A 288,358-nucleotide genomic window follows, 5' to 3' on the forward strand; every position below is an offset into this window, starting at 1 on the left:
TACACATGAAGTTATACTAAATTTTGTCGTTTCTGAAAAATATCTATAACGGATAATTACTTTTTTAAACATTAAATTAAAAAGAAAAAGTTATATTTATCAAAATAAAACAACGATCATTGGCAATTCAACTGGCTTTCAACTTTTACTTAAACTTCTTTAGGACCTTTGGAATGAAGCTCTTGCGGACTTGAGCCGTCGCTTGGAGATGAATTTGACTTCTGAAAGTTCGAACAAAGCATAATCAAAGAGTGATAAATCCCCGCCGTGTAAAGGCTCTTTATTGGTCTTGTTGAGTAGGAACTAGGACCATTCAAGCTTTCATTTGCAATCAACATCTTTCATATCCTGTCAAGGAGCACTTTTATTTACATTAATTCTAGCATATTTGTTGATGAGAGGATTCAGAAGGATCCTGTTCTAATTGAAGAATGTTTTCGAGGAGAGCAACTTAGCTGCCATAACGTTCAATTAAATCAGATGCAAGCAGTTATGAGATGAATGAAGTGTTTATTCCCACTTCGTATCAAGCAAGGACATGAGCAGAAATAAGTAAGGATGTGATTTTTTTAATGAAAAAAAAGCTTATAAATAAGATAAGAAGCAACAAGTGATTGTTCTTCTTTTTTGTTCCTTATTTAATAAGGTTGTCTTGGTGTTAGCTTATCCATCTAAATCATGAATTCCCGTCTACTTTTGTTATAAATTTCATTTAAAAAAATACATACATACATTTAAATATTATTATTATATTTTCCCAGCACTAATGCTATTTTAAATGTAGAAAGTTCTCCTCTTTATAACACTAATAGATTTTTACCCCTAAAATCATATAACAGGTAGTTAACAGTAAAAAGGTCTTAATTCAATAATAATTAATACTCGTAGTCTCCCTTACCCCATCTACTCACACTCATCTTTTCTTTACAAAAAAGACATGCCTAGGAATTACCTCTTTTTCGATCAACAATTATACTTTGAGTCCAAAAACGACTTACCCTTATAACTTCACAACAGCTTCTTAAAGTTACTCTACAGTCTACATCATTTATGAGCACTGGTGTGAATACTTTATACTTCGATGTTTTCTCCTTTAGAATCAAATAATAATAATAGCAGCTTTAGAAAATAAAAAAAACATTCTTCATGTTGCCAGCAACAAAAAAACTAGCATGCTAAAAAAATGCTTAGTATTTACAACTCTTTCCATACATAGTTGTAGAACAAAAAAGAGGAACGTTATCTTTTATTTTATTAAAAAACAAAGTGATTACATATTTTTCATCTTTTTTCGATATATTTTCTTATTTTTATATAAAAAAATGATGTATTTTCCACTTTTAGAGAGAACATGTTTGAGTATGATCCTGATGAGGTATCATGTGAACTTCAAACCATTAATGCAATATATCTTCTTTAGGTTTCAAGCCAAAAATTGGAGAAAAAAGGTTTGTTATTAGAGCTATCAATGTAAATCAACAACAAACGGAGCGAGAATCTTGAAATAAATCCTGGAAAATATAATCAGCAACTGAAAAAAAAGTGGTTAGCTGTTTTGAAAAAAAACCGCTGATATTTTATTATTGAAGAAAGTGTCACTATACATACAAGACAATACTGTGGAAGTGAGCCTATTAATTCCAGTCTGGTTGCTATCAAGTTCTGCTCCATTGTAGACAACTATAGATGTGGAAAGATCGTTCTCTCAATACAAATTGTTTTTGAAAAAAATTGATGAGGTCACTGACAAAAGAAGACATTGGAAAAACCCTTTGTGGTCAAAGACTTTTAAATTGAAAATTTAGTATGTGAAATAAGGTATTCACATAAAAAACAAAACAAAAACAAATTTTGGCACTCTCTTTACATGTTTTGGAATTTTTCTTTACATATTTTTCCAACCCCTAATAATTATGAATCAGATCAGTAAGGCATTATTATTAGAAAAAATATTTGTTATCCCCTAACAATAAAAAATCATATAGTATAATATATCATAATTATAAATAATTACATAGATACTTATAAGGATTAAGCAAATCTAGATTATTATATTTAATTATGCTGGTTTACCATCAATTTCTTATTATTGGAATCCTTATTATTTATGTAAATAGTTCTTCAGAAATATAGGTACATAAATAGTTTTCTTTAACTACAGGGATAGGATAGATCCTTTTACTTTATCTTACTTCCATTCACAAAGGATTCATTCGTTCTAATATAAACTAAAGGACTCAAGGGAAAAAATGGACACTCAGTAGAATAAGACTGGGACATATAAAAAGGGGAACTTACGACTGATATTTGCTGCTTTCTGTTGTAGGTGGGAAAATATTTGTATTATTATCCTCTATCAGTAATAAATAAAAGTTATTACTAGAAAAGAAAGATTGCCTCTGAAAGGAATTTTGATTTTATATTGAATTGTTGTAAGATCGGAATTAAGTATAAGTATTAATAATTAATTAAAAATAATGCCTCCTACATGTTGTGCACCAAAGTGCAGATCAGGTTATACCGGCAATCCAAACGAGGAGAAATTTTTTTTAAATATGAAACTTTTCTTCGTAGTCGGGTCAGGTATAATTTAATTATACGATTTCTTAGGAATGATTCTTTACTTATTTATCTTTCAATGATATTTAAGGTAAGCAATGAACAAATGCATCAACACTAAAAGTTTGTTTATATACATAGGGGAACCGAATAAATATTTAAGATTGTGCAACAAACATTTTAGACAAGAAGACTATAAATCTGAACAAACGGGTTCAAACCCGCATAGAAAAATAGCAGCTATTCCTTCTCTCCGTATCTTAAAAAAAGATGTCATTCCAGCTTTATTTTAGGATGTTCAAGCATAATTACTTAAAACTAGTTCAGATCCGAGAACCACCGCTTCAAGTTCAACTACTACGTAAAGAAATAGTAATTTCTATCTAGACTAACGTTCATAACTCTTTTTTAGGTACTAATATTTTTTCTATAATCCTTGCAGATTTTGTAAATGAATTGAATCGTCAACTAAAAGCAGAAGTAATTTGTTTGAAAGAAATAAAATAACTTCCTTAGTAGATATAAATAACAAAATCAATTTTAGTTTTTTGTCGTCTGATAGTCATCGTATAACAAACGGAGATAATTTGGTTTTTTTTCTTTATTAATAGAACAGTTCTCCAGATTTATCAAGCCCTTCAAATGGATAATTTTAAATTTACATTATGTAATCATGGCACAACTATAACCGAAGAAAATTTAAACGCATATGCCAGTCTGAGAAAATTGAAACTCTTTATGAAATAGGAAGCTATCTTTTTTTAACCTTTTTCTTCTGACATTTTGTCAAAATCAAAGCTTGAAAAGTGTATAACAGTTCTAAATAACATTTAAAATGAAGAAGATAATTTCCAAACGAAAGTATATTCTATAGGTGAACAGTTTAACAATGTATCAAAACCAAAACAGAAGTGATAGTAAATACAGGAATAGGTATCCTCTTCTACAAGCAAATATCTGAAGTCAAGGTTAGATTATCTTCCTTCTGAACATCGAAAAGTAACAATAATTTTTCATGAAGTATATTCTTTTAGACACATTGTGGTTATTGGGTGAAAATTTTATGGATCAGAAGCTGATGGCACTCCTACAAGAACAACTTTATGCGTCATTATTAAAAATGTTGTCTATAATTACAGTGACGTCATTGAAATGGGCACTGGTGTTAATATCAATATAAAAAGTGGAGAATGGCAGTTATCCTAATGATAACGAATCTGGAGTTTGATATTGTTGCATTAGTGTGGGATGAGCATTCCTCAACCCGCAAATTTTACAATCAAAAGTTGTGCAATGGGACCTATGAGTCATCGATTTAAAATAATTTTTCTCCTGGAAATAGGATATATCTGCATTTTGATATAGTTCATCTTCTTAAAAATTTTACAACACTTTTATTAAAAAAATTATTTTCGTTTTTCTATCGCTAAGGGGAAAAAATGAAGACGAGGAAATATTTTTGGATCCTAATTTAAATAAATTGTAAATTTACAAAGGAGAACTCGGACTGGCTGTTCAACATGCCTACTAATTAAATAAGGGGGCATAGCTCCTAAATTATTAGAAAAAGTTAAAGTAAATTTTGAGTGCATGCTTTTTCAGTCTCTCCACAAATATTTGACTTTTAGAGTATAGTTCAGAAAATCCTGATTGATACCATACATCTTCATTTATTGTATTAATTGTTAAATTTTGTAGTGTAACTTTAGTTAGAAATCATACATCAGGATTTATAGAGCAAAGAGAAGAAAGCAAGCCTGTTTCCATGAATCAAGCTACAATTTGGAATTTTTTCACAACTTTTTTAAGTTGGATGCTCTCATGGAAAGCTTCTCCTTCATGTTCCAAAAGAGGATTTACCAATGAGACGTTTATGATTGTGATACATCAAGCATTATACACCTCTCTGAGTAATTCTTGGACGTTAAAGGACTAAAATATCTCTGTTTAGGCAATATATACTCAGGTCCATTGAAGTGACACTTCAGACAATAGAGACAGATTTCAGGGGCTGATTATTGTTTAAGCTGACAACATTTCTTCAGGCGGAAAAAATCAGTCTCAAAGAATAAGTAAATTCTTTCAAACTGAGCTTATCTTAAATTTTTTATATTAAGAAAAAAGAAAACGATTCTTTTGAGACGGAAATTGATTCAATTAAATTAATTCTAGATCTTTACCATTTATCTTCTTCTAATTTTAGGATTAATGAATCACAAGCCAATTTTCTATTCTTTGAGTCCGGATATATTGCTTAGTCAAACATAAAAAAATTCAAATTGAAAAAATAGACACAGTACATATTAGTTATTTAATTTTGAATGACCCAGGAACCAAGAATATAGATTTTCAGGAGAAAATTGTCATATTTTGGAAAAATTTCAAAAGTCAAATTGATAAAGGTCATAAAAAATCGTCAGATTTACTTTATTCAACTACATTGCATGCAAACCATCTTATATTTTCTTCACCTCAACCAAAAAATATTCTACTAACATGTCCAAAAATTAAAAAATGATTTGTATACAAGTTTATTGATTTATTAAGGAATGGGAAATGTTCCACTCATCTAAATTTAAAATTCAAAAGCATTCATAATTTTAAAGACTATACCACCCAAGTTGAATTAAAAAAATTTAATTTCAGTGAAAAAAAATTATTCAATGAAGCCAACAGCATCATAAATATAACAATCTTCACTGCATGGTCCAATTGCTAAAAAAATGGCTAAATTAAATTATTAATCTTAAATTTTTAGTAAGCTCTATTAAAATAAAGTATTAGTTTAATTAAATAATTACATAAAAATACATACTACGAAAGCTTTGAACTACATTTAATCCTAAAAGTTCTTTGCTTCAAGCAATCCTTGTAGAGTCGATATTTGAATTTCCTTATGTCTTCTTTACACTTAAAATGATTACTATATGTTAAGAGTGGATTGAAACTAATCACAATGTGTAATTATGTTCCACTTTATCACAATGACTTTTTCTTTAATGATGGGAGTGATAAGGTAAGATGATCTTTCATTAGATTCAATTCTGCACATTCGCCAATGACTCTATCTTCTATTTGATGAAGAAGACTTACGACAATAGAAAAACATCCTCAACAAATGGCAGTCCATACGAATTAGTAATTAAAATAAATATGGACTGAAGATGATCGGGCCTTGGATTAAATTGATGATGACAAGAATAAGTAGTCAACACAGAATAAGACTTCCATTTCGTTTCCCTAGTAGGTATGAATGAAATCAGACAGTCTTTTTGTTCCTCGCTACAGTCACTATGGGAGAGGGATCCTCTTGAGTATCTGAGACTTCGGTTCATTTGCTTCACTACGACTTGAATAATCCACAATTGGTTGGGATGTCTTTAACAAAATAAAGACCTTGACAAATCATAGATTATTGAGACACACCTGGAGGAGAGGGCCTCAGGACTCCAATTCTTTTAAATAAAGGAGCATTGATGGAGTTGTTAGATGAGAACCTGCTTCAGTGCGAATTGGATTCTGGCCAAAGGCTCAAAAGCTTCCTAAGAAATATAATAAACTAATTTACTATATGAGGGATGTAAAAATTAAAATAATGGTTTTTTTATCACTGATGTCAATGGGCTCTATATTATAATTATTCTCACTGAAATTATTCGCTTTAAGCTCACTTTGAAGAATCTATATTTTTGTGGAAGTCTCCAAAAGGACCGTGGCGTTTGGTATATAATGCAATTCTTACTTTATTTGAACATTCTAAGATAAAAAACAAACAAAAGCAGAGAAGCAGAAGAACTTCAAAGGAAGCAAAGAATTCTAATATTTGAACATTCGTATGCTAAAACTCATAGATAATGTATTGTCCCAACCACAAACTGATATTTTATATTATATTGCTGGCTAAATTTTAAACCAAATTAAGAAATATCTGTCTGTATGTTAAGACTATCTTGGTTGGTTTGTTTTGTTTTTTTTGGTTTTTTTGGACACTATTGATAGGCCCATATTTAAAAATCCTATATTTTAAAGATTATACCGTCCAATCTTTATGCCAATGTATCAAAGAGGTCTTCGAAAATATATTCAATATAGACAAAAAACGATTTTGCAACCTTATCAAAACTATAAAGTTTAATGAAAGACCGCTGTATCAGTCCTTAGGACCGTTGAATGTTAAAAACGATGGAACTGATATAAAAAAAGACTGAAGGGGGAGCGGAAGAAAGACTGATAAGGCAAATTAACAATTACAATAGAAAACATTGTTTATCATCAAAGTTCATGAAGTTTTGATGGAAATTTGTCGAGTAGGAACCCCCAAGTTGGGGTTCCCTTCAATTATAATACAATTTATGACAAGACCTACCTCATGGTATGAAAAATTCCGCGCTTCACACATAGATGGCTATTTTTCTTAGTTTATTTAATTTTCTACAAGTAACAACCTCCAAAAGACAGCTGTCAAAAATTCATGACAATCTGTTATTTAGTTTGTTAATTAAACGTTACTCTACTTTTGTCATTTCTAAAACAATAGATCAAAATAAATGTCGTGTTTTAATTTGAAACTGCTTCTTGATGAGAAAAAAATACAGTCCATGGTAAACAGTTGCATGAAAAGTCTTCTTTTTTTTATTAAGCTTGGAACTTTTTAGGCCAAGTGTCCTATTTTAAGTAGGGAGTACTAAAGAAAATTTATTAAGTTATTTAGCACTCCCTGGTATATGTTACAGTAAAACTGTATAACTAGACAATGCATGAAGTTCCTGAAAATTTTAGGAAGTTTGTAAAATGACGGGTTCACTTAGGAATTTCACAAAATCAATAACATTTTCAGGGATTTCATAAAATTACACGAATGTTCAATCAGGTTTTGAATATGATGGGGCCTATTTATGAAGTTAAGTCCACTTACTCAGGAATTATGTAGTAATGACAACAATTAAGAAAAAAAAAGTTCATTCTACTATTTGAATCTCATAAATGTTTGTATTTTTTTTTTCATAAGAAATATGATAAATGACCTTATGAACATACGTTATGGTATTGCAGTAATTTCTAGGTTCTACGTCTACAATTTGTAGCGGGCGACTTTGAGCCTTCACTCACAGGTTTCTAGTATATCATATATAATTGTGATGTATAAAATATAATTATTATTGAATACGCATTAATTGGATATGTAGTTAAGTGATACTTCTAAATACGTATTATATGCTATAAGAATTTGCCTGAAATTGGCAAGTATTTTTTTACGCCTGGACAATGGACTTCTATGAATTTTTTATTCGCACATCATGGGAATATTAAAGGAGATATTGGTTGATTGAAGAAAAGAGTAAGGTGGTGGAAGGGAAGGTGCGTTGCTTAGATTCTGCATTTTGGCTTGGTGAACTCAGTGACATCACAAATATACTAGCCCCTCAGAAATGAAAACAATAATATAACAACTTGAGTTGAGAATTTATCAAGGTGACTATATATAAAGTAAAGCTTTAAACCAAGTAGCGAAACGAGCACCCACGTGATCAATAGCTGAAAAATGTATCAGTACACAGAAACTTTTTTTTCTTCGCTAGAAATACTGTTAAGTTATTATTTGGAGATATAAGTAGGATTTATTATGTTATCTTAAATGTTTTACATTTTAGAAGATGCTCATTTGAAGTCCGGAAGACGGACTTAAGTTAAATAGAGAAGATTTTATAATATGGAGTTTTTTTCTTTGTTTACTCTAGTTCAACGATTATGATGTTTATTCTGCGTTATTTTTTCATATATAGAGGATACACGTTACAAAAAATCAAAAAATGATTAAATACAGGTGAGCGCGTCTAAAACTAAACACTCCTTTAAATTTTACGGCATGCACATATCCGTGATTTTATTGAGTTGAAACCGATTTATACTTCGAGACAAGAGTCTTGACTAGTTATAAACAAAACTCCAGCAAAATCTAAATAGCAACAGTGAAACAACAGCTACTGTTATGGAGAGACGTCGATGGAGAGACGTCGAGTCGCAAATACTTGGTTTAAAGCTTTAATATTAAGCTTGGCGTTAACTAACTCAGCTGACGTATTTACGTCGCTGTTGCGCAATGTTGTTTAAATAGCAGTTCTGATAATCTCATTGAAGTAAAGTACACTAATTAGGACCTGTTTAGTAGAAATAGTATCATCTCGAGGTTCAAAGCGTGTTTGTACCAATCCACGGAAAATCCAGTATTTTGCATTTCCTCCTAAAAATTGGATGCTCCCGCGTCTTTGGATCTCAGTTTGCATGAGAAAATACCCAAATAATATTAAGAATGCCAAGATTTGTGATAGCATTTTATATCCAATAATTTTGAGCGGAATCTTGAGGCTGAACTTATTGACATAAAGGCCAGTAAGAAATTAAAAAGTGATACAGTCCCCTCACTCTATATTCCCTTTGCTTCTCCTAGTTCAGATGGACCCAAATCCTCCAGTGATATTTGTAAGGAAACTTGCGAAAAAAAGAACTTGTGAAACAAATTATGGAAGCAAGTAAGGTCCAGGAAACCAGTATGGACTCGGAAACAGAGACTGATAATGAAGGGCTCATGTAAATTTGTAGAGATATCCCTGAATCCCAACAAGAGCCTTTGACCAAGAAGCAAAGTAATCAGATTCACGTATACAAATTTTAGAAGCGCAAAAAAATGCAAAAAGAACTTTATTTTTCCAAAAAGGAATTGCGCCGGTACAAAACCAAGTCCAAGTTACTAAACTCAAAGAAGTTTAATCAAACTTTAACAAGGACCACCTTAGAAAAGAGCTACCCCAAGTAAGAAGAATTATAGATCCCTTAAAGAATTTCAATCGAAGATACTCAAAAGAGGATGTAAAAACATTCCAAAACTTTTCATTGTAACCATGAAGACCCAATCGACGAAAACCCAAACGTCCTTGAAAGGCTGCATAATCATCAAATTGAATTATATCCTAATTGGCCAAAAGAAGTCATCATATCCTTTGTGAAAACAAGGACAAGAATTAAAGTAAATAACCTTAATAAAAAGCTGAAACTGAAGAACGCAACTGCTAATCTAAGAAAACTTAGACAGATTGGTCAATTTACAAATTAAAAAGGCCTGATTTGAAAAATCAATTCATGAAAAGACGGGATTCTGAAGTAATTTTAATTCTAATTTTTTTTTAAATGGTATATTGTTGCTCAAACAAAAGTAATTAGTAGATAAAGGATTTGTGGGCGATCGCTCAAAACATTGCTCACTTGACCTTCTAGGGAAAAACTGCTCAATTTACCCTTTTTTGTCAGAAAATTGCTCATTTTTCTAACCTAGTATGAAATAGATATAGAAAAATATTGGGTTTTAATTTGATTACACAATAACTTTTGATGATTCTTCTTCATGGAAAAATCCCGCTGCAAAAACCCACCTTAATTATTCTCTCTTTTTCTAGGTAAAAATATGTATATTATTACAGGATTGGATATGTGAGTAAGCCTGATTCCGACAACAGCTAGATGAAGGATAAATTGGCGCAAAATCCCCCTTGAATCCTGCAACGAAGGAGAAACACTTTAGCACCGAATTGCGAAATCCTGATCTCCCATTAGTAGTAGTGATGAGGCCTACTTCTAACAAGACTCCAGAGGATCTCGCCTTTTAGATTTGCTCCAACTACTAATATGGACGTTGAACTGTCTTTAAGTATGTTTAAATCTACAAATACTGATCGAAGGCAAAAATTAACGGTAGAAAACATTTATAAAATATTAATTTGTCGATATAATATAGCATAATTTATGATAAATATAAAACAACAGTAATTATTTTAAATTATCCTGATAAAACTATGTTTCTCTTTAAATACAAATTGCTCAATTTTTGGGTTCTCATTTTTCAAAATTTTAGCGCTTTTTTTGCTTGTTTTGAAAATATACTAAGAGATACTTGTCTGTAAGTATCTTGTTTTTGGCCCAAAAATTGCTCAAATATCTTAAATATAGTGATTAGGGAGATATGACTAGATATAAGCATCCTAAAACTGCTAGAATAATAGTTGTGATTGGTGTAAGTAGTGACAGCAGTATCTTTCAAAATTGTAAAATGTAATCATAAAATTAGCATTTGTAATGTTCCACGTTCGATTGACATTACAAGGAAGTTTGTTCCATTTTGACATTTGATTACAGACTTGTGAAAGCGATTCCTTTTTTTTCTTCTTTTTTTTTTTTGTGAAAATATTCAAATCGAAGAATGAATCAATTAGGCATAAAAGTAAGATAAAATATATTAAACGCAAGCATTTAAAATTGATTTTTTGTAAAAAATATATTATGCAGAATCAATACTGGTGAGAAAATTTGCGTATTACATAGATAAAAATAGTAAATAATTTTTAAATTGAAGCATTAAAGTTTTATAAAATCTAAATGACAAAAATAAGATGAATAAAAAACGACAATTTTGGAATGGACGGAAATATACTTTAAAAAAAAAAGAACCATGAGATAACAAAACATTCAAATAATTAATTATTTAATATAACAGGAATCAGATTCTGGAGGACAATCTGGATATTCTTTTAAATGGCGACTTCCTAGATCACCATTCTTAGTCTTTGCTAGGGGTTCATTAGAAGGAGGACCAAATGTCCGAACACATGCGCAGCGTTCTTGTCTAAAAACGTATTAGATAAAAATAATTAATTATCGATCAAATGCCAGAAAGTCTTACCGGCCAGGATAGTAGAGTTTTCTCGGAACTCCAACCCAGGGTCGATTTATTCCTCCGGACTTGTCTGTACACCATACACGATGTCTTTGCTTATTCCATTCTGAATTGCATGGAGGGAATGTTTTCTTTTCAGCACTTTTTTTCTCGGCCTCTTCTTGTGCTTCGAGAATTTTTTTATCCAACTCCCAAAAGGCCGGTGTCTCCTTCCCATTCTTATCAAAAAATCTACCAATCACCTTTCCAACAAAAGCGTAGTCTTTCTTATAAAAGTCCGACCATTCTGCTAATCCAAGATAATCATCCAAGGATAATCCTGAAACATCATCAACCAATCCACCATCATTGAATTCCCCGGTCACAAAGGCTCTTGAAGCATCTTTGCCAGAGAAAAATGAATATCCCCCATTAGGCCCATAGTATTCCCTTCCTCGAGTCACATCAAAGACCTGACCAAGGATAGCCAAATAAATACCTCGTTTTACAGAAGAACCATCATATAACTTGAGTTCATCTTTGGTGAATATCCTTTCTCCAGATGGAAGAGTATTAATGGGTAAATCTGGTTCATTCATGGCTGTTTCATCATTGAGAAACTCTTGAAATGGAGAATATTTTTCAACATAATGGAAAAAACTATCAAAGGCCTTTACAACCTTATAGCTTTTTCCGTATTCATGAAACCAATCAGGATTGTATAAGTATACTGAATAAATTAAGACTATGGCTGTTCCAATGATAAATACAAGATTATGAATGGGACATTCATCTTCCTTTTTTTTATCCTCTTTTTTGTCAGTAGGCTTTTTAGATGAATTATCTTGAGTCATCCCTAAAAAAATGAGTAGATACAAATTATAAGACTTGGTGGATTCATCAACTTAGCATTATTATTTGGACATATGTATTTATAGACTATAATGTACTTTTAAACAGATTTCAATTTTAAAATTGTTATTTATATTGGGGAGGAAGTTTAACCCTCATTTCTTGTCGAAAGTCTGTAATATCTTGGTCCCATCGTTTTTCGAAGTAAATGTTCATAAATAAACGAGCCTCCGAACCGGTTTTAGCGATCCAGGGTAGCAAACTTTCATATTGATCAGCTTGTTTTTTAGTAAATCTTAACGGACCTAAGAGGCTACCACTTATACACATAGGTAATCTTGTTTGTTGACCCTCGATCCATTTAACAGCTACTTCACCCACCATATTTGTTGGCATATTTAAGATTGTATGAATTAGATCATGGATATGTCTATAACGGAGAATAATGTAAGCGAGTTCTTCATCTTCGTCCACAAAGCGCACTGGGGCTCGAGAGTCTGGTGATATCTTCCATTTATCATTATATTTAGCATAGGCATAACCTAAGAGAAGAAAGAGGCTCATTCAACAACTTTGAAAACATGATTATGTTATATTAATTATTATCATGATTTAAGAAGATCTACCCTGGCAATATCTACTAATAGAAAAATTCCACCTAATCAATAATAATCTGATAATCAAAGTTGTTATGAGAAATGGAAATAATTTCCTAGTGTGTTAGGAGGAAGATCTATGAGGTTTTTAAAGTCCACAGTATTTGAATTAATGATGGGTCGCTCCTTCATGATTTGAGCTCCTTCAGGATCCGATTTAATCTTGTCTCTTAGTTTTTTACATGCTCTTTGTCCCCACACTTCAGATTGAACAGCTACACTATCTGCCCTCCAAGGGTCTACTAGTGCAGAAACTCCACTTCCAATGGCCAAAATACTCTTTTGGACCCAGTTTGTGGGGATATGGCCTTTGTATAGTATTGCACTCATGCCTCAGTCAGATCTAAATTAATTCTAAGCTGATGAAGTGTACGTTCACCATGTATGAGAAACGACTCGATGGAAGTAATGTCAGTAATGGAGGATCGGGATCGAAATTCTTCACGAATCCAGCTTTGAAGTTCAATTTTTTGAGAAGGATCACGAACACGTTGAATTAGACGGAAAAAGTCTCGATATTGTTGTACAATTCGTCCTCTAACTATAAAGTGTTTCAATGTCAGAGGATTTCCTGGCATGCCGACAAATCCAACTTATAAGAATGTTAAATAGGAATCTCAAGGGACATTCATTGATATTTTATTTGATTTTCTCTTTTTAGGTTTTAATGGTGGAAGTTGGGGATTTTCTTAGATTAGCTTTTTTTTTTTTTTGAATGATTGTGACGTCACAACAACAATCGACAATAACTACCTGGGGGCTGGGGGAAATGAAATTTTTGTGCTCCTCCCGCACTTAGTAGAGAGTGTTCACATGAATGAAATCCATCTAGCTAGGTATCAATAATTGAAATACAATAAATTAGATTAATAGACAGTTTTCATGCGCTAAATTAACAAAAGTGGAATAATGATCTTAGATCTAGGTACTTTTTGAACAGTTCTAAACGAAAACATTAAATAATATGTGTAATAGAAGGTATGTTACATATTTTGAGGTATTGCAACATCTGACAGCTCTCAACATTATATATTATGCTTAAAATATGACGACATAGTATTGAAAATAGATCATATTAATATCCATGATCATATGATAGTCATTTAAGGTATTGATTAAAAGTATTTTCACAGAAGCATCAATAGTTATGCCTATAATAAAAACTAAATAAAGTTAATTTAAGTTGTTTAAGCACTAGACTAGGAGGCAAGCAGTTGGACGCCCTTGTGATATTTGTGAACCTACAGTCTTGTAAGAGTCACTGCACAGCTGCCTCTGCTAGCTAGCTCCTGATCAAGATATCAAAACATCAAACAAACGCCCAACAAATGACGTCATAACCTTGGAATTTCAGTCTTCGAATGTCGGCGACGGGAGAAAAAAGGGGCCCAGCCCCGATAGTGACGGGTATTTCCCCGAAAGAGGCAACTGCTGGAACTAAAATAACAATTCGTGGGGAAAACCTTGGAGTGAATGACAGCGATATTTTGGGTGTTTTGATCTTAGGGGCAGATTGCTTCATGACTGTGGAATGGAAGTCTCAAACCAAGATAACAGCACTTTGCCCTGCTGAAGTGGAAGGGAAAGGAGAGATCATAATTGCTACTGTTTCAGGGGGCCTTGGAACCTGCACTGTAGGATTCCGTGCTTATCGTGAATCAGTGATGCCTCTTAAGGAAGTTGCCTTTTGGGTAGAAGAAAAAAGAACTTTTCGTCGAAGGAGGAGGCTCCAAGATACTTCTGATTTCCTTTGCACTGACGATGCCCTTGGACTCAGTGTGGAAGGCAACACTTTTCATAAATTTCCTGAAGAGACTCTTTTAGAACTATTCCCCGGCAGTACTCCTTCCGGAGATGTGGCTCAGGAAAACTTTCATCCGCTTTATTTTCTCCTTGAAACTCATCACAGCACTAATTTTGAGGATTTAAAGGCGGGTATGAGTTTTTTAAGACGAAAGGTAGAAGGAGAGAGCGAGTCTCAAGTAGCTTTTATTAAATCTAACATTACTTCCATTGTGGATCAGCTTGACACACTTGGGAGTATAAGAAGATGCTACATGCTGGATGCAAAAGAGGGAGAACCAACAAAAAGAGCTACAGAAGCCATCACTGCAGCTAAACAAGAGGCAGATAGGATGTTTTTTGATGTATTGGGCCGTAAAGATCGAGCTGATGCGACTCGTAATACTTTGAATGTTATGAATAGATTTAAATTTCTTTTTCTTCTGCCTGCAAACATTGAAGCAAACATTGCTAAAGGAGACTATGACAGAGTTATTGATGAATATGACCGTGCAATGAATTTATACGGAGATTCTGATATTGAGATATTTCGACGATACTTGGATGAAGTAGAAAGAGCTGTGGAAGAACTAAAGTTACACCTAAAGGATTGTTTAGAAAAAGATGCATCTCTTAGTATTGAAACCCAAAAGAAGTACATTGCAAATTTGGTTCAATTGAATTTTGAGGGTGATCCAGGATGGAATTTGCTTCAAATAAACTATTCTCGTCTATTGAAGACTTTAAATCAATGTAAAGAGGAACATTTAGAACATCATTCTGCCACACCAGCCAATCCGCATCCATTACTAACTCCAAATCTTGTATCTACTCATTCCTCGAATAAATATTCAAATTTACAATTTCTCACGGATGTGGATTCTGTTTCGCCCCCTAAAAATGTAATATTTGTTGAAGACATAGCTGAAAGACTCACGAATGAATTTCCTGATCTTTGGAAATTAGGTCAATCCTACTTCAAAGGAGACTTAGTTGTTTCTCCTGATGCCACAAAAAGTCCTGTTTTTAAGGAAATGATTCTTGGTTGTATACGTTACGTATCGAATCTTATAAGAGCAGCAGTTATACCTCAAACTTTGAACAAGAAAAAAACAACTGAGAATGGTGAAGAAGATGATGAATATGGAGAGTGGAATGGATTAGACTATGATAAATCCGCACAGTGGCTTCCCTTTTGTTTAAGATATGCTAGAAGCTGTTATGCTGTCTTTATAGAATTAGATCTTCCGAGCCAGGCATTGGATATACTTAAACGTTTGACGACAGATTTGAGAATTCAGTGTCTACAAACCGTTTTTCATACCGTCATTGTTCAAGTCCACCTCTTGCATGAAAAAGAAGATTGGAAGTTAGAAATGTCAGATCAACATGGTTGTATCACAGAGCTACCAGAAATGTTCGCTACTGTTGTAAATGACTCTGTTCAATTGATCAAGGAAGCTATCGTTATTGCCGACGAAAAAGAAGAAAATATTCTTAGTATTAAAAATGCTCAAGGTGATTTGGAGCACCTGATCCAAAACGTTCTTAGTTCCTTCGCTTTTACGCTCGAAAATACAGCAATCCAAGAATATAGGTCCGAATCGTCGTATGAAGTTCCGAAAGATTCAATGAGATTACTCTTATGTATTAATAATTGTCATTATACCCTAACTCAAGTCCTTCCGAAAATCCAAAAAGCATTCCAAGATGTGGGTAATCTGAGTTTAGAGACTCCTATTCATGAAGCAACAAAATGCTATACCATTCTCCATGGAAAATTATTTGAGGCTTATATGGAACTTAAGTGTGAACCTATTGTCTCAACAATTGAACCCACTATGTATGTTGGAAAATTCGATTGGGCAAGGTGTCCGAAGCCTACAGATGCACGTGATTACGTTAAAGAGATCATACATAACGTTATCTCAGTTCATAGTGAAGTCGAAAGAATTTCATGTAAGAATTCTCATGTAAAAGAAGTCATGTTAAGATTAGTTGAAGCAGTTACGGAAGAGGTCAATCGACTTTTCTGCTCTATTCACAGAATGAATTCTAACGGCTGCATTCAAGCTTGGGTAGACATTAATTGCTTGAGTTTTGCTTTAAAGCCATTCCTTAACAAAGATTCGGCCAAATACCTAGATGAAGCCTCAAAACCGCTTTTAGAACTTGAGAGGCCTGGGGACAGGCAGATCGTTAAGTCATGTCAAAATCAGTTTGAAAAGCGAATGAAGTTCCATTTATACGCATTTCAAATAAATGAAATACAATACTGAAGTTGTCATTTACAAGTTATTCTTATTTTTCAGAATAATTTATTTATTCCCACCACTATAAATATTATTAAACAATGAAATTAAAATAATATGTAATAATTATTAGTATAAAGCGTTGATTTTGTTTTTGTTACTTTTATGTTTAAAAAATTAGAATGATAATAACTAGAATATTGTATAAAAATAAACTTTTTTTATATTGAAATCCAAGTCTTAAATTCTCATAAGCCTATTATGAAATTTGCATACCATAACAGTCATTCTTCATATTCCTGTGCGGATATAATTTTCTTCAGAGCACTATTAGAGGTTTCATAAGTCAAAAATAAAGCTCCAGTTGAAGGAAAACTTCTAATTAGCGCGGCAGATACTCCTCTATAGATTGATCTTACTCCCTCAGTTTTTATAATGTTTATACCCACACGAAGAACAGAATTTGGATCCCCTCTGACCTGAATCCTCGATTTGATAACATCCATAGGGAAAACAAATAGCCAGTAAGTAAATCCCCCCAATCCACCGCAGAAGATAGTGGATAGAGATCCTAATGGAATATAAAATTACCTATTTTGAAAATGAAATAATTCCGGTCAAATTCAGAATGCAATATTTGCAAGTAACTAAAACATTGACATATTTTTATCCTGGCAAAACTGCCCCCATCCTTTTTTTTTTTTTTTTTTTTTTTTTTGCATATTATCGATATCAATAAATTTCTTATAAATAAATGTTTACCCAGTTCTTGATCATTTTGAGATTTCCTTGAGAGAAAAAAACTCTTGGCCCCCTCGTAGCCAAGAAACAAAGCAAAATAGCCAGGCAATTCTCGAGCCCATGTTGCAGTCAGACCTTTGTAAAATCCAGCAATTCCTTCATTTTTCCAAGTAGAACGTATAATTTCGTAAGCACTAATAGAATTTTTGGTATTGGCGTATAACTGTCTCTGAACTTGAAGACGACATTTTACCATTTCAGTGGGACAAAGAACCAATGATGAAAATGTGGATGCCATGGATCCAGCGATTGCATTCCAAATAGGACTAGCATTAGAAGAAACTCCAAAAAAATTAGGAAGAACACATTCACGACACCACCCATAAGCATAAAAAAGCACTGCATTTTCACCAACGTTGGCGGCTAGTGAAGGACCATAGCCTGAATAAAATCCCTTCAATATTCCCTCATTCTTAAATGTTTTAATGAACGCTGATGAAAAAGTGGGATATACTAAGGGATAGGTCTGCATTTTCACCTTTAGCGTATCGAAGGGAAGTCCAATTAGAACATTGCTGCATCCTGCTAGAGATCCTGACAACAGATCAATCAATGAATGAGTTAAGTATCTAGCCTCAATTACATCATTTTTCTCATGAGTGATATCCACCATATTGACACTTGTTCCTTGGTATGTGACAAAACAAGTTTACCTTGTCTTATTAGTTTGTTGTTACTTATTTTCTTCCTTTTTTTTACCTTAAATTATATTCCAAATTCCTACTATTGTTATGTACAGTTTGAAAACAATCCAAGGATATCTTTAAAACATGAAAAAAATAGATTTAATGTATTTTCTAAATACACTAAGAGATATTGTTTAGTATCGAGATAATCTTAGGAACAGTGCATGTTTGCACTCATTGGAGTTAGAAGGTAAATATTTATCGTAAAAATCAACCACATGCTCTTCTACTTTAAATCCGAACTTTTGATACAAAAGTATTGCAGGGTTATTTGCAGACACATGAAGAATTATGTCTTTACCCATACAAGTCTGAAAAACAATGACATTTTATCAGTCTAAATTTAGATAAACAAATTCGTATAATTTTTCATTAATACTTGTATTAAATGATATAGCATAAACTTGCCAATTCCAGCTCTACGCCACTCAGGATGAGTGAATATGAAAGAAATATAGGCTTCCGTAGGACTTACATCAGGCACTAAAAATGCAAATGCAATAACAATTCGTCTGTACAATACTACACAACTAAAATCTGGATATTGAAGACATTCTGATAAATCAATTCCTGGCCAAAAGAACTTTTCTACGAGACTATTGATGGCAGGAATGTGATGTGGTTGTACATAGCAGTAATCAATGGGATGTGAGTCGATGATTTTTTTCCCTCTACTTACAATTTCGTTCAAAAGTCTTAATTTTAAAGGACGAGACTCTAAGTCTCTACGTATATAAGGTTTTAGCATCCTAGTATAAATTAAATAAACAATCATTAATTTACAAATATTTACATGAACAAACCTTCCAGTAAATGGGCTCATAATAGTTTTCGAATATTCATCTCTTCCGACTAGTTTCATTTTAAAAGTAGAAGAATTATAATCGCTTTTACCAGAATTGATATTAGGATGTGCCAAATATCTGTCCAATATTCGAATCGACTCTGAGATCCCGATTTCTTCTTTTTTGATGAATTCATCCACAAGATTATTCTTTTTTGCAATACGAAGAATATTTTCGTCTAAATTAAAGAGAGGTAGTCCCCGCTCTCTTTGCAAACAACGAACTTTCAATTTAGTTCGAAGCTGACGTGCAAATAAAGTTTTAGAGAGCAAGTTTGGAGCATTTTCTAACTTTTTAAGAATTTTTTCTTCTTCATATTCACTTATTGGAACAATAGATGGATCCGAATCATGGTTCAAAATTTTTCTAGTTGTGTTAGTGGGCAATTTTTGAGATACTTGAGAACTCTGATCTGGAAAATCCTCGTCTAATGGTTCCTTCTTACTAGAAAAATACGATTCAATATTAAAGATTAGCTACATTATACATTTATAACAAGAAATGTTATTTATACATTTCTGTTTCTTCCTTAACGTAAGTCACGGAAGAAGCTTCCATCTCCATCATCATATTTTCCTCCTCTTCGACATCTTCATCCTCTTCTTCTTCTTCATCATTAAAGAGATCAAGAGGTAACTCTGCGGATGTTACATGTGGAGTCACTTTCTTAAACCAATCCTTGGTCTTCTTTTTTTTCTTCACTTTTTTAGATTCCAAATTGGATGAATTACCATTAAAATGGGCCGAGGGCTCATCCAAATCCTCAGGATTTCGAACTTCATTCTTGAATTGAACTTCCACATCGGATGATGTATCGTTTTGATCATAGTCAATTCGTATACGCTTAGTTAAACTCTGTCCAAAAGAGTCCTCCGTCATGTCGAATGATTTGAACTAGTAAGTAGCGAGTAGTAACTACTCACTACGTCGAGTTACAACAGTATTTTTATTTATTTATTAACTGTTTTGTTTACTTGACTATATTTACAATAATTAATAATATAAAGGGAATAACGACTTCTTTTTCATTCACAAAACCTTTGGACGCTTGTAGGTAGAAGGAGGGATCAGGGAGGAGTTTAAACTGCTCGAAAATAAATTTAATTAATCATCATTAGGATGGATATCATCTCCTTTAATGGAATAAATCCATGAGTATGAGTCCACTAATCTCAATCACATTTATAAGTTGCACTTCGGGATATACTTTCTATACGGATAATTATATAGCCTGGACACTTCAAGATCCGGCCTGACTTATTTATTACTACTGAGTCTCTTTGTCATTGAATAACAAGTCGAAGATGATTCTAGAGTCGTAAAAATAAAGTGTTTCTCCTTTCTCGATATTTTGGTATGAAAACCAGATTTATATTCTTTTATTACATATAAAATGTAATTTGGACGATTAATTGATTATATTATGTTAAAAAAAATACAAAAGACCTTCTAACTTCTGTAGACTTCTATTTAAGTATCTGAATTTCATTGCAATTCCCAAACTTATTGAACTCTTATAAATAGCTAAATGGCTTGTCACTATATTTGAATATTACTATCGCGAAGATCTAAGATTTTAATTTGTGTGGAGATCCTAAGTGTTTTAATAAAAATAATATTTAAAATGTAACAAAGTAATAATACGATTGTTTAAATAATTATTGAAAAAGTAATTATACATAGATGATATTGTTCAAAATTTAAATGAGTATGAGTACTCTTGTTATTTTTATTTTATTGATTCTTTCGGTTTAATTTTAGACATGCAAATCCTACTTCATTATTATGATTGTTGTCAAGCGAGTATAAATTTCAAAATCCTTCAAATTATTATTTTTTATAACTATTATTGTTCTGTATTGCAAACTTTTCAAACCAATATGAAAGTGAAGATGCTTTAGAAAATTTGACATCACAAGGGATCATCTTCGGTTCTATTAGAAAGATATTTACATTGAACTCTTATATTTATTATATTCAAGATCAATAAAGATCTTACTGTTATTGTTTTTCACACGAGCATTTCATAACTAGTAAATAAAATCCACTTACTGTTTATATTTTAATTTATCCTCTATAATAATGGTTCTTTTTATTATAAAAATATACCTTATAATAAGACGATGATGGTATGTACACCCTATCTGAAGGTATTTAGAAATTGCTAGACTACGTGGTTATAAATTACAAGTAGTAGTAGGAAGCTTTTCTTAGAATAATAGTAGTCTACAGTATTCATAATAGTAGATAGATGTGGTTTTTTTTTATTCCTACAAAGGTACAGTAAGAAAATATGATAAGAATTCTTCTACTCTTAAAATGAACCTAGGCGTACGAGATGAATATTCGAAAACCATTATGAGCCCATTTACTGGAAGGCTTGTCCATGTAGATATTTGTAAATTAATGATTGGTAATTTAATTTATAGTAGGATGTTAAAACCTTATATTAAGTCTCGTCCTTTAGAATTAAGACTTATGAACGAAATTGTAAGTAGAGGTGAAAAAATCATCGCATCACATACTAGGACTGGTCCAACACTAATATTTATATATTTGTCATACTCATATATATTTTTTAATTAATGTCAAAATATGTATTTTCTGATGGCACGCCTGAGGCAGTTATTTACCATACCACCTACTTCGCTGATCTATATAATGAGTTTCGAAGACATTCCTACTCAGCCGCGAGTCCTTCTCGATAAACGAATTTGTGATTAGCTATAACCCCTATACGTCAGCAGACTTCATTATTAAGATGTATCTCAATTAGAACTAAAATGAAAGAAAAAATTGATTCTACGAAAGAGGGACAGACACGCAGACGACAAGCAGTTCAATGTTTGCATGACACTTTTAAATCAAGGCGCCAATTTGTAAAAAATTATATTAGCTACTAGATATTACTATTAGCAATCCAGTTACTAAAAACCCAATGGAATATAAGAAATATTCATTTGGTGACACTAAACTTTCTAGCAACTTGACGATTAGAATATAGGTACAGATACTTGAACCAAAGAGTATAGACCAAAACTAACGCAAGCGATACAATGAATTATTATCTTTTCTTACGCTGAAAAAGATGAAATAAAAGAACAGTAGTAGGGTTTGATTTAAAGTATGTATTGGTGTCAAAGATTAAGTTAAGCAACAAATTCATAAGGAATGGGAGCCAAAAATTGAGGTTCGTTGTCCCTGGCTGAAACGAAGTGACCAGGAATGGGCTGCTTAGCCTGCAAAGAAAAGACAGCAATGCGATATTACAGAGGTGTACTAAGTGATTCAGACAACTTACCTCTCTCTTTGTATTAGGAACAGGCTTTCCTTCCTGCTTGGCAGCAGTTTTAAGGGCCTCGTTAGCCTTGACACGTCTTAAGAAATCGGCCCGGCACTTGGAGTGGTTAACGTGCTCAATACGAACGGAGATGCGTTTAGCAAGAATACGTCCCTTCACACGCTTGTTCACAACAACACCAACAGCGTGTTTGCTTACATTAAAAACACGTCCCGTCTTTCCATGATAGGATTTGTGGGGCATACCCTTCTGGAAGGCACCATTGCCCTTAATATCAACGATGTCCCCATTCTTGTAGCACCGGAGATAAGTAGAAAGATGTTCTACACCCTTCTTCTTATAGTCCCGGGCAAACATGTCCCGAGTACCGCGTCTGTAACCCTTGGGATTCGTCATTTTGAATCAGATATTACTCCTGTAATTAGCAACAAATCAGACAATAATTAGGAAAAAATAAAGTCAAAATATAAAACTAAGGACTTACCCACTCGGACTTAAATCGGAAAAGGAAGCAGATGTAGAAAGAGAAGAAATTTTATATCCATAAACTATACCTTAACTAACTTCAACTTTTTCAACTCTCCAAACCCTTCTTAACTCCTATTACGTTTAGAGCGTTTTCACAAGACGTCATCTCTCGGCCATCTTGGAGGCATAAGTAGAAATCGACAAGACGTAAAAAAAAAAAAAAGCTATAGGATTAGAAAAGGAAAAACAGTTAGCGCTATTGTGATCATAATGATTCTCATTTCTTATTGTCGTAGTAATAGGATTTCATTCCGTAAGAAGAATTCTTGCAGAATACTTATCACGGTTTTTGGGAACGAGGAAAAATCCGCGTTATATAGGGACGTTTTTAGTAATAAAACCCGTAAAATGGGATAAATTATTTTTCAAAGTCCACTGTTTACTATTTCACCTTTGTTTTTTTAGTATGGTTAGTACAATAAAAACATTTTATTCATAATTAATCACTTAAAATAATGTATGCCAGACAAAATATTGTAAAATAATTGTGAAAATTAATCTTAATCTTGTATTTACTTGATTTTTAATCCGTTCATTTCAATGCTGTAAAATTTGAACAATTGGAACTTGAACAATATTTATTTAACCTTTTTAATTGCAAGTTTGTATGTTAAATGTTAAGTAATAACCAAAAGTTTTAAGTCTATGCATAAAGTAAAATACTTACAGGACTCCCCCTATACAAAATTATACTCTTATAGTATGAATATATAGACTTATAGCCATAGTATCAACGAACTCTTCAACATCTACAAAAATTCTTGTTTTTGATAATTTATTATATAATAATAATATAAAAACCGCGATATGAGGGAAATATACCGCGCTATGCGAAGTCCTTGTTATTTGAAACCACTTTATGTGGGGACTTCCTGTATATTTAAATATAACTAAAATATTTTTCCTACAATATTGCTAATTTATACCATTATTTGTAGAAAGGCAATATAAAAAAAACCAGATTATCCTACTTTTCTTGCTCCTGTACAATCTGGAACAAAATGAATTTAAAAAAAAAATGCTTATGCCTATGGGAAATGAAAACAATGATAATAGTATTAAACTATTTTTAATTACAGTGGTCATAAAATATCCATAATACTCAGCAGACATAAATTAAACGATCGGTAATTGGTCATTGGTATCCTTGTAAAATAATACACTCATAATGATTTTTACTACTTTTTAGTTTGATTGTACTCCAATAACAACACTATTTTTCTTTGTCGTTAAGTTGAAATATTTTTTTAAAGCATTGACTATATCGACAATTATGCTTCCAAGATTTTGCTCATCCGATTTGTCAGTCACAGTTTGAAAATTATGTAGGTTTTTTTATCTGGAGAAGAGTATCATCAAATTAAAGATATGTAATTTTAATACAGTTAAAATAAAAACTAATCAATTTCTGAAGGCTTTAACTTAAAAAAAATAAGATGAAATGGTGTCTTAAAAGTCATTAATAAAATATATAACTTTAATAAGAAACATTTAGTTATTCACATATTATACTATTTTACATTGTATTGGAATTGCATTATCAAACACCTAAAAATAATTTCATTATTTATAACAGTTCAGATTATAGCCAATGACATCTTAATAAATATGTATCTGAAGTAAAATCTATTTATAACATGTATGATGGATTTTCTACATTTATTGTGTGTATTTAACCGTTCTTGAGCTATAAATAGTTGAAAAAGCTTAAAATGGTTCTAAATTAATATTTTACTACCTGTTCTTTCACATTTGATGTATTTTACCATCGAGTTTCCAACTATTATATTCCCCTTAATGATATTGCATTCATTTTTTTATTGATTAAATTTCTTATTCATTGTATTGATCTTATATATTTCATTAAAATTGATTAATTTAATCTCAAAAATGATTTCTAAAAAAATAATTATACTTGAACTTTTATTATAAAATTATTCATTGATTTTTTAATATCATTTTTTTTAAATAAAAGGAGTAATATCAATCACAAAAATACAGCATTTAGAGTCCTACCTACATATTGTATCCCTAATATCTACAATAACGGAAGTGAAATCATCCTCCTGGGATAAAGGACAACTCTAAACAGCAATATATATTATTCACAAAACAATCAGTTAAAGTAATCCATGACTAAACTCTACCAACAATAAATGTTCTCTCAAATTAATATTAATATCGAACGAAAAAGGTTGATGCACCCCTAACTGTCTCTTTGGACTAGAATATTCATCTTTATGAAATTTGGAGGATTTTTGTTCTAATCTGAATTCCTCCAAGTAGACTCAGGGACTAACAGGTTTACTCATTCTCTCCTCTTGAAGTATTCCTCTCTAAACGAAAATAATCATTCAGGGTTTTATTAGCATAGCTAACTTTTTATTGTAAATAAATATTATAATTTCGACAAGTAATGGGAATGCTATGAAGGAAGGCAATGTTTTATTAAGTATAAGGAAACTGGGTCGGATTTAAAATTATCCGTGGATTATATAAGGGAGACATTTTACTTTGAAATCTATGTTTAACTAATTCTAGCGCACTCTGAAAAACTGAAAATAGTTCAAAATTAAGCAAGACCACCATGAATCATGATAGAAAAGTTGATTAAACCCACAAATAATTATAACACAACCTATACTCCTTTGTCTTGATTTCATATTTAAGCATATTTTTTCTTTTTTTCACTAATAGGTACAATAATCCTAACATTGGTTGAAATTTTTATAGTGTAGTACATTGTAGAAACTGATTAACAATAATACAAAATCAATATGAGAAGCCAGTTGAATAAAAATAATATTCTAATTAATTCGGTAGACAATCTTGAGGTTTTATTCCTTTTTTTTTTTTTTTTTAAATACATATCGGAAACTATTTTTCAATATTTAAAATATAAAAAAACATAAACTACAAGGAATATAATTGCGATGGTTTTCTCAAAAAATTGCAATGAACAAATAAAAATGTATATTAAAAAACCAACAAATAAACATAATTATATATAAAAATATAGGTAAAAATTTGTAACGCCTTTCTTATACGAAGATTTCGGATATTGATAAAATAAATAAAATGCATTTAGAGTTCTAAAACTTCCCCTTATCTTATGCAATCTGAACTCTCGAAAGAAATGTCCTTTATGTTTGATGTCAAAATCTATGCCGTATGTATGAAGTTTCAAGTTTGAATTGATACAGTTCATTAGCTGGTCCATTTACTTTGTCGTGTTGGATACAGGAATTAGGAGAAGACACTTGGTTTAATTCTTTTGTTCATTTGTGCTCGAATGAAGATATATATAATTATAAATGGAGATAGTTTGTTCACTTTCTTTGTCTCAAGGTCTTGGACGCAGCTTGATCTACTTCTGGTAAATCATCGACATCATCTTGTACCTCTTCTTTCTTGGATATTTGCCTTTCTTTTCTCTTAGCTGCCTTTTCTTGTTGCATCTTTGATTTAGACTTTTTATCTGATGCGGATTGAGATCCGAGACCAGTTAGAGCTGCCTTTTCCCTTTTTAACTTCAATTGCAAAGTAATGAAGTTCCACATAAGCCAGGCTTGACGAAGACAGATGACAACGAGAGCACACAATCTAAGTAAAGGTGTGTTAAAGTTGCCCCTGGAGAAGTCAAGAACTTGATCATCGGAGAGAGCGAGTCCATACCAGAAAGTAAGTACAGCTACGGTGATACTTCCAAGACGAGCAAGAACAAAGCATAAGTCATGCACCTTAAAGAGTGGCTCAGACAAATTCATTTTTACTGAGTAATTAACGAGACGAGCAGCATGGAAAATGAATCTCACAGTGTATTGCAACAAAAGAAGTGCAAGAGCAACACGAGTGAAGGAAAAGACGTAAGCTGCGCCAATAAGAAGGATGTGGATGGTGGCTGTGCTCACTTTGCTTAAGATGTCCTCATTCTTGACCTTATGGAAGTAGAGATCAGGGAAGGTATGGAGCCAATAAGAGAGTTGTAATAGGAAGAAAAACTTGTAAGAGAAGCTCATGTTGGTATGTGGGTATCCTTCCCAAATGGAATGGATACTATTAGGGAACTCGCGGAATATCAAGTCCACGGCCCAAACAACGGAAACCAAATAGAATGCCACGAGTTGCCCGGATTCATTGAATTTGGCATGCTTACTCCTACTCAAATGAAGCTTCCTGTTCATTTTGTCAAGAACATACTCCTGGAGAATGGCGTGCATCACGATGCTGATCAGCAAGTAGAAAAATATTCCACAGGCATCCTTGAGCCCAGCAGTATACATTATCACTTCTCCAGAAGGGGAAGCGGGAAGGTGAGGAGCAGCATTCGAAGGAACCGTGACATTATGCTGAATGGCAATGAAAAGAGACGCCGCGGGACTCGACGTTTGGAACATCAGTCCCACTACGAAAATCATTGCAAAACAAGCAACAATATCCGCATGATTCTGGATCATGAATTCATGACTCAGGATTGGAGGATTCTTCGTGCTTCCTCGCTTCTTCACCACCATTGTCGATCGCACCTATCTGCACAACTTGAGTCTCTCAAATGTAATGAAAACGTCATTGAAACCAAGTTGAATTATAAAAAGAAGAAAAAAGGAAAAGTCTCCCTCTTTTTCCGTCTACGTGTCCGCCCCCACGACAGCCAATCTTAAATCTACTATCAGCTACTCAAACCAACTCCAAGGCAGCGACATCTAACTACATAACTTCATACTCCTTCATACAGACACTCAGCTTGCTCTTTCCTCATCCCATTTCTTCATGTTGGAACTTACAACTTATTTTCATCAATTTGCACTCTCTGACTACCTTCTTTCATCTCCCATTAACATTAAACAGGACATGGCCTTCATGTCCTCGTCTTACTATATTTACTTCTACATATTTTATACTTAACCTTTTTAAAAAGGAAAAACAACCTCACTGAGTAGGGATTTTTTTAAATGCACGAATTAGGATCCCTCTCTAATCAAACTTATAATTTTTCACGAATGGATTTGAAATCATAGCAAGTAAACCTTTTATAACTGTTTGAGCTCAATCATATAAAAAGAACGAAACAATAATAATTATTACAATGATTACAAGGAACAATGTTTGTTCATATTCATATGAATTGATACCCTTAAATATAGCTATTAGTTTCTTCATTATTCGGAATGATAAAAATTATAACTGATAAGGAAGAATTATTAATGTGATTATGAATTGTTGCTCAAACTAACTTTAAGGAAGAGTAGCTAGTTATTAGTTGTCTCCGTTCATATATTCAAAGTGTTGTTCATGATTAACATTTTATTTTCCCTTACAAAGTAAAATAATTGATTGTACATTTTCACTTTTGCATAATAGGTATATTATAGTGTGGAATAATTTAAAAAAATGAATATCATATGTATATTTGTTTCCTTAACCTATAATATTGTATCTCTAAAAGTATAACACTATGTAGTATGTGTACTCTTCCATAAGAGCAAGTAACCCAACCTCTTAGCTTCTCTGACTCAAAAAAAAAATTACCTCGGTGCTAACATAGAAATATACCATGAATTTTGCCGTCAGCCGTCAATGTTTCTGTTTTTTCCCTTATCAGTGTTCTTAACATTGATTGGTTAAATTATAATTAGCTATTATTTAGCTGGTCACAATTCCCAGCAATCATGGAATAATAGTTTCATAGTTGGGAAAGATTGGCTAACTACCAAGACTGATTTTGTGCGTTTTCTTATCGGAATAAAGGTTGCGTGAAACAATCGAGGGAACGACTTGAAAAAAAATCAGAAAGAAAAGAATAGAGTAAACAAAAATAGTAACTAAATACACAAATAAATAATAGTACTGAACAGAATAATTATCGAATACGATTAGGTTCAACAGTGGATTTTGGAGTTTTACGGCAAAAATACTAACATCAATTACTAGTCATTAACATTTTTCATTCTCTAGAGTTAGCAATGAACCTATCTTAGAGATTTTTCTGTTGGGTAAGGCTTCATCTTATGACTTGTATCGACTGATGGATTGTGAACTACTCGTTGCTAATGCTGTTTTTTAATTTTCTTATAATATAGATTCTGAAAAATTTCTGAGTTAGAGCTCATTTCGAATGTTGTCAATCCTTTTGGGCCTGGATGTCAGATTTAAAAAGGATATTGGGAGATCGGCTTATTCCTTGTGCAATGGTATGATATTTGTTTATGTCTATTTTTTAAAACCTCTTTTTAAGCATTGTTGTAACTTGTTAATTGATGGATGGATGGCTTAATCCAGAACCACTGATATGGGGCTTATTATAATTTATATCATTACCGTTTGTTCTGGATTTTTGTCCTAAAGCAATGGTTAAAAATACCATAATGGAAGCAAAACTCATAATATAAGTTGATTTTTGTTTGACTTATGATTTTTAAGTCCGATCCTTGTTCATTCATAATTACATAAATATTCATTTATTTCATTTAGTAGAACTTTTAAAGGCTTATATAAATTAAAATAATATATTTTAATACCCTGGTTACAAATGAAGAAAAAAATGATTGTATATACTATATAAAAAATTAAATCGACTAAATGCAACTTGCACTTGCAATTATGTTAACATTATTCTTCACGATCTTTGTTAATCAGTGTTGAAAATTTTTGATTCTCTGACTCTGGTACTAGTTCTTCTTTTACTTTAAAAATCATGGTTTTTCCGTCTTTATCCCCTAAAGCAGCAACTTTTCCATCCTTGGATATACACAGTTTTTTGTATTTCCCATCGTTTTCCTTTATAATGCAGCCCTTTTCTTCACTGAGAAGATTAAATGTTTGAACGTTGTACTCCGTGAGGTACGTAAATATAGACGGAGATCTTTTGGACCATAAAATATGTAATGCTATGTCTTCTATTGAAATTATTCGAATTGGAGATTGAGGATATATTACACTGTAGAGTCGAATTTCCTAATAAATAGTTGCCCTATTTAGTTATTGTAATTATATGTATGTATTTAATTAATTTACCATATCAGATCCTGAAGAGAGGAAAATTTGATTTTGGAAGGGAGAAAAATCTAATGCCATAACTTTGCCTTTATGTATGGGGGAGAATATTGTAGCAGTTATTTCGGATTTGATCATCCAATCATCTTCTGTTAGGTTGTTGAAGAGTCCGATAGAAGTAAAGATAATAACACCCGCCTCTGTCCCTATTACTAGCCCATCCTTATATTTTAAATCAATTGATATTGTTGTGATTCCAACTTCTGCAGTCATTCTTGACTTTAATTTCAAACTTCGAGGCAAATTGTCAGCATGAACTTTGAACTGCTTTTGAGCTTCTAATTTATTTTGAATTTCATTGATGAACCAAATTAGTATTTTACCATCTAAACCAGCGCTGACTATTAAATATTTTCCATCTATACCTAGTGTGGTCCATTCTAAGCAGGTTATTCTCTCTCTATGGCCATTTGATGTTGACACAATTGGAGTTGAGTAGTCATCTCTACTACTATAGTAAAATAATTCACCTGAGTACCCTCCTGCTGCAAATGCTTCCGAATCAGAAGGATGATGAGAAATGCATCCAATACATGTTGGACAGGATACTTTAAAATGGGGTTCCTTTGGATTGAAAGATCTTTTAGTAAGACTCCAAATATGTATACTAGAAGAGTGACCACACCAATCATTATGCTCTTCATTCACTGCATATCCTACGACAATTGTAGTGTTTGCTAAATTCCAAGATAGAGATGATACACTTATATCCTCTAAATCTTCACCTTCATCTGTCAGAGATATTCATATTGATGCAATCAAAAAGATAATTATATACATAAATGATCATTACCCTTTTTACTTCCGCTAAGCGTGTGTATATTTCTGTAATGTGCATTCTCTGATGAATCCTTTAATCCTTCATACCCCTCAAATGCGCGGCTCTCCCTTGAAGCTTTCAATTCCTTTTCCATAACTCCCCTAGCTTCGATCAAAAATTTATCTAATCTGTATTCATCAATAGTCTTTTCAATCTCTTTATGCGTTTGTACTGCTTTTTCCTGATATATCTTAACTTGTGATCCTACTTCTCGACGTCCCCATGACTCAGTTTGCATTCCCTTAGGTTCCTTCTTTTTTTCAACTCTCCACGTAGGTGGAAAGTCCCTTTCGAAATCGAATTCAATAGCATTTTTATCTTGGAATATCATTATTATGCTATCAAATTAGTTATTTGACTTTTGAAAGGTATGATCTCTTCCTGAACTTGCTTTCTTATGTATCTTCATGACTGAGCATTATAATTTATATATTATTTTCATATTTATTTGATAATGCACATATATTAATTATTCATATGCATTCTAGATATAATATATATTAATTAATTTTATTTTTCGGAAGTTGGTACGTTATAGGAAAATTAATTTATATGTTAGTATTATTATTATTATTTTGTTTAAGTCTATGCATGCATAGTGTTTATATTATGTTGTTAAGTATTTTATTGAATCACGGGCGTGCTTCATATAAACTTAAGTCACACTCACTCTACTACTACCACCAGCATCAGCACAGTTATAAGGCCCATCCTCTTTATATACTACTATTATATAGATTCTCTGTCAAAAATATATTACATACAATATTCTCTCTCTTCCTTACAAACCCTACCCTCTGCAGCTGTAGTAATTTTCATCATAATATAAAAGTTAGAAGAAGCTTTCCCTCTTTGATTCCTTTTTCCCCTTATTATTATTGTTATAGTCAGAGTCGTCTTCTTTTGGAATTATGCTCTAATATATCCAAGAGAAAATTTATTTTGTACATGTATATATACATATTATAAATATTATTATATGTTGTATATACCTCGATAAACTTTTTTAAACACTACTACTTAATCATCTATACCATTCCACAATCATCAATTTGTTATGTTTGATTTTGTTCTAAAGGGTGCCTCAGCTTCGCAATTGGAGAAGGACATTGGATCTGATCTCTTTCCTGCAAATGAACATTATTTTGGATTGGTCAATGTAAGTACATATAACTTTTTATTAAATATGTTGTAAGATTTCTCAGTGAACTATCACTAAATGTTTATAAGTTGCAAATTTTTTGATAAGTTATGACTAAATTTACTAAATTACGACTCCTTTTCACACAACTAGTTTGGTAATACTTGTTACTCTAATTCCGTACTTCAAGCCCTCTACTTTTGTAAGCCCTTCCGAGACAAGGTTCTGGAGTACAAGGCAAAGAACAAACGGAGTAAAGAAACTCTTTTAACATGTCTGGCGGATTTGTTTCATTCCATTGCTACGCAGAAGAAAAAAGTTGGGACGATTGCTCCAAAAAAGTTCATAGCTCGACTTCGGAAAGAAAAAGGTTTGTAATACAAGATTTAATGAAGCAAAAAATTTACCTCTAATCAAATAATGTCTTTATTTTTAGTCGAATTCGATAATTACATGCAGCACGACGCACACGAGTTCCTTAATTTCTTAATAAATCATATTAACGAAATTATACTTGGTAAAAACGTCTTAATCTTATATATACATATACTGACTTCATATGTCCGTTTTCAATTATTTTCTTAGCTGAAAGAAATCAAACCAATACCAAATCATCGAAACAGTCGGGTAATGGGACGAATGCTATGCCAAATAATTTAAACAATAATGGTTCAGATGCCAATCCTCCTACATGGATAAATGATATTTTTCAAGGAATCCTTACTAGTGAAACCCGTTGTTTGAATTGTGAAACGGTACTTTAAGTTCCAGAATTTTATATTCATATAAGTATATATGTAACCATAGATGATGATTGAACTGAACAATAATTTAATAGGTCACAAGCAAAGATGAAGACTTCTTTGATTTGAGTATTGATGTTGAACAAAATACTTCCATCACCAATTGTCTTCGAAATTTTAGTAACACAGAAACTCTCTGCAATGATAACAAATTTAAGTGTGATTCATGTTACTCATATCAAGAAGCGCATAAACGGCTAAGAGTCAAGAGACTACCAAATATCCTTGCTCTCCACCTAAAAAGATTCAAATATATGGAACAATATAATAGATTTATCAAAGTATCGCATCGAGTTGTTTTTCCTCTTGAGCTTCGAATCTTTAATACGGTAAGATGTAAACAAGGGACTGCTGGAGTTACTTAATAATAATATATTTCTCTTGTTTGTTTGTTTTTAGTCTGACGATGCAGTTAATCCAGATCGAATGTATGATTTAGTTGCCGTCGTCATTCATTGTGGATCAGGTCCTAACCGTGGTCATTATATCTCCATTGTGAAATCTTTTGGCTTTTGGCTAATTTTTGATGATGACATTGTTGATGTGAGTAATAAGGACTTAATAAAAGTAAAGAGACTCTAAGGTAGTCTTTTTAGATAAAAGTATTTTGAATTAACCATTATATTATGTGATTATTCAGAAAATTGATGCCTCTGCTATCGAAGACTTTTTCGGACTTACAGCAGATGTTCAAAAATCGTCAGAAACTGGATACATTCTGTTTTATCAGTCTAGGGACTCTATCACTTCTATGAACGCTCAATAACAATTATTGCATCCTAAAATTTATTTCCTCTGTGGTCAGTCAAATACAATAATTGAAGAAGAAGAAGGAATACTTACTTTATCGTTGAACTTAAAAGATAAGAAATGCTCAGTTTATATTTATACATGTATTAATTATTGAATCAATTTGTGAGATATTCTTATCCCCTCCCCCTAAAAATACTCATTCTACATATGATCCTTCAACTACCCTTTTTAAATAAAAGAAATTAGAATTGATGCCTTACATAAAAGATATGTTATATTTTATAGAAATTTTACTACTTAAAATCAAGGTGTTTTTTTTATATCATTACTATAGTTGAAGAACTAGGATGATGATCTTTTGCACATTTTTGTTCCTTCTCACATTTTTAGAAGTAATATGGATCATGGTTCATGTTAAATTTTTATTATTTCTTTTTTGATATTTTTTTTCTAGCAAAAAAAGTAAAAAAATGAGTAGACAGCCCATCGTCCATGATTTTTATCCAATATCATCAATTAGTTTAACTTCATCATTTTGGATTTAAAGAGTTAAACGATTCAATTATTAGTTGAAATTATTTTATTTGATTTTATTATGACGACATAAATTCACTCAGATCTATATTTATGAAAGAAAAAACCAATGAATAAATTGATTTATATTTATTATGGAATAAAATAAGTTTGCTTTATTTCTCTATGTTCTGTGTCATTCCTTATTTACCGTGGAGTAATTAATCCAACAAAATGTATACACATTATAAGAGACCAATCGAAGTGAAGGGACCCTTTGATATAGTATGCTGTATTATTATCCCAGCTGATAAAATTAAACAACCAAATTAATGTTGTTCAAGATGCCTTATTAACTACTTATTTCTCCAATAATGAATAACAAAGTTTGGAATCACTAATATCAGGAGTGTTAAATTCTTCTCTGGCACATATCTCAGACATGTTGCCATTTTCTGTTTATTAATTATACGTCCAGTTAAGAGAGGCACACAAGCTACTAAAATACAGAGCTATTTTTAAGATATAAAACACTGTGATATATAAAACTGGTAAAGTAAGCCTACTTGATACTATAATTAAAACAAATGACATCACCCCCAATCAATTGAGCTGGTGGCAAAGTTGGTTATTGTGTCTTGTCTTGACTTGGTCCTGGATTCTCACGGTCCAGATTGGTTCGCCAATCTTGCTCACTATGGTTCCCGGGACACATTTGTCCTCACGTTTATGGTAACTTTTACTCTAGACCTTCATTTCTTTGGTGTAGCCTTTATCATTTACAATAGGGAAGCTTGATGCAGTTTCAGCATAGGAGGTAATAAAACCATCTAGGCAGGTTCGTATTGGACGAGTTAACAGAAGTTTAGCCTGAGTTCCCCTACCATTGAGCGGTGTAGACCGATATGACAAAAGCAGTTCATCTGGGGAGATATTGAGGTTCTTTTTTACCGTGTCCTTCACAATTCTAACTGCTCTTTCTGCCTGACCATTCGATTCAGGGTGATATAAAGGTGAGAGTGTATGCTTTACTCCACATTCGTTCAACTTTGATTTGAACCATGAATCATTGTACTGAGGTCAATTATCTGAGTAGACAATTCGAGAAAATCCAAACCTTGTGAAACACGAAAATAATTGCTTGATTGTCGCTTCAGTGGAAGTACTTGACATAGTTGCAGCCTCAATCCATTTGGATCCCAAGTCCATCAGCACCAGAACATCTTTATCGTTTACTTTGGCATAATCGACATGAATACGCTCACAAGCCTAAGCAGGAGTAAAGGGAATGTATTGTGACGAAGGCGAGGATGCGTGTACCTGACAAGTTTCGCAGGCTGTGGCGTAGCCGCTGATGTCTTCATCGATACTGGGCCCCCACAATTTCTGCCGCGCTATGGCCTTCCTTTTCACAATGCCACGGTGCGTCAGGTGCAGTTCCTCCAAAAACTTATATCGCAGAGACTTGGGTACTACCAGCCAAATATCCCATCACAGCAGCTCATTCTTTATAGAGAAACAATTCTTCTTCCTGAGTTAGCCTCTAGACTCGACTTTGGACCAATCTCCAGACTTTGCAGCATTCGTGGCTTGACGCAGTTGATGGGCAGAGGCTCATCAAATGTCCCACGAGAGAATGCATCAGCATGAGAGAGCTCCGATCCTTTGACGTGTTTGATTTTGAAGTTGAACATAGATAAGTTAACAACAAAACGAGCTAGTCTTGCAGTGACAACTTGCGGGAGTTGCTTCTTCGGACTCAAGATGTACTCCAAGGGCTTGTGGTCAGTCTTGATGGTAAAAGGACGACCTAGTAGATATCTCTTGAGCTTTGTAAGGCCAAACATGATAGCTCGATCGATCTGAGAATAATTTTTCTCAGCCTGAGACAGCTTACGGGATGCAAATGCGACAGGAAGTTCTTTATCTTTGTCCCATTGGAACGGTACAGCACCAAGTCCAAGCGGCGATGCATCCATAGTTAAAGTTAGCTGACGAGAAGGGGCGTTATGCATAAGACAGGGGATTCTGATACAGATTTTCGATGGAAATAAAACTCAGCTCAACCAAGACGAACCTCAAAAATTCAACACTACTTTTGGGAGCTCATATAATGGAGTCGTATTCGAAGATAGGTCATTCAAGAAGTAGCTATAAAATTGAACTAGATCCAAGAATGATCTGACTTCTACAGCAGAGGTTGGGACAGGAAAATCAATAAATGGACGAATGACCTCAGGGTTCAGTGAGCGGCCTTGTTTCGAGACCTTGAATCCAAGGTAGGTTTATTCAGGCCTTGCAAAAACATATTTGCTCTGATTGAGCCGTGCACAAACAGCACAGATACGTTCATACACTTTACGTAGTGTCCATAAATGCACGGATTGGGTCTTTGAATAAACAAGAAGATCATCGATATAAACTTTCACATTAGTTATGTTATCAAATAGTTATTCTTGGACTGATTGTACTATAGCTGGAGGTGAAGGTAGACATTAAGTCAGTACATTGTACTTCAACAACCCAATAGGGGTATTAACTGTCAGGAGTTCTTTGGAGCCTTCATCAAACTTGTATTGTTCATAATAATGTCAAAAATCCAACTTAGAGATAAATTTTGAGTTTCAACCATTCCGGTAAATAGTTCTCCCGGATGAGGTAAAGGGTAGAGTTGCTTGTTAATAATTTGTGTGAGGGTATATGTGAAATTCGCACAGACACATACCTTTCCATTCTGTTCGAGCACGGTTACAATCGGAGATCCCCATTCTGATGTATCAACCCTTGTAAAAGTTCCGCGCTTATTCATTGCTTGCAACTCATCAATTACGTGACTGTGGAGAGCCAGGGGTACCACATGTGCTCCTATAAACCTTGCCGCCTTAGCATCATTTTCAACGTGAACCACAGCCCTTGAGTGCATAGCAATATGACCAGGGAAGTCTATAAAAATTTCTTCAAAATCGCGGTTATAGGATTCCATTTTCCATTACATTCCTTAGCAGCATCACACAGGAAACTAGGCGAGTGTAAGGAGACCAATTCAGGTCTAGGTAAGCTTGAGATCCCAAAATTGGCTGGTCCACATCTGTAGTAAGGAATTCCAATGGTCCTTGATAAGACCCATTCATCACAATCGGTAAGGCAACAGGGCCATAAGTTCTAATTTTATTCATTCCATTTGCCGTGATATTACCAGTGACTTCAGAGCTTAAGGACGTAGGGACTCTACTCTCCGGGAGAATGTTCACATTGTCACCCAAATCGATTAAAAAGGTAAGCAACTCTTCATTCACGATTAGGTTCACATAAGCTCTTTGAGAGGTTTCTGAACGGGAGACGTGGTATGTATGTACATCCCGTAACAGTGCTGCTCACCCCGGACTTACAGCAGTAACCAAAGTGATCAGTGCCATTGCACTTACGGCACTTCTTGCCAATTGACAACTTGCAAGGCGGGCACATGTGAATACCCACAAAAGTTATAGGGCTTCTTCAAAAGCTGTACATTACCCCGAGGCCGGTCTTGACGAGAATTAATACTTTCGGGACGACGTGTCCCCTTGAAGCCTTTATGCTCAGACATGAGAACGGCTCTATCTGAGTTAATCTGAGGGGAGTGGGTCTCTGCATTCTGTAAAGGTCGTACCAGCTGGATCACTTCCTATAGCTTGAAGATCTTTTTTTTTCAAATACCAGCTGACGCACTTTGGGAGCGGACGTATTCTTAACAATAGTTCCAACGAGGACATCATCTTCATAGGATTTATTACAGTTAGCACAGAGAAGCTTACTGAATCTGTCTTGGGAGCGAAGGCGGGAAACGTAGTCCTCAATCGGCTCTCCCACACTCTGCTTCAACTCCGTTAGGCAGAAGTGCTCAAAAAGTATCGATTGCACATAATTTTAAAATAGTTTATTTTTGATACTTGGAACTGTCGTCCTTTCGCTCTTGTTGCTGCTGTTATCACAATGGTGTCCCTAATTTATTTCCTCTTACACTTTTGCAGAATTATAATATTTATAACCATGAAAAAAAAAATCCTCTAGCACAAAAAAATTTAAAGTCATAATTTTGGAAAATTTCAATCAACTTCTCTTTTTCTAAAAAAATATTATTCTTTCAAATTTAGTCTCTTCCCATAAATAAATCTTAATCTGAAAACTTATTTAATTTTCGAACTTAAATTTAGGATTCAGAAGGAAACAAAATATTCTGTCAAAAAAAAAAAAGAAAAAAAAAAAATGATAACCCCTCCTCCCACCCCCTCCAGACACTCTTGTAAATACATTCCTGTGCGGTAGATAGTATACTGCGTCATTTGTTGTATCCATAACCTAGTCAACAGATTGATATGCTCTTAAGCACACACTAGACGTAGGCTGATATATCGAATCGAAAAACTGATATATAGGGCAATATATCTAGTATCTGCATTTTACCGGTATCAGAGAAAATGTGTGGAAATTTCGATATTTTATGTGATACAATTTAGAAAAAAAGAGTTAATAAAAAACTGTTGTTCAATTTTTATAGCAAGGGAATGTTTAATACAAGGAGTATTCGGAATTAAATGACTGAATGTATCTCATATATGTACTTCTTAAAAAGAGTTCGACACCAAGTTTGTTCAATACATTAAGTAAAAATCCAAAATGAGATTAATTTTTGTTAAATTTGTCTTCCTTAGAAATAGCTCTTTTTAAACAGTCCTTTTGATAATTGATGAATCTGCAATTAATAAATCAAATATTTTTTATTCAAATAAATTTGCCTCTGATGTGTCATCTATATTTTCCGTGATAAAGCTACTAATAAATATTACCCCATATACATGAGTTGTACGATGAAGAAGGAGAAGAGAAGTCCAACGAAGATAAATGGTTATCTCAAATGACTTCAGATGTTTTTAGATTACATTCCTTACAACATGAAGAGCCCTTTAGTGTAGCTTCATTGTCTTCCAGGCCGAATGAAGAGGATGTGGATAGTTTTGAATTTAATCATCATATAAATTCCTTACTCGATTTAATTAGTTCGTAATTGTCTTGCTTTAATATATTATATATTTATCCCCTAATAAATAAATACTTTTGATCCTCACCGATTGCCTGTGAGGTTCCCCAATTCTTCGAGTACTTAAAGGAACCTAGTATTTAATTTGTTTATAAAATTATTTTCTGTTTTAGAAAAATGTCATTAGAAGATTTTATAATTCAAAGTCGAGAAAGTTTATAAATAATTTTATACATATACCTATAAGATGGAATAATTCATCAAGTCAAGAAGAAACATTTGATAACTATTATTATCCCTCAGATCCAATAGAGCACTGTTGTAAGGCAATTTCCTCCATCTCCTAATTTTTTTCGCTGGATATATTTGCATCGGCCTAACAAAAATAGACAAATTTGTACAGTTATCTGAATTCCAGCACTGGACTCTTCTTCGCTTGCTCAACTGCTATAATGGGCATACCATCACAAACATTAATTGAACCTAGATCAAGCCTTCCGTTCCTGATCTCTCCATTTCTTGTTCGAATTTTTATTGTTTACCGGGCTTGATTGCATATTGTCCCGCCTTTTTTGATAGACAGGGCTCTTTTTCCCACTTCCACTCTGCAATCCATCTCCCACCGTCAAAACAAATAACATAATTTTCTTCTTGCGCCGATTCCATTCCTTTGTCCGCCTTGAGAATAACACATGCATTCCTTTACTATAGTCTATAATATGACAACTTTGCTAAACATATATACCTAATAAAACGTCGAATCCATCAACCAACTTCTCCCATGCTATACATATCACTGAATACAGCCTTCCGTCTATTTCGATTCTTATATTATGTTTCTCCGTAGATTCGATTAGGTACCTACGATTTTTATTATTTTCTTTTTCGATAGACAGCCGGGATTATGGTATGGGTCCATCTGGTAGCCATGTGGCTCCAAACTATCCTATCTTCAACTTTTCATTGTATTTTTGGGATTAAAGAGCCTTACGCAACATTTGCGACGTTGCTGGCGCTTAAGACATTCTAAATTCGTTTTACTCTGCTGCACTATTCCTACTTCCAGCAGTGCCACTTAGAAAACATCTTTTCCTTAAGTGACACTGTGCAGGCGTGTGCCACTACACTAGAAATATGCTAGGGTTTTTAGCCATTCCACTAGATCGATCTTTGTAGTTTGTTTCTCGTATCAAAGGCTTCTAATTTCCCTCATTTGCCCCTTTGCCATCTTCAAGATGGCAGTGTTGACTTGATCATCGTGCTTATGGCGGGAAACGTTCCAAAATGAAAGGCAATATTAAACGTGAAGATGTCCTAATATCTTACTCCCCTATCTAAATATTAAGTAGCTTCATACTCATTGTTGTTGTTTTTATTTTTCAAATAGGTACCCATTTATTCTACTAAAAATGAGATGGTAAAGATCTATATTAATAAAAGAAAGTTTTCCTGTCGTTTTTTCTGTTTATTTGTTAGTTGATGATTCATTTTAAACAACAAGCATGTGTACCTTTAGCATAGCATGTTATATTAAATAAGAAAAGAAAATATGAGTAGTACATACATTTAGCGTTATAAATACTATGCATTTTTTAGTGTGCAAGTTTTGTTGCTCTTGGTAATTTGAAGAATCTTTTTTAATTCCCAAGCTGTTATCAATATTTTTTCATTCTTGGGAAGATACAATTTAAGTATTGAGTAACTATGCGTGAGTGCGCTCATTAAAAACATAAAGTAATATACATGATTTGTTAAGGAGTGATCTTTTATACTAATTAAGAAAATTTATATGATTAAAAAAATGTTTTTATGTTCGTTGACGCCTAAAAACTCCAAGAAATGCCGAATACCTCTAGTTACAAATAAAAATATATATTATGAATAATTAATTACCCTTTCTTAAGCTTTCAAAGATCCGAATAAGTTTGGGTACCTCTGTTAGGCATAAATAAAAATTATATAGATTTTCCTTGAATAATATTCTAGAACAAAATAATTACATTGAACATATGTAGAAATCCTATCTTATGCCATTAAATGAAGATCATTTCGTATATTTTTGAATTAATTGAATATTATCTTTATTCTATATCACGAACTGTGAAAATACATAGATTATAAGATCAAGAGGACAGTGTTTGAAATTCATTTACAGGTTGGGATTCACAGGCAAAGAAAGAGGTGAGAAAATGAATTTTGAATAATTGGAAATACTAATACTCAATTCTTGTTTTTGCTGTATAAATTGAATAATACCTTGTACGTGAAAGGTCATGATGATATGTCTGTTACAATTGGTGCACGCGTGTTGGTGCTATACCCTGCTACACTTTGAAAATAATAATGATAATATATCAATAAAAAACTTACACATCAAAAATTTTCTCAAAAGTTATTTGTCAAATTTTGTCTGTTGTCACTTTTCTAAAATTTAATTTCACAAAATTTGGCGAATGCCAAAAAAAACATTATGCCAAGGATTTGTTAAAAAGCCGTCCGAATAAAAATTTCAGTCACAGCCCAAGGTTACTACTGTATTAAAGGAGGAATTGGTATATAAAAGGGTAGGGTAACCTTGGATATCTTCTTTTTAAATAATGTCTGGGCGTCCAGTCACATTTTATAAATTCAGGAAATGTCAGGTTTTCTGGTGGGGACAAAAAGTTGAACGTCGACTAAAAATACAAGTGTAATTTATTATATATTTACATAAGTCATTTTTTATTCTTTTAATTTGTTGATTTTCAAATATTAGAAACCCATCCCCCCTTCTTCCCCCTAAAATAGATTGAACGTGTTCTTTGAAAAAATATATCAAAATATAATACAGTACATATGTAGTGATGTAAATCGTCTGTACTTTTTAGCTGATTGGGTTTTTTTTTTGAATTGGTAATCAAAAGAACGAATTTTCTTTCCCTTGGCTCTTGGCATTATTATTTAACTCCTGAGTAGTGAACTTCCTTTCCTACTACAATCAATTATATTCAAAACCTGTTTGAAAATTCGTGTGTGCTCATAAACGAGGGAAGGTAGAGTAAACTTGAGGATTTGTTGCAGAGCTAAGTTTTGGTTGAGTAGATTCAGAGTAGAATTGAGGATCAACATCAGAGTAATTCTTGACTATGTCCTCGATTATTTCCTTCTCCCCCTCTTCCCTTGTCACAGCTGAATGTAGCATATCCAATGAAATGTCATAGCAGGTAAGCTGTGCTTCTTCAAAAAAAGATTCAAATTGTCAGGGTTACCATATTGATTTTGGTTTCTCTTTTTAACATCTGAAAACACACAGGATTTTCATCACTATATTAATGTGTCCAGTTCTATTCTAATTGACCTTAATGATTGGGATTTTTTTTTTGTAGTTTGTAATATAAAGAAGTTCATTTTTTATTTTTCAAAGCTATTATCATTATTATTTAATTCTTGAAGAAAATATATCCTAATCTAAAGTAATCACGGTGCGTGTGCTTATGAAAAATGGAGAATATCTCTCAGGATTAATTGGCAAGTTATAAGTATAGATCTTTGTTGGACTTAGAGTGGAGTGGAGGATTGACGTCGTGGGTATCTAGTAAATGAATGATAATTTTTATTTAATTTTATACTTCTACAATGGGGTTTTGTTATAATCTTAGATCAGCGGCTCTTAAACATTTTAATTCCATTACCATATATCAGAATCTTAAAAAAAGATTCCCTCCTTCCTTCCCTTTTCTTCCAGTTCTTTAGCTTCATAAAGGTAATAACCATAGATTAAAATATTATATCTGCCAGTATATATATATATATAAAGAAACCAAAAATTAACATGGTCACTCTGATAATTTGAACAATGTTTGGCAAAAGAACCTTGACCTTTCATTAAATTAGCTGAAGGGAATAAAGACAAATCCCACTCAGTATCTAGCAATTATATAGGCAGAAATGACTCCGAAGTCGATTCTCAATTTTGCTCTGGATACAACAAGGATCTACGCTTATAACTCCACAACAAATCCTCAGTCTTACTTTTCGTCTCTCACGTACTAATGATTACTTTACACTTGAACGTTGTTATGTGTTCTCCCTGCACTAATGTAAGAATGATGAGACTTAATAGGTCATAATAATAAAAATACACATTGAGGTAGCAACTAGCAGGCCTCGCCCTCTTGCATTATAATATTATTTTCATCTATGGAATGAAAAATTGCACTTTATCGCTTCCACTTATGTTGCAGATTACATCATAAACCGAAGTAGAAATGTAGAAATTATGATTTTATTAAATAAAATTGTCAAATTTCAAAAATATTCTTTATATGGCTTAAAAAAGGAGTAAAAAAAGGACATTTTTTCTCTATACTCTGACAGTTTATTTCTTTAAGTGCAATTACTAAACATTTTACATCCTGGAAATTGCTAGCTCTTTTTGGATTATTTTAGTATTGAAATAACGTTTGTGAAGGATATTTTTTGGAAAATACTTTGGAAGGCTGTCCAAGAGCATTACTTAAGGATTCTCTTTAGTCCTCTTCTATTTAATTTTTTTTCGCTGTACCTCGTTTTTTACAAAAGGTTTGTTGTTCTTTTAACCTTTTAATTTATCTCAAGTTTTAGAAGTTAATAATGAATGAAACTTCAAGAGGTTCTTACACTTAATTAAATTACCTTAATGTACATAAATACCTGAAAGAGTAAGATTAAAATAGATTTAAAGTCGACCAAAAGTTATCATTCATCTAAATGACCCGCTTTTATTTAATTAAAAATATCATCTTTAGAACAATAAAACTCAACTATTTCGTTCTTCAGGATATTCACGTTTGTCCGGGATCTAGAAGTATTACTGTTATTGTCATCAATAAGGATCTGGATATATTAGAGTTGTTTTCTCTCACGTAGATAAATAGTTCATAGTAGAAGGTGTTTTTCTCAAGGGAAGTTCTAAGGAATGGAAACTTTGTTATGAGTTTAATCCCAAAATGTGAACTACCAGATTTCTTCCCATAAAATATTTTCAGTCCAGAATCAGCTATATTGGTCATTAAGGTTGGGCCCGGCTCAGGTTTAGCGATTCTATCGGTTTCCATTCTTTAATTTCAACAGTTTTGGTCTCGGTTCTTTTCTATAAAGGCTCAGTTTGCTAACAAAAACTTAAAACAAGTTTACCATACTAGTATCAACTACTAATGCATTGTCATTATTTGATAATATAAGTGATATCAAAATGACATCTCCAGTCCTTTAGTTGGTAACATGTTTTTTGCAGCATTTTATAACTCCACACACTTGAAATTCTGTAAAATTAAGTAATCATTAAAAAAAAAAAGTAAAACAAGTACAGTTTAATTAGATGATTACTTGTTTAATAATGTAATATTAAACTAGCCAAAGATGTCATTTTGACATCTTCGGCCGTTTTAGTGTTAAATCATATTTAAATAAATATATAAAATTTGATTTCTTTAATTTTTTGTAAGTACTATTGGAGCAGAACTCTAAAATCTTATTTTTTAGGGTTTTTAGTGTGGATTTTTGAATTATTTTTCCAAAAAAATTATTTAATGATCAACAATAATGCCCCAATTAAATCAACAGCAATAATGTTATTCATTCATGCCGTATTAGACATTTGCTATAGTGTACGCAAAATTTAAATTTGTGGTATTTGACAACATTACTTTACTTTAGGACTCCATTGACTTTCTGATGGTGTTTTGAGAAAAAAAAAAGAATTATTATGATAACGTTGGTAAATAAAAACATAAATACTTAGGCAAGTATTTATTGATTCAGGTAACAACTGCAAAAAGATGGGCTCCTCTTTTATATTTGCATGTTTTCATCTCTGATTCTTGCCTATCTTTGGTGTAAATTATTTTAAAAATGCGTATTAAAATAAATATTTATGAATTTACAATATAATTACAATATTTTCCCTGCACTAATGCTAATAGAAGATTCTCCTCCTTTTAGCAGTAATTCCTTTTCTCCACCCAAAATCATAGAACAGAGAGCTTAATTTAACAAGGGTTCTAAGTCAATTATACTATTTGTTTCTCCTCGGGCCTTTTTTTTCATTACAATATACTCAACTCTTCATAACAAATGCCTTCATCATTCCTCTAAGACTAAGTGTGAATGTTTAGTACTAAGTTTCTTAGGATTATAATTATTTATCTAAAATTATTACAAAGAATTTTGGAACTCGTAATAATATTTCTTGGTAGTACTACAAGCTATGGAATAAAATCTATGTCAGCGATCCAATGCACCACGCTCGTTGGTTGTCTAAAATGTTTTATAGTTTAAAAAATTGGTTATTAAAGTAGTAATTTCAATTAACTTCTTAACATGTATAGCAGAATATTTGTATCTTTATAGTGCAAATATATTTGAAAACATGTTCCTACAGCCTCAAATGCTCAATTTAATTATTTGAATTTGATAGAATCCATGAATAATTTTTTTGCGAAATCAATAATCTAATTTCAAAAACTGCGTCTCAAATTTTTTTTAACGATTTGACTTCAATTGATAGATTTTTGCATCGAAAAAGAATATATTATTTTAAATGAAAAATAAGCGGAAAAAAAGACACTAATCAAATGATAAATTTATCCATAAAAAATTAGAAGACTTTGATACAAGCAATAACACTCGGATGCTGAATTTCTCAGAAGAGTTTTTAAAATTCGATCAAAAATTATGCCCAAGTAACTATGATTGTCAGAAATCCCTCAAAATAATTAATGCTTTTAAAGTTATCAATGAAGAAGAACAAAATTAAATAACACAGTGGATCTTGAACAACTGACGAATTGCAGCTTCAAGTCTTTCATATTCTTTCTTTCATACACTATTATTATTATGACCTTATGTTAAAAAAGTTATTAACTAATAAAATATATATTGCACAAAACAAAACAAAAAAATTATCGATGATGATTGAGTATATATATATTTTTTAAATTATCAATTTTTGAAGCCGTCGAGCTTCTTGTCAACAAAGCTCAATTTGACATGAAATTTACCGATGGAATTTTTTTTACCAAAAAAAACTAGTTGTCACTTTCAGACGCTAACAATTCAACAAAATGAAAATATTACATGAAAAATCTTCAAGAATTGTAGTGAAAAAAAAGGGAGAACATAAAAACAATGTATTATCTTAAACCATTTTGCATTTTTTTTAAATATATATTTCTTAGAGTAAATTAAGTCCTTTTATAAATATTATAAAACATTAAAAGCTCTATCGTGTAATGTTTTCACGAAAATCGAGAAAGAAGTCACTTTTTTTTAAAATATAGCCATTTTCAAAACTTTGATGCCATTGAGCAACCTCTAAATATGGTTCAATTTTGATCAAACGTTACCCATTGTATTTTTATCTAACAAAAAACGGATTTTGAACCGGCGACTTTGACATTTTAACAAAATAAGAAACATCCTTATATATATGGACTTCATAGAAGATTCCTAAGTCAGATGACGTAAATATAATACTTATACTTAATCAGTGCAACTTCGTCTGACCAATTGAATGAACAAAAAAAAAAAAAGACTATATAAGTGTGCCATGTTCATCTTTTGTCTCTCCTTATTGTTGAGAGTTGGATTTTTGTAGAGATACAATACAGTGTTATTATCATCGCGCTCTTCAAAAGTCCCATACCTTTTCATTATTTTTATCAATTTTTTCCTTAGGGTCTCTTAGGTTGAGGAAAAGGAAGAAAATAGGCAGGATCACTCAAGGAAGAAATCTACTTTATCCTAGCTGGTGAAGAATGTTGCTGTATTTAATGCAAATCTTATTCATCCTTATTAAAAAAGGGAAATTGAGCACATTCCGTGTGTTAAAATTAGTTCCCTTAGGCAATAAAGTTCCCTTAGTTCCCCGTGGAATAAATGCTTATCTAATATATAAATTTCAGGGGCCTGATTTTTTTATTTAGGTATATATATTATTTGACTTATTTTCATTTTAATATAACAAATGGCCTTTTGAACTTATGTTATGTCATTGTAGTAATTTCTCAGTTCTTATACCCCATTTTGAGCGAGCGCACTTGAGCTTTCGCTTACAGGTTTCTAGTATTATATGAATAAAACAATGAAGATATAGTTAATAGTATTTCTTGCTTTATGTGAAACGGAACACTGACCTTGTGTGGATACAGTTCATAAAAAACGTTTAAGTGTGAATAAGACCTTAGAGTTTTTTTTTGAGACACTCATGTATGCCTCAGTCATTACCTCAATTGTTTGTGTCTAAGATAATTAAAGTGGGGTTTCTGAGAACCCTGTATTAACTACATACATTTTGAAAACTGCATTATGGACATCACTTTTATTTGTAAGGTATATGTATAATAAATGTGTAATATTAGAATGTAAACCTTTTTTTTAATCAAGTGTACAAAATATATTCATTCATATGTTTGTTGGTTCTTAATATGTTAAACTCTGCATCTTCCCCAAAGGCTTATTTTTCATTCAATAAATCAATTATTTAACTCTTTTTCCTCGAGGCATAGTTATCAAACTTGAAAATGAATCCATTTTTTCAAAGAGAGAGATAAGGAAGGATATCCAACTGGTTATTTATTCATATTATTCAATATTAATATAATATTAGATGGTGATTGTCGATAGAGAACTGAATAAAATGCCTAAAATGACGTCACCTTCTGTCTGGATTTATGAAAATGTAGGGCCAGGAATTTGGAAAATACTTACCGGATGAGGAACAGATGGCTTGTCGGATTTGTCGATATAAATGTGCCTTTAGTCCCCTGTCTAGAATTACACGCCACTCATTATCCTCATATCAAGAGCATGGATATTCATCTAAAAAATCAAGTTAATGATGAATACATCAAGTCAGACTTTTACTCTGATCTCACAAAAAGGCTTATTACATGTAATATACACTTATCCATTACTAATCATCTACGTTCAAAAAATTGATGGAGAAATACACGGGTAAACCTATCCTTTCCCGAGGAACCATCATTAAATTAATGGAGGATGTTGGTACTGATGTCATTTATAGAAATACATATAAAAATGTTTTGAGTCATTCACACCAAATGAATATCAAGTTATCAATAAAAAGTATAAAATATTTACCAATTTCGAAATGGAACTCTGAAGTTTATACTATCTAACAGTCAGTATTCAATTTTTTTTAAATCTAACCCTAAAATATGATTCTATTTTAGCCAAAATTATCAAGAATTATCATACACAACTCATTCAATAGCAAAAAAAAGTGCTTAAATGGTTACAACAACGGGAATAGTAGCTTTGGATGGTTCGCAACTAGTTTGTCTGAGACTAGTTTCTTCACTTAAAGACTTGGGTATGATAATTAGGGTTTCCAATATTATATAGTCAATAAATATTACTTTTTTTTATCACTTAAGGCTTAGCTATGGTTGATAGGCTCCAAGAAATGGTTTTCAGAAAACTCATAAAAGGCAAAAACAACTGCTTAAATGGTCACAACGAAGGGGGTAGTTGTATTGGGTATAGCATTATAACGAGCAATTGTGTATATCCTTTATGATAATAATATGTTGTTATATAAGCATAAATAACAGGGAAATATCTTTTTTGATACTCTTAATAAGGAGTAATATCACTGGACATTACTACATAAATAGCTTTTGCTCTAAATCTTTAAGATGGATTTATTTCTAACATTTTTTTTATTAGTATATTTATTGCCTAATTTTATGATTTTGATATTTACTTTATTATTAATAATTAGTTAGATGCCATCGGTAGAGATATATCTATCCTTTTCACAATTGTATATAGCAACTTCCACATGAAGAAGAGGGGTGATTTTCTTTTTTGATTAAACTCCACGTCTCGCTAGTGTTTTGCGACCTGAAGTTATGACATCTTTAACTGGATTCCGGTGTTAGAACAAGAAAATATTATTTGGATCAATCTATTATTTCAATATTCTGTATATATAATTTATTGTTATTAGTTTTATGATTTCAATTGTTTAATTTTGTATATTTAACATAAATGTATGATGGTATATTTTTACTATGTAGATTATATTTAATTAAAGCCTTCTTTTTTAAACTTGGAACTTCAAATATATTTCGAAATACTCTACTTTGTCGTTTCATTAGCTATTATTCTGAGAATAAGGTTCATAATGAATTACAATTTCATGGAGTGTAAAATCTACTGTAACGGATAAAAACGTCTAAGTCGTATATCTTCAGTAAAAATTTTGCTAATAAATACTTTCGTTATACCCTCAAAAATCATAATAAAGCAGGCAGATGATAATCACATTAGTATTTTAAACAATGATACCATATATATTTACCTCCCCCCTTCTCCTTCCATGCGTTTTTCTCTACAATATTATCAACTTTAGCCATAAGGATTCTCCTCGCACGCTTTTCTATTCTTACCAAAATTATCACCCTTAGTTATAACTTATAAAACACGAATATTTTTATTCGTATTTTATTTTTGCAATACGAGTTTAATCCGTTCTACTGGCATCTCGTATCTCCAATCATGGAATTTTAGACACATGGAATAATTCCGCATGCAACTTAGCTTGTTTTTTCCCCTCTTAAAATGGATGCAGTAAAAAATGTGGTTGACTCCTGTGTTTCTTTTTTTCAGGCAATGCCTCCTTTTATTTGCCCCTGATGTGGTAATAAAGCTTCTGCGTGATTAATCTAGGTCTCTAGAATTCCATCATGATCCAATCAAGCAAATAATAAAACGCAACAACAAAAGAACATTGGGGATTAAGCATTCACGGCTCGTATCCAGCAATTAATTAAAAAAAAAAACTCGTAATTTAAGGCCGAAAAAGTACAACATAGGGTAAATACTCAATTAACGATACCTATGAAAAATTATCAAAAAGTACAGTCAACTAAAAAGAAACCCAAGCCATTGCTAAAGAATTGACCGTATTTCACTTCTATTTATTTTTTTAAGTCCATAAACGTAAAGTATAATATTTTATAGAATTCCGATAAGTAACAATAATTGAGTATCTACCCTAATTATGTTTAGTATTTCGAGTACACTGAAGCTAATGTGTTAAAAATGAAACTTTTTTATTTAATTATTACTACATGCTTTAAGATTACGTCCACGGAATAGCTACCTACCCCTAAATTAAATGCAGCAACCCGTCTAACATATACCTCTAAGGCCGGGATATATTTTCACCTATTAAAATCACATGTATTTATAAAACCTAAGCATAACCTAAAATAGTCTATTAAAATAATAGCACGGATTAAAAAAGCAAAAAAAACATAACTCTGCCCATAAATGAACTTGAGTTTCTGTTGTATCTCTACACAGTCTGCTTGATGCATTTCCCACTATTCCCATGTTCTTGGGATGCTCCCTTAAGGGATATGTCCCATAATGAAGCCACTATGGATAATGTTAAAGATGATCTTCTATTTTTAAAAAGTCTACATTCCAAAGTAGGCTCCTTCAAATAGTATCTTGGTTGTGTATATGTTGTGTTTTCTATTCATTCCTTTTTCCAAGTCTTGCTTATGTAGTTATCAATCTCAAATAATACTGCACTTGTGGGATCTTCAACTTCAGAGTCATTGAGGTTGGTTCCCCATTCTTACCAAGCACATCAGCACATTCAATTCCCGTGCAATTCCAATGTCGTTTTATCCAAGTTATTGTCACTTTACTTTTCAATCTCTTTATTTCTTCTATCAGCATGAATTTTGACAAAAAAAATAATTATATATCCATTGTTTATATCATATTGTCAAGAATAAGTAAAAGACAATCTACATAACAGGAACTCAAAAATAAATTAGGTATTGCCCACTAAATCAAACCTCCCTAAGGCTCTTAAGGCAGAAGCTATCATCAGCAAAATACAAGAAGTAATATATTCAAGCAGATAAAACAGGAACCCCATTCCGATAAATTAGGAATGTGTCCTCAGTTTTGACTCAGGAGTTCTCAGGTTTTGATTTGTTTTTTTGTAATTATCAAAAATGCTTAAACTTTACAACCCTATAACAAACAATGAATAATATTCTTGAAATATTTATTGATTTTTTTTTTTTTTTTTTTAATATATTGTAGGTATTATAAATATATAATTATATTACTACTGTAAATATAGCGATAATGAATGTCGAATTTTTTTATTTTTCAAAAATGACAATAATTAAAAATCATCAGCATAATATACATAGAAACAATAAAATATACAGACAATATGTATATGAATGACAAAAAATACATAGAATAAAGAGCTCAGATACAAATTGAACTAACAATAATAGTTATAAAATAATAATAATAATTAATAGAATTTGCTTGCATTGTTCATACTTTTTTTTTCTTTGCGTTTTTCTTTAATTTTTTACTTTAAAATGAAGTCGTAGATAAATGTTACACAACTAACGAATAGATATAAATTATAATAAGGAATAAAAGGAAGCAATAAATGAAAATAAATGAAGTTTGGAGGTAATTTTTATAATATTTGTAAATAGTTTTATTTATATGTATGTAACTGGAATTATTTTGCTTAGATTATGCGAGAAATACTCAACACATTAAAGTGCACTCTTTTTTGACCAACTAAGGTTTTTTTCTCCATTAGTAAAATAGTTATGAAATTAAAGGAGCGAATTTAATTAAAATAATTGTGTAATTAATATCTTAAGGAATAACTTTTTAATATATTATACTTATTCTGATAATATTAAATGAAAAGATATAACAAAAAAACAAAAAATCATTTCATTCTTTGAGAAATTACACGATTCTTAAAAAAATTAAATTATCTCTTTCTTTTCACAAGTACAATACTCCATATGATAGCCCCTAGGTCGCCAAAAACTCGGAAGGGAGAAAAATAGTGCATGTTTTATGTAAATAGTATTCGTGGGGATAAATAAATAAATGAAATAGATTCCTAATAATAATATTTGGGATAATTAGTAGACAGTTCAAGTTGCACTTTTTACGTCAAACCCATACAAACTGATATGATTCTCATTGTACAAAGTCTAAATTAAATAAATTTACGAGTGTTTTTGATCTTGGACTTTGAACCATGGATGCAACCAGACCCAAGGAGCTTTATTTTTGACGTTTTGCAAAAACGTTGCAGAATTTGGGATATGATGTCCTTGTTTTCATTGTAGCTTCCCAGAGGTGGATGCTATAGCATTGAAAGTGATACCAAATGAAAGCTAAGGACATTTTCTTTAAATGGGGTTGCAATACTTGTGAAAATTTTAACGTCAACCCTAAAGCTAGATGACTCTTGATACAGACATAGCCAGGATCAAAGCAACTGGTGTATGAAGTTACTTTTTGAGACCTTGGAAAAAGGGAATAATATGAGTTTAAATATCTTTGATGAAAAATGTTTATTTTGAAGGGATGGTCTAGTCTTGTGCATGAACTAAGTACTTATTTTAATGCTCATGAAACTAGCAAAACTTAAAGAGGACGAAATATGAATGAAAAAGAGAGAGAGAGAGAAGGGTCCTAGCTTTGCTTTGTTTGTACGGAAAAAGAGTTCACAACTTCTGGCAGTGAGGATTCACAGAAAATGAGATTCGAAAAATCTGCCTTACTACATGTTAGCTTTGTATGTATTTTTTTGATCAAAAAATAAATATAATATCATAAATTATTATATGTACTATTGTATGTAGGTTTGAAGAAAGAAAGAAAAAATAATATGTATGTATTAACGTTTGTAAATGCTATGTATGTACCTATCTATCTATTTATAAACGTTCTTTATTATTATACATCTGTATTTAGATATCCTTTTTCAGTTCTTATTGTATGGCTAGAAGAGTCCTTGGAAAGTAAGTGATCAGATTCAGTTGGAGTTGGAGATTCTGGATAATGCGGCTTCTTCTCTTTTTCAGCAGGATTCATTCCTCCTTCCACGAGGGCAGAGGTGGTAGTGTTGTTTGAAGAAGTGGATTTTTTGACTTCAGGAGATTCATAGTCAGGAAAAGGATTGCTTCTTAGGTAGGTAGAGCTTAAGTCTGTCAAACTACGCGAAGGAGTCCTAAGAAGCTTTCTTTTTTCAGCAAGTCGCTGATCGAGATCTTCGTCCTCTTCATCATCAGCTTCATGACTAGATTCAATCAACTTACCGTAGAGATTTGACTGAAGGTGTCCTCCACGGTACGGATTATGATGATGTAGAGGACATGATGATGATGATTTGGAGGATGGAGTATCGTTAATAAATGAAACGGATTTTCCACTTCCTGTGGAATTCTCATCTGCGAGAATAGCAGACTGTCGTATCAGTTTGGGTTTATTGGTATCTCCTGACGAAGTGGAGGAAAAGTGACGGTTGAGAAGTTGCGTACGTGCTAGTGCAGAAAACTTTCCTGTAGTGGATTGAACATTGAGATGAGGATTCTCTTTTTGCCCGGTTGAAGATCCAATAGATGAAGATTTTCCTGCGTCCGAGGAAACAGAGGATCGAGACATTCTCCATGTATTTGTCGAATTGGAAGAAGCAGAGTCAATCCGTGAATTATTTGAGTCCTGTGAAGGCTTTCGAGTAACAGTCCAGGAGTTTCTTCGACGATAGTTTGGGCGATGAGAATGATCAAGACGTATTCGCCCATGAATTTTCCATGAATCTGATCTAGATGAAGAGAAATTATCACTTGATACAGATGCATTTCGCCTGGCCGGTTGTTTCGAGGAATGGGGGCCGCCAGGTCCAGGTGGATATCTTAGTCTGTTAGTATGGTGATGGTGGTGGTGATGTCGTCCAGGATAATCATTTGAGCCTGAGTTCAAAGATTCTATTCCTGCTCCTCCAGATCCGGAGGATGTTTCTTTTCTATAGCCCAGGAAGAGCCGTTTTATTTTGGTAAATTGCATATTTATTTTTCTACTGCTAGATCCATGTCCACTTCCAACCTTTTTCCCTGCATTACAGCTACAAACTGTACCACGAGTATTATTGTACGATCCAACTGGGGCTCCACCACTGTTGAGGAGAGAATTGGTATTAGCTGGAGTTTGACGATTACTGAAATTAGAGCTGTGTCGACAACGACCAATCCCTCGTGTAACCCTTGATTCTTCAACAGCCTTACAAATCATGACACAATCCTTTTTGAACTGTTTCGTCAAAATCGCATATAAGAAAGGATTACAACATGAATTGAGTGGTAATACAAAAACAGTGAAGACCTTGGCTCCTTCAAGAGAGACAAGGCGAACTCCAAATGCAGCGGTGAGAGAAAAGAAAGCAATAGGTGCCCAGCAAATAAAATCTGTAAAAACTAATAAAGCCATTCGTTTGGCTATACGAGAGTCATTAGAGTTCCATGCTTGAGAACCGCGAATGGCACAATACATTTTGAGGTAGCAACCCATAAGTATACTAAAAGCAACGCCATTGATAACCATAAGAAAGACGACATAGCCAAGACTGAGGGGTGTTCCTGTTTCGAAAGGAAGACAAATTGCAAACTTCCTATAGTCAGAAATCCCGATAAAAGGAAGAGATGCTGTCAAGAGTCCAAATGTCCATCCACCAATCATGATATAAGCAGCATGTTTTAAACTTAATCTTTTATTGAGATGCATAGCATGAGTAATAGCATAGTTTCTCTCTAATGTAATGACAGCTAGAGTGAATACACTCAACTCTGAGGATAGAACTCCAAAGAATCCAGCAGCTTGACAACCAGCGCTAAATTGCCATGGTATTGCATATTTTCGAAATTCCCCGAGGGTTGAAGCATCCACAACAGCTAAGAAGCCCAGATATATCCCCATAAAAAAGTCAGCCATTGCCAAGTTACAGACCAAGAATCTAGGAACGTCCATTTTACCTCTCGAGGCAACGAGAACGATAACAACACAACCATTTCCAAGAAGAGCCAGTAAAAATACAATCCATACAGAGCACCGAAGTGCCCACCAATCAAACAAGTCGTTACAAGGCATGAAAGGTCCTAAAAAAGTGAGTAAATTTATATTTATTCTAAGGAATTATTAGAGACATGCAAACATAGAGCTTTCTATTAAGTTTAGTTTTGAGGGGAATATATGAACATAAATAATTTAGATTTAAAGAAAAACAAAAAAGGGTTGTGAAATCCATCTTTTTGATATTTGTATGTATTATTATTAACATCAAATGTTTCAAATATTGTTACTACAATGACCTATTTTTTGGGGTGAGGAAATAAAAAGAGCACTAAAGCCTCTCATATGTTATATTGATTGCTCTACTCTTATAAAAAGGGTTATAAACGGTAATATACTATTTACAATACTAGATATATATGTATATCCATTGTAGATACGTACCTGGAGATGGAGTGCATGTTATCCCTGGATTCAAAGCAAACTCACTCCTTGATTTGGATGATGTAAAAAAATCCTCCTCAATTACTCCATTTCCAAAATTTTGCCACAATTCTGGGGATATATTATTAAACCCTTCACTTTCAGGAGAGGACCACAAAAGAGAAGATTCATTGCTCCAAAGAGAGGCGTCAAAGTCTTCCCCAGGAAAAAATACTGTTTCCTGGAGATCCCCTAGTTCCCCTGTGAGAGGACTACGATGTTCTTCTCCTCCCTTACTTTGGTAAACTGAGGGAAGAAATTGGCAACAATGATATGCATAGGAAAGAACTAGGGATTGGATCAGCGGAAAACGTTCTGGGCCTGGAAAATCCCGCAGTGATGGATTATTGTGCACTTTTAAATGAGTTACTGATTCCATCCCTTTTGATGGGAGTTGCGAAAACTTATTCTCTCCAAGATTTCTATAAAATAAATATTTTAAAATAATAATGTTCGTAATGTGGCATAATTTTTCTATCAAACATTTTAAATGATATTTTTGATTGTTTTAAATTTGAAATAATGGATAACCTTTTTTAAACAAAATAAACTTCCTAGATGCCGTTTTTTTTTATAAAAAGCATCGTTGATGACTTTGCTTTATAAAATACATTTTTTGGAAGACTTTGTTAACAAAAGGCCCTGAATTTTTTCGTCTTGGATAGTAATGAAGTGAATATTACTTATAATATAGATCCGTTCCTGGGTCCCCTTTCTATAATATTTCAATATTAAATGAGTTTAATCCATATAAATGAGCAAGTATTTATTTATTACCGTTGTACATAGGTTTGTTATCGACCTTTCATTTGTGCTTCTCGGTAACTCAGCACGGAATTACCACACTCACCAAAAAATACCCTATATATTTCGTTGTCAACTCTCGATTCCTTCTTCTCCCTTGATACGTCATGGCTATTTAATAACTTATTCTTTTCGATAAATAAACAAAGAAGAAAGTTAATCTATACTTATGCTCCGTTTCCAAAAGAACAGGGATACAATTTCTTGTAAATCCCTTGTTGCTTATATAATATATATATTGGCCATTTTATTATCTATATAAGAAAAGTTTGGCTATCATATAGAAAAGCTAATATATAACTACGCTTTTAATAAAATAATATATCGAATAAGATACTATGTAGATTTTAATATTAAGAAACATACCGGGCCGTGCAGAATTATTTACCGATTTTTGTTCAGAACATATCGCGGACAATAATGACATTTGAATGACTCCAGAAACAATTTATTCATACATTTTTAGAATAATAAAATAGTTTGTGATCAATGTAGCCACCATTTGACTCAAGGACACTGGTCAGGCGACGTCTGAAGCTGCCACAGACTTGCTGGATATAATCGGCGTCCATGGAGGCCCAGGCCTTGCTGACAGCAGCCTTTAAGGCATTTATGTTCTTGTGTCGTTTTTTGCAGGCCTTGGTCTCCACGTGCGCCTAGATAGATAAGTCTAGTGGGGTCAGATCTGGGCTCTGAGGGGGCCAGTAGTCCTGGGCCAAAAGTTCATGCTGTCCTTGAGCCACTCCTGAGCTTTCTTGGAAGCGTGGGCGGGTGCACCATCTTGTTGAAAACCCAAGGAGAGTTGCCGACTATGGATTTGATCCACGGAATGACCTTGGACGCCAGAATCTTCACATAATCCTCCGCTGTTAATCTGAGCCAGTGGGGAACCATACCGGCTTCATGGCCTTCCCGTTGGATCTCCAAACATCTCCAAAGCTTACAACACGGTCATTTTGCCTGTTGAAAACAGGATCGACCGTAAAAGTTTTCTCATCTGAAAAAATGATGATGCGTCCAGATGAGCTCTTGATATCATTCAAGATTTTCTTGGCACGCTCAAGTCTGACTTCTCGCTGACATTCAGTACGCCTCAGGGACTTTCCTCCAGCCCTTTTTAATGCCCTTGAAACAGTTGATGTCGACGTTCCCATCTTTCTGGCCATGTCGGCAATGGACCTGTTTTGGAGTCCTCTTGAACACTGCCTTTACTTGCCTTGTTGAGACAGTGGGCTTCCTGCCAGCCCCAGGGGAATGCTTGAGATCACCCCCAGCCTCCAAGCGTTCGGACAAGTTGTAAATTGTCTTCAACTTGTTCCTTAATGTTGTTATGAGGCACTCCCGCTCGGAGGAGGGCTGCAATTTCGATCCTCTTTGTTTCCTGATTGGACATGGTCTCGCGTATGGAAGTTGTTACGCTCTCACAGGAAGGATTTTTGTTTATTTTAAGAGTAAAAATACGAAACAATCAGATTGGTTGCCACAAAACTTCTTAAAAAGTATATTTACATCATCGGTAAATAATTTTGCACGGCCCGGTACCTATATATATGTAATTCATTTCAAAAATGGTGAAAAATTAATATAACAGTGATAGTGTAGGAGTGTCTAAGAGATATTTAGCAGTTGGTGTGATTGACTTAGAAGAAACGACATGTCAGAAGTTAATTTTCTTCCTTTCTTTTGTGTTGATTATATGTATAAATATAAGACACAAGCAAGGGGAAGCACAAATGAGAAATGACAAACCTACGTTGCTACAAATCTATGTACAACGGTAAGAAATAAATACTTCCCCATTCCCATAGATTAAATACATCTAATGTTAAAATGTTCAACAAAAGCTTCATTTTATCGAGATTATGGAGCTAAATCTCTATTTTTTTATAACGACTGTTCATTTTCATTGATTAAATACATCTGATATTGAAATATTATAGAAAAGGGACCAAGAAATTGATCTACAGGTAAGTAGTATTTACTTTATCCTTATCCAATGCGAAAATATATAAGGCGAATCTTCCTGATACAATTTCTTATTTGACTTTAAAAATTAAATTTATGTCTTTTTATAGACAAATATTGATTGGTCTACTTAAAATGAGAGAACAATTGCCCCCTACCTATCATCACCTATGTCAATAGTTTTATTTAAGGGCATTGAACGTGCTCCATTTTTCTGGGGTGTTAATCTTAATTTTTTTTTTTGTTAAATATATCCTTCTTTAATTTTTTTTTTTAGAGGACTTATGAATTTGAAATTTAAGACTTACACATCCTTCAGATTGGTTAAGTTTGCAAAGGCATCATCGTGTATATCTTCAATGCCATTGTGAGAGAGATCCCTTTAAATATAAATTAATTTGTGAGTTACATTAGTATATAAATGATCTTCTTAATTTCTTACAATATTTGGAGGTTATCCAATCCAAGAAAAACAGATGAGGATATATTATTGATGTAGTTGTGATTCAATAAGAGATCATGAAGTTTTGACATACTGGAGAAGGGAGACTCTTCATTTGATTCAAAAGAGATCAAATGAGAAATTTTATTATGAGCCAGATCCCTATTGAATTGATTTAAATAATTTTTAAAGTGTATATATAGACTAAAGCTTTAAAATAAATTTGCAAGATAAAAACTGCGGGATTAATATTTATACAGAGTAGCAACACTATTTTTTGTTCACTAGGAGCGTCGAATATTACTCAATAACCAACTATAATGCCTTCACCCTTAAATTGAATTAACGAGGGAAATTATTCAAAGAGAGAAAAAAGTTGTATATGGCATAATAGAAAATAATAAAGTGGCGTCATCTCTGTGGTGTTATATTTTTTCTCGCCCAAGGTGTCACTTTCTATTATACCAGTCATGTATCTCCTCAAACTACGAGGTGCGTTTTGCTAATTTGTTTTAAAGCTTTAGTAGCAACATGACTTACAAAAGTCGTAGCTCTTTACATTTCCTTAAGTCTGGTAGACTTTCAAGAGCATTACTCTTCAATTCCAGCATTTTTAAATTAGGATTAAGAGAACAAAGGTTAGACGGGATTTCCTTAATTGCTCCTCTATCAAAACGAATTTGCTCCAAAGACGTAGTTCCAGTCAAATTAACAAAATGTGTGACAAACTTGGCTTCAGAAATTATGAGTTTCTTGAGGTTAGGTAAATTAGAGAAGGCATTCGTATCAATACTCTCAATGGGATTTCCTTTGAACTCTATTTGATTCAGAGCCGGGCATTGTTGAAAGACTCCATGGGGAATATATTTGATTCGGTTCTTTGCAACATTTCTATAAAAAATATTTATTTTTTATGTAATAAAAAAAATATGAATATATTCTTTGTTAGAAAGGATATGAATAATCAACTTACAGCTGTTGCAAATTTATGCAGCTTTTTACTGCCTCCGGAATTGTATTTAAATTGTTCTTATTAATATTTCTGAAAGATAAATTATGGTTATTAGTTAAACCTAGTGCTGAAAAGTTACAGAATATAAAGCAAGTTGGAAAAGTTTATCATATGGTAAAAAAATAAACTATGTAAAATTTCATCATGCTACGATGTCATCGGTAGGTCACACATCTCGATCAAAGTTTCAAAAAGGACAATGGTTATTTATTTAGCCAATAAGGATAAATTTAAAACGATATTCTTTACTTTGCATAAAATTATTTTGATAAAAATGTTTTTAACCCATAAAAAACATTAATAAAATTATTTTCTTAAACCATTTTATGAAGCAAAAAGAGAGAAAATTGTGAATCTTGCCTATATGAAAATGTAAGAATGCATGGTATACGCGTTAACTAAATTACCTTGTAATGGTCTATTTCCTCTTTTTACTCCAAAGGGTGAATTTAAAAAATATATATATTTCTAAATTGATTTTATAGGTTAAAAAAATGTTTATCAAAGTTATTTACAGAAAAATAAAGAATAATCATTTATTTTAATCTTTATTTATTCATTAGAGTACTTTGTTATTTTATTACAAACTTTGATTGAGATTTTTAAAATTAAAAATGAAATTTTGTACTAGTTATTTTCTTACTTCATAACAGCAACTTTTCCGTACTAGCCATAAAAAACTCACAAAAAACTGCCATAAGTGGTATTATTACAAGAAATAAGTAGTTTGAAACTAATTATGTGTTATAAAAAAATACTTACAATACTGATAATTGAGTAAGAGGTTGCAATAAGGAGCTCTCTAGAGAGTTGATGCGATTATCTTCAAGAATCCTATTAATAAACAATTGAAGGATCATTATTTATTAATCTATGTATTGTTAGTTTGACTTAGTTACATCAAGTTTGTTTTTAATTCCCAATATGTAGCTCTAGTGAGTCAACATAAAAACAATCTTGAGCAAAATCAAGAAAATCCTAATGTATTTATTTACTTAATACAGAAGTACATACAACTTAATAGTTCAAATAAATAAAAAGATATTTGAGTAGGTTATAGGCTCACTGGGATGATTTAAGAGACTTGTATTGCCTCGATATGGCCCTTTTCAAATAAAATATATATATATATATATTATTGTTTTATTGTAAACATCAATCTAGCCTAATTTAAGTACGATTTACAACACACTCAAAGGGTTAATAAGAACAATTTGTTCATAGAAATAGAGGATAATTCGGATAAGGATACAAATGTAATCCACACTCAATTTTGAGAAAAATCATTCTATCTTGCTTTTGTGTTGACGGGCCACATATGTCAGAGAAATATCATTATATTAATTCCTTTCATCACGTAAATATGAGTACATTGACTGTCTTCACTGAAATGATTACTACATATAATAGTAATGATAAATATTATGACGTTTACACATTGATGAAAGAAATAGTATTTCACACAAACATATTTTTATAATGCTAAACTATTAAAACTGAGATAGTTATGTACGTATACACCTATTTATAGTCCATTTCCTTATCCTGTAGATGTTTATATGTACATACATATGTTAATATAAATTTTAGAATATTTGGCTATGTACATATACGAGCATATATGGTCATTCCATGATAAATTTATACTAGGAAACGCATGTGACTAAAATTTGGCATTTGATTTTTTTTGACAGTAGACCAGAAATGAAATTTTGCATTTTTAACTTAATCAAACTCTGACTTTTGTGGTATTAAAGATGAAAAAATTAGCATTTTGATTAGGGATACTCTTGTAAACCAAAGCATCATTGAAAAACTATTAGTCCCATTTTTTTTTGGTAAAATTTGACTTTAAAACATTTAGAAACATTCAAGTAATGATTAGTCAAATTTTGAATATTATTCAATGAGGAAAATAAAGTATAAAAACACTTCTTTCTTATTAAAGGAAGAGTAATTGATGTATTGAAGGGAGAAACTAAATAGTAATATATATTATAAAAATTCTCAAAAACTCGAATTCGAACAAATTTCACTAAAATTCAACACTATAAATATATAGGTCATTCCACGACAAATGTGTATATGTTGATTTTTTATGAATTAATTTTTTCCTAACTTTCAATCAACTCATACTATAGACTTTTAGGTTTTTTTTTTACATTATATTATGATATAGTTGCCTGCATATAGTTCCCCCCCCCCAAAAAAAAAAAAAAACAAAAAAAAACACCACGAATAACAACAACAACTGACAGTTTCCTGCGGTTTGGATTTTCCCCTTAAGGATTTACAAATACGATATTCGATCTTATAATTTCATTGAAGTCTAGCATTTTACATATAATAGAATAATTTTGTAAGAGTTTCATCAGAGTTTGAGACCACAAATAGTATCTGTCAGCTTTCTTATTTGGGCTGGGTCATATTTTTGACATCCCATCCTACATCTTAAACACGCTTCCACATAAGACGTTCTATAGAAATGCTATCATCAATACCTTGGCTATCTTTGTGTTATTAACACCCAATTCTTATATGAGTTATAAATTGTTTAAGTAAGGCTCTAATAAGAATAATTGCATCAAAGATATTGGAGGACTCACTGAACGAATTCAATTCGTAAACTGACCTAGGTCATACTTTAATTTAATATTTGTGTTGATAACACCCTGTAAAGAGTATTTTAAAATATGGAGCCTGTTTCAATGCCTGATAAATGGGACGATACGTTTTTTAAGTCACATATTAAAGACTGATACAACCCTAAAACTGGGCACTGATACGAAAATTCTTTGGTATGTATAGTTTATATAAGTGGCAGTTCAACATAAAAGCAACTATAAGAATGATTTTCCCTAAAATCAAGTGTAGTTAACATTTGTATCCTTGTACAAATTTTCATGAATTTCTATCAATAAATTGTTTTAATTATCCCTTAGAAATTAACCAAAATTGATAAATTTTATTTGAAAGGGGCCAATATCAGTCTCTTAAATCAAATAAAAGTTATAAAATATAACTAAAATTCTTGGGTATCTATACTCTTTACAAAGCCTGTAATAATAGACTCAATATGAATATCAATGAACTATTGGACTGCAAGGATTGTACCTATACATGAAGTAAAAAAAGGAATTTGGATTTTGTCGTTTTCTTGATTTTTGTTAAGATTGTTTTAATGTTGACACACCACTTATATAAGAATTTTTTGTCGCACTCTGTTGAAGGAGTAAATTATTTATCCTGCCATTTGGAAGAACAATTCACCTCTTGAAAAATAATCAAAGGTCATAATACTCGTTCATAAGTATACGGATAGCTATTGTTATCTAAATGAATGTATTTTATTTACTCAAGAATATGATGCCAGCGAATACATCAATAAGACACATGGCTTATCGTCCTTATATATGCATTAACATCCAGCTTTATGACTTTATTCTAAAAAAACGACAATTGATAATACTTATGATTTATAAATAGTTATAGAGGGTCATTTGTCCATCCAAAATATATTTTTGATGAATACATATATTCAAATGAAACTCAGTCCCAGACCGAATTTTCCTCGAACTTGATTATAAATAATTTCATATAGAGCGATTTGTAGCAAACTCTCGGTTCGGACTGCATTGTCATACCGTAGACCAAAATTGGATGTTTTCATATTGTTTACCGATTTTTTGGGTATCAATATACATATGTACAGACCGATTTTTTCCCCTATCTGCCTGATGTATGATTTGTACAAATATGATTTATGCAACACTTCATTGTAGCCCTTATTCTAGGTCGATGTTCATCTTTTAGACACAGATATGACATCATCAACTATTCATCTACCAATAGTAGATCGATTTTCTCTTTGGTACCGGATTAGACTTCTTTGAAGGACCGTATTAGCTCGATCCACTAAAAATCATAATGGTCTTAGGCCGATTTAGGATTGTCAAATACAAACTCAATACTATTCAAAATGAGGATTCATAAATATTAATGAGGAGCCCCTTGTATGTATATTTCAAATTTCGTTAACGATATAAACGTACAAATGAGATATTTAATTGTCATTTACAATTAGGGAAGACCAGGAACGGGTTTTCCAGCATAAAAAAAGCTACAGACACAAAATTAAGACTACAATTGTGCAAGTAGTTATATTTCAAGTTATTATTGAAAAACCCATAACTTTGTGTCTTCTTTTCTCTGGGATATTAAATAAAAACTGAATTTCAGGGGAAATTGGATTAATTATCGGAGCAGCAATATTTTTGTTTGGATGAATTACTTTTGCTGTATCTTATATTGATTCTTTTGTTATCAGTTATACATATAGGTAATTTTAACTAAATTCAAAACTCTTGCATTATTGAGAAATTTGAGGCTGAGCACAAAGGGGTGAGTTGTAACAAGTGCTCCAATTTTCCCCTCATTGTTTATTCTTCTTTAATATTTTACATATTCACGCTTCACCGGAAGCATGTTTGTTAGCCAGAATAGAGCCTGAAGAGGGGCGTGAGCGTGAATTTCTCCCATTCATAATATGGATTAGTGATCTATAATATTATATTTTAACCTGTGATAATACATTGAAAGTTAACAATAGAGCAATAGCGATGTTTACTTATTTTGGGTTGTAAGCAAAGCGGCGGCATTGTTTACAAAATAATACAACTCCCGAAATGATAATATTAATTAATATAAAATATATCTATGTTAGAGACATAGAGGGCGCTGTGAATTTTTATTTAATTGAAAATCAAGAAAAGAACACCATATAAAATTTATTCGTGTACTGCACCAAAGCTTGCTAATGCCCTATTAATTGAACATCTTGAAATGTGTATTTGTTCTTAAAGAGATATTATTGTGTAAAAAACATCGGAGGGACTTCATTCTAGTGCAATTTGTGGGGAAAACTATTGAGTTATAATATACAATTTAAGCACTATTCAAATAATAGCAAAGTTATTGGTGTATATTTTTGGCGTGCCTGAGTCGAACCAGCTCTGGGGATTGAGCCAAAAACAAACAATGTTGCAATTGTACCCGGTCTTCCCTACGTTAGTAAGTTAATTGAATCACTTCATGTTTACATAGTATTCAAAGAGTTCATGACAACAGTAAATACAATTTCCTTTCCTCATGAGAAATGAATAATTAGAAAATCAATGACATACACACATATATCCGCACACTTTCATTGATGCAATGATTGTGCGAATTTAATAACATTTTCGTAACGTATTCGTATATGTACATTGAACAGTGCGTTCCTATAAATCCTGAACGAATTTTTTCAAGATCAACTTTAACATGATTCTCAAAAAGTACAAGTAGTAAGAGAATGAGACTTTATATATTCATTTATTCTACTTTATATCCCAGAGTGGTCAGCCCTGGTCCCACCATTGCCCCTATCCTAGACATAAAAGCCTTACAGGTTTCTTCACGCATTACTCCGACATGTCAACCTATTTCATCTCCATGGCTGCCTTTAGGACATAAAGTGGTTCACATGGGAGGTGATACATGGCTTAATTGCGCCCTAGACCCCATAGTCAAGGGGTTTTAGTATGGTAAGGATAGAGGCCACATTGACGAGGGTCAGAAATTTTCTAAGTTGTCTTCATACCACTATTGAGTTTTTTTTGGCTCCAACTTTCCTCTCAAGACTCTTTTTTGTTCTCTTTTCAGCTTTTTAATCGATAATGAGATCCTTGAAGCAGGAAACGATGCTGGAGATCTCGTCATAACTCATTCCCGCTTCAAGAATCTCTGACACACGACTGCTTTTGATGTGCATCCCAGTTGTCTTTGGTTTTATGAAGAAAGAGTTTCGCAAGATTTGTTTATCTTACAGGGAGCGGGGATCAAATTGTCGCAAAAATATTTTTCCACAAAAAACAACACAAAATATACATTTTTTAACTTTTTTATTGAAAATCAAAACTATGACGAGCATATAGGTATAGAGTAGCCATTCATTCGATATAATCACCGTTGGCATCAATAACGGCCGCAATACGGCCTCTGAGCTGGCCGCAGGCTCTTCTGACCATCTCATTGTCCATTGTCATTGCCGAATACCTCCTTGATGGAGTCCATCAGGCTAGCCTTGGTGCTATGGGGATGTCTCTTGGTATGTCTCTCAACATAACCCCAGACAAAATTGTCCAAAGGATTAAGGTTGGGAGAGTTAGGAGACCACAAATCCTTTGTTACGACGTCATAACAGTTCTCGGTTAACCACTGCATGGAGATTTTGGACACATGGCAGGGTGCTGAGTCCTGTTGCCACACCCAGATCCCTCGCCATTGCCTTCATGGACCTGGTAGGGTCATCCTCAACCATCTTCTTCACCTTGTCGCCAAAGTCGGTGTCCCTGACCTTCCTGTCGGCGCCCTCTTTATGATGGCATCAACATCCCAGGTGTCCTCTAGCTTCTTACGGATACTCTGAACAGTTCGTAAATTCACTCCTAAGGTTGAAACAATCGTTGAATTGGAGATTTCACCCCCATTATTAACCAATGCCATGACTACGGCGGACCTCGAAAGCTCCTCGTTTCACTTATAGCTCTTTATCTCCTCATATGATGACGGTATGATGCTAACTGAACTACGTATCGTCAGCTGACGAGAATAGCTTTCCTATTTGGTAACCGGTTTTTTATTTGATAATGTCGTCTTCAAGTTATCAAGGTTTAAAGTAGGCGACAATGTGATCCCCGCTCCCTGTAATTGCTCTATCAGTTTTGATATTACGGGGAAAATAGGCAAAATATTGCATAAGTACATGAAACCTTTCCATAGTTTCATTCAAGATTTGATGGAATGCATCACAGTACAGACTCATATACAAATGTGTTTACTAAGCCAATCTTTGCTAAATAATGTTAATGGATTAAAGAAAAAAAAATTCGCTAAATAATTAAATGAATTGCAATTTTAATAGGACAATAAGTAAAATAAGATATTTATCCTTTATGAGGTAAAATTCTAAATTAAATCACAGAAACAACTTACAATATCTGAAGCTGATGAAGATTTTTAAAAGCATCCTTGTGTAGAGTTTCTATTTTATTCCGACCCAAATTCCTAGAAAAAATAGATAAATACATTAATTAGTAAAAAAACACATTTCATTTCGGTTATGGAAAATATATTTTTTATGTGTGCTGTAATCAGAAAGTTGACATTGGTATTTTTCACATAGACTTAGCCCAGCAGATTAGAACTATGGTGCGATATAACTAAGAATGGGATTTTTGTAGATAAAAAAACGTTTATAGAATAAAAGTGGAAACAAAGTTGGTTCGTGTGCTCTTTATACATTTTTATTCATTCTCGAATAGACTGTAATGGTGTTGACATCTAATCATTTTAAGGGAGAATTCCCCCATCTTTCTTGTATTTAAAGATATTGTGTAATAAAATAATAAAATAATAATATACATTTCTTTAAATACATTACTTCCTTCTTACAAGGCATGGGAATGAGACTGTAGCAGTTGTAGCGGGGTGGGTCTGGGTTTTTTATTGTTTTTTTTTTTAGAATTAGTGGTTGGAGTAGTGAGGAACATGCACTTACCGTCAAAAATGGATTGACCAAGTCTCTTATATAAAATCAAACTAATTGCAATGTAGCTCCTTAGTTTTTATTTATTGGTCCAATTTATGGAAATCAGTTAAGTTTTTCAATTTCTTATCCATTCATTTTCATAATTTGGAATTTAAAAAGTTGTATGAATGCTAATAACTACTCGGATAATTTGCTAACATCAGGTATGGTGTCATGTAAGAATTCCAAACTGGTGTAGTTTGTTCAAGTAAGGTAATCGGAATCGGGAATTTTTTAACCTCTCCAGAATCGACAATTTTTCAACTAATTAACCACAATTATAAAATAAGACATGTTGCCACTCTTTATAAAAAAATATAAATATATATCCCTCTGAAATCTTTCAATAAAAAGTTATTGAAAGAGAAACAAAAGAGTAAAAAAATTTCAAGTTATTCAAATACTGTAGTTGGTATTAAAACTTTGTAAAACCAAACTTTAAATGTGAACTATCATTATGAAAGAAAAATAGAAAAAATTGATTGATAAAACTTGTTGTTTTTTTTGTGAAAAGAATGAATCATGATGTCGCAACCTGTATAATAATAACATTTCCCCTGCATTAAAGCTAATTTAAATGTACAACAATCTCTTTGGATGACCTTTTTTATATGAGTTTTTTTTGTAAAGGGGGGAGTTAGCTAATAAATTTTAAGATTAAGTCATCGTTGGGTCATTTTTTTTATGATTTAATGTGGGTATAAGCCCCGGCTCAATTATCTATTTAGTTTCGTACAGTTTAAAATACGTGAGCACGCCAAAATCATGCTGGACGGTACCTAGAACCCATATAAAACTACTCATAAGTATGTTAAATATACAAGTTCAAACTAAATAAAAAGGTATGGAATACCTATTTTGTTATTGATTTTCTTTTTTCTAATTTGAAGAAAGCTTTTTTATGTGGACTAATAATGTCATTTCTTTTCCCTAAAATATCCTTTGTGGTATAACTTTGTCCTGGACCATAATGTGTAGAATGTATAGATTCAAAAGCAACGTTATTAAATCTATGTAAAATGTCCAACTGAATAGGAAAATATATACATATGTAAGTTTAGATTGATTTGGAGTTATTTTATGCCCAGAGACAGTTTATAGATTGTAGTAATAAATAAAATGTTATGAGTACGGATTACAACTTAGTTATATTTTTCAGTCTAGTGCACGTAATTAAAGCCAAATCTCTTTTTTGTGGAATCCTACATTGCACAAACCTCTTTGACAATTAATTAATTATACTCTTAGGAACTTTTCCAAACTCTTCAATTGCAATGATTGTTAAACGATCACTGTCATACAAAATATTTATTAGATTGACCCATTTATCATGGATCTAATAAAATATGTATCATATTAGTGTATGATATTTCGTTTTTAATTCAAATTGAAATGGCAATCCACTTTATACTTGAAATAATTGTTTTTCTGTTGAAATATCAATTATAAATAAAAAAAATTGGTTTAATCGAATTATAAACATTGAATTGTTGATGACGTCATGTGTGCATAGCAATTGGCAAAATTCTGCCTTTATATTAAGACAAAATAATTGGTCCACGATTTGAAAACGATTGAATTTCGAACTACGGTCTGATAACACGTTTTGGATCAAAATTACCATCCACATTCGTCTACAAAAATCCCTTAAGACCTAATCGTAAAAAAAAATTTATGTCTTGGGCTGAATTTCAGTCATTGTACATAGGTTGCTTTTTTTGGATTCGATCAATATATCAGTGAGTCCTATAGATTGACAGATTTAAATTGTATATTAATTGCCAGATGTAGGCCATTAATATTTGATCTTGGCAATAAAAGAATGAGAAATGGATCAATTTTATTTAAAAGGGGACATATATGATCCAGTACAATTATACTTAATTAAATAAAAGTTGCAAAGTATAGCTAAAACTATTGGGTATCATACCTCATCCCACAAATTTGAATACAGTGCCTAAAAATGACTCAAATAGGTTTTTGAAATACGTACATGGGTGTAGATGAAGTAAACAAATAAATTGGGAATTACTGCTTTTCTCGCTTTTCTTCAAGATTATTTTATGTTGACGGGCATAGTATATTAATTTATAGCAATGTTAAGTGTGTACAATTACTTGTTATGCTTATATGAATGCATGAGCATGGTTTTGCCTCAAAGTAGAGAGTATAATACAAATTTCATTAATCCGAGAGAGAGATAATATTAGTAGTATGTAATTTCATTCTGATATTTGATCAAGTAATTGATGGGGAGACTGAGACATCTTTTATTAATAACTTGCATTCGTGTATGTACACATAGCATACATGAATGAATGCACTTCATTTTCACATAATGACAAAAGCATACGAAACATAATTGAGTGCCAACAAAGTCATATTTATCAACGATCATCTATACATATATGTATGAAAAAAAGTTCCTTCACAGATAATCATGATGGAATATGGCTTTTGTCAATCCAATACTCATTATTTCAGCGACACAGCTGGTAATGGTATACTATGTAGAAACATACGTAGGTAATCATACAACATTACATACATAGTATGCCTGGGAGCTCGAAAGAAATACTGAATGAAAGTGCTCATATAATAGAAATTTCAGTGAGCACTCTACATAACATAACACATTCACTCACAATGAACTAGCTGTGAGCTTTGGGCCTTCTATTTTTACATACGCATATAAGTACATCCATAGAATTCTAGATGCATGGAATCATAATATGGGTGCTAATATAGTTGAATATTTTTTTTAAAATTTTCCCATTGATATTTCATTTTTTGCGACTCGAAGATGTGGTAATTAAAAAAAGAAAAACTTACGACATGGACCTTTCCATTTTTCCCAAACATAATACAAAGATTTCTTCATAAATATTCTTGTTCATTTTTAATAGAATGATGTTTTTAATTACATTTTTTTAAAAGGTCAAGTCTTGAGTCTCATGGTAAAAAGAACAATGCAGTCTTTATTCTAGGTATTTTGAGTTCCATGGAACACCAAACAAAAAGGTTATTTCTTTAAAAAAAATCAACTCAATTTATTTTACTTGTGAGTAGAGTTGTAATTTATAACGATAGATTAAAAAAAAGCGGAAAACGTCCTAATTAATTAACTAAAAAATTTAAATTAATGACGTCATTTTGCTTTTTTAAAATATATTTTACACACCGGTAGAGCTATACACATACCAAAACACGAATTAAAGACCTTGTGATCAATCTTTGTTAAAATTAGTGGTCTATGTGAAACGTTTTTGTTTTGTTCGCTATTATTCTATAATGAACCATGCAACCTCCATGAATTCAGGGGGGAAATTGCTTGCATGATGAGGAAATATGATAAATAACGTCATCTGTGGTATCTTAAAAAGTAGATAAGAAAACAAGCCTATCCTTGTGCTTGCCATAGTGTATGAAGGGCTTGTCTAAAATCTTCAAAAGCATGGGATTTGAAAATATAGACTTTTTTGGTAACTAGACGTTTCCGTTTTTAAAGGTGTGTCCTCGGCTGTACGTACCCACAGATATTGAAACTAGTTACTTATTCTCTAAGTATCTTAATTCCGACGTGAACAAAGCGAGGGAGATAGTAGGTACCTTGGGGCTTAAAATAAGAGTTATGAGGAAGATTTAACATCGTTTGTAGCGCATCTAATCTTTGTTTTTAGTTATTCTTACTCACCATCATTATAAAATTGAATATGGGATTTCGGGAAGCATTCAGGTATTTGAACTTGTAGCCCTTTCCATTAATTTGGGGTAGTAACAATTTCTCCTTCTGCATTCAAATAATAGCGGTTATTAATTATTATTGGCTTGGACTTATGTTTTCCAAACTTGGGAGTGAATATTCCTACTAAACTGAAAACTTGGGTTTATTCGACTTAAAAATTATAGACTTGTGCTTGGTAAAACCCGTCCAGTTTATTTTTATTCATTTCTTTTGTGAGACCTTGCTTTGACTTATAAACTCTGGTACAAGAATGAATTAAACTCATAGGTCAAGGTACTACTGTTTGTGTATTGATATAAAGCTCTATTATAATTTTAACGTCAGCTACAGGAAATAAGTTGATGGGTAAACTTTTTATTACACCATGGGAGTCAATCAGAGTTGAAGTTCCTTTATGTAGTTGGAACAATCGAATATTGACGTAAGAAAAACAAACACATGTTACGTCATTTTATACACTTTATGTCAGATGATACCTTTTCTAATTCATTCGTGTATCTTGTTTCCTCTATGTATTTCTTTATCCATGACGCACACCTTTCCCCCCTATATTTTCACTGCTCTGTTTATAATAAAACACAAGATAATTGAAAAACAAAACTTACAAAGACTCCAACTGAGGTTGCTGTACAAAAAGTGAGTCTCCTATAACCTCTAGAGAATTAGAGGATATATCCAGGTACTTGAGACTTGTCAAACCCTTTAAAGCCTCCACTGGAAACATTGATAAACCATTTTGATTTAGTTTTCTGCAATGAGTTACATTTACATATTAGTATCCTTTTCCAATAAAAATATACATTTTTTTAGATACTTACAACTCGTGTATGAGCGTGGAGTTTTGAAATAGATTGGAGGGGAGATCCTTCAAATGATTATTACTTAGAGATCTAGAATAATAGATAAAAGTAAAAATATAATTATATCTATAAGCTGTATCAAAACGATAGTCCTTACAGTTTTCTTAGATTGAGATACTTGGAAAATGTGAGTTGAAGAGAGAAATTCCCGTTTCCGAGAACATTTCCATTCAGATTCCTTAAATGAAAGAAAATAATAATTATTTGACATGTCCTTTTATCCTCATTTTTTTAATTTTTTTAATTAGTAACATAGATAAACTAAGGTTGTTTTAGTCCATTAATTATTCATATAATATTATATTAATGTGGACATACACTATAACAGGCTACAAATGATTTTTAGAGAGTTCACTGAACTTTTTGTTTGCCATTTTCGACGCACATTACCAACAAAAGAAGAACATAAATATGTATATAGAGAGAAAAGAAGAGGAGAAGGTTCTAAAAAAAACATCCCATTTTCTTCTTATTTCAACAATGTTTATTTATATAAATATATAGCTTCTCTCAAAATAGACATGTTAAGTAAAACAAAATCTATTCAGAAATGGGACAAATTTGTTATTTTAAGTTTGTGGTTAAGATAAGTGGCCCGTCAACACAAAAGTAAACTAGAATTATTTTTGAAAAATGGATATTTGTATTTTTCGACGACTTATCCTCTATTTCTATCAAAAAATTATTCTTTTGAACCCTTTGGATGTGTAGAAAGTTGCACTCAAAGTAGACAAGATTAATGTTCACAATAAAAGAATAAGAAATTTATATAGTATTTAAAATACCATACTATCTGTACCAATATAAGTCCCTAACATCAAAGAAAGCTATAGCTAAAATTCTTGGGTATCTTGAATTGAATCACAAATTTGAATACATGGCTTATAATTGACTCAAATATGCCTATGAAATATTTGAATGCTTGTATACATATATGAGGTGAAATATTTAGGGATTTTCTCCTTTTCATTATTTTGGTTCAAGATTGTTTTTATGTTTGTACATTTCATATTTGATATACCAATATATATATATATATAGTACAAGAGAAACGCAATATTGAATGTTATGTTTTGAGTTTTAAGATGCTATTTCAAGAAGATTTTCCTTCTCTACATTTGGCAGAGACATATACCCGTTTATTTCAATAATGCAAAAAAATTTCACTTGATATCTACATAAAAGAGAAAGGGATGCTTCATCCCCAAGTTATGCACTTATTAAAAATGATACGTTCATCAAATGTAGAAGACAATATATATCTATGGGTTTAATTAAGATTTTGTTCGGTAATGTATGTATATTAAGTCATTGACAGACATGCCTATCTATATAAGTGTGGTTACAGGATGTTCATAGGTGCAATAAGAAAAAGAAGTACAAATGTAATTTCATAAATGGATAAATAATAACAACAGCATGTAATATAATTACTATAAAGCGTCTCTCTCGCTATTTTTTCTTCTTCTTGAGTATTTTTTTCTAGATGCTTTCTAATCTATGTCAAGGATACAAAAGTTCTTTACTCTTACATATATGTATGTATGTATATAAGAGCAGCAGACCCTCTTCTTTTTATTTTTGTTTTTCTCAGTAAAGCTATAATAATATATGTTGTAATAATAAGAACACAATTCCCCATTTTTATATTATATATGTAGTACATCAATATAAAAACAATCTAGAGCAATTAAAAGAAATGGAAAAAATCCCAATTTATTATTTTACTTCATATCCACATACATCCCAATATTTCATCAACATATCTGAGTCAAATTTGAGGGATGAGTGTAGATTCCCAAGAATTTAAGCTATGTTTTATAACCTTTATTTGATTGAAGAGACGTATATTGGCCCCGATATTAGCCTCTCAAATAACATTGATGAATTTATCATATTTTTATTGTGACGATTAATATTGGCTACTTAAAGTACTATTTGACAGAAGAGTAAAAAAAATGCTAGTGGAAATTGACAATAATGTAAATCTGGCTTAATTTAAAAAAAAATGATTCTAATTTCTTTGATAAAATATAAATATTATAGAGATGAATATTAATGAAGAAATGATTATCATACTAATATAATTAGTCCATGAAAATTAGATATATTTGTTCCTACTCGTATATTTTTTCTTTTGAAAAAATAACATAAAAACAGTGATAAATACATTAAGGATTGTAAATTATCGTAAAAGAAAGTTATAATAGTTTATAAGGAGTATAGGTTTCTATTCATAGTTTAAAGAAAGAATTACTTTTGAAGTATTCGTAACAAAAATATTAATATCTTTATCAGAATTTAGGAATCCTTTAATGTAGAATCTCTGTTTTGGGCCGTCTAAAAACCATTTCTGTCGTCTAAAACTATTTTTTTAGGGTTACAACTCGGTTGCAAATCTATATTTTATTCCGGTTTGTTTTTTAGTGATTTTTCAAGACCGATTTGGACAAATAATACGGTTGAGAACGTGACCTTAGACCACGCGCCGAAATTCAATCATCTTGAAATATATTTTTTTTTTGGTATTACTCTATGAACCAATTTTCTCTCTTACCCGGAGCTCCACGAGCTGTACACTTATGAAACACTTTAAATTTTATATGACATCATTCCATCGTATATATTGCAGAATAAATATTTGAGTTAGTAAATAAACATTTATTTGATAAATAAGATTTTTTTTAATGGTATTGTTTTCAATAGTAATTTAAAAACTAAGTGGTTCTTATATTTAAGTTTTTTTTAAGAGTTTCAAATCAATGTTCAAAATTTGGAAACACAACTCATAAATTCATCAATAATTCATTTATAAAATAAATTAATACCGAATTTAAAATGAGTATGGATTTCAATGAAAAAATTAAAAATGATTTTGGAAAATATTGGTGTCCAATTCAGAATTTAATTATTTTTCTTACAAAACTAAAAAAATTCAAAGATTTATCATTTTTTATAGAATAAGAAAAAAAAATACAATTTAAAAATATTCTTCTAATTCAATTTTTAGGGAAGCTTAGAAAAGACGGCAATATAAATTTTTTGTTTGAGTGTCCAGCTGGGGTGCCAGAACAAAAACTTGCCAACTTGCATGTTTAAATAATTAGGATACATTTTTATCTTGAAATATATAAACAAATGAAAAAAGTAGGTCATATGAACAAAGTTTCCAAGTACCAAAATTGTTTAAACAATTTTGATATCTTTTTTGAAATTGATATGATGATTTACTTACATATATGATGTAGTATGTTTTATATAAATAGTTCATTGAGAGATAGCAATATATGAAGTTTTGTGCAAAATATTTTTATTTTTTCTTGATTAATCATTATTTTGTATTTGAAAAAAGGAAATGAAATAATTTTGTTGAGGGAAACAGAAATGGCAGGCATTCTAGAGAGTATCAAAATTTGTATTATTATTATTTTTAATGTTCCTTTAATTGGTTAGATAGAGTTGAAGTTATGAAGTATAAGTAAACCTTATAGTATTATATTTATTCCAAAGGACCAAGGAATCTTATTTGAAGTCTTGATACATATATCTCATGAACAAAGATCAAGAAAATCAAAAATTACCAATATATTTTTTACATCATTAAACATACAGTATAATATTTCATAGACATATTTTGGTTAATTATAGGCTTTGTACTCAAAATTCTGTGATCAGTTGAGATATTCAATAATGTTAACTATATTTTTATTTATTGTGACGATGAATTTTCCCTTCTTGAAGTGTAATTTTTCGACCTTGAAATTAATCAGAATAATTTGTTGATAAAAATTGAGGATAATATCACGAGTTAGCCAAGTTTGACTATTCCAAAATTATTTTGTATTCCATATTCAATTTTAGTAGCACTTGAAGTGTTGCACGATGCACTTAACCTCGATTAATTTCTGATTCAAAAAAAAAAAAAAAAAAAAAAAATCGAAAGCAAAATTCTTTTGTTAATTATTCATGCCACAAAGGAATAATAAATTCCTTTGTTGTACAAACAACTCCTAAATTGAGGCCTTATTCCTTTTCAAACAAAATTTCTAAAATATGGTGGTTGTTTATCCTTTAAACATAAACACATATTTGAAATCAACATATATTTTCTTGCAAAAAAATATATTAATCTTTGCGTGTTATTGGTTCTTTTCTTACTCAAAAGTTGTCTCAAACCTATAAAAAGGGTAAAAGTAATCCTAAAATTCAATTTGGAAATTCTTAAAATCAGATTTGATGCAAAATAAACTTCTTTTGGATTCGTGATCAGCGTTTCAAGTACTACTGTAATTGAATATGGGATATATAATATAATTTTTTGGCTGGCATGTGTTATTTGACAAATAATATTATAAATGAATGGAATCCGAATTCAATTTTGAGAAACATATCTTGCATTTGTGTTAATATATAATATATTATTTCTTATTCTATAAATTTGAAAGGAAGGATTCCAATAGATAAAATATCACCAGTAATGTCTGTAAATTTGCATTCATTTAACGATAATAGAATAAATACATACATCGCAATGTACTAATGCATAATATAATATCAACGATACACATCAACATAAAATAAATATAAATATATACGCTATCAATATATCCACTAAAAGTTTATAGTAATATGGGTACATTGTAAATTTTTGAAAAGGAACCTAATGTTCAGAGTATAATTAATTTTTGTTCTTATCATCATTATAATGAAGATTGTAGATAAAAATAATAATAACAAAAAAAACACATTAAATCCTTTGATCAAAAGATATTAATAAATCATTATTCATGTGCCATAAATATGCAATATCCAGGTATTCATTCACATATTTTCAAAATATGGAAAAATAATAAATATAATAATATGTAGAGGGCGTCCATAAATCATTTTTGTTGGTTTTTTTTTTTGCTATTTGTATATTGAAAATATTAAATATTAAAAAAGAAATATGTTTGTTAGGGTGGCTCTTATTATGTACCAATGTATTTATTTTTATTCTCTCACCCACCCTATAAATCAGTTCTAAGTTTGAAAATATATTCTTGTGCAAATTGTTTTTTAACATTTGAGCAACATTCAGCTGTGCCCCAGGTTGGTGCTATTGGCTAAAATTTTAAATTTCTCAATTTAGAATGAATACAAATTTTACCACGTCCGAGAAGAGAATTGTGCAGCAAATAATGATTTGTTTTGAAGATAAAGTGCTTTGTGCTACAATAAACATTCAATAATCTAATTGATCAGTGTTAAAAGGGATTTCATTTTGAAATGTATTAATGCTTACGATCAAAGTTGGTACTGTATAAAACAAATGTTATTAGAAAAAAATTGGAGAAATAAAAAAATCGCCTAATTTGTCAATAGGGCAAAAGTTAAAAACTGAGAACATCATTTAATATGAATTAAAGTCAAAAATATTTTACACAGTAAAGTTTTATTGTGAAGGGAACAAAAAAGGGAGGGGGTGAGACAAGTATAAGTAGAACATTCATTTTTAAGGGCCACCCTAATGAATGTCTCAATAGTCTAAATATTCTTTTACTTAAAGAAGGCCTCCCAATAGGAATTTGTATATATACTGGGTATGGCGAAAAAATCTTTACACTTCGTTTTTCCTACATAAATCAAGATTTTTAAACAAAAACAACACAGAAGTGGTTGGAGGAAAACTTGCCTTTCTGCCAAGGAAAATGTGGCCCCCTACTTACCAGATCCTAACCTATTGAACTTCACTTTTTGGGTACATGTTGAGCCTGCACCATCCGTCAACAAACTTAGGGACACCGTCAAATATTCCATTTCTTGGGACTACATCTGCAATGGGATCAAGGTATTTCGTGGCCACCTGGAAGCCATCATTACTTCCATGGTGGACTACATCGATGATTAGGGTAGCCAAGATATCATATTATTTATTTTTATTTTATTGACATAGCCTATTACAACTGGTTGCTGAAATACATCTTGATAAAGTTCTAGATTGAAAGTGTAAAGATTTTTGACTGCACCCGGTACTAACCTTTTACTTATCCATTAACCTCTCTCTCTCTCTTTTTTTTTTTTGCCAACTATCAAGTTGGTAATTATCAAGTTAGTAACAGTAATGATAATGACTACATACAAAATATACATAAGGACTTCATCCATGAAATTAGGCTTGCAAATATATAGGCACAAAGGCACACACACAATTACAGCTCTAATGAGCAGAAATTGTGAATGAATTTATTTTGGCATAGTATATAATTAGCCTTATGAAAAAAATCATCAAAAGGCATAGTTTTATCATCAAAAAACACTTTTAAATTTATTATTGAATACGTAGTCACGTAGTTACTGTACCTCGCAACCTTCCCTTCTTAAGAGACATACAATTTGACCCAAAACGACCGTATAATTAAGCCATTCTTCCCAAATATAGAATAATTACATAATAGTTGTTATAAATTATTCTCCCCTTAATTACTAGAGCTCGAGCTAATTTGAATTCAAATACTCTATGTTCAGAACACGAATGAGAAGAAAATATCTAAATGATTGAACCTTGATAACAAAATGCAGTATATTTGTTAATAAATAAGTTTGACAAAAGGATGTTAGAATGATATTTTTCTCAACGTTCCGTCCGGAATTTACATTTGTATTCTTCGTTTAAATTTATCGTAAATTTATATAAAGAGATTATTCTGATTAATCCTTTGGAGGCGCTGCAAATACCACTTCATGTTTGATAAATTAATTCGTCACAATGAAATAAATATAAATTGATGGATTTTGTTTAAAAGAGTTTATAGCGTAACCAAGTTAAGTCTCATACATCAAGTTAACATTTTTAGATATCTTAAATCAAGACTCAAATTAACTTAAAAATGCCTATAAAATAATGGGCTGTATGTATAATGTATTTATGAAGTAAAAAAATAAGTTAGGATTTTATCCTTTTCTTGATTTTTGTTCAAGGTTGTTATTATGTTGACGCACCACACATGTTGTTTGATTTAATAATACCAACTCCATTCTCATGTCAAAAGCCCATTAAGAAGATAAAGGGTGTACAAACAAGTGAGGAGGTCACTTTAAATATATTTTTTGGTATTTGAGATGAAGTATTTGCATGAATTAGACCACCATTGCAAAATAGGAATATAAGAAGGGGAAAAAATCATGAACCAGGGAAAATAAACACTAGAACATAAACATGCAACATCACGTGATGATCCATTATAATTTAAAGCTTTCTACAGGACAATTTCACTATATTTTTTATAAGATATTGTTTCAGATTTCGATCCAATATTACCCAACAAATATTTTCGGACTCGCATTCCCGAAAGCTTGGTTTATTTTGCGGGTAAACATACAAACCGTAAGGATACATACAAAATCAAAACTAAATATTCCTATTTAACTTTTTAGTGACAATATACATATATCTTGCGGAGGAAATAAGCATATACATCTATTCGACCATAAGAATGTGTTGATTTACCTCTTTACATTTTCTCATTTGAGATGATAAATTACATAACATGATAAAAGGCACAATATTTAATTAATAGCCACGAAATCATTTGAATAAATAAATGTTATCTTAGATTTTTTACTGACTGCATCGTATAAAGTATCGTAGCAAATATGGAATTTTTTAACAATTGCCTCTAATAGCAACACGATGCAGATATTGGATATTTTGATCAATGTATCAGGCCACATCTAATATTGATATACTTACAGAGATGTGATTCCAGATGAAAGATCCTGTGGAATATCATCCAAATTCTTGTTGGAGCAGTCCACTCTACTCTCACGGCAGAGACAAGGAGAGGAACTATTTTTGCAAGGTTCATCTGTCGTTTCATTTAAATATCCAGATCCAAAAACATCTTTCCAAGAAGATCCTTCTTTAATCAATAGCGATAGACATAGAAGGTATCCAAGAAGAAATGTTCTTCCCATGCTCCTATTCTAGGTCGGTAGGATGTAGCAAGGAATGTTGTGGAATCTCTTACTTGATGATTCCTAAGTTTTTGGGAAGGAAGAACTTGAAGCTTCTTCAAGTCTTCAAGTCCCACATTTTGATGCTAGTCTAATGAGAGGAATGAGGAATACTGAATAGCTAAAGAAAGCTTCTTCTTTTTTATATTCTAAACGACATGAGGAAGAGGAGAGGAGTAAAAGCTTAGAGCTGGGATTTGACAACTTTTATTTCGAATTGCCTCAAAAAGGAATTTCAATTTTTTTTATTCTTTCATCAAATCATTCTCATCTCCTTTTTTTCAAATCTGAAAAAAAAAAAATATATATATATATATATATTATAAAACATGAATAAGAAAGAGAATATAAGAATTCAAAAGTGAATAGACAGACCCACGTCATCAATGAAGGGGTGTACTTATATTATACATACATACAACAAATAGTAAAGATAACAAACAAATCGTAATATTTTATTATATAATTATTAATAATTTTATACTACTTGGTTGTGCAGTGTACAATACCGGAAAATATAAATGTAATCATGTCCACATAAAAAATATTCATCCTACGCAAAAACAAAAAAACAAAACCCAAAAAAACTAGTTTGTAATACATGGTAATACAAATGTAAATACACTATTATTATACACCAATACATAGATATACACGTATAAATACAACACTACAATTTACATAACATTATATGTAAATATATTAATATTTAATAAAAAGATTGTTGATATGCCCACCCCTCATTCGTAGTTTTTATTATTGGTGGTGTTTCTGTTTATAATGACCTAGTTACATATATGTAGGTACATTAGATCGCTTTAAACTGGACTTTTAACGCCAAACTTATAAAATCTGATACTATTTCCATTGTCGAAAAAGTATGAATTAACTAACAAACATCCTTGTTAATTTAATATTGGATCTCAGCAACGTCTGACATTATCGAAATCCAAGCACAATAAGTTTACGAGTTATTTTGATCTTAGACTTTGCCTATTCCAACCTTGATTTGTTAAGAGATGCTTTCAAACATATCAGAATCCATTCTTTTTAGGTTTTGCATCAAGTTTAATACTTGTATTGTAACTATATTGATCTGAACAGACTGAAATATTATTTTTTGTTGGCCAGCATAGTTTTGAAACTTTAGTGAGATCATTTTGAATACCATCCATCTGCAAAGGGAGGCGTTACACAACTGTGGCTCTAGTATGCATTTACTACTAATTGTTAAAATGAAATTTAAAATGTTCATTTAACCTTTTTTTAAATTTGTTAAATGGCATTCACTGGTATTTTGGTATCACTTTTGATACCAGCCTTCTGTAAAGGGAGGTCCTATACCACCCTTGTTCCAGTGTTAAAAATAGTAGCAGAAGTATATGGAAAAAAGTTTTATTTATTCAATACTAAATTCAAAAGAATACGTGTTATATGTTTTAATTAATAAACCGATTTACATTTTATATTGGTTATATGTACACTAAACCGTCTTATTTTTAGCATTTTTCTCCTCCAGCAGAAAAACCTTTTTTGCAGGGGACAATAAAAAAAATTGACATTGGGAAATTTTTGAGGTCATACCAAAATATAACCTAAGTTTGATAGTTGTTGAAAAAAAGGAGAAATAATATCTTGTGTTATTTTTGATAAAACAGGGACACATCAAATAATTGAGCAAATCTCAGACCACTTAAGTTATGAAAAATAAGGTGCACAATATTTTTAACTGATAAACCGAATACTAAAAAAAAGTTCATTTTGTACTCATAGCATAATATTTGAGACGGTACAAGAGATTTTTAATTGTCCCCAGTAGAAAATGTTTTTTGTACAGAGGAGAAAAATATTAACACAAAAACGGGATAGTCTAATATACACACTTTTTACAAATAACCCAATTAAATATGTATGCTGATACAAACACAACACAGGTATCTTATGAATGTTTAACAATCCTTGATTAATAATTAATTATCATCGTTAATTAACAAAAGTGGATTGGAGAGCTCCCTTTAAACATAAAACTCTTTTGTGTCACGTATCGTACTCTTTGAATAAATTTCTTATAATTAGGGATGGACATTTTGGAAAGAGCAAGGAAAAGGAAGGAGCGAGACGCATATGGTACAAATAAATTATGATCTTTGTTAACATCAACTAATTTTAATTTGATTTTGGAGAGAGAAAATATTTTACTGCTATGGAGAGGAGAACCTTCAACATTTAAATGAACAAAAATGCAGGGGAAATATTGTATCAATTTCAATATGCATATTATTATTTTATTTTTCTAAATTACGTCAAAATTAGGTGGGAATTCATCACTTAGAGAGAGAGAGGTGTTCACGTCACTACAATATTTTTAAAATAATGAATAAAAAGAAAAAAAACAACGATAACACCCACGTTTACCCCCCCCCCTTATTTTCTCTAAATTTTGGTCATCCATACTTATAAAATCACATAATTGCCACTTAAAATCGCCCAAGAAAGGATTTCACCTCAATAACTAATAATTTAATTAAGTATGTATTAAAACTAAGTTTTACTTGCAAACTCCAAATCCTTTTTTTCAGATTATTGTTTTCCAAGGAAATAAAGTCTTTTAATTTTATAAATTTAGCAAAAACTGCTGTTCACATCCTATTTCAAATAGTAATATCTTCTGTACCTTTGGTTCAACTTCAATAGATAAAGAAATATCAAAAAAGTAAAAATATGTAAAAAAAAAAAGTTTTATTTATAACTTTTCTTTATATAAGCTAGATTTTGGTCTATTGACATTGGGTTATAAACTTTACAAAGTATCTCTAAAAAGTCAAAATTTGTAACAATAAAAGTTTTATTCCATACCTATTTTTATATTAGCTAGTTTAAAGTCCATGTTGATTACATTATGATCTTTGACCTTTGAATATTATCATATTCTTAATTAAAAAGTCAATATTTTTATTTTCTCATCCTCTAGGTTAGTTCTAATCGTGAAAATATATTCCTGTGTCAAAAATTGGTAAATTTGATTGACATTCAATGATGGCTTTTGAAATTTTGACTAAAATTTTAAACTTCTCAACCATTGCGAACGTTTATATTTTTAAACACAAATGAAACATAGAATAAATTAAAATTTTACCTCTACGAAGAGTGCACTAAATAATGTTTCTTTTTGTAAATTAAACTAAGACATTGATTTTTAGGGCCACCCTATTGACTACATATTATGACATTTAATTTTGAATTTGTTCTCTTGGAGACATCTTTATCTCTGTTAAATTGGATTCATTTATTTAACCCTGAATGTTATCTACAATAAAGGAAAATATAGATAGGACAAAAAATTGTATTTTTTAGATTTTGTGATTTGAATTACAAATGAAATACAGTCTATTGTACAATTATGTTAATTAGAATTAGTTTATCATTTTATATAAAAAAAGAAGATTAATTTATATATATATATTTTTTTAAATGTGGCGTTGGTCGGATGGAATTGGAGAATAATGTAGTATTCATAATTTCATTATTTCTTCAAATCCAAATTTCATTTATAAAAATGTTTCCATTTTTACATATACTGTAGATAACATTCAGAGCTAAAAAATGAATCCAATTTAACAAACAAGAAGATAAAATTTGACCCACATGGTTAAATTGAAGGTCAAAGGTCATAATGTAATACCATGTACTAAATTCTAGCGAATATTAAAATAAGTAGTATATAAAAAGTTTTTTTACACATTTTTATTTTTCAGATATATTTGTTTGTTGAAATTGAAATTTTGAATGACTTTTTTGGGTTCAGAAATTAAAAAAATATGAGCATTTGAAATTTAATGTATGTTTTTGCTAAAATTGCAAGAATATAGGACTCTAATATCTCGGAAAAAAGCTAAATTTTGAGTTGTCAGGTAAAAATCTACATGTGATCTAAATCTCATCAAATTTTTGAAGTATGTAGTTGAGTGTAAAATTGTCCTTATTTTTAGAGATATGATATGAAATGATTCGTTAAATAAAGGTAAGCGTAAAAATCACGCCTGAGAAAAAGTCATAAAAAATATACTAAATTTGTTCATAGAGATTACTATAAACTATATAGTACTCCTTGCTTGCTGATATTATAATTTTAAAAATAGAAAGGAATAATGAAAAAGATCATTCATATTCTTACCTACCTACACTACTTTTTTTTTAATTAACGCTCAACTCAAATTAGCTAGTATTCACATCCTTGGGAATGATCTTATAGCTAATTACACAAGAAAAACATTCTAAAAGATAATATGTGGTCCGTCAACACTAAAGTAAGCTAGATTTAATTTTACCCAAATTGAGTTTGGATTCCACTTGTATTCTTCAATAGAAAAATTGAATCATAATTAAATGAAATGGGCATTTGTGAAGTAAAAAAGATCTCTTTTTATTGATATTTATTACGGATTGCTTTTTGTTTTTTGTCGTGTGTGTTTTTAATTAAAATATTTGAGTAGTATGCAATTTGCCTCTAAGAGTATTACCTACATATATTCCATAGGTATGTATAAAAATAATTAAATACATAGTAGGACGTACATCCGATACAAAGCGCTGCTGTTCGTACCGAACACACGGTTCCTGGTATAATACATATTCATAATTGATTGCTTAAAAAAATATATATAAATATTTATGTAGTGTTCAATCTAATTGTAATCAAATTTCTGAGATAAGGTGAGATACATAAGAGTATGAGTCTTCATTTGATTCATGATATTTAATTTGTTGGGCTTTCAAATAAAATCCCTCAATTTTTAGTTATGTCATTGTGACGATGATTTTATGCTACTTTGAGTGATATTTGGAGTACCTCGAAAGGATTAATTAGAATATTTTTATCGATATTTCATCAAAGAATACAAATGTTTGTTTTTGTAGAAAAAGCTTGCTTTTGTGTTGACAGGCCTATGTGTTTCTTTAAAAAATGATATCTATTAAAAAATTACTCAAAGCTATTTTGAAAATATAACTAACTTAACCTGAAGTATCAAAATATATAATTTCTATAAATACCTACTTTTTATAATGAATACCAATAAATCGTGTGGTACTTAATTCTAACCGAACTGACAAACAAATTTCATTTCATGAATCTAATTTACATATCTGGCCCTCAACACAAAAGTAAACAAGAAAGATTTCTCTCAAAATTAAGTGTGGATTACATTTGTAGTCTCCGTCGAATTATCGTCAATTTCTACAACGAATTATTCTCATAAATTATTTGGGTGTGCCAAAAATTGCAGTTAGCGCAGTCAATATTGGTTGTCACCATAAAAGAATGAGAAATTGATATATTTTATTTGAAAGGGCGCATATCGGAGACAAATTAAGTATCTTAAATCAAATAAAGGCTCTTAATTATAAGTAAAATTCTTGGGGGTCTTAACTCATCCCACAAATTTAAATAAAAAGAAGCTTTTGTATAAGATTGACTCAAATATGTCTATGAAATATAAGGTACACATATGTATATTGGAAGTAAAAATTAATTGGGGATTTTTTTCATTCTTTATTTTTGTTCAAGATTACTTTAGTGTTGACGCACCACATATATAAGTATTCATTAATGTATTTGAAATTACGGATCTTTCTTTTAGAAGTATGCCATATCTTTTGCAAACACAAATATTCACAAAAAGGAGTAGCCAGGTATAATATTTTAATTATCTTTATGCTCGAGTGCTCTTCTCATCATCAGGAGTAGCATATGGAAAGTTTGTAACAAATATTCGTAACATTTTTTAAGTACCATAAATATGCATGTAATTAAATATTATTATTTTTTCCTAGCATATGCAACATCAATTTGTCATGTGAGATGTACTTATAAATAAGTTTTTTTTGTGTACACTCTAGGAATTAAAAGGTTAAAATAACATTCCTAGAAGCTAAAGCAATAACCTATATAGAAAACATTTTATAGGTTATAGGTAGACTTAAATTAATTAATGACAATCCTCTATATTTACATAAATACTAGTGTTGAGATTTGGTCTGAGATCGAATTTTTCTACGTTTCAGTCCAATTTTCAGATCGAAATCCAACACAATAAATATATATGTGGAGTACAGGTAAGTTTAAGAAACAGTTTATGTTATTTAAGAGTAGTAATTTGAAGCAGTAATGTCTGGCAAAGCTCCACAAAAAAAAAGTTCATTTTTAAAAAGCGCTATAAAAAATAAATATTTGTACTTCATAATTTGCTAAAAGAATTTTATTAAAGAGTGTTTTCGAACAACTTGAAATGCATATTAAGTTATTGCTAATATCAATTTTATATCTATAAATGTTTATACCTCCTTTTAGGTACTATTAATGTTCGTAGGCACATAATATTTCAACCCTTTTCAAAAACATAATTACCTGAAAATATTTTTTTGCTCTATTAAGTTCTATTAACAAATCGAAACTTCTAAACTGTGTATTCACGTTAATTCAAAAATAAAAAAAAGTACATAGTGTGCACCAGGGATTTTTAAGGTCCCTGAGAGCGAGCCTCATCCATCTTACAATCTTAGGTAATAAATGACATGCCTCACCTCTCAATATAGACCCCGAAACAGGGGATTATAGCTAGAGTTAAATAAAATATGACATGCCGGTATTTAATATAAAAAAACTGAAATTGACAAGGGTTAATCTGACAATTTATCGAAGGGCAGCTGAGCTGTTAAGTCTACTGCAAGCAGTTGTTGGAAGAAGGAAATAAACAGAAATACCAGTCTGTATTTCTTAAGAATATTGATAGGAAATATCCGACAAGAACTCTCGCCTATAACTTGCCTATCAACTTGCCTTTGTATCACCCTCTGCCTTTAAAGAGAACACGCAGGAGTGATTACTTTATATTTGGATATTCTCTCCTAAAGAATGATGATAACTGCTTTAGAAAATGAAAAAACAAAAACACTCTTCAAAATTACCGAATAGAAAAAAATCTCGCACGTGTCATACTTTTCACAACTTTGACTATGGGCAGAAATGCTTACTCCTTCTAACAATTTATTCATTTTTTACACCAGGGGTTTTCAAAGTGTGGGCAATCTAGCCCCTCCCCCACCCCCCATATATCAGATCATAAATTACTAGCTGTTTTATCGCTGACTTCTCCATATAGGAGCTAAATAAGGAACTGTTTGAATGATAATTTGCTTGAGATGATGATGTATTACGTCATTATTAAAAAAATGTCTCTGCTTTTGAATTAGCTCCCACACCCCTGAACCCCCTTTCAACATGTCCCATCACAGTATAAAAATTTTCTTTTTCTTTTGTTGGGGTTTTTACATTTACATTCATTTTTCCCTGTTTTGACGCCCCCTCCCCCACGGGCCTACATCCCAGTTTGAAAACCACTTATGTATGTACCATCAAAACATTTTTTTAAATAACGACAAGTATATTTAGAGTTAATATGATATCCTTTATAGCAGTATAAAATATAAATTATTTCGTCAAATCACATCGTGCATTAATAAAAATAATGAAATCTTTCTTGCTCTTTTTTTTCTTCTAGTATGTATTATCAATAACAAAAAGGAGAGGGGACTTACTCTTGACTCCCCAGGCATTTTGTACTTCCATAACTATAATTTCTCAGTAAAAAAAATACATGTTGGAATTGACACTACTATAGAGAACAGATGATGATGTACTAATTATATGTTCATTCTACAAGTATGTATGTACTTTGCAATGAAAGAATAATATATTGTATGTAAGTAACTACTGTGACAAGAGTGGCCCGAACACTGAATGATTTTGAGTCATTCTCCCCCCCTTCCCCCTCCCACTTTCAAGACATAAAAAACATACTTAATTGCACGCTTCCCCCAACGATCTCCCTTTCTCTTCATATTTCTTTTTCTTTTTTTTAAAAAAATCGCGCTCTCTTAATTTTTGTACTCTCTTTTTTTTTCAATTTCTCCTTCGAAAGGGCGCTTTTTCTTATTCCCGCTTTCCCTTTGTCTTATATTTAAATCTTTATTTTGTAAAATATATCTACTCTACTTTTGATTTTTAATTTTCTTTCACCCCCCTCCCTTTTATGACATTTCCATAAACAAAAGCATATTATAAATAGATTGAAATATAATTGACTTATAGAAATAACATTAACATACTAATTATCTATATATCCCTCGCTTTTACTTACATAGATTGAAAAAAAGACAAAGATCTGATGATAAATATTAATTTTTAATTTTTATACTCATATTAAAACTCTTTAAAGCATTTGTTCTTGTTTTAATTAAGCAAATAATATGTTGAACGAAATTTTTTGAAACATTTCTCTTATGTGTATATAAATTTAATACTTTCATTTGCTGCCAGAAAGACTGAATAAATAACAGTATATTTCTATATCTGTTTTATTCCATCCCATATTTACATATAATTATGTAGATGGTGATGTCTGTTTTGTCTTTTGCATACCTCTTTTTCCCTTCTCCACTTTATTGATTATATATATAAGGATTTAGACTAGATTTGTAAATACTTTATTAAGGGATGATTGACTGACTGTTTATTTAATACTATTGTACATTTTACTGAATTATATATGCGTCTGTTTATAAGACGGATAAATAAATCATCATTTGCAATAATCTATTAAACTATATTAGCACAGTTTTCTTTATAACGACAGGGTGTAAATCTAGTTATGGTACACTTGAGAAGCTATGTATTATTAGACATTTGAAGTTTTGACATATCGTACTAAGAATATGAAACCCATATTTTATTGAATATGAAGCCCTTCAGGCTCATTATTGACGATTTAAATCACATCCAATCAAAAATAAAATACATAAATTCAATTTGAGAGTAACTTCAAAAGAAAAGTTTTAAAATACTACGGTTATATTAAGAATCAATATAAGACATAACCACGTTTTTTCCTTGTTATTGGTCCTTAAAATCGGCCAAATTGTTCGATGGAACGAATTTTGTGTCTGATTTGGACGTGTTCTTAAGATTTTAAACAGGACGTCAAAAATTTGGGACTTTTATATCACTAGAAATAACCCTTAATTGATCAGTTCATCAAAAGTGCCGATGATTCTAAAAAAAAAATCTGCACTTCATTGGGATTACTTCTCAAAAATAAAAATCTTAAGACATACATATATGTTTTTCAATGGAACGCAAATCAATCTTATTGCGTCATATTTGATTTGGAATAATTAATTTGAGCCATTTGACAACTTTTCAGCTCCAAAACTTCATGGATGCAATTGAAAATATATAATCAATGAATCTTTACATATAAACATCCAAATATCCTACTTATGAACATCTTGCGTCATTGATATGTGCTAAAACCATGTGTTTTAAAAAAAATTACAAATCTAATGCTAGAGGTGTAATATGAGGAGAAAATCATTTTACATACGTGTGTGTGGTGATAACATAAACAGGAGCTAGGATACTTTTTTAAATAATGCAACAGTTTGATAAACACGATCAAATTGACTGAACTTGTACATAATATATTCATGTAACAACTGAAACAAATATCTATAATATTAATAACTTGTTGGACAGCTTTTCAGTGGCTTCATATTGTATTTGACTCATTAAAAAAATCTCTTTGGTTTTTCATTGAACTAAAAAACTTATAATGCGCTTTCTCTGTTTCATCAAAAAAAAATCCCACCTTGCTTTTATGTTATCGCCACACATATGTATACTTCAGCATAAACATTCAGTTCTTTGAATTAAAAAAATCTTAATGTCTTACCCTACGTCTCTTGTTGTCAGCTGTCAATTCCCTCGTCTCACTTGATACATCGTGGATAATTCATAATTAATTATTTTTGATAATAAACGAATTAGTTGGTTTTACCATACTTATGCTCCGTTTCCAAAAGAACAGGAATACAATTTCTTGCACTGACCCCTCTTATTCTTGGTATATTTATATATACAGGGCTCGAAGATAAAATGTGCCCTCTCCCGTACTTACAAAAAAAACCCAACTAAAAACACATAAATCCGTAATTTTTAATATTTTTATTTAAAATAAAAAACAAAGTCGTTGTAGGTCATGTGTCTTAAGGTTTACTTCCCTCAGCCTCAATACGGCCTCTAAAGCGGGAGCAGGCCTTGATGACGAGATCTCGGAAGTGTTCCTTGATTGCAGCCACCAGACTGGTATTAGTTGTGTGGGGAGGTCTATTAGTATGTACCTCAAAGAAGCCTTAGGCAAAATAACCCATCGGGTTAATATCAGAGCTGCTGAATGGCCACTCTGGCTAGTTTGCATCTTGTAAGACTGACATTTGAGATCCTCTCATCACTGACTTCAAGCTTCTTACCAGTTCATACGTCAGAGAACGATCAATGATGGTGTGCAAAACCTCAATAAACTCCGTATCCCCGACCTTTCGGGAGTCCTCATGTGACCTCCACGACCTTGAAATAGTCTTCCAAAAGTTAATCAAACCCTCGAGTTTCCTTCTGGTTTCAAAGTTGCTGATTTGTCCTTGACTATTAATTAGCCACATAATTACGGCGCATCTACGTTCCTCCTCAGTGAACTGAATCTCTGGCAGCTCCGGGTATAGTTCTTACATTGGGACGAAGTTAGACTGAATGAATGGGCTTTCTCTGTAAAAGGTAGTTCTATTACATGTTCTCAATTTTATCTACCTTATCTCCCAGCCCCTACACGCCGGTTTTAATACAAGCACTAATGGAGAGTAAGTCCGCTAAGAATGTTTTACTACGTATGCAGTTGCCATGTTCAACCACAATATACCCAGTCTTCAGGAACAAAAACTAGAAGACAATGGGACGTATCAGGGGACGTTGTGAATGTGTGGTCCGAGCTAATGATTGAATTTATGCTATAATATTGATTCTTGTGAAAATTTTAATAAAATCAGTTAAGAAATAAAGTCACAGCAACGTTTTTTTTTCTTGGATGGGGATCATTTAAATGAACCACCATTTATATTACGCAGGAGTTAAAAAAAATGATATGGCTACGACATTTGGTTCCAAGGAGACCCAAAGGTGGTGCAAATTACATACTTGTGCCCTTTGATTTAATTGGCCATTTTATTACTATCATATGCAAATAAAAATATATAGCTATGCTTTTATTTAAATATTACGAAGCAATATTATACTGAAGTATCGAATAAAATACTATTTTGGATTTTAATATTAAGAAATACCAATATATATATACATAATTCATTTTAAAAATTGAAGAGAAATAATATGACGATTATGGCTTGGGAGTATTGAAGAGATAAATAGCAGTTTCTTGCAATAGATTATTCGGATAATTACCGGATGATTTCATTCGGCCTTTTTTCTGTTCCTTTTTAGAGGAAAGGTTATGCAATACAATAGAGCTAATTACATATTATTAAAGAATGAAAAAAACCAAAAAGAGGACCCGCAGAAACCGTGTTTCTATTCTAATCTTAAACTGGGGGTTTCTTTACAAAAATACTATCCTTAATTTACTTCAAGAACTCATTGAATCCTTTCATAATATGATATGAAAGAAGGGATGAAGCATTTTTGTTGTTTATATTATTTAATTGGGATAAAAATAAAAAAGTATAGTGTACTGCATTAAATCATTACTTCGAAATTACATTACAAATAGTGCAACAAAGAACAAATAAAAATTCCATTTAATTGTCCTCTATTAAAATATATGTAAGTATGTCGGTACATTCCTGTGGTCTACATACTTTTCAATGCACTATTCATACTTTTAGACAAACAAATGTGTTCAAAGGCCAACCGACAAAAAATGGAACAAGCTAAAAATGAGTTGACAAATTTTTCAAACAACTTTTCTTTCATAAAAGTCTTATATACATTTGCATATCCATCAAGGAAAAAATACAAGTATACATAAAAACAAATAATCAAGAAAAGGAAAAAAATCAAATTGATTTTTTTTACTTTATAAATACATACAGTTTAATATTCCAAAGAGATATTTGTAAAGATTTATAGTCAAACTTGTGGGATGAGTTTAGACACCCAATAATTTTAGGTATACCTTTAAATCTTATATTGGCATCGATACAGCCTTTTTACAATAAAATATATCCATTTACTTTTCTTTTACTGTAAAAATTAATTTTGGGTACTTTAGGTTCAATTTACGGCACCTTCAAAGGATAATTTGTTGATAGAAATTGACTATAGTTCTTCAAAAAAGAAAAAGAAAACTGTAATCCACTCTCCATTTTAAGAAAATTAATCTACATTTTTTATGTGTTAAAATACGACATGTATGCATATATCGACGGTCTTAAAAAAAACAAAAACAGGAAAATAGTGTTTGATATGAAAGAAAACTATCTAACAAGTTCAACTTTGTCTTTTGTAAAAAACGTCATAAAGACATAATGTGGTAATTGTAAGACAGACGAAGAGAGGACAAAATGTGACAAAACGATACCAATTGAAAAATTGCTGGGAAAGTTAACACTAACTTAGACTCATTTTTCAAAATATTGATATAAAAATCACCAATTTATGTTATAAGTAACAGTTGTTTCCCCTTAAAAATCTTTTCATCATTTGTGTATCCTGTTCTGAGCTTGAGAAAATCGCTTACAAGAAAGTAAAAAAAATAAAAAAGTATGATCCTTCTCTTTTCAGCTTATAAATTTCAAATTTTGAGCGATACAAATTCAATTTTGCTTGAAATAAATAAAAATGTCTGGAATGAAAAAAAAAAAAATTGCCTTTAAAATACACCTTACATGTAAAATTATTCAAGCTTTAGTTCTAAGCTAAAAACCTTCATACAACGCCAGAAAGTACCAATCAAGCTATCTAATAAATAGATTTATATCCATAATTTTCAATCTGAATCTAAGGTTTAAAAATTATAGAATATCTTTAAAAAATAAACATTGGCCAGAGTGATTATTGACCATGGTTGAGATATAGTGGGAAATATTTGGATAGAGTTTTCAAGGTTTGATTTGGAGAAAATCGATAATCATTCCTCCCCCCTACCCCCCTCCAAGTCGTCAATATCGACCCGCAAAAATCAATATCAATTGAACTATAGTTCTAATATGAAAGTCTGACTACATTAGGGGATATTTTGACAAATTAAACTTATGAATAGGATTATCAGGAGGATCCTGATGATCAAAGTGAAAAGTAGAAATAGTTCATAGATTAATCAATTATATCTTTCTGCTTTCATTGAAAGCAAGTGTATTTGATTGGAAATGCTTTCTATTCCCCTACACATTAGATGTTTCCTCATAAGATGAAGGGAAAAAAATTATAACTTATACCAATAGACATATTTAAGTACTTGTATCAATATAATGAGCCCTCCAATACGCTCTTCCCTAAAAAAATCATTTTAATAGCTTTATAAAGTTATAAGAAAATTGAGAAACTGTTTGTATTAGAAATGAAGGAAACACAAAATAAGTTTCGGTACATAACTTACAGGCAAAATAAATTTGACAGAGTAAGTATCCCTTGTATCCCTGGCGACTACCTTTTTGAAATAAACACGGATCAATGTATTTGCCTTTGGCTATTTCCATGATTTGACTCATACATGATTTAAAGCAGCTGAATCTACGTATTATCAACACAAAAAGGGTATTTTTTATGCTTTTGATTTTTTCATTAATCAAGAATCAACGTTTACAATTCGTGTAATTTTATAGCTACTCAGTCAATAAAATAAATTATTTGTTCAATGTATATAATAATAACTTATAATAATTAAATATCGTCAACAAGAAAAAGGTTGTAGAAGGCTATGTACCAAATGTTTTTTTTTTAAATTTTTCCTTTTCTTTTTGACGGTATCAGTTGCAAGGCGAACAAAAGACTCGACAGCACACAGTTGGTGAGTTTGGATTTGATCACTCAAACATAAAAAACTTAGAACCTGGACAAAGGAAAAACATATGTATAAGTTTGTATATTCGGGTGATTAAATCCAAAGTTAAAAAAGTATAGCTATCGATCTTGTTTTGAACTTTTTTCAGAGTATGAGACATTCTTTCAATATATCCCATACCATCGAGCCTAGGAGACTGAAATTTTGCATGTGTGCCTATTTCGAAACTGGTCAGGCTAAAACGGGAATGCTGATTTTAGTAGGGTGGTCATATAAGGGGGGCTTATGCTATACCCAAAACACAAAAATCGTTTGTTGTAGCTCATGGAGACTAGATAAGGGTTGAGTTATAGATCAAAAGAGTTACTGGCGTCTAAAAAAAACCTACACGACTATCTACGTTTTCTAAATTTATTCAAATCAAAAAAGTTTTGGCAAAAAAAAAAAAGAAATTTGTTAAAATTACATTTCGTTTTTTTTTCAGGTTCAAAAAAAGGACTTTCCAATGGAGTTTTGGATTCTTAAACTATATAAAGTTTCTAGTAATTTGTGTGAATATTCGTTTGCATATAAATTTGACAAATTAAAAATTGATGTAAAAACTAAAATATCTGCTCTTTTCTGAATAATTTTTAATTTTTTTTCTCTATTTTTCTCATTTTTTGCCTCTTTTTTTCATCCAACGTCAAATTAAATTTTCAAGAAGATATGCCGCAAAACTTTTGATTATAACTGCAAAATTGAGTACTTTCAATTTTTGGAACATTTTGTTGCAATATTTAGAAAAATGAACCAGTTATTGCGGGTTATTTTATTCAGAATATTATTCTCCATAACCTTTTTTTTTTTTTTGCAAGAAACGGAAAAATATTGGTATCTCTTGGTTTCTCTTTACAATGCCAATATTAACAAATTTTTTTTCAAAAATAATGGAAAACAGATTTTTTGAATTTGATTTGGGAATTTTTTGACAGAAATAAAATATAAACTTCTCATCTGGATAATTTTTTTATGGATACATGTTGGTGTGCTATGTGAAGTTTATTATAATATATCATTTTTTTTTTAAAATACATAATAATAAGACTAAGTTTACAAGAGCCGATAGTAAAAGTACTTGGGGGAGGGGTGCTACGATGAGACTTTGTGGATCACCTCACTTAACTGGATTGATATGGGGTGATTAACATATGTAGTATAAAATATATTCGATTTTCCGTTCCATCGTTATTATCATAGCAAGAGAAATAGAATAATCAGGATCTTTCTCGACAATAACGAAACTTTCATTTTATAATTATTAGTACAATAGAATAATTTCATATATATAATTATTAGTACAATAGAATAATTTCATATATATAATTATTTTGACCATTCTATTTCCTGCTCCCTCCTTGGCCCAGGCAATGCAAGGTAACCCTTTGTTAGTATAATATAATTTAGTCAATAACTTTGTCACTACTGTGACAATATATAGTTCAAATCTTAGAGACAAAAGAAGACACTTTTTAAATTGAATTGATATGTGATTTTTTGATTCCCCTTTATTATATATAAATTGTCTAAGTTGTTAAATTATTCAAATTTATTTATAAATATGTAACGAGTCAATATAAATCAGGTTGGAACAGTTTTTTCTTAAAAATCGATCAGAAAGCTAAAATAATCGATTAAGTACTGTTCTTTAAATTATAAACATATATTTTTTTATTTGTTGTGTGAACCCGTGGTTTTTAAATTATTTATTAATTTTGACCAAAATTCAATTTAAAATGTTAAACATAGAAATAGATTGGAATACACCGCGACTTCCTACCTATTTTTATATTGTCACGCCCCTAAAATTATATGAATATAAACCATTTATATTACTTCTAAGTTAATCTATACAATATATCTCCCAAATATTGGCTCATAAAACTCACTTACAAAAATCAAACACTTAGGGGGCCCCCTAAAAACAAAGATGGGAATCAGTTCGTATGTATGCCTATATCTAAAAGAAGAGTAGTCATAGGGAGAGGGGCCATGGCTAAGGTTTCCCTTTGTGGGCTAATAACATTTATTTATTTATTATTATTATAAAACCCCAAAATTATTTTCAGAAAAGACAGTTTATTTAACAGGTATAATTATGATTACCCCAGTCCAAATCTTGGAGGCACATAAACGAATGTTAAGCACTAAAATTTAGAATGTTATCACAATCCTGCATTTTTAGTTAAATAAATTTTAACTAAATTTAAATTTCAGTTCGTTGGATAAGTATCTTCCAGGAGAGAAAGGGACCCCCCGCCAACTCTCTGGTCGTAATTACAGCACTGAAAGGATGGGATCTTTTTCTCCTTTTACTGTTTTTGTTCTGTGGGATTTGGTCTGAAGGAGTGTTGTCCATAGAGAATAAATAGAGTATGGTAGTTTTACTAAAGGGTGCTGTTATAGGGGGGGAGGGGGACATGACATGAAATCATACAAAAACAGTACATTCAATAAATCATTTCATTATATATGAATTGGCTTAGTAAAAAATAAATAACCATTGATTAATGATGAAATCTTTACATGAAATGATGGAGCAGGAAGCTAAGTTAGAATAGATGTGATGGAATGAAGAGTAAAAAAAGTAGGTATCCCTATCCATATACATACATGTTATGTAGTATAAAATTGAATAGTTACATATAGCTATTGTACATAGCATACATATATTCAAGCACGATTAATCTAGGAACAGTGTAGGTAAATTAATAATACCCATGATATGTAGAACTTATTTGTGTAGAGACTCGGTCAAAGACCAAAAAAAAAATTCAGTTCGGTCTTAAGTAGGTTGGATTTTAATTATTTCAAATAGTGAATCAATTTTTTGGGTTCTCATCTATGAACCAATATTATCCCTTATTCTGATGAATGAGTTGTTCAAATATGATTTATGCAACACATTTAACTTCCTATGATTTTGTTAGGCTAACGTTCAAAATTTTGAAATGCAAATGACGTCATCAACAATTCATCTATAGAATTGGTGAGGCTGTATTAGTTTGGTCCATTAAAAATCATAACAGCCCCAGACCACGGTGTTGCTTTACTTACATAACTTTTTTGTTGTTGTCAGGGTTCCATGTTTCTGCTTCTTTTCGCCTAATCAGTGTTCTAGACGTTGATTGGTTGAATTTGAATTACGCAAGGAACAATTCCTTCAATTATTGAATAAAACTTCAATAATTGGGAATAATTGGCTAACTACTACCAATTGATTTTGGGCCTTTTTTATGTTACCTTTATTGGAAAAGGTTGAATGATACAATAAAGAAGGAAACCAGGGGAGACCGGTATATAATTTTGAGACCAAAATCCATCACTACTACAATTGTATGAGCATTGAACATTTTCTATTTTATCCGTCTATGTACACAATATGTAAATTGAAATGACAAAAATGGAAGAAGTAGTATGTACAATGTATGTACTACTTCTTGCATAGTTACATAGTACATATATGCATGCATAGTTAATGAGTCAGGAATTCTTCCATTTTCCTGAAGCATTTTAACGATTTTACCACAAATACGTTCAACATACATATATTTAGAAGTTTTTAAATATGTTTTCCATTAATAAATATGTATGTAGTCTAAGATGTGTCATGAGGGTTAGATTAATCCAATGGATGGGTTCTTGTTTTCTCCCTGCATTCTATATTGATAATTAGCATCAACTATTTAGATCGTTAACTGAGATAGTACGTGTCAACATAGAAGCAGACTGTGATAAAAAATTCTAGCTTTTTCTTTTCATCAGATAGGATCATATACTTTTTTCGAAACCATTTTACCCCCTTATATCAACGAAATGCTGTAGGCATTTAAAAACTGCGGCTTCCACCAAATTAATTTAAAAAATTGTTAATATATGTATTTTAAAGAACCGATTATTTTAGCTTCCTGATCTATTTTCACTGCTTTTATGTTGACACCTCACAGATGAGAGAATATGCGAATTCTTAATTATGTGAGAATACAATTGTACAATTTCCATATACAAGTAATTAGATCCCAATTTTAACTTGTACAATAACATGGGGTATATTATACAATTTTATCCCTGCACGCTTAAAAATTTGCACATATTCACATCTGTAGTCATTATATGTACTATAATCCAGTGGTTCTATACCTTTTGACCTTTATTACCCAATTTCATAATCTCCATAAAGCCATTCCCTCCAACTTTTTTTTGCATAATTAATTTACTTAGTTTTTTATAAAATTATATTTTGTATTTAATTGACAGTTTTTTAGACTATAAATGATATTGTTTTTTTAATCAAATATATGGTGTTTTAGACATGATCTTAATTTTCCTCCCCCGATTAAGATCCACTGCTTCATCTAATAATTTTGTAAATTGAGTTGGAGTCCACAAACTCTTTGATTTAGTTATCATCAACAAAATACATTACATATGAAGTTTCTTAAAGGGATCCCTGTACGCACAGATAAGTTGGACTCTAATGATAGATATTGCTCTTCTGAGTGTTGATATATACATAAGTAGTAATGAAAGATAAGCTATTGCTTAGGAAATCTGGCCTTCTTAAATTTAATTTTAATACTTTGTGACGTCATATTTTTTTAAAACAAGTTTCTTTTGTTGACGATCACAGAGAGAAAAAAATATTTAAATCCGACAAGGGTTGTGCAAGACTCATTCACAGACTTTATTCTGCCAAAGAGATATCCTCCAGAGATAATTGATTTTGAATAATATTAAGTTATTTCCATTTGAATACAGCAAATAGTCTGGGCAATTAATTCTGGAAATATATCCGACTATTTGAGACTGACAGTGCTAAAAACTAACATGTACAATACGTAAATGTTTGTTTTTATCAAATGGTTATTTTAATGAACCCGGGTATTTCGATTTTATCTATTCCCCCTATATCCAGCTGAATTTTAGATGCAGATATTATATTTTACACAGACCTATATAGTTTTGCACAGTAGGGTGGAGAGGCACGACTTTAACAGAGGAGGTCATTTGTAAATTTTATTACTTCCAAGCTACGGTGCACAGAATGCATCTTTTTGGTTAGGGGGAAACTTTGGATCTTGTATTTTTATACAAATAACTAAGAAATTTTATAATTTCTTTCGATTAGACCCCTCTTCAGTATATATTTTACTAAGTACATCTATTAAGGCAATTGATTAAATGATAAATATTAAATTTTCCTATGGAGAAATATCTTATTTTTTTTGTTAGGAACCTTGTGTTTCTAACTTTTTTAATTTAATTGTTGAGGAGACAAAAATTAAGTATAAATTTTAATCACGGGTATGTATGAATGTTTGGCTTAGAGTAGAATTGAAGATCAAAAACGAATTAATTCTTGCCTATATTATTACCTTGCTATAGTTGTGTTATTTCCTTCATCTCACAGCTAATTTAATGAAACTCCATGACAGCTAAGCTGCTCTCCTCTCAAACATATATTTAACTACTTTTAGCCTTTCTCTCTTCCCACCCCTTTCATTCTTCTTTGATAATAATACATCTTACTTATTTACAAACTTAAAAAAAAAAATACTCAATTGAGTAGTATTTATTCTCTTTAAAAAGGCAGCTGAGTCAAAAACTGTTTTATTTTTTTACAGTTCTTGCAATTTATGATGTTACAATTTGATGATTTTTTTTTTCTTAGTTACATTGGGGGAAACTTTATTTTTCTGTAACGTATGGAGCCTTTTACAATGTACATGCCATAAAATATTTATTCATATACTTTTCTATATATAGTGCCTCTCAAGTCAACCCTTCATCAATATTGAGTACGAATTTAATTTGTATTCTTCGAGAAATAATCGTCAATTTCTATTAACAAATTATTTTTATTAAACCTTTGGGTGCTTTGCAAATTGCATATTAAGTAGCCAAAATTGATCGTTACACAATAAATGAAATATGAAATTGATAAATTTTATTTGAAAAGCCATATCAGAGCCAATTAAAGTATCTTAAATCAATGAAAGATTTTAAACTATAGTTAAAATTCTTGTGTGTATTAAATCATCCCACAAAGTTGAATATAAAGCCTATTATTGACCCAAATATCTTTATTATGAAATGTTGTGCTGTATGTATATATTAAGAGAAAAAAAATAGACTTGTACTTTTCTTGATTTTTGTACAAGATTGTTATTATGTTAACAACCAACATATATAGATAATGGAGACCCTCACATAATACGGTTTAAAATACTGAGGGCTTAGATTAAATCGAATAATTAAATAATTATTTTAACCCTTCATATCGCGTTTTTTTTTTTTAATATTTAGATAAGATATTATAAAAAACTATATATCTAGGTAAACAAGATTTTTTATAGTTGTTGATGAGCTTGTTCATATTATGTCTATATATACGAGACTAATAAAAATGTATATTTTTTCATAGAGTTTCCTGTAAGTATTTGATTTGATTCCTAGCTAGACTTAAAACATGTAATTAACTTACTATACAAACCTTCACTTAAAAAAGTTGATGAATAAATATTGGTTTAGCTTCGATTATTTAAGTTTTACAGTATTGAAATCACGGGGTTAAAAATCGAGTAAATACTCTATTAAGATTAAGTTTTATAATTACTTTACAATTATTTTTTATGGCATACCGGATGGTCCATTGAAATCTAAAAGCTTACTAATTCAATAATTAATGAAGGTTGAGTGATTAAAATTAATTCATATTTCGAAATATTAAAGCATAAATAATAAGTTACAAAGAAAAAAAACCTGAGCTCTCTACCTTACGTACAAGTAGAGAAAATTAAACTTGAACGGTATCGACGAATTTCCATTCACGCACTCGAAGCAGTTGGGCGTCTCTAGGGCGACCGTCTACACCATCAGTAAGTCTGAAATATTGTAGAGAAAGAAGGGTTCTGTTAAAAAGGCCAAACTGGAACTGGAAGAGTTAAAGGAAATAGCTCAGGGCAATCCCTTCAGGTCCATGAGGGTCCATCAAGATATCTTGATAACAAACTTCAAAAGATTAAATAATTTCCATGCTTGACAATGACATTTCCCTAAAGGTATCTAATGTTATTGTTATTCTATGTATACCCTCCCCCACATATGAACCTTATTTGTAGATAAGTAATAACGTTAAATATTTTGACAATTTTCTGTGCATATATGTAAGTGTGCATGATGTATGTATGTTACCTACCTATCAATCCAAGTTCCTTATGACTACAACAAATAATTGAAGCCATCAGTCTTCGCCTCCTACACCAACCAAATAAGTAGTTATTTGGCTGTGAGGGGTAGAAGGCTCATTGTATAATGTTACAGGACTTTGTAAAAAAAATAACAAAAACATTAAACAGTCCTTTATTTGCAATACAATCAAGTGGAGGCAATGCCAAGCCAAACAAAGAAAGAAAAGTTGAAGGACTTACAGGTTTCTCCCATACATATAATAAATTACGGTGTATTTAACTAGCGATTTATCTATTATTCATGCCAATATTTATTTTCTGAATGATGATTGGTCGAAATCTATATAGTTGTGAACATTTACCCTTCTTTAGTTTTGTTAAATAATGGTATAGCGATACCACATATAGTGGTAACGACGAACGGGAGCATTTAAAATGGTATTATACTAACATGCTATAGGTACCGGCACTGCCACCCTCATTACGTTATTTGAAATAACCATTAAATAAATAAAAAAATATATATATATAGTATCTTAACATAAAAACATTCTTGAACAATACAATAATTCGTCAAAGAATACTAAGGTAAACACACTCAATTTTGAGAAAAATAATTCTTATTTGCTTTTGTGTTGATGGGCCACATATACCACCCTTATAAGCCCTTGTTGAGATTTTGTTTAATATTTTAGCTGAAAAAGTATCAAAATACTGATATCAACTAGTCATTTTTATCAACTAATATTGTTTTTAGTTCAAAATACTCCTAGGAACTAGAACCTATGTTTGAAGTAAGAAATGTATATAATCTTTTGTAATCGTTATTTTCTATGAATATTTTCAGAGGATAAAATTTAGGACAGACAACAGCAGCACCTTCCAGTTCAGTCTCTATCCAGTACATTACAGTCCTGCATATCAGTCCTAAGAACTTACATAGTTCGGACCTTGATGACTTCGCTCAACTTTATTTCATCTTTGTTTATTCAGTTCTAGTAATGACAGTCTTAAGGACCGATTCTAAAGAACAATAAGACCACTCCTAAGACTAGACTGAACTGGACAGAATAAATAAGGACAGACACAACAACATGGAATACCCCAATTTTGGATAAATTTGTGAATTGTAGGTTTGGTATAATTTATGTAGCCTTTGAGTCTGTGAATGATGAACTCTATCACAAATGATATCGATGTCTCATTAAAACTTTATCAATATTTGAAAAATAATTTAAAACATGAATGCAAACTATGTACATATGTATTAATCATATCAATGAACGATGCACCAATTAATATGTAATAAAGTATTGCATTGTCTACGTATTCAAAATTGCTTACAAATTTACAGCAAATACCTTCTTCTCATTTATCATTTGCCATATCTAATACACAACCAACATTCAATGCACGAAAAAAAATGACTGATAAGTTAATGGCTTTGCTTACAAAAAGAATAAAAATAGAACGGAATATTAATCTTAATCTTCTTCAATTTGAATGCGTTAATGCATAGATATTTACATATATACAGAGGGTAAGTAAGAACTTATTAAAAATCCACATGTATCAAAGTAAATAAGTATTCGTATTTTTCTTAATAAATATACTTTAAGGCAAAGTAATTTAAATTTTAAAAGTTTTTTTGCTTCATATGTTCTTTCCAGGCAGCGATAACTGTCTCAATACGAGGGAGGAAGCTCCTACAAACATTCTTGATACTTTCTTCAGGAACCTTGTTCCATGTACCAATAATGGTTTCTTTAAGACAGTTCAAGTTTGGGTGAGGAGTAGAATTGTAATTTTTCCCGACGGCGTTCTACAAGAAATGGTCAAACACGATGTAATCAGGAGATGTGGAAGGCCACAATATTGGAATTACAAGATTTCCCGGCAACTTATACAATTTATAAAAAAAAAAAAATTAAAAAATTGGATTTTTGTTATTTAATTTTTAATTAAATTTTCTATTTCAGATATTCCATTTGTCCTTCATAAAACTGGACATTTCATAAGTTTATAAAAAGTCCCGTTCCGTATAGTGAGTAAAAAAAGACATGTCCAGCAAGAAGAGGGCGGTTGATTACCACAAAATAAATCAAATGCTTAGAGACTGAAAATCCCTATGAAATTGTTATATTTTTACAAATAATTGCATAATATATTTTTAATAAATATTATGTAAATACTGGTATATGTATAATAAAGTTCGACTTTAGAGATTAATATTTTTGATAGACAGTACTTCTTTTTTTTGACAATCCCATTTTACAAAAGTTTAATATTTTCCTTCTTTTTAATAATTAATTATATTATTATGGAATTGGTCTGGTTAGGCTCCCAATATGGGCGACATTAACATTGCTGACATCACGTGAAAAGTCCTATACTAATATAAAATGAATTATAGGTTTATTGAATAATTTATTATTTTACTTCGTGTATTCAGAGAGTACAATAATTCAAAGACACATTTGAGCCAACCATAGGTATTATATTCAAATTTGTGGCATGAATTAATATATCCAAGAATTTTAACTATAGTTTAAAACTTTTATCTAATTTACGTGGCTTTTATTGGCCCGGATATGACAAATAAATCTGTCAATTACTCATTATTTTATTGTGACACTCAATATTTACTAATTTAAGTGCAATTTCTGGCAAACCCAAAGTGTTTATAAGAATGCTTTAATAATATAAATTGACCCTAATTTGTCGAAGAATACAAATGTAATCTCCACTCAATTTTGTGAAAATTAATTTTAGCTTGCTTTTGTGTTGACAGGTCACATATGTATGTGCATTGTACATATCTTTCCTGAATATTTCTTAAATACTTAATGAACTGATGGAAAGCCCTTCATTAATCTTCCTAATTTGGAAATGTTAATGTATGAATGTATTGTGCATAGAGATATTCACTTTTTTTAAAGTAAAGGTTTTGCAGAAACTTGTCAAAATAAAACAAAATTAATGATGGACTACAGGGATATTCATTCCTTTATTTGGTCATTTACGCATACATCTTGAACACAATTTAATTACGGGACAACTCACAAATAAAATATCATAATTATTGCATTGCCTAACTACCAATCTATATTTTAGAGATTAATCATTTGGAAACTAATTTGATACCTTATTAAGTGAAGAGATAAGTACTTCAATTAATTGATATTCAAGTACTTAACTACAGGTAGGTACATTGTTATGAAATAATTCGAGTCCATCCTTAACTTTTGTATATTTTAATTCATATTTTCCCTTTTCAAGCTATTTTAGATACATTTTCGATGACTTTGATCAAGGAGGTCAGTTCCTTAACCCGTTCAAACCCATAAGATTTTTGTAAATATTTTTTGTCGAATGTTGATTTTTTTAACTCAAACTCCTTAAAAAAGTTCTAGTTCATCCCATTTGGCGAGAAAATTATGGGACACTGGTGTCCCTCTTTGTGTGAAAGGAGTTTTGTATACCTTTTATATCTAAGTTTAGTTATTCATTTTTTCATATTTATTATATATGTTTGAGTACTTTTATATCATATTCTATTTGACAAAATAATTATAGATGATACTATTTGATACAATTTGTAGTAATTTGGCATAAACAAACAAATACTTTTACTATTTTTTCTAATAATATTTTTGATAAATATTACAAGTGATATATTTGGAAGCTCCATGTCAATTCATCAGACGTATGTAACCATATTTCACATATTTGGTTCATTTTTACAATATTTTGAATTTTTTTAAATAACTTGAATGTTACCTCCGGGGCTCTAAGCGAATTTCCAAATTTCAGTACCAGATATGTACCCTTCTTGATGGAGTGGGCAAAATAAAGATATTGATAATTTACAAAATGATTCCGTACATTTTCTGATAGCTTGAATTATATTATTTAGAAATACGTATAATATGTGTAATTAAATATGAAAAGGGAGACATTGCCAAATTTTGCATGACGTAACCCATTTTTTTAAACACGCGTAGGCTGAGAATAAGGATCAAAATTGCAAATGATATTCAATATATGATATTATATATACCTATATATCTCAACCTGTAAAGGCTGATTTTAAACCAAAAAGCAGGTGAACCCTAATCACTTGAAAAGTTGAGATAGTTTCCTCTTTAGTGATTAAAATTCTTGGAGTTTATAGAAATCCTCTTTTATAAGGGGGATTAATATGATTTCATCAAAAATATCTTATAAATTAAAAATCTGTAGTCTTACTCGTTATAACCTGGAGAGACCCTTAAAGGTAAATTTAGTGAAATTGACAAACCAGAGAACACTGAAATTAATATAAGACGCATTCTTATTTGTGCTTGACGAGAGTGAAAAATAACGTTACTATATTAATAAAGTAAAGGTAGTCAATTGAAGCTTAAAATCTCAGATCTTAACCATTTCAAAAATGATTCATTTTTTTTAATAGAAAGTTTAGAATTAAACAATTTTCATATGTATGGCATAGAATATTTCTGTTTTATTGGATTATATAATGGAACACATATACTCTGTATAGCATACACTATTACACAGTATGGATCCAAGACAATCCGTAAATGAGTGAAAGCAAATACATTTCCAATCTAAATAACCTGGTTTCAAAAATCATAATGTAGTAATAACTAACTATTCAGCACTTTTTTGAATCAAATTGTAGCAAAAGTATTCAACATCTAAGCTAAAAATTGTGTTTCTCTAGGCAACAGCCAATTTCATACAAATAAAAAATGAAAAACATTTAAAAAAAAATTCAAATGCTATTTTTTCTACCAAAAGTTTGATTGCATATTGAATTAGCTTAATTTTTCTTCCATGCTAAAGTGTATATTGTACATCCTAATATATGTGTTTCATTATAAATTTTGATTAAATTAAAAATACTTATAATGTACTTTATGTCGTTGAAATGATAATCGCTTTAAGGTTAAACTTCAATAATATATAATTTTTTTGTTTTTGTAATGTGTAATATATGAGTTGTTTTCTTTTACTGAAACAATGACTTTATTCAAATGAAAGAATTATTTATCTCAACATTCAAAATAAGCAAACGGCTCAGTATTTAATTCAGTGTTTGCTAGAAAAGCTCCAAATTTACTGAATTTGTTGCTATGTAGTTGTTTCATCAAAATTTTCTTCTTACATGTTTTTTTTTTTCACATTCCAAAAATGAATGTAAAATAGTTAACAAATAAACGGCGAAGGGAAACTTTTCGGAAAATCAAGGAACGAACGAACAAAGGGGGAACGGGTTCAAGCCTGTACGTGGTTTGTGAATTTCCCCTAGGAAAAAAAGTGCAATCCAAAATATATTGTTCTCCACAATTTCACAAACATTAGGTTATTTATATCCTTAATAAAATCATCTTAGAAGTTGGTAGACTATTTTTTTTTTAAATTTAATTTTGAACTTATACAATCAAAACCTACTAGAGGGATAGACTGGGGACAAGTACAGTGCTACTACAGTGCAGCAGCTTTATTGGTTATTATTATTTGTGACGTTATAAAAGTGAAAAATTAACAAATAAATTAATGAAGAAAAATATCACACTAATTTAATTTGATGACTTCAGCTCTCTAAATCATGAATCCAGTCCTTCTCTCTTGTAGTCTTTGATAATAAAAATTATTTTTAGACTTATGTCTGTCATCTACGTATATTGTATATACCCCAAAAATACTAAATGGATGAAGTTGAGTTTAAGTAAGTGATGATTCCCTTCGGAAACGCCATTGAATAATGATATTTTTTTTCTGTCGCACGTTAATTTCTTAAATAGAGCATGAACAGACTAAACAAATAAATATTTTTAATTAATTAATTATTTTAAGTTCCAAAGTGTGAGACAATTTAGTTTTAACTTCAGTTAATGCAATACTCTTGACATTATTGTAAAAACTTATTTGATAAAAATCTAGGCCTTATTGCATTACTCTTTCCTGAACTTTGAGGTAAGATATTTTTATGCAACTTTTTTGGACAGGAATTGATAGTAAAACAGTGAAAAATTGAGGAATCAAGTCCATTAGGGTCCATGCAAGAGATCTCGGGGTTTCACACCAGACTGTACGGAGAACTATAATAAAAGTGGGTGGAAAGAGTGTTGTGAGGTTAGATAGGCCACTTTTGACGATAACAATAAAATAAACCCATCCCTTCCGTTGCAAGACTATATTAAATGAGTCTTTTCAGTTGTTTTGATTTTTTTTTTTCCACTTTTGTTCTCTCCACATCCTTAATGCCAACCCCTTCGAATAAACCTTTTAGGTGCATGTCAAGGGAAATACCTGCAGCCAAAACACCGTGGCCCTCAAAGCTACCGTCACACAGCACTGGATACCATCTGCAATGGGTGCCGGGCCTTCTGCCGACGCCTGGAACCCATCATTATCACTAAGGGCGGGTTCATTAATGATTAAGAGAGCTCAGACACACATCTACTTATAGTATTAGTTTTGTCAAAATTCTATTGTTAATTAATAAATTATATCTTGTTAAAGTTTAAAATTCAAAGTGTTCAGATTTTAATGTAACACTTGGTAGAAGTACAATGTACATGTTCCTAAATATATATAAAGTCAAATTATATTAAATTTATTGTTTGATGTATTTATTTTTCCGTTTGGTTAGTCACAAAATAAATATGTATATTCTTACCAACACGCATTTAAGTAGTAATTGATTGATTTTTACATACGTATGTATATTTTACTACTCCTATGTACGTACAATGGCGCCTCTTGGGTGGAATTGTGGAACTGCAGCACCCCGAAGTATTGTAATTGGAAAGTTAGAGATTAATCATATTGTACTTTCCGGACTAAAAGTTGCATTAAATAAGGAATATCCATTACAAAGGATCCACCAAACATATATTCATAATTCATAGAAATAAATAATATTAAACTAATTAAATTATTCAAAATCATTTGAAATCTTTAGAACCAAAAAAGAATAACTCTACAATTTCATACAAACTAATGACTTATTTCGAATTGTATTCCAACTGGTGAATAGCCATTTTCTAAGGCATACTTTATCACTTTGAATTTAAATGTAATATTTGAAGGTATGGTGTAATGATTATAATAATTACTTATTCTTAAATAAGGGACACAACAATATGTCTTGAATCTAGAGTTGACAAGTACATATTATGTTTTATAAACTTTGTTAAACGGTTACCATAAAGAATTAAACAGATATAAAATATTTATAGAATAATGTACACTATAATTAAACATAAAAATTTTAAAAGGGGAGACTTATACTCCAGAAATACGACACAAATCAGCTACATTAATTAATGGAATAATTCAGTAGTTATTATGTATGTACATATTAATGTTATCATGATATCAATATTTTTTAACTGTTCCAGTCCCAAAATTAATATTGATTTTAAATACTTCTTGAGTAAATAATAAAACAAAATTAATGTAAAGGGAAATTCACATGCACTTGCAAGAGGTGCATGAAGCATTTTCATAGGGATTATTCTTGCGGTAAGGGAGGGAAAGGAGATAATGGATATTATAATCGCTACGTTTTTAGCATAGGAAAGGGCACCACTCACTTAATGGGGGTGTCCACATTATTTTTGTAATGCATATTTTTTTTTTTTTTTTTTTTCTGTTTTTTGCCATTTTGTCATTTTTAAGAACTGATGGTGCTGAAAGTACATGTATCAATACTGCACCTTATATATTATATCAGTAGCAAACAACACTAATACGTACATTATAGGATATCGTCCAAAACAAAAATTGAAATAGGAAAGGTTTAACAACTGCGAAAGTTGCGTCTTGGTAATAGAAATGAGCGTATAGAAACCACTCCCCATTTTGCGATCAAAGGTTTCCGTATGAAGTAAGACTTTTTTATGTTATACATCATATACAAAAATATATATATTTTTTCAAATATGTACCGGGCCGTGCAAAATTATTTACCGATGATGTAAATATACTTTTTAAGAGGTTTTGTGGCAACCAATCTGATTGTTTCGTATTTTTACTCTTAAAATAAACAAAAATCCTTCCTGTGAGAGCGTAACAACTTCCACACGCGAGACCATGTCCAATCAGGAAACAAAGAGGATCGAAATTGCAGCCCTCCTCCGAGCGGGAGTGCCTCATAGCAACATTAAGGAACAGGTTGAGGCCTTGTTGAAGACAATTTACAACTTTTCCAAGCGCTTGGAGGCTTGGGGTGATCTCAAGCATTCCCCTAGGGCTGACAGAAAGCCCACTTTCTGAACAAGGCAAGTAAAAACAGTGTTCAAGAGGACTCCGAACAGGTCCATTGGCCAGAAAGATGGGAACGTCGATATCAACTGTTTCAAGGGCATTGAAAAGGGCTGGAGGAAAATCCCTAAGGCGTACTGAACGCCCTCTGCTAACTGAACGCATCATCATTTTTTCAGATGAAAAAAGTTTTACGGTCGATCCTGTTTTCAACAGGCAAAATGACCGTGTTGTGAGCTTTGGAGATCCAACGGGAAGGCCATGAAGCTGGTATGGTTCCCCACTGGCTCAGATTAACAGCGGAGGATTATGTGAAGATTCTGGCCTCCAAGGTCCTTCCGTGGATCAAGTCCATAGTCGACAACTCTCCTTGGGGGTTTCAACAAGATGGAGCACCCGCCCACGCTTCCAAGAAAGCTCAGGAGTGGTTCAAGGACAACACGAACTTTTGGCCAAGGACTAATGGCCCCCTCAGAGCCCAGATCTGAACCCACTAGACTTATCTATCTAGGCGCACGTGGAGACAAGAACATAAATGCCTTAAAGGCTGCTGTCAACAAGGCCTGGGCTTCCATGGATGCTGATTACATCCAACAAGTCTGTGGCAGCTTCAAACGTCGCCTGACCAGTGTCATTGAGTCAAATGGTGGCTACATTGATTAAATTTGATCACAAACTATTTTATTATTCTAAAAATATATGAATAAATTGTTTCGAAATGTCATTATTGTCCGCAATATGTTCTGAACAAAAATCGGTAAATAATTCTGCACGGCCTGTATATTATCAGATAATGAATATCTCATTCATTCAAAAAATTATCAAGCAATTTTCCAAGGGTGCAAAGAGAAATAAATGCTTGCGTGTGTACCATTTTGATAAAGAAAGTAAGACTTTTATTACTTGATAGTAAAAAGGAAGAAGAAAAAAAATGCTTTTTTTGCAAGGAAAATACTATTTAACACCCCAAACTTTGTAAAATTTGTTTTGTTTTTTTCAATGTTCTGTTATATCTTCTGGTATATCTAGTGAGTACTCTTTGTTTGACGTATATAAAATCGACAAAACCTTAATGTTTCATATTTAAATAAAAAATGAATGGGTGATCTCTTGGTTTATTAGTTAAAATTATTTACTATTGAAGTACTTTTCATTATGGTGGAATTATGCATAGTTCTACTTTGCCCATTGCTCCACCAAAAATAGACTAATAGTCTGTAAAAAAAAATACAAAAACTCAATGAAGGTAGAAGTAAATCATCAAAAAGAGTGAGGATATATTTGACATTTTTTCATCCTAATATTTTAACAAAGGAATGTCCAGGGATATGAGTCGTTGCTCGAAAAAGATCCGCGTCAAAGAGTGGTAAGAATATATTGAGCAGATAAATACGACTAAAATACTTGGGCCCATTGACAAAATTGCAAGCAAAAGTATCATGGAGTAAAATATAAAGGAAAATCAAAGCCTTCTGAAGAAAATGTTTAGCGACAGCGATATTCCACATCCATGTTTTCAAGATTTATCAACACAAGGGAATGATGAGCAAGAAGAAGAAGAAGCCATTACGATTTTCAACAATTTAGAAATAACTAAACTCAACTACCCAAATCTTGCAATCTTGTCAGACAGATTTAGACTGTCTGATACGGCAGTAGCAGAATTTGCAATTCTCTATTGGAAGACATGAAATTGCTCATTCCTTCAAATACACTCGATTGCCAAAAAGTTAGAAGACAAAGGGAGAAAATAAGGAAACTTAATGATGAACCCGCAAAAAGAAAATCACGTAAATTAGGTTGTATTGGTTCAGATTCAATTATTGACAAAACATAAGTGGTTAAATCTCTTGATGAAAAAAAAAAAATAAAAAATGTCAACCATCACCTTATCTGTTCCTCTCATATTACAATTCTGGCCCCATAAAGATCTTATGAAAACAGAAGAAAGGTTTTTGCAAAATGTCAACTTTTTTTTGTCATTCTCAGTCAAGAGAAAGAGCTGTTGAACTTATTTTAGAGGTTTCTGAAAAAGTTTATGACCACAATAAGAGTGGGCTATATTTTATTCACACTGAAATCGAGGAAACGACTTAAACTTAGAAATAAGAAACAATATAATTAATTTTTTATAACGATTGAATCAATAAAAACATTATTTTGTAATTATGCACTAATATTTTAGACTAAGGATGTTTATATGTAGATGTCTATTAGAAAAATTATTTTTATGTACTTTAAGATGATGAGAAATATATATTTTCTTTACAAAAAGGACGTAAGGTTTTTGGTTTTTCTTCTTCCTTTTTAATATCAAATGATAAAAGTTCTTCTTTATATGACGGTTAAAAAGTCCCTTGAATTTTATTTTCTTAAAATAAGATATTCATTACATAATAATTCAAACATTTAAAAAAATGTATTTTTTTTATAAGACGTATAACAAGAAAGTCTTACTTATACGGGGTCAGGGGGAGGGTAACCCCAAAATTTATTTATTTATGTTCCTTTCTATTGTCAAGGCGCAACTTTTGCAAGGGTTAAATCTTTGTAATCTCAAAGAAAACTTCTTGAACATTAAACAAATTGTTAGATTTAATAGGCCTTTCCTTTTTGGTAACTTTATCGAATCATAACGTGGCCAAGTTATGGCAGAGAATCCACTTAAAAGCACTGACCTTTTCATATATTTTGTGCACTGTTTACTACTTTGATGTAAAAGAATTCCAAATTTTTGAGATTTGAAAGCTGTAGTTAACTTTTTTTAATATATATTTTTCAAATCATTTCAGTTATGTCAATATTTTCAATTTTTATTCGACAGCAACTGAGTTATTTTAATCTTTTTGTCAAGGCGGAAATTCCGACTTTTCTATTAGTTTATAAAATGTAATACCCTGTGAGTTTTGGCAAATGAATTAGATAGTGGACACCCTACTGACCATCCCTACTGTACATCAAGCAGTGCCTATAGTTATAGTTCTAGAACTTATCGTCACTTCCCGCCACAGGCTATGTATGTATTTTGCGTTTAATATGTATGTACATATCACTAGGACAGTGTATTTTTTTACATGAATAAGATTACGTAAATACATATTCGAAACTTTTTTATTTTTTGCGACCCGAGTGGAAATCAATGTTCTTTATGCACATTTACATATAATATGTAGGCCCAACAAATCATTATTAGTAAATGACTGTTTCCTAGAAATGCAATTGATGAATTATAATTACTCTTGGAGTTCAAGCAAGTAGGACATAACACTATCCAGCCTGTTCGAGTATAGAGCATGGCATGTTGCATGAATTAAATTATAAAAGAGAAATAGAGGGCAGGAGTTGTCAAATCAATCATTTAGATAAATATTAGACTTGAGGTTCGGTCTGAAAATCTGAGAACCGCTCTGCGAACATTATGATTTCTAGTAAACAAAACTAATTCGGCCCTTGAAAGAAGTTCCGTCTGGACCGCTATCATAGAACAATTCGGCCAGATTGTTTCAAAAGAAAAATTCAATCTAGATCGGATCTCATTTAAAATTTTGTCTAGAATTTAAATGAGTTGTATAAGTCATATTTGTTCAACTCACAAATCAAGATAGGGGAGAAAATCGGTCCATAGATTAAGACCAAATGAATAGATCTATATATTGAGACCGAAATATCGGTCCAAATTGTTTAAAATAAGTCTCTTAAGACTTAACTAGAAACAAAATCGGTTTTGGACCCAGTCTCTACACATCCTTACATAATCAATCACAGAGACACCCCATTTTTTCCGACTCTGATACTCCATGGGGAGTAGAGAGGGGCATCACACCGGCCGTTAATTTTAGCATATTGGCATATAGAATATATGTATATATAAATAATGTGGTACTCTATGGTTGTATACTTGATGATGGAATATGGAAATCTATGGTCCTTAACTCACTCCTTGGAATAACAATGACTCTTCGTAATTTATGAAAGAGGTGGAATAATATTTGTTTACATGAATTTAAAAGAATATTGAAGGACGCGGAAGGACTTTGTATGTCTGTTTATACCCATGTACATTGTTAATATATCTATATACTTATATATATGGGGCCCATGTCTAGAAATCAATAAATAAAATACAACTACTCATATAGCCCCATTTAGGATAATTTTAACCTTTTTTGTACTTATATGTACATAAATGGTACATTCTATTATATTAAATTACAGATAATTCATGCTTCAAAATAGAAACCAAAAAGAAATCACAATAAGTGTTTAGTCGACACAAGAATAATAGATTGTTCAAGGCTTCTATAAAAAATATAAAATCTCAACATTATTACAAAGGACAGTATCCAAGGTCCTTAAACTTTAATTTAGAAATATCTCACAATTAGTCATGTCTTTAAAGCTCAAAAACATAATCATTATTGTGGGTTGAAATTTGAAATTCTAATTTTATACAGAAGGCATTTTATCCTTGTGGTTTTATCAATGGATATATGTATTTATAATCCTTTGTATTTGCATGGTAAGTTACAACAAAATGAAGTAACATTGTGGAGTGAATGAGTCATGGATAGAGAAAAAATTATCATTATCTTCAATGATTATTTTAAGGATCTAAGGAATAGAGCTATCAAAGTAATTGGAAATCGATCTTTGGAAGATCTAAATGTTTTATGAGATTTTTTTTCCAAACTAATATTTCATGTCAAATATTATCATATCCAGGCGACTAATGAATCAAATTGTTAAATGATTCTTTCTTTTTTAATGCATAACAATATACACTAATTACAGAAGTGGAGTCCACCTAATCAAAGCTTTCATTTATGTGTTAGAACATAGATATCATATAGAATGTAAATCACCTTTGAAAGTTATTGATATACCAAATGTTCTAAACATATTACTGAGTCACCGAATAACAACACTTTGTGTATAAAGTATGATGGGGAATCAAAGATCATTAAGAGGGTTTCAGCATGAATGGGCAATTATTCAAAAACCTCATAAATCATGAAAAATTGACAGGCTCCCTCCAACCCCCCTCTTATCTACATATTATGTAGGTATCTACAGATATTGCCATATCATCATTTATATATGATCCCCTCTTGCCCTACCCAGAAATCCTTAATATATAAGCTTCACTTGTTCAAATGTACATAATATGCTCTTATTTTTTATAAGAGATTGTTGTTAAGAATCCTTTATTTTTAGAAGGACAGGCATTGATTTTTTATATGTTAAATCAGAGTCAGAAGGCGGTTTCAAGTACATACATACATACAAATAATAATATGTATACGCTTATAAAATTATACATACAATTATAGTGTATATAGTCACACACTTGAAATGGCTTTGGAAAAAGATGGATTCGATTTTTAAATTGCATTTTTTACTCGTTCTTATTTGGTTCTACTAATATATATTTTAAAGTCTGACAGCGTAAAAAAATATGTTATATGAATAAGAGACAAGTTATCTAGATATGAACTGAATAATTAACCCGTGAACAGTAATAATATGTGGTGTGTCAACACAAAGACAATATTGAAAAAAAATAAAATGTACACTTTAATTTTTTTTTCTTGATATATAGGTACATACAGGAGATTCCCTTAATTTTAGATTTATTTTAGAATATATTTTTTTAAAACTTATATTGGCACACAATTAAATAAAATGCATCAATTTTTCATCCTTTTTTTTAACCATCAAGTTTGGCTACATTTAAGTACAATTTGTAACACACTCAAAGTATTAATAAGAATAATTTTGTGATAGAAATTAAGGATAATTAGTCGAGAAATACAAATTTAATCTACAGTCCATTTTGAGAAAAATCATTGTTGCTTGATTTTATGCTGACGGACCACATATGTACTTTAAATCCTAAGCCATCAAAATACCGTCGGTATAACCTATTCTGTACGTATCAATTTATGCAATATAAAAATTATACATTAACATAGGCATGAATTAAAAGAATTGAGTGAAAGTGAAGAGTAAACAACAGGAACTATTTTGTATTTCAAGTTTATTCAATTAAACGTAAAATAGGTTAAATAAAAAGGCACCTTGTAAATTAATAATTATCAATCCGGCTTAAGTATTCTTAAGCAATATATTTTTCAACAAAAATGTATTAAACTTATTAAGGAGTATATAAGTATTTCCCTACCTTGTTTAAAGAACTATCGAAGCAAGAATTTTTTTTTCTTTTTTGGTCGTTATAGGTCACAGAGCACTTTTAAGAGATAAAATAGCGTAACATAAATAAATGAATCACAATTTTGTAAAACTAGTTGTTCCATGGATTAATACAAATTTATTTTTACTGATAACACACTTTACTTGGAGATGTGAAGTATTAAATGTACATACAAATATAAATATATCTCTTCCATTAAAAGCCGACCAAGGCCCCCAAAAACCCTCATTCTGCCCGTTTTTTCTTCTCCTTCTTTCATAGTCAGTCAGAGATAGAAGGAACATTTCTTCTTCCTGCTACGTGAAAATGTTCTTTACAAGCCTGCAAAGAACGCTGGAGCAGGTACACTTTGCTTTTGAAGTTTTGTGTAGTAGTACATACTACGTAGTATCAAGTATGGATGTCATATAATAAAAGTAAGTAAGTACCTACATACTGATACATTGTTAAAAATGAAAGTTAAAAAGAAGAAAAAAAACTTGAATGAACCAACCAACAACTTATTATTTATAAATAAATTAATAAAAAGGGAAAATACGGGCCATAATATAGACACTAGTGTTGAGACTCGGTCCAAGATCGATTTTTTTCTTTTTTGGTTCAGTCTTAAGGGGTTTTTCTAAACCGATTTGAACCGATATTTAGGCACTAAGGCGAAATTTAATCGTTGTCAAATCGTGGACAGATTTTTCCCTCCCAATATAACCCATTTTTTCGGTCTCCGAATAGGGGAGAAAATCGGTCCATGGACCGATTTTCTCCCCTATTCTGATTTATGAAACACATCCAACTTCATATGACGTCATTGTTCCGATATTCTCAATTTTGAAACACACATCATGTCATGAACAGTTCTTTATAGAATCGATCAAGACCGAATTTTAAATGAGACAGATCCAGACCAATGTTTTCTTAGGGATCGACCTAGAACAAATTTTTCTTTGAAACTGATCCAGGGCGAACTTCTTTAAAGGACAGAATGAGTTCGGTTCAATTTAAATCATAACAGTTTAAGACTGAAGGGGTTTTAGACTGAAACTCTACACTAATATTAGACTAACATTAAACAGATGTGCAGAGTTCGAAAATAAACTCTTTGAAATAATGGAAATAATATCGAAGTCGTCTGTAGAAAAAAGGAATCATTTTGTAATGAATTTTATGGGTTAAGAAATTACTTGCAGACTTGACTCAAGGAAACAACTTCTCTTCTCTTATTTAAAAAAAAGAAGAAGACAATAATATAAGAGATGCGTTAGAGCAGTTGTTCTCAAACTGTGGTACGTGAAGGCTTTAGTGGGTGGTGGTGGTGGGGGGGGAAAGTTTGTATTAGTGATGGGTCGATTCCAAAAAAAAACCTATGATACCGATTCCGATGCAATTCTCGTAAAAATTCCCAATGTCGATTCTTTAATATTTTAATACCCTTTTATTATTAGAAGCGTCTACAGGATTTTATATATATATATTTTTTTTTGCGTGGGGCTGTGTTTTTGGATTTTTTTTGGAAAAACAAAAAATCCTATTTTTACAAAAATATCATTAAACATTATAGTTTAAAATTTCTTCACCAGATTAAGCCCTACAAACATAAAATATTCATATATTTAAACTAAAAACATTATCATCTAAAATTAAAAACATAAAATATTTATAGCAAATTTGCTTTTAAACCAACAACCAGCTCGTCTTTTTTTTTTTTTTTTTACTCTTCCTAAAAGTTTGAGTATCTTCTGCAATGTCCTAAAATGTCTTGATGCGTTTGATGAATGATATCGGAGGCCCAGTCCCAAGTATCCTCGATTCCCCTAGGTATCTTCAACTCGAACGCTCCATATCTTGCCAACGCCGAAATTAAAATAGAACGAATATCCTCGGCAACCATGGGTTCTCCTACAGTTATACTCTTAGCTAGGTAACTCTTTACATTTGATAAAGCATTCCCTATCGACTTAGCTCTAGGAGTACTTTCTTTCTTTTTTGATGACATGCCGAATAGAATTATCGCCGTTATTATATTAACATTATTGTCCTCCAGACCCTTCAGATTTAAACTAATAAATGATCTCAAAATATCTCATTGTGGACATTCCAAAAAACGTATCTAATAGTATTTAATAATTTACTACAATCTTTAAATGGAGTGTTGAAAAACAAAATTCCATTGGCTATCTGAAATTGTGCTGAGAATTTTCTTCCATCAGCAATTCGGGAAGCATAAGACATAATCTTATGCATCCAATTACGAGATAGATTTAGTTCCTAATCCATCCATCACACCTTGACGACACAGAGACCTCTTCTGAATTAAAAAACCATTTTCAAATGCCAAGGGACGGGCACATTGTGTAGCTTGGCATGTCTAATGAGAGGAAATTTAAACTTCCCGATAAAAAAAACCAGATTGAACACCAATATCATGTATTGATAGCTGATTTTTTGGCAGTGCCTCCTATTCCAAAGATACAGGGTCACGTAAATTCTTAAAAAAAGGTTTCTTTTCAAGATTCTTATGAATTGTATCCACAGTCGTTCCACAATCGTAAGTGGGAGTAGCTTTCCAAAGAACCCTTTGTGTTGCAGTAAGCATAGGGGAAAAGTCGTCGATATATCCATATATAAGATCAGTTCCAAGTATAACATATATTCATAGTATGGACTTGATGTTATTACATTTCTCCACTCCATGTTGGGATTCTTCGTTATATCAACAAAAAATTTCGAATAAATTTTTGTGATTATGTCCACAAAAGATTTGAGCCTCCACACCATCGATTTCTTGGTCTCTTTAAAGCAGAAATATAATTCCCATGATAAAGATTCTCTAACCAAAAAATTTCCTCCGATATGGCATTATCCGCCAATATTGGTTAAGAGAAAACATTTCGAATAACAAACGTGTTATAAAGGTCAATTCTTTTTTTAAGGTTAAAATTGTGCCAGCTTTGATACAATTATTGGCTTTTGTTTTTAGTTCCAGCCAATTTAATTCAGAGGGGCCAGAGCCCACCCATTTAATCCCTAAAACAGTTATAATTTCTTTGATAGAATGCCATAAGCCAATTGGGGGAAATTGCAGTCATTGATTTATTGATTTCCACTCCCGGCTTTTTTTCGAACATTGTAAAATAAGATAAGATAATTTCTATTCTTCTTTGCGATTGAGCTTCCGAGTTTGCTTCTATTATCACGGTCACATCATCGTCATAAAGATCTATAATATGTTTAATATTTCCAAAACTGACACCGAATCCTAGATATTTTTTTGTCAGGGTGGTTCTTAGCTCTTCTATTGCAGCTACAAAGGGCAGGGGCCCGAAGGACGACCCTGACGACAACTTTTGCTCAAGTAAATCGGTCTGCTCTTTTTACTTCCAACATTACCTGTCTATGATCCCGTAGCTAGCAATGCCCTTACAGGGTTAAAAAACTGGCTTGTTAGTAGTTTTTTCACCGATCTCAAAATGTGAGAATGAGAAAGGGAATCGAATGTTTTTGAAAAACTTATAGCAATAATAGCTCCAAAACGCTTGTTTCTATTCACTGCTTCAATTCCTGTCTGAATATTCCAGGAAATGTCAGATATTTTTCTTCCTTTTAAAAATCCTTTTTGCTCTGGGCCTATCTTTTTATTTAAAATAGGTTCAATCTGACTTGCTATCACTCCTGAAAGTATTCTGTATGTTTCGTTTAGTACAGTGATTGGCCTCAAATTGTCAAGGTTAAAGCCATCTCCCTTTTTGGGGATTAGAACAATTCGTCCTTTAGTTAAAAGTTCTGGAATATAAAAGTTTCCCATTTTATATAAATACGGGACGAACTCTTCTCTGCATGCCATAAATATTTTTTTACCCCCATAATCTATTCTCTTTGTTACTGAGGCTGAGTAATTATTTTTGTTGGTAAGGTTTTTAATCCTTTAAAGAGGATTATTTTTATTTTCTATTTTAGCCTTCGCTTCTAACACGGCGATTTCCGCAATCCTTTTTTTAATTTTTTTAAAGCATAAGTTATTCTCAAACCATTAATTTTTTTGAAAAAAAGATCCAAATTCTAAGGCTCTTAACAATAAATTAACAAAATCCACAGCTTTTTATAAAACATAAATAATTAGTAAAAAAATTCAAAAATACATAGTTATTGACAGTTATATTTTTTGAAAAAAACTCATATATTAGCTTTTCTAGTATGAAGAAAAATTACTTAATTTGGGATGGGGGGGGGGGAAGCTTTTTTTTCATAACATAGAAAAGTAATAAATAAGAAACGGAATCGCAAATCAAATATTATTTTCCCGATCCCAATTCCAGAAAAAAAAACCAGATTCCGACTAATCACTAGTTTTTTCATAAATAAAAAAAAAAATTAACAAAAACGTATCGTAGTTATAAAAGAAAATTTTAAAAATTTGCTATGTATCGACACGAAAGCAATTTCAATTAAAATAAAAGATAAAATTCCAATGTTTTTTGTTTGTTTTTTTACTTTTATGTATATATACAAACCTTATTATTTAATAGAATTATTTGAGTCAATAGATTTGTGAGATAAGTTAGGAGATCCAAAAATTTAGATATTAATTATACCTATTTTTTTTTTTTGAGACTTATATTACCCCGATATAGCCTTTACTTTATTGGGATGATCAATTTGTGGTATCTCCAAAGGGTTAATAAAGATAGTTTGTAGATAGAAATTAACATTAATCTGACAAAAAAAATATAATCCAAAAACAATTTTGAGAAAAATCATTTTATCGGCCTTTACAATGACAGACCACGTATGTATTTATCAAATTTAAATAATGTACTTGGAGATCTTAATATTTTCTCAGAGTTTATAGATTGTAAAAAGTTTGAAAATCACTGTTTTAAGGGGGGAAAAGAACGAAATAGTACATAAATATTTAACAAACTTAGTCATTTAGGATTGAAAGGGGACCATACGGTAATCAAATGTAATTAAAATTCTTTAACCTATTAAAGACATTATACATTTAATTTGTATTGGTTGAAAGTAATTTTTAGGATCCGGTTTGCTATTTTTTCAAGGGACCAAAATAATCTTATTTTCTCTTTCCTTGTCAAGGGATTCAAAGTTGGATAGAGACTGTATCAGAGTTCACATTGATTATGGTACATTTTGTACATAAAGTGTGTACAATTAGAATGAAGTTATTTTTAATAAGTTGTTGATCCATTAAAGCGGAAAATTGTATTTATAATGAACTCATTCAAAAAGTATAAAACTAAAAGATATCAACACAAAATATATCACTAAGAGTTTTAAAATACATATTTATATAAATATTAGTGTTGAGAGTATGTCCTAGACTAAACCTTTTTTCTTTTGATTGGGTCGTAAGTGATTTTTTCTAGACCAATTTGAACAAATATTTCCATTTAGAACGCAATCTCAAATCATAGACAGAAATTTAATCGTTTTCAAACAATGAGACTATTTTTTCAGCCTCAATATATGGGCAGAGATTATCTCTCTTATACTTACTTATGAGCTGTACAATTTAAAAAAGTTTTGTTTTTAAAGAATATTCCCCTAATTATGTTTTTACTTTGCATTTTTTCAGTAGTAGAAGATTGCAGAGCACACCAAAAGACATTTAAACTTTTTAACTGTCAAGACATAAGCTGTGTGCATGTGTACTAACATAATCAAAAATAGTAAATTTGAGAATGGAATGAAAACTGAATTCAGGATTAGAAAATAGCGGTTTCTTTTTTATCCAAGTAGTACATACATACATACATTTATGGAAAAGGTGGCTGCCTCTTTGCTCTATGTAAGAACGATGCCTAGATGAGATAAACGGTTACTTACTTAGTCATTCTGACAACTCGTCCTTCCTTTGTATAATGTATGTATTGTGTGCTTATGTATGTAGACTGTAGGTACAAACTAAGTACTTATATATAAAATGAATTATTCCTTCAAGGGCATTACCCCAAGGTTTTTAATTATGTAATACTAGGACGTACCCGTATATTTTATTTCGAACTATTTATTAATTGAATGGTTGAAATAACTCCATTATTTAGTCTACCTTGTCGATAGACAACATTATCATTAAAAATATGTGCCTTCTTCAACCATCATGAAGATACATACTAAGACTAACTCGCTAATCATCTTTTTGCCCATACCTTTAAAAAAAAATTTGAGACACGGGAAATAGATTTTGTTTTATGAAAAAAAATCAACTTATTAGCGAGCAAACATACTTGCCGTCCAGAGCCAAGGAATCTGGTCTGATTAGAATAAAACCATGCCTTAGATATGTAACTCAGAATTCTGAACAACTTTTATTTTGTAACTAAATTATTTATCTATCTCTCCTTTTGAAATAAATACTCTTTGCGTTTTATCAGCGGACAAACAACTATAATATTATATTATAGTAGTTGTGAGGAGGTACAATGTACATAGATATGTACGGCGAAGAAATTAGTATTTCATATCTTATAGATTTGGTAAGACCCATTCACGAACCATTTTCAGTACCTCACCCTTAGGCTAGGAAGTTGTCACCCAATATTCTGAGTACACGGTCATCCCCCTTCGATGCCGGGAAGTCGTCACTTTCTCCCACGAGAGAAACATAATATTTCCACCCCATCATTGACGAGGGGAAGGGTCTTCTTGGGGTTCTGCAAAGCATTTTTCTCCCTCTAAACTCTTTTTTTTTTTTTTGTTAATATCTCACTTTGAAAATAAACCTACCATTAAAATAATAAAAAGTTCTCGTCCATTGTCAGTGGGCAAATGTTCAAAATCGACAAAAGAAACAAATACATAATTTCCTGCACTGTATGTATATTGAACATAGGTATAGTTAATGATGAAAATCCAGTGATGAAGGGTCATGTTAAAAAAAACCCAAAAATCAACATGGTAATCCTAACAATGTGAAGAATGTTTTGGAGGAGAAAAAGAATAATGCTCATAACATTCCATTAGATTAGCTACAATCAGCTGTGAGAATGGAGGAGGAAGAGAAGGAAATGAACAAGGACATTGGCAAGAATGACTAAGATGTCGATCCCCCATTCTACTCTGAGTCCAACAAGGACTTATAACTTTAACACCGCAACAATTCCTCAGAGTTACGCTCCATCTTTTATGGGCACACACGAATGTTATATTCAGGTTTTGAATATAATTGAATCTATTTAGAAAAAGATGTTCACCACTCTGGAATTAAATAATGACAACTGCCAAGAAAAAAAATATTCCTTCTTTATACTACTAATTACAAATTAACGGGCCAGCTAAAACATCATTGGGTATGGTGATGCACTGTCCTCTTTTCTTCGGACATGTGTCAATACAAAAACAAGATATAATCCTTTTCTCAAAATCGAGTCTAATTGCATTTGTATTCCTCAACAAATTATTATTTTCAACTTCTATTAACATATTAATCTTACTTACACTCTTGGTACGTCACAAATCGTACTTAAGGTTGCCCAAAATTGATCGTCACAATAAAAGACAAAAATTGTTTTGTGAGCACTTTGCCTGTACACCCTGAGGGCCAGGGTGTGTTTTGGATATTAGAAGGGTTCTTTGATGCTGAGGAAAGTGGCAGTATATGAATTTAACAAACCTCAGGAACAAGCAGCCCACAAACCCCCAGAATATATTCATGTATATAAAAAGGGTTTCTTGTTGCTTAGAAATGCGGCAGCGCAGTAGTTTAAACTACCTTGAGGCCCAGTACTTTACCTGTACAACATGAGAGCCAGGCTGTATTTTGGGATATTATGAGGGTTTCTTGATGCTTACGGAAGTGGCGGTGGAGAAATTTAACTTGAACCGGTCCCAGTAGTTCACTTGCACAACCCATAGAAAGGGTTCCTTGGTGCCTCAAAACACGGCGGCAGTAGAGTTTAAACTGTATTTTGGCTGTACAGCCTGAGAACCGGTGTGTATTTTGGGATATTAGGAGGCTTCCTTGCCACTCAGGGAAGCGGCTGCGAGACTGCGAGTTGGGCGTCTGACCTCGAATAAAGTAACTACTTCCACATCGCTTGAAAGAAGGGAGTCGATATAAAGACTATATATTAACAAACTCATACTCATAAAACCAACATGGGAATCATTCTTAAAATTTTATGGTATTTTTTTATTGTTATTAAACAGAAGACTTCTTCATAAATTTTAATTTCTTAAAGGCCGGGTAAACCTACTCTGGTACATTATTATAATAAAAATGACACAAAATATTATTTCCAAAAGCAAAAGAAGAATCAAAATTTGTTTATATTTTATTCTTGAATATTATTAATTTCAAAATAATATTATATAATATAATATAAAAAAACAACAACCTAAAACCGACAAAGCCACTTGTCCTCTTTTTTGAAATTAAAATTTGATTACTCTAGAAGAGTGATTATCAAACTGTTTACATTGCGGATCACCTGAAAATTTAATGTTTAGGTCACCAAATTCGACCTTTATTTAACATTTTTAGAAATTTACAATTTTTGCATGAATATTATGCAAAAAAAGCTGATTTTTTTTTCCTTTTTTTTGATAAAAGTCATATTTCCTCAATGTACGTCGAAATGGAGTAGGTGTATCACATTTTGAGAACCACTAAACATTTTTTTATAACTTAACATAAAAAAAATGAAGAATTTGGAGGACGACAAAAACTAATACAAAATAACATTTTCTTTTCGACAAATTGAACAACAAGTTCTTACCTCCCCTCCTGTAGTCGTGGGTCTATTCCCATGTACGGTTTTACAATTAGAATCTACTGTAGTCAAATGGTCATTGGAAAAATTTGCTATTAACAGCTTTGACAATGACGAATTTTTAAAATAATATTTAAACATTTTGATAACATCGGTCGATAAATAGTTTAATCATGAAGGAAATTATAACTGCGGCTATCGCCTAGAATATGGCTACTCAATTGTAGGCTTGAGGTCATTCCCAGACCTTTGAGTATTATTATTAGACTGCAGGCTCTTGTAGGGGAAGAAATTCATCAAATTTTCTGATTCGGCCTGAGAGAAGAAATTATCTTTTATTTTCAAATTTATGATCCAACCAAAAAATGAAAATTATATTTTATTTTTAAAAAACGTTAAAAGTTCAACAACCTATTTATACATTGGAACTTGTCTGGCTCTATCTATGTTCTTAGTAGTTGAGCGATAAATTTTTTGATTAATTGGATGAAGTTTGGCTAGATATAGCCGGAAATAGATCAATCTGGCAATACTACATAGATAAATATGTACATGTACGTGCGTGTGTTTATCCCAATAAAACAAGTTGATTAAGACTACTGTGACGTGGATTTCATGTGCTCTTGTTATATCAGATATCTTCTTACAAAAACTCTTGTTTTGATCAGTAAATTGGGAAAACTTCATTTGATAAAACTTATCTCTTGTCTATGAATATTTTTTGTATTCTTTTTTTTTTGAAGAAATGAGGTTGACCGTATTTTTTATTCTTTTATTTTTTTTAATAGTGTTTTTAGCTCAAGTGCTCAAATATAATTCCTATATTGCATCAGTGGTAGAGTTTGAGTCTGCAGAAGTTAGATGGCAGGATCTGAAAAATGATCCAATGTCATATATATCTCAAAATATGGAACAATTGAGGAGTTATGTTTTGGAGTCAAAGAATCAAGTAAGTAGTGAATCTATTAGTGTAGTGTTGGGTTTTGGGAGGCAAATTTTAGATGGATCTGAGATAATTGAGTTTTATTAGACCGAACTTATTTGTTCCAGTTTAAGAAGTTCATTCTACACTGATCTGAACGAAAAATTCGGTTGGATCGTTCTCATTTAAAATTAAGTCTAAGCCGATTCAATAGGTGAACTATTGATGAAGTCATTTGTGTTTTACATACATAGCTACAATGATGTCATTTGAAGTTAAATTTGTTGCATAAATCATATTTGTACATCTCATTAAAAAAAAACTATAGTACTCCTTGCTCGCTAATAAGTTTACATTTTCAAAATAGTGGTAAATAATTGATATGAACACTAATATCTTACAAGTTATCGACATATACACCAATGTTAAATTATATTTGTATATAAATACAATTTTCCTTTTAAATGGTTCCTCTGCTGACAGAGATCCGTATAAACTATAGACTGATATTTGTTAGCAAAGAAATATGTCGTGTTGTCAAAGTTACCATATTTTTTATGACAATCTCTCAAAAGGGGTTCTACGCTAGCCTAAATTTAGCCAATAATCATATCTCTAGAATGTTACACTGTATCTTTATTTTTTTTTTAAATGGACACGTCGGTCTAATCACTGACAGTTTTAGAGATTTAAGGAGGGAGAGAGTGTAAATATTTTCAAATAATCAATTTAAGAGTGGAATATAAACCTACCTTATATTTTAATCTTTCGTTATTTTTATTTGTCTTTTATATTAAATCGAATGAAAATCTACGTTTCTCACAAAAATCGGACATAGCATGAATTTATAAACAAGAGAGAGAACGAGGTGGTTGGTCCCCTTGGTTATAAATAAAAAGACAACGTCATTTTAAAGGGGAGTCATCCAAAAAAAAAAGGATGTTTCATGAGAAATACAAATGTAATTCAAACTCAATTTTGGGAACATCATTTTAGCTTGCTTTTGTAATTTCATCTTCCCGGGAGACCTGTTTGTATTATTTAAATGCTATTTACTTTTTGATATATTAGGGCCTTCTTCTTTTAGAATCATGCAGAGATGAAAATATGAGTGTCCATCATTCTTTGTAATGTGATGTATCAAAATAAACGCATAACAAAAGATCGGTCCTACATAAAATGTTAGGATATGGGAGCGGGGAATTATCAATTCATAATTATACAATGTAATTTGATATTGTAAACGACTCTTAAGATTAAGAATTTACAAGGAAAAAAGGGTTTGTGCATTAGTGTTGAGATTCGGTCAAAGACAAAGATTTTGTAAAGTTAAGTCTTTGGTAATTTTTTCTAACCCAATCTAGATCAAAATTTACATAGACGGAAATGCAAACTGATACTTGGATCAGACCCTAGATCAAACTTGAATTGTTCATAACTGTTTTTTTGAACAGATTTTCTCTCCATTCCTGATTTATGCAACACATATAACTTCATATGACATTATTGTACGTCGATTTGAAACACACATGACGTCATCAATAATTCATCTACAGATTCGATCTAGATGAAATTTATTTCCTTGAGACCGGTCCAGATAGAACTTCTTAAAAGGATCATTTCTTTTTTCTAAAAAAATGACATTTTTAGATTTTACAAGGAGACCGGTCCAGACTGAAGTTTTACTAAATTGGTTAAAATTATAAAGATCTCAAATTCGGGTCTAGACAGAAACCCAACACTAGTTTGTATGAATGTATAGTCACATGACTAAGTTGAAATTAATCACAAGTTAATCCTTCATGTTATTCATAGTTCTATTTAATCATATCCCACTTCCAGGTTAGCAGAATGTGCAGATTCTATACAAACTTCTATACAAACTATGGTTTTGAAAAAAAATAATAATAATGCCTATAAAAATATTTATTGTGAGAGGATTAAACTATCACAACTCCTTTGAATGTTAATTATAAGAAGATTATGCCGATTCCATTAGAATTCAAGCTTTTAATGACTCATTGAAGCATTGATATGAGGGGGGCGTGACTACTTGGGGATGCTACACACCCCTGATAAATTTTTTTGTCAAATTTTCTCTTTTGTTCCTTTTCTAACATTTTATATTTTAAATTTGGCATTTATAGATCAAATAAAACATTCTGTCAAATTTTTTTTTTTTAAAGCTGGGCCCCTCTTCCTTAAAGAAAAATCCTAGTCATGCCCATGTAAATGTGGTTCATCAATACTAAAATAAGATGAATTACATTTTTATTCTTCAAATAAATAACTTCAATTTGTATCAATAAACTAATCTGACTAATCCTGTAGAGACACCGTAAATTACACTTACAACTCCCTTGATAAATTCCCTATAGTAGTTTAAAAAAAATAATATTTACAACATATTTGATTTGAAAAGCCATGTGAGGACCAAATAACGTTTAATAAATCAAATGAATATCTTAAACATACTCTACATTCTTGAGTATTTAAACTTATCTCAGGAATTTGAATATAGGGCCTATAATTGACTGAAATATTTATGAATTAAGAAATTGAGAATATCTCCTTTTCTTTATATTTATTTAATATTCTTTTTGTGTTGACGTACATTATATGTAAGTTGTGTATGTATAGTTGTAGTAAAAATATCCATTATTTTTCATGTAGATGGCTTTAGTAATGTGTAACTTGCGTTTTATAAGTGTGATCGGTTTACGCTAGATGTTGTTAGATAGATAAGATTTCGCACTAAATAACACATAAGAGATTTTAATAATTGTTCCACTCAATATTTTTGAGGACGCGTCAAAGGAATTACAGTTATTATTCGATTAAGCCGAAAGCGTAAGTCAAGCGGCTGAATATGTAAATAGTGCTTATGGTCCAGATACTTTAACAGCAAATAACGCGCAATTTTTTGTTTCATCGATTAAGTTACAATAATTTTTTTGTCAAGATGCCCCACACCATAAAAAGGTCAATTTTTGAAAATTGACATATATAAATGGAAATTGCCGAATCCGACCGTCATGTAAGCAATTGTTTGATTGCATAGGAGATAGTCATTAATGGTGAAAAAGAGTTAAAAAATAAATCCATTAAAGATTATGGATTTCTTTTTATTAAATTTCAAAAATCCATAGTCATTTTCAAAAAGTAAATTTTTTGGATAAAAAAAAACATAAATCCATTTCTATTCTCAAAAATTAAGTTTTTCTGAAAAAAAATCAAAATCTACAGCTGTTACCAAAATATGAGATTTTTTTTGGAAAATTTTTTTTTAGAAAATAAATTTCAAATACTAAATTTTTTTATTGTTTTTTTTAGAAGGGAAGAAAAAAATACAATAATGGTCAATTCTTTGGATAATATTTTTAATTAGACAAGCATGATAGTTGTATAAATATTATTCATATCAATGATATTGTAGGTTTACCTAAAAACATACAGTCTTTATCTTGAAAAGTAACATTTTGAAATTTAATTCCCTTATGATTTCTATTTGTTATTCATACACATAGCTAAATTTATTAACATATGTAAATACAAAAATAAGCTAAAATGATTTTTTTTAAATCGAGCCCGGATTATATTTGTATTCTTCCACAAATTATTGTCAATCTCTATCAAAAAATTATTTTTATTCAATTAAAATGTATTACATTATAAAATAACTTCGTTATTTTATATAACCAAGCATATGATGCACGAACTCTCATTGGATTAGAGTTTCTAAAGTTTTAATTTTGGTTTTTTTTCATCCTTCTAACATTGGATGACAACCTCTCGAATCAAGTCCTTTGATACGAATCATAGTCGTTTATCGATATAAATCAAGTAAAATCTCAAGCTATAAATTCACGTCAAATCTATTGTGTATGAGTTTTTAATTGTCTATCAAAATCACTTCAAATTATGTTCCCAGAAATATAAAATAATTGAATCTCATTATTTAGTTCTGCAAATAACATCCAATATCTGATTTATAAGTTTCCTATTAAACGTAAAAATACTTAACATAGGTACGTCATTTATAAAGTTTTAAAAAAAACTAGGGAAGCACGCCTGTTAGCTTCAGAAGATCCATTCCCGATGCAAGATTTTGCTTTTTACGGTATCTCAGATGACATTGCGATATCCTTTTTGTCATTTCCTCTTATGCCGTAGGCAATTTTAAAATCCCTTTTCAGAATTTATCTTGTTAATTCAGTTAAAAGGGGTAATTCATGGAGGAGGCTGCGTAGTTAGTTATGGAATAATATTCAGCGTTCCTAGAAAAGAAAAATATCACCACAACCATTGCCTTGTATGAACATTAATCACGTATGCTTCTTTCCGCTATTTTGTTTTAAAGCTTTAATCATATATGTATGTTATAACTGTTTTAGAGTATGCCCCTATAGGACGACGAAAGTCAAGAAAACTTAAGTTTGTGATTAATGTCATCAACTTATCACTATTCTACTTGCATGCACAATGTATATCCACCAACAATAACTCAGATACGCACAAAAAAGAAATCCTCTTAATAATATATAGCTCATTCCACGATTTATTTTCAAGAGAAAATAAGATTCTATGCTGCATACCCTTGTATACTCGTACATAGTAAAATAGAGTAAATATTGAGAAAAAAAGTATATAAATAAAGTTAAGATTTTTATAAATCACACCATTACTCCTATTTTTATGACTTTAGCACTAAATGTACACTTTTTAATGATTTATAATCCTTAAATGGTTAAAAATTTTAGAAAGTCAAAAAGTGGGAATCATGGAAGGGTCAAAAAGTAGATCATACTTAATTTTTTTTATAACATAAGTTTTTTTTAACTAACTGATAGGTTTTCAACTTGCCTAACATTACTTCAGTCTACAATTTATCAATAATCAAAATGCTAATTTAAGACCTCAGAACTCAAAGTTGGATTGAGTTACGGATCCAATATTTTCTTTTTGAGTAGGACTAAATACTATAAGTAATAAACTTACTAAACTAGAGTGAAATCCGATTCTTAGTGGAATTATCCATAAATAATAGATAACTTTGTAAATAGGAATGTTAAGTCTATGGATCAATTTTCTACCTTATCCTGCTTTATGAGTTGTAAAAATATGTCAAATCCAACACCAAACTTCATATAGCGTCATTGTAGGTCGCTGCTCATATTTAAAAACACACATCAACAATTCATCTATAGAATTGGTGTAGACCTAATTTTAAATGAAAACGATCCAGACTGAATTTTTTTATTGGGCCAATTTAGATCAATTTTTTTTTTTAGACGGGTTCAGGCTAAACTTTTTTAAGTACCAAAATATTGCAGTCTTCTCCAAATAGGCATGGTCTCAGACCGATCTAGAATTTTCAGACCAAAGCGTAAAAATAGTTAATATACCAGATTTAACGAATGTAATCCTGAAAGACGGACATAATACTAATGGTTCGAGGTTTGGGGCGTAAATGTTTATCCAAGGTTTGGTTATATATATATATTTATATTTATTTTGAATTTATCTTAGAATTCTTATTATATGAAAAGTTGCTAAAATGAGAGGACACACTGTTTGACTACTCCTCAAATCGGGATCAAAAAGGGATAAAAAAATATTAAATATATTACATATAAGTTTGAAACTCTTTATATTGTATTGTATGCATTGGAAAAATGGTCTAAATTGCGGTGAGCGTAAAACCAAGCCTAAGCGAATATCATATTGTAACACTCAGAGACGACCTATTTCCGAACAGAGCTCACTATAAACATAGTGCTCCTACAGGATCAGTTTTTTGAAATAAAGAAATATGGTTTCCTCTTTTTAACTGTTTTCATTAATTTTTATAAGATCACTCTTGTAGTATTTAAAGGAGCTGACTCTGCGTATTATGATCACAAAAAAGGGTATTATATAGTATTCGGATTGTCATATTAATTTATATAAATCACGAACCTTCTTTTAGAATTCGTGTCCTTTCATACTAGGTTATTGATAAGATCATCAAGTCAATGTGTTCAATAATAGATAAATATTATCTGAATAATAATTAATTTTGGCAGCAAAAATAATACAGAAGGCTAACTACCATATGTTTGTTTGTTTTCAAATTTTCCCTTTCCCTTTTGAATGTCGAAGTTGAGAATGAATAAAAAAGCTTAATCGCTGATTCGTCAAAATTTTCAAAATAGAGAGGAAAATAATTAAACAACCTACCATCGTCAATCGTAGTTTAATTGTCTACAAATAAGAAGAGGTTGGAAAAAATCCTTAAACTCCAATTCTAAATCAAGTTACATGTTCTTGAATGTTTTCAGAGGTCCAATTCGAGTCCTTAAAATTCCAGTCATTTTCAGTCCACAATTATAATATAGGTTCCGTATTGTTAAGGCTTTTATTAAGTCTAAGTGGAGTCGAGAGTCTTAGCTGTCGAGTCTAAGTCAATTCAGGAGTAATGGATTGTGAGGTCGGTTCGAGTTGTAAGTCTTGATTTTAAATCCCCAGCTCTGCAAATAAGCTTGAAAATTATGGAGCTAGTAGTAATCACTATATTAGAAAACGATTCAAGCTATGGAATGATCCATCTCCCTCGTGAAAATAGATAGTATTATTGTTTATATAATGAGGGAATATTTAGTCGATCTATGTACTATGTTAATAGACATTTCCCCATGAGAACAATGGTTTATTCCTACATAATCTGAAATACCTAATATTTTGAATCTAAAAGGATTTTCGGAGATTAACTGTATGGATATTGACCTATTTTACATTAAAAATAAAACCATATTAAGAAAATAACCAAATATTTTTTTATGTGAGGGTAATAAATTAACAGGTTTAATGCTCATTTTCCTTTGATTTTGTAATAATCAACCTAAGTGAGTGTATTTATCTAAAAAAAATCGTGATACTTTAAACAAGTTGGACCTCTAATTCTAAAAATGGGAAATACAATATTTTTTGTCATTTGATATGAAATTAGTGGGAATATATGCATTAGGATATTTCTTATGATAATAACTTGAAATAAATAAAGAAGTAGAAGTGGAAGTGAATCAAGGTTTTGTATATCACGAAACAAACAAGCAAATTTATCCATAATAATGAGATTGAAGTTATATATATGATATATTAATCATTTTTTTAGTCACATGCCCTCTGTCTCTCTATTTCATATTAGAACGTACATTAGACTGTCCTGTTTCTGGGTGAACATTTGTTTTTCTCTGCACATAGTTCTTTTTGGATTAAAAAAAATATAAATATGCTCATTATGCAAAGTTTGAGGCCTTTAAAAATATCTTTGGCGTGGTGTGGCCAATTTAAATTTGAAAAATATGAACTTTTGTGTCGAAATTGGACATCTTATACTGTCTCAAATATTACGAATCAAAAATTTTACTTTTTATATTTTTAAGTATTCAGTTTATTAGATTAAAATATTGTTCATCTTGTTGTTACTAATTTAAGGGATCTATGATGTTCTTAATTAATTGTTGTGTCTGCTAGGCTTTATCAAAAACAAGCTGGAGTACCCGTATTACTCGAGGATAATAAATAATAACGTCAATAAACAAACAAAAAGAGGGGTAAACTTTACTTTAATACTATCGATATGTACTCCTCTTTTCTTTTCTTTTTTAATATGACGCGCTAGGGGTAGCTACATTTTTATTTCTTAGATCAAGTAGTCTAAGTTCTAAGATATTAAGAGCAACATCAAAAATGATGTGTCAACATACAAACAGACAGACAAACGTTGTTCAATTAATATAGATACTCCTTTTGTTCTACAACTATGTATTACTTCTACTTTGGATAAGTTGTACTTAGTTGTATTTCATAAAACAAGGAGACTGCAAATCGTTGGGCACATCTTATACCCCTTAAATTATACATAAGTAATGACAATGTGAACAGTATTTTTAACTGATAACTCAAATATATAAAAAGTACATTTTTTGACTCATAAATTAGAAATAGTCAAGTTGGACTCCAAAATACAATTTTTGCTTCAGTCAGTTTTTTTATTGTACTCACCAAAAATATATATGTATGTGCAGAAGGAAAAAATAGATACCAGAAAACGGGGCAGTCTAGTACTACGTATATATTTTGCAAGTCTATTCAAAGATAGTTCATACCACAGTAGTTATATTTACCAATATAATTTATAGTTTTGATTATTGGTAAATATTGACAGGCTTGCTCCCATTTCCAAATAATAAATAGATAAACGTCAAACAGTAGTAAATATAATAATATTTTTAGTTTGATAGAAAAATTTACTATATTCGCAAGGATGTACACTTTATCTCTGACATATATCTGACGCCCTTTTTTTCTAAAAACATCAATAGGCATGTGCAGCTTAAAGCTTTAATTTTTTAAAAACACACTTCAAAAAGGCGAATATCTACATATATTGTAAATAACTATTGTACTTCTAATCTATATTCTATACAAAGAGGTAATATCAAGGACAGTTTCTTCACAATTTATGACGTTCCTTAACAAAATGAAAATTTATAATGTATATATTAATTTTATTACATTCTTTTGGAGTAATTCGAGGCTGCTGTTTTTTTTCAAAATGCGGAACAAAAGTAAATAATACATAATAGTTATAGTTGTAAAAAAAAAAGGTAAATATAAAAACTTAAAATGACACTCTGACAATTTGAAGAATTTTTGAAAGGAGAGCAACTTAGCTGTCATGACATTTAATTAAACTAGCTTCATTGAGTTAAAAAGTGAGAGGAGGGAAATAAACACAAATCCCACTGCCGATCATCAATTATAGTCCGAGTCCAACATAGGCTTATAATTATAACTTCCTAGTCAATGCTCAGCGTTACCCTCATGGACAATAGTCCATGTGCTAGCACATTTTATACTTAGATCTTCCCTCCACAAGAACTAAAATAATGATAACAGGTTTGGAAAATAAAAAAAACATGAAAAGTCTCGTGCTCATTTAAGATCCTTTTTTACAACTATACCTATGGGTCTCATATGTTATCGAGGGAAAATGGTCTTATTTTAAGTACAAGACGTCTGAAAATGGGGAATTTAGTCTAAATCTGCATTTAAAAAAATATATATACATATATAATTAATGTAATGCCAAAAATGCAGAAAACATGTTAGCAAAATATGTAGTCTCCTCTCCCACTTTTATTTAAATTATTTACTGGTCACCACAAAAGGAACAAAAAGGTCATTGTGCGGTCAAAATTGATCATTTTTATAAGGCTTGTTCTGTCTCAAATATACAATCAATCAAATTTTGTATATTGTAGGGTTTCTGTCTGGAAATCCTAGACCGGTCTGAGACCCTTATGATTTTTAGTGGAACAAAAAAATAGGTCCTTCAAAGAAGTTCTGTCTGGACCAGTCACAAAGAAAAATTTGATCTAAATCGGATTAAAGAAATAAACAGACTCTATAGATGAATTGTTGCTTATGTCATGTGCGTTTCAAATTGTGTACACCAACATACAATTACATCATATTAAAGTAAAATATGTTGCATAAATCATATTTTTACAACTCATAAATCTGGATCAGGGATACATTTGATTGAGGCCCAAAAAATCTGTCTGCGATTTGAAAATATGGTTTGTAACAAATAAACAATTGATATAAACGACTAAAAAGAACTGGGAAAACAACATTAATTGAACAGACATGGACTTATTTTTCATATAATACTAAGAAATGGTGTTGCTTCATCAAAATTGATACATCTTATGATACTTGAAATGGAACAAGTTAAGTTAAAAAAAAAATTGAAATTGTTGTCATTTAGATTTCACGTGTCCTAAAAAAAAATGATGTTTGGGGTTACTTTGTTTATAGCTGCTGTAGAGTGTGCAATGTGTAGTGTAGGTATGTGTTATTTATATACCATATCATGAAGAGGTGGTGGGATTTACTCTATATCTGGCCTTATCACTTTTTTATTTTCTAGCTTGTATTTATAAACAAACTGTAAAAAAAATATATCTTTCTAAATATAAAGGGTGCTCCGGAATTAGAGTCCCATCAAAAAATATTATACTACTATTACAATAATATGAATGTATATATATATATTTAATATTGTCCTACGATTGACCAATATCTTATTCATTGTGTTCGTGTTTGTTTAATTTAAGGATATTAGTATTAATAGGACTTTATTTATGGACCACTCTGTACATCATGGATTCTGATGAGTTTGGAAATTTAAATTCTACTTCGTACCCTGAGCTTATATTTAAAAAATTTCGTATAGCTCAAATAAATTGTTAGGAGTGAGCGGGTCTAGATGTCACGTGGGTTAGTTGACAAAGTACTATTTTCTAGCAAGCTTTTAAGAGTTGTACTTCAGCACTTCCGTGAAATAATCGTATATCAGTACTGCATTAGCTACGGATCTTAAAGAGTGATGGGGACACCCAATTCTAAACTATGACAAATTTTCAAAAACTTACAACCTAATAGTCATTTTCTCCATAGTCAATAAAAAAATTCTAAAATTCAAATATTAACTTACATTCTTATACCCTTTTTATTTAATTACTTTTATTTTATGTGGTTAATTTAAGGGTTAAATGTTATGAATCGTATTCAGTAAAATATCAGTATTAGACTCAAAGAGCAAGTTCATAATCTAGTGGAGCCATATATAAAAATATATATCTAACTTATTGTAGTGAATCACACCAGAACCTCTAAAGTTGAGAGGGTTTGTTTGAACTTCTAAAAGGATCACAAATAAAAATAAAAATATTTTTTTATTTAAGTATAATTTGGTTTCATTTATACTGATTAACACTATTATGTATCAATGATTCATAATTAGTATCTCAACATGCCCCAGAGCTGTATCAACACCAAACTTGATATTAAGCCAAAATGCTATTATATTGATATATTATGAAATGGGCGTCAAAAGTTGCACATTGTTTTAAAGTTTGAGAAAAAAGTAATCTCTCAATATTACTTCCACAAGCTGAGTAAACCATATACCATAAAGTGAATTTCGTGTCAACTAGCACCTTTCTTCATACACTAGATACAATATAAGTACTCGTTGTACTTATATTGCATATGATGTCCCATCAATTGTTCTTGAAGAACAATGTTTACGTATTTTAATGCTTGCCTCTATTTAATAAAAGAAAATGTATTCTTTCATATCCTTACCTAAAGGCAAGAGCATCGTCTACTCTTCAACTATTTTTCTATAATAAAGCTTATTTCTTTTTATAGTATAACCAACGTAGGAAATAATTATTTGATGCCTTGCAGATTTGTAAGTTTGCCCACTGACAATGCTTTTCTATGGAATTCAGAGACTAACTATTCCACTCCATAACCTTAATTTGGTTCTTCTTGAGACCCAACTTTATTTTGGGTCATTGTGGAACTGGAGGGACCCATCCACGATCCGTTTTCAGTACCCTACTCCAAGGGAGGGAGGTTGTCACTCAAGATTACCCCCTACATAGCCCCATCCACTCTCCCTTCGATATGGTAACGTCATCCTTCCAAACACCCCCGAAAACATAATGTGCTCAAGGGGTTATACTCAGACTTTTTCTTCCTCCAAACACTTTTTGTTGTTTATATAATGTATCGCACTGTTAAAATGACCCTACCATTAATATTATAAATCGTTCTTTTCTTTGTCAGTGAAGTTTTTACTCTAGAAATGGCAATATTTTTACAAAAAATACCGTTTTCTACTATTGCTCTTCTGCAATGTATTTCAAGCAAACCATGTATTTTTTCAAAAAGATTAAAAAACACAAAAACAACCAAAATATAGTGAAGCTTGGGCATGTGTCAAATTTATAGGTTTAGATTTAATATTTATTGATATTAAATAAATTAGTAGTGTCATGTTGGACGCAAAAGAGAGAAATATCTCACTTTCGTGTGTTATTATAATAGCATTTGACGACGAATGGAATTGATCTCTTTTATGTATCATATTATAATAATTATATCTAATAATTATTAGTGTTGGGGTTTGGTCTGAAAATCCTCGAACTATTTGAGACCGTTATGACTTTTAGTGGATCGAACTAATTTGGTCCTTTAAAGAAGTTTGGTTAGAAATAGACTCATTTTAAATTTGATCTGGTCCGATTCTAAAGATGAACTGTTGTTGACTCAATTTGTATTTCAAAATTGTTAACATCTTGATACAATTACGTCATATGAAGTTAAATTTGTTACATAAATCATATTTGTAGAAATAATAAATTAGGATGGGGAGAAAGTTGGTCCATAGATTGAGACCAAAAAAATTGGTCTACGATTTGAAAACGATAAAATTTCGTGCTACGTTCTAAGATCAGAGTTTATATCGGAATATCGGTCCTGATCGATATAGAAAAAATCAATTAAGATCTTACTGGGAAATAATGGATCTTCGACCTTGTATCAATACCAATCACTATACAACTGCTGCATTAACAACTGCTTAAAACACATTAAACAAAGAAAACAACTTGCAGCTTCTAACCGAAGTGTATTTACCTACTAAAGTCACTTGAGGATTCACAAATTGGCTCAGAGGCCAAAAAAAGCGCCATTGTGCGTAGAACTTCGAATATGTCGAGTACTGATGTGTTGGGGTTTCTATACTATTTATTTATCAGGACAGCAGAAGCTAGTATAAATTTAATTTAATATTAATAGAAAATATTTTAAGTATAATCTAGCTCTTCACTATCTCGTCCTGGCAAAAGGTTTTTTTGCTCAGCTTCTATCATTCTAGTCTTTGTTTCTTTCTTAATGCAATTAATTGGCTTTCTTTACTAATGCTTTTAAAATAAGTTATTAGTTCTGTCATATCTTTTATATGTATTAAATGATAATATGGCCAACTATGTATACTTTAATGGCTTTAGACTCTAATTGTAGGGACATTATCATAAAAAAATAATCTTGAAAGGCATTTTAAAAATAATAAAATTACACTTTTACATTTAGAAGAGTAAATTATATACTATTACAATAATATATGATATTAATAATGATACTAACCACTATAACGTAAGCGTAAAGTATGAACCAATTCTTTATAAAAAATAATCATAAAAACAAATCGGTAGAGAAATATATATTATGTAGAAAAAACAGGTCAATTTTCTCGGCATGCCAATAATTGTAACTAATATTTATTATTTGTTAATTTATTGTTACCAAACTCTTTCTCTTGTTCTATTTGACTAAATACTGATTTCTTTCAGGGATCCGATATTATAATATTTCCCGAGTATGGACTTGAAAGTTTAATGGCTTCTAATGTATCACCTCAAACGGCAAACAATTTTAGTCAAATCCTGCCGGAGGACATTCCCCAAAAGAAGTCCCTTTGCTTTGATAGTGAATCTAACTCATTGGATAATCTTCTTCTTAGAAACCTCAGCTGCATTGCAGCCGAGAATCAAATTTATTTAGTAGTCAATTTACTGACTAAAGAATGGAATGCTAAAGAGTCCATTTTTCAGCACTCAAATACCAATGTGGCCTTTGATCGCCGTGGTCGCGTTATTGCAAGGTGAGTATTTATAGAGAAATATTTTTTAATGCACATCATCTTTATAGCCTTAATATTATATCTATTGTTTAGAACCCATGTATAATATTAATACAAACTCATTATTATATACATTATTTATTTAAGAGTTTAAAAGTTAATTAAAATAAAAATCTGGATATAAAATAAATATTCAATATATGATCTACTAATTAAACAAAGTAAACAACGTTATTATACGAAATTTTCTAATATAATTATTAGTTGAATACATATATGTACGTATACTTATATGCAAGGACTAATATTCCTAAAATGGATATTTAGTCATTTTATTTCATACAAAATCTTGCTAAAAATAGGATAGTTATGTAAAAAGAACGTCATATGAAAAATTTCAGATTAATCAGACCATTTTTGTCATAAAATAATAAAGTTAAAGACGAGATAAGAAATATTTACCTCAAAATTGGCCATTTTCAGATGTCTTGCAATTTCTATTCTCAAGTATTATTCCATCTACGGTTAGATAAACTGTAGCCCCTCCAGTTTAAAAATCATATAATTTACCCAGCTATGCAACAATAAAATCACAATATTAAGTCCTAAGCTATATAGTTAGTATGATCTTGTAAAAAGGACTTAGTGAAAGAGGTATGAGGCAAAGGAAAAAGGCTAATGTTTAAATAAATAATAAAATTGACAACATTAATTTCCCTTTATTACATTTTATAAACATGTGTATTTTTTATTTTTTTACATATCTGATAACTGATGTCCGTATATACAATGTACCTCATTGGCATTGGAAACATAAGACCCTCTTATTATTGCCTATTGTAACCTTAGTAGTATTTTTATAAATTTTAAAAAAAAGTAATGTGTTATAAACTTCAAATCACATACCAACATATATGCATCTAAAAAATTGTATAGATGAAAAGTCTATTTTTTATTTACTTCAAAAAAATCCCAAATCAAAATTCGCGAAGAAAATTGTAAAAAACTTTTTTGCAACTTATTGGAATTGTAGTAGAAACATAAACCTTCCAAAATTTTATCGTCCTTGCAAAAAAACAAAAAAGTTATGAACAATAATGTTGTCCAAAAAATAATTTTAGCCCATAATTTTTTGATTTTGAATATATTTAGAAAAAGTATGTAGTTATTCGTATGTTTGTTGTTTGAAATGTGAATCTCTTTTTGATAAATAACTCAAATCCCTATCTAGTCTCTTTGAGCTTCAATAAACGGGTTTTGTGTTTGGGTATAGGATTAGCCCAAAAATCGACACCCCGTCTTAGCTTGTCCAAGCTCAAAAGAGGGACCCATGCAAAATTTTAGCCTCCTAGGTTCAAGGGTGTGGGAACTTATAAAATACATCTACACACACACTCTTTTTTATAATACAAATTATGTAACGGTGTTGATTATTTTTGGGGCTAAGCATCCCCCCCCCCAAAAAAAAAAAAGATGAAAGTTAGCCACGTCTTTGTACGGCATAATCTGACTCTCCCTACTTATAAATACATACCATCTCGGTCAAGTGCTCCAATTACGCTCACCAAAAACTGCAAGGCGTCTGGAAATGGTAATTTTTGACTTAAAAATAGAATGAGGGATCTGAAGATTTTTTAATGCTTTTGAGCGAGTAAGACCAATAAAAAATGTACCCCCCCCTCCCTTAAAAAAGTACTGTACTTGAACATACTGTGTATATATGTACGTTGAAAGACTTACAATTATTCTATGAATTCTATAAACAACTCCTACACATCAAAATGTTAAACTCTATTTTAACACTTTGTTACTTCCAGATACAGAAAATTCAACACATATCATGAGCCTGTTGTAAACAATGAGCTCTCTGAGCCAGATATATCCTATTTTGATACAGATTTTGGAGCTCGAATTGGTTTGATGACATGCTTTGATATCCTTTTTGACAAGCCATCTAAAGGATTATTAGCAGCTGGGGTAGATGCGATTGCTTTTCCTACTGCATGGGTGGATGAACTTCCTTTTTTGACAGGTAGGATATAACTTATGTAAATATAATATATGAACTTGACTTTAGTACTATATAGGTGGATAATAGGTATTAAATTGATAAGTAATAGATATTAAAGGACTCTTGGGATAAAATAGAAATCAAATATTCAGCGGCAATTTAAAAAAAATCACAAAACACTGGTAAGTTTCCAACCTCTTAATATAAAAAAAAACATAAATTTACCAATAAAATCACAGCCACAAAAAAAAATGAAGAAATGGAGAGTTACCTTGAAGAAAATTGTGTTTAGCCACAATAAAACTTTTCCTGCGCAAGATGTCACTTTTAAAATGGCAAAAATGACGTTAATTTTATTTTTTTACTCGTAATGCATACAATAAGTTTCTTCTCTGCGTAGAATTTACCTTGTTAAAACTCAGGGAGGTTGCGTAAGTAGTTATACACTCAGTTAGTTACTAATAATACTCCAACGTCTTCTCGTACCCAACGAAAATTTAGTACAAAACACGTGGTCATTATGTCACTAATTGGGGCATAGCTTTGTATGGGATATTGCAAGGCAAAGGAAACTTGTCCAAATTGAGCCATCATTAGGACAATAAGATTAATAATTCATTTATTATTTTAACTAATACTTATATATTTTTTTCAAACTTGCCTTTATAAGTGAATTCTGTATATTGACTAATTATCAAAATTGGAAACAATCAACGGTTGACAATTGTGAGTCGATCAGAGATAAGAAAAGATGAAGATGTCTTCTAAGAAGATATTTATGTTTAGAGTAGTCTAAAATATGACTTTAATGCTTCCAATATTTTTTCAAACATGGTAATCTGAAGAAGATTTTTTTACTTTCCAAAATTGTTAGAATTTTTCTTTCATTCATAAGATGTAATGTATAAATATGAAGTAATGACTAGTGCGTGTGTCATGTAAGATGAAAATTAACACTGAGTATTTGTTAACACGTTTTAAGAGTAAGTCCAAGTTAAACTAAGATTATAATTGAAGATCGACATCAGAAAAATTCCTACCTTTCTAGATAAGGTGCGGGAGTTCTGTATATTTCCTTGCTCTCGTAGCTAATAGCAGGTAAAAAATGGTTTTTCATTTGGGACGTTTCAATCTTTTTTTCGTTAGGAAAAAACGACGCCATATTTATTTTCTTTCGTTGACATTTAGAAACTTCCTTAATCATGGAGCAACATACACTTGATCAGCGATTGCAAATTATCAAAATTTATTGTCAAAATAACTGTTCAATGCTGATGCTAATTTTCATCGCAAAATCATCTTCAGTGATGTAGCTTATTTTTGGCTCAGTGGCTTTGTTAATAAGTAAAATATGCGTTATTGGCCAGGCAGCAATCCACAAGTGTTTCACGAGACATCATTGCATCCAAAACAAATTACTGTTTGGTGAAGATTTTGTACTAGAGGGATCATCAGGTCTTATTTTTCGTTGATGATGATAATTGGCACGTTAATGTAAACAGAAATGGCTATCGGAACATGATAATTGGGTTTTTTTGTTTTCTTTTTGTCTTTTTTCCCCTCAATTGCAAGGTATGGACATGGGAAACATATCGTTTGTCACATAGTAAACGTTACAATCGATTTATTGTTAAGCAAGTTTGGTGGGCGCGGCCTTGGTCGTGCGATTTAACACCGATAGATTATTTTCTTTGGGGTCACGTGAAATCATTGGTCTACACCAATAAGCCAGTGACGTTAGAAGAGTTCATAGAAAATATTTACTTCAAAATTGCTGCAATATCGCTCAATTTATTAGAAAAATTAGTGAAAAATTGGTTTCAGCCAGTCGACTTCTCTAAACGTGATCGTGGTGGTCACACAAGAGAAATCGATTTTTATACATATATGTATTTGTTTATCATTTATACTGAAAAAATAAATTTCGTAAAATCTTTACCTGTTTATGTTTTATTTATAAAAAAAGTTGAAAGCTCTAAATAAAAAAAAACTCTTTATAACAAAACCCCTTGACTTGTTCTTCTCCCAAGCATTCTTCCAATTTCAGGGTTACCATTACAGTTGGGGTTCGGCCATAAAATCCTGGACCGGTCTTAGACCGTTATGATTTTTTTAGTGGACCGAACCATTTCGATCCTTTAATGAACTTCTGGCTCGGTCCAGAAGATAAGTTTGGTCTAGATCGTTCCGACAAAATAAAACTGGTTCTGGATCGGTATCATTTTAAATTTGGTGTTAACAGATTCTAAAGATGCATTGTTGATTACGTCTCGTTTGTTTCGAAATTGTGAATATCAGCAAAATAATGTTATATGAATTAAATTTGTTGCATAAATTATATTTGTACAACTCATAAATCAGGATAGTTTGGAAGATCGGTACATAGATGGAGACTTATTTTAACATAGATGGAGACTAATTTTAACGATTGGCAATTTTAAAACGATTAGCTTTTGGTCTGAGATCAAAGTCTGGACCAAAAAATCGATCCAAATTGCTCTAGAAAAAATCACTAAAGACTGTATAGGAAAAAAACTGTCTTGGACGGAATCTCAACATTAGTTACTATGTCATTTTTCAGTTTCTTTTATATATTTTTACATAGCGGGAGGTCATATTTTATACAGCTCTCTTCAGGTCCACACTTTCCCCAGAGGTTTTCAGTAGATATTATATGCTTAAAAAAATAATTATGTCCGTATAATAAGGTTATAGTTAAAATTAATTATTTATATATTTTCTTAACTCAGACAGTAGAGAAGGTGGTTTTTGGTATTATTGCTCGCACTTTCTATTGTTCTCCTAAGGAAGACTTTCTTTTATGATGCATTTTATGCATCTCTATACTTTCCTCCTTCTTCTTCTTCTCTCTCGGCCATAAATACATTCATATTATGCACGCTGTAAATATTTCTTAACCTACCCTCTCCTGTTTCCTTTATCTCATTAACCAAAAATACACTAAAGTATGTTACTGATGCAAAAAAAAAAGTCATACATTAAATCAACCTGTGACTATTATTCCATCCTCTACATGGAGGACTTATAAATATGACTGTATAATCAACATTGAAAGTTCAAATACTAGGAGTCAAAGAGTTGATCGTTTTTGTTGATAGTTTTATAACAATTTATGCCGTGATTTTTCTATTTTTGTACTTGGATATAGCTATGTATTGATTGGATTTATTAGACTCAGTTAGTCACTCTTAATATTCCTAACGTCTTCTCGTACACAACAAAAAATTAATCAAATCACGTGGTCATCATTTCGCCACTTGGATTATATTAGTTGTTTATAGTTTTATTATAAGTCATTTACATCGATTTTTGTCCATTAGTATTTGTGTATAGCTATGTGTTGATCGGAATTATTAGGTGACGACAAACAGACAAGCTTATGTTTATTAAAATAGAAGATGGCTCCTACAATGTTTGTCTTTCATGAACAAACGTTAGTACTTAAATAGAAAATAGCAAAACATTGCTCTGTTTTCCAACAGCAACAACAAAACCTGCACACTAAAAAATGCTCAAGATTTATAGCACTAAATACAGGTACTCTCCAAGGTTAATAGAAATACAAGGTTATACCATAATGCATGTACGACTGATGTTTGACTTTCACCACGCTTTTAATATTTACGTCATAGTAGATAAGTGGTTGCGTGTTTTCTCAAAATATGTTTTTCTTCTCCGACAGGCGGGTACTATTTATCAAATTGATAATTCTATAAATAGTGACGTCATATACTATGAGTGGTTACATGTTTTGTCAAAATCTGCCTGTTTTGTCTGGAAGTCAGTACAATACATCAGATTGAAAATTTTAGCAAGCCCGATTACATGATAGTCTGACCTTGTATTTCTATTAACCTTGGGTCTCTCCTTTTCTTTTCTATTATAATACGGATCACTAAGATATAGTTGTTTTTTAGCTTGCCCCTTAATTTGTAATTGGTAGTAAAAAGAACGAATTTTATCTTCCTTAGCAGTTGTCATTATTATTTAACTCTTGAGTAGTAAGCATCCTTTCCTAAATAGATTCCATTATATTCCAAACCTGTTTGAACGTTCGTGTACTCTGAAAAGACGGAGCATATCTTTAAAGGATTCGTTGCGGAGATATAATTGTAAGTCCTTATTGAACTTTGAGTAGAATTGGGGATCGAGTAATTATAACAAATGGCCTTGTTTATATCCTGTTTTCCTTCATCTCTTGTTACTGCTGATTGTAACGGATCTAATTAAACGTCATGAGCATAATTCTTTCTCTCATATTCTTCAAATTGTTAAGGTTACCATGTTGATTTTTGGTTTCTTTTTTTTTTAAGATGCCCATTCCACACTGAATTTTCACCTTTGAGTAAAACTCAAAAAAGAGGAATCTAAAAATATCCAAACAAACAAACTTTGTTTTATTAATAAAGATTACATGACTACGACGAACCAAGAGCAAAACCTTTTCAATTCTTCTTGTATGTGTACTGTAGTGCATTAACACAAAAACCAACTAGAGCAAGAATTAAGAAAAGGTAGAAATTAATTATTTTATTTTATGACATAATATAAACACACAGCCCAATATTTCAATGAATTGGAGGCTTTTTATTCAAATTTCTGGGATAATCGGATATATGCAAAAGTGTTATCTGTTGTTTATCATCTTTATTTGATTTTAGAGAAGTATATAGGCCCTATGGGCATTCCAATATAATCTATAAATTTATCATTCTCTAGCTGTCACAATGTTTTTTTTGGTAACTTTAAGTGCCTTTTGCAGCATCTTCCGAAGGTTAATAAGGATAACTTGTTGATAGAATTGAACAATCCCTATTTGAAAATTACATATGTAATCCAGACTCAATTTTGAGAAAATTCGTTCTAGCTTCCTTTTGTGCTGATGGACACAATATAGGTTTAATCATAATTAATTATTATAAGTTTTGGTCAAACAAGAAAAAATTAATTTTCATAGTTGGGCCGTACTTATTGTTTTATAATATGTGGGACTAAGTTAAATAGAGATATTCAGGTCATTTTAGGCATTTTAAGTGGGAATTTGGTTTGTTCAAGAATTTTGTAGTTGAGGTTTTTAAAAGTTTATATTTGATCATTGTATCTATATATTATTTACCTAGTGTAGCGATTTCAATTTAAGTCAATGTTTAAAAGCATCATATGAAATCTGAGCCATATCATTTGTTCACAATATTTCCTCCTAAAACGGACATTGTTTTAAAAACTTAAAACTGTTTTGTTTTTTATTCAAATTTAAAAATCTCTTATGGTGGGGGGAACTTTTCAATCTTTCATATATATTATTTTTTTATTTGACACTGAATATTTGATGCCCACTCTTTCTCTAATATATTTTCATTCAAATTTTTCCAGAAGAGGAGACAGCTTTTCTCAAATGAGGAGAATTTCCATGCATGTCTAGAGAGTATATGTTGCCCGTCAACACAAAATCAAGGTAAAATTATTTTTCTCAAAATTGAGTCTAATTATCGTTCATTTAAAGTAACAAATAGTTCTCCTTAATCCATTCGAGATGTTGAAAATTGCACTTAAAGTTAGCAAAGATGTATCGTCAGAATTAAAGAATTAGAAACTAATCAATTTTAGTGGAAAGGGCATATCGGGATTAAATTAACTCTTACATATCATAAGAAAGTTCCAAAGTATATTCAAAATTCTTGGTTATCTTAACGTAAAAATATACTTATATATAAAGCTTTTAACAGAAGTAGGTCTAAGAAATATTACTTATATGTTTTTATGATCGTTTTTGCGTTAAATCATGACATATTTGTATATTTTGCTTAGACTTCTTGATAAATAATTGAATATGTACAATTGGATTATAGTATTTAGATAATTTTGTGGAGAATTGAAATTGATTGTTCTCAGATGTCTGTCAAATTGACTTGAAGGACAAATCAATATTTGTACAAATATACAACTATTTATAATTACCTATATATTTTATATAGACTCAAATAAGTGTATAAGTTAATAAAGAAGAACTCAACGTCATAGACGTAAAATAAACTACTTATTAACATGGATCACAGTTCCACGTCAAATTCATCATAATAATATATATTAGACTGTCTTAGGTTAATATTTTTCTTTCACCGTACAAAAATCATTGCTGTTGAGGACTTTGGTCAAGTTTGGGGCCTTTCAAGCCATTTTTGACGTACTAAAGACCATTTTACTTTGAAAAAAATATGTTTGGATCAAAATTGGTAATTTGATTATCTTTTTTTCATGTTTTATAGATTACTTAAAATAATATTCATCTTTTTTGTTCCACATCTATAACTTCAACTAAGGTTATATTTTGATATGTTATGTTCTATAAAATACGGAAACTTCATATCATTGAGCACATCCTGGACGTTAAAATTACTCAAAACAAGGTGCAAATTATTTTTAACTGATAAACATAATACTATAAAATATAAAAATTAAAACTTTTTACTCATAAGATCATAATTTTGGGCGGTACAAGAAGCCTAAAAATGGCCAATTTTTACCAAAATTTCCCTTTTTCCATACTTACATTGCACGTACCATCCCAAAAATGATTTTAAAGCACTCAAAGTTTGGCAAAGTGCATTTTTTGATTGTACCCATGAGAAAGGGTACTTATGCAGGGAAAGAAAAATATTTACCCGAAAAATAGGTCAGTCTAAATATTATGGCTATCAAAAAGTATTGATATCATAATATACATATTGCGATACTTATTAATTCATATAGTTATTGCCAAGGTTAATAGAAATACAAGGTTAGACCATCATGTAATCTTATAGACTTGCTATAATTTTCAATCTGAGGTATTGTACCGACTGTTGGGCAAGACAGGTAGATTTTGACGAAATACGCAACCACTCATAGTCAATGACGTCATTATTGCAAGAATTTTCAATTTAATGTATCTTACCGACTGCTTGGCAAGAAAATCAGATTTTGACAAAACATGCAACTACTCATCTACTATGACGTCAATATTAAAAGTGTGGTGGAAGTCAAATATCAGTCCTACACGTGTTATGCTATAATATTGTATTTCTATAAACCTTGGTTATTGGTATTAAATTAAAATATCGATACAAATTAAAATCGGATATTACAAGGAATTATTGAAAATAACTGACACCATATATACATTTTGATGTGACGTCATTATTTATGAGCCAGCTAACTTTGATATAACTTATTACTAATTAGTAATATTAACAATAAATGAAAATAGACTTCCATTGTCTTTATCATGGAAAATCTAAATGCTAATTATTTATGTTATGGTGAGTTTAGTATTTACAAATCGCGGGTTTAATGAAGTCTTAGCTCCTAAATAGGGTAATTATTCATTACAATGATAGTCTACTCTTTGTTTTTTATATTCATGATGGCATCCTCCTCGATGGAAATTCTATAGAGGCTCCTCCATTGACTGGTATTAAAGATCCAAAAAGAAAGACTCAAACTTGACTAGATATAAACAACGAAGAACCAATATTTATGGAATGACCCAAGAAGAATTAGTTTGCTGTATTAATAGTAAGGAATGTATTCATGTCAGGTGTGAAAATTGCCATGACCAAGAAGATTTGAATAAATTTCTTACTGACTTTTTTGTCAACTTTGATGAGAATGACCAAGTTTTCTATACTCAATGGACTAATAGTGACAGATAAACTCTTTCAAAAATGGTTTCTGATGTACCATGCTTTAATATGAAGCTAATTTAATCTTTAGATGAACTAAGACCTCATTCCTTTATTTCCAGGGACAATCTAGATATTTAAATCAACTGAAACAAGATTTAAGTTGATTGGAGTACCAAAAGCTTTAAACTCTCGACGAAACTATTCCATAAATGATAAAGAAAAGCAGATAATAATCAATAAATTCAATCTATTTTTAAGAAAACAAATTTGTTTAATTGGTATTAAAAAGTATGAACATGTTTCATTAAGGTTATACTACACATTATTGAACTAATTTTTTAGTGTTTTGGTGTGAACTTTTTGTTATGAAAACGAATCAAAGATTGCATGAAATGATAAGCTAAAACTTTCTAACTAACTGATACTGATCTACTACTATTATTTTCAAAATGTGACATGGAGTAACTTATAACATTCTATGTAAAATATAATTACTAGGCATAACATATTCATTAAAATGGATAATTTAATATATGTATATCCTATAACAAGCTCTCAAATTAGTGCATAGCAAGTACATAATTTAGGTCTCAACTTCAATCTTGAATTATGCATTAACTACACATTACTCCTTTATAATATTTTCCAGACTTTTTGCTTTGAAGATAAAAATTTCTTTAAGAAAACGGATTTTTTGGGGGGTGTTTTGAGATAATGGCCACAAACGAGGGTGCACTCAATAAATCCGAAATCTCTTATTATCGATCACTTCCTTTCCTTTATAGGGGTAATAATGGGATTTTTCGAAGTCTGCATCCAAAACTGATGAGACATGCTTATTTTTATTTTTTTATGACTATTCCTTGACAAAATTATGTCCTTTATAGTTTTCGGCGTACGGTGTAGTCAAACCATAATATTGGAAACTGGGCCTTAACAAAACTGTCAATATGCAAATGAACTAAAAATTTGGCTCAGTTATCAGCGCATAATTTCCTAGCACATATCTGAAATGAAGACAATCGGAGAACCTTGGTTCACAGCTCTTGTTGGTTTGATATGGATTTACGCGCCATGGACTTGGAGGAACTTAGACGTTGGAAGTTTTACAGCCAGAGTGGGAAATTTTTGATGTAACGATTTTTCCACATATCCAGTAACATAAATAAATCCTTCATCTTCGCAGATTTTTAGGAAGATGTAACTCATTAGATGGTTGTTCTATTGTATTTTCGTCATTATTTATTATCTTCCTCAATCTCACCTTCAGATAAATTGGGGATAAATTATATCATCAAAGTCTAGATAAAGTTATATTTTATCTTCTGAATCTCCTTCGCTCAAAATAAGACCTAAAAGGAGATGCAGGATTAGTATATGTACATTAGGGCATTGTTGATTCTACAACCTGTAATTTTGTTGAAACATAGAAACAAAACATTGGTTTTCTTCAAATCTAACGGGAGCATTCTCAACAACCATTTTTTTGAGCAACTTATTACGAGTATCTGAAATCGATCCATGGCCTCTACCGCATTAGGATGAGAGTGGGGTCGTCCAATATATCTTATTCTTGAAAAAAAAAAAATCATGAAAATCTTGATTTAAACGAGATGTCAATATATATGAAAGGCCAATTTCATTATTAGAGCTTCAAAGCAGATGACTTAGGCAACACCACTTCACCATTTTTATCTCTCTTAATTTACTTCATTGTTCCAATCACATTGATCATGCATTGGAGAATATCCTTTTGTACATCCAAATTTACTCCGTAGGCATATCCAAAGTCCTTTTTTGATATTGGTCGGGAGCTCCATCTCATCAAACCACAAAACAGCTAAGTTTCCATTTGGAATTTCGTTGGACTTGATTTGTTGAGCGATAATTTTAATAATATTTGATTGTATTCCAGGAGCTGTTTTAAAATTTTGGATCCACCGTTTGAGGTTTGTTACACTAGGAACCGGAAGTAGACCCCTGGATTGAATGTAACGGTAGATTTTTGAGGAAAATACTTCAGTATCAGTCCTTTTAACTCTTCATTCCCTTTTCCAAACTTCTTCCCGCTGATAATGAGTTTACATTGAGATTTAATAAATCGTTTTTCCAGATCTCCTTTCTTCGCTTCCTTAAAATCTATTTTCCGATTTAAGGAATTTCACTTTTTCATGTAAATCTGCATTTTGTTTCCTTAGTGACTCGAGTTCTAGAAGTTCTAGAATGAGTGGATCTTTTCTGGTGTTAGAAGCCCTACTAATTTGTATAATTCAGGATACAAATACTTGATTAGGTGTTAACATTTTTTAACACTAGTGTTTGAGTTGATTTTACGTTGGTTTGGGATGATTTGTCTAATGTCTCCGAATATATTTCATTAGAATCTTCTTCAAAATGGTCCACTATCTTAATTCATTTTGTTTCCTAGGAGCTTGCTCAAATCCTTCTGCAGGTATGATACCTCTGGGAAGGATAACATCGTTTTTCAATTTTGTTATTAAGTAGTCCCAGCAATTCAACTTTTAAATCCCTTTTCTAGGCATTTTCCTCAAAATGATTCTCACAAATTCTAGGGTATTTTCCTAAGGGATCCTTTCGATGACAAGCACTTTCCCATTTTTTTCCTTGTAGAGGGATCCTATGGAAAATGAGGATACATTATGTTTTCAGGAGAATCACAAATGGCAACTGCACAACTGACAATTTCATTGTGCGAATACATTATACTTTTTCGGAATGGGGAATACGTATTATTATCGTAATTATAATAATCAATTAGTACTAATATTTTTCATTAACAGCGCTCACATTTTTTTTAAATAAAACGAAAACGGTTTGAGATATCGACGATTTCTTTATTTGCCGTTAAAATACATTCAAGTTAATTTATGCATGAAATTCGATGTCGTTTGAATGACCACCACGTGCACGTTTTACGAAGTCTAATCTTTGAACCCAATTTTCAACTACTTTTCCGCATAAATTGGCTGAAACTGCAGCAATTTCGCGTTGAATATTTATTCTGAGCTCTTCTAAAGTCGATGGATTATTGGTGGAGACCAGGGTTTTCACGTGATCCCAAAGAAAATAGTCTAGAGGCATTAAATCGCACGAGCGAGGCAGCCAATTGACTGGTCCATTTCTGGAGATAAGACGCTCACCAAACTTACTCTTCAATAAATCGATTGTAACATTTGCTGTGTGTGATAACTTGTCTTGTTGAAACCACATATCGTCCAAGTCCATGTCTTTCAATTCAGGCAAAAAAAATCGATTATCATGGCGTGGTAACGATTTCCATTCACAGTAACGTGGCGATTGTCATCGTCAACGAAAAAGTACGGCCCAATGACACCGCCAGCATGCAATCCACACCAAACAGTAATTTTTTGGGGATATAATGGCGCCTCATGAAATACGTGTGGGTTTTTTTCCGGCCCAATAACGCATATTTTGCTTGTTAACAAAGTATTGAGCCAAAAATGTGCCTCATCGCTGAAGATGATTTTACGTTGAAAATCAGGATCATTTTCGAATTTTCCTTCAGCCCATTATACGAATTCCCAACGTTTAAAGTGGTCAAGCGGCTTCAGTTCTTGTGTCAACTTGATCTTATACGGGTGTAGGCCAAGATTTTTTCGCAACATTTGCCACAACGATGTCACAGAGATGCCCAACGATTAAGAACGGCGCGTAAGAGACAAATTTTGGTCATCTTGAATTGATGCGCTTGCGGCAGCAATATTTTTTACACTTCGTGCATTTCTTTGTCTCACTGGTACAGAAACATTATGTAGCGTGTATGTGGACTCAAATTTTTTCCCCAAACGTTGAATTGTTGATTTTGCAGGTCGATTACGTTGACCATAAATTGGCGTTAACGCTCTTAAAGTTTGGATCAAAGACTCACTTTTTTTGTAATAAATTTTAATAATTTACAAGCGTTGCTCGAGTGTGTCCTACTTCATTATAAAACTACAATTATTTTTAAGCACAGCTGTTAAATAAACCATTACAAATATGACGTCATTTTTGAAACCTATCAACGTAAAATGTGAGCGTCTCTATTGAAAACCCCTTTATATAGTATATTATAAAATGTAAATAAAATATAATATCATACTCCAAAGATACCAAACTTCTCTCTCTTGGCCCACAACGTAGTCCCAGTTCTTAATTTTGGCCTTTTGTGAATTTATATTTGGTATCCTTTCTATTCTCTATGACGTCAAAATCTCCCTTTGCCCAGCAGTCGGTACGATACATCAAATTGAAATTTCTAGCATGCCCGATTACATGATGGTCTAATCTTGTATTTCTACTAACCTTGAGTGGATGTAGATCCAAATATCCGAATGCTCCCTTAGATAGATAGATCCATGCAAATCCTCATAAATTAAAGGTCTTGACACACAGTTCTAACTCTTACCTTTCCTCCCCTTCCCATTTGATTAATCCCAATAATTTGAATCAATAATTCCCCAGCTAATAATTATGACGTTACAGTAATATAACTATTCAATATCAATATACTTTAAGATATAAACTTACGAGTTATCAATAGACATCGCTCAGAAATTGTTGGGCCAGATTATTGAATGATTCAATCTCTTTCAATATCTGTACAGAATTGTGAGCGTATGAAGAATTGATATATCATAATCAAAGGTGAAAATGCAGTGTGGAATGAGCAGCTTAAAAAAAAAGAAACCGAAAATCAACATGTTAACCCTAACAATTTGAAGAATGTTTTGGAGGATAGGAAGAATAATGCTCATGGCGTTTCATAAGATCAGCTGTGACAAGAGAGGAAAGAAAAGAGGATGTAAACAATGACATTTGCTAGTATTCATTCGATTTCAATCGCCAATTCTACTCCGAGACCAACAAGGACTTACAATTATATCTTCGCAACAAATCCTCAAAGTTACTCCGTCTTTTATGGCACACACGAACGTTCAAGCAGGTTTTGAATATAATTTAATCTATTTAGGAAAGGATGTTCACTACTCAGGAATTAAATAATAATGACAACTGCTAAGGAAAATAAAATCCGTTCTTTATACTACCAATTACAATTAAGGGGCAAGCTAAAAAACACACCGGATTTACATGTATGATCATAATAATATCATTCAATACCTAAAGAATCGTATTATGATTCATGATACGATACACGTATTGTTACAGCCCTACTAAATATACATGCGTTTGTAATTTGATTTTTATGTCAAATTTATTAAGCAGCTATCTTTATTTTTATATTGAGGACAAAATAAATGTGATGTTCTTTAAAAAGAATGAAGTAAAAAAGCTGCATGATCATACTTATATTATCTAACTTCGACTTAAAGAATAATTAGTTTAAAGCTTTAGCAATCACCATACCACCATGAAAGAAATATTATACATACATTTTGAAATAGACTTTAGAGCTGATTTAGATTGTTTGGAAATAATACCATGGTCACTATTGTTGAGGGGCAGTCTGTAAATTCTGGACCATGCTGAGATTGTTGTAACTTTAAACAATTTGGTGTCATTTCAGTTTGGACCGGTCTCCTAATAAAATTCGATCTTTATCTGCTCCTCTTCATTTTATTAAGAAATAAATTTGAGGAGAACAAGTATGAGTGAGCGGACTATTAGGGGAAATATTTTTTCAGGAAAAATCGGATTTGGCCGATAGTCCTAGAACTGAAAATGACGTTTTAGGATTTTTTTTGGGAAACAAAACATCGGTCCCTATCAATATAAAAAAATTGCTTAAGAACAAACTAACCAAAAAAAAAATTTAATTCATTATTTGTGTTAACACAAATAGTACCCTACGCGCATTTTATTGACATGTAGCAAGCTATTTATCTATATTCAAATAGGGAGTAGTTCAATCTTAGCTATGAGACATAGACATTTATGCAGATTGACAAATGAAATTATTATTTTTATATTTAAACACGGTCCGTATTTTTTTATGACTATTTTCTTCCAGCCTTACTTATTACATATTTATTATTTAACTTAGGTAAAAATAACTCACTGCATTTGTTGACTAAGTAATACAGATTATTTTTATAGTTTAAATAAATATTAGCTATTAGAACAGTTTAAAATAATCAATTTTTCACTAAAAATAGCTATTGGATATCACCCTGGTGCAGCACGAATGTTGAACACAACTATTCTCTCATCAGGACACCATTATCTAAAGTCGGGGACAACTGGATCTGGAATTTATAGCCCGGATAGAGTGATAAAATACACGTGGAACGATGTGCCCAAAGTCATTACATCCAAAGTGGACTCTTCTGAAACCTTTTCACATGGCATTGAGGTAGATAGAGAACCAAAATTAAATTTAGAGGATCTTCATGGTTACATGTTTATGAATGTCCCAAATGGCGAGGGTTCTCTCAGAATAAATGCAAATGTGAGTATTTCATATGGCAAAATCATAATCAATGAATTGGTATAATTTAGATGTTACGTATCTTAAAAGTTGGTATTGGATTTTGGTATAAAACCCTTGACCGGTTTGAGACTGTTATCATTTTTTTAAGACCCAATTAATTTACACTCAAGTTTCGTAGCAAAACTCGATTAATCCCACACACAAAAAAAATGACGGTTTTCTTTAATAAAAGAAGTGTAATATTTTTTTTTCTAAGAGATGAATTGATTTGTTATGTATGAAAAAAGACATCATTTTACGGTTCCTAACCGCGAATCCGTGAGTTCTAGTAAAAATCCCTTAAAACCAAAAAAAAAAAAAGACGGTCTTGGACCGTGTCTCAACACTAAATATCTGGACTGAATATCGTCTTTAATTTTATTTAATTTCAGGGAACAAATTGCAACTTGGAATATTCTTTAAGACTCGCTGATTTCCCATCAGAATCTGGATATGTATTCATGGGCAAGAAAGGAGAAAGAACTTTTGGGGGAACTTATCCCTATGTTATTCAAAGTTGTGGTATCGTATTTTGTGAGAATCAAACAGATTATTTAACTTGTGGATTTCCATCTCAAATTTCATTAAAAGAAGCCACTTTTGATCGTATTTCTCTATCTGGCTCCTTTGATAAAGGAGTCACTCCCGCTCCAGTTTCCTTAAACCACGATTATCGACCATTCATGGGGATGACGTTGATGTTTGATTGTGATTCAATTAATCGCTGTCATTACTCCAATGAGGAGCCTCTCACCAATCTTTATACCTTTGGTCTATATGGAGTGTTAGATTGATTAAAATAACAGCATAAAAAAACTTTCTTAATAGTTCTTTTTGATTAGAATACAATGATTTTGCAAGTATCCTCTATATCACCTTATTTTAAATTATGGAAAAGACTAGACATCAAATAAGTGAGTGTTTTTTTATTTGAGAACTAAACATATATGAAAATTTTGACATGTATAATTCAAATAAAATCATTTTAAATTTATCTAGAAGTGAGTAATAGTACGTTCTTTCAAAAATTTAAGAAAGAAAATGATATCCTTTTGATCGATTGCTTAGATTTTTTTGCTCTTATGAGCTTAGGTTCTGTTTTTAAAAATTATGATATTTAGTTATAATTTCTTGGGATTGCTAGCAGTTTAATTGTATTACTTATTCGTATTCATTAACTATAAACTCACTCTAAAATTTAGGGTTTGAGCAATCTATCTATCTACCATTTTAAGTGATGAAAGAAATGCCGAGTATTACTTGAAAAGCCATAAAATTTCTAAGAAATAAATGAATTCATTGAGATATATGTTCTTCCTTTGATGTTACTTTGACCCTTTAGTCAATTTGTGTATTTTTCCTAGACAAGGCATAATAATTGTCATCTTTTAGATAGGGTAAATAAGATTTAAGTCAAGGTTAATATAAATGCAAGGTTAGACCATAAAGTCAGCCTTCCTAGAATGTTCAATCGGATTTGTTGTACCGACATCTGGGCAAGACAGCAGATTTGGACAAAAATGCAACCACTTATAGTCTATGACGTCACTATAGCTATAATTTTCAATTTGATATATAGTACCGACTGCTGTGGAAGGAAAATAGATTTTGACAAAACACCCAACCACTCATCTACTATGACGTCAATATTAAAAGCGTGGTGGAAGTCAAGTATATGTCGTACATGCGTTATGGTATAACCTTTTATTTCTATTAACCTTGATTTAAGTCATATTTTGAACGGTTAGGTGAAATTAATTTGTTGAAATCATTGAAAAAATATATTGTTCGGTTCATATACCTCGTTACCTATAAAATCAAGATATAATAATATGTTAAATGATAAGAAACATAATAAGGTGCAATTAATTCCATTTCGAGTAAGATTAATGTTGTTTTTTTTTAGATCAAACTCATTTAAAAGGTATAATTATAAGGGCATAAAGGTAAATAATCACTTTGTTTATCGAAATTTCTCCACTGATACACTTGGTTGATTAAATATGTTAAATCATAAATTTGAAAAAAAATCCTATCTATAGGGTATCAACATAAAAACAATCTTGAACAAAAATTAAAAAAAAGAAAAATATCAAGTCATTTTTTAAGTCAAGAGTAGGCCAATATTTCATGGGCATAACTATGTTAGTCAGTTAAGGTGTATATTAAAAATTTGTGGGGTAAGTGTAGATACCCAAAAGTTTTAGCTATAGTTTGAAACCTTTATTTAATTAAGGGAAAGTATTCTATTCTTCACAATATCACCTTTTAAATAAAATATATCCTTTTATCATCCTTTCATTGCGAGGAAGAGCAGATAAGAGGCCCTCTACAGAGACTTGAGTAGGAGTTAAACCCAAAACGGCGATCACAGCTGGTTGAATAATTTGAGGATAGCACACTATGGGATCACAAACAGTTAGTTTAGACCTTTTTTTTTTAATTTTCGATTTCGGAAAAGGCTGCATAGAAACTTTTCTTTAATTTAATCATTTTAAAATTCATAATGTTTTTTTCCTTAACAATTTTTTGTCGTTTCCTAGACTTTTTCATTGTCTAAAAAGTTTTCATACTCTTTTGAAATTCCTGGAGATAAATTGAAGTTTCCTTGATTATTCATGTTTTTCTTATTTTATCTCCTTATAATTCTCCATCAGTTTCAAAATTTTGAGTAGCCCACTGATTTTAAGACGTATATTATAAAGGGAACTTTTGACTTTTTTTTAAATTGATTTTCATTGAGACAAACCTTATGCATAGGGTCTACATAAACTGCAACTAGTAAGATATTGTTCTTAAGTTTGATTTAATTAATATGTTAACTTTAAAAAAGACAGACTTGACACAACCAACACAATAAAACATAGGTATTTAGAGTATCAGTAAAATTTAATCAAATTTCGTCGCCAATAGAGACCTTTTCAGAAGCAATAAATAATCTGATTTCCCCTATCTAAACGATGACAATTACTATGTCTTGTTTAGGAAAAATACACAAATTGACTCAAGGGTCAAAGTCACATCAAAGGAAGAACATATATCTCAATGAATTTATTTATTTCTTAGAAATGTTATGGCTTTTCAAGTAATACTCGGCCTTCTTTCATCACTTTAATATATAATATTAATATATTAACTTCTTCCATTCCTTTACAAATAAGCCTGCTGTTAGATGTGTATCTTGTAATTTTTTGGTAAATATATATTAGTATATTCCTAAGACATTCAAATTGATCCCAATGAGATTGTCAAATCTGGATAGATCATGTCAAGCAGTATAGATTTCAATTCGAGGATGCAATCGATGATTAAATAAGGGATCCCCCATCTTATAGCTTGATCTATTACTGCACCCTTCTTGGCTCAACTTTTAATAATAATATAAATTTTGGGAGTGCGAGACTAGTAATAATACTCCTTATCTTTCCTATTATATGAACTACATCAGGTTTATTTAATCCGTCACGAAGGGTTAACTGGAGGGTATGGACATATTTCTGTACTAATCTTAATGTTATTTATGACAAAATAAAATTCATTAGATCTTTCAATAGCCTCTTGATTTCCTTCTTCCTTCCAATCAAATTCAGAGTCCAAAATATCTCAATCAAAGTTTGGTGTATCAATCTCCTCAAATGTCTTCTGAGTCATGCCTTCCTCATTTAATTTTTTGACAGTACTGATCATATCACTTGCACTATAAGTTACGACTGCCAAAATTTGTTCTTTCTTGATTTCATAACTTTTCAAGACATCAAAAACAATATTTTTAATAGATTCACTAGAGTGTTTTGCTTCAGTACCTTTCCCACCTATTGTTTGAACTACTGTTTCCATATATTCATTCATTAATTGATTATTTATAGTCAAGTAATTTGTTTTCATTCATGTACAGGCATCAATTAAAAAAAAAAGTTAATCATGAATTAGGTTTTTAAGGTCATAATTGTTATCATTCACTTCTTTTATTATTAATGATCTGATACTAATTATGTCTAAAAATACTCCAAGCTTACTAGCAAGCTCACCATTTAAATCTTGAAAAACTGGCAATTAAAAAAATCTAAGAGGGATATAATTTTTCACAACCATTCCTAAAATGGAGGATATAAACTTTTCTCTGGTCATTTAGTTGTCTTCACGAAGGAACAGATTTCTAGCTTATCACTTCCCAAAGCTTTGCACTTTGCTCTTTTTATATTCAGTATTTATCTTAAAACTTTGATAATCTTCCTTCTTTTCTAGTCTGAAGATGTTCATATCTAATCTGCTAAGATGCCTTTTCAAATTTGAAACTCTTGAAGTTGCATCTAATTTAACCTCTATATATCCGCTTATGTTTTGGCCACCTTCATCATCTTTAACACCACCTTTGCTCTTGACTTTACACTTGTTAATATAGTTATTGTCATCTTCACTGACGATAAAATGATTGAAAACTGACAATTTATCTCTTAAAGCTATAATAATTACAAGTACAATAATCAGATTAAATATATAATTCCTTACTAAGAGAAAACGTGAATTATAAATAATTTTTTCAGAATTTGTTCACTTATTACTTTTAAGCAAATTATAATGAAGAGACGTGAGTGGATAAACTATGAAATAAATAATGTTTAACTGAGGGAACCTAAATGATTTAAAATAAAGAGATATTCAGGATAATCGATCGTCATAATGTGTACAAAAAGTCACGTCTTAAAATACTAAAGAGTAAATGGAATTTACTCTTCTTTTCGTACCATTCTTTAGCTCTTCCAACTCCAACTATTTAGAATTATGCGCCTCTAACTCGTACTCCAACTGTGTAAAATTCTACGACTCTGACTCTATTATATTCCGACTCCTAGCAAAAATATGCACTCCAACCACTCTGACTCTACGACTCTGGTCTGAACTCTGTGTATTAAGCACTCCTTGCTTACATTAATTGAGCAATAATTATATTTTCATTCCCTCCTTTTTCTGACTGCATCATATTAAATATCAGAACAAATGTAGAAATTTCCAAGAATATTCTCAAATACCGATACTATACAGATATTGATTATTTAGCCCGATATATCAGCCCACGTTTCTTTTATTACAACCAGTGTTGGTTTTAAGTGGGAATTTAGGACACTTGACCTAGGCCCTTCTCTTTAATGTACAAAAATAGAGGCCTGCACAATGTAGGGGTATAAAGGCAGCAGTTAGCAGATATAAAAAATATATTTGCACAATAAGTATCAAACTTTTTGTTTAACAAAAAATATTAATTCAAAAATTATCTGGAATAAAAAGTCAACTCCATGAAAAAAATGTTGACCCTCATTTGTCTTTTGCCTTTTGAAACTTTCTGTTTCCTTTTTTTCAATAACAAATTGTTTCGAAAGTCTATACTATAGTTGTAAAAAAAACCTGGAAATTTGAAGAATGTTTGAAAGGAGAGCAGCTAAGCTACTATGAGAGGAAGAAAATCAGCACAAATCCCACACCGTGTCTAGCAAGGATTATATAAGGAGGAATTAGTCCTATGTCGATCCTTAATTTCTACTCTTACTTAAAAAAATACAAAAAGTATCGCACTCGCTCAATGGCATATTTTTTACATATAAAAGTATTAATATAAATCATAAGCATTTTTTAGCGTATCAAGTTTAGTTCTTGTTACGAACTTAAACATTTATATATATATAAAGCTGTTATCATCATTCTTTTATTCTTAAAGAGAGAAGTATAAAGTGAAACCATGAGTGAGTGGGCTCATGAATGATAGAGAGCAACGTTGTAAATTCTTGTTGGACTAACTAAGAGAAGAGTTGAGGATCGAAATCGGAATAATTCCTGCCTATGTCCTTGCTTCATACGAATTGGGACTTGGGTTTATTTCCTTGATCTCATAGCTACTTGTACTTAAATGAATCGTCCAGACAGCTAGGGTGTTTTCCTCTCAAACATTTTTCAAATTGTCAGATTTGACATGTTGATTTCCGGTTTTTTTCTTTTTTACAGACAAAATGCTTACGATATTCAACACTAAATATAATTATTATTCCTATACCACAGTTACATGTCTACTAACCTGTTTTTTGTATTTCATGTTCGCCAATCTAACCTCGTCTGGTTATTTCGTCATCTTTTGATACTCAGTGAAATTCAAGGCTAGATTAAACTTATATATAAATAATTTCAGCCCACTATAACTTTGTTGAAAGATTATACTCGTTTATAATTGAGCAGAGAAGGATGTTTGTTCTTTCCTGCTGTTATTAAGAGTGGGAGGATGTATCTACCAAGTAGAAGAAAATCCCTTTATCTCCTAGGCTTATAATTATTTACAAAAAAATACCTTGACATTGATTGTAAGTGTAAATCTATGTAGACTCTATTATCAAATGCAAAATTTCGAATGACGGTTGGAAAATTATTGACATTGCGAAAAATTAAAACATAAATCATTTTGTTTGAGACATTTTATGTTTACGTGTGTAAAAACTACCTTTATAAATCAAATGGCGATGGTTAAGAAATTAAATTAGTCATGAGAATATGAAAAGTTCAAAACTCAAAGGTTACGATCATATTTATCGACTAAAAAAATTAAATTCATAATCTTTTTATAGGTATTATACATAATTATAAAGATGGAATTATGAGGAATCGTCTTTGTATACGCAATACAACAATTTACTATTCATAAAATAGGGCATGGATCCATTTTATGACAAACTGTACTACTACCATCTGATGATTGATGTGGATTCAAATTTTTAATCAATAGGGAAATTTATAGGTTTGAAAAATATAAACGCTCCGCCCGGTTCTAAAGCTTAAGAACACGTCCGAATTGTATACAAAAGCTGTCTCATGGAAGCAATTTACTAAATCATGTTATCAGTCAGTCTACTGACTGATAACATGATTTTTTTTTTTTTTTAATTAGTCATCCCGAATTTTTGGCCTCGAATCATTTCTATGCAACTTCTATCTCTGGTGGAGCGTCGAGCATGAGGCCTTTACCAATTCGTCTATAGAGGCCCAGAAAAAGTCACTTACCCTTCTAATACCGTCCAGGTGGCCAGGTATATTTGTGGTGTTATAGTAACGCAACCTTCAACGTTTTATTATATAAATATTACATTTAGTCTAAGCAGACCCTCAAAAAATCATAGGTATCTGTGGTTCCGTTATCCGGGGTGAAGCCATCATCCATCTATTTGAGGTATATTGGAGGAGATATAAATTTCTAATGTTATAATAAAAAATGGCAAATCTATATGTTAAATAGGAATTTATGTGTTTGTGTGTGTCCTTCAATCAGGGCCGAACTAATGCATAAATTTTGCAGAAATTTTTCTTGTAGGCTCTTATGGCTCCAGAAACGGTAGGGGTAACATTTTTTTTTTTTTTGGTCCTCAGGGTCATGGCAGCCTTCAAATAGCATTTTTAGTACTTCGCCTATACAACCTGAGAGCCGGGGTGTATTTTAGATATGATACGGATTCTTTGATGCTGAGGGAGCAGATGTTGAAAAATTTAGCCTATCTCAAGAAAAACCAGCCCGTGGAAGGGGTTGCATTCTAGAATATTTGAAGGGGTTCTTGGTGCTTATAAACACGGTGTTGGTAGAGTTTAAAATGTATTTCGATCCAGCACTTCCCCTGTACAACCTGAGGGCCATTGAATATTTTGGGATATTAGGAAGGTTCTTTGCTGCTCAGGGAAGGGGCAGAGGATAAATTTAACTTGACTCGGGTTCAGCAGTTCACCTAAAAATCCCTGGCCAGGGGTGTATTCTGGCATATTAGCCGGACCTCAATAAAATGTATACCTGCATTTTACCTGTAAAAAGTGGTACTGGGTGGGCAAAAACTCTTCACGGGTAATATTTGATCAAAAGAATCCGGGTTGTTCTTTTCTGAGGCGGGTACCCGTTTAACTCCATTTATGTTTGAAAACGGTAGCATATCCTATTGTGGACAATAAAAGAAGAGCTATTTGTGAGGAAGAGTGTGCTCCTTTTTCAACTTGTCAAGGCATGGAGCTGGATAGACCTGGAAGTAGTATGAAGAATTATTTGATTATTATGAATGGAGTCCAGATTATGATTTTATTGAACAAAGCCTCATAATGCAATCATCGAAGGATAATGAAAGTTAGTACTATACTTCTTTATTATTTAATAATTATTCATAGACGTCTATAAATCTATGGATGAACCGTCAACTATCGAGAAAAAATGGAGTTCTTTTTTAGCAGTATACCCAAAGTCAGGATCCTCTATTGTATTTGGATTTTTTACAGGAACTAAGATGTACAAAAAGGTGGTTTCTAATCTTTGAGAAAAAAAAAATAATAATAATAACAGCTTGTGGGAGCAGTACCTCTAATATGGTTTCTTCATATTGCGAAGTTTAGTAAAGAGTCTAACAAGCTTCCAAATAAATCAGAATGCATGTGTCGTGTTAGAAAGTCATCCAACCCTCTAAAAAAGTAATTAGACAATCTTGTTTTAGAAATGATTATCAAAGATCTACGCCGTTTCTCTTGTGTTGAAGATTCTGAATTCCAAAATTTGGTCGCCAATTTTGATTTAGGATATGTTTTGCCTAATAGAAAGATACTTAGTAATAAATTACTCCTTCTTAAGTTTTACAGAATGAAGACTCCTCTCATGGGTAAATTAGCAACTGCAGAACAGATTTCCTTCACTACAGATATTTGGACTTCCTGTAACAATACCACTTATATTATTTTGAGTGCACATTTCATCAATCATATGCAAAATCCAGGTCAAACTTGTTCTTGTCTTCAGCAGAGATGCCTTACTTACCATTCATTCCTTTATGACCCCCTATAATGCACATAATATTCACTCTTTCATTGAAAATACTATCCATCAAGGAAAAAGTTGTTGCTATCACAACCGACAATGCACATGTTATGATTCGGGCTGTTAAAAATACCAACGTCAAGCATGTTAACTGCTTTGCCTACTCTCTTAATTTGGTAACTCAGGAGGGGAGGAAGAATAATACTGCATTGGATGACCCTAGGAATAAAGTTAAGTCAATTGTAACATTGACAAGACGAATCACAAATGTAAAGCGAGTTCTTCATTAAGCTTAATGTGTAATTATTTTGTATTATTGTTTATTTTATGATTAAATAGCTATAAAATATATAACAAGATAAATGATATAATACTTTTTCATTGATTACCCGTGGGTAATAAAAAATACTCGAAAATCAATGAACCTCTTTTAAGTTTTCGAATTATTACCTGGGTTTACTCGGGTCAAAGATTCATTACCCACAATTACCCGTTCACCAAAAAATACCCGAAACCCATCCCTAATTTATATACTTATACTCATTTCACTTAAATGAGAATAATTATTAAAATTTTACAGTCTATATATTTTTTTATATATATTTAGCAATAGAGTTCTGAATTGATTTAAATTTCTTTATGTCTCGGGCAACGCCGGGAAAATCTACTCTAGTACTTTAATAAAATATAAATAAATATAAATAATAAATCATTCTAATTTAGGGTGGCCATCGACAGCTCTCAACATATAAACATCTTGAGCCTAAATGAGGAAATCAGAATGTATTATTTATTTAAAAAGCCAAATATTTCAAAGACAGATTTGAATTAATTATATAGTTGTTCTATTCAAAATTGTGGGATGAGTTCAAATACTCCAGAGTTGTAGCTATAGTTAGATAGAACCTTTAGTTGATTTAAGAGCTCGGATTGCTTTTGTGATGACGGGTCCCATGTTTTCTTTTTATGTCTTGTCTGGGGTGTTTGGAGAGCTTTTATATAGTTATGAAACGTCCAATAAAAATACAAAACTTTTATTCTTCCAAAAATACTAATAATTAGTCCTTATATAAAAAAATCATCTTCATTCTTAACTTTATTATGAATAAAATATCTAAAAAACTCATCTAAAATGGACAGTCTCCTTTTTTTTAATCAATCAAAATTTGGTCATCCTATTTGATATAATATTATATGAAATATGCTTATAGTTTTACTAAAATAATAAAGTAGCAGCAAATAAAAAAAACCTAAATATATCTAAGATGTTGTAATAAATAATAAAAAAAAACATCATCCTTGAGTATCCAAATAAACCAGTATAATTAAACAACACTTTTGCACGTAGAGATAAAATACATAAGGTGATAATGAGAAAAAGTAGATGACACCATCAAAAAAAAAAATAGTTGACCTTAAGATTCAAATTGTAGAGAGTGCATTTTCCGTTTTAAAGAGAGGGCAGACATTTTTTTTTTTTTTTTAATTTTGAGATTGAAATAATTATAATATTCGGTTTACATTCCGCATTATCATTTTCTAAAGTATTTTATTTTTTGAAAGGTTTATTCTAATAATAATAATTTATTACCTTAATTATATAAATTTAGAGATGTCAATAGGTAAACAGTGAGATTTGAATATGGAAAGATAAATATATTTACAATAGCATTATTACCGACCGATTGTTACTGTTTTTTATTTTACCCATACTTCTTTAACTTTATAATACAAATATACGTTATAATACTTTAATGTATAGATTTACTAGTAAGTAATAAAATAAAATAACATTTATTGCTACACTTCATATAAAACATATAATTATATAACATGTAAAAATAACTCTAACTTTTGATGCCCTCGCAATAGTTTGCCGGATTTGGTATCCTACTGCAGTCTGTCTTGAAGGTGATGGTACATTATTTAGCCAGTCCCCGATATCAGAATTCATTAAAAAACTGGAGAGGCAGGAGACGGAATGTCTAAATCTACTATTAATCTACTGCTACGGGTTAAGTGATAATCATAAGTTTTTGACTACACATTGTATGACACATCATATTAGCGACTTTTATTAAAAATTATTAATAAATCTATAATATAGGAATTTGGAATTTATTCATGATTTTCACGAAGTAAATCAGGTATTCCTGAATTTGAAATTTTCAACTAATTTTATATTAACTCTTCTCATGTAATATTAAATATAGAAAATTCTCATTTTATAGCAGTATCAGGTGATATTCTATCCTCCAAAACTATATATAATATGTATGGATGGATATAAAACTAATGTTTCTTGAATAGATAGCTTAAAAAAACAATAATACATATAGTAATCAAGTAGTAAATATGCAGTTATTCAAGCATTATGTAGTAATTATACTTGAATTGAGTCAATAAATATATAAATTTTGCCTAAAACATAATTCCTACTCAAAATATTGAAAGAAAACATTAAATTATAACAAATGTATAAGTATGATTTTAATAAAATATGACAATAATATATAGTATAATTGGTTAATGTCTACTATTTACATATATCAGAAAGTAACTTCCATTTACTGTACGTCATCTGAAATGAAAAGAAAATTATTAAAGATCCATAAGGACAGTGATAAAAATATTCAGATTTCTGATAGACCTAAAGGATAAATTAGTCCGAATATTAAAATATTTACGCAAAAAAAGCATCTATTTTACTTGTTGCGACATTCCTCACTCTCTTCTCTAATTTTATAACCAGCTTTTTTAATCGTTTCTTCCACGTGGTCACAATCTTCATGACTGATCTGGTAATTGTCCACATATTTAGAGGATTTTACGAAAGTTGCGGCTCTGGAGGTACAATTATTGGTCCCACAAGTAGATATGTTCATCTTGGTGTAGTAATGATGTGCAAATTATGCCTTTAATTTTAAAAAAAAATGAAAATTATAGTGGGAAATACTATGTTTTCGATTGTTTTGGTCAACTATCTTCTTTTTTTTACGTCTGCTGTCGTGGCATCCAATATGTAACTTCCCTTGCAATGGCTGAGTATCATCAATCTATGTATTTTATCTCAATGTTTTTACCCCATTCAAATAATCGATACTTTATTAATTATATCATTGGTAATTATTTATGTATTTGCGACGGGTAGGTGGTGGTTACACCCCTCTGGATATTTACGAAAAAAAGTAAACCAAATTGCAAACATTTTAATAACACATATGAATATAATTACTAGTGGTACACATTTTATTATTTTCAATCCATAATGACATTGGTAGAAAGTCATGGAAGAGGACAACAATCTCTGAACAAAGCAAGCTAAGACGTTTGGAAAGAGCAAAGAAGATTCTAAATTTTCTCAAGGCCAACAAAAAATTTGTGCAAAGTTTGATGAAAAAAATTTCACCGTTGATGCGACTGTCGAATAAGCAGAACTTCCGCTGCATCACAACTGAACATCCAGAAAATGTCGCAACTTCAGTGAGACATGTCTTCAGAATAAAAAAATCCAGCTGGAACCATGGTTTTGGGTGTTGTTGAGTCTACTCTCCATTTTGGTGGAGAGGAAGGAGTGGGTCAATGCAAGTGCTTACATCGAACTTATGGATAAGAAATTGCTACCTTGAGCCAGAAAAAAGTTGGGGACAACTTTGTTTTCACTCATCACGCTGCTAAGACCCAGGCCTTCCTGAGAGATAACTTTCAGAACTTTTGGGACCTCAACATGTGACCGCCCTCCTCTCCAGATGCCACCCCTTGGACTACTCTATCAAGACACCTCTGGAGGAGAGGGTGTGTGATACTCCTCACAGGAGTGTACAGTCTCTATAGGCTTCCATCAAGAATGAGTTTACGAAGCTGGAGTCTAACTACATGATCAAGGTCTGCAAGGGATTTAGCCCTCGTATTGAGGTAGTTATTAGAGCTGAGGGATCACATATTGAATAAATATTGTGCCGAACACTATTTTCAGATTATTTTGAAAAATAACTGTCCTAACAAAACTTCTTGTTTAAATTTTACACTTGAAAAATTGAAAAAAATAAAATGTGTACCACTATATAAGAACAACCCTCTATAGCGATTCAACATTGCATTTTATCATGCCTAAGGGAAGTGAAATTATAACTATAATTGATTTCACCTGAGTTCAAGGGAATTTTCGATTGAAATATTTAGAGTCAATGTACGCAAGAGTGATATAAAAAAAGACCATATATAAACATATTTTCCATTTATAAGACAATTGAACAACAGATTTGTCATTTCCTGCTATTAAATGTAATCTACTATCATCAAACTGTATATGGGTATTAGTATTATGTTTACATATCTTTATGTATGCTATAAACCTGTGTAATGGGAACATGTGTTCTATAGGATTGTAAATAAATAAATAGAAATATTTATTTTCTGTAATCAGAGGAAATGGAGATTGAGAGGACCATTCATTTTTTCAGGATTTTCCTCGAAATTTTCGATAGCAATACACTAGCTCTTTAAAAGTTATTGACATGCTATAGCCTGTAAACTATTTAACTATATTTAAATAGAGAGAAAAATAATGAACAGAATCCCATTAAATATAAATGTGATGTTCATATTACAATCTAAATAAAAGTATATTTTTCCCAATACCCGCTATCTTAAATAGTAGTGTGCAAAATATTAGTGGTCCCATTAATTATTCATTCCTAATTTAAAAATTCATACGAAGTAGTTTTTATAGTGATCTCTCTAAGCAAATTTATCAAAGTTACCAAAATATACTTTCCTTTTTAAATTATACTCAATGAGTATTAGTAATTTAGCATCTCTAGTCTGGTATTAGGATTGTTAATTCTAAGTATTTTTTAGCGTGCAAGTTTTTTTTATTTTGGCAGCCTGAAGAGCTTTATTTATTTTCGAAAGCTTTTATCATTATTTTTTTATTCTTGAGAAGCGAATAATAAATTATAAAGTGTAGCCGCGTGAGTGTGATTATGAATAACGCTGAGTAGTTATGAATATAAGTCCTTGTTGGACTCCGAGTAGAATTAGGATCAAAAAACTTTTCCTTGTTTGATACGGAGTAGGACTTGTATTTATTTACTTCATTTCACAGCTAATTGCTACTAATTCAATGAAACAACTAAGTTGTTCTCCTTCCAAACATTCTTCGAATGATCAGGGTTACCATATTCATTTTAAGTGGGTTTTTTTACATACCTAATATTCTTAAGATTTATATCACAGCCTCTGCAGCTGCCACAAGCTGATCCTTGTTGACTCATAGAATTACATTGAGCATCCTCTTTGCCGTAGTCGATATGGCAAAGTACGAGTGGTTCTGTGATGATTGAGGATTGTAGCTAACTACAGCTCAATCTGGGAAAGAAGGATTCAACTCTGTGTTCAGCAAACTGAAAACATCTTTTGGATCTTCGTTTTTTTTTCGTTCATAGTCTTCAAAAAGTTCAAGAAAGTATCCTTGTTGGTCAGTAAAATGCCTGATTTTTTTGCCGTTTGAAGCCTTTGAACCCAGTGATACAATAATGGAATCCGATTTTCAAAGTGTGGTTATAATCACTAATGTGGACGGGGTAACAAATTTGAACTTCTTAACGCAACCTTGATCAGGGTTAGAAATCGAGAAAAAAGGTGAAAAAATGATACAACGTTATTTTATGACAACTCTATACATATATTTAGAATATACTGTTATGTATTTTACAGGATGCGTAAACAAAAATGCATCATAGCGGATAACAAGATCGAGAGCTCAAACGTGATTAAGACTTACACCTTGAAATTTATTAACTAGTCAAAAAACACATTCCTTAATATTCAAAATGTCCAATGTCCATCTTTAGCCTCAATAAACCCTCTACACGAGGTTGGAAAGTCGTGCACACTCTGATGACATACTCATAAGACATGGACATCCACTCCCGCTCCATAGAGGCCTTCAAATCAACAGTAATTCTGTGGGGGACAGACATCATAGGCATTGACCTTAATGACACCCCTTATCCCATACTCAAGTGGGATCAAATCTGGTGAGGAAAGAGGGCACTATCTCCAATGGTGGTGTTTTTGCCCTTTATCGGTCAGCCTGGTATCCTTTACCGTTGCTGTTTTGAGCTGGCGTTTTCAGTGGAACTAGCTCTTTTTGCGAGCTTCCGCATCGAGGTTTGATAATTTGTCTTAATGCTGCCTCTAATGTCACTCATGAACTCATACAATCGCTTAAAGTTGCAACCCCCCATCCTAGGCTTCTGTTCATAGCTGTCATCAGCCTCTAACGGCTTCCTGACGCTCAAAATAGTGCACCAGTACACTTCCACAATCTTGACTACCTCTCAAACAGGAACTCCCGTGTCGAGCAAATCGAAGTTTCTTCGACGACATTACGTAACTAACTTTGTTTACAAAAACTTGTATGACAGTAAAAGTAAGGTCTCAAGACTGTTGTTTCAAACAATGTATGTTTCCTAGTCCTACATTAGTTTCATTGGAATTTATTTAAGTTTAAATGCAAACTGGATTTTAAAAAGTCATACTATGATTTTTTTTTTTTTTTTTTTTTTTTTTTTTTTTGATGGGATAAATAAAACCCCGGGAAAGTTTCCCAGTAAGAATTTTAAGGGACAGTAATAGAAAGTTAAATGTCCATAAATATTGCTTAGTAGCCTTTTATTTAATCCATTGCATATTATAAGAACATATATCTAAGTATACATATTTTCCCCAGTTTTAATTGTATTTTTCTACCTGGGTGTATCTATATATAGTAAAGATAATTAACACATTCATATTTGTAATTTTTATTTTCATTCACGAATTGATATACCATAAATTTGCCTCTAATTAGATAAAAGAGAGCCATTAAGACCGTAATATTATTTTCCTTAGGAATAGGACCATTAATGAGCTTTACGATAAATGATTAAATGAGAATAGAAAATATATCATTTAAATAAACCATTATTAAATAATTATATTACATAATTGTACATCCATTCTGATCCATACATCTATAGTGTATATTTATTTGATATTATTTTTTCGAATACATATTATACATATATATAATAGAATACAAGAATGAGATCAATATAAGTATGGACCATATACATATAGAGACTTAATTGGGCGAGCAGATATTATTTCAGCATTATTGTAATTGGATAATAAATCAAAGTATATTTTATTATTACTCTGAGTATGAGGACGAGGTCAATACTAATAATGCTACATATATGTATAGATACGAATAATATCATTTATTCATTTCTTATTTAAGGGATAAATATATCTTTTGTTATGAGACAGGGCCACGACAAGCCTTTTTGTACATTTGAACCCATTTTTGCTAATCCTTCACTCGATGCGAGGCCTAAAGGATTTGCAGGCCTTGACCACGTCCGCAAGGAAGACTTTGTTCGAGTATTTGATGATGGATTCCTTCAAGAAGTTGATACTGTTGTGTGAATTGGCAGAGACACATTTTCTTCTTTAAAAAGGTTTTAGATCTTCCGTGCCTTGTGAGAGAAGACCGTGTCTTGTTGAAACAGGAACTCGTCACCATTGGTATCAGCTTTCATTCAAGGTATCACTAAGCCAGACAGGAGTTCACAGTAACTGTCTCCACCCAACCTCTCCTTTAGCTCAAACAAGATGGTGAGGAGCATGACACTGCCGTTGCTCCCAATGATCCTAAGGGTCATGGTTCTGGCCGAAAACTTGGTTTTAAAGGCGTGAGGACATTAACTTTCTCTGTGACCAACCGTTTGTCGTTCTGGATGTTGTGAGGTCAACAGAATTTGAAATAAATCACATAATTTAAAAAAATAGATATAGCTTTTAAAAGAAAGAAAGACCTTGGTATTTTCTTTAGAAAATGAAATCAATAATAGTGCGGGGGTTTGTTTGTTTTTAGAACCCGCAGATTTCACTGCTGAATACACAATCAAATATAAAGTAATACATCAAGATACGTAAGGAAACTGTGATTGATTTTTCCTTTCCATTTATTTAGATGGCCAGGTCACATGCGACCATGGGGTACATTACCAAGCTTTTCCAAAGATACCTTAGCCACAGCGTTACCTCACTTGAATAAAAATTTACTCTGTGTTTTGTAGTCAGTTGTCAATTTTTCTACTTCGTTTCCTTATATTAATTATAATTAACCAGCGAAAATTACCCCGATCAGATCCACAACAAAAAGAATTGGATGACTAGTAATGAAAGAGCTAAATTTTTGGTGGAGCCTGAGGTTATATAATTGTGAAATATAGCCCAAACCAACCCGTTAACTAAAATTCTACTTGTGCATTACTAGAATATATGTAACTCTTTTTTTCTCTTCATTTAATATGTATTTACCAACACAACCCGTGGGCTAAAAATCTAGTGTGCATCACTAGAATATTTGTAACTCTTTTTTTATTAATTTAATATATACTAGAGTAGTTTTTTCCGGCGTTTCTCACGACATTAAGAAATTAAAATTGATTCTGAACTCTTCTGCTTCATATAAAGCAAAAAATAAAGACCGTAAAATTTTCTTTCAAGGTGATTATAAGGCTTAGAAAAGAAAAAATATTCAAATTGAATTGTCGCTTCCTCATCTTACATATAATTGTCAAATATCATTTGTCTTATTCTCTCTTCTTTTTTCTTCTTCTCTAAACTTTATAGACGGTGCTACCTTGCTAACACAACAATGCCGTATGTATTTTGTTGTCAGCTGTCAATTCCCTCTTCTCCCTTGATACGTCATGATTATTTCATAATTTATTATTTTTATAAATACACAAAGTAACAAAAGAATTTGACTACAATTTCTTGTTGATCCCTCGTCGTTTATATAATGTATATATTGGCCATTTTATTATTTATATTAAGAAATTTTGGCTATTTCTTCATAGAAATAATATAATAACTACTCTTGACTACTCTTTTAATAAAATATTCATAAGCAATATTATAATATAGTATCGAATAAAATGCCATGTAGCTTTTAATGATATGTAATTTATTTTAAAAATGTTGAAGATATAATATGTAAGTGATAGTCTGCGAGTATACAAGATATAAATAGTGGTTGGTGTGATTGACTTAGTTTGCTAGCCTCCATATGATTTTGAACCTTTTTTCTGTTTCTTTTTGGAGGAAAGGCTGCGTGATACAATAAAGATAACGACGTGTATAATATCCTTAAAAAAGTGTACGAAAATACATACCAACATGCAGCAAGAATATTTATTTGAATTTTAGGGTCTTTTTTTTTATATGAAGTAGTCGTCTGTTAGTCAAAAATTCGTTTTTAGAAAAATGCTATTTTAAGGCACCCATGGCCTTGAAGGCCAAAAAAATTGTTACCAGAACAATTTCTTGAGTCTTAAGAACTTACATGAAAAATTTCAGCAAAATTCGTGGGTTGGTGTGGCTGTGACCCACAACCCATATACACAAGACATTCCCATTTAATTTATAGACTACAATAGGTTTGCCCGGAGTTACTTATTAAGAAATTAACATTAATCAAGAATTCTTCTGCTTTATATGAAACAATAAATAGAGACCGTATTTTTGTAATTATTATTGTATGTGTCTTTTTTCATTTTAAAAAAGAAGAAGATATAGTAGGTTTGCCCGGGGTTACCCGGGACATTAAGAACTTAAAATTTTAATAATTATTCTCACTGCATGTTGTCATTATTTTCCTAGCAAGATGGTGACCTCAGTGCTCCTCTGTCTCCATGGCACGCAATGAGGAAGTAGTTGCTTTGTTCTAGGTCAGACGTGGACCTGGCTACTCCTCTGTCCCCAATATCTGATTATAAGAATATTAAATCCTTTAATTAAGCCTAAGTTAAAAATAATGGAGCACTATTATATTTAGATTTGTACAGAGCATCAAACTATCTCAAATTTCTCCTCACTGAGTGATTTTTCAGTTTTGATAAAATTATATCAACTGAGAGCAAAAAAATGAATAGTTCAAAAGATATAAGTTTCACCAAAACAATCAAAATATCTTGTAGAAAAGTTGGTTTAAATTATTGATTTTATTTTACTGTATTATATTGAACACATGTGATGTAAATTTTGTGGTTCCTGTTTTTTGAAGTTTCTGAAAAAGAGTCTACTGCAACTGCCTCCGGTCTCCCCTAAATATTATTCATTTGCATGATAATATATGCATATTGCATGAATACAACAATACATTCATGTAAGTATGCTAAATATTTTTTATTTAAGTTCAAGTATATGTACGTACAACATTTAGATTCATGGGTAATTAAAATCAAAAGAAAGTACAAGTACCTTAATTACAGCAGCATAAAATATTGCTCCTTTGCAAAAGTAAAGAATGCAACAGCTTTTTTACAAAAATCGATAAAATGTGACATTCTCAATTAATTTATCTATAAATAAAATTAAATAACTGAACAATATTTCGTAAACATATTTTGATCAACCATGAACAATAATTCAAATGTTTGGAATTGGGTTGAGATATCCAGTAGTGTTAGCTATATTTACGCCTTCATTTGGTTTATGATACTAAATTTGACAATAATAATTTATGTGGCATTTTAAGTAGATTATTATTAGTTATTTATTTTTTTAATTGTGGTTAGAAATTTTAGCATCCATACAACAACTTATTTAAAACGTCTTATGCGCTTTAAAAAGTTTTGCTTCTACAAGAGGAATTTTAATCTATTTCATCTTAGCCTGTTCAGAATATTGATAAAATTTGAATCAATAATTATTGAACTCTACACTAACCAGTGGAAAATAAATACTCCACTCTCTGTGCTCAGGCGATCAAAATTCAGAGCATCTCTTCTTCCTGTGTCCGTCCGTACGTCAATTGCTTAACAGAGGTAGGAGATAGTACAACAACGAAGAAACTGCAATATCACAAAGGCTAGTGGCACTGCCGTCCAGTAACCAAGAGATATTAAAAATCTGCAAGAACTATTAAAAATCAATGCCTCAAGAGATGGAGGTGATAATCAAGAAATCAATATCAACCACAGAGAGATTAGAAGATAAATAAATAGGTGTAGTACCTGAATAGTTAACTAACACTTATTCACAGTTTTTATAACCAAACACTTATTATTTTGAGTAATTCATTCATACTTTTTAGAGGATTGAATTTTATTCGCGTATCTATAAGTACTTTAGTAAATTTTAATTTCGAAATCCCTGCCTAAGTTATGTTTATTTATAATATAATTTTAAATGTACAAAAATCGTATTTATATATTTATACTGAATAAATGAGTGAGTAATTGTAAAAATAAAAAATAATAAGGAAATTTAACTTTTAATATTTATCTATTCATTGTTAAATGTCCATAATCTTAATTTTTTATATATGAAGCTGTTTTTTAATATGCAACCTTGGTGTTTTAGAAGGTTTTTTGTTAACTCGAAAACGTGCCTTTCAAAAAGGAAAAAAATGATAAAATCTATGGTAGCTATGCGAAATTTTGCCATATTTCTGAACAAGCATAGATTTATTAGTACTCTTTTGAATTAATGATTATCTACAATAATCTGCTTAAATCAAAAGGAATCATATGACAAAAACAGTTGAACAAAGAATACATGGTGAAATACTTTTTCTACAATGTCTCTAAAAATTTGAGTTTACATTGTTCGCACAACAATGTGTGAACTGTGTCAGATTCTTCTATTTTAGAAGCTGTTTGAAAAAAAAATGTGGCTCAGATTAAGTGATAGTTTAGGTATGTTCACAAAATTTAAAAAATCACAATATCGGACTAAAAATTAGCTCACAGGATTTATTTTGCCTTCTACCTGTGATAATTGTCACTTTTACCACAATTTGTTGGATTATCACGGTGTAATTCTAATTTTTCGGGTCCAAAACATAATACCTTTTCTCACTAACTTTTAGGTTCTACTTAACGCTTGATGTTTATTTATCGTCAGCTGACCTGGTGATGGATTGGATTTGAAATAAAACAACCTGTAATTCAAATTAATAATTATTAAATTTTTAATTTTTTTTTTTTTTTTTTTTTTTTTTTTTTTTTTTTTTTGTAGTTTTTCATTATTTTTTGAAGGATTTTCGAAATAACTTAATGAATTCATCAAAAAGGATAAGAAAATTATTGGAATAACAAATTTTATGATGAAAAAGTTGTCTAGATAATGACAAAATAACAATTTCTGAATGAAAAGAGTTGCCAATGAATTCGTAGAATATATCAATTTCCAGATTCTATTAAATTAATCAAAAAGCTTAAAATCTGGAACTAAAACATCAGCTCCTAAAGCATATGCACACATTTCACATTTTTCTGAGATGTTGTAACTCTCTGTTTGAGGCCAGTAGGATATATCATAAGACATTTTGTCTACATCGAAATCTTCCACTTTAGCATTAAAAGCTTCTAGTTCAGAGTCTACAAGCATTTTTTCAAATTATTTTTCCTTGAAGAATTCCTATTACTTCATTTTTAGTAGATGCATCGATATTAGTTACATCATTCCATGCTGATTGTAATTCGCCTTTCTTTAATTTTTTTTTCTAACTTCTTCCGCAATTTGACGTCCTTGGATGTGTCTTTTATAATTTTTCTCCTTATTAATTCGTTGCCTACTTCTTCATGGTACATTATCTTCTGTTTTCTATCATTTCTGGCTAATTAGATACTTTTTTTTATAATAATGTCTTCTCTCAGTGGAGATCCATATTGTCTAAATATTGAAAAAAATTAATTCTTTGAAGCTCTTAACCGACATGATTTATTACTCCATTGTTGCACTTCGGGATTTATTTTTCATCACAGAAAACATGCCCATAAATTCCTCAGCGTCCATATTATGAAACCTTGCCGACGTTACTTCATCCTTAACTTTTTCAAATATACTTGAACTACATAATTGGAAGTATCTTTTATATTGTCTTTCTAAAACTTCTATTCTAAAAGAAAGGCAAGTTTTAAACATTTTATTATAGCAAGATTCAATTTAGATTTTTTGAAGCTTTTGAGAGTGCTACCCATGATTAATTGTTCTCCAAAGAGGTCAGTTTGAGGGAATGAAAAAGATAGAGCCTTCATTAATCTTTCTACAACTTCTTTGACAATTTCAATTACATCAAGGTAGTTTATTTGGTTTTCGTAAGAAGTATAAAATTTCTTCATCGTATTCCAACTTATTTCTTGATTTAATTTGATTATAAGACAAATATTTATATTTCTTATTTGTCTGTTTTTTTATTTGGTGATTTGAAGTTCTTGATTTAGCGCACCTTCACTTAAGCTCTTCATTTTAATTTTCAACTTTTCGTTTTTCTTCACCAAATTGATATTTTCATTCTTCATATGTTTCAATTTGGATGTCAATTCTCTAACTTTGTCCTTTAAGTCTTTCATTTCCCCCACAAAATGGTCAATTGTTTGATTCTCTGAAAGCAACACAAGTTCACTTTTTTCCAACTCCAGCCTATACCTTGATAGAAGCAACTCCAGTTCCGAGTTCTTCTTTTGAGTGAAGAAAGTGACGCTATTTTTTTTTTTTTTTTTTGATGGAGATGACGTAGGAATCTTCAAATTAACTTTCAATTAAAGAAATTTGTTAATCTTCAATAAAAAGGTAGATATATACCTAAAGCAATAAATTTAATTAATCAAGGAGTAAATAATAAACAACCGCTCGAGCAAAAACAGGTTTGAGAATGAATCAGCTGTGAAAACTACTTAATACTCTCATAAGAAAAAATGTTTTGGCGCCCTCTAGGTTGTTAACATACCTAAACAGTGTAAGTCCGAACATAAAAATATATGTTGCACTTTCTTCAAAAAAGCCTCATGAACAGGACTTAATTGTAATTTGGGATGTCTTCAAATTTTACATTTCTTCTTGCCCTATATATATATATATATATATAGAATAAGTAAGACATATTTCTCTATTTTTTTGTGCACACAAGTTGTTTTTGTCATTTTTTCTAAAGCCAAAGCAGTTGTCTTTGATAGCACTAAAGAAGAAGAAAGTAGTCTTTACATTATTAGACAATGGTTATTTTGTTATAAATCATTATACAAATATCACCTGAAATAATGTTGGTTCTCTTTCTGGGCTTTAACACACTTAGTCAATTTTATAAAAATACCTACGGGAGTACACTGAATTGCTTGCAGTTATTAGCCGTCGACAACAGACTGGCAGACAAACTTTGCTTTATGTATTAATATAGAAGATAATTTTGACCTATTTTTTTTTTAAATATCTGTTTCTTTTGGATTTTTTTAAAACTTTACGCACTGTTTGTTAACAAGGTTAATAAAAATACAAGGTTATAACGTAACGCGTGTACCACTGATGTTTGACTTCCACCACACTTTTTAATAGTGACATCATAGTAGATTAGAGGTTGTGTGTTTTGTAAAAATCTGTTTTTCATGGCCAGCAGTCGGTACAATACAATAAAAAGAACATTCTAACCATAGTGACATCATAGACTATGAGTGGTTGCGTATTTTGTCAAAATCTGCATGTCTTGCCCAACAGTAGGTGCAATACATCAGAAAACCTTGTATTTCTATTAAACTTGGTAGTTGCATTGTTATCTCTTAGATCAAATAATCACTTAGTTTGTAAGTTATTAAATACACAATCGAAAATGAAGCCTTTTCAAACATCCAGACAGACATACTTTGTTTTATTAATATATTTTTATAAAACATTCTTTTACCTCGATGATCAAAATGTACCTAATCAAATTAGATTATTTCGATAACTCATCTACAAGATACATATGTACAGTCAAATTTGGATATGAGCAACTGTTCCTCAGGAAAAACTATATAGAGATACTAAATTATTCCTCAAAACGAAAATATCGAATATTGTAAATTTTCAAGTTTTATCGGACGATAATCTATGCCAAGTGGTTTTACAAAAAAGGTAAACTTTGCTATAAATTCAACCAAGTTTGATCAAATTTAAGACATTTAGCATTATTTTTATTACTATACCGAAAAAAAAATTGTCAAAAAAAAGTATCCCTGTCATTCCTCTCAATAATCCATATCTTACTAATATCTTTGGATGGATATTTCAAAGAGCGCAAGCAGAAGGAAGGAACGATACTTCCAGTACTACTAAATTAAGACCTTTAATGTGACCATCTCCTATTCTATGATTTCGATGTAAACTTTTATAATTTGATGAAATAAATACGTTTATTAATCATATGGTTTTTATACTACCCATTGGCTTAGGAGACGGGAAACTATCAATATGCATGGTATATTCGGGCATGTAACAGGCCGGTTTCTATTGAATGAGGAGGCCGGTGTAAGGATTTTTCTTTTTTGTGGTGGGGGTAGGGGGAAGGGGAGGAGATAATTTAATAAATTTACCGATTGACATTTCATTTTTTCTTAATTATTTATAGAAAGACTTTTTTAGAAAATAATTTATTTTATTTTCTAATAACTTTTTCAAAAAAAAGGACGTCTGTTATGAGAGTCCTTCTCTTATAATGTGTAAACTTAAATTGAATGATGTTTTATTAAGAAAAAAAAAAAACATTAAAAAAGGTCATTAAAAATCTTTATTAATAGCTTGTAGTATATATTCGGGCAATAATATTAGACTTTTGTTTAATTAGAAATGTTATCAAAAAATGTCTTTCCTAAAAAGAAAGTAAAGAAAATATTATTAAAAAAATCAAAAATATTCGGGTATAAAAAAAAAAAATTATATACATATTACGCTTGTGAACATATTTACTAGATTTCATTTCTAATTACAATCAAAAAAGACAAAAAATTACCAACTCCTTGTATAAATACCTTGGGTTAGCTAGGGTTTTAAATCGTAAGTATTTTTTTTATATAAAAAACCGACAATTCTGACAACTTGAAGAATGTTTATGTAGAGGAGAGGAACTTAGCTGTCATAACGTGGCATTAAATAATTATTTGTGAGTCCATGGAAATAAAAACAAATCCCATTCAAGCAAGCAAGGACATATACAGGATTTAAATCATTTTGGATCCCAAATTCTTCTGTGGGTCCAACAAGGGCTCATCAATAAATTTATTACACCCCAACAAATCCGAAGCGTTACTGAAAAAAATTTACTTTCTATTAAATATGCTGGACTTTGATAAAAAAACTCCGCTTGGGGAACCTTTAAAACTTTTGAAAAAACCTTGTATATTAAATTTTAACTTTTTTGTACGATTCCAAATATACTTTTTCTAAAGTACGTTATGACCCATCTTTTATTTCACTTAGTTTGGAGAACTTTTTTCTCGTTAAGATCCTTTTTTTTTAAAGTACCAATAAAAAAATAATACACAAGTTATTTAATATCGATTCTACCAGCCAATATCTTTTTATATTAATGAGAAATTAGCGAAAATATTTCATTATAAATAAAAATATATATAATACAATATTTAAATACCATTTTCATGAATTATGGACTTATATTCAAATTTTTGGGATGGGTAAAGACTGAAGATGTTCAGGAATATTAGTTATAGTTAAGTGCCTTTATTTGATTTATGAGACTTTATTTGGCTCCAATATTGCCTTTCCAATAAAAAAAATCATATTCTAATTTTTTAATTGAGAATTATGACCAAAATAAATGTAATTATAAATCATTTTACCTAGCAGTTTACATAAGTAATACTGGTATGATTGCCAGCTTTATTTTTTTTTCAAAATCGGTATTAACTTGGATAAGGAATTACTAAAATTATTAAGATTATAATCGAGTTCTCAACTCTATTTTAATACATATCTTCTAAATTGAGCCAATTTTCTCAGAATAGTGCAGGGACCTTTGGTTCTCAAAACTTTTAATTGTGGCCCTTCCTTCCGAAAATAAATAATTTAAAGTGTTTCGATCTTTGTCACGAAGTTAACTCACTAGCATAAAAATATACAGCGTGTTTTGTTGTCAGCTGTGGATGTTTCTTCTGTTTGGTTCCTAATTAGTGTTCTGAACTTTGATTAGTTGACTTTGAATTAACTCCTTTTAAAATGTGAGCAATTCGCAGTAATTTTTGACTAATGACTTCATAGATGGGAAGAATCAGCTAACTACTATTTTTGGGGGTTTTTTCAGCGTGTTTTTAATGAAAAGTTGAGTGATACAATAAAAGTAACAACGTTTCGTAAATAATATGAAATATAAGGTGGTTTGTCCCTCAATACCAACAGTACTGTGACTAATACACCTTCAGAAAAAAAGGTTGAACCACAGAGAATAAAACTATTTATTTTGCTATGGATTGCATAGTTCCGTAACCAGCCCTCTATCCAAGGAGGGGAATTCCATATTCTAGGAGGGACTATCATTGCAGGTTAATTAGCTTGGGTTGATATTTATAATTATTCATTCTATAAATTTTTTTATGACCCTTTTCTCAGAAAACCCCAAAATTTGATTTTTTTTTAATACACGACAATTTATTTTCTATTTATGTAATTATAACACACATCTCCAGGGGAGAGCCATATTATAAAATGAACGATTGCTAAGATTGCTAGAATGTGATCAAACGTATATCTCAGTTTTGGGAAGAGTAGAGTTGTATAAGATATAAACTTAACGAGTGTGAAATTTTTATTTAGTTGGCAATAAGATCTTCCAAAGCTGTTATTACTATTTTTTAATTCTTTAGGAGGGAACTTCTAAGTATAAAGTGCGTGAGCTTATGCATAATGGAGAGTAATACTGGGGATTTGTAGTGAAATTATAAGTGTAAGTCCTTGTTGGACTTGCAGTAGAATTGGCAATCGAAATAGTAGTAATTATTGACTATGCTGTCTCTTGATAGATGCTTGAATCTAAATTGATGAAAAATCATGCTCATCTCCCAAATATTCTTCAAATTGTCAGGATTGCCCTATTTGATTTTTTGTCTTTTTCACATCGGCAGATCAGATTGTATACAACTAGAAATGAGGTACAACTATAGTTTTAAAAATATAACCTATTCATATCTTAAAAAATGAAACCGAAAATTAACGTGATCCCCCTGACAATTTTAAGAACTCTTTAGAGTATAGATCTTTCATTCCATTAGCTGCAGTCAGTCATGAGAGGAAGGAAATAAACACAAATCCCACTCCATATCTAGTAAGAATATAGACAGGAATCTACGGTTTCGATCCTCAATAATACTCCGAGTCCACCAAGGATATACAATTATAGCTCCGTATCAAATCCTCAGTGTTACTTTTGTTTTTAAGCTCTTATGATTAATTTGTACTTGTATTTTATCTCTTCAAGAAGACAAAAATAAGGATTATAGCTTTTAGGAAATAAAAACACAGACCAGGATGGAACTATAAAAGTATTGTGCTTGTCCAATCTCATATTTTTACAAGTAGAGGCACAACAATCGTTTTGTATATGTGCAACCCTCAAGTACCCCCTCCCCGTAGTTACCATAATTGAGGACTAAAAATAAAGAAATAGGTATATATATATATATGGTTATAAATGATATCGGGAGAAGAGTTGTAAAATATAATGTATATATACACGTCTATACACTTAGACGTGTACACACACGAATCGCAATGGATGTGGTAACCCACCTTTAGACTCGCTACTCGACTTGGACTCGAAAACTTGTTTATATATAACTCAAGAAAAGTATTCAGACTATGGATCCTATATCATAATGATGAACTTGAAATGAACTCAAAAAAAAACCTGAGGAATGGATGAAAATATTCAAGGACTTCGACTTGGAACAGCCTAATTTTGTCCTCCCCATAATTATTTATTAGGTTCATATTTAATGTACAATATTCTGCCATATGAAAGTCTATGTTATGAACTTATGAATTCTGTTAATTTACAATATAATATATTAATATTATAAGCTACGATTATATACATTGCATCTGTTAACAAAATATGTTAAGAGGCTACATCAGTTTTCATAACGTAGGTGCGATACGTGTATAGGTATAAATCAAATGAAATAAGGGAAATAGAAACATACACAACATAAATTAATAACTTTTAAAAGATCAATAAAGACGTTTTTGAGTGTTTTTCAAGATTTTTTTCTAAATTCGAAGATCCCATCATTATTAGAATTGTAAAAAATATGACGTTGGACAAGAGTGAGACTTTTTTTAGTTTCAACGTGACCAGTTTTTTTTTTCTTTTCCAAAGCTGTAATTATCATTATTTTATTATTGGTAATGGTGTGTGAAATACGAATATTAACACTGATGAGTTGTTGTGGAGATATACGTATAAGTCCTTGAGAGACTAAGAGTAGAATTAAAAAATGGACTTTTGAGTAATTCCACCCTATATTCCTTGCTTTATAAGGAGTGGGATGTGTGTTTATTTCCTCGCTGATTACAGCCAATCGTTATTGCAGCTAAATTGTTATACTCTCAAACATTCTTCAAATTACCATGTATAGCTTTAATATAATAAAAACCATGAAATACTCATGCAAAATTAATGACAAACTAAAATCTTAATTTGTCACTTATCTTGAATCAAATAACTTTTTTATAATTAGAGTTCAATCTTAATGAAAAAACTAATTAATGGCATGCCTTAAGTAAGCTTCTTATTTGCCTTGATAGTTTTATTCCAGAATTATTTAATTTTGTTCCCCCACAAAATCCGAAAACTTATCTCAAATTCGTGATAATAAATTTCTAAACAGAATTGTTTGTAACATACACATAAATAATATCTTTAATGTACTTATTCAGATTTACTTTGGTTGCTCCACTATCATATTACTCATTTCTACAAAATGGCAAAGTTAATCAAAAGTGAAAGAAACAGTTTGTTGCTTGTGGATGAATTTCAATACATTCATCACAAGAATGGCGGAAATTCGAATGGAGGTTTTTTTTGCAATTACAGCATTGCAAGACCAGAGTTCATACTTATTAGTCACAGAATAGTCACTATTCATAAATGTATCAATGAACACTGTCATGAGGCGACAAATTATAAATTGATGACTATTGAATTCAAAATGGATCTGAAAGAAAATTCTAAAGCCAGTCCTCATCAATCAACACTCTATCTTGTCTCCAATGGAATGTCAAATATTAGTAGGGGGAACCATTGCAGAGCTATATATCCAGATGTGTTAGAAACTGGAAACAAGAGACTCACATTTTCTCATCTGCTCCTTTCTCTCAGACAAGATATTCCATTCCACTCCAGTTTGCAGCATTGCAAAAAAATGGAGATAATTTTCTACTATACGATTCTGGGGAAAATGACCAAAATCAGATTCTTATATTTGGTACAAATACAGGATTGGAAGACCTTACAAAGCATAAGAAATCGACAATAGATGGGACTTTTAAAATTGCATCAGACATGTACTATCAAGTCGTTACAATTCATGCAATCTTTCAAACCACTTCTACTTGTACTCCTATCAAGTAAAACAGAAAAATGATATACTTAATAGTATAGACTTAATATTTTATCAAAAATTAAAGGAAATGATGACAGAATCTCCTGACTCTGTTTTAGCTGATTTCGAAATTGCCCCTATCAGACTATTTGTCCCCAATTGTTAATTGAATAGTTATTTTTTCTATTTTTCTCAACATTTATACAAAAATTGTCGATCTTGGTTTTAAACAACGTTATCAGAGAGAAAGTGACTTCAGAGTGAGACAATTTTCTTCACTCGCATTTATACCACCAAATAATCTGATCGATGAAATAACTGAAGATGAAACAATCTCCATTGAATGTATTGCATATTTCGAATTGACGTACTTTGGAAAATTAAGAGGAAGAAGAAACAACATGCGAAAATGATGCACCAAAATACCCATCAAATTATAGAATGTGTTTGATCGAACAAAAAATGGTAATCCCAGGACGAGCAATGGGGTAAGAGGGATTCCATAATGCAATTAATAAGTGTGATACATCTTCGCATCCTAATCTTTGGCATAAGATTGAAGCATTTAAAAAGGAAGAATTTATGTCCAGATTGAAGCATATCCAACACGATAAAGCTGATATTTTTCAACAAAATAAAAAATATAAAGAAATTAATAAGCGTATTCTATTTAATGTTAGAAACATGGCAAATATGATCACTCGCAAATAATCATGATAAATATAGTTTTTACAAATCCAAGACAACCTGAAATGTCCGACCTTGGACCTTGTTATTGTTCATAACAAAACTCAACTTCATAGGAAACTAAAGTTTCATAAAAAAATTAATTAGTCACTATATTTGAAGGCAAGGATAAAAAAATTCTCCAGCTAATTTGCCCATAATTATTGTTGCTTTTAAGACATCAGACATCATCTTTTTAAAAACAATCTTGAATCATTGAATGTGCAGCGAAATAAATTTTGCTGCATGAGTAATTTCGAGTTTCTAAAAAAAAAATAATCCAGGAATCACAAGCTTTACTCGTTACTCGCTTGAATACTTGTTATTCGCCTGAATATTCGTTACTCGCCTGTATGCGGGAAGTATTATTGTGAAGAATGGAGATGTGCACCTGAAAAATCGCATTCAGTTTCTGAGAATGATATTGATTCTTTAGAGCAGTATCGTACGGAAAAATAAATCTGGGATGCTATAAATACAAATGCAAATGTTAATACATCACCCGCCCCATCTACTTTTACTTTTGAATTTTATAACAAGTATGGTAATTTTTTACCGCCCATTTTACTCCGTTTTTATGAAGAAGTTATATCTGTTGGTAACTTTCTGTATTTTGCCTCGGTCGGAAGTATTATTCTCATTCCTAAGCAAGATTTTTTTTTAAATTACCCCCTTTGACTATACAAAACTGCCTATACAAAATCTTTTCTTACATTTTCGGTAACCAGTTGAGCCAAGTTTTGAAGCAGATATTCCATCCGTCTCAATATGGTTTTATGAAGCACAAATTAATGCATAGTCTTCATTTTACGTTGCAAAACTTTTTAGAATCATCTGACAATGTTTCTTTAATGACTGTTGATTTTTTTAAAGCCTTTGATACTCTCTCTCACAAATTCATAATTGAAACGTTATTTAAAAAAGGATATGTTGATTTTATCGTTAGGATAGCTGGAGCTCTACTAGCCAAATCACAAACCATAGTTCAGTATAGAAACAAATCCGCTATATTTTATAACAGAAGAGATGTGCGACAAGGGGACCCTTCCTCTGCTCTACTTTTTATTATGTGCATCGACCCTTTAATCCATAAAATTCACATGGAGGGTGACACAATTGGTTTTTCTACCCTTTCTTCCCACTCTAAAGGTATTTTGTTATACAGATAACCATGATTTTTTCCGGGGATCCACTATAAACAATAAAGCCTTTTAAGAGAACATTACGTCTGCTAGATGTTTCTGGACTAAAAATAAACCCTGAGAAAACTAAAATACTCTGTCAATATCATGGAACCATTGAAAAAGCATGGCGAACCTTTAACACGATAGAAACCATGAAGTTATTCGGGTCTTGGATTGGAAACGAGTGCGTTAAAAAAAAATCACCAGAAAGATTGGAAGGGCTTGTGGTTTTTTTCAGCATTCAATCTTAAAACACCTGGGACAAAATTCGGGCTTGCAAGACTTACATAATTTCAAAAGTGATTCACCTTTTACGAGTAACTCCCTATGATGTAGAAATTACCTGACAGATTCTCATAATAGAGATGACGTTTTAAAATTAAATAAGAAAAAAAATTTATAGGGAAGAGAATTCGTAATTCCTTAAAACATGGCGGCCTCTCCGTCATATCTTTTAATATTTTATGGAAATCGCTTAACTCCTAATGGATAGGGCAACTTTGGACAGATTAACATTTCTTGAGTGCTCATAACAAAATGTTTTTAGATAAGAAGTACAATAGTGAGCCCTACAATGGTCTTATCTAGAAAAGTTGACAACATATTCTCCTACTCTAAGAAAACTATTCGATTAATAAGGGCTCTTCAGTTTTTACTATAGACCCAGTTGATTAACTTATTGATCTACAAACTAACAGATTGAATGGAATGAAAAAGTTAAATTGTACGATATTCCAAATTTTACCATTGATATCGACAGATACCAATACCGATATTTAATTTTTAAGAATGTGTAGTCACATTGACTTTCAATTATAAACATATTTAGACTTGGCGGTAGGTTATATACAATTTGTTAGTCGTGTTGGCATGTAAAACAACCTGTGCGCCAGGATACAACCGTGTATATAGTAAATGGCGTCTTTGATGATATTACATGAATTGGTTGTGGGTTCCAACACATATATTAGTCTTGTTGGAACACAACAGAACCCGTGGTCCGAGATATCAACCGGTGTTACAGTGAATGGCATACTTGATTGTAATACATGAATTTACTAAGGGTGCTGACTCTAAATCAATCCCTATGGGCATGCTGCATATCCAATGGGCTGAGCATCAATTTGTGCCTCTGTAAAGGGTCTCAGAAGAAAATGTGAAGTTTTTATGGTTTTGATTTCAGTTATTATGCACATTAACTAGTTATTTGGCATATTAACGGATTTCTTACTTTAACTGTAATATATATATATATATATATTTGAACATTTATTTATTAAAAAATGTGCAGAAGTTGAGATTTTGTCCAAGATGCAACTCAAAAATGAGTTGAATAATTTCAAATGAAGGATTAACAGTACTTGGGATGTGGTTAATGATATTATTGAATATTTATAGATTATTGATACAATAATGATATAATTTTCGTTTAATTTAATACAAATTATGCATAACGAAGTAATTTATTTTAATGAATAAAAAGTACATTTAGATACAAAATAGCAAATATGAAGAATTAACTTTAGTGGGAATGTTTGTTCTCACGACCACATTGCAACAAATCAAGTCAGAGCTTTTAAAAATATAATTGTGCTGGAGAGATTATCCTGCATTGGTCAAAATTATCCCTTACTAGTGGTAGTACCTGGGATTGCCTGGAGTAATAAGACGCATACTTAAAGAACATTTTTTCTTTAATAAAATAGAAGATAACTCCCAAAAAAATCCTCAAACTGTTACTCGCCATTTTTCATGAACAACCTCACACGTAATTACTCGATACAATAATACTTACATCAATTCATATGACGCGTTCCCTCCTCAATAATGAAAGAAGATTAATAAGAGTCTGAGAAAAAAAAATTAATATGTTAATGTTGAGAGTACTTTTGTCTAAAGGATTGCTCATTAATAAAATCAAACAAAATTCGTTTTAATGTACCACTGCAAGCGTTTATATTTTATTCAAATTTTGATATATACGCACATGAATTAGGATTAAATACATAAAAGACCAATAAAAAAAAACAATTAGAAACGCTGCTCTTGTTATAAAGCTACGCCAGCAATATTTTATTAATACAACTACATTATTATTTCATATATATCAAAATATTTATATGAATTAAATCAGGGAACACTATATACAGTATATGTTAATAAAGGCACACTTTGCTTTATTAATATAGATTAAGTGTGTATAAACTTAACTTTAAAAATGTAGATATACTTGTACACTTTTTTTAACCTTTATTTATATACCAAATAATTTATAAAAATTACATAGAATTATTTAAAATTTTATGGTGAAAATGCATTTACAAAAATATAATTAAACAATATGGTTTAAAATTTATTCACCAAATTAAGAATAACAAATATAAAATAACCTTACCTCTATAATCAATAAATACAAATATATAACATTAAGAATAAATTTTCTTTTAAACTAGTATGAAATTTTCAAATCTTTTCCCAGATACCATAAGCCAATCGGGAGAATTGCAGTCTTTGATTTATTGATATTCAATCCCCACTTTTTTTCTAACGTTGTAAAATAAGATAAGATATTCTTCTTTGTAATTGAATTACCGAGTTTGCTTCTATTATCACGGTCATATCATCAGCATTAAGAACTATAAGATGTTTAATATTTAAAAAACTGACTCCAAATCCTTGATATTTTTTTTTTCATGGCTGTTCTTAGCCCTTCTATTGCAGCTATAAAGAGCCGGGGGACGAAGGAAAACCCTCCCGACAATTTTTACTCAAGTAAATCGGTCTGCTCTGTTTACTTCTAACCGTAACTGTCGATGATCCCGTGGCTAGTAATACTCTGACAGGGTTAAAAAAACGGCTTGTTAGTATTTTTTTTCACCGATCTCAAAATGTGAGGATAAGAAAGGGAATCGAATGCTTTTGAAAAATCTATCGCAATAATAGCTCCACAACGTTTGTTCATATCCACTGCTTCAATAGCTTATTAGGTGTGGATAAACTTACCTTTAAAAATGTAGATATTCTTATACACATTTCTTTTTAATATGATGTGCTAGGCTTTAACAAACCACACTTGCTGCTAAACCTCATCTTAAGTCACATTCATAATTTTTTATATATACAATAAATTGGAACTACTTTAAACTTCATCCAGATCCATAATGTGGATATTCGGGGTTAAATCATACTAATATAAAAGGTTGCATGAACAATACACTATAACTTCCACTACAATTGTTTTGACAACATATAATAGTCATCATGGAACAAGCAAGGAGAGACGCCATCCTCGAATAGGCTCGCGCGGGACACAAGCCCTCTGCTATCTACAAGCTTCTTAACTACCCCAAGACCACGGTGTACCGGGTCTTCAATGCCTGGGAGGTTGAGGGGAAGGTCTGCCGCAAGGCCCACAACATGAGAAGTGACCGAATTCGCACTCCCCGCTTCCTTGAAGGCCTCCGGAAGTCCATCTAGGCTTCGCCGGGGACTTCCTTGTCCAGGTTGGCCAAGAACCGTGGAGTGAGCAAGCAGCTGGTCTCCAAGGCTGTGAATGAGGGCCCCGGGTACAGGTCATACCGAATGGCCAAACGACACATCCTCACGGCATCCATGAAGGCCACCAGGCTGACCAACGGTAAGTGTCTCCTCAATGATCTGAAGAACCATGGAGGAAGAATCATCTTCTTCTTTGACGAGAAGAACTGGACTGTCGACAGAAGCTACAACATCCAGAATGACAGGTGGCTTGCCAAGGAGAGAGAAAAGGTCCCTGCGGTCTTCACCACAAAGTTCACGGCCTCTGTGATGACCCTGGGTGTCATCTGCAGCACCGGTGAGATGATGCCTCCTTCCTTCTTCAATCCCAAGGAAAGGGTTAACGCGATAAGGTACTGCGAAGTCATGGAGGAGTTCGTCATCCCCTGGATGAAGAATACGGCCGCTTGGAGGGAGTTCATATTCCAACAAGACTCAGCGCCCGCACACATCGCCATGAGGACCACTAACCTCTTCAACTCCCACAACATCACTTTCTGGAATCGAAACACCTGGCCCTCCAACTCACCCGACCTCAATCTGCATGATTACTACAGGTAGGGGAAGTTGGAGAAGGAGGTGTGCAAGGTCAGCCACAAGAGCATCGCAGCCCTAAAGGGATCCATTCCGAGGGAGTGGAATGCTGTCGATTCCGCGGAAGTCATCAGGGCATGCAAATCCTGTAGGGGCAGGATGGAGAAGATGGTGGCTGCTGAGGGAGGAGATGTTGAATAAATTTATTGTTTAATATCATGTCTAACTTTTTCATATTAACAAATACACTCCAAATTCCATTTTTATCAAGCAGGTTGAATTTTAAGATAGTTCCAATTTATCGTGGACACCCTGTACATATAATATATGACCCGTTTCAAGTTAAATGAATGAATTTTCTCAAAATTGAGTGTAGATTAAATTTTTATTAATTGGTAAATTATCGTCAATTATATGAAAAAAATATTATTATTAAACCTTTAGATATGTTGCAAATTGCACTTTTGGTAGCAAAAATAGATTGTCATAATAAAAAATAAGATATTGACAGATTTTATTTGAAAGGCCATAATATCAGTCTCTTTTTTTATTATAAATGTTATATTATGACATTTTTTTACATATTAAGATTTAAATATTTTAGTTCATAAATTACTATTTCTTTTATGGAAATTTCATAAAATTCATTTGGCTTTTCATACTTACTCAAACGATACAAAGGTTTTGTGAATTAATTGAGAATTTGTTCCCAGATTGTAACTTACCTCATTCTTTGATTTCTCGATGACGTCACTCAAAGAGTAGAAAAACATTAGATTATTATTCTTTATTTATTTATCAGTGAGATTGGGCAGCAAGATAATAATGATATATAATAATTGTCATATTCAATGACAATTTCAAAATACAATATTTGTTAACTTAATGAAGTATCGTTGGAGAGGACTTCACCTCAATGAGTTTAACGTTAATCTATCATGTTCCATCGATGGCGTTGCTACTTTTTTGCTTTGGCAATTATTTCATTCATCTCCATAATTTCTTTTTATTTTAGACATTTTTCCTCCAGTAGTTCCAATCAGCATTTTGGATCTATTCCCTCATCCTCTTGCCGCCCACCCATCCCTGCTAAAAAAAATAGTCTGAGCCCTTTATCATGCCGAGTGAATCAAAAAGTGTTAGAAAATATAGGAAAAGCCTCAAAGTCAATCAAGGAGATTGAGGCGGTGGAATGCTATCAAAACCAAGAGAAAGAGGTTTTCATTCCCTTCTCTTTGATGAAAAATACTCAAGATGATGTCAAAGGGGAACTCATTGAGAAAAAAATCGATAAAGAACCTTATTTTGCTATTGAATTCTCATATTCTAGGTATGATAATGTACTAATAGTGATATTAAATATCATATGACTGCTTTAATTATTTTTTTGATTTAAATGTATCTCTTTTTCTTCAATTCAATGCTGAAAACTTAAGTATAGCTTGATCTTATAACTTGAATACATATTCTATTTCAAATTAAGGTGCTGATAATATCTTACCATTCTATTGCTCAGGGTTTTCCGTGATTCAATTTATAAGGGACCTCAAGGTCAATTTCTGTATTTTGGTAACTTCGATGTCGAGTCCCGTTCACGAGTGTTATGCATTTCTGCTGGCGAAAGTGTTCCTGTCAGCTCTCAGTGGGGTATCGATGGTTACTTATATCCCACTCAAATAGCTCAATATGGACTGAGTCATTGGTCAAAAGCGCTTAGAAGTAACATATCATCAAATAGAACAATTTTTGAATCCGGTCTACCGGGAGCAACAGCCGATTGGGATGGAGATACTACACGGGTAAAGAACCTTAAGTGCATTCATTTCGATACATCCTCATCCATATCATTAAAACTATCTTCCTCTAAGAAAATTTTATATTTTGATCTCTTTCCTTCTGATAATGTTACTTTCATAGTGTCGATTCTGATGGGAAATCATAAGATATATTTAAGATATATGCTTGGAAACTCTCCTCCTTTTATTAGAAGGAAAGGAAATACCATCACATTCACTTACTCAGATGAAATGAGTAAGATACGATTTATTCGGAACTTGCATAATGACATTGTTAAAGGGGGATTGACAACACAAATGAGTATTAAAACAGGAAAAGTTAAGCCTATAGTGGATACAATAAAATTCTCAGGTGTCGGCTGTGTTACTAATTTGACGCTTTCTAATCAAGAACATTATCTAATGTTTATGAGTGCTGTAGACTGGTTTGTAAATAATCAAGATCGGAATGGTGGATGGGCTGCCAACATTTTGTTCAATGAGAAGAAGTTGAAATATTCAAAGGCAGATGAAATCATGCCTGGTTGGTATTCAGGGATGGCTCAAGGACATGGATTGTCTCTCTTGTCAAGGGCATTTATATATACGAAAGATAGAAAATACCTTGAGGCAGCAAAAAAAGCTCTTAGTCTGTTCAGTCTTCCATCATCCAAAGGAGGCTTTAGAGCTGTATTTTTAGATACTTATGTATGGTACGAAGAGTACCCTACGAAACCTTCATCCTTTGTTCTTAATGGATTCATGTATAGTCTTTTTGGGTTATATGACTTGTCAGTCATTCAAAAAGAATATAATCAAGCACTAAGTCTATACGAGGAAGGAATACATACTCTTATGGAAATGATACATTTGTTTGATGTTGGATACAGAACTGTATACGACCTCAGGCACTTTACTATGAAAGTACCACCCAAGCTAGCACGATGGGATTATCACTCTACACATATCAATTTACTATACGCCCTATCTTCCGTTCAAAATGACTCCAAAGTTCAAGAAAAAATGATCGAAATTGCGGATAGATGGGTGCAATACATGCTTGGATTTCATTCTGAGCATAATTAATAATCAAGTATATCAATCAATATAAATATATATATACCTATATTTAAAATTATATTAAATATACATACATAAAGATTCCCCTTGCTAAACCCAAATTTAATTAATTACGTTATTCTGACATAGGATTAGACTTTTGAATAATGACTTCTAAACTCTCAGTTATCTTATTCATGTGTTCATTGAGTCGATGATCTCCACTTTTGATCAAAGTTAACTCTATGTCATCCCCTCTAAGAGAATTAATTAGATCCACACTACATTCTGATGGTATGATATCATCTTTCATTCCGTGGAATATTCGCACGGGAACATTAACTTCATTTATATTTTGATCTAAAGGTATAGATAGTTCTTCACTCTTTTTTGCAAATCCCTTGATATCAACCATAGATTTAATTATGGGGTTGTCGATAAGTGTATTCCCTTCTTCTACATTGCGAGCGATGAAATTTTGAGCTGGAGCGATAAGAACCATTCCAGCGATCCGACTAGAGATTTTTTTATATGTGAGTAAGCTGATCCATCCTCCCATAGAACTTCCGATTAAAATAATTTTTTTGTTCTTAGAAGCCTCCATTGCTCTCATACAGTCCTATACAAAAAAATAACAATAATAGCATTTAATAATATTTGTATTTTCAATTAATCATTACATCTATCAATTACATACTTCAAACCAATGACGAAATTGTATATTAGCCCATTGTTGATGGTTTTCAAATTCTGATTTTCCAAATCCCTCTGGATCATATCGAATAAATTCTAATCCAACCCTAGAACAATATTCGAGAAGACTCTTTCCCTTCTCACTTTCACGATGAGACAAGAATCCTGGTACATAGATGACACAAGGATCTTTAGGACGATTGCCTTGTAGATGATCAACGAATATTCGTCTACCAGCAAACACATCCATATACTGGCTTTTACACCCACTTGCCATTCTAGAAAATTAGAAAACCTTCGCTAATAGTCTTTATAAATATATTCGATAGTCTATCAAAACCTTGTAAACGGCAGAATAATAAACTTATTATTTTGAAAAAAACGATGTAGCAGTATTCCAGGCCGGTAGTAGAGCATTGAGTAGATTTGATGTTATCTAAATTCAAATATATATATTCTTAAGTATAATATGATTTTATTAATATTAATATACTGAAGACAAAGTTTTATTTTCCAAGGAAAGGCTAAAGGATACAGACTCTTAAGATGTGAAGTACGTACACCATAAGAAGTACTCAACATGATACAATAATTACCAAAATGGACAATAATGTTATCCGCCGGTATGCTAAAAAAAAAGAAACCAAAAATTAACGTGGTAAGACTGACAGTTGAAGAATTTCTTGGAGAGGAGCAGCTTGGCTGTCATGATTAGCTGTGAACAGCCCTAATAGGGTAGAAAAGAAAGTAAACACAAATTTTCCTCTGTATCAAAGGACTCTAGGGAAAGAGTGGTCAAGAGAAAAATAAACAATTCAATTTAAAACAGGGATCAATATGTTCCTAACGTAGTCGGCCTTATTCCTCTTTTTTCACTAGGAGGAGACTCACTCCTTTACAACCCACTGGCTTCGTAGCTTCTAATTTTAAGCTTATCAGAATTGAGAACTACTAAACTCTACATTATTTATCTTCAATGTCCACTCTTTGCCTAGAGTACTTTACTCTATGTCTATTGTTAAAACATTGCCAAAAACTACTTCGGAGTAGATTGTAAACTTTAGTCTTAGTTCAACAAGGACTTTTTATGGTAACCGTAATTGGGTTACAATGTTAATCAATTATCTTACTCAGTTTTTATCAAGGTTGAATGACTTACCAAATCTTCAAATTTGAAGAAAAGGATCCAGTCCTAGATCATTTGTCTCCTATAATAGAAAACTCTCGATAAAGGTATGAGAAGGGGAAGACGATATGGATCCTTGATTTACAATATTAAATTGCCATGTCCTGTAAATATTGAAGTCATTTTATCTTCTTAATTACAAAATTATAATTGCCAAGAATCGGGTTCAATTCTAGGACGTCAAAGAACTATTCCAACGTCATTATCAAAACCCTAAAAAGATTGTTTAAATGTAAAATTTTGATAATATTAGCGAAGTTTGATTAAAAATTAAATTAATATGACACCAAATTTAAAAATTAAATAAAAATGATATCAAATTTAAAAATTAAATAAAAAGGATATCAAATTTAAAAATTAAATGAAAATGATATCAAATTTAAAAATAAAAAATTAGGTTAATCAGTCTTCCTTAATGTAAGAAATAATTTATACACATTTCAATAAAATATAAGCGTATATTATTGATAGTTTTTTTAATTGTATTTATTCTAAGATGTATTTGACCAACAATTTCAATATTACACACTTTTCTTATGAGAATTCTAACATGTTTTAAATGTTATGCATGTAACAAGTAAAAATAAATATAACAATTATATTTTATTTTTTAATATTTAAAAACATTAATTTTCCTTTTATAATTGTTATATATAATTTTAATTCCTTTTTCGCTGATAAAGAAGGAGAAACAGTATAGATATATGGGAAGGCTTAAAGGTTTTTGTCACGTGGCTTTTGTGGATTTGGGATACAAGCCTATAGAAAATTCGCATTTCAACAGCATGAGAAAAACTAAATTGACAATAATAATTTGAATCTTTATTCAAAGAATATAACTGAATCCTGTTATAATGCTTCTAATTTTATGTCAGATATGAAGAAGAAGCATGTCTCCTGCAATATCTCAGTCCATATTGATAGCCATTGTAATATTGTAAAATTTATGAAACTTTATACTAACAAAGCCATTCCTTCTTGATAAACCATCACAAAGTAATTAGGAGTCCCTAAATAAAGTAGTTTCGTCAAAGATTACGAAAGATCATGTAGGAAAGGATATTCTTGAATCATATGATCAATGATTGCAGTATTGATTGGTACATTATATGGTCAAAGTTAGGTTGCCCATATTTAATAAATTTGAAAGATGCTAAGAGTGCTGACAATAGAACAACTGAAGTCAAAAGTCATAACAATATTTTTGGCTTAGATTTCTGTGGCAAGAGACTAAAGGTTTTCATTATCGATGGTAAAACTTATTTTGTAATATCAGTCAAAAGCCTTAGGCAAAATTTCCAAATGATGTTGAATGCCACTTTACTCTCTCATGTTCTGAACAGAATAGTAACACTCTCTCCGAATTACTTGGTAAATACAAGAAAAGTAAAAATTTTGTTTCTTAATTCTGGTGATCGAAAACGATTGATTACTAGACCGAACGCTTCAATTGAGTCTCAATGGTATGGAAAAATAGTGATGCAATCAATAAGTCAACAGTAATAACGTTATCCATTCACGGCATGTAAGACCTTTTTTATAGTGAAACTTGTACGCACAACTTAAATATGTACTATTTTGGTCGAGGTTATCATCAATAAAGCCTATATATTACAATCAATAAAAGAAAAATAATAATAAGATAAAATAATATACTCGTATCTACCTAAATTCATAATTCCCATTAATTATTTTGCATCTTCATTATAGATCCTCATAGTCCATAAATAATTAGTAATTCTAAATATTAAATATAATTAAAGAAAAGAGTAAAGATCCAATATTCAGAGCTGTATTTGAGTCCATATTTACAATGTTTAGGTCAAGTCCGAGTCATCAAACTCGGGGTCTTTCTGGTCATCATACTGTGGGTTTTCGGGTTCTGAGTACAAATCCTCATGCTCCATGTCCATGGAAAAATAAGTAATGTTTGGATCTACCTGTAGTCTCGTCTAAGGCAAGATTGAAGATATCCTCTCTCACAAGTTCTTCCTTAATCTTTGACAACACTAATTTACTTTTGGTACATTGACTTTATGATGGCGTAGTGTAGGGAGCTTACAAAAAAATCAAAAGTAACTGAATCAAGGACTTCAAATAGGTTCCTACGTCGTATATATATTGACTTTGAGTGTATAATTTTGTTCACACCAAATTGACTTTTATTTGTTGGATGAGCATTGAGTTATTGCACTTTTTCTAAGCAGAAAATTGAATTTTCGTCTCATACCTCCTCAAAAAACGACTTCACTTGTTCTTAAGAATTTTATGTTTCTATAGATGCCACATCCAATGAGTTCTACTAATATCTAAAGTGAATCAAGGTTAATATAAATATTTCTATTAACCTTGAAGTGAACCAAGGGTAAATTACTTTAGGGGGATCTATATTTTTTATGGTTAAAAATCAAATGGCAAAACCTAATTGATTTTGTACAATATTACTCGATATTTATTTCAACAGCATAAGAAAACCTATGTGAAGTCACAAGTTACAATTAATATATCTTCTACCAAGACAACATTTTTGAACTGAAATAAAAATGTTTTTGATTAAAAAAAACTTGCTTAAAGTATATTTTTCAGCCTGTAATTGCTACAGATATTGCCTTTAATATTTTTCCACAAGACAACTACAAAAAAATTACCAAAGTAAAGTTTAGATCGAACATTTTACCAGTTAAAGTTAGGAGTCATCTTTTTGGCGAAGGTTGTACAATATATATAACGTAAATCTTTAGCAGAAAATTAAGAAAGAAAGAAAGGACCGAAGGGTTGAATGAGCATGATGATTACTTGATTACTAATATTATAGTAAACAGTGTGTGCGGGCTATTTTCATTTTTTCACTGAACGTTATATTTTATTGTATTGACTCAAGGTCATGGTTCTGAGTACTACTCCCCATCTGGCGGTACACAACCTGGTACCAAATAAGAGCATTTGTCAATCAAATCATCAGTCAAACGGTATCTATTTTCTATATTTCCATTCATGAGCTTAAAAGGATGAAAATAATGTAATTTTTAGTAATTAGATACGTCTAATTCTCATGAGGTAATAATTATGGATGAGTGAGAAGAGTCACATGAGTAGGAGTAGGATGTAGGATGGATTTGGAAAATAGAGAATATGTATAATTTATCTATGAGTTGGAGAGACAAATTTTAAAATAACTGAAGATTCGGAACCGGAATCTCTAAACATTATAAATCCAAACTCAAGAAATTGTAAGAATCCTACTCTAGATTTAAGTGATCAATCCAAATAATCAATCAGCATAAAAAATGTCATTAAACTTAAAGCTACACATATGTAAAAATCAATTCGACTCCGAGTACAAATACACTCTACTCTACCCACTTTATAAATTAATCACATTAGTATAGAAAAATCAATCGAGGAATAATATTTGATATTAATTAATTATTCAAACGAAATTTACTACATAATGATCACAAACAGAAGTTGATACATTATTTTAGAAGGACAAATTCGTCTGTTTAAATAATTAATTTTTTTGAACATTTATGTTAGAAAAACCTTTAAAAAATATATTTACTTCCATTAAGAATTATATAAATTTAGCCAATCCATCATTTTTTGCTTCATAGAAATTAACACAAATATTATAGACGGCCATATATGTAATTGTACAAAGTTCATATGAGTTTACCAATATGAATTTCTCATCAAAAATAGTAGACATGAAAGCATTAAAGTTTAATGCTATAGTAGACATTAACTACTTTATCAATTCTGGGATTAATATCATATTTTATTAAAAGCGTGGCTATAAATTTGTCAGCACAGCGTGATTGGAGCTTGCGCTTCTCCGGCTAGAAAGTACAGTATTATTAGAAGCTAAAACTCAGTCATGGACGTCTCAAGAAATGTCCATGCATGGCGTTATCTCGTTAACCCAAAAACACCCTAACTATTTTGTTGACAGCTGTCCATTCCCTCTTCTCCCTTGATAAGTCATGGGTATTTCATAATCTATTCTTTTTATAAATACAGAAGTTATTCTATATATATGCTCTGTTTCCAGAAGAACAGGAATACAATTTCTTGTTGATCCCTCGTATTTTGTATATTATATATATTGGCCATTTTATTATTTCTATGAAGAAATTTTGGCTATTTCTTCATAGAAATAATATAATATCTTATCATATATTATCATTCCATCAAATATTACTAAGTCATATTATAATACAGTATCGAATAAAATACTATGTAGATTTTAATAATATGAAATTTATTTTAAAAATGGTGAAGAAATAATATGACAGTGACAGTTTGCGAGTATATAAGATATCAATAGCGGTGGTATGATTGACTTATTTGGCAAACTAACAGATGATTTCGGGCCTTTTTTCTGTTTCTTTTTGGATGAAAGGTTTCGTGTTACAATAAAGATAACGACTTGATGAGTGATGACTCAGTACAGTAAAAGAGTTCACCTCTAGCTATATTTTTTTCTCTAGCTTTAATTAATTTTTCATAAAAATAGCTTTTTACCTATATTCCACAATAAATTCCAGCCATTTATTTATTATTATTATTGAATAAAAAAAAGAGCTGTCAGTTTTATGTATTATTTAGTATTTGATTTTAGTTATAATATGATTATATATTATTTTATATGATGTTGTTATTGAGCATTGATGTTTGTGAGGTAGCTAGAGGTTGAATAGGAGTAGACACTAGCTGATACTTAGCATTAATCAGAGTAAAGAGTCCTTTTGGAGAAAGGCCCTCCCTTGAAATCCTCCCTCTTCTCAGGACGTGCATATAAGTAACATTGCCATTCCTTGCAGGTAAGTGAGACAAGTTTCAAGTTGCCTCTAGAAAGTAGGAAGTAGAATGACTCAGAGTGGAGTGCCAAGGAAATTGGGACTCACATTTTCCCCTCCTTCCTTGATTCTCATCTATGAGGACGGAAGCGGCAAACAGAGGCGTCGATCTATGCCTGTTCGAAATCTCAATAAACACTCACAAGACTTGTATCCTTCGGCCATTCGATTTCGAAAGAGGCATGAGCCATTCATGGATTCTGTTCAAGCCATACAAATTGAAAAATATTTGAGAGTTCTTCAAGGTTACCACTCGGGAATTCTGGGATTCTCCAAATGTCTTCTTCCCCGTCATTCAACTTTATGATAATATCCACACAGACAAGGAAAGGGGACCCCAAAAAAGGCTTGACCTTTTTCAAAAGCAGTTATTAAAAAACACGTTATTTCCTTTTTAAAAAAACCTCATTCGATTAAAAATAAACCAAAGTATTCGTTAAGAAAGATCTTTTATTATATTTGAGCAAAATAAAATGAGCCCTATTGTTTGTTTTTAAATATTCACTTCATACTAGAGTCGGAAAATTTGAAAAAATCTTGCACCGTCCCGATTAATTCTATATCTAAAGAACTTTGGAGAACTCCCCCATCTCAGTTTCATTCATAATTATGTATTTCCGTGCTAAAGAAATGATGAAAGGATGTAAAAGCATTGAGTCCGCTCTTAAAATTATTGAGTCAGAATTTACTATAAATATTTCGGAGAATATGAACGCCCTTAGTGATCTTCAACTTCAAAGAAGAAAGGAAATAATGGATAAGACCTTTAATAAAAATAGAGTCAAAGAAGGAGATAAAGATTATATTTTTGATAAACAGGTGTAGATCCAAAATTTCTCCCGATTTCGCTAGATACTAACTTTAATCCATGAGTAAGATTAACGATTATATTTTTGTCTTTTCAGGTTGACTTTTCAGGAGAATCCAAGATTGAGTCTGGCTGGGACTACGATGAAGAAGACAATTTTTGGGGTTAAATGAAACAGACAGTTAATTATAACGGATATTTTTTAAAAAGACAACAATTATTAGTGACAATGTCTAATGAATTACCAGAACATTTTGATGCTGTGGTCTTGGGCACAGGTTTTGAAGAAAGTATATTAGCTGGGGCAATTGCTCGTGCTGGACATTCTATTCTTCATTTAGATCCAAATGATTACTATGGAGGTGAGTGGGCGTCATTTAATTTTGAAGGCATTCAAGGATGGATTGAGAGTCAAAATTCACCAAAAGAGAGTGACATAGTTATGGATTGTAACCGAATATTGTTAAACGATGATGAGGATTTCATTCCATTAAAAAAAGTGTTTAGTCGATTCTCTAATGTTAATCAAACTTGGTATCCTCAAGAGGTTAAAGAAAAAGAGCATGAAGCGGAAAAGGATTGTAATAAGAGAGAACCATCATTTGAAAACACTCTCAAAGAATGTTCAGATGATATCAAAAATAATATTTCCTCTATTAATAAAGTTTGGAATCAGGAGAGAGTTGTATCTGAATCTCGTAAATTTAATTTGGATCTTATACCAAAGTTACTCTATACTTCTGGTCCCTTAGTTGAACTTCTTATTTCCTCTAATGTGTCAAGGTATCTTGAATTTAAGGCTTTCAATCGTGTTCTTACTACAACTCCTGATGGAAAAGGATTGGATCATGTCCCAAGTTCAAGAGCTGATGTATTTTCCACTCAAAAAATTTCAGTTGTAGAGAAAAGAATTCTTATGAAATTTTTAACATTTGCACTGAATTACGAATCTCATTATGAGGTATATTCTGAATATGTTAATAAAACTTTTGAAAGTTTTCTTAAAAAAAGAGAGGCTCACCCCTAATTTAATACATTTCCTAATGAACTCAATAGCTCTAGTGGAAAAAGACAGCGACACTCTCGAAGGGCTTCGTTCTACAAAAAAATTTCTCTCTTCACTAGGCAGATTTGGAAGTAACACTCCATATCTCTGGACTGTTTTTGGTGGAGGGGAATTACCTCAAGCATTTTGTCGGCTCTGTGCTGTATTTGGAGGAACTTATTACCTAGGTCAATCTGTACAAGGAATTATAGTCAAATCTGGCTCAAAAGTGAGTGGTGTCATCATCAATGGTGGAAAAAAAACGCGTGTCCTGTGATAAATTTATTGCTAATGAGGGATACTTGAGCCCAGACCTTAAGTCGATGGAAGAATCTGAAACCATTTATCGCAACATATCTGTCGTAAAGGATTCGGTTATACAAACTGATACCGAGAAAATTTCGTCGATATCAATACCCTTACAACTAAAAGATGGAAGTGGATCATTTGCATTTGTTCAAGAAGTAGGGCATGGAGCTGCTATCTGTCCCAAAGGTCTATACGTTCGGCATACAACTTCCAAACTTCCTTATGAGCCTTTTAAATTTGAATCAACCAATTCTTTCATTTGGAGTTTGCAATTTAGTATTGAGGGAAGGCTTGGATCGACAAGTAACCAATCACCTAAATATTCCAATTTGTTCTACACTTCCGGTCCAGCGTTTGAATTAGACTATGATGTAAACATAGACAATGTTAAAAAAATGTTTCAAAATATTTACCCAGAAGATGAATTTCTACCTAGAGCCCCTGACCCTGAAGAAATTATATTAGGAGATGATCCTACAGAGTCTTCTGATCAAGAAAAAAATGATGAAGGTACCATTGAAAGTAATCAACCTTCTAATTTTCATCAAAAAGATACCGTCGATGAAAACTCTACTGAAGACGATCTTTCTAAGTTATAAATTCTTATCAAGTTTTCTTATTCGTCTTTGTTTGAATGGATTAATTTACAATTTTACTATGTTGTTGAGTGAAATATAATTTTTCAAAATTCAATTATTTGAAGTTGACGTTCACAGGATAAATATTTTTTTTATTCGGAAAAACATATTAGTTAAACAAAAGATGCTTTTTTTTTTTTTTTTTTTTTTTTTTTTTTTTTTTTACTTCTTATCAGAATATAAATTAAACCATTAATTGAAAGTACACAAACAAACAATTAAAGAGTTACAAATAGTGAAGTAACATTTAACAATGTATATGTATAATCAAATAAAATAAAATACAGGTAGAAAAAGAAATAAACATATATTTGGATTGAAAAAATTATCATCTAAATAACGAAAATGCTTTATGAGTGGGAAGAGATCCTTTTTTATCAAGAAGGGCCAACTCAATGTCTTTATAAGATGGCAAATACTTCATTTCTCCTACAGCGGCAACGGACGGCTTTGAAGTCAACATACGACGAGCAATTCTCCTTAAATCATCTTTAGTCACATCATTAATTAGTTGATGAAACTCTTCCGTAGTTTTTCTCTTTCCTTGAGCAAGAACCTGACGCGCTAAATCTTCAAAAATAACTGGTTTGGACTCCACATTCATAAAAAGCATAGATGATAATTGCTTCTTTGCTCGATTAAATTCTTGGTCCCCAATATCACCTGTTAAAATAGCAAATTCCCTAATAACGACTTGTGCAAGTTCGGCGAGATAGTAAGGAGGGGCAGAGGATGTTATACAGAAAATTCCTCCATCAGCGTAGGCATGATTAGCACTCTGACAGGAGTACATCCAATGATGAACATTCAATACATGCGTATATAAACGTGTATACATGCCTTTACCTGGTCCTCCTGCTGAAAATGATCCCCCTCCACCCATTAGGGAATTCAATACACAATAAGGAATAAAGTCTGGATCTTGGTGTGATACTCCTTCTAGGCCTATGACCAAATGAGCAAGCTCTGGCATAGGGGTCGGTCCTAAGCTGACATTTGATAAATCTTTTTCTTCCAGTGAGATACCGCCAGTATATTGGGACACCGAACGATCAATATTTGATGAACTATTAATGTTATAGGAAGGTGGGGTATCCACAAAATATTTTTGTCCATACTCTACTAGTTCATCGTGATCTACACCAACCCCAGCTAAAACAATTCTATCTGGAGTGTGGTACGTTCCTAAAAAAATTAATTTGATTACCAAAAAATATCAGCCATATGCACAACAATTACAATTACATACCGAGATAATTTAAGATTGTTTCTCTTTTGATACTTCCAATATTTTCTTGAGGACAATGCCTCGGTAGTCCAACTGTATTACCTTTAAAAGCAACAGCATGAATCATTTCTAGAAGCAGAGGTTCTTGTTCAGGTTTTAAAGCTAAATCTTGTAACTCGTAATTAATGATATTTCTAGTAAGCTCAATTTCTTCTTCCTCTATTTTGGGGCGAAGTACTGTCTCGGCAATGATGTCTATTGCACACTCCAGTCCACGATGGTCAATGGAGGTAGCGTAAAGAAAGATATCCCGTGTAGCTTGGCAATCGCATATTCCTCCATGCTTTTCGAGTCTGTAAGAGAAGAATCCATTGGGAATGAGTAATTACTTGTCGCTAATTTCTACGAAGGACTTTACTTTTCAGATTCAAACTCAAAACAAGAGCATTCAATATTAAATAGATTATAAATTATCAAACTTACGCATGGAGAATTTCCTGTCGATTCTTATATTTAAGAGTGGCTCCAAACGCCATTTTTTCTAGAAAATGAGAGATTCCACTGGGATGAGCCACTTCATAACGAGATCCAGAATCAACACAGACTCCAACTGTGCAGAACCCACCAAAAACGGGTTCTGTTGCTACTCTCAACCCATTGCTAAGAGTAGTCACCTTTGTCGTCTCATTATTCGTTTTAGTGACATTCTGATATCCGCCCCAGAGGCCTGGAATACTTTTATCCAAAGGAACATTCGTAATTCCGGAACATTGTCGAATTCCATGTTTCAGTAGATTCAAGGTACCCGTTCTCCCAATAGTCAACATTGTGCTTCTACAGAACACTTCAAGAACATAGTACATAGCAATGTCACATGAATTTACTTTCCTTGTACAAACATAAATATGGCCGGTTGATTTCAATTTGTACAAACAGCTTACAACCATGGTCCTAGGGGTACGTCTCCTTGCTCAAGACGTCCCTGTAACAACATATGCCGTTCAATATATAATTAATAATTAAAAAATCTTCTCTATCAATTTTAATTATTAACAATAGACGATTCATATTTATGACAATTCCTATGGCTGTGTAAATGCAACTAAAAATTTGAATACCTAAGGTTTTTGATACTTAATTATGTCACTTTAAATTGATTCAAGCCAATGAACAAATTTTTCACTCAAATGAGAGGTTACTGAGTAAATAATACACAATGAAAAAGTACTATTCATTGATGATATCTAATAATGAGCAATTGTTTGTAAATTGTATATAATGAATAAAAAAAGTATTTTTAAGATCTATAATTATTATTTCTCATATTATATAAAATAATAGATTTTTCAGTCAATTTATTGTAAGATTACAATTTTGTAGCATTAAACAGAAAAAAATCATTTATATAATAAATGTTAAATTAAAATGACCATCTTTAATTTCTTCGTAATCGATACTATATAATGTATTATACAATTATAGAATCAGATGATAAATTAAATTATATAACGTAGATCAGGGGTCACCAACCTTTTTAAAGCTGAGGGCTACCAGCTCAAAAAATATGTACAAACGAATCAATAAATAAAAGTATGAAAGCTGTGGAGAAGTCAACGAGAGACCGGGGGCCTGGGGACACTTACATAGATAATAATTAATAAAACAATAACTACTATAATTAGAGCTGTCAAATAAAGAATGAAGTTTTTCTCAGATTAAAAAATGTTCGGCATAAAACATTTTTCTTTTTCCCCCAGGCATGTTTTTTTACCCAAAGTGTACAGCTAGACGGATTTTCATACATACCAATCATGGAAATAATTTAGGTTTTTCAGAAAATTTTATAAAAACATATGAGGGGAAAAATGGACATATTGTTGTATATCTATATTTGTACATGATAAAACATATAATAATTATATTAAGGACAGTATTATATAAATAATTTATATTTAACGAGTATTTTAAATATTTAATGAGACTTACATATAAATAAAAGTACGTCTTATACATATATTGGGTGCCTAAAATTAATGATAAATAATGCGAAATAAATATATAAATTATAATAGTAAACTCTATAGTCTAAAAATCTAATAAAATATGATATAAAATCTATCCATTTGCCTGTTACACTAATAAATACATCGTTCATAAAATACATATTTATTTTTAACAAGATACATAATATGCCTTGAAAATGTCACAATAATTGACTATAAAAAACATGATAAAGGCTCCAAGAGCTGATCCAATTTGTGTTACAACTCCACACCAAAATAAGGCAGAGTTCGATTTGCTTCGGCATGTTCCTGCAATGGAAATTTTAACATAGGAAAAAAGGCCACCATAAATAACCCAGGAAAATGTCTAAAAAGTAGAGAAAAAACCCGTAAAACTTGTAATAAAGAATATTTGTATAGTTATGCATATATTTACCGTCAAAAATCCACCAATATATTGCCCCCATAACATTTTTGGACTATGCAAAGCCGTTATGAACACAAAGAATGCAAATATGCCCCCAATGGTTGTTAGAAACCCTATGGTTTTATCACATTTACAGGGTAAGAAAAATGCTAGAAATGCCATTAAAGGATTCGCCATTGCGTTGAGAGTAACAGACAAGTGATATACCGTGTTTCCATAAGGAAGGCAGGAAAATGTTTGGATTGATGGTAAAGCTCCATTACTCAAAAAACAAATGAAACTCTGAAGTGAAAGTAAAAATACTATAGAAGTTTTGGAGGATTCAGAGGATGTGGTGTTGTTAGGAAAATTATAACAGACTTCTTTCATTTCTTCAGGTACATTTTTATTTCCTTCATTTATAATCATACTTGTTGTAATTGAAGACGACATTTCATTCTTAAACTTAGGCAGGAGATTCATTATGGTGAAGGCTGCTGAGCTAATAGCCATCATACAAAATAAGAAAAAGAAGAAAGATTGAATTGAAAATCTTGGCTCGACAAAATGTGGCTGTACTTCCCAAGTACCATTACTATCGCTTATGTTTACACAAGTGGGATTTCCTCCAGAACCCTGTAGTAATGCCACCATGGACGGTATAAATCCACTTAAACCCTCTCCGATCAAATAAGAGTTCAAGTATATTTCACGAAAGAATACCATGTACGGTAAAAACAGCACAGAGCTTGTACAGTCCACAAAGGATAGAAAAAATACTAAAATGAATAATACGTATGAATGCTGAGTATCTCCAAAAATTGTAGTGATATTCCATCCTAAGGCTAGAATAAAGGATGAAATAGTTCCAACAAGAAGAAGCAAATAAATTGCAATAATTTGGCCGAATCGATTTTCTCCAAACCAACATCTCAACAGACTATATAATAAAGGCCCGAGATTAGCAACTTGAATGATTACACTGAGGTAAGATGCTAAGTTCCATTTTTCAGGTAGTCTTTGAACCAACAGTGGAAGTTCAACCCAGAGTCCATTAATACTTATCCATGCACTTATTCCGAAGAATATAGTCAATATATCAAAGTGAAGGGATCTATTCCCCAACATAGTTCTGTAATGTCAAGACCACCACTGAAAATAAAATATAATAACACAAGTTGCGAGCGTTTATTATGAAGAAAAATGGCGTGGAAAAATAAGAGCAAATAGTTTAGTGGATTTATACCTGTACGCACAAATGAGCTATACAAAATTGCAGAATAAAAACTTAAAAATTGATCTTGAAAGTCTCTCTACGGAAGTTTACCAGTCAGCTGGATTTCCCTCATCAGCCTTCATTTTATCTTACTCTATCAGCAATATTGAGAAAGGCACATTAAGAAGAAGAGAAAGGGAAAAAAGTATACTTCACCTTAAGTCTACATACGTATCATATTACATCAACGAATTAAAATATTATATATTAACTGTAGCATAATTTAATAAACAAAATTAAAACAAGGTTTAATTATATTTAATATCAGAAACAGATTTGAGTTGATAAAATGGATAACTTGAATGTATTTATACATGAAATGGGAATTAGGAGTCATGATACAATATTTTCTAATTTGTAATGATGCATGACTTGCATGATAAATTCATCCCTTTTAATATTTTTAGATACATTCTTCTTTGTAGCTTCGTCCAATTTAAGTCTTTTTTGACATGCCAAAGACCAAATAAAGATATTGGTAAGGAAATCATTTACACAACTTAGATTCATACTCTTAGATGATAATGAAACACTCCGACCAACATTCATATGAAGATAATCCAAATAAAAATCTGTAACTTTTTCATTATAATAAAAGAGATGACTTTGTGTATTGGGCATGAGTCGGATGAAATATCTAATCAAATTAATTTCTCCTTTAATTGGAGATGAGCTAAGTGGGTTTAATATTAGAGTTGAATCCATTCCAATTGGCTTCCAAACCATTTTGAGTGAGATCGAAGGCCTATTTAATGTATTATCTTCTTTATTTTCAAAAAGGGCAAAAAAATCCCTATGAATATTGGAAATAATCTGAGTCGGTGTATCAGAATGAACATGAAGACTGATTCTAATGAAAAATTGATCTTTCAAAGAATTGATAATTGGAACAATAGAAAAAGGAGGATATTTGGGATCGGCAAACACTACAAAACTTGAAGGATTTGTATTCCCAATAGTAACAGGAACTGAATCCAACGAGATACCATATTTTTTTGTTATCTGATTGATTACACTTTCAATTGTTGTCCAACGTCGATCCACAACTCGTAAAAGATTAGCTAATGGACGACGGGAATCCCTAAAATGGGTTAAGAAAAAACCATTTTCAAATAATATGATACGAATGAAATAAAAAAAAAATTTATTACAAAAATAGGCCATCCCATATAAAAATAATATTAATAGGGTGAAATCATAATTGAATAACATAAAGTGATAAATTATTTTCAAATTACTTGTCTAGACGACAGATAGGATTCTTTGCCACCATTTTCAAATTAATTTTGTGACCACATAAATCCCTAATATTGTCGATACCATATTTGATCATAGTCGGCCTATAATTAAAATTTAATATTAACGAATAAATAGGATATTATAATGGTTAATTTTACCGTTCTAACGATAAACCCCACGCAATAACTGTGACATCCTCTGGTAATCCCATGGGAAGTAACATTTCAGGACGGAAAACACCCGAATTACCAATCTCCACCCATATTTTAAGCCCATCATGGTATGAAAATATTTCCATAGAAGGTTCGGTATATGGATTATAAGCAGGTTTGAACCTCAACTTTTCAATTCCAAGCTTTTTAAAAAATTCGTGCAGAATACCGATGAGATCCCCAAGAGTAAGACCACGATCAGCAATCACGCCTTCAATTTGATGAAATTCGGCTAAATGAGTAGCGTCCAGCGTTTCGTTACGAAATACTCGATCTATGGAAAAGTACTTTTGAGGCTTAAATTCATCCTTAGAGTCATGCATGAGCTGATACAGCATTCTAGCAGACACAGCCGTAGTATGTGTTCGTAAAAGATTTTTCTTCGCCTCATGAATTGACCAATCATAGCCATAGCCTTTTGAACCAAAGCCTCCTTCACTATGAACTTTTTTAACCTTTTCCAGATATTCCTTTGGAAAGTCGGAGCTTTCAGCCGGATCTGAAATGAAAAAAGTATCATGGGCATCTCGAGCAGGATGTTGCTGTGGTTGAAATAAGGCATCAAAGTTCCAGAAAGAGCTTTCAATAAAGTTATTGGTGGGCATTTCCTTAAATCCCATTTCTAAAAATATTTGACGATACTCGGCCCGTACCTAAATTTGTATATATTGATATTTTTGTAAAATATAATAAATTATAGTATATAGTCTGCATACTTTCATTAAGGGATGAAGATTCCCAGTTGTAGGTTGAATGCCCAGTGCATTAAAGTTGTAAGGCTTGAAATCTGTTTCCTTCCAAGAACCGGAAGCAATCATTTCAGGAGTTAAATCCGTCTCCCCCCTTCTTGATGGTCAGACTAAATTCAGGCCCTTTTGACAAATTATAGCTTTTAATGACTACTTCAATGAGAAGCTTTCTCTTCTTGAGTTCATCTTTCAATTTACTGTTCAATTTAGAAAGATACTTCAAAGCCTCCTGTGTTACATCAGAAACTGTGGGGATCTTTCTGCGAACAAGGATACTTGACGGATCGGATTTATCTATGACGATCCAACCCAGGGACATAGCCTTACTGAACCCCACTTTACTTACTTTGGCCAGAAGTTCTTTTTTGAGGAATTCCGTCTTCCAGGGGAATGGAAGAGTGAGTGAAGTATTCATGAGACCCATCTTTAACTATTTTCCGACCCTCTTCAGTGAGTTCAAGATAACTTTCGGTTATAGGAACTGAGTTTACATACCCAGGAAGTGCTTCCAAAGACTTGACAGCTCCTACTATCTTTTGATGATCAATTTTCCAGTTCTTGGATAAATTGAAAGAGTTGAGGATTCCATTTTGAGAGTCAAGTGACTGAAGAATTCTTTCTGAAAGCTCCGACATATCTTACGTCTAGAAGCACAACCACAAAGTCCACGTTAAGATTGGCTCAGAATACGGACGTGAGATTAATTTCAATTTGCTGCTATGTTAGTTATTACGTTAGCTGCTAGGCATGTTGTCATTAAACTCCTTTCAGCTGATACAATTGTCAATAAACAAATCATCACGCAACATCTCAGTATTCCTGTAAAAGTCTAAATCACCGGCCATTCATACTATCGTGAGACAAAATTCAGTCATTTAAGTCTACTTTTCTTCGAGAAATTGGATAAAAACTGTTTTGAGGATCATTAATTTTTGTAGTAATACAGTCAATTTTTCATTTTTTTTTCTTAATGTATTTATTATTTTAATTATTGATTATTTTTCTATAAGTTCATTTAATTTATTAAAATTCCCTCGGTTAGGATAAATTTGAGATAATGTAACAATTAGTACAAATGGGACAGTTGGAACATGTGTTGCAGTTTTTATTGCAATAATTCTTTCTTATTTATTATTGTTGAAAATGACTACACTTCACATCTAACAAGTTTTTTTTAAGCCAGAATAGGACTTTGAAGATTTTTTGAAGAGTGGATTTATCTGATCTCTAATACCGATCAGTAATCTATAATAAAAAATGTATTATATCTAAATCTACTATCATACATTGAAATTTAATAAGTAACAATCACAAAAAGTCTTTATTTACTCATCAAAAATATTATATAGTCTAATTTTCTTCATTTATAATTAAAATTTGATTTTTTTAAAGAATTTTATCATCATCTTTGGCTATGAAGAAGGTTTTAACCTTTGATGGTTCGTATTCGAATGAAATTTATAGAAAAACTACGGACTTGAATAATTTTTTAAACAGATTCAAACAATAACATGTTGTGTTAAAGTCAAACCTGATCCAAGTAATTGAGCCTAAAAAAAGTGGTGTAACTTTCCCTGGTCTCCTTTTCTATAATTAAAACGCTACAATAAACAAAAAACCGCGATGATAATTAGTCATTACATGCTTCTAAAGTATTTTTTTTTATCAAATCAATTAAAATTAATTTAAGAATAAAATAAATCAAAATACAATAATGAATTGTAATATTATGGAATTGCAAGATAATTTAATACTATTATTAGATAGTCCCAAACGCCACCAATCCCGCTGTGATACACATTATGGTTGGATTAATGATATGGGGTACACACAGCTTGCAACTAAACAAGTTGTTGATTTTTTTTCAACTCTGTAGTTGTTAATTTATTTTCAAGAAATAATTTCTTAGACTCTGTTTTAGATAATTAATAAAGTGCACTATTCAGACCTGGGGTACGCTTGTAATACTGTTTGTTTTCATATTCAGACATTACTAATAAGTAATGACAGTAATGAGTAAATTTTGAAAATATGAAATTATATTACTAGGTTATAGACGTAGTAGTTTCACCGAGACGTTCTAATAACATTTGGAGAAAATACCAATGAGTTCTACTAATATTCTTTTTAATAAATAAACGAAGTAATAAGTTATTACTATGAGTTCTAGTCATATAAATGATAATAAAAACTCCACATCCAGATAAATATTCTTTGTTCCAAACTGACTCCAATAGTAAATACAAGTGATAGCTGACTCCCGGCTCACTGATCAGACATAATAATTACTTTATGGGAATAAGATGTACCTAGTTAGATTATTTTGATCCTTTTAAGCTCTTGAATGGGGATATAGTATATCGATACTATCTGACTAATGTTTCCGATTGGTTCTATTTTAGTACCAAATATAAGAATATTGTTTATCCCAATGAATTAATTACATTATTAATTTAACATTAATGGGAGAATATTTCATATTGTTTGAATAAAACTTGTTCTTATTCCAAATCCCTCCAACCAAACTTGTAAATACTTGAGATTTAACTAACTCCCATCTCAATTAAATGTAATTACTTAAAATTACATTATTTTGATCCTCCTAAACTCATGAATTGGGGATATGAGTAATAGATTCTGACAGTCTTTATGAAGTTTTCTATTTCTTTCTTTTCGACAACTAACATATAAATACATAATTATTGTTATGAATTAATTACATTTTTATTAAAAGATCGATTGAGGATATAATATCTCATATTATTTTAATGAAATTTACTACAAAATCTTTCACAAACCCGACACTTTATTTTGAAGAGTAAATTCATAATTTTAAATGATTATTTTAATAATGTATATGTATAAAATTTACTTTAAAAACCCCTTTAACTACTTTGATTTTGAGTTGGATCGACTTAATGTATTAAGTCGATCCATCATTTTTTGCTCGAAAACATTTTTTGAGGATTTCAAATATTAAAATAAAAGAGTTGAATTGCTTAAAAACTACGTGATGTTAATATTGATATAAAACTACAAATATGGCAAATATTACTGTAGTCATGTGGCGTCGCCCGGAAGAATAATTATATAATTTAAAAAAATGTAAAAACAAAGTCAAGAATATGATATTAATTAATAAATGTTAAAATAAAAATTAAGATGAAAATAATATATTTTTATGTCGTGTTAAAGCAAAAGTTTATAATTTATTCCTTTTTTCTTTAACCCACACACAATTATGTAAATCCGGTGTTTTTTTTAGCTGGCCCCTTACTTAAAAAATATTATATTGCCCAAGAAATAATAATGATTAATTAATAACTATTAGAAACACGAGACTGAAGAAGATATTTTTAATATAATAATCTGGACTTCATCTGTTTACAGTTTAACGCACGACAAAAGAAGGCTGCCAATTCATCAGAACTGCCCATATTGCTCTTCTAGTTCTTTATAGTAAAAGGAATAAAAATAACTAAAGGAAGAAGAAGATATGGCAGTATAATGCCTGTGTAAGCACTTCATGTATCACATCAGTGTGAACACTGAACATAACTTTAAGCTTTTGCTTTTACTGACAAATTTATAGCTACGCTTTAAATATAGTATGACATTAATACAGTAGACTTAGTTATAATGTTTATGCTTACATTATTATCAGTACTTAGTAAAATTCTATATTAATTCCTATCAAAATATTTAATTAACAGTCATCAATCTTCTTATTCTCGTCAAATGGAATTGAGTAATTAATTTACTGTTAATAACCCTAATAATGCATTTACAATATATATAATAAATATCTACTTAAAATTGGTAATATTAATTTGAGTATTTTTATTCTACTCATGCTCCCTAAACGCATACTCTCTAGATACGTAATTCAAATAATATGTAACATTATATTAATTTAATATCACCAAATCATACTCACAAACTAGGTTACAATTAAGTAAAATTAATTAAATACTTCTTCGTGATCAAATATATTCAGTTGTGTTCACTTTATTCACATTTTCATCATCTTCATAAGTGCCTACTAATTTTAAGTCTTACTGAATGCATCATTATCATTTACATCGCTTATAAATATTTCATTTTTACATAATCAAGAGCTAATTATCTTGTGTAATTGTTTATCTAATCATAGTGGTACAAATAAATCAATTGAAAATTACTGTTCTACAACACATGGTCACATCCAACATGATATTTACAAACACTGTAAGTATATTTCTAGTCATCTAAGAAAATTAATTTGGATGTTTCTAGAAGAGTGAAATAAAAATATTATTTTGAAAACTGAAAAATACATATAATTATTAATAATTAATTAATCAATATAATTTGTATAAACATTTAGTAAATAACTTGGAGTGGCATTGTGAAACAACCACAAAATGTTATTTGTACGCAATCGTAATACCCTGGTAGACTTACTTATTATTCTCTTTGGAATAAGTTCATGGATATCCATAAATGGACTATGGGTGGAACTTCCCTTAATGGTCAATGTCTTACCAGAAAATTGGAATTTACCCTCTTATCTCGTAGTTATTGTTCAACTAGCCAATGTGGGTCCAATACTCTACTCTATTCTTCGGTGGAAGATGAATGTCAATAATTCCTATAGTATTTACTTTGTTTTAACTATTGGAGTACTTGCCTCATTTATCATGATTTATATTTGGGACAAAACGGTCAATATCCTAGGAGTAGCTCATAGCTTAGGACTTTTCATCCCTATATTTTTGTTATCCTTGGTAGACTGCACATCTTCAGTTTTATATTTTCCATACATCGGTACTTTTAAATCGATTTACCTAAACTCTTTTCTTATGGGAGAAGGATTGAGCGGATTCATTCCAAGTATTATTGCTTTGTTACAAGGAATTGGACAAACTAAATGTGAAAAATTATATAATGAGACCACACAAGAATGGGTTACAAGTATTGTGACTGAGGCTCCAAACTTTTCAGTCGAAATATTTTTCTTCTTTTTATTTGGAATGATGTTAATAAGCCTTGCTTCTTTTATGGCGTTGGACTTGTCACCATTTGCTCGAAGTGAAAAACTATCTGAATCTGAAGTGAGTTCTATTATTCAAAATTCAGAGTCTTATGAGAATCACGGGACTTTACCTCAGTCTCCACCAATTGAAATAGTTGAGAGGAGTTACAATAATAAGGAAATTTTTTTCTTACTCGGAATTCAAGGATTTATCAATTTCTTTTCAAATGGTGTTCTGCCTTCAATTCAATCATACTCGTGCTTGCCTTATGGTAATCATATTTTCCATTTTGTGGTTACTGCTGGATCTACATTAGGCCCAACAGTTGCATTTTTAGGTCATTTTTTTTCTTATAAAAGCCTTAAAATCATTGTTGGTTGTGTGATTTTTGGCACAATAATGATGGGATTCATTTTTGCATCTGCGACATACAGTCCTTCCACCATGTTTGATCCATCTATTTCAGGACCATTAGTTGTAAGTTTTACATTTTATAAATTACTATATCATACTCTTCATTACTATGTCTAGGTGATGTTTTGGATATTGAACGGTTTATCTTTTAGTTTCTCTAAGATTGAAATTGCTGGTATATGTAGAGATATCGAAAATTCTAAATATTTATTTTGGTACGGCGCTTTGACACAAATTGGCTCTGCACTGGGTGCCTTAATTTCTTTCCTAATGGTCAATGTATTTCAAGTTTTTACTGCTGCAGAGTCTTTAGTTTGTTGAAGAATTATAATACATTTTAACTGAAATTAAATTTACACCTCGAACTTAAGATTTATTTTTATAGATAAATAGTTTGTTTTCATAACCATATGTACTTAAAAAGGTTAGGTATTTGCTATTGATATTTAAATAATTGATTATCTATTAAGCCTTTAATTAATAAAAGACTGTCAAATATTTACTAAACTAAAGTTATTTTATTGAAAGAATAGTTCTAATTTTCATTATAATATCGAATATTTTGAAGCTTTAAGGCTTGATTTCCTATAGTAGTCCAATTAGGTAAACAGTATCTTCCAAATATTTCTAGGCCATTAGTCCAAGGAAGATCTGAATCCTTTAAAATTTGAGTAAGAGGTGGTTTGTGAGAGTGTACAGAAGAGGGAATGCTTATTATGACACGAGATTCAATTTTTTTCAATAATTTTGAGGCAATAAACACTAGTTCGTAAGAAGGTTTCTTTTTAACTGAATGAACGAGTTCTCCACTACAAGTAACTTTAAGCCAATAATAGGTAGTAAGTAGATATAATCCTGAGTCTTTGATCCATTTTATTGCCTCTGATTGATGTCTTTTCGAAGAAGTACACCATATGATACAAACCCCAATGGGTGAGAGTAATTTGTTTATATCTATAGAATCGAATATATCTTTATTGCTCATAGAAATGTAGGACTTTGAGCGCTTAATATGTTTATTTTCCCATGGAGGATCTAATAAGACAACATCAAAATGTCTTCCTAAAAATATTATCAAATAAATTGTACAGCCAAAATTGTAAAAAAAATGGATTGTTTTTACCCTGCAATACAGATTCAATATATCTGATATCCGTTCGGCAATAAGCTGATTTTGGTGGTAAAAGATTTTCACCACAGATAGAAACTGTTCCAGCCGTATTTTCATACAAATGAAGATCATGGAAAATTTCATTAGATTCCAACGACACGACCAAATCACGGACCTGTTGATTATTATCGGCTATAACTTTTGGGTCTGTAGGCAAAGAGGCAAATTGAGTTCTTAAATCACTCGCCAATAAGTCAATAGTTTTTTGAACAATTTCTGGAGTCTCAATTACATTCTGAGATGGCCTTTTTTGTCCCTTTTGTTTACTAGGCCTATTAAGAGCTAGTCGTTTTGCCTCTTGATCCATTCGAAAAGGAGTTAGAACCCGAAATAGGTTCTTAAATATGTATTTTGGTCCATAGATTTCATTAATATACTTTTCATGAGAAATGATCCACCCATATTCAAAAGTATGTGTAATGGACATGCTACAACCCATATACTATTTAATATTTCTTAATCTTTCGTTATTTTAATTATACTCAATTTAATAGTTGAGAAGTATTTAGCCAATCAGTTCCACAAATATCTGGATTGGAACAACATTCAGTCACTCAACTTCGTTTAGGAGAAAATATATTTTTTTCTGCTTAAAATCCTAATGGCAAAAGCTAAGTACTTTTGTACAATTATCATACCCTTTTTCATATATTTATTAGTATAAGGTAATCTAATGCTACAATTATGCTTATTCCATCTGAATATTGAACATAATTTTTCAAATGAGAAACAAAAGAAAAAACTTTCTTTAATCTTTGTATGCTAGCTTTAATAAAGTAAGTCTTTAGACCTGTCTTTTTTACAGACATTCCCTCTAACATTTTCCTACAAGTTCATCACAAAAAAGTTAACAAAGGGAATTTGTACTCATTTTTTTTTTTTTTTTTGTATAGAATATGACGTAATGAAATTAAGAAGAAATAGTCAATAGCCAATAGGGTTGATTTTAATTAGAATTGGTATTGTTTTAATTTTTTTGTTTGACGATTTGTCATTCGAATTCCATTATCAATTATATCAATGTCGATCTCAATTGAAAATACAATAAATATTTAAAGAATTGTTGGAATCCTAATCAGTAGTTTCACTTCATTTTCCTTAATTGTTGATAATTTTGTAATTTAAGTCATTCTCGCTAATTTTTGAAAAAGACAGACTTGACTCGAGCAACACAATAAAACAAAGATGTTTTAAGGATCTGTAAAATTCAGTCGATTTCGTCTCCATTGGAGACCTCTTCAGAAATAATAATAAAACAAAATTCTTAAAATACCAAGCTTTCACACAAAAAAAAAACATAAAAATTTAAAATAATATATACGTATACATTAATATATATTCTGTGTAACTCACATAAATTCATAATTATAATACGAAAAGAGTGATTTCTTTTTAAACGAAACTATTTTATAGTAAATTTAACAAACGTCCAATTCAATGTCAAATAATTCCAGTTGGTCTTTCAAAAGCATCTGTATCATATCAGCATCGGATCTTATAGGCCGGACTTGTTCTAGCAAATGTTCTTACATATCAGGTTTCTCATGTCTTCCCGAATTGAAATGTTCTCCGGTGGCTTCCAAACATTTATTAACAAATCTCACGTGATCACTTATCCGATCTTCTAATCTTCCTTTGGTTTGGCCGACATATTGTTTTGAACATATCGTACAATCAATCACATAAACCAAATGTGTGGAATTGCATGCAATCACATGAGACAATTCCTGAGTAACAACTGATGACAATGATTTGATAATCGAGCCTGGTTGAATATATGAATATCTCTTTTTTTTTCAATTTATAATTTTGAGTATATATGTATTACGATATTGAAATAAGTGTTCAACTAGCTATTGGATCTTAATCATACAAATAAAAGTTGCCCCTACATGAGGTTGTGTGACTGAGCCTTGATCTACTCTAGGTATGAATAGAACTCCTTGATTTGTGGTATTTCCTTTGTTTTGAATGACCTCATCGGAGTTCCTTTAGGATAAGTGTCTTTTGCGTGACGTAACGTGTGATGATAAAGCGAATTTTTATCTCTTAATTAAGCGAAGGAATTTATTGAAGGGTTTATGCAGCGCCCTCTGGATTAGAAGAGTAAGTTAGAAATTGAGAGACGAAGTGAACTGCTCCGGGAATCATTGTTGAGGAGATTAAGATGTCGGACTTGAAGTGTGTAAGTGTGAAATATGAGAAGCTGGAAAGCGAGTGGAATAAGAAGAAGGGAAGGAATATGGAATTAGTGGGGAGTCTGTTGACAGAGCTGAAATTGGGACTCACTGAACTCAGTTTTCTCCCAACGGAAAGTGATGAGCTTAAGAAGAAAGAGTTGGTTTTGGCGCGGAATATCCTTGAGATTGGAGCTCAGTACGGTGTGGAAACCAAGGATATTCCTAGTTTCGAGCGATACATGGCCCAATTAAAGACCTACTACTCAGACTACCCCGATTTGCCTGAATCCTCTTTGAAATATGAACTTTTGGGACTGAATCTCCTTCGCCTCTTGAGTCAAAACCGATTAGCGGAATTCCATATAGAATTAGAGCTTCTCTCCATTGAGGCTATCTTGAATAATCCCTACATCAGGTTCAATACTCAATCCTCACAAATGTCCTTTGAAGCCTGACACTTTTCTTTTTGTCTTTTTTTACTTGTAGCAACCCCGTGGCTTTGGAACAGTATATTATGGAAGGAACCTACAATAAGATTTTAGTCATGAAGGACAATGTTCCTTCACCTCGACATGCCTATTTCATTGATCTTTTACTAATAACTATTCGAAACGAAATAGGAAGCTGCTTGGAGAAGGCTTATGAGAAAATTTCTGCCCCTGAATGTGCAAAGATGCTCTATCTCAATGATAAGGCAATGGATGGTTTTGTTAAGGAGCGGGGCTGGTCCATTCAACCAGATCAATTTGTTTATTTCCAGGCCACAGACAAAAAAACTCATGAAGCTGAAGTACCCACTTTAGAACTGGCCAAGATGGCAATTACGTATGCGAAGGAAATGGAACAAATAGTATAACTTTTTTATATTGATGAAATAATTATTATTTTCTGGAGTTAATCATCTATCGTTTTGTACAATTAATAATTATATTAGTATCCAAGAAAACATCTTAAGATCTGTATCAGATATTATATATCAGTTAAATGTTTTTAATAGTCAGTTCCACGGGAAATAACTTCTTTACAAGTTGGCCTGAGTAGAATTGTATGCTCGAACTGAGCTGTGTAACTCCCTTTAACGTCACACAAAGGAGGATAAGGCTCAACAATCCCTTTCTCGCCCAAGTCTTTCAAAGCCATGAGGTATCTTGTTTCTCCAAGGCGATCCAACCAACGACGACAGAAAGCAAGAGTTGAGAAATTCTTGTTTATACAGTTCAGCAGTTGTTTTGATCTCTGTAACCGCAATTGGACGTGAGGGGCATCGAAATTCTTCATGTAGTGAGAAGTTTCCAAATCGTCTTTCACATATCTTGGGGGGAAAACATAAATGAAGTATTGATTTTTGTTAGATAGGTTTGATTCATTTAATTTACTTCGAATCGAATAACTCAATCAATTGTGATTTATTACTTCAACTTACCCGCGTCCTGTGGAACCAAATGTTTCTATAGCGTAAAACTCGTTTTCTTCCATTCTAACAGCTTCTCCACCCTTTGTAATTGGAACAGTTTTACCGGCGTGGATTTGATATGGACTGATGGAATGTCCATTTAAATTGCGGATCGACTTAATAGGATAGTTGATTCCATTAAGTTCAATTTCGTGACTCTCCATGACTTCTTGTATTGATTCTCCAATATCACAAAGCAGTGCATCAACTCCTGCTTGTTTGATTCCTTCTTCAGTTGCCTAACAAAGAAGATATTAGAAGAAGAAAAAGAATTAATATAGGCCATTTTGATTAGAAACCGATCTTACACTTCTAACAGCTTCGACAAGAGGATCATATTTTTCATTGAAGGTGAGTGTCCAAGCACAGTCAATGATTCTACCTTTAATGTGCGTACCGAAGTCAATTTTCACAACATCATCATAGTTCAAGACTGTTTCATCTCCAGCATTTGGAGTATAATGAGCAGCACAATAATTGACACTGCAACCTGTAGGAAATGCAAGCCCAGCTTCCAGTCCATTTTCATTTATGAGTTTCCTAGCAGTGGACTCGAGTGTTTCGCAGATGTCAATGAGTTTCATGCCAGGTTTTACCCACGACTGAATGTATTGTCGAGTTTGTCTGTGAGCCTCTGCTGCTTGGCGTACTTCATTGTACATGTCAATCTGAGATCGGTCTAAAGCCCGTCTCTCTTCTCCTGTCATTCGATCCATTGCCATACTTCCGTCCTATTTACAAGGCAAAGAAAATTCATCATTACTTTCTAAATTCACATTAGTCATTAGAGTCCTACTCAATATATCAGTAGTAACTACTAACTAGTAATTATATGATTAAAAATCTGATTCTATTACTTTAAGGGGCAGATACTCCATTTCTTGTCCCACAGGAAAGTTTCCATCCGAATATAATTCAGAAATTGGTAGAGACGGAGGATCCGTTTGCTTTCCCGAGCTCTTCACTCCGTTTTCCCCATTCTTTGGCTTCTTGGGTCGATTCCTCTTCTTCTTCTTCTTCTTTTGAGCATCCTCACTTACTCCATCTGTAATGTCCAACTTTTCTACCTCCTTTTCAACCATTTCATTGCCATTCTCCATGATAATTCTGGATCCACTTCAATCGTATATTAATGCGAAGAAAATTAAAATTCAACAGAGAAAGGGAAAAGTCAAGAAAGATTAATTGTTTATTTTTGCTAGAGTAGGACTTCAAATGCATTCTCAACATTGGTTCCTTGAATTTTTTCATCGGGGTCCAATAAGAGGCAAAATCTTAAAAGACTGTTTACAATCATTGTACATTTTTATTCATCCATCCAACGGCACGTGGAGGCTTAAAAAGCCGATGAAATTACTCATTTAATCCTATCTCGTCAATTTTTGTAGTTTCCATATATTCTATAATAAATCCCATATAACTGTATATATGAGTTTATAAATTAATTAATAACTAAGATATAGTATTAGTTTATTTTATAATTATAGTTTTTATCTTCCATATCCTATTACCTATTAGTCTATGTACTTTCTGAGTTTGTATTCTATAATTAATATACTTATAATATAGATTATTGACAAAGGTAGCTATTTCGATCAAATATACAAACACGTAATTGTTTCAATTCAATCAACATCAAATTTTTAAGCTTAATTGAATGCGAAAAAATTACTCAACCATTACAATAAATAAATACTGTATTTCTGTTCATTGAATTAAAAATTATAAAATAATATATAGATAATATGCATTGTCATTCATTAATCAACCATCATCCTTGGAGCAATATTCATAGACATCAATTCTTGGAATAATAGCTTCGCGGCATAAGGTAACTTGACTTGAGATATTTGAGTCTTATTTTTACAGCCTTTGCACTCAAAAGTATTGTTTCTTAAATTAGCGATTGCAATCAACCCGCATATATTACATATATGAACTCTGTAAGGATCCGAAACTTCAAACAACCTTTCTCTAAGAAACTGTGCTGCTCCATGTGAAATTTGACAATCTAAAAGAAGATACAAGTTAAGCTCTTAAGGTTCAGAATCATACTGTGTTTAATTACCTCGTTCCATTTCCCCAAAACGAAGTCCACCGTCCCTGGCACGACCCTCCATGGGTTGACGCACTAAAATCTGAAGAGGTCCTCTCGCTCGACTATGAATTTTGTCATCGACCATGTGTTTTAGACGTTGGTAATAGGTAGGACCAAGGAAAATTTGAGCATTCATTTTTCTTCCAGTATGACCATTGTACATAACCTAATTTTAATTGAGAGTTAAATAAAGCAATTTTAACATAGATTAACATGGTACCTCATTTCCTCTTGGTTGGTAATTATATTCACTTAGGAGTTTAGAAATCTTTTGTACATCAACAGCATCATTGAATGGTGTTGCGTCGCCAACCTCTCCCTTGTTTGCACCAAGTTTACCTTGAAGGCATTCAATTAAATGCCCAATAGTCATACGAGACGGAATAGCGTGAGGATTAATGATGATATCAGGAGAAATTCCCTCGCATGTAAAAGGCATATCCTCTTGTCTATAGTAAATTGTTTTTAAAATGTGTTAAAATATTTAAAAAGAGCAATAGTACCTGTACTGAATACCACATGTACCCTTTTGTCCGTGTCTTGAAGCAAATTTGTCTCCAATTTGAGGGATACGCACTGAACGTACTCTTATCTTCACGAATTTATTAGCATCAGAGTTTAATGTTATCATAACCTGATCTACAATTCCAGTTTCTGAATTCCGAAGAAATGTTGAAGAGTCTCTTTTAGTAAACCTTTGAGTCTTTCCCTCCAATTCATCATCATTCTCTTGAAGTGTAATTGTTTTACCAATTACAACATCATCTCCAGAAACTCTTAAACCAGGAGCAATGATTCCATCATCGTCTAACTTGTCATATATAGCATTTCTCATGCCTTGGCACGTATCACGAGAAGGTTTTTCAAAGCATTCTTCTTGATCATTTCTTTTAAGTTCTGAATCCTTATATGAACGCATAAACACGGATCTAAAAAATCCTCGATCTACTGCAGATGAATTTAAGATAACAGAATCTTCTTGATTGTACCCTGTATAAGTAGCAATAGCAACGATAGAATTAATTCCAGCAGGAAGTTCAGAAAATCGAAGGTAGTCCATGCTCCTCGTCGTTACAAGGGGTTTCTGAGGATAATACAATACATGAGCCAATGTATCCATTCTTACGTGGAAATTTGTGATATAAACTCCCATAGCTTGTTTACCCATAGCAGATTGATAGGTATTTCTAGGAGATTGATTGTGGTCAGGAAAGGGAATAATCGATGCACATACACCAAGAATCATAGCAGGATGAATTTCACAATGTGTCCATGTCTGACAGTAAAACGTACCGTCTTCAGCAGGTTGTAATGATTCAGGACTTGTAGCGATCATTGTGGTTTCTTCTTCCATTGTATCAATATACTCGACAACACCAGAAGCTACAAGATCTTGCCATTGATAATTGTTATACTCTCTTTCTTTAAGCATTTCAATATGTTGCTTGTTCATAAGAAGACGACAGTCTTCCACAATAAGTAAAGGCCTACAAATACGTCCGGCATCTGTATAAATTCTTATTTCCCGATCACGTATATCACGAATCATTGACACTTCTGCATTAATAATGTCCATTTGACGTCTCAATTTTCTGAGTGTCGTCATAAGTTGTTCAGGATCTCTATGAATTCCGACCCAACATCCATTCACAAAAATCTTAGTGGCGTCTGATATAGAACTAGGTGCAATTTCTTCTAGATTTTCCATACTCCATTCTTCCAAAAACTCCAAAATAGGAGATGGAGTGTTTCCAACAGATACATAGGCCATTAAAGCAAGATTTTTCACAAGACCTACAGCACCACCTTCAGGAGTTTCAGCAGGACAAATCATCCCCCAAAGGGTATTGTGAAGTTGTCTAGGTTTGGCCAATTTACCATCTCTACCTATAGGTGAATTTATTCTTCTTAAATGGCTTAATGTAGACGCAAATGTTAACCTATTCAATACTTGACTTACACCAGCACGAGATTGATGGGCTTTCTTTTGATCTCCCCAATTACCAGTAGCAAGAGAGTACTTTAAACCGTCAGATATAATTCTCGTCTTAATTGCTAGTTCAAGATTAAAATCCTTTCCTTTGTCGATAAACTTTTGAGCATACATTCTCATTTCTTTCATTAAGTTGCGAAAGAGACCTCTAAATAGAAATGCTAAAAGCGGACCAGCTAAATCGAGTCTTTTATTTCCATAGTGATCCCGATCATCAAGTTCTTTTCTTCCAAGAGCAGCTAACAATAACCGATGTACCATATAACCCAAAAAGTAAGCCTTCCTTGTTTCACAAAAATCGGATACACCAACATGCGGCAACATTTCTTTTTGTAAAATTTCTTTAGCGTATTTAATACGCTTTTCCCTTGTTACACCAGGCTGAGCTCCTCTAGTACCGATAAAATTTAAAGCAATATTTTGTTCCTGGATTACGAACGCCTCATCCAAGGAAGGTTTGACCATTTCCATAAGTTCGGGATCATCAAAGTCATAAATAATGTGCTCAAGAATATCTCGATCTGCCACAAAACCGAGTGCACGAAATACTATCATAATTGGAATTTCTTGTTTAATATAAGGTAAAATCCCAACAATACGTTGACCAATGGCTGATTTTTTAATATTTTGACCTCCGCGCGTCAACATGTTTACCCATAAAGTAGAGGTGGGCCTTGAGGAATGTTCAAGGCATGATCTAATTTCCGTCTTGTAAGCATATTTGGAGTCTTTGACAGAAAATACGTACACAGTGTTGGTTGCCATTTTCTCTTGGGCAATCAGTACTTTCTCTGATCCATTAATAATAAAATACCCCCCAGGATCCAAAGGACATTCGTTGAGCTCTGTCAAATCCCGATCCGTCATTCCGCTAAGTAGACAATATGTGGAGCGCAACATGATTGGAATTTTACCTAATGGGATGAGGAAAGATTTAAAATCAATGGAGTAATGAGGAATTACCAATGAATGTTTTTTGATGTTGAGTTTCCACGGGGTCTTCTCCCTCTCTCACGATAGTCTTGGTAATATCCACATAGAGTGGAGCAGAGTAGGTGAGATTGCGCAAGCGAGCTTCATTGGGCATCATGGGGCTCGGAGCTCCGTCCTTCTCCCAATGAGTTGGCTTACTCAGGTAGATCTGCTCAAACTTGAGAAGGTAGCGCGGCGGAGCCTCCATCTCTCCATGAGAATAGTTGGGCTCTCCTTGCAAGTCAATTTGGGGGAAATCTTCCACAATCCTTTGGACATTCATTTGAATGAATTCATCGAACGAGTCCAACTGTTGCCGAACAAGACCCTTTTCCTCAAAGTAGGCAGATATCACAATCCAACAGGCTTCCTGCCAAATCTCATTTGGGATCACTTCAGAATCTTCATCTTGGTCATAGAATTCCTCTTCCTGATCGTACATCTCCAATTCTTTTCAATATTAATTATTTACTACTTTGCTTCAACTCTGTTTACGCTCGTAAACTGCTCAATTTCACCGTAGCCAAGTAGGTACCGGCTACTCAAAATAAAGCTCCATATATTCTTATGATGTCATAGATGTACAATCATTTTTAGAGATTCCAATTTATGTAGTAGAGAAGACCGAGACAGTTGCAAACCCAGAAAATGTAATATCATCCCGATTATTCTATCAAAGTTATCAAATCTAGCATTTTTTACTATTTTTCTATTAAAACATTGGGTTAAAACTGTGTTTCAGAGATTAAAGTAGTTTTTGTAATATTGAAATCAATTTTTCATTGTTTTTCTTGTAATTGATATAATTGAATTATTGACTATTTTTCTACGGGTTGGTATAATTTTATCAAAATACAAAATTCACTAATACTGATATAAATCTTATTATATCTAAATTTACTATAATACATTGAAATTTAAGAATTCAGCATAATAAAAAAATATTATTAATTCTAGTTTGTAAATTTATAACTCAAATTCGATATTATAAACTATTGCCACTGTCTCTGGGTACGGTTGCAATATTTGACGAGTCCTTTAAATGCAATTTGTCTAAAATCTATTAACCATAGAGATTTTTTTTATTTATATAAATTTTTGAACTAAAAACAAAGTCTTGTAACTATTCCTGGTCTCACCTACTTCATGCTAATCGTTTATCACATTATTACTTATTAGATTTAACATTATAAAAATACTTTAACTATCATTATATTTATTCTTTGAAAGAATAAACCTTACATTTTACAGCTTTTATGTTACCAATTCAAGATTAATCATGCTTACATTTCAAAACATGGATGAGTTACTATTTTATTAAATTATGATTAAAAATTTTGTGAAATAATATTTTAGCAATATATTTTTGTTGTCTCTTTTGCTTTCAGGGAATGCATATCTTAGAAAAGAGTATCTGTGTAAAAACATGAATTAATTGCATGTTGTAACAACACTTCCCACTTTCTCTATCGACAAAATTTGAAAGATAAACTGAAATTTATCAGACATGTAGATCCCAGTACAATATTCAATGAAAATTAATCATAATCATTAAATTATATTAATAAGTTCATCGAAAATAAATTTTCTCGATTTTACGTCATTTATTTGAAATTACTATTAAAGATCATTCATAATCTTTAAATTATCCAGTTGTTTGACCAAGTATATGAAACGTTTCATTCCTATTTTGTAATTCATTATACCGCAGAATTCGCTTTCAAGTCGATATTGAAATACAATTATCCTTATTGATGTCAATTATAACACCCAATATTATTTTGGATTTGCTTCAAAATTAAGCAAGTGCATCAGATGCAAACACTTATTTTCAAAAGAAATGAAACTTTTCTTGAACAAAATCATTTTATGAAAAAAAAACAAAAAACTTTCTAAATTACATGAACATTTATAATGTCTCACTAAATAAATACAAAATAATCTATAAATAATATATGTGTATAGTTATATATAATATCCCATAAATATGACAAATCAGTTATATAAAATTGGTATTCCATCATTCAGTGATTTAAGTAGTAGTAATAACAATAGTAAAGAATGAATATCAAATAATGTATTAATTAATATTAACGTAAGTCAAAAAGAAACCAAATAGGTAATTTAAAATACAAATAGAATTCATTGGTATCTTAATAATATACATAAAAGTAGTTACATTTGTTTGTTTTTACTAACCAACCAAAAAATATATCATCCATATATGTAGAAAACTAATTATATTATTAAGAACCTTCAAAATTATTTAAGTTTTATTCTTTGTTTCATTATCATCCCTGTCACATTTGATGGTGCCTTAGGATTTCTTATTCCTCCATATATTCTATGTAAGTGGAATAAAAAAATTCTCTATTTAGATTATGATGACATAAGAAAGATTTTTCTTTTTTTAAATATAAGATTGAAAAATACTTGGTTATTCGATAGAAGTTGAATAATAATAATCAAGTCTTGAATTATTGTTTGAGATGGATTACAGTTGACGAATACATTCAACAATGTTCATTTTTTTTTTTTTAAAGTCAATGTGGAAAAAAACTCTTTCACCTACTTATGTAAAAATATACAATCATAGCAGTTAATTTCTTATTCGTAGCCTAGCTATAAGTGGCTCATTCGGACTACTATTATGTTCTTCTTCTTCTTGATCCAAATCATCTTCATCGTCGTCTTCATCATAATTATCAACAGCATCATATATGATTTCATCTTCATCTGAAGAGGGAACATCTCTTTGTATAAAATCTACAGACTGACTATCCCTTTCGAAATTAACATGTACAGGAGATGAAGGTGTCAACCTTTCGGAAGGAAAGGAATGTCTTAAGAGCTGAAGGAGAGCTCCGTCTTCACCAAATAGCACTGTTTTACACAATGGGCACGTATTTTCAACGTAAATCCATCTCTGTAAACAGTGACTATGAAATAAATGATCACAACTTGTAACCCTTGCCACTTTCATTTCCATGAGACAAATGGCGCATACATCATTTCTACTTTTTACTAATCGCTCTGAGGCTATCACAAGGGAACTGAGTTTTGTTGAAGCAGTCCTACGTTTTCTGAAGCTTTCCCATCCATTTATTGCTTCACACCAAATATTAAAATAGGCGTGTATACCCATCATCATAGCTCTAACAGCGCCCCGGGATTCGAAGAAAAATATCCAACCCCCATTGATAAACAGACAAACCGCAAAAAAGAATTCTATGGAGTTCCCAACGGCTTTCACATAATACACAACATCGTCAAATTTTTCCCAATTTTCATTTCCAAATTGGTCATATAGATATAGACAATAAATGAGGAGAGATATGAATATTTTGATGATGACTTCAATACAGAATGCGCTGACAGCAAAGAGCCATGTTCCACAGGAGAAGGAGTCCCATAGATATAACAACAAGCTTAATGCTGATCCAATGAGGAAAACACAAGTTGAGAGAGCTCGTAAGTGTTTTCTGCTATCATAATTTTGGCTAATGGTTAAACTTATTAACACAGGAGCAACCATATCATGTACAAGATGAAATATGGCTGTGAGTAGTAGGCAAAGATTCATCAATAACCTTGAGAGCCTTTTATCTGGTTCCAATGTCGTAAGTCCAGTTTGCAATGCAAGAACGAAGAAAAGAAATGGAGACACAGAGGCTACCGTACGGCTCATTGCACTATCATCCACAGAAAGAATACATCGAAAAAGACAATCAATGAGCTGACATAGCGAACTCAGTATGGCGGCCATTCCGAGAACAGCCCAAAAAGTTTCACAGCCCTTAATGAGTATGAATTTTCCAAGTTCCAATGTATAGATATCCATATTTTCTTCTTCCGGAAATGGATTAGTATAAATGTACTCTCCAACATTGCACATGAATCGAATGAGCCAAAAAGTACGCAGCAATACCGGCACATTGAGACGTGTCCACTCCGCTTCTAAAAAGGCGTTAATCCCAAAAACATGAATGAAGTCTCCTTTGAGAAAGTATATTTTTTCAAAGAATAAATAGGAGTCGTAGACGCAGCTGAGGTATGAGGCACAGGAGAGAGACACCAGAAGACTGCTGCTTCCAAAGGCAAAATCTATCACAAATTTCGGGAATTCAAATAGTGAGAATAAGGTTGGAAGTGTGAATATAAAATAGAGTGGCTTCCCCCAAAGACACTTAATACCTGGAACACAGTATTTGGAAGTCATCCAAGCCAGAATTAATTGAAGTCCTAGAAACAAAATGTCTGTATCAGTGTGGCTCTTATCAGAATTTATTACAGATTCGTTGAAAGCCATGGATATTAATGGAAGTATCACGGATCCCAGATGCGAATATATTAACATAAGGTCTTTTGTGGATGTTGCAAAAGTCAAAGAGTATAAGATAATGATGGTGGAAAACCATTTCAGGTAGTAAAAGGTCTTTTCTATCAAGGGGTTATTACAGATGTCAAGGAGTGGTGCAAAGAAATCAGACAAATTCACGGATTTCTCCACAGCATCCACAACGTGAACCCAAGATGGAAAGTCAGACTTCAGTTTCTCGTCTATTAAGAACAGAAAAGGTAGTCTGAGGGTAATATCCAATCCCTTTTCTCGCCAGTGTCGATGTTCGTAAGCCAGAAGTTCTGCCATTATCATTTATCTCGTATTTTTTACGTGTTTTTCATGTCCTTCATCCAATGACGTCAGACAATTCTAGACTTCAAAACTCATTCACATTCCAACCAATCAAAATAGATCAAATTAACCTTCTTCCAACTAGCTATTTAGCTCTTTGACTTCACTAGCTTCTCTCGTTCCTTAATTCACTATATTTATTATCTATTTGACATCTAGATTATAAATTATAATAGATTGTTCTCTTTCTCTATGTTTTATGTATTTCTTTTACATTCATTCCATGACTCTCATAATTATATCACGAAATATCTAGCTAGAATTTAAAAGTCTACTCTTGAGTCCTCAATGCATTTCATTCATTCTTGACTAATGTAAATGTGGTGACTTAGGAATTACGCCTCAACTACTTCTTATTGAATCTAAATGATGGTTATTAAATAGCAAATAATTATATCCTTTTATCTATCTGTTTCGTATTTATCTATGTACATTGGACGTTGCTATAGCCTATATTTAATACAATATAATTAATTTCACTTTTAAGTATACACTTTTTACTTTTCTTATTATTAAAACCCATACTAGAACGAAATTTTAAGAGTTGAATTTAGAAGTGAAATGAATGGGCTGTACTCTATATTTGAAACAAAAGTTTGGGTTGAAGTGAATGCGGTTTTCAATAAACATTCACCTTCTTAATTTATCTATTCCTTAAATTAATCATTTTTCCAAGTTTAAATAGAGTTAAAAGATATCGCAGAAATATAGTTTCTAAAAAATGTTTCAAATTTAAATTATTAATTATTTCCTGTTACTGTGTATTCCAAAATAAATCTTTAGTTGTAATGTATGTATAATAATTTAATCAACAGGTTACAAATTGTATTGTGCAGTAAGAAAATCGTTGAGATCAAGTAAGGTGCATAGATTTCGATTAATATATTATAATTTATCTACACTCGTATTTTAGGAGTCTACTTTCTACATTTTGTATGATATCCTTAAGGAAATTAAGGAAGAGAAACGAATGGGAGGATGGATACATAATTATTTACGTTTATTAGTAATTATTTTGCCTTGATTTTTTAAAATTACATTAGTCAGACATTTGTAGGATTTGGACATATAGACTAGAGAAGGATAAATTTTATTCTTAAAAAGATTTTTCTCTCCAAAAATTAATTTTTTTTGATTAAATTGATTAATTCTTCTTAGAAGATATAAACTATTTTCTAATACAGCCCAGCTATGTAAAAACAAAAATTATATAAATTTCATACTAATTTCGTCCAATGTGTATCAACAACTTCATTAAAAATTTGAGTAACCCTTATTCATCTGTCTGTTACGGCGTTGCATTTAAGTACTTGTGCACAGTATTTATAGATGAATAACCTGCATAGATACGTAGGTACATTCAAATCATAGACTCTGGTAGAGAATATAAAATCATATCATCAATAGATCCAATCATTTGGCTCAAGAAATCAAGTCTCAAGAATAATTTAATGAAAATGTAGAAAAGCTGAGACCATTGACGTCATGAGTGTATTTGAAGTTCCTGAGTTTGTGCTGAATCTTTTCATCATCGTCATCGTGTGTTAGTCGTGTGTACATGTTGTAAGTTGCTCTTGGGACTCCTCCGAACTCTCCGAAATGTCGACCATACTTGAGAAAATTGCAGACATCGAGTCTGAGATGGCTCGAACACAGAAGAATAAGGCAACTGCGGGTCATTTAGGAATGCTCAAGGCCAAACTTGCGAAATTGAGACGAGAATTGATAGCACCTAAATCCCAGGGTGGCGGCACCGGCGAGGGCTTTGACGTTGCGAAAACTGGGGATGCTCGTATTGGATTTATTGGGTTTCCTTCTGTGGGAAAGTCTACGCTGTTGAGTAATCTGGCGGGGGTCTACTCGGAAGTGGCTGCCTATGAGTTTACGGTGCAGAAGAGAAGGAAGCGTTTAACTGGCTCCTAATCTCACTTGTCTTTTTCTTTTCTTTTTAGACTCTCACGACTGTTCCTGGGTGCATTAAGTACAAAGGTGCAAAGATTCAGTTATTGGATCTTCCTGGTATTATCGAGGGAGCCAAGGATGGAAAGGGCCGTGGTAGACAGGTTATTGCAGTTGCGCGAACTGCTAGTCTTATATTCATCGTTCTTGATGTCCTCAAGCCATTGCAGCATAAGCGTCTCATTGAAAAAGAATTGGAAGGTTTCGGAATTCGACTTAATAAAAAACCTCCAAATATCGTATTCAAGAAGAAGGATAAAGGGGGTTTAAATTTGAATACAATGACTCAACAGAGTGAATTGGATACGGATCTTGTCAAAACTATTCTAAGCGAATATAAGATTCATAATGCTGATATTACTCTACGATGTGATGCAACTGCTGACGATTTGATTGATGTAATTGAAGGAAATCGGTCCTATATTCCCTGCATATACCTTCTTAATAAAATTGATCAAATTTCCATTGAAGAATTAGATATAATTACAGAAATTCCTCATTGTGTCCCCATATCTGCTCACCACAAATGGAACTATGACAGCTTACTTGAAAAACTCTGGGATTATTTAAAGTTGATTAGAATTTATACGAAACCAAAAGGTCAACTTCCAGACTACGAGTCTCCTGTTGTACTTCACAATGAACATTGTACAATTGAGGATTTTTGTAATAAGATTCATCGAACTATCATTAAAAATTTTAAGTATGCTTTGGTTTGGGGATCATCTGTCAAGCATCAACCTCAAAAAGTGGGGAAAGAACATGTCCTTCTCGACGAGGATGTTGTGCAAATCGTCAAAAAGGTTTAAGATTTAAAGTATTGAAAAATACATTCTTTCATAAGTTTACTCTAAATAAAAAAGTTACACAAAAGTCACAAGTTGCATCTGAATCATTATGTTAATATTGCTAACTTTATGTCTAAATTTGTGTCGTCAAGGCTGTTTCTAAAGAAAAAAAAATATTAATACGATTAGGATGGTACGTTTGTATGTATACTTAGACTCAGTAAATTGATAACATAATACAATACCTATGGCTATAAATAATATATTTTCTTAAACGAGTTCATGACTTTAAAAAATCCACTTCAAAAATTTAAATACCGAATTCATGATGTGTTGATTACAAATTTAAAGTTAGTTTTTTCCTATCATATTGTTCTTGAGAATTTTCACTTTATTTTTTTTTACAATATTTTTATACTTATTGTAAAATTGAGACAAATATTTAAGTTAAAATATAATACGAAATACACTCGAAAATAGTGATTTAATTCTCAAGACCATAAATAATAATTATTTAAGGTCTTGACTATTGCCTATTGTTAAATGTCTTGGTCTTGTTTTCAAGAAAAAAAGTAATTAAAATCTCAAAATGTTGTACTGCTTCTGTTAGTGCCTTTTAATTTTTTGGTATTATTAAGTGTGATGGTGTTCATTATGCGACAAACAAAATAATTTAATAATTTATTAATATGAATAGTAAGTAGCTTCATCTATATATATAAAATAATTTCATTCATATTGTTGTAGTTTTGACTGAGTTCGGAATTCAACACATGGTGAAATATTTAAAGGATAAACATGCTGGCCAACTCATCGATTATAAAAATTGGTATCCTTAATCCTTTATTTTCTAATTATCTGATTTTGCTTTAATCTCAAGCTCCTTCTATTCGAAGACTTTCTATGAACCTTCCCGGTTTTATTTTAGACAAATAGTACCTTGTGAAGATTAAATTCAAATAGTAGTAAAATTTAAAAAAAAAGAAAGAATCAAAATGTAATATATTTATTGTCAAACCCTAATCAGGGACTGGCAACCTGTCGGAGTGAGGGAGCCAAATGGGGGACAAATTTATAACGATAATAAGCTGTTATCAGAGTGTTCATATAATTATCTAACTTTGACCGATAAATTCTGAAGATGTCAAATAATTTTTGACACCAGTCTGATAAAAGGAATATGCCTACATAGTTCGATTCTCACCAATTCGAACATTGGCTCGATCAATTAAAAATCTTTCAACAATGTTATCCAAACTAACTTTATTTTCTAGTGGAACCCCTGATTGCCTTGATAGTAACATACTTATAGCTCACGCTCTCCAAAATGCTTACTTACAGTAATAATTAAGTATTTTATACTTATGGACTAAAAAATTATTCGCTACTAAGTAGGAGATCGAATTACTGTCTTTTTTAAAGAAAGACGACAAATGGTCAATTTTTATATTAATGTCAAATTTTATTTAATTGACGATAATGAATAAATTGCAACAAATTATTTTCTAAATTTTAAAAGAGCTCTTTATTTACATTCATGAAAAACCTATTATCAAATATAGAATAAAAAAATAATGACTTCTTAAGTATCTTTATTTGTCCTTGATTAAAATATTGAGTTCATTAGAAATTTAATGTTTATATTAAGATAGAAAATAATAGAAATAACGGATAATTTAAGTTTTCTTTTAAAAGGTTTTTTTTTCTTCATAATTTGGCTACATTTCATAAGTAAATGTTAATTATACTCTATAATTTGTTGTCAATATGGTATAGTTAAGAAGTTTGTAATCTATGTATAATTTTATACCTTCACAAACTAAAAAATATTTTTAATGAATGACCAAGACTCATTAGCATATGACTTAAAAGTATCTTTCATAGAAAGAAGTGCAGAGGTTACATCATTATATATTACATTAAATCCATTCAATAATTTGTCCAGAATGGTATCCTCAGGTGCTTCATTCGAGTTTGTATGCTTAGTCAAACTTGGAGCCACAGATTTTAGAATATTATCTCTTGTAGACGAAGTTTGAACATTCTTTTCTACTTTTGTATCGTTTTTCTGTAATTCAAAGTCAATTAGTCAAATATAGTATATATATGTCTAAATTAATTATATATTTAGCATATATTGCAATATGTACAAAACTATTTACATCTTATTAAGTACCAAATCTATATACGAGTGATTAAATCAGTTTATCTCAAACCTTCAGCCGTGGTACATTTGTACGCTACAGATAATTGTCAAGTGCATTGGAAAAATTAGGTGTGCCCCATCATGTGGCAATCTCAATATAAAATATACTTATAATTCGGAACCCGAAATGTAATCTGAGTGAAGTAGAAGCCTCCTTGTTTGGTTGATATTCAGCTATGCCACTGGCCCCATAGTATTATAGTGATATATATTATGGTGATATATAGGTGGAGTTTGCAGACCCCCTCTTATCCTCAAGATTTATTTTATAAACATATATACTTAATATGTAAATAATTTAGGCCCCCCCCCGTAACTTCGCTTTTTTTGGAATCTCATTAACATACACGGGAATTTTTTTTTGAAATCACTGGATTAAAGTATGAACCCTTGAATTTTCTGATGCGTAGTAGTTCACTAATTGCGCAGTGATTCCCAACCGGGGCTCCGTGAGGTTATCAATGAATGTCTTTTTGACAAAAAAAATTATAGACACAAATATTAGGATAAAACTAGTTGTTGCCCCCCTAAAAAAGTACACTTGACGTTCCGCGGAGATGAAAAGGTTGGGAATCACGGCACTTATAGAATGATCTAGCCATTAATCGGCGATGATAAATATTAAGAGGAAATTGATAAACGTTAATAATGTATCCGAGGCATTTCTTTGTCCGGTTTAGCACTGTAGATAAGTTATCCTAATTCCAAGATGCCGTCTCAGGAACCAACCAAATTATGTGTACATGGTGTTCTTGCCTCGTATTTGGTCCCGCAGTGTACTAGAAGATGAATTCAGCAAACTTGATCCCTTGTCGAATGTACATATTACAGAGAAAGGCTATGGCTTTGTTACGATGATGATTGCCGATCACCTTAACTTCCTGACCATAGACCATTCAAATGAGGATATATAAACCCAGCATGTACAAATTTAACGCTTAAATCATCGTGATTTAAAATTACATATGCCCTCTCTCCCAATTTAACAACCTCGGGCATGCGATAACAAGTATTATATCATGTACCAGTGATAAAGTCACTCCCACGTTACCTGAATAGCTTTCGACTCCTCATTCGACCTCATCAAGGAGACTTTAACTTGGTCGGCCTCAGCACGCAATACATAAAGCTAAGATAGGAAATAATCAGTTATAAGTTTATACTGCTATTACCCATTTACCATAAGAGAAAATATTATAAGTCGAACCTTCATAATTATAAACAAAGTACTAAAGAGCAAATCACAATAGATATTAAACTAAGTATGGTAACGTGACACTCTGAGGAAAATAAACAAAACAAATTAAGGCGCTTAGGACCTTTTATGTTTTTTAAAAAAATCTATCAAAAGACGCTTTATTTCTGTAAATAAGTCAATGAATATCTTTTACAACAATAGTGGTAAAATAAGTCTCAATTCGTATTCGTATGAAGAATTAACAGTATAAGATGAATTGTTAAACATTTAAATGAGTTATATGTGAAAATATCCAAGCTCCATTCAAGGAACATGTATAATCATACTAGCAATCTACAATAATAGAATTATAGTTTCCTTGGACTGATTTGGAGTGATTCCCTCCATAATCATTAAACAAAAACTGTTATGAGTTGTGCTAACAATTTTTTATCATTTCTCGAGAAAAAAGGAAACGAATAAATAACATTAGTACTTTATAAAGAGGGAAAACTGCAAATTTTTAAGTACAAAAAATAACTTTACAATATACATCGATATATTAAATTAAAATGATTCATTTATTAATATTATGAAATGTAATTTCACTTTTTTTTTTTAATATTTTTTTTTCTGTATATATCAATTTATATTTAGCATCAAAATAAACAAATAGGAATAGGCATCAAACTTTCTACAAAATACAAACGAAGAAGGAACCTCAAAAAATAACCTCAAATTTTCTTATCACGATTTTTTTTTCTTAAAAAAAATTATACATTAATATCCACCATTTAATTCATCTTTGTGAATCATACACATTGTCACTGAAAGATCTGTGACCCCATGTCAAATACGATTTGGAATAATAATTAATGTCTGTGTTTAACATCCCTCTGAGTAAGAGAGGGTGTGAACAAGTCTCATTTTGTTTACTTAGTGACATGGATGTAATTGAATCCGATAGGGTTAAGCTTAAGCCAGAGTAGGCTGTTTGTCCACTGGTACTAGTTCAACCCAGGAAGCAATGCCACGTTCGACCAGTTCGCGATTCATATTGATTTCCTTATCATCTTTATCTTCTTCATTTGTCACATTTACATCCTCCTCCTTCCCATCATCTGTATTGTTAGATGACGACTCGGACGTGTATAAGTGAACAAGAGGAATCCCGTCTTCGGCGACACCCAATAAGTTAACTTTTACGTCCTGAAAATAAGAGGATTACTTAGAGAGTATATCTATTAAAAAGACATAAATCAACTCACTTTATAAAACAAAATATCCTCCATTTGTGATCCTGAATCCAATGGCCATTCAAATTGAGGTTTTGGAGGTATTAGGTTGGCTAGGTAAACCTCAATAGCCTAAAAAAATATTTTCTCATTAGATTAATTTATCATTAATAAAATACACATTTTTTATTATGCTTCCTTAGTGACACACTTAATTGAATATTAATATTAAGTAAATATGACTCAAACACTAATAATAATCTGGTATCCTTTATTCTAGTTAAAACCCAGATTATATAACTTTTTAATGACAGCATGTTATGATTAAAGACTATCCGGGTCATTGAGAGCCAGACGGTTTTCTAACCGTTAATAATGAAGAAATTGAATGGGCATGTAATAAGAAGTGAACGCTCTCACTAAGTGCACGCACCAGTAACAGATAGATGTTCAAATGATTGAATTAACTTTTCAAACTACGCATATAATAAAAAATTATTATTTCAAGAATTACGCCATGTTAACATAAAAAAATAATCTGATTTATACAACTGAACTGTACCATCAATAAATGTTTATATAATAATAATTACAAAACTCATGGTAAATACTTAAGTAAGGCTTACCTGAAAGGGTAAGGAGAGATAGTCTGTTCGAATCTGTCTCAGTTGTGATGCATGTACCGTTAAAAACCCTCCATAGTCAAGAAATTTAATATCACAAATATCCATGTTTTCATCATAAGAAACCACTTGAACTCTCCACCAGTCATGTTCTGGAGTTGTACGTGCAACACATATGACACCAGGCTCTATAGGTCTAAGTAATGTGGGAGTATCAAGTTGTTCATAGCATTTGGACATACAAGAATTGAGCTGTTCTAGAGAGGCATATGATGGATGACTCGGTAACTGGACGAATACATGAGCGGGTGAAACGATGGCACAAACGGATACATTGTCCGTCATTTCACTCGCAAGACTCAGTCCAGGAGAACATCGATTTGACCAAAATGAATTGCCAGGTAAATTAACTTGTTCCATGGTAAAATCATTAGCCAGAGAGAACCTGGTAATAAAAAAACAAACAAAAAACAACTAGTTGAAGAAGTAAAACAAGGTTCAAGCTTTATTACTTGGACTGAATAAGTCCTATGCATTTTTCAATTGCACTACGCCTTCCTTCAATGATGCAAAGTTGTGGAGGATTTGCTAGAGGGTTAGGTTTCTTATTACGAAGAGTTTTGGTAGAAGAGGAGCTTTCAGTTGCAGACTCGTAGAGATCTTTAAGAACTATTCGACATTTCGAAAGAGTTTTTAGTGTTTTGATATTGGATCCTTTACTCCCAATGAACCTTCCGCAGTGGCGAGATGGAACATAAAAATGATAGGCAAAAAAGTCATCGGAAGAAGATGGAGGAGGAATATCTCCGTCTACCTCACTACCTCGACCGCTGTCACTGCACTGTGAGGAACTGCTCAGTCCTTCAGTTGTTCTTCCAACCTCATCTTCGTCTTCCCCTCCAATGGATGATCCTCCCACATCCGATGTTCTTCCTTCCGGATCCTTGCAACTACTTCCTTCTCCTTCCTCCTTTAAAAGTATCTGAAATGACATCAATAGCAAAGAATTAAGACTCGTGCGCCTCCAGACACAAGACTGGGCACGTACTTGGGCCTTTCCTTCAGGGATCTTCTCGTCCGCAGACAGGACTTGCACCCAAGCGCTGGACTCCATCTCCATTTCTTCTTTCTCGCCAAGAATAATATCTTCTTCTTCTTCGAGAGAAAGATCTGCTTTTCTTTTGGGGCGTGCTAAGTGGAAGAACTGATAGCTATAATACGCAGCAGTCCCTCCCAAAACAACTCCCGTGACAAGGAATAAATTCCTCGTGGGGAACCAGGAGATGATTCCTCGAATTCCGATTAAACCTTGGTAGCTAATTCCTCTAACTCTTTCGCTCAATCCTCCTAGCATTGACCAGGATTCCGACAACAGTCAGCACTTATTTAGAGAATAATGAGACCTTCCTCAAGTATGAGCATCAACTATTAACAAAATACTCTTCCAGAAGTCTCTTAGTCCAAGGTTGGCCCACGTGGTAATGAGTTGGATTCTTTTCTTTTTTTTCAATTCCTCTCTTCTTTTTCTTCTTTTTCCTCTTTTTCTTTTTTCTTAGCTTCACCTCCATCAGCATAAATACGGGACCCACCGGCCACCGCTCACACGCCACCTGCCACAAAAACATACACACACTTTCTCATCCCTTTACTACTACTACTTCTATCTAACACCATGGCACACAATGCCAAATAAATAATCTAAAATCTTTCTTTCTTTCTCACCAACAACTACTCTTACGCCCAAGTTCCTCCTTTTCAATTCAGTTTCCCTCTCATTTTAAAATATACTTATGTATATTTTTCATGACCAACGTGGATGGAAGAGGACTATTATATGTTATCAGTATCACTTATCTTATCTTTACTTCTATGGGACAGCTAGTTTTGAGCTCTAAATTCTTATGCCTGTGACTTTACATTTAAGCAACTCATTCACGCGTTTTCTTTAACGAACTTTTTAAATCCTAACCTACTTAAATACATGGACGCCATTCATATATTTACATAATATCAATATGTGCTAGCTTACAGACTATTCACCAATACTTCAGATATTTAATTATATTGGGGATAGATCCATCACAAGTCTTAAGTGAATAGCAGACGAAAGTAAAAAGTACACTTTAATGCATAATAAAAGGAAATGCTGAAGGGTGGAGTAGAGGTACCATTCTTTGCCTTGTACCTAAATCGAAGTCTTACAAGTTACACGTTCTTAGTTAGGTACAGGTTTATTTTTTATAGTAGTTTTTTGTTTTTATGCGAATATGTACAAACCGGGTATAGAAAAAGTGTTAAGACCTTCTAAAAATACAGTTTAGAATTGGAGTTGTTGATTAAATCTTAAAGTTACGATTATTTTTGAATAGCTTAGATTCTAAGCCTATAATTGATGTACATGTAGACAATTTAATCCACGCCGGGAGGACCATCTCGGACATCATTAATCCCTTAAACTTCAGCAAGGCCACAGTTTGTCGGTCAGAAATCGTTTGGCTATTAGGAGGGAGGGAAGTGAGTCTGTCACCCCCTAGTGAAAAGAGAAGAATAAGGGAAACTATGTTAGTCTTCTCTTTTTTAGATTGAATTGTTTATTCATTTTTCCCTTTACCAATCATTCCCTAGAGACCTTTCACGGCGTTACCTCACTAATACAAAAAATACTTTTGTATTTTGTTGACAGCTGTCCATTTCCCCTTGATAAGTCATGGGTATTTCATAATCTATTCTTTTTGATAAATAGACAAGTTATTTTATACTTATGCTCTGTTTCCAAAAGAACAGGAATACAATTTCTTGGTGATCCCTCGTCGTTTATATAATATATATATTGGTCATTTTATTATTTCTATGAAGAAAGTTTGGCTATCATACACAATTACTAATGTATAACTTCACTTTTAATAAAATATTATTAAGGAATATTATAATACAGTATCGAATAAAATACTATGTAGATTTTAATATTATGTGATTCATTTTAAAAAAGATGAAGAAATAATATGACAGTGATAGTCTGGAAGTATATATACGAAATAAATAGCAGTTGGTGTTATTGACTTATTTGGGTAACTACCAGATGATTTCAGGCCTTTTTTCTGTTTATTTTTGGAGGAAACGTTGCGTGATACCATAAAGGTAACGACGTGCTTTAGGTCAGCCCCTACCATGAAGATGTCAGAGTACGCCAAGAAGAAGAAGGTGCATCGGTCTGTTGTGTGGTAAGGCCATCCAAAAGGCTAAAGGAAAGTCGCTTAGAAGCATTCAGAGGCCTCTCCTGATTAATACTAAAACTTATTTGTTTCAAAATAAAATACTTCCCTCTCCCCTACCTCTTAAAATAGACTTTCATTGGCCTAATTTTTTCTATTCCTAATTTTTGGAAATGAAAATGTGGTAAATATAGGCAAAGGAGAGTATAATTTTATTGGTGGACATGCAAATTTTGGCGTAATATTTGTTTTTAGCATTTAAAAAAACCATTTCTTTGACCTTTATTGATATTAGTACTTAATTAGATACTGTATTATTATATTGTTAATTTTTTAATATTTTAATAATAGTATGGGTATTTCTTCATATAAATAAAAAGATGGCCGATATAGATATATGTTACGGGCAATGTGGAAAATCGATCTAAGATCCCGGTCTTGACCGAAATATCTTCCCAATGCCGTGTAAAAAAAATCACATAAGACCGAACCGGAATTTTTTTTACGTTCATTCGCATTATGGGTAATTTGATTGTTAAACAATACATTGCAAGTAATTTGATCATTAAGGATTATATTATAATAAAATTTCATTGCAAATAATTAATCGTGTGTACTTCATTAACATTCGGACAATCAAACTATTTTGTGATAAGAAATTTCAAGAGAGTCCCCATTTTATTTTGCAAAATATACCTTGGCTAAAAGGTTGTGCAGGTGGACAGCTACTCCTCAAGGGGAATCAAAACCATAGAGATTATACTGATAGTGATATAGCATAACTTATGCTGCATAAGTAGAGTGACTACTCTCCTCTTGACTGGCCTGTCAAAGAACGATATATGAAAAATTATTGACCTGTCTGGACTTGTTGGCGCAAGAGGAATTATTTTGAAATTACACACTTTTATAATCTATAGAGTATTTTACTTTAGTGGATCAAGGCAAAATGATTCAATGTTGCTGTGCAATAAAATGTAGTAATTGCTATGGATCGGAGAAGGCGAGTTGAATGTCTACGAGTAAATCTTCTTGAAAATTTTAAGCCGTCACTACACACCTATTTGTGTTTAGAACATTTTAAAGAGTCGGACTTTGTTCGTGATGGTGTTGTAGAAAATCATCGTCTCGAAGAAGGAAGGTTTCTTTCAGTATTCCCAGTTATTCTGTCCTATGTCCTCTTAATCCGAAAAGATGCCGACCTATTGTTCGTGAAGCTCATAATAAAAGAAAGACGAATAAAGATATACAATAAAATTCAGATGTTCCAGAATCAAATACAATTATTGAAATAATGAAGTTGTCTATGTATATATATATATATATCTGAATATTGCATACTTATTCAAAATTTGAAAAGATATTTGATGTGCTTTTTCTAGGATTCACGTAAACATATCTTACACCAAATTGTATATAAAGACCACTCCTATTCCTTTCCACTAGATAAAACGCAAAAATCTCTACGTCTTGAATGCAATCGGTTAAAAACTATTTTAACGACTAAAAGGCAGATTGAAACAAACATTTACAATCGCTTGAGTCGTGCAAAGAAAGCGAATCGGGAATTGAGAGATGTTATGGTAGATTTGCAAAAAAAAATAATTTACTATCTTCAGAGTGAGTAGTAGCCTTGACTCATTTTGAAGATGTTAGACTTCAGACAGTGAAGGAGTTGAAAATCACGTAAAATCTCACCATTATTCCGCCATGCTCAATGATTTTGCACTAACTCTTCATTTCTATTCACCTTGTGCGTATGAATTTTGTTGTCCAACTTTTCTCTTTTTTTCATCACCATCCAGTTTACACCGATAAACGTGTGCTATCAAGTATCTGCCGGGCTTTCTGAAGCATCTTTTCATGAACTATTTTTCCATAAGGTAAGGGATGCCTAAAAAGATGCAGCTCTTATTATTGATGGGATACATTTAAAAAGAAGTTATCGAGCATGACAAGAATTTGGGCCGTGGTTTTGGATTTGTAAATTACGGGGAACAATGTGATTTGGGGTACGAAAAAGTAAAGTAAAGAAAGTAAACGAGGGCTTGGTTTGTATGCTTGTTGGTTATCGAGCTTATTGGAAACAGTCAATCGCTTATTTTCTTTGTAAGGACATACAATCAGGTGTGCTTGCTAGAATAATACGTGAATGCATTTGACGTGTATTTGAAGTTGGCATCACTGTCCGATCTGTTACAATGGATGGAGCAAGAGTTAGTATTTCTGCTTTGCCTTCTGTTGTAGTTAATATTTAAAGATGTATCTTGTTCTCTTGAAAATTACAGGTTGAAATTGTAAAACATATATTCAGAAATTTGTGCAAAATTAAAAATAATTGATCTTGAAGATATTCTTATGTACTGTATTCCAGTTGAGCAAAACGTTGCTTCTATCCTTTCTCTTTGTAATGGTACCCTTTGACAAAATATGGCAATACTGAATTTTGTAAGTTGTCTAACATATACATAGAAATAAAAATCTATGGCTACGCTTTTAATAAAATATTTGAAGAAAAAAAAACAATATTATAATGGAGTATCGAATTAAGTACTAATATGATGAAATATACATATATATATATATGATTCATTTTAAAGATTGTAGAGAAATAGTATGGCAATGATAGTCTAGAACAGGGGGGTAGGTAACCTTTGAGACATGGAGTGCCAACTTCAAAATTTATAATCAATGCGTCTGCCACTATCAACAATAATGGTAAAAAATACACACAAACTACGAGAATAAGTTCTAATTTGCGCGTGTCAGTAGTAGTTGCCGACCCCTAGTCTAGAAGTTTTTAAGAGATAAATAAAGTGTTAATATAAATGACTTATTTGGCTAACTACCAAATGAATTCGGGCCTTTTTTCTGTTTCTTTTTGGAAAAAGGGTTGCATGATATAATAAAAGTAATAACTTACCGAGTCCCAACACTAGTAAGGTTAATAGACATACAAGATTATACCGTAAGGCTTTTCCGACTGATGTTTGACTTCCACCCCACTTTATACTATTCACGTCAAAGGATATATATTTTTACTGTTAATCATTCAATTTCTAGCATTATATGCGGTTAATATAACGTTGTTATACTCTATGACGTCAAAATCTGTCCGTACATCAAATGGAAAATTCTAGCAAGCCCGATTACATGATGGTATAACTAAGGTTGATAATTTTAGTAAGAATAGAAAAGTGTGCGTGGAGAAATAAATAAATACGCATGGCATCATTGATTAAATAATATACATCTTCTTCTATCAATCAAGAACGTTATCATTTCCGCCTTTATTATTCAATATTAATATAATATTAGATGCTGATAGTCGATAAAGAACTGAATAAACTGCCTAAAATAACGTCGCCTTCTGTCTGGATTTATGAAAATGGATGTCCAGGAATTTGGAAAATACATACCGGATGAGAAACAGATGGATTGTCGGATTTGTCGATACAAATGTGCCTTTCGTCCCCTGTCTAGAATTACACCCCACTTATTATCCTCATCTCATATTAAGAGCATGGATATTCATCTAAAAAATCAAGTTAATGATGAGCACCTCCAGTTAGACTTTAATTCTGATCTCACAAAGATGCTTATTGCATGTATATACCCTTATCCATTACCAGTGCCGTATGTCAGGAAGATTTTTCGGTCCGCTTTACGAGGGTGAACGGTTGATTTTCAGGGGTGAACGTGGGATATTTAAACAGGGCAAATGCTACAGCATAGATTAAATCTTGCAAGAATATCGTCCAATGGACTGTCTGACCATTATTTTCTTCAGGCAAACATTGGGAAAAATAAAATGAAAAGGGAAAACTCTAGACGGAAAGTCAATGCCGACCTATTCATAAAGGAAGGAGTATAATGGAGTATAAAATGCACGGTGCAAGAATGAGAGAAAATTTTTGAACTATACAATTAAGTCAAACAATTTAAACCTCCTTAAATATTTTTAAAATAATAACGGATGAAGATAATGAACGAGAATATAATATACCATGAAACGGTTACATCGACAGAAAATAAATTATGTTCATAAGTCTTGATGTTCTTAACTTGCATGTATACGTGGTGATGTGTTTGAAAAACATGAAGAAAAAAATGAATGTGTTCTTTATCACGATTAGAGTTTTTCCTCTCTTTCCTTGACGCAAAGGTGTCAATCAAACTGTCCATGTCTTCATGGAGCACCTTGTCCACCATCACCCTGTCCATGTTCAAGAGGGTGAGGGAGGAGAGCCTCTCCAGGTCCATGGTGGTCCTCATGTGGTTCTTGAGCCGTCTGAGACAGGAGAATGACCGCTCCGCCTCACAGCTGCTGATGGGCATTGAGGCCAGGATAACGATCACTTTGTATAGCTCCGGCATCAGTTGGAACACTCCCGAGCTTATTAACTCCGCAGCAATTTGTGACGAAACCATGTCTTCTGTGTCAATATCTGCCTAGAGAAACATAAATTTTTAACATATAATGCAAAATGAAACATTATAATATTAACCTTGAATTGCTGGAAGATTGCATGGTCTGACTGGAGCTGCTCGAGTTCAAGCCTGTAGTGCTTGGCGACACGCTCAATGACACAGGTATCCACTTCACTGTCATTGACGATTGCAATGAGATCCATTGTGATGTTTGTATCGTCGGTGGCAAATCTTCAAGAGTCCTAATCACTAGGTTGACGTGTTTCCGGGCCTTTGTTAGGTCAACCTTTCTGCCTTGAAGTTTATCTGACAAGCTAGATGTGTGTCTGAGGAGTGTCTTCAACAGTTCAATGCCGAAAACAAATTCGTGACTAAAGATGCTGTTGAGCAGAGAAGTTGCTGTTGAACTCAACAATGTATCTTTATCTTTTCTCATTATTATGAGGGTCTTCATGATTCTGACCATCTCTAGAGATACAGCGTGTACGGCATCGTAGCAGAGACTCCAGCGGGTAGCAGACTGGTTCTTCAGGGTCATCACCTTGGCATGCTCCTCATCTTTACTTGTTATCTTCACCGACTTGTAGATTGCTGACGTCTTTGGTGACCCTTCAATGAAGTTGAATAAAATTTGTACTGTCCCCATTGTATTTCTCAACAGGGTTATCTCTGAGAGAAGATCCTTGACTACAAGATTGAGGACATGGGCGAAGCAGTGGATGTAGACACACAGTGGGGCTGCTTCCTTCCCCCTGGCGGCAAGACCCTTCTTGATGCCAGATATGTTGGAGGCACCGTCCGCGGCCAGGGAGACAGTGCGGGCGGGGTTAAGGCCGAGATCCTTGACAGCCTCATGAAGCTTCTCAAACAAATATTTGCCGTCAGTCTGGGTAACTTTTACAAACTTGAGGAAGCTTTCTTTCTTGATGCCTTCACTCGTCAGATATCCCAGTGACAGACTGAACTGCTCCGTGTTTGACATATCGGATGTCTCATCAACAATCACTGAGAACCAATAGTCATCATCGCTGGCACAAGTCTTGACATCTTCAATTATATTTTCCGTCACTTTGGATGCTATAATCTCTATCAGCTCATTTTGGATGTCAGGTGAAGTCCATTTGGCAAAACCTGCCCCAGCTGAACCAACTTTTTTGACTTCGGCCTCCAGTTTATCTTTGAGAATATGATTGTCGTGTAAAGGCAGGGACAAAAGCTCCAAGAAGTTTCATCGATTGTTTTCATTATATTCCGTCAACTTTTCTCTTGTTTCGGAATCGCCCCTAAAAGCCAATCCTTGCTTTGGGAGGAACCCAACAGTTTGGAAAAGATACCTCAAATAAGCTCGCCCCTTCACGACTTCCTCAGCATGTTGAGACTAAACATGCACGAGAACCGAGGTATTCTTTCTCTTTGATGTGAGGAAATTGATCCCCTTTTCCATCGACAGTTTGTGTTTTTTGTTGTTAGAATTAACTTTCAACGAGGAACTGTTTTTCCATGTTTTGAACTCAAATTTCCCAAGGTTGGAAATGGAAAATTTGGAACAGGTGAAACACTTGGCTGACTTTTCAACCTCGTCATATTCTAGCCACGGGAACTTACGGAACCAATCATATTGAAAGTCTCTGGAGTATTTGTCATCTATCTGAGGACTGTATGTTTGTAACTTGGGCTGTAGAGGATGATCTCTCTCGACTTTACGCACAGTTTCCCGCTCAGTTTCCACTCTGGTTCAGGTCTGGATGTCCTTCCGCTTTGGCTCCCGCCCGGTAAGTATCGGGTCACCCAGCTGGCTCGTGAAGACGACAGGGTACTCTGGGCCTCCGTCCACAAACTCCATCTCCTCAGTCTTGCTTTTCTCACCTCCCTGGACATTGTCGCTAGTCTCAGAGTCCTCTGCAGAGGGAATATTGTTGTTGTTGACTACAGAGAGCTGCTCGGGAGAGAAGATTGGTCCGATATCGAGATTAGGAAGTCTTATTACATGAGAAATCTCTCCGCTGGGGTAATTTGATGAGTCGCCATTATTTTCTGTGTCTGCAGTAACTTTCTCTTCAGCAGAAACGGACTTTTCAGATCTTGGTTCAGGCAGTAAGGCCTCAACTGGAGCAGGGTCATCGGGACAGGAGGAGGCAGTGACTGAGGATGAGGATGTAGCAGAGGAAGTTTTCTTAACAGCAAAGTTCAATGTTTTCTGCTTCTTATGATCAATTTTCACTTGATACTTGCAGCTGGAGTCATTCTTATGGAGTTTAACTTTGTGATAATGAAAGTTGTCCTTCTGTATTTTCTTCTGACAGATAGAACAAATCACTAACTCTCTGTTAAAATGCGTTTTCCGCTTCCCGTGATACATTTCTGATAATTAATAAATTACTGCAACAATCCACTCTAAAAAGTACATAACTATTATTTATGTCCCTTTTAAGCAGTAATAATTTAATTTATCTTGTATTCAATGAAACAAATTCTCACGCTCTTAAATATTTCAAGAGTACTCCATACAAAAATGTTGTGTGCGTCTTTTTTTTTTTTTTTGGCTGTAAAGTACTTCACATTTGGAACCAGTAACGTTAAACGTAATATCTGACTCAAATATCCACTCAATGTGAAGTACTTTGAATCAATACGAAAAATGTTGTGTGCGTCTTTGTTTTTTATTTTTGGCTGTAAAGTACTCTTGAAATAATTGCAGTAATTTATTAATTATCAGAAATGTATCACGGGAAGCGGAAAACGCGTTTTATATTCAAAGGTTCAATCATTCATATTTATAAAATGACAGGCAATATTTGAAAGAGATATTACGGTAGATTACAGGATTTGAATTCAAATTTCTGCGATGAATTGAGATACCCGAGAGTGTTAACTGTAGTTTAAAACCTCTGTTTTATCTCTCTGACTTAATTTGGCCCCAATATTGTCTTAGAGATATAATTTATTAATTTACTAATTCTATAAATGTGCCGGTGAATTTTGGCTACTTTAAGTACAATTTGTGGTGCCTCCAAAGGATTAATAAGAATCATTTTTTCATTTAAATGAACTATAATTTGTTGGAAAATGTATTCCATGTTCAATTTTTGAGAAAAATTATTTAGCTTCCTTTTGGGTGGACGTGCTACAAATATGTAATTTTATTATAATGACTCAGTACTATTATGAGTTGGTCATAAGTTACATATATATAGTAGATTTTAATAATTAATTATGACTTAATTCATCTATATTTACATACCTATATGATTGGTGGACGGTTGAGTAAGGTTTTTTTTTTTTGGTCCGCTGAAGCGGACAAAGCGCAATACTGACGTACGGCCCTGTCCATTACTAATCATCCACGTTCAAAAAATTTATGGAGAAATACACGGGTAAATCTATCCCTTCCCGAGGAACCATCATTAAATTAATGGAGGATGTTGGTACTGATGTCATTTATAGAAATACATATAAAAATGTTTTGAGTCATCCACACCAAATGACGATCAAGTTATCAGTAAAAAGTATTTACTAATATCGAAATGGAACTCTGAATTTTGTACTATCTCACAGTAAGTATTCAATTTTTTTAAATCTAACCATAAAATATGATTTTATTTTAGCTAAACATATCAAGAATTATGATACACAACTCATTAAATGGCAAAAACAACTACTTAAATGGTCACAACAACGGGGGTAGTAGCTTTGGATGGCTCGCAACTAGTTTGTCTGAAACTAGTTTGTTCACTTGACTTGGGTATGATCATTAGGTTTTCCAATATTACATAGTCAATAAATATGACTTTTTTATCACTTAAGGCTTAGCTATGGTTGATAGGCTCCAAGAAATGGTGTACAGAAAACTCATAAAAGGCAAAAACAACTGCTTAAATGGTCACAACAACGGGGGTAGTTGCATTGGGTGTAGCATTATAATTAGCAATTGTGTATATCCTTCATGATAATAGTATGTTGTTATAGAAGCATAAAAAAACGAGGGAAAAATCTTTTTTTATTCTCTTAATAAGGAGTAATATCGCCGGACATTACTACATAATTAGCTTTTGCTCTAAATCTTTAAGATAGATTTATTTCTAACATTTTTTTATTAGTATATTTATTGTCTAATTTTATAATTTTGACATTTACTTTATTATAAATAATTAGTTAAATCTCATCGGTAGATATCTATCTATCCTGTGCACAATTGTATATAGTAACTTCCACATGAAGAAGAGGGATGATTATCTTTATGATTAAATTCCATGTCTCGTTTGGGTTTTGCAACCTAAAGTTATGACATATTTAACTTGATTCCGATGTCAGAACAAGAAAATATTATTTGGATCAATCTATTATTTCAATATTCTGTATTTATAATTTATTGTTATTATTAGTTATATGATTCTAATTGTTTAATTTTGTATATTTAACATAAATGGTATGATGGTTTATTTTTTAGTATGTAGATTCTATTTAATTTAAGCTTTTTTTTTTAAATTGGAACTTCCAATATATTTCGAAACACTCTACTTTGTCGTTTCATTAGTTATTATTCTGAGTATATAGTTCATAATGAATTACAATTTCATGGAGTTTGACGTTTTCAAATCTACTGTAACGGATAAAAAACGTCTAAGTAAATTATACGTAGTATATCTTCATTAAACATTTTGCTAATAAATACTTTCGTTATATCCTCAAAAATCATAATAAAGCAGGCAGCTGATAATCACATCAGTATTTTAAACAATGATACCATATGTCTTTTCCGCCCCTTCTCCTTGCACGCGTTTTTCTCTACAATATTATCAACTTTAGGCATAACCTACTTTAGTACTGGATTCTGTATTATATTTTATAAACCCTAATATTTAAGAAGTAATGTTGCAATTTTTTAGTAAGTGTATTGACTATTTTATTTGAGTGAGAATAATTTTTAATTTATTGTTAGCTAGTAAAATTTTGCCAGAAAAATTTAAAATAGTTAGAATATTTCCCTTTAATTTCAACGAGTTAACTTCTGATTATTTCTATAATCAACAAAGTAGCTCACCATCGGAAAACATAATTATTAATCGATATTATGTTATGTCATGTGAATATTTAAAATAGTTACAGAATTAATGAAACTGTTTGATTTAAATGAAATTGTAGAAAAAATAAAAGGAAAAAATTAGATTTTTTAAAACTTTACTTGGTACTATATATATTTCTGGCCTAATAATGAAAGGGCGAATATTTATCATCTAAAAAGGTTGGATTGTTTTTCAAAGAATCAAAACTTATTTACTCAATTACAGACTTCCTTTTGTATTATAATTTTTTTCTTTTTCTAGCAGAATGATTTTGGCTGTTCATTTCATAAGAAAAAAAAATTACGAACAAATTGTATATATTGTACAAGACATTTTATCTAAAAAATTATTAAATTTGTAATTATTTTCATTTTGCTGTCATTATCCAAGACAAATGTTCTTCTTTTTAATTTAAAGTATTTATAGTAACAGCAAACACATGTCTTGGATTCTTAAATGTAAATAAATAATGTGTTTCTTATACAGGATTTACATGAAAAATTTTCTGTGATATTTGGTAAAAATGAGTTGTTGTCAATTACATGCTAAACTTTCTCCATGGCATCCAAAAATGAATTTAAGATATTATGTGTCACAGTTTCATCGAGATAAATTACATCATTTTCTGATGAACAGACCAATTCAACACAACATTTTTGTAGTAACATTTCATTAAGCTAAAAGCTATAAATCCGCTGACGTAATAAATTACATTGTATTTTCTGGTAATTTCATCTAAGTCTGTGATATCTATATGAGAAATCATTCACAAAAATGTTTTAAAATCATCTTCAACGTTTTGTAAGGAAGAGTTGAATAGGAAAATTTCTTCTATTAACTTAAGGACCTAATGTTCATTTCAAATAATGACCTAATTCATTTTTTTTTAACTCTCTAAAATAATATTTGCAACTCAAAAAGTAATTACCAACACCAAATTCACAATACCATCCAAATATCCTTTTAATGAGATAATAATTTATTTTTCTAAGGAATATAAACTTAAAGTATTTTATAAGAAGGAGATAAGTTCTTTAATTGTGTAAATTTGCAGTTTGAAATGTTTCATTGGATAAGCTGTTGCGCTTACCAGATATTGTTTTCGATTTCATTAACTATTCTCCGAATGAAATTAGATACTATATATGGTCTTTCATCGTTAGAAATTGGTTTTCTACTGCCCTCCCTTAATTTTATATTACAAGGTTTCGATGTAACTTTGCAATTATCTGTTTACCTTAATGATTTAAAGCCTTTATTGTTGATCCATAAATTTTTTAGTGACAAGTTAACTTTTGTTTTTTGTCCTATATGATGTGGATGAATTACTTGATTAGTTGATTTATGCGCGTATTTGATGTCTATGCTTATTTCCTTTTTAAAGATAGATTTAATGCCCTCTAATTTTGTAGTATCAGTAATTTTGTCATTTTCAAAAGATGGGAAGACGTAATTTTGACGGGATACAAAATCATTATAGAATTTTTGAAAATACACACTGGATCAAATATGAATATTTCCCCCTCCCCCTCATTATTTTAAAAAGGCTTTTTAATATAAGGTACCTTAATTGATAATTTATCGAAGTGTAATTGTATGAATATATATATCTAATTTTATTCCATCTCTTGTAATTGAAATACAATGAATGAACTGGAATAATATTTTTTGTACGACAATTTGTAAAATATTAAAAATAGTGCTTACTCCTTCTCCAGAGCGCTCCCTGGTATAACCATACCTAATACTACAAAACGAATAACCTTGTATTTTAATTAACCTTCAACATTAATAGATACAATAGTTTCATTTAGTAAGATGAATTAGTGAGTGCATTATTAATAGAGTGTGCACTATGTTTTACACCCTGAAATTTTCTACATGTTATAATACACTCTTTATAATCATGTTATTGAATATAACTCCACATTTATTGTTTTTGGCTTTAAAATTTGAAACGAACAAATATATATTTGATATGACTAGCAATGGGCATCCCAAAAATCACTTTTATTTATAACTAATGAGAAAAATTCAATTTCTAATATTTCGTGGCTGAAAAAAGGTATTATGTCTACGATGCCATTTTATAAATACATTCAGTCTCTGTGCATCATTTTTTGAAAGTGGAAGTGCGAATAACTGTAAATTAAAAAAACAAAAAAAACTTCTACATATATATAGGATTCTGTTGGGTGTATATTACACTAAGGAGACAATCCGTGCTCTTTTGCTTGAACATGTCCTCTTTTTACATCCTGTCCAATGCGTCCGGGGGACCCTTTTATAAATTGATGAAATGGTTGGGTTTTATAGGTTAAGTCGACTCACTCGCCTGATATTATTATCTCCTTGAATGCAAAGACAGTTCATTATGCAGATATCCCTTAGTATTAAAGTAAATGATTACTTATTACCTCGCGAATTATCTCTTTTACGCTCAAGAATACATCAATTACTCCATATCTTCTATGGATCATCAAATACTTCTACGGGAGTTTCATAAAGCAACACAATAATTGATCAAATCCCTAATAAGGAGCGAAGAGTTTTCAGCTCTTTCATTGAAATTCTTGAGTAAATCCCTCCTTAAGCCAACTTTGCTTCATCTCCTACTCCTAGAAATATTTCATTGATAAGAGCCCTTTAGTTTTTATGTGATAAAAAAGTGACTTCTTAACATCTGTACACTTCTACAGGAATATCTAAATGGCATTGCTATTCAAAAATTTATTGAGTCGGGAATCAAATTCTAAGTATAATTGCTGGTCACCATATTATAATATTACACTAATGAACAGCTAGTATCTCCAAACAAATTAATTAATTACAGATAATAAATAAATGTTTTCCTTAAGGGTTTATTAATATAAGTGGCTTTATTTAAGAAAATACTGAAAATTTAACAAAATAATAATGCTTTTTTTAGTATTGAATAGTTAATAAATTTGAACATATTTGTAAATTATCCGTTATATTATTTTTTCATCTAATTCATTCCTTCGACTATATTTAAAAAAAAAAAAAAAAAAAAAAATGAGTCAGTTTAATTCTGCTGCGAAAGGTACAGAATGTTTCAAGATGTGAAACACTTATAAGGTTTTTATTGAGTCAGATTTCCTATATTCTCTAATCCATAGATATTTTCTATGGTCTAATCCTTATACTATTTTGTCTGATACGGGTTAGCATTTTACTGATTCCGAGTTATCATGTACAGAGCTAATGAAAAACCGATGTTTATGGAAAAAGTATCCATTACTATGATCAATTCTGTTTCATTTACTTAAGAGTAGACTTTGTATGGATAATACATTTGTACACACATGAGTTTGATGAATTAGGTTCTAAAAATATTAAAAACAACTATAATAATGCAACTTATATTATATATTAAAGATAATAAATTTGAACAGAAGGTACTAAACTATTTTATTATTAAGATAATACAATATAATGTAATATTAATTACATAATAATTAATTGAAAGTGATGAAAAACTAAATAAAATATTCATAGAGAACAAAATAGCAAGTAATAAACGTGAAAAGCAAATTCTGATGCATAAAGTGCAGAAACTTTCAAAGTATGATACACTTCTAAGGTTTTTATTGAGTCAGATTTATCATGCTTCTGATTCAAATATCTTATACTATTCTTTGCAATGCGAGTTTTCATTTTACTGATTCCGGGTAACCATGCACCGAGCTAATGAAAAATGGGAATCCGATGCGTAACAAGAACATATCTACTTTTATAAAAAGTAGTAAGAATGGTCAACTGTAACGTTGATTTGATATAATTAATCATTGATATAAAATATTGCTGAGTAGATAGATTGGTAATGAAGGGTCGTGCAGCTTTTCCCCCTTCCTGTTCGTCTGCATTCCTGGAGATGTATTAAAATTTCTAGAGATTGTCTCATATTGAAGAACTCTCATTACATGAAAAAGATTATTCTTTCTCAAGCTTTCAGCCTTCATCATAGGGTTTTCCAGTACACATGAAAGGGGAAATATCATACATGATATATGAAAGGATTTACAAATCGTCTCTTTAGTATGTACTTAAAAAGGAATATTTACAAATAATTAATTAAGTTTCATGTATATGATCACGACTCAATAAAAAATACCCCGTCCTATTTCAAATGAGCTGAGAAATTTGAAAAATTCGCAAAATTGGCCCATGGAACTTTCAATAGTTAATATTCCAATAGAGATAGGTTATTCGGCGATCCCTTGTTATACAGAATCTTCTTGGGTCATTTAATAAATATTGGTTCATCGCTGTTTACATCTGGTCAAGTTTGAGTCTTTCTTTTTGGATCTTTAATGCCAGTCAATGGAGGAGCGTCTATAGAATTTCTATCGAGGGGATGTCATCATGAATATAAAAAACAAAGACTAGACCATAATTGTAATGAATAATTACTTATTTGGGAGCTATGACTTCATTAAACCGGGATTTGTAAACACTAAACTCCCCTACTATATTATTTACGTAAATAATTAGCATTTCGATTTTCCATGATAAAAACAATCGGAGTCTATTTTAATTTATTATTGATATTACAAATTAGTAATTAGCGTTATCAAAGTTAGCTTGCTCATAAATAATGACGTCACATCTAAATGTCTATATGGCGTCACTTATTTTCAATTATTCCAAGTAATAATCGGTTTTAATCTGTATTGATTTTCTCAATTAGTATCAATAACTATAACAATGTACTGATATGGAAATGTATTGCAATACTTCATGATAATGATATCAATACTTTTTGACAGCCCTACAAAATATGGACATACTAGCTAATATGATTATTGTAAATTCTTAAAAAGTGGGCTATTGCCCAGCCCCTAATATTGGATAACACAATATATATATTTTTTAAAATGCCACTTGGAGCCTTTTATAGATGTTCGTCCTTGGAACTATGCTCAGCTTATCTTCCCTTGATAATGTCAATGAATAAGATATACCACTTTTCAATTTTAGAACTAAAAGGATTCATTGAGTATAATATGATTCAATTGTCAACTACTGAGCATTTTCATAATCTTCAAAAGAAATTTATAATCTCTTGGAAAGCGTAAAAAACAGTTTTTAGCTTTCGTATTCATAATTATGTATCATCGTAATTTATTTAATAATTTGTTGTTAAAATACTAGAAATAAATGTTTATCCATAGTGTGTTATTACTCGTCTTTTGAGTATCTTTATATCAATTTAAATCATAAAGGAAATATTACTATATGAAATTATTAGATAAAATGAAGTAATAACACTATAGCATATTTCTTTATTTATGTATTGAAACTCAATCTTTATTTATTTATTTGATGATTGAAACTTATTAATTCGTTTTTCTAACTTGGTTTTACCTTATTAATTATGCTGATCTTATAAATAAGTTGGGCTGTTCAGTGCTCATATGCAAATATTAATTTTTAGCAAACAAATTGCACATTTTAAAAGAGATTGTATCTAAAAAGTTGATAAATTTATGGCTATTTTTGTATTTAGCTGTCATATTCCAATTTAGAGTAGAGCAGCTTAGCTGTCATGTCGTTTCATTAAATAACCAGAGAAAATCTATGTGAGGAAGGAAATATATATAAATTCCACTTTGTATCAAGCAAGGATATAGGCAGGAATTACTCCATTGCCAATCCTCAATTTTACTCTGAGTTTAACCGGCATTTACACTTATAACTCCCCAAGAAACACTCAAAGCTACTGTTCATCCTTCATGAGCTCACACTCTGGTGCTTACACTTTATACTTTGATGTTTTTTCCTCAGAAAAAATAAAGATAACAGTTTTAAAAACTAAAAAAAAAACTGTTCAGATTACCAACAACAAAGAAACTAACACTCTAAAAAATGCTTAGGATTTACAACCCTAAGTATATACATATAATAGAATACCCAATTGTCCTTTTATGTACAGACAGTTCCTCTATTTATATACGTCAGGATACTTTTATTAAATTTTTTGAAATATAATAAATAGCGTACGTTGAATCAGATTAACGCTTTAAACTTAGAAAACCATACTTGTTACCTGTGATGTAATTTCAGTAAAGGGCCTGTCCAGAAACAGTTTTTGAACTTTAAAAAAGCAGGATTTTTTTCTTAAAGTCTTTAAAAAGTCCTGATTATCATCTTTATCCGTTTTGACTGGGCCTAACATATTCATTCACTGCCACTGGAGGGGGGGGGGGGTAATTGTCATTTTAACTGGTCCTGTCAGTCCTTGGGATCGGACCTTAAGACAGTCGCTCCTTCGGTCTGTCAGTACTACAACTGATAAAAAAGGAGAAATAGAGTGGAGAAACGTCATCGAGGATCGAACTTAATATGTTTTAGGACTGATATGCAGGAGTGAACTGGACCTGACCGAGACCGAACTAGACGGGACTGCAGTCTTCAATGTTGTGTCTTCAGTGACACAACACTTCAGTGTCTTCAGTGACTTCAGTCTTCAGTGTTCAGTCTTTAAGACCGACCCAAAGCTACTATAAATTATATAGAATGTACACTTTCTTAACACGCCCTCATGTCTTTAGATAGAAAAAGAAACCACTATTTACATTCAATATTAGTAATGACTAATGATGTAAATTTGGTGTGTTTTTGATCTGTCCTGTTAATTTGTAATTGGTAATATGAAACAAGCAATTTTTTTGAATATAATTATACTTTCCATAAATGAATAAAATATAGAAATTATAAACTTTATATATGGCTTATCAACACAAAATCAAGCTAGAATGATTTTTCTCAATATTGAGTATGGAGTGTGGTCTTCTTCCCCAAATTATCCTTAAATTCTATTAAAAAATTATTCTTATTAACTCTTTGGAGCCGCTGCAAATTGCACTTAAAGTGCCAGAAATTAGTAACCACGAGAAAAGAGTGATAAATTAATAGATTTTATTTGAATGGTCAAGTTGGGGACAATATAAGTCTCTTTAGTCACATAAAGGTTTTAAATTATTGCTAACATTTTTGGGTATCTTAACTTATCCCACAAATTTAAATACAAAGCCTATAATGTAAAACAAATATATCTATGAAATATTAGATACTATGTATATATGAAGTAAATAAATAAATAAGGATTTTCTCCTTCTCCTGATTTTAGTTTAAGATTCTTTTTTATGTTAACGCATCACATATAGTGTATACAATATATTTGTATAAATATATTGATAGGTCATCCATATTAATTCTCCCCATAAAGGCTATTTTTCACTCGGCCAATAAAGATATTTGATGTTTATCTACATTTTGACTATTACGAGCAAATTCTAATTTTTTGCAACCAGATGATTAGTTCTCGAGGCATAGGGTACTTTATTTTTTTGCAATTTTAGGAACTTTTTTTATTCCAAATTTGTTTTTATTAGCTCGTTTTGCGGCCATGTCTTTTTATTAAGACCTTGAATTTTTAGGTCTGGAGTAAAATTTGATTCACCTTTTAGCTCTTAATTTCAATTACTGATCATCTAACGACATGTTGCATAATACTGTTAGAATATTGTGCAACATGTTGTTACCTTTATTGTATAGCACAACCTTAGCACCCCTGACAGAAAAGACTAAAAAAAATTCAAAATCAGTTAGTAGTTATCCAGCTTTCCCAACTATGGAACTATTGTTCAATGATTGTTGGTACTTTTTCGCAGCTTAACAAGAACAAAATTTAATTCAACCAATCAATGTTCAAAACAATAATTAGGGGGGGGGGGCAGAAATGTTGACAGCTGAAAACAAAATGCACCATATTTTTTTTGTGTTAGTGAGGTAACGCTATAGCGAGACTTTGTATAAACGGCTCAGTTAGTTTTATTTTCCCTCGGCGGTAGTTTTATCTAATCATAATCAACTATCTAAGCGAGAAACATTGCGATTTTGAATACTAAGGCTTTTATTGGCAAAATAATCACAACCTATGAATCACACGAATCTTCGAAATATAAGCCTTATTGTTATTTTTGGCAAAAAGGAAAAAAAAAAGAAAGCTCATATTAGAGTCTGAAAAAAAACGAAATAATTTATGGAAAACTGCATCCAAGGAAATAAAATACTTTCCATTTCTTTCTATTAGCCCTACAAAAATTATTCGAAGAATTTAAAAAATCTTGAAAAAGTGCAAAATATGGACTCTTTATAATTTGTACATTTATTTGACTCTTTTTATAGTACACTTTGTAATGTGATATTTTAATTTATGGGCTTATTTTATATTAACAATGTAGCTTGTCATAATTGCTTTAAGTTCAGCTCCAAAGCTAAAAATTTAAACTATAACGCTTATTTATACATCTATTTTATGCTTTAACTTTTTTTTAAGTGTATGGCGTATGTAAGTACACATTTCAATGAATTAAGAATAAAAAAAGTTATGCCAAATACACAATTCGAACTTTTATGTAAGTACTGCTTCTACCTAGATAAGTATATATTACTTGAGAGCGTTGATATCACATAAGTCCATGTCAACTGTTGTCCCCCTACCACTTTATGGTGTACTTAAGCATATATATATATAATTGAATTTTTTTTATAAATATAGCATAAATCCCCCAACAACTGCAGACATGAACTTATGCAAGAACTTTGTCTCTCTATGGTACTGCTTAATACAAAAAAATACATCGAATTTTGCTGTGAGCTACCGATGTTTCTGCTTTTTGTTCCTAATCAGTGCTCTGAATGTTGACTGTTGAAATTATAATTAGTGTTGTGTCGGTCCCGTCTAGTCTTAGGACTGGACGGGACCGGAACTCTAAAGAAAATAAGAATAAATGAAGTGGAGAGACGTCATCAAGGACCGAACTTTAGAAGTTTTAGAACTTATCATTATTCTCTATTAGGGATGGGTTTCGGGTATTTTTTGTTGAACAGCTAATTTCAGGTAATGAATCTTTGGGCCCGAGTAAATTCGGGTAATAATTCGAGTATTTAAATTTGATTTTTGATTTTTATGTATATGAGGAAAAAATTCTCGCAGTGTTGAAAAAAAACCTCTTCAGAATTTTCCTTTACTAAGGATTTAATATTAACCTGTGTGGTGCCTTCTCCTTCCTACCCCTTCAAGGCTTTCACTGTTAGCAGAGTCTTTCTTTGAAAGCTCCTCAGTGAAGTCAGTAGAGTATCCCTCAGCATCCTCTAAGCGCTGAGGTGGAGTGAGAACAGACACTGAGGTTGCATTTATTCCTTTCTCCTTCATCAGAGTCCTGGACGGGTTCACCTACGACGGAAGATTGGCCGGCCCCTCCCTCAGGAGTGATCAATCCCTTTGTTTGGGTGACCTTCAACATCCGCTGTCCTCTTCCCACACATCCATTATCTGAATTCAGATTTACCAAGTCTTTACTCTTATCGTCCATCTCGACGGGAAATTGCGAAGACTCAAGGAAAGCTACTTGCCTAACGGATCTTATGATAACCGTGCCTGACAAAGGTTGTTTTATCGAGAGAGTCGAAGCAACACCTTGGCTACTGCTGTGGAGTTCTACGACTTTTCCAATTCTCCATTGATTTTTCTCTAGAGTGTCTGGTTTAAGCAGAACAACATTCCCTTGTTGAAGATTTTTTTGGAGAGTAGATTGTTTAATCCACTTTGTAAGGATACTTAATTCTTGCAAGTATTCCTTTTGCAATATGGACCAAAACAAATTCAATATCCGTTTTCCAGTGATCTACATGTGGAGCACGGAACATTTTCCATCACCTTATCTGAATCTGATTATGACTGTGTTATGGGGAACGGCTTAAGTGCATTCTGAATATAGTTTGCAATAGTCACAGCCATAGTAAGGGTAACAAGTTCTGCTCGAGCAATCGTCAACATTTCTTCAGACTTACTTTTCTCACGGAGATTTTTTGGCATTAGTGAACTTTTTGAGTAAACAAGTTGACTCAGTTTTTTGCCTTCTTCAATTTCTACAACGAGATAGGCAGCGACACCCATTTCTACTTTGGAGGCATCTCCGAAGACAGTAAGAACCTTGATGCTTCCCCCGTTATAACGTGGGAAAAGGAGATCTTTCATCAAAGGGATCTGTTCAACCCATTTGGCGAAGACCTTAACGGCCTCTTTAGTGGCTTTGGTGTCTTTAGACTTATAGTTTTTGTCCCACTTAAACTTGTCTTCCCATAATAAAGGAAGAATCAGTTTAAATTGTATTATAAATGGTGAGATATAATTGTGTATCAAAGACTTGACTAGCTAGACATACTATATCCCTTCTTGATAATGAAGTACAATCAGGGTTAAAGTTTTCAAATTTGCTTGCAAGATCAAACATAAATTCATCTGTACATGTGTCCAACTTTAAACCAAGAACTAAAATCTCACCTCGGGGAGGAGCAATTCGTTCTGGTTCAATCTCTGAAAGAATTTCTGAATTTGAAGAAGCTATCTTATGGCCATAAAATGCTCCACTTTCCAGAATTTTTAATATCTCTAAAATAGTTGGGATAGTTTCTTCTAGGGTATTCTGGGCAATGTGTATATCGTCCATATAGGTCATTTAATCTATAACTTCTGAAGCTATTGGGTATTTCTTTGAAACCTTCTTTGCAGTTTCTTTCAGACACCACATAGAAATATATAGGGCTGGAACTAGTCCAAACACAACGACCTTGAATCTCCTCAACCGGGGTTGATCTCCGGGCCTTCCCAAAATAAAATGGAACATATCTTTTTCAAGAGGGTCGGCAAGATTTATCGATAAAAACATCTTTTTAATATCTACAGCGACAAAATACTTCTTGCATTTAACCTTTAGAATAAGTTCCATTATTTGTGGAAGCAAATTCTTGCCTGGCATTAGTAGCTTATTCAAAGATTTAGTTTTATCTTTGACATAAGGTAAGGATGCATTTATCACGATCCTACATTTTGTAGAGTCTTTATCAAGACGAAAGACAGGTCTTGATGTCAGGATATAACTGGCATGTTTAGAAGGAACTTCCTCAGCATAATCAAGATCAAGAAACTCTTGATAAGCCTCTTCAAGTAAGCTCATATATTCAGGTTTGATCTTATCGTGAACTCGCTGCATGACAGCAATGGCTCTACTGTAGTTATCAGTAGAACTCTGCCATTAGGATCACTATCAATCCTTGGCATTTTTATAAACCAATCACCCCTAGATGTATCGAAGACAGCAGTTCTTTGCATATGCAAATCAGACTGGAGCTCCAATGAGGTAAGCTCTGCAGTAATTGGGTATTTAGGATTTATACCCACATTCTCCCCATTCCAAAACTTAGTTAAGTTAAATTCGAGAGAACGATAAATATTATCAAGATCAAAGTCTTCATACTTTTTAATTTGAGTAATAATTTCAGAATACAAAGAAGCCTTATAATCAATATTAATTCGTTCTGAAATACCATCTGCTCCACTAAGGACACATCCTAAGATAGTCAACTTAGCAAGAGGGAATGTCATGTCAGTTTCTCCTGAAGGTAGCAAAATCATCTTTTGCTCTTGAAGCATTATTGCGGAATAATAGGGTTCAAAAAGAAGAATTTGAAAATCTCTATTTCGGTTACTAGGTAACTCTTCGATGAACTTAATGTCTTTAGTGTAATCCTATTTCTTAGGATTAAATTGAATTTGATCTAAGGGATTACCTCTTCGTTCACAAGTAATAGTGACAATGGGTGCAGTACAAGTAAAATTAATCAAATTTCCTAATTCAAAAACAACTTGCTTTTCTTTTTATGCATTTATTGCTCCCCCTGCAATAGCAATATCGATATTGATATTATCTTCTTTTAATCCTAGAGAGCTTGCTGTAGCAGATTCAATCATTGATAGGTTTGCTCCTGAATCAAGTAAAATTCGAACCTTACATAATTTCCCATTTACAGGATTAATAACCAACAACATAAAGTAGAACAGAATGCTTTGTATTTAGGGATATTGTCAGATATTTTATTACAATTAATTGACATCACTTCTAGAGCTCTTTCTAAAGGTAAGTTTTTTGTATTATCTATTTTCCCCAAAGCATTTATCTTACTGATATTAATTTCATCTCTCTTATTCAGAGGATGTTGGGACTTCTACGACACACTCATACCTTTTCGAAGATTAAGATTACTATTGGAAAATGCAGGCTTTAAACCATCCCCAGTAGCAGGGTTTGACATGGTAAATTAATCAGAATTTTTCTGAGGTTCATTGTTCAAATTATTGTTAATAATTCTTAACATATTATCCGCACTTTCATTATAATAATTAGATTTGAATGTTTTACATGAAACAAAAAATGAAGAAGAGTGGTTTATATAATTTTTACGTGAATTTTTATTTCTACCATTAATATTTTTATAATTTTCTTTATATTTTGGAGGATTTTTTCCTTCTCCAGATGTAATAAAAGTTTGTAGGTGATTATTAGTATCTTGAAGAGATTTTAGAAGCTCCTGAATCACATTGGTCATAGGAGGACATTTAGCTCTGTTAATAGATCCGCTATTTCTCTCTAGCCTTCCTTTCAGAGAAAGTTTTTTGGGAGACGTCGTTTTCCTACTGGGATTTTTATCGCATACAACGACGTTGTGACGATCCTCACACAAAGGACATGAACCCAAGTACTCGTCTCTATGTTTCTCATCGAACGTAGCCAAACAGAAGGCACATTTCTTAAGACCCATGCAAGCTCTCATCCATTCTTCGAAGAAGGGAATTTAACCTCAATAAGGCCACTCGGCAATCCACAAACACCTTCTCATACTCGGAGTAACGAGATGCGGCAAAGAGGAAATTATCTTTGACGAGACTCTCACTGTCTCCCTTAGAACTCTCATTGTGGACCTGAGATAAAAGTCTCCTCAATGTTAATCGAAGCGAGCTTTCCCTGCAAGAAGAGAGACCATGAGAAAGGGGTTTGACCTGCCGAGACATTGATATTTCCTTATCTTTCTTTAAAAAAAAAAGGAATAATGAATTTAGGTTTATTCAAAATTCAAATGAGATCAACCGAAATCGATCAGAAAAAAGTCGAAATTAAATTCAGACTTTGGTTCTAGTTATAGGGTGAATTCAGAAATCAAGATTAGTGATAAACTTCTGAGAAACAACCCAATAAATTATTGAGACACAGGATGCTGGACTTGTAGACTTAACTCTTGCCGATAAAATATAAGATTGGAATCCCTTCAAACCACAAATAGAGTTTCTAACTCTTTTGAAAAGAGGAAGTAAATTCGGGAGTCAAGATCAGTAATCAAAACTCCCGGAAGTGATATTGCCAATAAATTATTCAGACACAGGATGCTGGACTTACAGACTGAACTCCTGCCGATAAAATATCAGATTCGAATCCCTTGAAAACACAACTAGAAAGAAAGAATAGCTATTCACAAGGAACCAACAGATAATCCAAAATAATCTTTAAACTTATATCTCAAGATTTCTCACAAGAATCCGGCTCGAAGGACCATGTAAAACTAGTGGACTGTGTAATTAGGAAATCTACCTCAGTAACCTTGTGTATGAGTAGACACCCTTGACAATGAATATGATAAATATTACATGTATTACCTCAATTTGTATAAAAATGTAATTGGTGGTTTAAGGTGGTTTGTATAATGCAAATTGCAATATTATGCTAAAATGATAGATTTACCGCGACAATGTGCATTGCCAATTGTAATAGCAACAACTTTCTCATTGATGGATAGCTCGTGGATAGTATTTTAAATGAAAGATTAAATATTATGTGCATTATGGGCGGTCATAAATTAATGGCAACCAAGGGATCTCGTCTGAAGGCAAGAACGACTTTGATTGATGAAATATGCGGTCAAAATAATATAGGAAGTATTGTTAAAAGAAGTCCAAATATCTGTAGTGAGGAAAATCTGTTCTGAAGTTGCTAATTCACCCATGAGAGGAGTCTTCAGTCTGTCGAACTTAAGTATCCTGCATCAAGATTGGCGACCAAATTTCGGAATACAGAATCTTCAATGTAAGAGATAGTCATTTCCAAAACAAGATTGCCTAATTACTTTTTTCGAGGATTAGTTGAATTTGTGACACGACACATATATTCTGATATATTAGAAAGCATGTTAGACTCTTTACTAAACTACGCAAAATGAAGAGACTTGAAATGTTTCACCATATTAGAGGTACTCCTCCAAAATCTTTTATTTTTTTCCCTCAAAGATTAGAAACCACCTTTTTGTCCATCTTGGTTCATGTAAAAAATCTCTATACAATAGAGGATCCTTACTTCGGGGAAACTGCTCCACAAAAAGAACTCCGTTTGTTCCCGATAGTTGACGGCTCATCTATTGATTTATAGAAGTTTATGAATAATTATTCAATAATTAAGAAGTATAGTACTAACTTTCATTACCCTTTGACGATTGCATTGGGAGGCTTTGCTCAATAAAATCATCATCTGGACTCCTTTCATAATCATCCAAATAATTCTTCTTTACTACTTCCAGGTCTATCCAGCTCCATGCCTTGGCAAGTTGAAAAAGAAGCACACTCTTCCTGACACTTCATCTAAGAAAATAAAATATATCTAGGCAAAGCTTATTTTTATTGATGAAATGAAAATACACTGATATAAATATTACCTTACCTTTACCGATTACATACCTTAGAGTTGTAACTATATAGTAAACTGAATAAAATATGCGAGGTTGCCTTATTTTAATATTAATATCTCTTCTTTTATTGTCTACAGTAGGATATGCTACCGTTTTCAAACATAAATGGAGTTAAACGGGTAACCGCCTCAGAAAAGAAATACCCAGATTATTTTTATAAAAAAATACCGGTGAAGAGTTTTTACCCGCCGAGTACCCTCTTTTTACGGGTTAAATGAGGGTATATTTTTAATTGATGTTCTGGGTACGAGTCCACAAGTAAGGGCATTACCCCTACCCATCCCTTTTCTCTATGGAACTTATATGTAGTATAGAACTGGGCTGGAACAAGACTGAACTGGACGGGACTGTAGTCTTCATTCCAGTAAAAAGCGCCAATACAAGATTAATTAGAATTAGCTTCACTTAAGCTGTGAACAATTCACAACAAATATTAAACAATAATTCCATATTTGCGTTAGAATTGTCTAACTACCAACTAATTTTGGACCTTTTTGATGGATTTTTGTATATAATGGAAAGATTGCGTGATGCAATAAATTTAACGATGTGTTAGTTAGTAATCGTTACAGTACCGTTTCCGTTTATGTCACTCATCTTCTTGAATCTTTAGTAATAGGTACCATTATTCAAGCATCAATGAGACAATATGTACAAAATTATATATGATTTATTTCCCTTCATTTTGTTACTTCTATTGCATCTTGTAACTTTTTTACCAAAAAGCAACAGAATAAAATATCCTAAATTGGAAAATTAAAACTCGCCCCAATTATGGAGTTATAATTTAATAATTTTTGTGAATTGAGGTTAATAGCTTAACAAGAAGAAGTTCAAAATTGAGCTAATCCACAATCAAAACACTGATGAGGGCAAAATAAACAGAAAAATCGACAACCAAGAATAATAAACAGTGTACATACATTTGTATCTTAGTGTGATTTCTCTAAAAACCTTTCCTGGATTTATGCTAACAATAAAAGGAAGAAAAAGATAAAAATAAATAAAAATATGAAAAATATTTAATTGTAACGTTATTATATTGAGCTCTTTGTTGATATAATGATAATTATTATAATTAATAAATGAATGGTGTCCCAAAAACTATAATTATACGTTATTTAACGATGTAACTGATGCACATTTTTAAAGTTGCATCAAGTATGTATGTAGGTATTTCTACGAATAAATATAAAACAAACAAGAAAATGAGCTTGCCAACTCATGGAAAATCACAACGTTCAATCTACTTTTGTAGTCAAGTAGTGAGGATCAATACGGAACTAAATATTACATATTATGTATTAATATTTATACGAGTATGTAATGTATAGGATATTAGATGTATGTATGTATGTATAGAAACAAAATAGAAAATCATAAAATGAAGAACGACTGAAAATAATGAGTAAAGTTCTCAAAACATTTTCAAGGCACACTCATGTTTGAGTTTCTTGAATGACTTTTGGATTTGATGGCAGAGGAAGAGGAGGATGAAGAGGAAGATATCTTCGACCTATTTGATCGATTACTATTGGTCACTTTCCTTACTGAAGCAGAGGGTGCACTTTCGTATGGACTTCTTGATTTGGGTATTTTTGAACTATAATGAAGGCCTTTCTTTAAGGGAGGAGATAAAATCTTCCGTCGACTCTCCAATACGTATTCATCTGTGTTGAAATCAATATACTCTGCTCTACGATATTCTGTTGATCCCCGGATTGAAATATCCGAGTTTGAATTTAATCTCTCTTCCCAATGAGGAGAGTAAATAGCTACATCACGAGTCTGAACAGCTCGAGATGAAATGGGTGAAGAGGAAATCATTCTTGATGATGATCCTTTAGTTTTACGAACAGCTAAACCAGAGTTCATAAGAGCCTCAGAATTTTTCCGACTTGGAGACGGAAATGTTTGTCCAAAGTTGTTCATGTTTGCACGTCTACCATTTTGTGGAGCTTGCGAAAGAATTCCAAATTCTTGCCCCTCTTCCGTATCAGAAAATCTTGATCGACGTGGGAGCACTTGAGGAGAGTAAAAAGTGCGTTCTTCGTAGTAAAACCGTCTTGGAGATTCTCTTCGAATCCAAACTATTTCATCTTCAGGCTCAAAGTCATCATTTGAACTAAAGTCTTGATTAAGATACCATGAATAAGAGGGTGACATGCCTGTTCGATCCGTAACATTAATTTTTATTCGTTCTTTCGAGTTTTGCTTTTTAGAAGCAATTTCCAAGAAGGATGTACTCGTTCCACTAGGTGAATCTTCTATAAGCGATTGTGTCATCCTGTTTGGTTGACCTAACTTCTTAGGAGGTAAACGTGGCGCTGGATAAGTAGGAGCAGGTAAACGTCGCTTTGGTTTGTTATCTTCAACGATTTGTAACTCTCTATCTGACATAGGCCAACATTGCTTTCTTGATGTAATTCGTTTAGAGGAAGGAGGCTTATCTGATGAAATCTGCTTCTCCAGCTCCTTTATTCGCTTCTCTAGTTTAGGAATTTCTCTTTTCATTCTTCTTAAAAAAAAAGCTCTCTGTTGACGAAAAAACTTTAAGTTTTTCTTTTGCTTCGAATTATCTTTTTTTTCTTTTTCAACGAGAGATAATTTCTTTGGTCCTGTTGAGTCTAGATCAAAGGTTCTTTCTCTTCGAAGAACTGGTCTTTTGCTAACATCTAAATTCAAACTAGCGTCTATTTGAGACTCTTGAGTCATTTTCTCACCTTTTTCTAACTTGGACTCTTCCTCTTCAAGGAACTCCATTATCCTTTCTGCTAATCTCTTTTTACGTCTAACACTCGACAATTGGCGATCATCAGTACAAGGTAGTTCGTCGAGCTTTTTTGATAATTTTTTAAAAAAGAATTTGATTGTTTCAAAGTTATCTTCTTTGGGTTCAGGTGTTTTCTTTGTCGAAGAAACATTTTTTTTTTGTGGGGGCTTAGAAGAACTGAATTTTGTTGGAGTCCGGTATATTGGCAGTCTTTTTGAAAGGAGTGAAGGTTTATTAACATTACTCTTTGCCTTGTCATTAGCATGATGATTGGATGAAGAAAAATCGACATAGAAACTAAGGTTTGAATGTGAGTCAAGAGATCTTCTGTCTTCGTGCACTGACTGAGTCATACGTTCATCAAGAGTATTGGTTCGTTGTCTGATAGGAGGTCCAATATTTTTCCTTGAAGGAGGACTTCTTCTGCAAGAAGTTGTTCCTAGCTCTTCTTCAAAGTCAACAAAAAACGACACACCACTTTTCTGATCTAAAGCAGAGCTCTGATCCGATGAAAGAATACCTCCTCTCCTGCTACTATCCTGGGAGGAGGTGGATGAAGAGGGGGACTCGGAACGAGATTCCTCACCTACTTCATTTTCGTCTTCCTCATGTTCCTCAAACCCCTCATTGGAGTATGTTGAGCTGTTTTGTTCATTCTCCTTTGAGGATATTTCTTCCTCTAGTTTGTCGACGTTCTCTTCTACATCCCTATCAGAACACGACTCTTTCTCATCTTCCTCAACGAGAGAGTCCGGATCTATGTTTTCCTCCTCTTTTCCATTGAGAACTGTATACGTAAGTGGCCCTCCACTAAGTTCATTTGTAGGGGGATGAGAATGAACAGGACTTTGAAAATCAAAAAGGACAGGACTTTCATTCTCTTCTTCTTCTTTTCGAAGAAGCTGATGTCTTTGTTTAAGAGATATGTTTTGAGCGTCCTTGTCTTTTTTGGAAGGTGTTCCATGAGCATCTGGAAGATCATAGAGGGGATTTAATGGCTCTTCAAGATCAAATGTGCCTTCGGATTTATCATCGAAGTCATCCCCTTCTATATTGATTACTTCTAAATGATTCCTAGTTTCTTCAATATCTCCATCGTAGTCTGATGACATATTTTGAGATCTGTTGTTTATTAAATATCCATGATATTTAGACCGAAATGCTGGATTCGGAAGGAAGAATTACCTTCTATTCGTAGGCACCATCTTCTTTCGTTCTGGAGGTATACCGATTGAGGAGCCTGTGAGAGAAAGCCACTTTAAACATGTAAGGAAGAAATACAATAAAGGTTTAAAAACAAAAAGAGAGATTCACTCCCCTCCCTTCTTCTCCTTCTCTACTTTCTCTCTTTCCTCTCTTCCGTCCCTCCCCCTCTTCACAATGTAGATTCATGTAATAACTAAAATATCAACTAAATATGTAGGATAAGAGTAAATCAGTCCATACCTTGTATAATAATAATAAGGTTCCCATGTATTGTGTGAATTAAGCATGCTTGATTCACACAATACATGTCCTCACAATATTAATTATAACAACGTATCATTTAATCAATATTGACACATTATCTATGACAGCTTGATATATTTCTCTCTAAACAAGAGAAAGCCAAATCTGTTTCCTTTTTCTTTTTTGAACGATTGTTGATAGCCCTTTTTATTATAAATATAACATATTTACTTCTCTACATACAATGTACCTAGTTTCGCTCATTTAATTAGTAAGTTCTTCAATTAGATGATGGATTTCTTATATAATGACATTTTTTGATTACGATGTTATATTGATAATATGTAATGCTAGGTATTTGATTGTATATTGTGCAATACTGTTAATTGAACGCCTCATCATCATTTGGAGAACACAATATGTGGTGTTCAATATTGTGTTCTCCACCATTGTACATACATGCATGCTTTTTGGTAGAATATTTATGAATGACATTGATCAAACTCTATTTATGATATTTTATATCCTAGATTTCCTACTGACTCAGTCTACCCACTTAGAGTCATTTTCCACATATTTATGAGCATAGCCCTGGAAATTAATGATTAATATTTGTTTGGACTTCTTTTTTTGGGAGTTTTTAGGTATAGATTGTGTGTCCGTTTTTGGGACTTTGTTGTTTTCATTATTATCTTCACAATCTTTTTCTTTGGGATTTTGAGAATCACTTGGAATCTCTTATTTCTCACAATCGACGTCTTCGTTCTTACTTTTCTTTTTGACTGACCTGTTTGAAACTCTATTTATCAACACTTTAAATAAGTACCTTTAGTTTTTCTTTGTTTTTTTAAAACCGAGTTATTATTCCTTTTCCAGCAGTATCCTTAGAATATAGCTTGTTTATAATATTTAAATTTAATTTTCTTAAGATAGGATGATCGCATATAAGCACATTTTTGAAATTATCATAAGAATTTGCAGAGAAAACATTAACTTTTATATGTAGTATTTATTATTTTCATAATCAAATGTTGGCATAAATGTATAAAAATTTGAGTTATAATTCAAAAAATTTAACTCAAAAATTCTCCAAAACCAGATTTAATACGAAAAAACACATGACATATTTCTGATCAGCTTGACAAGCAACACTATAACTAAATATGGAATTCAAAAGACTTTTTATTATTTGTGTAATATAATTAGGGATGTGAAAATTGTCTGAACCATGTCAGCTTATATTTAAAAAAGGTATAGTTTTTATTGGGATCTCTGTCAGCAAATATGTCGTTTATCAAAGTTAGAAACATGTATTTTTCTTTTTTAATTTTTAATATATTTTAGACCAATGTATCCAATTACTTTTCTATATTCCTTTTTTAAATTAATTATTTAAATTTGTATTCAAATTTACATCACAAATATATTTACATTAAAATTCTATTTTTTGTCACATCATTCATATTATTTTATCTCGGTTAAAAAAGGATTATAATTATATTAATAACTTAAGATCTTATGAAGAATATAATTTTAAGCCTTAGGATTCGCATAGTATAAATATATATAGTGACAACCAACCACTGTCCTCCCTAAATCAGTATACATTCCGGAATTTTTTTGATGACATCATTGTCATATATAATATGACTTACTATTCATGTTTTGCAGAGAAACATTTGAAATCGAAAAGTTTTGAAATTATATCATGGTGTTAACCCACTTACATAGAATTTAAATTTATATATTAAGGTTTTATGGATTTTTAGTACTTATTCCTTAGATTTAATTCAAGTATCAGCGTTTATTATTGACATCAAGTAGCTTTCAATACTAGGGTTATTTCCTTCATAAAGACATTTGATGAAGTTTAATCAAAATTTATCGGAAATTTCAAATTCGTGTATTTTAGGTAGTTTGGTACAATTTATGACGTCAGTGAGAACGGTGTTTATTGAAAAGTCTGTCCATCAACAAATAAATGTATCATTAATTATGAGGATCAATCATTTGTGTGTTAACATGTTTTTCATTCAAATAGATTTATACAAATAATGTTGTTGAGAACCTCAGAATATTCGAAAACCATTTATTTATAATGTATGTATACAACACAAAGTTTCTTTTATTTATGGCAATCAAAAGCCTTGTCCTTAATATATGTTAGTATAATAGTAGACTAGACTTATTGTTAACAATCCATGCCCTATAGGTAATATCCTACTAACTGGTGCACAAAAATGTGGAAATATAAATGCAAAAAGTATATAGTCATTCATCTTTCCGTATTGCTCAATAATGTTCTAACCAATGTTTCTGCGTATCTGTGCATTAATTCTACACATATAAGTATGTATAATATGTATGTATGTCTCACTATAAAATTGAACTCAAAATATCTAATGGGGAGGGATCGATAGTTTTATTGCTATGAATGTAAATCCGCAAAACAATTTTGCGCTCGAGTTTTGCAAATACAAAAATAGGCTTTTCTATTTTTCAATGCTGCAATCATTACCTCCGCAACGAAGTTATGTTTTTGCTTCTGTTTGTTTGTTAGTCTCTAAGATTACGACAAAAGTTAGGGATCGATTTCTGGTACAGTAGTCATAGTAAGAGGCCATACAATTTTTAGAGGTCAAGGTCAAAGGTCAAGGTAACGCAAAACGTAAAAAATGCATACTTGACTCTAACATTCGAAAAAATTGAGGTACATACCTCAGTTTGATTTTAGGAGGAGGGTTTGCGCTCTACCGATTTCCCATTCTAGTTATTTTTTATTTTTAAGGAGAAAACGTTTAAAGCCCCATTCATAGGGAAATATTTTCTGGACAAGTCTCAAAAATGTATCCGTTTGGCCTTGCAATCCCACAAAGCCGGCATTACGTTTGACCTAAAACGATATTTTTATGAAACCAGCTTTTGGATTGAAAGATAATGACAACAACAAATTTGCTGTTTTACAAGTTTTAACCTGTATCATCAGTTGTACAAAAAGGAGGGGGTGTTACGTGCCGATTGGGCTCATTCTCTAATATATAGTATTAAGACTCCCATTACATACATCAAACTTGTTAAACAGGTTTTATTTAGCAGGTTTTCTCTCTCGTATGCACACAAAACTTATTGAATCACACAAAAACATACCTAATAAGTTAATTATTTATAATTGACAAATTATGTAATATAATACACACGAAAAGAGAAATAAATAGTAAGACTAAATTCAAGCTTTTGGTTAAAAAAACGACGTCAAAATTCTTCTCTTATAAATATTTATATATATATAACGAATAAATTTTAAGGGCGACAAATTTTGCATTTCTGTGGTAGTTACAAATAACCACTACCGTGAAAGTTGAACGAGGTTGCCACTGGATGTGACAGTGGATTTTTTTTTGAGATTTCACAGAGATTCTTATTCAATCATATATTTCAACTTATCAACATAGTGATTATATTATTGTCTCTGTATGTTTTGTATGCAAAAAAGAAGAATTCGGGGAATGACGAATCAGGGTTAAGAAGAATGTAAAATATGGGAAATGATTATTTTCTTTTGCTCGTACAAAAATAATTTTTCATGATTTTTTTTTTAAAAAGAACGTCATTTAAAACCTATTCCATTGCAAAATATAGCATTTTTTTGTAATAGGCTTTAGAAAAAAGAAAAAAAATGGAGATTTTGAAGATGGGCTGATATTGATATTTTAATCTGATATTTTACAAATGATTCGATGTACCTGGTTCTCGTAATATCCTAAGCATATGATGTTTAAATAAAATCAAAACTATTTTATTAGTGACTTTTCAGTGATCTGTTGTGAACCCTCTGGCATAATTTTTTCTTCTAAAGAAATTGATAACTCAAAATAGTTTTGAGTTATTTTTCCACACACTTAAATATAAAAATTTCAACAACTCAACTAGAAACAAATTTATTTGAGTCATAAAGTACATATTATCAATTTAATTCCGATTTAGTAATGTTACGAGTAGTAAGATGACTGTTTAAAAAAAACCTGAATTTTAAGGAATACAAACTTGACAAGCCTTGGTAATGAATAAATCTTATCTTGGAATTTTTACCTAATGTAATCATCAGGGCGGCAAACTTTCAGTACACAAGTCATAGCAGACGCATTCCTTCATTCATTTAAGTGTGAGCACTCTGAGTATTAAGCAATCCCTACCTAAGGTAATAATTTAAATAAAACAATGGTTGTCGTGAAGTCATTTTTGATATAAGAAATAAAAATATAGCAACGGGTGTGTGTAGCGAATGCTCTGCGTGACAAAGGGAAAATGAGCGCGGGTTTCATAAATAGAGTATTCCTTGGTCATACTTAGGACTGGGCATCGAGCGAGTGTATGTAAAAAGTGGGAGCGATACATATGGTCCTCTTGATTAAAAGTTACGGTTTTGGAGGATAGAATATCACTTGATACTGGTATAAAAATGAGAATCTTCTATATTTCATATTACATGAGAAGAGTTAATATAAAATTAGTTGAAAATTTCAAATTCAGGAATACCTGATTTACTTCGTGAAAATCATGAATAAATTCCAAATTCCTATATTATAGATTTATTAATAATTTTTAATAAAAGTCGCTAATATGATGTGTCATACAATGTGTAGTCAAAAACTTATGATTATCACTTAACCCGTAGCAGTAGATTAATAGTAAATTTAGACATTCCGTCTCCTGCCTCTCCAGTTTTTTAATGAATTCTGATATCGGGGCTGGCTAAATAATGTACCATCACCTTCAAGACAGACTGCGGTAGGATACAAAATCCAGTAAACTATTGCGAGGGCATCAAAAGTTTGAGTTATTTTTACATGTTATATAATTATATGTTTTATATGAAGTGGAGCAATAAATGTTATTTTATTTTATTACTTACTAGTAAATCTATACATTAAAGTATTATAACGTATATTTGTATTATTAAGTTAAAGAAGTAAGGGTAAAAAAAAACACAAATAAAAAACGATTAATTATAACGAAAAATATTAATTAGAAATTTGAATAGTAGATATACAAACAAATTAACAAATTAATAATAACAAACGACACAAAATTTTGCAAATGGATTCAACAAATTATTAGGGACAAATGATACAAAATTGAAGTTATTAACACTAAATATTACAAATGGACTAAAAAAATTATCAGGCACAAATGAAACGAAATTGAAGTTATTAAAATTCAATATTACGAATGGATTCAACAAATTATTAGGGACAAATATACAAAAATAATGAAACATTTGTATGCAGAAAAAAATATACTAATTATGAGTAGAAATAAAATCCATCTGTTTCCTATCATACTTCAAATTCCATGTATAATCCTCATTTTTCGTCATCTAAGTAATTTGTAAAGCTAAGAAAAGAAAAAATAAATTAATATGCTCAATCTTCAAAACAACTTATACTTATCATAAATAAATTGTACTTCAACATGTTGGAATCCACGGAGCATACCCAATTCTTAACCCGAAGAAATTGATGTTAGACAAACTATTTGCACGCCATTTGAAGCTAATTCATGTTATTGTTCTTAACCATATTACTGCAGTTCTCTAACACCTTATCTCGGAGATAATGAACATTTAGCTATATGCGAATCCTAAATTTGAAGAAGTATTTGTTTAAATAATTTTTGAATATTGAAATACATGAATAATAACTTACTCAAGTCTTTAAAAGAAGAGATGTTATACAAACTATTTTTACCTACGCCATTTGAAGTTAAGGCCCCTTTGAGGCCATTCATGCTGTTGTTCTTTAGCATATTGCTGTATTTTGGAATAAATATAATTTATTCTTAAAAAAGTTATTTATAAATACATACTCTTAAGAATCTGATATTTCCATATTCTATTTTATAATTAGCTTATTCCTGGCACTTTTAACTGATAAATATGTTCTTATTTTTGTATGAATGGATGTCATTATGCTGAAAATCCTCTTTAAGTCTCAACTTACAATATTTTTTTTTTTGTAAATTGTCTCCTCAGAATTTGCTAGGTCTCACAAATCGTTGTACGCTGGATTTTTACCTAAAAATGCATTTAATTTTGTTTTGAATGGCTCTAGCTTGATATCAACGCCTAAGTGTTGGACAATGGCAAGCTAACAACTAAAGGGAGTCTTCCTTCTAACGCTGTAATGGCCTCGGTAATTGGGTTGAAATCCTCATGAGTCAAATGTTGTTCGTATGCATTCATATGCTTGATGTGGGAAGAGGATATTAAGTGTCGTTTGACTCTGAATGGGGGGGATGGGGGCTGTAAGAGTACATACATCGGCATATTCGACAAAAATTTTGTTGTCGTCCGGTAGGTAGCTCCAAATTTAATGGACTCCATTAATTTTAATCCAGGCGTAGGGATAATTTTTTTTTCGGCATTTCACTAAATTTATTGTACAAACTCAAAGGTACTCAGCGAACAATAGATTCTTTGAGGAGATGTTAGCACAACAATAATTCGAGAAATAATGAATAAATAAGAAAAAAAGGAAATTCTACCTACTGTTTTCCTTTTCTAGTCTCAAAACAGTAACTTATTTTACCAAACAGCCTAGGCTAAGTCATAGTGGCACTAATTTGTTTCACATACCCGATTGAACATAATATTATTATATGAATAAATACAATATGGTATGTCTGGAGGATTGCAGAGACAACATTTTTGAGTGTGCGTTTAATATCTTAACGACCCCGTGACTACTTAATCTAAGAAATAAAAGTGTAACAGCTAGCGTAGTTATAGCTCATTGTTTCTTTGAAAAAATCATGTTCAATTATATGTTGGATACTAAAGTATATTTAAAAAGTATAGAGGAGTAAATACCTAAATTATTAAAGCAAAGTTTGTTCCCAGTTTTCCCGTTAGTATTGTTATAAAATTGCATTGCTGTATATTAGTGATCTGCCGTGAGCTAAATTTTGCTGCATGAGTATTTTTGAGCTTCTAAAAAAAAAAAACTCGAGGAATTACGAGCTATACACGTTACTCGCTTCAATACTCCTCGCCTGAATACTTGTTACTCACTTTTTGCTCGCTAAAAAACTTGTCACTCAAAAGGCTCATATTTTTTTAAAGAATGATTGAAACCATGATTGCATTTTTTAGATCCTTGATCAGAATCATAGCTGCCTTTCGATCAAGCATTTCTTTTTTAGCGACAAACAACTTTTTTTTTTTTTTTTTTTTTTGACATAGTCATAGATCGAAAATTGTAAAGTATTATTATTGATAAACGAATTTAAAGCGACTTCATGGATGTTGTCAAAGTGGCGTTTGATTGATGTCGTTCTGTTGACACCAAAAACTTTTATATTCTTGCTCCATAGCTGCAAAATAACTATCTTGTTATCCTTCTTAGATCTAGTATAAATCCCTTCCCCATTTTATAACTGCTGAGGAATGATTTCCACAATTTGAATTAAAACCTGGTATAAGATATGGAAGATTAACAATTTCTTTAATTTTTCATTTAATTGGTTAGATGGAGTTCCACCGATTAAGGTTAAGTATCCATTATAGCATTACATCTACGCTATCTAACCTAGGAATCTGGTGTGAAGTTAATATACATAAGGTATATTTTTTTCTCTAGGAATGACCAAGGTACGAACCTACGCATATTGAGTTCAAGAAAATAATTTCTCCATAGCTACGTCAACTCAACGACAATTTCCCAATCTTGTCGTTCAAATAAAGATTCAAAAAGACAAACAGGGCTGTTAGATTCACATACTTCACCATTACTTTACTCATCCTCATTAAGATTCTTAATGCCCAATTTTTCGTTATTAATTATCGAATACGAATACATATTAAAATTTTAGCCTATAAATTCATTTCAAGATGTAACTACAATTTAAACAAAAAAAATAATGATAGGTACAAAGTTAACTCCCTTATAAGCTAATACACAAATGCTGCAAGAGGAATGGGGATTAAGTTTAAGCTTAAATTTGCAGGGATTCCCCAAACAAATTTGTAGCTATTAGAGTGAAAATAAGATTTGAACATTCGAATTTATGTTTAATAAGGGTCCCTCCTTCATGTATTTAGAAATATACATTAATGCAGTCAAGTTTGTTGTATCTCTATTAGTTTTAGGAGGACTGTTGAGTGTGTACATACTTAATAAACAGCGTAATTCCAAGGAATATCGAGTACTCTCCCTAGACTTAAAACATTCAAACAAAGATTACTTTTCAAACGAACTGGGATGAAGATTACACATTTTACACAAGTCAACATAGTGATGCCACTGGTAAAACATAAATTCTAAATTTAATAGAGAAAGGAAGTCAGACTAGGAAGATTTAAATGTTATAATGGGCTCGACAAAGAAAAACAGAGAATGTCAAGTTTGAACGAGTTCCGAGCCCTTTAACAAGTTCTGAGTAACAATCGGCTTTTTATACCCACGAGCCTAGTTTTTTTGTGTCTTTTGTACTTACTTAATAAAAATCGAGTACTAATTTACGAGTTTTACTCGAGCACATCACTACTAAATATGTTTTCTTTCATTGATATGTACACATACCAGTATTTTACATATGAATTTCTCATAAGAATTAGGGTTCGTTATGTACAAAGGAATGTTCTTCGTTTCTGAGTTAATTTCCTAGCCAATTTTTTTTTTATTCATTACTTCTGCAGTATCTTTTACATGCATATTTAACACAATATTTAAAATGTACTTATTTTATTCATTAAAGTAAACAACGATCTTCTTCTTCTTTGCGTCACTCAATCCTTTCTTCAAATAGGAGGGGGGTGAGTGGAGATACTAAAATAAAATTCAATTTTATCCTTAATTTTCGGATGCAAGAGCATATTCTAAGCACTCCGTAAAAGAAGCGTCTTCAAACAACTGCATTGCATTACATAACAGTTAAACTATCACCAATATTTAATTCCTGATTATAACTATATATCATGGAATCAATTCATATGAGTATAATATTTGGTGTTGAGGGCTTACCGTTGTGCCGTGATTATGTACCTTTATCTTTATATTTGATCATTCCGCTCACAATATGAGTGTGACGCAAAATATCTTGCTTGTATTGCCATTTGAGGACGTCGATTCTACTTAAATTTATTTACCAGTGAAATGCAATGTTCGACGTCTATTTAATATAATCTTTCCTAAGATTTGCAGGATTGTACCCGTTCACTCCTTTGTTCATTTTGTAAAAACTTTCCGTTTACTGTTTGTTCCTTCATTTTTTCCCCGTTCATTCGTTCATTTTTGAATTATTTATTTATTCATTTAATATTTATCTAGTATAAAAAGTCTGAAATGTACAGGGCTCCAATATACTGTTAAAAATGATGCTCTTAATTTATATAAAATAGTGTACAATTTATTCAAATTGTTTTTTAACTGCCTAAAAATAGCCTTCAGTCAGTTTTTTTAGTGGGATAGACAAGATAATCAAATGCTAAAGTTGCCGTTCATTCAGGGGGTGTCATAATGGTTGTAAAGTTAAAAAAAGATGAGCCCAAACCTAATCCAACTTTTGGATCGAGCTATAATTTTTCAAAAATTATAGTTGGTCCAAGTTGGGCCCATAATACTCAAGCTTAGTTGGTTTTAATTTTTAATTGTCAAGCAAACAGGGTTCAATTTATTTAATTTCTGCCTGATTTTTTTTGAATAAGCATTTGATTGGTTTTTAATGGCTTTGCTGATTTTTTCTAAACAAGGTAAATTCCTTCTGTGAGCTTATCTCCTATATACCCACAGTGGTCTTAATTTGCCTATAGTGTTAACCCCTTCAGTCAAGTGTTTTTTTATTGTTAGATACATTAATGCAAGACTTTGGAGTAGGGGGCGCTTGCCGTGTAAGAGGAGCAAATCACTTGTCTATATTTTTGGCTACAATCCGATCTGAATGCACTGACCTGACCAGTTAAGAACTGCATTTCTTGGTATTAAAATAATTAGTGCATATCAATAGTTACACGTATACATATATTTGTGATGTTGTTAGATTTTTTAATTATTTATTATATTGTTAGAGGTTTTTATTGTTACTCAGAATATAATAAATGTCTAAAGCAAATGAGATTGTAAAAATGACTGGAATTGCGTACATACATAGGCGACATAAGTACTGATCTGCTAATCTCTTATTTTTTTGGTAATTTTATTGAACAAAAATTAGCGTTTTGCAATTATATCCTTCCCATTGAACTACCAATAACTTTATCAAATTTTTAGTATTTCATTTGTTCTGTTTATTCATCTTATCATGCCTGCAAATGATCTCTTTTGCAAAATGCAAGCTTTTCCGTCAAACTTGGGCAATAATAATGATCCCACTATAACGACTGGTCGATAAACTACAAATTATGTGGTTATACATTTTATAGAAAGTAATCAATCTACAAAGTAATTGAAAGTTGTACACGGAAAATGAGATATATAATTTTACAATATACATATATAAATATTTTTTAGCCACCACCACAGATAATAATTGGAAAAAAATTGTAGTAATCTTAGGCAAAAATAGTCAAAAAGCAACCCTTTATAAACAATAAGAAAATGAGCGTCAAAATGAATGCCGTTCATATTTTTTTCCCGTTCGTCGTTCAAAAAATTAACAGAAAGTGTGAACGCAAAGGTCAGATCTCTTTAGATTTGGCGATTTTATGTGAGAAACAGATTGATCGTATCATAGGAAACGAATTTATTATTTGATTCTTTATACAAAGCAATTGGAGCATCATTATATAAAAATTTAAAGGTCCTTGTTGGTAATATCATACGAAGTGGAAACTTTTCATGAAATGACAACTTCTTTTTTGATATTATCTTTCTCCTGGAAATTGAAACTTAAATATAAATTCACTCATACTTAATCTGGATGTCATTTAGAAAATGAATTTTTACATAACTACATCATTCCAAAAAATGGCATAATGAATACCAAAAATACAGTTAGGGCCGATTTTAATTTTTTCTCTCACCGAAATACTGAAATGATATCTGGTTATTAAAAAAGTTGGGCTAAAATTGAATTTTATCTCACAAATTAACAACTTGAAAGATAAAAATAAAATAAGGTCCAAAATTATTTAAATCGGTCCTTAAAAGAGTCCCATATTTTAAAACGCCTTATAGAGTGTTTTAATTACGTCATAAATTATAATTGAGCTCAAAGTTGATATTTTTACAGAATAAAGTTTACAAATTTCCATTAATTCCTGATTTAACTCCATCAAAAGCCTCTAATATTAAAAATAATACTTAAAACCACCATTGAATACTATGTAATGCCAATGATAAACAGTTTATTTTAATTAAATCGAAGTAATGCGTTTTTTAATTTTTTTAATCTATAAAAAGTAGGATAATGAGAGAAATATATTTTTTCGATTTTAAAAGTTAATTTTTATCTACACTATTGAAATAAGATTGTATATCAATTTTAAGTCCTATATTAAGGACATACATAACTATAATAAGCTATAAGTATTTGACAGGCTTCAAATTATGTAAAAGAGCAGCTGATAATTCAGAAATTTAGAGCTAAGCTGTCTTCTTATTATTTAACAAAAATATTTTTTGATTCAATAACCCTCATGGTATTATTCCCAATCTGTAAACACTTACATGTATTTAACAGTTTACAATTTCAAAGTTGAATGAAATTAGGTTATTTTCTTTGTTAAAGTTCAATAAACCAATAACTTGAATGAGCCATGATAAGAAAGTTGGAAAAAGGAACAAAGAAAAAAAACCCATTGTTTTTTTTCTTTGCATAAAAACAAATAGTTATTAGCTTGCAGGAATATCTTTCATAGATTTTTAATCCTTCTCTTTTTCCATTAGAAGTGTTAAAAGTAAGAAGTTAAACTAAAAAAATAAAACGTATCAACTCAACACCCCTGAATATTTTGATGTAATAATCATTAGAATCCAAAAAGCATTATCATGTCAATTCATCAACTTTATAAAACCTTCCTGCGTATAAATGATATATAAAGTGATGTAATGATGGAGTTAAATGTCAAAGTGATACATTTATGTTGTAATAAGCATTGCCTTGGCATCCTCAATGTTTTAGTATGTATATAGAATCTTAGTGGATAAAAAAAAAAAAAAAGAAGAAGATCTATAAAAATACCTTATGTACAAACTTATTTACGTCCAACACTTCATTACATTTATTGTATCCCGCAACATTTTCTCCCAAAAGAAACAGAAAAAAACGACCAAAATCAGTTGGTAGTTAATCACTTATTCTTAACTATAGAATTTATATTAAACAATTGTTGGGTACGGTTTGTAGCTTAAGCTAAATAATTTATTGATGTTTACCATATACTCTTACTATAATAAAACAACACAAACATAAGGCAATGAAGACAACCAGAGAAAGGGGTAATTGTGCTACTACAGCAGTTCCTTAAACCTATTTGATGTTGAAGCTATTTTCAATAATTTGTTCATCATTCTACATTTAATAAATTTTAAAATACGAAGTTTTTCGTCTTCTTTTGTATTGTTTGATGTCTCTCATATGAGAAAGCGGGACATCTATTGATGATGTGCTCTCCAGTTTGTGCCTCTTCGAAACGCATATTGCACGTTGGACTTATGTTCTTCCATTTACTGAGGGGGGTCAAAAAAGGCCTGTCACTATTTTAAGCTTGAACCATGTTTCTCATGCTTTTACGTACAAGTTTGATAGTCTTCTTTTTCGTTTTTTTCAGCATGATATGTCTATGTTTCATACCTTGATCTTTTTCGTATTTATTCCACCAAACTTCATAGAAGAAGTCATGTATTTTCTTCTCTTCTCTTTGCTCAAGATCTATTTACACTTTCTGAATATAGTGATTGAGTTGGCTCGGTTAAAGGTGTGACAATTCGTTTTCCCCATTTTAGAACTGTGCTAATTGCTTTCCGGATTGCTGTGACTAGGGTGTGAGTTTGTTTTCCACTAATTAATAGATGAATATTATCTGCATAGGCTACAGCTTTAACTACACCCTTTCTAAATTTCGTTAAAAGAGTGCTCCTGATTATATACCAGACAACTTGTTATAGAATTCTCTATTGAGGACTGTCATGCTTTGGATTGACGGAGATTTTTTCACTTTTCAGCCAAGCTGTAACTGTTCGAGTTCTGAGGAGGTTGTTATATCAGGACCTGATGTTCGTTGGTATTCTAACTTTTGCAAGTGACGTATCTGCTGAGTAGAATTTTATATAGTCAAACGCACGAGTGCAATCAAAACTGACTGTGTGGTTGGGATGTAGGTTTTTGCCGTGCTTTAATCACTTTTGGTAGAAAACTTACTTTCATTTCTCGCCAACTCCTTGGCTTGTATCCATTGAATAGAAAAACTTTATGAAGCTCTGAAATGTATGAGATTACGTTATCCTCAAATTATAGAACAGCTGGTTCAAATTTATCAGGTCCTGAACTTTGAAGTAGGCCAAAAGATTTGAAAGATTCCCTGATCTTGCTAGGGTCCACAAAGTCTGTGACAAAATTGGGGGATTGCAACAACATTATTTATAGGAGTGGAACCATATATACAGTCTGGGAAGTGAGTTTTCATGAGTGTTTATAGGGATTCAACAAGTGGTTGTTCGTATCCATTATCTGTTTTTAGAAGACAAATTGAGTCAGCAATTGGTTTCTGGACTTTCAGCCTTACTGCAGAAATGTCTCCATAAATCTATCTTCTCTTTTCTGAGTGCTGTAAGGGATGTATTTTTGTAGTTAAGTACTATTCCCTATGTGAAGCGTGGTTTCACTTTGGTTCGAGCTTGTTGAGGTTGTATCTCAAGCTGGAAAGATTTTTTGTCCACCATAGTACTGATCTTGTTTTCGTTATTTTTCTCATTAAGCAGGAAAAGTAAAGTGCCTTGATTATAACTTCATTTAGTAATTCCGCCCATTAGTCTATCACACCTGCGTTGGGAAGTATTTCTGCTAGTATCTCGTTTTCTGTGTGGCGTCTGAAAGTGTCCCAGTCAGCACTCTTCAAGTTTTTTGATTTTTCAGCAATTGATATGTATTTTTCAATGTTAAATACTACGTATCGATGATCTAACATTAAGAGTCGAAGATCCACCTGCCATCTTTTAATCTCGAACTTTCCGAATGCATGTTGATTTATACTTGTAATATCGATGGTTGAACAGGCTCGCTGATTGACGAAGGTAGGTTCATTTTTCCATATATTGGTATAAGATTATGTTCATCAATGACGTTCTCCAGAATTTCTCCTCTTGTATCAATGTATCTGCTAATGTTAATCTAGATTATATTATTAAATTTTATCTGAAGTCTTAATTATTAACGTTTATTATTGATGAAACCCTCAAAAGTAAAACTACGCTTCATTAATATATTTCGATTCAGAACTGATGTTAATTCGAAAATATTGTTAAAGTATAGGTAAATACTCTACACTGGTAGTAATCAAAGTCTGAAAATCGCCAGATTCGCCCATTTATTTATGTTCCTTTAAGTAAATAAGACAAAAACATGTTTTTGTTCAAAGAATTTGACCATAGAGAAAGAAATATAATGAGTTGACAAGTTATTTTGATGGCGGTTTGGTAATGGTAGGCAAACGTCTCTTTGAATATAACGCTCGGTAAGTAAAATTCTGCTGCTATAAAAATGAACTGGATAGGGATGTCCTTGAGTTTGGACTATTCAACGTTAATCTAACTCATTGTGTACTTTTCATCAGATGAGGTAATTGAGCGGATTAAATGATTGGGCAAGACAATATCCCAAAAAAGGTGCGGGGGGGGGGGGAGGGAAATAACTCCCTAATAGGATGACTAACTCTTTAATTCTGTAACTGTCTTTTCTTTTCCAACATTTCTCTTTCTCCCTATATTTTCTACAACATCCATGTTTGTTAGTTGTTGAAATTTAGATCAAGATATTTCCTAACTTGCCACCTCTATATATTTCTTTCTTTATGGGGTTGACCAGGGGTGGCTGCTGCAACGGCTCGGGGTTACTCCCCCCGCTCATTGAGTATCAAAGAGGGAAAAATAGGTGCCCCTCGGAATTTTTTTATTGCTTGGATATCGACTATAAAAAAAATAAATGGAAAAACCCACTTTTTTCTAGAAAATGAAATATAGGGTGATCTAAATTGAAAATCTTTAAATGCTTTTAACAAACGTAATGGGAAGAGGTAGAACTATAACGTTATTATTATTTGAAAGTTACATTTAATAAAATTCAATTATTAATAATAAGACACGGTTATGTATGTATTGTGTTTTTTCCAGAAAAAAAATGTGGAAAGGTTCACCTTTTTAACCTTTCTAAAAAACAAATAAAAATCAATCCAATTATTTCCGTCAAAGAATTGACATACTTATCATTTTTACGAGACGTGTTCGTTCATCCTATTACATTAAACATCAGAGTCATAAAAAGAAAAAAATCATAGCGACGACTCTGAGTTTGACAATCTCATTAATGTGCCCCGTGATAAAAAAGTTTGAAAATCATAACCGGAGCAAGCTCGAGGTCTTTACTTTTAAATAAACAACAAGATGACGTCTAAATAAAAGGAAGAAAGGGGAGACCCTTCAATACCGACTAATTAAAATTGTATTAGAAAAAATAAACTACATACACACGGTTGTGTATGTATTGTGTTTTTTCCAGAAAAAAAATGTGGAAAGATTCACCTTTTTAACCTTTCTAACAAACAAAGAAAATTCAATCCAATTATTTCCGTCAAAGAATTTACATATTTATCATTTTTACGAGACGTGTTCGTTCATCCTATTACATTAAATATCATAGTAACACATTACCTTTAATTCACATGTACAATATACCATCATCATCTTATACTTTGACATCTTTAATACCTCATGTTTTAGAAGGGATCTATGTTCTTTTGTGCTAAAGGGATTATATAATTATTCCAGCATAAGAGCTTTTATACAAAAAGTATATATATTTTAAGGGTGCATCTGTTTTCACTATTGGTTTAATTCCTCAAATACTCGTTTATACCTCTGTAAAATGAAATTTGATGCCTCATTCCAAAATACTCGTGTTTATTTATTTAAACATGCCGTTGTATTTTTATTTTATTTTTTGAACTATCCCAGGAACATAAATTTAATGTACATTAATATATATTATGATCTACAAAATGAGATGTCATTTCCAAGGTTGTACCCCAACAAATATAATACAAACTACTCTGTATTTCATGTTAACTACTTCTATTTTTCTACTTCTCTTGTCCCTCATTAATTTTCTTAGCAGCATAGATTGGTTGACTATTAATTAGTTCTTGTTAAGCCACGAACATTAAGTTTCACGATGTTAGAAATGAAGAGTCATGCACCAATTGGGAAGAAATGACTTACTACCATTTCATTTCGTGTTGGAAAATGACCTAAATATACCTCTGTATACTTGGTTCATTCAAGGTAAAGAATAACTTTGAGAATTCAGGCTGTTGGCGACTTATTTATGGTTATATAACAGTTATATAATAAATTTTAAGTATTGTATTAAAAAAAAAAAGTCTCAACTCTCAAGTCTTTGGTCACAAGTTCAAGGCAAGCTCATTTTATCAGAAAATTAAAGATATCTTAAAGAGTACCGTATAAGAAATAGTTTATAGTCCAAGCCGAGTCGCAGGTCTTAGTTTTTGAGACCAAGTGAAATCTCAAGTCTTTAATATTGTTATTTAGACGAGTCGCAAGGTTTCAAAATGTGGACTCAAGTCCAAGTTGAGTTGCAAGTCTCGAGTCCAAGTTCCCACCTCAAATAATATGTATATACGCTTATTTCAGTATTGTTTTAGAATATATCTCAAGAGGAAGAAGGTATGCAAAGCTTGAACATCGTTCTCATAGCTTAATTATTGCACTTTCTACTATATTTTTTGTTGTTGTATAATTTACATTGAAAATAGTTTGTTCGAAGGTACATGATTGTGAGGGAACTAATACTTAAAAATATTATTTTTATTTTTTATTTATAGAAATGTGCTCTATCAAATGCTTATAATTGTCTTCAAAAATTTGTAAAAATTTACATTTTTAGAATTAATATACATCATTGAATCAATATACGAATTGAGCATAATTAAATAATAATAAAAGAAGCGATTTATTGATAATAGCCAAGTTTAATTTAAGTCCCTTTTTTTGTGAAAATAAATCTAATGCTGCAATCTTATATCTCTGAAATTATAATCTAAAATTTCATAAATAAATATTATCTACATTTTGCCAAAAAATAAAGCAATAAAGCTAGAATAATTTTTTGCAAAATTTTGTGTGTGTTAGTTTTCTTCGACGAATAATTATCGTCAATTTGTATCAAGAAACTATTCAGATTAATCCTTTGGAAGTGTCTACAATTAAAATAGTAAAAAGCTTTATAGTTAGTTCAAGTAAAATAGTAAAAAGCTTTATAGTTAGTTCAAGTAAAATAGTAAAAAGCTTTATAGTTTGTTCAAGTAAAATAGTAAAAAGCTTTATAGTTAGTTCAAGTAAAATATAATTGTTAGTAAATACAATACGTATAACGTAAGAATACTAAGATTAAAAAAAATAAATTAAAAAGTTTAAAAAACAATTCTAAAATTTAAATAATATATACCTATATTAATTGATAGATATCCAATATTACTGATAAGGTCAGCCTTACTTCCCTGACTAATATATAGAGGTATGAAGTTCTAGAGACGAACCAATCTCTAAAATAAACTATGCATTAAAATGTATTTGCTCTGTTTTTTGAGGTAGATGGTGTTGTGATCCGAGATTCTCGTTTCGTGGAAGAGGTGGCCTTTATTTAGTATCCAGGGTGGAGGAGATAAGTTTATTTTTTGTTTTAAATTAAATAGAGTATAATTACATCTTCAATTGTACATCTATCGTATAGAGTGATAAGGCAAAGTCTTTTGATTTTGCATGTATGTTCGTTGCTATCTCCATATGAAGGAAATATCATATCGAAGAAACTTGACTTTCACGTGTTCCTGGGACTTAATCAAATAGTTTCTGGAAGGATTCCAGATATCAGGTCTTTCCATTAAGATAAGGAGGACATAAACTTTGACTATGAATGAAATGTTACGTGTTTATAAACTTCCTTTCATGATTAACAAGTTCCCCACCGCCTTAATTATAATATAGTGTATATGCCACTTAAATCTCAGATCACGAGAGATGTCAATTCAAGTTTATGTAATCATACCGTATAACGTGGATGAACTCTTTTTGTACAAAGAAGTAAACACATTTACTAACATTTTTAGACATTTTCCAAGTAACACTCTAGTTAAGAAATTTAGTATAAACAGCACTGACATGATTTAAATCTGGGTAGATTATTTTCGTGTCGTCTATGTATAAAAAATATATATGTATTCCGAAAAATCATCCCCTGAATGATTAATGTAAACAGCTAAGAGTTTAGTTATGTTATAAACTAAAATTCTTGAGTATCATAACTTATCATAGAAATATGAATAGAAAGCCTATGATTGACTCAAATATGTTATGAAATATTGGACTATATGTATATATGAAATATAAAATGAATTTGAGATTCCCTTCCTTTCTTGATTCATTGACACACGCTATATTTATGATTATTTGTTGACATTTTTTGACGTTTAGAGGTGTAATTACTCTTTAAGAAACAAGAAAAAAATATTCTATTTATATTTTTTTTGACACCTTTATTTATATAAGAAAGAAGCATAAACTAATCGAAGGATTAATAAAGAATTGAAGCATTATTTAAAAGGTATGTTTTTTCCGTTTTTTTAAGACTCTCCATTTCTTACACCCTACCTTCTTTTAAAGAAATATGCAATTAATTACACAAAACAACACAAAAAAATATTTTAAATTCCATATTCAATTCTAGTAGTACTTGGAACACTGTATTACATTTATTGTTTTAAATCTGATTTTCAAGAATTTTCAATTTTAACACTTTTTATGAGTTTGAGCCAACTTTTGTTAAAGAAAAAAAATCAATAACAATTATTAATGTGAGTTTATTCTTTGTAAAGTTTTATGTTGATTTCAAAAGTGTGCTAATATTTCATATGCGATGATCAAATCCTGATAAAATTCAACTTAAAGGGAAAAAGTCATAATATTTTAAGGCGTTGAAAAACTTTGTGGT

The 288,358-nt window shown here is 31.5% G+C and overlaps 26 protein-coding genes and 7 long non-coding RNA genes across 40 annotated transcripts; 12 read left to right on the forward strand and 21 right to left on the reverse strand.

The window, feature by feature from the left end:
* The first annotated feature begins 7,883 nt into the window (after window positions 1–7,883).
* LOC121118739 (uncharacterized) lies at window positions 7,884–10,404 on the forward strand. The gene is made up of 4 exons (XR_011780149.1): window positions 7,884–8,949; window positions 9,008–9,203; window positions 9,275–9,717; window positions 10,011–10,404. It is a non-coding gene; the product is annotated as an uncharacterized lncRNA (long non-coding RNA).
* Window positions 10,405–10,826: 422 nt separating this feature from the next.
* On the reverse strand, window positions 10,827–12,117 carry LOC121118630 (neuferricin). The gene is made up of 2 exons (XM_040713218.2): window positions 11,291–12,117; window positions 10,827–11,233 (listed from the first exon to the last, which is right to left on the reverse strand). The coding sequence occupies exons 1-2, from the start codon at window positions 12,115–12,117 to the stop codon at window positions 11,089–11,091; spliced, it is 972 nt and encodes a 323-aa protein (XP_040569152.1). The 3' UTR covers window positions 10,827–11,088.
* Window positions 12,118–12,119: 2 nt separating this feature from the next.
* On the reverse strand, window positions 12,120–13,101 carry Coq4 (Coenzyme Q4). Its single transcript, XM_071888560.1, has 2 exons — window positions 12,833–13,101; window positions 12,120–12,662 (listed from the first exon to the last, which is right to left on the reverse strand). Exons 1-2 carry the CDS (start codon window positions 13,099–13,101, stop codon window positions 12,242–12,244), a joined length of 690 nt encoding a protein of 229 aa, XP_071744661.1. The 3' UTR covers window positions 12,120–12,241.
* A 1,031-nt stretch (window positions 13,102–14,132) lies between these two features.
* Window positions 14,133–17,037, forward strand: Sec5 (secretory 5). The gene has a single exon (XM_040713215.2). It carries the CDS (start codon window positions 14,133–14,135, stop codon window positions 16,830–16,832), a length of 2,700 nt encoding a protein of 899 aa, XP_040569149.1. The 3' UTR covers window positions 16,833–17,037.
* On the reverse strand, window positions 16,835–18,219 carry LOC121118629 (mitochondrial ornithine transporter 1). The gene is made up of 2 exons (XM_040713217.2): window positions 17,568–18,219; window positions 16,835–17,376 (listed from the first exon to the last, which is right to left on the reverse strand). Exons 1-2 carry the CDS (start codon window positions 18,217–18,219, stop codon window positions 17,090–17,092), a joined length of 939 nt encoding a protein of 312 aa, XP_040569151.1. The 3' UTR covers window positions 16,835–17,089.
* A 147-nt stretch (window positions 18,220–18,366) lies between these two features.
* Window positions 18,367–20,095, reverse strand: Atac2 (Ada2a-containing complex component 2). 2 transcript variants are annotated; one of them, XM_040713216.2, is made up of 4 exons: window positions 19,652–20,095; window positions 19,096–19,581; window positions 18,672–19,041; window positions 18,367–18,603 (listed from the first exon to the last, which is right to left on the reverse strand). In XM_040713216.2, exons 1-4 carry the CDS (start codon window positions 20,014–20,016, stop codon window positions 18,427–18,429), a joined length of 1,398 nt encoding a protein of 465 aa, XP_040569150.1. In that variant the 5' UTR covers window positions 20,017–20,095; the 3' UTR covers window positions 18,367–18,426. The 2 variants fall into 2 exon arrangements, with proteins under 2 accessions (XP_040569150.1, XP_071744659.1); XM_071888558.1 differs by having other exon boundaries at window positions 18,701–19,041; window positions 19,652–20,090.
* A 2,155-nt stretch (window positions 20,096–22,250) lies between these two features.
* RpL21 (ribosomal protein L21) lies at window positions 22,251–23,061 on the reverse strand. Its single transcript, XM_040713338.2, has 3 exons — window positions 22,923–23,061; window positions 22,439–22,853; window positions 22,251–22,376 (listed from the first exon to the last, which is right to left on the reverse strand). Exons 2-3 carry the CDS (start codon window positions 22,832–22,834, stop codon window positions 22,287–22,289), a joined length of 486 nt encoding a protein of 161 aa, XP_040569272.1. The 5' UTR covers window positions 22,835–22,853; window positions 22,923–23,061; the 3' UTR covers window positions 22,251–22,286.
* Window positions 23,062–25,781: 2,720 nt separating this feature from the next.
* On the reverse strand, window positions 25,782–28,102 carry TRAM (translocating chain-associated membrane protein 1). Its single transcript, XM_040713337.2, has one exon. It carries the CDS (start codon window positions 27,478–27,480, stop codon window positions 26,296–26,298), a length of 1,185 nt encoding a protein of 394 aa, XP_040569271.1. The 5' UTR covers window positions 27,481–28,102; the 3' UTR covers window positions 25,782–26,295.
* An 83-nt stretch (window positions 28,103–28,185) lies between these two features.
* Usp12-46 (Ubiquitin-specific protease 12/46) lies at window positions 28,186–34,228 on the forward strand. Of its 2 annotated transcripts, XM_071888559.1 has the most exons (10): window positions 28,186–28,784; window positions 28,844–28,959; window positions 29,047–29,157; window positions 31,918–31,998; window positions 32,134–32,350; window positions 32,417–32,497; window positions 32,566–32,735; window positions 32,819–33,112; window positions 33,183–33,326; window positions 33,424–34,228. In XM_071888559.1, the coding sequence occupies exons 3-10, from the start codon at window positions 29,107–29,109 to the stop codon at window positions 33,547–33,549; spliced, it is 1,164 nt and encodes a 387-aa protein (XP_071744660.1). In that variant the 5' UTR covers window positions 28,186–28,784; window positions 28,844–28,959; window positions 29,047–29,106; the 3' UTR covers window positions 33,550–34,228. The 2 variants fall into 2 exon arrangements, with proteins under 2 accessions (XP_071744660.1, XP_040569269.1); XM_040713335.2 differs by lacking the exons at window positions 28,186–28,784; window positions 28,844–28,959; window positions 29,047–29,157 and adding an exon at window positions 31,434–31,670.
* LOC121118747 (cytoplasmic dynein 2 intermediate chain 2) lies at window positions 29,395–31,613 on the reverse strand. The gene is made up of 4 exons (XM_040713333.2): window positions 31,510–31,613; window positions 30,813–31,250; window positions 29,981–30,750; window positions 29,395–29,920 (listed from the first exon to the last, which is right to left on the reverse strand). The coding sequence occupies exons 2-4, from the start codon at window positions 31,168–31,170 to the stop codon at window positions 29,576–29,578; spliced, it is 1,473 nt and encodes a 490-aa protein (XP_040569267.1). The 5' UTR covers window positions 31,171–31,250; window positions 31,510–31,613; the 3' UTR covers window positions 29,395–29,575.
* Window positions 34,229–34,461: 233 nt separating the features above from the next.
* On the reverse strand, window positions 34,462–38,050 carry LOC121118751 (uncharacterized). Its single transcript, XR_005864557.2, has 2 exons — window positions 35,370–38,050; window positions 34,462–35,318 (listed from the first exon to the last, which is right to left on the reverse strand). It is a non-coding gene; the product is annotated as an uncharacterized lncRNA (long non-coding RNA).
* An 825-nt stretch (window positions 38,051–38,875) lies between these two features.
* On the reverse strand, window positions 38,876–40,094 carry LOC121118273 (uncharacterized). Its single transcript, XR_005864384.2, has 3 exons — window positions 39,812–40,094; window positions 39,307–39,744; window positions 38,876–39,199 (listed from the first exon to the last, which is right to left on the reverse strand). It is a non-coding gene; the product is annotated as an uncharacterized lncRNA (long non-coding RNA).
* A 7,046-nt stretch (window positions 40,095–47,140) lies between these two features.
* LOC139905428 (uncharacterized) lies at window positions 47,141–49,191 on the forward strand. Its single transcript, XR_011780150.1, has 3 exons — window positions 47,141–48,226; window positions 48,279–48,418; window positions 48,483–49,191. It is a non-coding gene; the product is annotated as an uncharacterized lncRNA (long non-coding RNA).
* A 2,023-nt stretch (window positions 49,192–51,214) lies between these two features.
* On the reverse strand, window positions 51,215–115,753 carry LOC121117490 (uncharacterized). 2 transcript variants are annotated; one of them, XM_071888561.1, is made up of 13 exons: window positions 115,497–115,753; window positions 79,643–80,192; window positions 72,008–72,088; window positions 71,869–71,940; window positions 71,656–71,799; window positions 66,711–66,782; window positions 60,441–60,512; window positions 59,640–59,708; window positions 59,207–59,557; window positions 58,667–58,828; window positions 58,533–58,604; window positions 55,417–55,877; window positions 51,215–55,058 (listed from the first exon to the last, which is right to left on the reverse strand). In XM_071888561.1, the coding sequence occupies exons 2-13, from the start codon at window positions 79,864–79,866 to the stop codon at window positions 52,864–52,866; spliced, it is 3,975 nt and encodes a 1,324-aa protein (XP_071744662.1). In that variant the 5' UTR covers window positions 79,867–80,192; window positions 115,497–115,753; the 3' UTR covers window positions 51,215–52,863. The 2 variants fall into 2 exon arrangements, with proteins under 2 accessions (XP_071744662.1, XP_040567876.1); XM_040711942.2 differs by lacking the exon at window positions 115,497–115,753 and adding an exon at window positions 87,502–87,713.
* A 9,048-nt stretch (window positions 115,754–124,801) lies between these two features.
* On the forward strand, window positions 124,802–155,858 carry LOC121117678 (pantetheinase). Its single transcript, XM_040712135.2, has 5 exons — window positions 124,802–125,198; window positions 138,428–138,738; window positions 140,535–140,749; window positions 154,551–154,843; window positions 155,257–155,858. The coding sequence occupies exons 1-5, from the start codon at window positions 124,995–124,997 to the stop codon at window positions 155,656–155,658; spliced, it is 1,425 nt and encodes a 474-aa protein (XP_040568069.1). The 5' UTR covers window positions 124,802–124,994; the 3' UTR covers window positions 155,659–155,858.
* A 6,428-nt stretch (window positions 155,859–162,286) lies between these two features.
* LOC121118603 (uncharacterized) lies at window positions 162,287–164,931 on the forward strand. The gene is made up of 2 exons (XR_005864513.2): window positions 162,287–163,004; window positions 163,046–164,931. It is a non-coding gene; the product is annotated as an uncharacterized lncRNA (long non-coding RNA).
* A 25,941-nt stretch (window positions 164,932–190,872) lies between these two features.
* Hsepi (D-glucuronyl C5-epimerase) lies at window positions 190,873–193,042 on the forward strand. The gene is made up of 2 exons (XM_040711907.2): window positions 190,873–191,422; window positions 191,609–193,042. Exons 1-2 carry the CDS (start codon window positions 191,031–191,033, stop codon window positions 192,951–192,953), a joined length of 1,737 nt encoding a protein of 578 aa, XP_040567841.1. The 5' UTR covers window positions 190,873–191,030; the 3' UTR covers window positions 192,954–193,042.
* LOC121117467 (palmitoyl-protein thioesterase ABHD10, mitochondrial) lies at window positions 192,976–194,266 on the reverse strand. 3 transcript variants are annotated; one of them, XM_040711908.2, is made up of 4 exons: window positions 194,113–194,266; window positions 193,960–194,055; window positions 193,624–193,897; window positions 192,976–193,545 (listed from the first exon to the last, which is right to left on the reverse strand). In XM_040711908.2, the coding sequence occupies exons 2-4, from the start codon at window positions 194,034–194,036 to the stop codon at window positions 193,063–193,065; spliced, it is 834 nt and encodes a 277-aa protein (XP_040567842.1). In that variant the 5' UTR covers window positions 194,037–194,055; window positions 194,113–194,266; the 3' UTR covers window positions 192,976–193,062. The 3 variants fall into 3 exon arrangements, with proteins under 3 accessions (XP_040567842.1, XP_040567844.1, XP_071744663.1); XM_040711910.2 differs by having other exon boundaries at window positions 193,624–193,914; XM_071888562.1 differs by lacking the exon at window positions 194,113–194,266 and having other exon boundaries at window positions 193,624–193,914; window positions 193,960–194,102.
* A 5,208-nt stretch (window positions 194,267–199,474) lies between these two features.
* Window positions 199,475–202,519, forward strand: LOC139905429 (centrosomal protein of 19 kDa-like). Its single transcript, XM_071888564.1, has 3 exons — window positions 199,475–199,909; window positions 200,293–200,483; window positions 200,570–202,519. The coding sequence occupies exons 1-3, from the start codon at window positions 199,675–199,677 to the stop codon at window positions 200,639–200,641; spliced, it is 498 nt and encodes a 165-aa protein (XP_071744665.1). The 5' UTR covers window positions 199,475–199,674; the 3' UTR covers window positions 200,642–202,519.
* On the forward strand, window positions 200,638–202,519 carry Rep (Rab escort protein). The gene is given in 3 exon segments (XM_040711489.2): window positions 200,638–201,469; window positions 201,471–201,791; window positions 201,793–202,519. Coding segments are annotated over 3 exon segments (1,722 nt in total). The 5' UTR covers window positions 200,638–200,701; the 3' UTR covers window positions 202,426–202,519.
* Window positions 202,520–202,535: 16 nt separating this feature from the next.
* Window positions 202,536–204,674, reverse strand: LOC121117160 (mitochondrial-processing peptidase subunit alpha). The gene is made up of 3 exons (XM_040711490.2): window positions 204,176–204,674; window positions 203,714–204,045; window positions 202,536–203,649 (listed from the first exon to the last, which is right to left on the reverse strand). Exons 1-3 carry the CDS (start codon window positions 204,637–204,639, stop codon window positions 202,793–202,795), a joined length of 1,653 nt encoding a protein of 550 aa, XP_040567424.2. The 5' UTR covers window positions 204,640–204,674; the 3' UTR covers window positions 202,536–202,792.
* An 890-nt stretch (window positions 204,675–205,564) lies between these two features.
* LOC121119001 (solute carrier family 52, riboflavin transporter, member 3-A) lies at window positions 205,565–207,484 on the reverse strand. The gene is made up of 3 exons (XM_040713609.2): window positions 207,348–207,484; window positions 206,132–207,253; window positions 205,565–206,062 (listed from the first exon to the last, which is right to left on the reverse strand). The coding sequence occupies exons 2-3, from the start codon at window positions 207,227–207,229 to the stop codon at window positions 205,865–205,867; spliced, it is 1,296 nt and encodes a 431-aa protein (XP_040569543.1). The 5' UTR covers window positions 207,230–207,253; window positions 207,348–207,484; the 3' UTR covers window positions 205,565–205,864.
* A 25-nt stretch (window positions 207,485–207,509) lies between these two features.
* alpha-PheRS (phenylalanine--tRNA ligase alpha subunit) lies at window positions 207,510–210,347 on the reverse strand. Its single transcript, XM_040713608.2, is given in 6 exon segments — window positions 207,510–208,458; window positions 208,616–208,717; window positions 208,775–209,481; window positions 209,545–209,670; window positions 209,672–209,921; window positions 209,923–210,347. Coding segments are annotated over 6 exon segments (2,223 nt in total). The 5' UTR covers window positions 210,213–210,347; the 3' UTR covers window positions 207,510–207,710.
* A 90-nt stretch (window positions 210,348–210,437) lies between these two features.
* Window positions 210,438–215,513, forward strand: LOC121119002 (riboflavin transporter 2). 3 transcript variants are annotated; one of them, XM_040713612.2, is made up of 4 exons: window positions 210,438–210,514; window positions 213,731–213,804; window positions 213,944–215,069; window positions 215,124–215,513. In XM_040713612.2, the coding sequence occupies exons 3-4, from the start codon at window positions 213,981–213,983 to the stop codon at window positions 215,325–215,327; spliced, it is 1,293 nt and encodes a 430-aa protein (XP_040569546.1). In that variant the 5' UTR covers window positions 210,438–210,514; window positions 213,731–213,804; window positions 213,944–213,980; the 3' UTR covers window positions 215,328–215,513. The 3 variants fall into 3 exon arrangements, with proteins under 3 accessions (XP_040569546.1, XP_071744664.1, XP_040569544.1); XM_071888563.1 differs by lacking the exon at window positions 210,438–210,514 and adding an exon at window positions 212,945–213,092; XM_040713610.2 differs by lacking the exon at window positions 210,438–210,514 and adding an exon at window positions 213,154–213,325.
* Mettl4 (Methyltransferase like 4) lies at window positions 215,503–218,024 on the reverse strand. The gene is made up of 2 exons (XM_040713614.2): window positions 216,130–218,024; window positions 215,503–216,068 (listed from the first exon to the last, which is right to left on the reverse strand). Exons 1-2 carry the CDS (start codon window positions 216,614–216,616, stop codon window positions 215,542–215,544), a joined length of 1,014 nt encoding a protein of 337 aa, XP_040569548.1. The 5' UTR covers window positions 216,617–218,024; the 3' UTR covers window positions 215,503–215,541.
* Window positions 218,025–218,162: 138 nt separating this feature from the next.
* Rpn12 (regulatory particle non-ATPase 12) lies at window positions 218,163–219,303 on the forward strand. Its single transcript, XM_040713615.2, has 2 exons — window positions 218,163–218,772; window positions 218,844–219,303. The coding sequence occupies exons 1-2, from the start codon at window positions 218,345–218,347 to the stop codon at window positions 219,211–219,213; spliced, it is 798 nt and encodes a 265-aa protein (XP_040569549.1). The 5' UTR covers window positions 218,163–218,344; the 3' UTR covers window positions 219,214–219,303.
* Window positions 219,266–221,041, reverse strand: und (methionyl aminopeptidase und). Its single transcript, XM_040713613.2, has 4 exons — window positions 220,668–221,041; window positions 220,119–220,541; window positions 219,781–220,049; window positions 219,266–219,669 (listed from the first exon to the last, which is right to left on the reverse strand). Exons 1-4 carry the CDS (start codon window positions 220,908–220,910, stop codon window positions 219,348–219,350), a joined length of 1,257 nt encoding a protein of 418 aa, XP_040569547.1. The 5' UTR covers window positions 220,911–221,041; the 3' UTR covers window positions 219,266–219,347.
* A 448-nt stretch (window positions 221,042–221,489) lies between these two features.
* Window positions 221,490–225,440, reverse strand: Polr2B (RNA polymerase II subunit RpII140). The gene is made up of 5 exons (XM_040713607.2): window positions 224,865–225,440; window positions 222,412–224,815; window positions 222,129–222,357; window positions 221,879–222,074; window positions 221,490–221,821 (listed from the first exon to the last, which is right to left on the reverse strand). The coding sequence occupies exons 1-5, from the start codon at window positions 225,313–225,315 to the stop codon at window positions 221,571–221,573; spliced, it is 3,531 nt and encodes a 1,176-aa protein (XP_040569541.1). The 5' UTR covers window positions 225,316–225,440; the 3' UTR covers window positions 221,490–221,570.
* Window positions 225,441–226,762: 1,322 nt separating this feature from the next.
* Trc8 (TRC8 ring finger protein) lies at window positions 226,763–229,763 on the reverse strand. The gene is made up of 2 exons (XM_040712772.2): window positions 227,307–229,763; window positions 226,763–227,217 (listed from the first exon to the last, which is right to left on the reverse strand). The coding sequence occupies exon 1, from the start codon at window positions 229,525–229,527 to the stop codon at window positions 227,473–227,475; it is 2,055 nt and encodes a 684-aa protein (XP_040568706.1). The 5' UTR covers window positions 229,528–229,763; the 3' UTR covers window positions 226,763–227,217; window positions 227,307–227,472.
* A 716-nt stretch (window positions 229,764–230,479) lies between these two features.
* 128up (GTP-binding protein 128up) lies at window positions 230,480–232,398 on the forward strand. The gene is made up of 3 exons (XM_040712771.2): window positions 230,480–230,916; window positions 230,974–231,453; window positions 231,519–232,398. Exons 2-3 carry the CDS (start codon window positions 231,166–231,168, stop codon window positions 232,332–232,334), a joined length of 1,104 nt encoding a protein of 367 aa, XP_040568705.1. The 5' UTR covers window positions 230,480–230,916; window positions 230,974–231,165; the 3' UTR covers window positions 232,335–232,398.
* Window positions 232,399–233,887: 1,489 nt separating this feature from the next.
* Window positions 233,888–235,825, reverse strand: LOC139905430 (uncharacterized). The gene is made up of 3 exons (XR_011780151.1): window positions 235,700–235,825; window positions 235,571–235,648; window positions 233,888–234,381 (listed from the first exon to the last, which is right to left on the reverse strand). It is a non-coding gene; the product is annotated as an uncharacterized lncRNA (long non-coding RNA).
* A 14-nt stretch (window positions 235,826–235,839) lies between these two features.
* On the reverse strand, window positions 235,840–239,741 carry spoon (A-kinase anchor protein spoonbill). The gene is made up of 5 exons (XM_040712769.2): window positions 238,603–239,741; window positions 238,067–238,536; window positions 237,558–237,999; window positions 236,965–237,063; window positions 235,840–236,905 (listed from the first exon to the last, which is right to left on the reverse strand). Exons 1-5 carry the CDS (start codon window positions 238,906–238,908, stop codon window positions 236,672–236,674), a joined length of 1,551 nt encoding a protein of 516 aa, XP_040568703.1. The 5' UTR covers window positions 238,909–239,741; the 3' UTR covers window positions 235,840–236,671.
* A 34,289-nt stretch (window positions 239,742–274,030) lies between these two features.
* Window positions 274,031–276,369, reverse strand: LOC139905431 (uncharacterized). Its single transcript, XR_011780152.1, has 2 exons — window positions 275,009–276,369; window positions 274,031–274,952 (listed from the first exon to the last, which is right to left on the reverse strand). It is a non-coding gene; the product is annotated as an uncharacterized lncRNA (long non-coding RNA).
* Window positions 276,370–288,358: the final 11,989 nt, after the last annotated feature.

This window comes from Lepeophtheirus salmonis, chromosome 5, assembly GCF_016086655.4.
Source record: "Lepeophtheirus salmonis chromosome 5, UVic_Lsal_1.4, whole genome shotgun sequence".
NCBI classification, from domain to species: domain Eukaryota; kingdom Metazoa; phylum Arthropoda; class Copepoda; order Siphonostomatoida; family Caligidae; genus Lepeophtheirus; species Lepeophtheirus salmonis.

What these genes read in the sequence shown, in the direction of transcription:
- LOC121118630 (XM_040713218.2), bottom strand. Translation starts at nt 12,117, where the DNA reads ATGACTCAAGATAATTCATCTAAAAAGCCTACTGACAAAAAAGAGGAT. An exon ending in AAACTCTACTATCCTGGCCG is followed by an intron (nt 11,234 to 11,290) that starts GTAAGACTTTCT and finishes ATACGTTTTTAG; the next exon opens with ACAAGAACGCTGCGCATGTG.
- Coq4 (XM_071888560.1), bottom strand. Translation starts at nt 13,101, where the DNA reads ATGAGTGCAATACTATACAAAGGCCATATCCCCACAAACTGGGTCCAA. An exon ending in ATAGATCTTCCTCCTAACAC is followed by an intron (nt 12,663 to 12,832) that starts ACTAGGAAATTA and finishes CCTCTTTCTTCT; the next exon opens with CTTAGGTTATGCCTATGCTA.
- Sec5 (XM_040713215.2), top strand. Translation starts at nt 14,133, where the DNA reads ATGTCGGCGACGGGAGAAAAAAGGGGCCCAGCCCCGATAGTGACGGGT.
- LOC121118629 (XM_040713217.2), bottom strand. Translation starts at nt 18,219, where the DNA reads ATGGTGGATATCACTCATGAGAAAAATGATGTAATTGAGGCTAGATAC. An exon ending in TCAAAATGATCAAGAACTGG is followed by an intron (nt 17,377 to 17,567) that starts GTAAACATTTAT and finishes ATATTCCATTAG; the next exon opens with GATCTCTATCCACTATCTTC.
- Atac2 (XM_040713216.2), bottom strand. Translation starts at nt 20,016, where the DNA reads ATGACGGAGGACTCTTTTGGACAGAGTTTAACTAAGCGTATACGAATT. An exon ending in GTTAAGGAAGAAACAGAAAT is followed by an intron (nt 19,582 to 19,651) that starts GTATAAATAACA and finishes GTATTTTTCTAG; the next exon opens with TAAGAAGGAACCATTAGACG. An exon ending in ATGAGCCCATTTACTGGAAG is followed by an intron (nt 19,042 to 19,095) that starts GTTTGTTCATGT and finishes AATTTATACTAG; the next exon opens with GATGCTAAAACCTTATATAC.
- RpL21 (XM_040713338.2), bottom strand. Translation starts at nt 22,834, where the DNA reads ATGACGAATCCCAAGGGTTACAGACGCGGTACTCGGGACATGTTTGCC. An exon ending in TTCCTAATACAAAGAGAGAG is followed by an intron (nt 22,377 to 22,438) that starts GTAAGTTGTCTG and finishes TTTTCTTTGCAG; the next exon opens with GCTAAGCAGCCCATTCCTGG.
- TRAM (XM_040713337.2), bottom strand. Translation starts at nt 27,480, where the DNA reads ATGGTGGTGAAGAAGCGAGGAAGCACGAAGAATCCTCCAATCCTGAGT.
- LOC121118747 (XM_040713333.2), bottom strand. Translation starts at nt 31,170, where the DNA reads ATGATATTCCAAGATAAAAATGCTATTGAATTCGATTTCGAAAGGGAC. An exon ending in GCTTAGCGGAAGTAAAAAGG is followed by an intron (nt 30,751 to 30,812) that starts GTAATGATCATT and finishes TATCTCTGACAG; the next exon opens with ATGAAGGTGAAGATTTAGAG. An exon ending in TCTCTTCAGGATCTGATATG is followed by an intron (nt 29,921 to 29,980) that starts GTAAATTAATTA and finishes ACTATTTATTAG; the next exon opens with GAAATTCGACTCTACAGTGT.
- Usp12-46 (XM_040713335.2), top strand. Translation starts at nt 31,449, where the DNA reads ATGTTGTTAAGTATTTTATTGAATCACGGGCGTGCTTCATATAAACTT. An exon ending in GTTGTTTGAATTGTGAAACG is followed by an intron (nt 32,736 to 32,818) that starts GTACTTTAAGTT and finishes ATAATTTAATAG; the next exon opens with GTCACAAGCAAAGATGAAGA. An exon ending in AGCTTCGAATCTTTAATACG is followed by an intron (nt 33,113 to 33,182) that starts GTAAGATGTAAA and finishes GTTTGTTTTTAG; the next exon opens with TCTGACGATGCAGTTAATCC.
- LOC121117490 (XM_071888561.1), bottom strand. Translation starts at nt 79,866, where the DNA reads ATGGGAAGAACATTTCTTCTTGGATACCTTCTATGTCTATCGCTATTG. An exon ending in CAACCTCAGTTGGAGTCTTT is followed by an intron (nt 66,783 to 71,655) that starts GTAAGTTTTGTT and finishes TATTTTTTCTAG; the next exon opens with GAATTTGGGTCGGAATAAAA. An exon ending in CTTACTCAATTATCAGTATT is followed by an intron (nt 59,709 to 60,440) that starts GTAAGTATTTTT and finishes TTTATCTTTCAG; the next exon opens with AAATATTAATAAGAACAATT.
- LOC121117678 (XM_040712135.2), top strand. Translation starts at nt 124,995, where the DNA reads ATGAGGTTGACCGTATTTTTTATTCTTTTATTTTTTTTAATAGTGTTT. An exon ending in TTTTGGAGTCAAAGAATCAA is followed by an intron (nt 125,199 to 138,427) that starts GTAAGTAGTGAA and finishes GATTTCTTTCAG; the next exon opens with GGATCCGATATTATAATATT. An exon ending in CGTGGTCGCGTTATTGCAAG is followed by an intron (nt 138,739 to 140,534) that starts GTGAGTATTTAT and finishes TGTTACTTCCAG; the next exon opens with ATACAGAAAATTCAACACAT.
- Hsepi (XM_040711907.2), top strand. Translation starts at nt 191,031, where the DNA reads ATGTTCCATCGATGGCGTTGCTACTTTTTTGCTTTGGCAATTATTTCA. An exon ending in ATTGAATTCTCATATTCTAG is followed by an intron (nt 191,423 to 191,608) that starts GTATGATAATGT and finishes TCTATTGCTCAG; the next exon opens with GGTTTTCCGTGATTCAATTT.
- LOC121117467 (XM_040711908.2), bottom strand. Translation starts at nt 194,036, where the DNA reads ATGCTCTACTACCGGCCTGGAATACTGCTACATCGTTTTTTTCAAAAT. An exon ending in ATTATTCTGCCGTTTACAAG is followed by an intron (nt 193,898 to 193,959) that starts GTTTTGATAGAC and finishes CTAATTTTCTAG; the next exon opens with AATGGCAAGTGGGTGTAAAA. An exon ending in AATTTCGTCATTGGTTTGAA is followed by an intron (nt 193,546 to 193,623) that starts GTATGTAATTGA and finishes TTTTTTGTATAG; the next exon opens with GACTGTATGAGAGCAATGGA.
- LOC139905429 (XM_071888564.1), top strand. Translation starts at nt 199,675, where the DNA reads ATGACTCAGAGTGGAGTGCCAAGGAAATTGGGACTCACATTTTCCCCT. An exon ending in ATATTTGAGAGTTCTTCAAG is followed by an intron (nt 199,910 to 200,292) that starts GTTACCACTCGG and finishes TCCGTGCTAAAG; the next exon opens with AAATGATGAAAGGATGTAAA. An exon ending in ATTATATTTTTGATAAACAG is followed by an intron (nt 200,484 to 200,569) that starts GTGTAGATCCAA and finishes TTGTCTTTTCAG; the next exon opens with GTTGACTTTTCAGGAGAATC.
- LOC121117160 (XM_040711490.2), bottom strand. Translation starts at nt 204,639, where the DNA reads ATGGTTGTAAGCTGTTTGTACAAATTGAAATCAACCGGCCATATTTAT. An exon ending in CGACAGGAAATTCTCCATGC is followed by an intron (nt 204,046 to 204,175) that starts GTAAGTTTGATA and finishes CTTCTCTTACAG; the next exon opens with ACTCGAAAAGCATGGAGGAA. An exon ending in AACAATCTTAAATTATCTCG is followed by an intron (nt 203,650 to 203,713) that starts GTATGTAATTGT and finishes TAATTTTTTTAG; the next exon opens with GAACGTACCACACTCCAGAT.
- LOC121119001 (XM_040713609.2), bottom strand. Translation starts at nt 207,229, where the DNA reads ATGTTGGGGAATAGATCCCTTCACTTTGATATATTGACTATATTCTTC. An exon ending in ATATTGGTGGATTTTTGACG is followed by an intron (nt 206,063 to 206,131) that starts GTAAATATATGC and finishes TCTACTTTTTAG; the next exon opens with ACATTTTCCTGGGTTATTTA.
- LOC121119002 (XM_040713612.2), top strand. Translation starts at nt 213,981, where the DNA reads ATGTTATTTGTACGCAATCGTAATACCCTGGTAGACTTACTTATTATT. An exon ending in CTATTTCAGGACCATTAGTT is followed by an intron (nt 215,070 to 215,123) that starts GTAAGTTTTACA and finishes TACTATGTCTAG; the next exon opens with GTGATGTTTTGGATATTGAA.
- Mettl4 (XM_040713614.2), bottom strand. Translation starts at nt 216,616, where the DNA reads ATGGGTTGTAGCATGTCCATTACACATACTTTTGAATATGGGTGGATC. An exon ending in TATTGAATCTGTATTGCAGG is followed by an intron (nt 216,069 to 216,129) that starts GTAAAAACAATC and finishes TAATATTTTTAG; the next exon opens with GAAGACATTTTGATGTTGTC.
- Rpn12 (XM_040713615.2), top strand. Translation starts at nt 218,345, where the DNA reads ATGTCGGACTTGAAGTGTGTAAGTGTGAAATATGAGAAGCTGGAAAGC. An exon ending in TTGAATAATCCCTACATCAG is followed by an intron (nt 218,773 to 218,843) that starts GTTCAATACTCA and finishes TTTTACTTGTAG; the next exon opens with CAACCCCGTGGCTTTGGAAC.
- und (XM_040713613.2), bottom strand. Translation starts at nt 220,910, where the DNA reads ATGGAGAATGGCAATGAAATGGTTGAAAAGGAGGTAGAAAAGTTGGAC. An exon ending in TTGTCGAAGCTGTTAGAAGT is followed by an intron (nt 220,050 to 220,118) that starts GTAAGATCGGTT and finishes CTTCTTTGTTAG; the next exon opens with GCAACTGAAGAAGGAATCAA. An exon ending in TTTGGTTCCACAGGACGCGG is followed by an intron (nt 219,670 to 219,780) that starts GTAAGTTGAAGT and finishes TTTCCCCCCAAG; the next exon opens with ATATGTGAAAGACGATTTGG.
- Polr2B (XM_040713607.2), bottom strand. Translation starts at nt 225,315, where the DNA reads ATGTACGATCAGGAAGAGGAATTCTATGACCAAGATGAAGATTCTGAA. An exon ending in ACATGTGGTATTCAGTACAG is followed by an intron (nt 222,358 to 222,411) that starts GTACTATTGCTC and finishes AATTTACTATAG; the next exon opens with ACAAGAGGATATGCCTTTTA. An exon ending in ACCAACCAAGAGGAAATGAG is followed by an intron (nt 222,075 to 222,128) that starts GTACCATGTTAA and finishes AATTAAAATTAG; the next exon opens with GTTATGTACAATGGTCATAC.
- Trc8 (XM_040712772.2), bottom strand. Translation starts at nt 229,527, where the DNA reads ATGATAATGGCAGAACTTCTGGCTTACGAACATCGACACTGGCGAGAA.
- 128up (XM_040712771.2), top strand. Translation starts at nt 231,166, where the DNA reads ATGTCGACCATACTTGAGAAAATTGCAGACATCGAGTCTGAGATGGCT. An exon ending in TGGCTGCCTATGAGTTTACG is followed by an intron (nt 231,454 to 231,518) that starts GTGCAGAAGAGA and finishes TTTTCTTTTTAG; the next exon opens with ACTCTCACGACTGTTCCTGG.
- spoon (XM_040712769.2), bottom strand. Translation starts at nt 238,908, where the DNA reads ATGCTAGGAGGATTGAGCGAAAGAGTTAGAGGAATTAGCTACCAAGGT. An exon ending in TCCCTGAAGGAAAGGCCCAA is followed by an intron (nt 238,537 to 238,602) that starts GTACGTGCCCAG and finishes ATGTCATTTCAG; the next exon opens with ATACTTTTAAAGGAGGAAGG. An exon ending in ATCTCTCCTTACCCTTTCAG is followed by an intron (nt 237,064 to 237,557) that starts GTAAGCCTTACT and finishes ATATTTTTTTAG; the next exon opens with GCTATTGAGGTTTACCTAGC.